Raw genomic sequence first — 230,542 nt, forward strand, 5'->3', positions numbered from 1 at the left:
TGTCTCTTGTTTGTCAGTGCCTCTCAGGGAGTCATTCTGACGCGACCCTTTTGTCTTCTGCATATTAGCACATTACATTTCTTTCTCAGGGGAGAGAGAGAATATGAGAAGCAAAGCGGGGCCACCTGATGCCTAGCAGGACTCTGCAGGAAAGCCCCCGAGCAATGCTGCCAGACCCCTCTGGACAAGAGACGGTCTGAGAGTCTCGGGGAGGTCGGGGTGCAGGGGCTATGAGCTGGGTGTGCCACAGCAGGAAGCAGCACTTATCCTGTGCCACCTCCTGGCCCTGACGCTGGCAGGAAATACCGCCGCAACTCAAGGCCCGATAAGACCGAGAAGATCTCTGGGCCATGGGAGGGCTGGGCTGCACGGTAAACAAGCATGGACAATGGGGGAAGCTGCAGGCTGCAATTAACCATTTCACTAAGGGGAGGGAGGGAAGCAACTACAAATTCATACTTCTGTGTTAATTTTTATAAGACACACACACACACACACACACACACACACACGCACACACACACATACACACATACACACAAAGTCATTCCTGTCATTCATAGGTTCTCATGGAGTCTGCAGTGAAGGAACTTTACTGTAGTCAGAAAGGCAAAACATTTTCACATGCTTAAAGATAGAAACATGTACAAAACAACTTTCAATGCTTGTGCCTTTAGATCTTTATACTGTTATATTCATATTTACACAGCTGGAGTTTTACTGGATGCTTCAGCTAAAGCTCCTTACATGAGGGTACAACAGCAGCATCCCACCTAGGGTTCAAATCTACAACTCCCTGGTCCAAAAAGCAACATCCCCGCCACCTCACAGTACAGCTGCATCCCAGCCACCCCACGCTACAGCTGAATGCTGTCTTTGTTTATTTCTTGAACTCTGCTGCTAGCTAAAAGAGGACAGCCCCAGTCCAGAGTCCTCCAATCTCTTGGTTTTCCTCTGATCACTAGGAGGTGGGGCCTTGGCTTGAACTGAACTCTGACAAACATGTAGAAACAAGCTGACATTTAACCTGTGACATCAGCAGTCAGTCACCGCAAGGGGCAACATGTTCTTTCACACACACCCAAAGACGGATGGGAACAGGCAGCGTTCGTTTGCCAGAAAATCAGGGTGGAGAGAAACAGAGCCTCGGCTATCTCAGGGGATCGTTTCATGAAAGCTGCGCTTTTGATTTTGAGAAAATGTTTGCAAAAAAATGAAAGAAAACATGATTCCAGGGAAACACAGTGGGAGCCTTAGTCCAGGGGAGGAGCGGCTCTCCACCCCTAGGGGCTTGACTAGCTGGCCAATTGCTTAATTCCTACAAGGAAATGTCCCGGTGAAGACCAAAAAGCAAGTGTCCATTCTGTTTGGCAAAAAACAGAGACATTGCACCATCATTGTTTGGAGTGATATTTTTCTCACGCTAACCAGCAAATTATTTTGCAAAGTGAAGAGAGCCAGTTTTCCACATTAGTCTAGGCTTGCCTTGTTCACGTTCCATTCCCTGAGCTAGTGTTGAGGTCATTGGGCCATACATCACTGCGCCATTCTTGAAAAACAGGAATGGCTGGAAGAAAATGGACTACAGGCAGGGCCAGGACTATGACTATGACCTCTCAGGGGTTCTCACGCTGAAAGCCTACGATGTCATTGAACATGGCTTTGACTCAACCTCTACCTTTTCACAGCTGAATTTATTGCAGAGTGAAAGAATCAAATTTACATCTACAGCAGTGTGTACCGTGAATACACAGGCCCAAGGATTGCAGAGAGAAAGCTCAGCACCTGCTTCTGAACAATGACTTTTCTAGCTAACTTTTTTGCTCTTGTGCTATGGAGCTGCTCTGGAGGATGGCCCAGCCAAACATTCTCATCAACCTAAGTCATTGCTCCCATGATCTGACCCACCTTGATTTAAACACAAGAGGCAAGGCACGCACACGCAGAATACAAGCTATTGTGCATAAATAATGTTAGGAAAAAAACCACAAGAGCAACCTTTAAAGAAAGTTTTGTTGGGAGCAACATGAAAGCTCTGCCTCTGATTTATAGATAGACTTTGATTTATAAATGTCTGAAGCTATAGTTAGCTGTGATGGTTCTCTTTGTGGAACAGAGGAAGGTCCTATAGCTTTCCTGTTGTAAAATGTACAGAAATATACCAGATGTCATGAAAAAACATTACAAGCTTATGTCTGGCAGAGCATGTGACATCCTGCCTTTTCTTTTCCTTTTTTTAGTCTGGGGACAGATTTTTAATGCCTCCTTAATTCTAATGAAAAAAAAAATCAATATACCTTTTGCGTCAGCGCTCTTTGGTGATTTCAACAAGTTTAAAAAAACAGAGCGTCTGCCAACACGAGCGCAGGGCGGTTTCCAGTTGCATTCCCAGTTCCCTCTTCAAATTGAAATAACTGTGAATTAATCATCAAGTTACAGCATGATACATGAAGCAGGGAGGAGGACAAAACCCCCAAAGTTACCTTGTCTACTTTAACTGAAGGAAAGAACTCCCACACGTTCTGTATCTCACACAGGGTCATATACTAATGTATTAGCACTGAATAAACAATGAAGAGCTTTGCAGGATACACTGTGTGTGTGTGAGCATAACCGTGTGTGATGGGGGTATACCTGCTCTGAGCTGCAGCAGCCAGACCCTACAGCTATAGCAACATTTCTAGTTCCAACCTACAGTCCATTGACTGTAAAACACTATGCACAAACCCCCTCTTTCACTGATGTTTTACACAGGTTAAGTTGGCATCCAGACAAGAAGAAACATGAAAGTTGCAGAGTAATAAGAAAGCAAGAACATAAAAAATAATGACTAGATCGAGCCAATCAGCCTGACTTGGCTTGTCATTATGCATATGCGAAAAATAATGATGATAAACCTTATTACTGCGGTTTCTCTCATGCATTAAAAACTACAAACTCTTAACAGCAGCTATACAACTGACTTGAAAAATGAAATTAGAGACAGTCATAAAAGCAAACAGCAGAAAGTAGACTCAAGATGAAAGAGCACATGTTGAGTGAGCTTATCACTGTGTCCATTTTGGTGTTGATCCAAGAGCCTCTGACTCCACTACAAAGCCTGGCACCAGACTGTAATTCTATATCTACAGTCAAGTCCACAGTGGAGCATGCTGGGCACGATTCCTTACAGATAAGCAGTATAGGAGGATAAGAAGAATAAGGTAATGTGTAAAGTTTTACAATTTTTGATTTGCGCTGCACTATTCCATTAACTTTTGAACTGTGCAGAATAAACAATACACAATAGAGCCAGGAACACCGTTGCTTTTTGGCAAAACAATATTTAATTGTGGGACAATTCAAGCAGACCTCCTTTGTCTGCATAATTCTCATCAGTTGATATGAACCAAAAAAGCAATCCCAAGAGGAAATCACACAGTTCTACAGGATATCCAAGCTCACGCAAAAAAAAAACAAAGATACATAAATAGTCCCAATAAGCAGGAAATGCCCAAATAAGGAGAGGAAGAGTTGAGGGATCCAGAATTTGCATATGTGTGACTGAGAGAAATATGAGAAATATGAAACCACAGACACTGTGGATGGTACACTGAAACAGGTGCGCATCTCCGTGTATGTGCTCTGGGAGGCCATAATCATGTTGTGACTCATTCATTGTCTTTTCACTGGATACAAACAGTGCTTTGCCTTGTGGCAAACTTCTCTAAACCTGTCTTCCCCCCAGCCTGAGAATATGCATACCTGACAGGCATAAAGGCATGCTCTTTACATGGTGTCACTGTATTTACCAAGTCTAACGGCTGTTTTGTGTCTTTTGTCATTTCCGTCTGACGTTGTGCTGCTGGGCACTGTGGGAAATGTCTGTGATGAGCTGTGCGTGGGTCCACTGGGTGCACAGTAGTCTTATGGATCGGGAAATGGGGAGAGAGGAGGGCTCTTATTGATGAGGGAGGACCAAATACATGTACTGAAAAAGAGAAAGAGCAAGAAAGAAGGTGAAAATACACACACACACAGACACACACACACACACACACACACACATACACACTCACCATAATGAGTGAGATTCCTGAGGTGTTTATATTGTCATGGAGGGTAGGATAGAAGCCAGGATCAGTGATATACAGCACAGAGAGGGAGAGGTACTGTGCATATGAAAGAGAAAGAGATAAAGGGAAGGAAGAAAGGAGAGAGAGAATGAGAGTGATAGACTGCATGTGTGTATGCATAAGAAACAGAGAATGGGAGCGAGTGAAGAGGGAGAGGGAGAAAGAAGGAGAGAAACAGAGACAGAGAGAGACGAGACACGTTAAGAGCAAGAGAGACAGAGAGAATCCCATTTGTGATGCAGGATATGATATGTGAAAAGATGGAAAGGGGGCCAGTGAGCCTTTAAAAATACCCTCTCGACTGATGCAGACATAGATACTGCCTGGAAATTCCCAAATCCCTCACCTCCTGTTCCCAGCCAGAATGCACTCTACAGAATGACAAAGTGCCTCCATTGGTAGATCAAATTCAGGTTATCAAGCACCTTTAGGATTTTATTTGGATTGATTTCAAGCAGTAAAGTATTATATAAAACATAGCATTCCCTCAGAGTTTTCAGCAGACTTGGAGACAATAATGGAAAATAAGGTCTGGTTGCCATATGCTGTATTCAGTTCAGACGTCTCACCGAAGATTAACAGGCACGACCTTTTGGACTTGCAGATTTTTGCATAAATAATTCGGTACGTTTTTTTGTAAATCCCAGTTCTAGGGTTAAATTATGAGTATGAACTGTGTGATTTAGTTTTTCTTCAGGGCAAAATCATAGCTTCCCCTTTATTGCTATTTCTGCTCGGCGTTTACAGTACAGAACTAGTGAAGCTGAATGGGGAATAAGCATTTTGCTTGCTCATTACTCAATGAGTGTAGCTTGTAGGGGGAAGTCACTGAAAAAAGAGGTGCCATCCACCCCCCCCCCCCCCCCCCCTTTGTACTGCTCAGGCCACAGCCTCATATCCCCTCATCTAAAAGCATTCTCAGATTCATTCTGCCATTGATAAAGCTCATTTATGACAGACTTGGAGCTTTTTCTGTTTAAAGATCTCCCAGGGACTGGCTTTTTTAATCTGTTAAATGCACCAGCAGTGAGTGTACCCTTCCTCCCCCACTGACAGGGAACTCATTTAGAAATACCACTGTCTGAATAGCGGCCTGGCTGCCAGCGAGAGACATGGGCACTGGTAATTGAAAGCTACCCTGTGGTGCATGTGGGCATTGGCAGAAACAGCAGACTTGCGCGTGTGTTCATGGGCAGTGTGAAGCTAATATTGGACCTCCTTCTAAAAGCTACAGAATCTTGTGGCACAATGCCACAATCCCAAGGAAATGAATGCTATTGTCCATAAAAATGTTTTTATAATACAAAAAAACACAAAAGTAAACAAAAAAAAACTACAAGAGTATTTTGAAAACCATTTTTAACAAAGACATCTGTATCTGATATGTAAACACGTCTCATTATAGACTCTCACTCTCATTATATAACAGGGATGACCACTGAGAAATTTGACTATATGAGACCTTAGTAAAGAGACACCACTCTTCTACTAGTGTGTCCTGAGAGACCAACCCAAGGTGAGTGGTAACCTGGAAAAGCTTTTCCTTGTAGCATTGTAGCATTCTGAGTGACCCCACCATGACTGGGATAAGTGATGATACAGAGGTAAACATTGGCAATTTTGTCCATTTTGACATTTCTGCTTCTGCACATCAATGAGGGGATCATAGAACAGCATGAGGGAGAAGGACAAAAAAGGTGTGAATTTAAAAAAAAACTGTAATGCTCATTTAAACACTGGTTTACACCTGAAGTTGAGCACAAAGCGCCATGCTTGTAAGGTTGGATATCTGCCCTCAGTGTCTGTTGAATCACACAGACTGAGGATTTCTAGTGGCCAGCTCAACCTGGAACAGAGGCCTGGCAGTGAACAAATGCGCACTTCCTGCTAATGAAGGGCCACTGAGCCGTGAATTCAGCTGTTAAAGGAATAAATCAAAGCCTTCTGAAAATTAAAAAGAAAGATGGAGAGAAAGAAAGAAAGATTAAAAAACTCTTGGGACTGAACAACAGCGGCGAGAAATCTTTTGATGGCGGGAGAGTCGGCGAAACTTGATCCACCGTTGTCCCACCTAAAGTTTCCGCGTTGCTAATTTGTTTCCTTTCTGCTGTAATCCACTCGGAGACAAACAGCGCCGACCGTGAGGGTGCGGGCCATTTCCCTGGACTCTGCGCTTGGAGGCTGGCATGACTTGAGGGCGACAAGGCTGACAGGAAAGGAATAATTTTCTTGTGTGCAGAGGCCTTAGTGCCAGAGAGATCTTTTTTTGCCATATTTACTTTGGGAGGCTCACGCTGTAAATTTATTCTGAGTGAAAAAACACTGAAATAAATTTAAGGCTGCACCGATCCACCACACATCCAGTGCGGAGACTACAAAGGAAACAGGCAGCACTGGGTCTATTTCCAGGCCAAGTGGTGTGGGTGGCGTTCCGTGCTTTCTCTGGTGCTTGGAGTGAGCTCTCGGCTGAAACAGCTGGCATCGCTGCTGGCCAGCTTTGACTGTTGAGGATGTCTTTAAACCCACTTTGCTTCCTCTTCCCCCTCAAGCCATTTCCAGAACACCGCATTACATTGATGCAACTGTATTTGACATGCATCAGAACATTATTAATTGTCACTCCGTGGTCCATCCTAATTTATTGTCTATATGAAGCAAAGTACAGGATGATATTTATCGAGGACTTGGAAGTGTAACTAGAAGATTGCAGGCTTAAGGGTGTGGCACTGCTGATGTAGCTATTAACATATTTAATTGACTTTACAAATTTAAGTGTTAATAAGTTAATTAGTGTATGTTATGTAAATTGCTATGGAAATAGCACCTCAGCTAAGCAAATAACAGTGTTAAAGCATTTCAATTCCACAAACCCAGACAGTAACATGTTTTGCAGCCCTTTCCTGTAAATTTTTAAAGGGACGTAATCACCCCCAAAGCACGACCGCATGAATTCCAGTATGGTTTCTTTTCGTTGCAAACAACGGCTCGTCTGCATGTCCTTGCCTGGAAATCAAATGGTAACAAGAAATGAATATGTCTCACATTTACAGTTGAGTCACTGGGCTTTGTTAGGAAAAACTCTTTACTAAAACTTCCTCTTCTCTTCATGCCAGAACGGTCTTGTGACTTAGGAGGGGTTCGGGCACAGAATCCATTCTTCCTTAGTGGCTGAGCATGCCAGCTGGCACGGAGTAGGTACAGTGGGGGTGTGTGGAGGGCGTGGGGATGTGGCATGCTCCATGCCCAGCCATCCATAACCAAGTGTTAAGTCAAATGTGGAAACGAAACAAACATCATGCAAACAAGACATACCCTCTAGGGAAAGTAGGTGGCATTATGTTGTGTGGTCAACTGAATAATGTTGAACTGAACCAAACTTTGTTTGTTCTGATGAGAAAATGTTGACAAAAAGCATGCTGGTAACAAAGAATCTCTCCCAGTCGTACACCTGTCTTTGGCATTGAGAAACATATACATAAAATACAGCCTGGCCTGGATTGTCCATCTGTATTTCATAAGACAACATTCGATTGTGATTCAGAGATAACATAAAAACAGAAGTACAGTATATGAAGTCGAGGCCATTCAAGCACTAACACATGCACACAGATACACGCACGCCTGCACGCACGCGCGCGCACACACACACACACACACAGGTACACATGCACACACATGAACATGTATGCACGCAAGCGTGCCCACACACTGAACGTGAATCCTGTTACGGTGATTAATCGGTGACTTTTATGAGGCGCTGCTGTGCAATGTAATGCATGCTGTCTGCAGAGCATGTTCCTGTCAGTGTTGTGTACAGTACAGTGGTATGCACGTCACAGCACCCCTGTCTGCAGCAGTATCTTTATCTCACTGCTGTGGTATGTGCGGGGACAGCGCCTGTCTGCCGTGCTTCATATTTTCACAGTTTGCACCAGATGGCCTGTCGCTTTTTTTCTTAACCAACCGTTTATTTTTCGCTTCTGCTGCGCAGAGAGCTGCTTGTTGCTTTCAGTGCAGACAAGGCTGTCGCTGGACGAGACGTGGAGGGTGAATTGTGGTTAGGCGCTTTAGGCTGTTAGTCATGCATGGGAAATCGTCTCCAGAACGTGTGGTTAGAACGGTGCGTTCGCCCGTCTCGCACCGTGTGACCAGGAGGCACAGTCGTGACTTAATGTGGGACACCCATGTCTGCTGTTGATCACAAAGCGTTTGCATGCTCAGTTTATTGGGCCCAGTTTTAGATCAAAGGCCTTATGAATAATAGCTCAGAAAGTGAAAATGTTGTCGTAATCATAATTCATCTACTGTGCCTCTGTTAGAACTACTAATGTTATTGAACCATCAGAGGTTTCTTTGGTCTGTACTCAAGGAATAAAGAAATTCTAATCCGTGCATAGAAAATAAAGCAAAAAACATGACATCAGAATTCAGGGAGGAACTACAATTCACATCATCAGAGGACACAGATCAAACTGCACTGATATTTTAGCATTCTTTTCCATAAACAACAGTACAATTTCTTGAGTTTCTTGACAGGTAAGAACAATGTGCAATCAGAGGTTGCAGACCTTCATCCGTTTGATGCTTCCAGGAGTAAAACGTTGTACCCATTCTATGTGGACAAGCAGACAGATAGAAGAACAGGCAGACAGACAGGTGACAGATCAAGGAGTAGACACACCCCTTGTGGTGATGTCAAGTATGGGCACACATTAACAAATACTGTTTAAGAACAAATATGGTAGTCATGGCCAATAACAAATTAATATTTTGGCAAGGGGCTGGGGAATTTTATTGCTGTCAGAAGAGTTTCTGTTGGCATATCCTTTTTGCTCTTGCTCTGGATTCCAGGTAACTGCAAACAGATATTTCCACCCAAACACACAGCTTCCCTTGAAACTCCTGTTTATTGGACTCTTGCCCAGCCACCTGTCACACACTCAGGTGAAAGTAAAATCCAGTCAGACAGACACAAGTTCATTAGACCTGTGGGGGAGTCTTGAATTAAACAAAGGTGCTGTTCCCGTAAACAGGATTTGGAAGGTGAAATCAGATCTCAAAACATGTCCTCCTTTTTTTCTGTCACCTGGAATTATCAGGTAACAATAAAAACATAAGCACATAAAATTGGAGTAGTTTAAATTTTTCAAACAGTGAGTACCGCAGAAAGCTGGTTTGAAAAAAAATTGCTCATTTGTTTCAGAGGAATTTCATCAAATACATGCCAATTGTTACAAGTCAGTTTCCTAGTAATATATTAGTAAATGTAAAAAGTGGTGCCGAGATAACCAAACACATAAACATTCCAAAAAGACGAGAAAGAATAGAAAATGCATTCTACAGTAAAAGCCCTATGGCCCAGGTTTTAAATTGGCTGTGTCCTTGGCCATCTGACCAGAAATCCACATTGGTGGAATATATTGTCTTTGTTTTGCCAGGAAAGGGGTTACTAGGTTTGCTGCGGACCCCTTCTTGCTCCATTCTTTACAGCATGGTTGCTTCCACCAAGCTCATGAGAGCTGTCTCTCTCTCTCTGTGATAGGTCCATGGCACAGCAGATGACCCGAAGCTACAGGTATTAGCAGACAGATACCCAGTCTTTTATGAAAAAAGAGAAAAATAAACTCTAATAGGGCTGTAATGTGGCTTTTCACTGTGGCACTTAGAATTAAACACAAACCATTTTTCTTCTTTTTTGTAAACCACTTTAAACATCAACGACAGAATGTTTGTGGTTCTTCACATAATAAATCATGCATGCTTCTGAAAGGCTGCACATGTTAATTGTCATTCCACAAGGAGTTTTTTTATATACTCTATTCTGTGCTACTATTCATTAGAATCAGTGTGTACGTGACAGTATTTCAAATACCTAGCATGTTCAGAATCCAGAGTCACCACAGCTGTAAGCTATGAACAAAGCTTTGCAATGACATAATATTCCTGGCCATCAGCTACTTCAGCAAGAAGCTGAGAATCTCTCACTGCTCTGTTAAAGTCCCCTCTCTTGAATCTTAGAAGCACTGATGTTCTGCATGGAAATACACACAGAATGTACTAGCCATCAGTCACTCAATAACAGAGAGGGTTGTGGGTTGTGGGTTGGCAAGAGCACAAACATGTGATTTCTTTACATTTCAAATTCAGCAGAACAATGCAGGATGTGCTGTAGCTTTGCTTGTCTGTATTTCCCGACACCAAAGACAGAGGAATGACTGCAAGAGATTCCGGGATGTTATCAGCTCGCTTGGAGTCAAAGTTCTTTGATTAAAACAAAAACAAAACAAAAAATTCATATATATCTGATTTCGGTTTCTTGGCATCTGTCTAAAATGACCGTATTTGTTCTCTAGAGGTGAAGAAAACAAAGCAGTCAGGAAGAGAGAGAAGATCCCTCCAGTCTTATCTGTGAGACTGCGTGATAAAGGCAGGCTGAGCTTGCTGGGTCTTGTGTACCACCCTTCGTCCCACCCTCGCAGCACCTCGACACCAGTTCACTGTACAGCTGAATCAGCTCCCTGGCCCACTTCAGGTTGCAGGTGAATTTCCATCTTCAATCATTTCCTGATGTTGATCTTTGACACCTCAGCCTGCTGAGGTCACTGGTTTTGGCCAAAATACAAGTCAGCTGTGGGCAGAGTTGACAAGCTACGCAACTACTTTTGCTTCTCTCTGGGCTACTGTTAAACACTGAGGAGTTAAATAAGAGGAGAATGAGTAAGTTGCCTTTGTTGTTCAAACAACCATTGCTAGCTGTGTGCCTAAGCTACATTGTCACCCCCTGCCAGTTGTAGACTATGTTTGACCACCAAGTTAAATATCAGAAGTGGCCTCTAACTTATTTCACAACTGACAGAATCTAGTTATTTGCTGCTAAGATCACACCAGACACACGATGTGAGATTTTCCTTGTGTATATGATATCATTCCATTACATTATTGGCATTTAGCAGACACATTTACCCAGAGTGATTTACATCAGTTAAAATGTTATCCATTCATACAGGTGGATATTTACTGAGGCAATTTGGGGTTAGGTACCTTGCCCAAGGGTACAGCAGTAGTACCCCAGCAGGGAATTGAGCCGACAACCTTTTGGTCATGAGTCCTGCTCTGAAACCATTATGCTACACTGCCACCCCATTATTTATTAATTTTATTGCTTGTTAAACAAAATAAGGGATCCATGTCAAATTGCCCAAAAAGGTAGCCGACACTATTGTTCACAAGCATGTCAGTTTGTTTTCATGTTCAGTGAAAGTGGGGTTATTCAAGATAGACTTGCACACATGATTTTTACTGCACCCTGTAGAGACATTCTTACAAAAGGGCTGAAAAGATAATAGCCACACACTGACCCAAAAGTGGCAAAATACTGCCATTCAAACGCCAGGAAACAGCTTCTCAAGAGAGGGTAGTAGCTGAATAACACTAGAAGTTTTTTCATTTGCTCTGAAACCAAAACGGCAGAAATGGTTAGTCTAAGATCAATATTTCATCACTATAAAAGGGGGATGATTGGATTGTCTGCTCAGTCCCACTGGGGGCGGGTGGGTTACAGTTTGTGGTGTGGTGTTCTGTAATCCCAGACCGTCTCCCTGGGCACTGTCTGCAGTAGTTGTGGGCTGAGGCAGAAGCCCTGATAAAGTCTGTGAAATTCATGATGAAACCCAGATGTATATCGTGGATGACTGAAAAACACAGACTTGGAAAAAAAAAATAGTTTGGTCTTCATTATTTCCAGGCATGTCATAGAATATTAAAATATCTGACTTTCCCGGCACACTGTGTACTGTGACGTAAACCTATGTACTGGAAGCCATCGCGACAGGACTTTATCTGGCCAACGCTCCTTCTTTTCCAGTCAGATTGGCACAGATTTGTGACTTTTTTGGCTCTTAATGTTGCCCCCCTCCCACCATCATTTGTGTGTTTGAGTCCTTTGTCTAAATCATCGACAACATCTTAATTCACATTACTGTAACTGTAATGTGTAAGTGGGACAGAAGTCAAATTCCTCACTGAGAACATTGAACATTAAGAACCTGTTTTTTCATTCATCGGTGACAGTTGCTATTACATAGCCCCACACTGAAACTGGTCCTGACCAGGGATATTCATCATACACTTTGCAGCTGTTTTTAAATAACTGTATCCAGTTACCTGTACTTCCATGACAAGGCATGAACCCATTATTGAAGCTCATGGGAACAACATGTATCATTATGAGTTGTTCTCAGTCCCATTGCTGGGACAACAAGGCATATCCCCTTATCTCCACACAGAATTGCTTACATGTAACTGCAAGGCAGTGTTGCCACAATGTCACCACACTGTTGTGGAAATCTTTGGTGGTGGCTGAGATGATCCTAGGGCAAAGATGAGATGCTATACATGCCACAGATATATTCACTGTGGATGTTAAGAGCTGTGACCCATCACCCCTTCATGGGTAATTAACACTAACTGGCTCCAGCATTCTGCAAGAAGCTGTCCCTTGGTGGGTAACTGACACTGACTCCAGAATTCTGCCAACAGCTGCTTGTGACATAATGCAGAACCAGCTGATTGACAGCTCTGTCCTTGGCAGCCATCCTAATGATGGACCTCACACTTTGGATAAGCATATACTGTAGAGGAGAGTTTCATTAAGTCCAGGGTATTGCCAATGTCCTGTTAGTGAGATGTCATGATGAGGGATCTATTTTATAATGTAAATACTTTCTCTTCTTTTCTTGAAAGAGATTTGAGAACAGCCGTGCCCAATTCTTACTAAGATAGGACATACAAAGACAAATACAGGGTAGGGAGAAGAAAGAAAAGAAAAAAGTACAGAGAAAAAAGGAATGGATTGTAGGTAAGGTCAAAAATGTACTGCTGGTACAGATTCTTTTTATTTTCAGACTGAGTCATCAGCTCCATAGACTGAATGATTAACCCTGAAAAGCACCACTGCCCTGTCCCACTCCTCATGGACACATGTGTCAACACTGTAGGTATGGATTTGCTTGTTAGGAAACTAAGGGTGTCACTGCAACTTCTACCCATCATTAATGGCGGGTATACACTGTGCGATTTTGGGCTGTCACAGACAAAAGATGACCAACGTGAAAGAAACGTGGTGATATCTTTGGTCATGGCTCCAAAACAGTGGTCTTACGTCATACTGTGAGAGAGGTTCAAAGATGGCCGTTGTCACAGTCTTGTGACCATAGATAACCTGCAACAAATTCTGGCAGTGTCAGAAATTTAGGATGACCATCTCACAATGTGACTGCTCTTACGACCCATGTCTACTAACCAACCAATAGGAATGCAGCATGAAATGCCGCACTGATCAACGTGACACTGGTGCCAAACCCAAATGTAATAGATGGAGGTAAAACGTGCAAAACAAAATGTTTGGGTTTCCAACAAAGAAGCAAATCTTGTTGAGTAGTGGCAGCAGAAGCCTTGTTTGTATGATGTGTTCTCCAGCTGTTATCATGACCGCGCCAAGAAGGACGTAGCATGGAACGACATAGCGGAGGAACTGCAGCTCCCGGGTGAGTAGCAAGCCAGCACTGTTCATTGTTTACCACTATAGCGGCGCAGATAGATGACACACGCTCATGACGTTTTACTCTTGTATATTGACTTGTGTTGTAGCCTACGATTCAGTAGGTGTTTTCATCGTACAGTCTACATACATCAAACTTGATGTCGTACCCAAGTTTATTAGATCCATGTCGCACAGTGTGGCTTGCAATAAACTTATAAGATTGTTGAAATCTCACAGCCTGTAGGTGCCATAACACAGCAACAATAAAAATCAACATCATGCTATGACTTTTTCTCCACACCGCCATTGTCTGGTAGCAATGAGGGAGGGTTGTTGCGCGTTGCTGGCTGGGTGTAAGCTCAGTGCAGAAAATAGGCCCGCTGCATTGCAGAGAGCTGACGCAGTCGGTGGTCAATTACACCGCTCGCTGCAGCTCATAACTAACATTGATTCAATTACTCCCTTCCCGTTTGCTTCCTAGTCATCATTCCACTCCATTAGAGACATAACGGCCTCTGTTACAGCTCCCCCCCACCCCCTCCATCCCATAATCCACAATAGAGCTCAGACTCCTGCAGCCCGGCCACACGCGATCTACAATCACTCCCCCACATCCAGCCCATTAACGGTGCTCATATCTGCTATAATTAAGGCAGGGCTACTCCATTCCTGGCCAGCAGGTTTGACATTTCTCATTAAACCACATATGCTCTCAGAATTGGGGAGGGGGGGAGAGAAACTGGTTTAATTAGGACAATGATTCATTGAATCAGGTGGTTAAGTGCTTGGCTGGGAAGAAACGCTGCAGACACTGTGGCCCTCCACCGCCAGGGCTGAATATCCCTGCAGACTCTGTGGCCCTCCACCACCAGGGCTGAATATCCCTGCAGACTCTGTGGCCCTCCACCACCAGGGCTGAATATCCCTGCAGACTCTGCGGCCCTCCACTGCCAGGGCTGAAAATCCCTGCAGACTCTGCGGTCCCACAGGACCAGGGTTTGATTGCTGCACAAACGCCGGGGCCCAGGGCTAAGTGAAAACAAACAAGCGATCTTTGCTGAGGATGGAAGAAGGCTGACACATTCTGAGAGTAAACAGCAGTGGAGGACCTGCTGCAGACACCTGGCACGGTTTGGGCTGGTGGCACTGCTCCATTTGGCCCGCCTCCCCCGGGCTCGGCTGCAGCTGCTCCGGTCCCGTCACTGGCACAGATTAAAAACATCCCACAATGAGGCAGCGGCAGAGGACGAGCCTGTCTTCCACTCTAGGCACCAAACAAGGAACACCGGAAGCTCCTCTGGTTCCCTCATCCATCTCCACATGTGTTTCACTCCCTGATGTTTCCAATGCAGAGAGAACACTGATGGCTGAGCATGTCAATTTCTCCTCCGACCCCTCCTGCCCCAGATGGTGACTGCAGCTGGTGATGCCTACGCTGTCCATCTCTGTACCGCCCATGTCTTTCCTGGCACAATCCATTCGCTGACCACCAACACGGCTTAGTCTTGTTGTTGGTCCGGGCGCTATGGCAACCGACCCAACATCTGAGGCTGAGTGTTGGCCTGTGATATGCGTGAAAATGTCAGAATGGAAAAAGGGCCCCAGAGCAGCTCAGGCAGCGAAGGCACTTGTTTTGAGAGCAAGCTGAGCCCTATGGCCTGGGTTTGGATCAAGCATTATCATCAGCTGACAGTTACAAAGAAGCCATGTTGGCAGAACAATGTGGCCCCGTTCTGCCTGAGATTGGGATATGTCGGCTAAAATCCCCTTGTCGTGCCACTCTTGGCGTCCTGTGGCTCATTTGTTTGCCTATACGTTGCTCAGATGATGTCCAGCAGATGTTTCTATTCTCTGTGCTGCATCTGCTGCTGTGAGAGCTGGCGTGAGCAGAGGCTGTCAAAATGACACAGGCCTCATGTATAATTAGTCATGACAAAAGTTGAAAAATGGGGAAAAACAAAAAACAATAAGAACTGTCCTTGTTGTAAGTAAAAAGAATCCCCACACCCAAGACAGAAAAATAAATAACAATAATAAGGAAAGATCAATTATTAGTTGTTTGTCTTGGACCATACAGCCGCCCCTATATGGATCCTGTAGTGTATCTCTCATATAGATCTACCTGTCATCAGATAATAGAGGGAAACCTCTCGCTGGGCTTATTTCAAGGGCGTTTTTAGGAAAAGCTGACAAATAGAGATCTAGCTGATGCTGCTCCACAGAGGGGCGGTGGAGGCTGGGGGAGCTTAACGGGGGAAATCCTAATCGCTGGCGAAGCCTGACTGAAGCCTTTCAAGGTGTCCAAACAGGACTGCTCTCTTAGAAAGAGCTGACTCTGGGCCTACACAGAGCTCATTGTTTGACCAGGCCCCGGGGCTGCTGGTGTGGGGCTTTGTGGGTCTGGGGGTTGGATTGTAGGGTGGATTGTCAGACTGTGGTAGGTCTAGGTCACTGCCTCCTCCTTGGATACATTTTCCTTCCAGCAGCTTGGGCCACAGATGTTTGAAGGGAAGTGTACGTTGCTGGAGATGGAGCTGACACAAGCTGTGTTAACAGTCTGCGCTCACCACAGCCTATGATGGAATCAATGAAGTTCAATGCACCATCACCCTACCAAGAACAAAGCAGATTTACACATTTATCAGCCCTAAAGTGTATCCACACACACACACACACACACACATGGCTTGGACACAGCATATCTATACACGTGAATGCACATTACACACAGATATACAAACACTGACATGGTAAATTGTCTGGTTTAGTTGCATTGACCAGACAGTGTATATTGTGCTGTGAGTTTCACAATAGATGGCCGTATACGCACTGAGGATTTTCTTGGACCAGATAACCAAATTCCATCTGTTGTTTCAGACACCCCAAATATGCATGGCAGACTTGGATCAGATCTAAGGAACTTACTGTAACAAAACGTCTGTTTCGTCACAGTTCTGAGAAATCTGACTGAATTGAGTCAATACAACCTTCCTGAAACACAGTACGAGCCGTGTGTGAGATTGACTGAATCCATGATCCTCAGCCCCATCCCCACCACAAAATAAAAATAAAACAAAACAAAAAAAAAAAACAACAACTGACATTGCACATTGCCCTTCCTGGAGCCTTTGTGACAAGTCACAGCTAGCAGGGCACAGAGGAGAGATGTACATCAGACCCCTGTAAAAGACAAGGGGTCTCTGACGAAAGTACCTCCAAATGGGCCAGTTCATTTTAAATGTACACATACCTGTCTGATCTTTGAGATTTAAAATGATCTTAATCATATTTTATGCTTTTAAGTATTTATCTTTTTTTAGATAATATTGCTATTAGACAGAGCATAACACAGAAAAGGAAGTTCAGATTAGACCAGCAATGTGATGTACAAACAATAAAATGTTAAATTGTTACAGGCATGTCTAATATTTAGGCTGTTGTATGACTTCAGTGGAAACAGGATGTCTTAACTGAGCAGACTCTGTCCATGGCCCAGAGCTATATCAATCTAACTTCAATTCACTTTGTTCTGGACATTCAAAAGTGAATTTAAGCATTTTAGTTTTTGATTATTCTGAAATTGGATATGAAAAAATGAATACTGAAATTCTTCACTCAAGAGCTAGGGACAAGGAACCAGGCAGTGAGATTGAATCTGGCCCTGAATCTTTTCAGAGGCATAGGGTCAATTTTCAAACACTGGACTTTTTTTTTCTCAAGAAATCTTACACGAATCACAAACTGGAATGAGATATACTTGTTAAATGATAAGTATGAAGTAACCTTTTGATCATGTTTCTGAGAGCAGGCCGCATTGCGCTTTGAATGCTGTGTCCTCTCCTCAGCCTGTCCTTATGGTATTCCCTCCCCCGCAGTCACTGACACGAGCTCGGACCCTGGCACTGTCCGTCCGCCATCTGGACATCCTTAATCATGCAGACCCCCGTGCACCCCAGGACCACTGTCATCTATTAGCAGATTCCACCGGAGTACAGCTGCGGTTTACACCAACACACAGCTTTTGCTGAGGAAAAAAGAAACAATAATGTAAGCTGTTAAATGAGGGGAGAGAAATGACATGTCGCAATGCATTACAGCTAGTCATTTTAGCTTAGGCTGTACTCTAATTATGCAAACATACTGCGCTTATCACGTGCATATTGGTGGGTTGTCATCATTCAACAACCCTTCCATTCAACCTTAATCTACATTATATTTGCAATAGACATTCATGTGTATTGCCTGTAAAAATGGAGAATGTTACTGTGCTGATATGTACTGATATGTTTTGCTGTGGTATTTTGTGTGTGTGCATTCGCTTGTGTCCTGTCAGGGGATATCTGAACGCTGTTTGTGACTTTGGAACTGTGGCCACTGCATTATGGGCACTTTGTTTTCGTTCTATTGGTTTTTTTCTATCCCTCTTTCCTTTTTTTCTCTCCCAAACTCCTTCCTGAGAAAATTTCCTGGCTCTGGAGGCTGCTCCGCTGGGATTTTTGTCGTGGTCCCGCTGGCGACGCGCCCCCGCTGCTTTTGTGAGATCCACAAACACGGGGAGCGGAGAAGGGGAGGGGCACCAGCCAAAAACAGGAAGGGAGACCATTTCATCATCTGGGGCTCTGAAATGTCATGGCGTGCCAGCCACGCATTCTCGCGCCGCGCTCGGCCGCAAGTGGACAAACAGCACAAATATCCTGCGCTCACCTCCAGGAAAAACAGGGAGGCCAGCTCCTCTCCGCTCCAGCTTTCACGCCGGCCTCCAAGCCCCACTGCAGACTTGGGAAATGGCATTCCGATAACTGCTGATTGTCCGAGACTTTGGCTTTGAGGTCATGAGACAGATAACAACGTACATACCTATGTACTATACTATATTATTGTACTATGTACTATACTGATATTATACTGTCTATGTACTATAACTATTCTGTTGTTCAAGGCAAAATATGCACGGCAAACCTTTCTTCTTATTGGATTTAATTTCCATGGTCTATTGGATAGGGGCTCAACAAGTCAATGGGACAACAGCCTGAACTTCAAAACTCACTTGAGCACATCCAAGAAAAGGTCAATCCCTCTTTATATGAAACAGTAACACTGAGTGTATAATTTCAAAAGTGCTTTGTATTAATGTTTAATTCTTTTAATGGCTGCCTACAGCGTAACACATTAAATGGGAATTATTACAGCTCATGCGATTATCCCTCTTATGAAGTTTTAATACAATTCTCTTCACTCTCAGTTCAGCCAAGAAATTAACTCTATCACATAGCACAGCATATGATGCAATAAGTGACTTATGACATCACCAAAAAAAAGAAAAACTACATCACAGGCTTCTTTGACCAACATTTCTCTGCCACATTTGATTTGCATGAGATGCAGAGGAATAATAATAGAACTTTGGTCTTTTGTTTAGCAAAAGTACAGTTGTTAAAAACTGCTGAAGTAATCTCTTCCTCTTGCCAGAGAAGAAATAAATAATCCTCGATGCTCTGATCCCAAAACAAATTGGGACATGACAGCAAGATGTCAAGTCCTTAGAAACAGACAGAGACATTTGAAAGCTGTTACATATCAGTCCCTTAAATGTAATCACACCTTTCTGAAGCAAACTGGAAGTTCCTGTGAGCTGTTTGTGATACAGCTGTACACTTGCACACCTGTGATCTTACACTAAACAAACACAAAGTTTAACACTAAATGAATAGAAAGGGGGAGGGTGTTGTAATGTTGGGTCCCAACCAAGAATTGTTGTAGTCATTACATTAGGGGGTCAGTGAGGTTTCTTAGGAATATATTATTTTCATTTCTGACTCCTTTCACAGCCATTCCCATAAAATCTCACAAGTGTCTCATAAGTGTTTTTCTTCTGTCATGTGAATTCTTAGGAAATGTTTTTTTTTTTTTTTTTTTACGTCATTAACTTTCTCTTAAACTGCTGGCTGCCACATTCCCAAGTTGTTAGTGCCTCTTCTTGGACGTTGTTGGCTTGTTTTCACCTTTGGGCTGTCAAACAATCAGGCCGTTAATTGTGTTGTGAGATGCGACAGGCCTCTGGCATTTCTCTTTGTTTCATTTCCTACACGCCTTTCCTCCTTTCCCGAAAGCAGTGCTTTCCCCGCTGACCCTTATAAAAACTCATACGCTGCAGTGATCAAAATCCACCACGCAAGAAATGCATTGCTTGCATATATATTTATATCAAATTTCACAACATTTTCTATAAAATTCATATGTTCATATGTTGAAAGTCAATTTTTATAGTAGAGCAAACTTTGACCCACTCATAAAATATGGTAATTTGCAATTTATTATTTTGATACACAATACACTAAGGAGGAGAACCAGTACTCAGAAGTCCAATGTAGTTTCCCTTAAGTAGTTTGGGCTATGTATGTATCCTGGCTATACACTTCTATGTAAGTGTGGGGCAGAGACAAGTGCCCTTATGGTCAGATCCCATGGGTGCTGCTGTTGTACCCTTTAGCAAGATACTTAATCTCAGTTGCTCTAGTTTTAAATCCAGTCGCAGAAATGGGTTACAGAATATGTATGAAAAATCAATATCCAATGCTGCTATACATTGTGCCGTGCTGTCTTCCATAATAGCAGTCACACCAAATGTGGGGGGCTTATAGGGACCGTGGTGACGCTTACATGTTTCCCACATGGCGATATTCAGAATTAGAAATCTGCTCAGAGATACAGAGAGTGGAATGTGTGTATAAACAGCTGCCATACACATACAGCTCTGGCCAACTGCACCAGTCACACCAACAAAACACAAACCTCTAACGGTGTGGAGCGTCAAGGAAATGTTCATCAGCTTGTTGAATTGCCATATTACCTCACTTAATTGATTAATTAGTAGGCATACAACTATTAAACACTTCCCTTGTTTATGTACACATTATATTTTGACAGCAAGGTTACTGCCTGCAGTTCTAAAGTCAGCTAACAAATGCTATTTTGTTTTAATCATGAGACTGGGCTGATTTTGTCTGAATGGCAACTGCAAGCCGTCTGCCAACGTCTTTTATCAAAGACAGCATATAAGCACTGCCATCAAGTGCTGCTGATCGCCAGCCTGCAATTAAACTCGCTTTAGTTAATTAGAAATTAATTCCATGCCTAATTGAAGTAAGAGGACTTTTTTTTTGAGTCGTCATAATTTTTGTGTTCGAAATAATGAAAGACCACATTCCGCTGCTCTCTGTTTAGAAATGTCCATCATCCTGCCTGTGTAAAATCTTCCCAGCGCAGTGAACTCATTAAACACATAAAATAAAGGCTCATATCACACCTGGACTGTAATTTATACTTCCGAATGTCGTTCAGTCACCCTTGGGGGCGGGAGGTGAACAGATCACAGGCGCGGCTGACCACACACATTTACTGCTTACATGCATGAGCACGGCACTCTGACAATCTGCAATAGCAACACTCTCACAAAAGCACCTGCAGAGAGGCCCATAAACTCTGTTTGTTCACCTGCAGGCTCTCCGCTTGGCAGACAATCTCAAATAAGCTCTGCTTGGACTTTGTCCCTCGTGGATCACGTCTTGTGCTTGCATTCCTGCATCTGTGCATGTGTGTGTGTGTGTGTGTGTGTGTGTGCGTGCGTGCGTGTGTGTGTGAGGAAATTAGTTACAGTGTCTACAGGACTGAGTGCTGTGATCTAACAGCTTTGTGGACAGTATGGATTGTGGCTGATATTAAAATTAAAAAAGGTCTTGGTATGGACAGAGTACACATCGACCCAAAGACTCCTCCTTCCATAACCAATATTCATTGTATTGTTTTATATATTCATAAATGGGTCTTTTTTAAGGTTTAAGCCCTTAAAAAGAAACAGTTTTGGAGGAGTCATTGTCAAAGATCATGTGAGGTAAAATGGCTTCACTGCTGACAATGACATCTTGTTGCATTTACAGTGGAACTGAGAGCTCTTCCATCATTTCCTCAGCCCTGTTTTTGTTGGACAGGGAAGTGGTCAAGGGGGCCACAGTAACACATTACTGAACCTTCCTGATTCCACTTCCCACAGCGACTCTAGGAAACCAACGTGCGAAGTGGACAAGTGGACTTAACCCCACTAACAAAACCCCATCTGACACTAGCAATTAAAGCATTCAAGCCATGACAACACTACAGCGTGCTCTGATTATATTTATATGATAAAGGGACCTGACACAATGGAGCTTCACCTGCCCGTACACAGAGAGCCAGATGACAATAACCTCAGATTAAACCAAAGAAGCACCTGCAAGAGATTAAGAAGATGATCACTGTCCAATAAGGCCTTCCATTTTGTGGACACTTCACCAGTTTTCAAAAGGATGTCTGAGGTAATAATTCTGTGTCCGTGGTGATGACAGCATTGCAGGAGACTGATGGGAACAGCAAATGGGACATTCTGACAGTGCCATGAAGACAAGGATTCTCTGTTTCATCTGACAACATGCACCTGTGAGAGACGCAGAGAGGACCGGCCTTCCCGTCACCCCCACCTTGACCAAAATCAGATCTTTCAGCACTTCTGCTGGCAAATGCCTTCCTGTGGAAAGAGTCCCCCCCCCCCCCCCCCCCCAACATCACTGGCCTCTCCGGTAAAGAAACAGGACGAGAGGGCTAGCAGGGACAACAAGCCTGTCTTTGTACGCAAAGCTCAATTCTGAGGCTGTCAGCTAGCTGCCCAGCCAGCCCGCCAGACAGCCAGCCAAACAGCCAGAACTACAGACGGAGCTCATCGGGTGTACAGGCAGCCCATCAGCAGAGCAGAAAAGTAGACCCTCTGCATCAGAAAGGCAAGATGCATCAACACCTGTCTCATGTGTGAGTGACGACCTTGCGCAGCTGCGGAGGCGGACGGTGGCGGTGCGGAGACCGCACAATCACATGATCACATAAAATGCTGCAAGCTCGCTAAAGTCCCAGCAGGTGTGTCCCGCTTGATGGCTTGTATCCCTAAGCAAGAGAGAAATCGGTCTGTGGTCTGTTCAGAAAAAAACCAGAAAGATCTCTATGACATTGATAACGAAACAACAACAGCAAATATAACTAGGCCTCGGTTCAAATTAATGTGCTTTGACTTTGAGTTTAACTTGACTAAGGAGTGAAAGGAGGGCTATGCTTATGTTATTGTACAGTAGGTTTTGTTTATTTCACTGACTGTCACACGTGTTAATGTAGCATGGCACATCGAAATGTAACTTGCTTAGTTGTGTTCATAAAGTGAAAAACGAAGTGCACTGCAACTGAGTTGCACACGCCGAGCACTGAATGAAATCTCAGATTTTACTTTCCGATTACAATGCCGTGCCCTTCCATCCTAAGATCACAGGAAGCCTTGAACAGAGATGCATCTGTTATCTTGTTCATGGTGAAGAGCTAGTATATCATCTCCATTGTTTGCGCACACACGCTGTTTGCAGACAAGATCCAGTGTGAAATGCAATCTGTTCATCTCTGGAATGAAAGCACAATGCATCTGATCTTCCTCAAAGTGCTGAGGCTCTTGGTGTAACCCGACTGAGGAGCAGCTAAAAGACTCTGTATCTCTAAGAGGGACCTTAAACAGAAGTTTGACCGACATTAGGAATTCAGAAAATACACAGTAAATTTTTTTTATGTTTGACAGTTGGAGTACTGGTACTTGTCTGTGCTGCTACAGCTGCTGCTACAACCACTCCTTGCATGACATGCAGCCACCACTTCTAATAGCAATGATAACGTTAACGCAAATTTTAAATTGCTGAGTGCTTTGGCTGAGAGGGGTGGGAGGAGACGTCCTGCGGGTCTGTCAGTGGATGAGAGGAGGCCGCTGAGGATGTGGGATAAGAATGTCATGCCTGCTGCTCAGGACAAAGGGACTTATGTTTGGAGGCTGGGGAGGAACTGAAAGAGCCCCCAGTCTGACAGACCCTGGCCGCTGGCGAGTCCTGGCTCTGCCGGCGAAATGTCAGCAGTGAAAGAGTGCATTGTGGGAGCTTGCGTGGAGAGGGGCCGCAGCACACGTCAGGGTGGTGCTGAAAGGTCGGAGGTCAGCACTGGTGCTGCACTGTCCACTTGTGTGGACGAACAATGCTTGGGTCAATTCCACCCTGCTGGCGTGGGTGGGGAGAGAGGGGAAAAACAGCTCCTCTGGACACATGAGAACTGAGCAGCGAAAGGTTAGAGTGCGCGGCTTCCTCATTCTTTCCATTGGTGATCTCTCTGTAAGGCCTATTCACTGATAAATATATCCTCCCTGCTCGGGCCTCAAGACTCAACCCATTTTTATCCCTTTTTCCCCTTTGTGTGAAAACCCAAGGCGTGAGCTGGGATTCCACATCAGATGGGCTGTTTTAACCCCTTAATCTCTGAAGCACACACACACACACACACACACACACACACACACACACACACACACACACGCACACACATACGTGCGTGCGCGCGCACACACACACATACACACCATTTATACATTTATACTGAAGGCTGTTCAGGTGGCTGCGTGCCTTCTGTCCCCACACATTGCTGTAAGTAGTCATGCACTAAAGACTCCTTTTAGTCCACTGTAGTTTATGGTTTTATTTTACTCAAATGAGATTGTTTTCCTCTTCCTTCCTCTTCCCTCCAGTTGGTTTTAAGAGGGGAAGCTGCTGTCATAGTGTTGTGACTCTGATTCCCTGAACCAGTTCAATGTTTTGCTCTAGAGCCAACGGAATGTGCCAGGATTTGGTCAGGGTTTCCATTGCTGCAGCCCAAGTTAAATTCAAAATGCAACTGTTGCATCGTAATACTTTCCTTGTTAATCTAGAATAGAAACACAGGATTATGAGGCTTTGAGGTGGTGTCACTCCTAATAGTGTAAACCCTGAGAAATGAAGACTCCACACAGGACAGTATCCCAACAGTGGTAAAGTAGACTGAGTTTGTGTAGTCATCATCACCAGCTGCTGTAACTCTCACCTGTCCAAAGGACGGGCAGTGAGATGTCCAAAAGTTATAAGGCACTTAAGGTTGCCCTCAAGGGAGTTAACACCATGGAGGTGATTATTAGCTAGTCAACAGAAGGAAGCAGGGGTGATGCCTGAGAGAAAAAACAACTTCACTAATTTGTAAAGTCTGTATTTTTGGCACGCTTAATCATAACTGCACAAGAGTAATCCCCAATGAAATGAAGCTTAGTTTTATGTTTAAAAACTGATTAAGGATCTATAATTTGACATTTACTGTATTTATTCACAATTAACTTGTTTCAAGACTCCTGGAGTTGTGCTTTTGTAATTTTGGTCACCATCATCCTGAAATGCTCTATGTTTGCTGAAAATGCCTCTAAATGAGGATTCAGCGTGGACGTGTCAAAAAGGGGGTTTACGGTTTTGTGGGGGTGTCAGTCACATGAAAGGACATGCACTGTGGAGCCTGGCTGAGAAAACGCCAAAAAAGCCTTTGTTTATGGGCTACTTCAAGTGGGTTGTATATGTGCATGTGTGTGTGTGTGTGTGTGTGTGTGTGTGTGTGTGTGTTTGGGGGGGGGGGGGGGCTGGGGGTGCTGTCACTGCAGGGGCCACAGGCCCCAGCGACTCCTCATAAACCTGCTGTCAAAGCAAGCATGGGAAAACACCACTTCCCTGAAACAAAAGGGAAAAGACCTCCGGAGGTTCTGGGAGAACACCACCTGGAAAAGGCCTTTGCGCTGGCCCTGTTCCACAAGGCGCTGATTGTTTCTACCCCGCCATTGTGCACTTCAATGGAGCTGGACCCGATCCGAATTCCTGCAATACAAACGGTGTAATTCATAATAGGAATATTGCCGCGGGGACTGCCTCTCGATTCTCAGAGAGGACTGTTTGTCACCGGCTATTGCTGCCAATGAGTTAATATCGCTATTGTTCCTTTGGGTGGCGAGAGGCTGTGATTTATAATTACCCTGGTCACCAATTAGTAACACAGATGGTATTTGTGAAATGTGAATGCTTGCCTTGTATTTATCATCGGAACAAAGAGCTGCAGACCTTTGACAAAGCTTGCCCTCACAGTGAACAATGGGTTCTCACATGCAGTGCTGGAATGTCCCTGTAAATCATTACTGCATTTCAGTCCAAAGCTGATTTAATATCTAACAGCGCTCTTTTCAAATGTAATCAATCTGCCTGTCAGAATACAGTATGCCAATGAAGTACATTACAGTAAAGTGCTGTCCATGATGGCCACACCTGATTCAAGTCTATCTCTCTAAACATGTGTAATACGTACAGTTATGCAGTTAATTCTAGTTTAATGATCTCTAGATGATTATCTAATTAACTAGTTATCATAATTTGTAAAATGAAATAATAAACTCACAAGTCCATGTTACCTAGACAACACAGTTTTCAGTTTTCATATAGATATGTATTCATTACCCTAAATAACCCCTGATGAACATAACAGGCACAGACATAATCCTTCTCTCTGGCTACATGTAGTCAATTTTTCCATTAACAGAGGAGCTGCAGTCTCATTCAAACGGCTGCCTGTAGAAATGTTAGCATTTTTGGTAGTATGCTGACCTCTAGTGGTTGAGATATATAACAACAAAATAAAAAGCACTGCCCTGTAGTCTGTTATTGGACTATTTATCCTCGTCACAAAAATGCATAGAAAAAGAATAAAGAATATACTGAATTTCTACTGACTGTGGCTAACCCCATTCAATATTTCAGAACACATCTGTCATTAGAATAAAATTATGTCCAACATACCATCTCTGAGATTATTTAGTTCATATTTTTGCACATAGGTCCTGATCAAATCCAATCACAGAACCCTGATTGTAAGTCAACAGATAAGCTCTAACTGTTGGAACAGTGTCGCTTGAGATCATAATATGGAATGAGTAAGAAAGAACAGACTATTTTCCCTAACGTCCAAAGCAATATCTGGACACCCTAATCGAATGCTGAGCGATCCTGTCTCTGGGCACTGACTTGCACCAATGGAACAGCATGTGGGGAAATGGCATTTCCTCTGAAACCGGTTTCCATGGTGCCATCACAAACAGCCTCCAGGTAAAGAAACTGCTCCCAAATAGCTTCATTCTTTGTAAAATACAGTCACCTTAAGTCTTGTGTCGGATGAAAGAGGCTTATTTGCCAATTGTATGCAGTCAGAAAGCCACGGTCAGAATTTCAATCCAGCAAAGTTCATTCCTGGATAGCCACAGGCGTATTACAGTTTGAATTCATTTCATTTTTGAGAACAGAACTTATTCACAGTCATTCATTATTGGCCGTCACACTCAATCAACAGATGATCGAAAGCCATCTCTACCAACCTGCAGGATAGGACTGCTGGCTTTGACTGAGTTTGAGAGAATGAAAGAAAAAAGAGAATGAGGGAGAGACAGAAGGAAAGAGGTAGGGGGGAGAGAGGGTGGGGGAAATGGGGGGGGGGGGGGTTACAGTATAGGGGATGGTGTAGATAGGGAAGAGAGGGGTTAGAGTGGAAGGTATGGGGGAAAGAGAAGGGAGAGTAGGAGGTAAGGTGGAGAGAGAAGGGAGAGTGGGAGGTAGGGGGAGAGAAGGGGGAATGGGAAGAAGGGGAGAAAGGGAGAGAGAAAAAGAGCAGAGGGTGGGAGAGCGAGGAAGAGGGGGAGGAAGGTGACAAAATCAGGGGTGGGGGGTTATGAGACAGACAGGGAAGAGAGAGGGTAAGAGATGAAGAAAGAAAGAGTGAGAGGCTCTGCAGACGTAAATCACCAGTTGAGGAGTTGGATAAAACTGCTTGGGGACTGAGAATATTCATTTCCCAATAAAACCGCAGCACTGCAGCTCGCCCTGCACACGGGGTCACACATCTGGAAGTGGGGGGAGCTGGCCATTTCCTGGAGCTTTCCTGCGGTCCGGGGTGGCTGCTCCCAGCGTTGTCAGGAGGAGAGCGATGCCGTACCTCCAGTCAGAGACACCCTCCATGAATCAATCCGCCCGGGGCCGCTTCTGCATGCAAAAATACCATCCCTCATTTTGCGTGCAAATGAAGCGTGGCGCGATTTGTTTCTCACGCCCTGCGTTTTGACGCGCCGCCTATTAACGGCTCGCTGTCACCCACCCACCGGCTGGCAGCTGCCTTCCTGTATCTCACACCCTATCGCTCCCTCAACCTGATCAACCCTCTCAAACAGACTGTGCTTTTACTGGGACTGTTCACCCTTACTTACTTACTTACTTAACCCTCTTACAAGATCACTTTCATTAGCAGGTTGCTACTGCCTGGAACAAACGATCACCTGCACTTAAAGCCATTAAGGCTAAGAAGGTTCCAGCTGTCAGAAGGTGGGTGGTGTCCAGTCTTATGTGATAAAGGTCATGACATAATCATTTACATGTTAGGATTATCATGCATGTATTATGACATACTTGTGCTGAAGGATACTACCTCTATTGTTTTTCCCCTGAGGACCACAGTGGAAATAATTATCCTACTTTACCGTGTTTTTATCTGTGACAAGTTATGATTCTTCCCAATTTTTCTAGCTCTATATGATTTTTTAAACATTCAAATAAGATACTACCACAACTACCACTACAAAATTTCATAAGCTGAGAAGTCACATGGCCAAATTATAATGATAATAAAAAAACAACAACAAAAACACTACTACTACTAATACTAATACTACTGATGATTCTGAGGTCTTCATTAGAATGCCAGTGGTTGATGTCTGTCAGTCAGAAATACCAGGGAGACATAGAGAAAAGGCATAAGAAGAGAATAAACCAAATAGCTGATTAATCCTACATCCTGATTCCATGATGTGTAGCCAAATGGCATTCATTTTGGTTAAGAGACATTCATTCTTGTTTCTTAATTCTGTGGCAATGCAAGGAGGTGTAAGTGGAAGGCTGTAGTAATAGTTGTAATGTGTCTCCGCACATGGGAGTCAGAAATAGAGAGAGACAGAGAGAGAAAGAGCAAAAGAGAGTGAGAGACAAAGAGACAGAGAGAGAGAGAGAGAGAGAGAGAAAGACAGATGTAGTGACAGTAGTAAGAAAAGTAGTTAAAGTGTCAAAGAGTATAAAAAGTGACAGCAGTATTGAATAAACACGGTTGTGTTTTTCCAACTTTTTTATTGAAAGCTTCATCAAAGAAAAAAAATAACAAAACAGAAGTTTAAACCTAACATCCACTGATCTTCAGAAATTCTCAGGATCACAATTCGAAGACATGGGAGACATGACCGCGCTGCAAATAAAAAAATAGCGTCGTTGAACCGTTCTGTTGCATCTTCTTTTTAAACACCTGTACAAAAAGGATTTCATAAATATTTTTTTTCCTCTCTTTAATAATTTAAAGTCTAATAGAGGTTTTGCTGTTATCAATAAATTTGGTAGAACATTGTTTTGATTATTTTCCTCTACGTTACTCCAATACCTTCCTTTCTCTGGAGCCAGATGGGGGTGGGGAAAAGTGCACACGCGCTCAACACTGAGGCCCACATCTTCTCAAATTGTCTGTGTCACGGGGAACCTCGGCTCATTGTGTCGCAGTTATCAAAATGCAAAAAAGTTCACCTCTGTCTGAAGCGCTTAACCGATCTCCTGCCCCGCACTCCATCCCCCAATTAGATGGAGGGACGGCTGAATTAATCACGCCGAAATTCATCAGGTCTCATTCTTGCATTTACTGGTGAGTCACGGACGACCACAGTGCTCGGTGGATGGGACTCGGACTGCTTTTGTGTCAAGAATGGTTTGGGTTTGAGTTCTCTCTCTTTGCTCTTTCCTGAAGCGGATGGAGTGATTCCATCTTTCAGAGAACTCACATTCAGCTGCCAGGACTGAGGGGAATATTGGAAGGTGCTTCCAAACGGTGCAAAGCACATAACTAAAAAGTTTCGGCAGGATCCAAGGTTGATATATTAGCGCCTTTAATAATGTCCGGGACGGAAAAGCAAAATTGCACCTAAGGGTCACGAACATAGGGAACATGGGGGTCAGCTATCAGGTGAGCTGATCAGCTGCATTGCGGTGTTGCAGCTCAAGGTGCTTCCCTATCTAATGTAATGTTCTGGCAGCGTTTCTATGATGTCACTGCAAGGTAAGGCAACTGGGTGAGTTAAATATTTTAACCTATGAGAATAAACTATAGCAGCTCTAGCTGAGCGTGCCAAGCATGGGGATTTGGTGATGATGTTTTTAAATGGGGACGAGAAACCCAGCTGTTAAACGGACCAAAAAACACCCAGACTGTGAAGGCTCTGAATGTAGGAGTGTGGCAGGGAAAGAGACAGCCTTTACGAGAGGCACGCTCAAGATTTGCATGCACATTTGTATTCTTGGCGGCTGAGGTCTCCCATTAATCAACGTCTTCTGGGACGGGGGCGCTCAAATGAGGTAAGAGGAAGGCCAGCTGCTACCAGGACGGGCTGCTGAGAGGGGAGACACGGCGAATGAGAATGCCTTGCCCATTTGCATTCTGGGTAACAGCATGTAGCTCCTCAAGGACCTGTTGCCAAATGACAGCGGTGAGAGGTGTTGCTACCTGCTCTGCAGCTGCTTCCTATTAGAATCACCTTTGTGTTCTTTAAACCTGAGGACGGACTACACCAGGATCTCCTTGAGTGAAACAGGCGCCCTTTCTCCAACTGCACTAACACAGCCTAAGGTGCAAAGGTGGTGTTACATCTACCCTCTGCTTCAGAAAATCTGAGAGGCCTACCATACATAAATACAGTGTGAGAACACTGATATCAGGCTGCATTTTATTTTTATTTTAAAGTGCAGGGAACTGACTGTGCTTGAAGAACAACATCTTCCAAGACCTCTGAGCAAATCCTATCGGGCGCAACCACAACATGACACGTGTGTATGTTATGGCCACCGTGGGCACCGTATGTGGTGCTATGAGGGAGTGGTTAGGATTCCTTTCCTAATTTGTGGACGGAGAAGGGAGTGGTCTGTGGCAGTGTTGGACCATCCCTGCACTGCAGCCGCAGTAGCCACACCAGCTAGGCACAGGACAGACTAGTGCAGAGGCTTAGGCAAAGGTAAGATCTACTGGACTTCTTTACCTCCACTGAAAACAACTGGCCATGCAGATTTTGTTAATTAATGGGAGGTAAGCACCAATGTGTAATGTCTTTGACAAAATTATTAAATTGTCATTAATGTGTTGATTACGGGACAGAAGCAGTGGTTTTGAATTTAATCTATAAAAGACAGCAGAATCTGAATGCAAAGAGTTTAACGTCAAGTTTGAATTTACACTCGACTGTGTTTGGCTGGTGGCATCTCTCCTCACCCCACAAAGTTCTGGCTCCTGAATACTGAATACTTTGTAGCAGCTAATACATTAGAGTTGTTTCTCAAAAAGGCAGGAGAAGACAGAAAAGTAACAAAAAACATTAACAACAAAGTTCTATGTTTTTTTTTTTTCTTTCTCAGACTAAAGAGGAGAAGCTTGCTTGTGTTTCTCGGCACACGCTTGTTTCAGAGACAGGATCTACAGCTGTGCTGCGCTGTGCCGCACTGCACTCGACTCTCCAACAGCGGCAGTAACCTTACTAATGTCCAAGAGACTACAACCACAACGCTTTCTAAAAAAAACAACGCCCTGTGGGCTGGCCAACGCACCAGCGACACTCCAATAGAGGCAGGAGAGCAGTTCATAATGGGGGGAGGGGTTTAAAATAGATGTGTGTGTTGGGGGGGGGGGGGGGGGGGGTGTTAAAATTTAGATTTTTTACAGTCAGTGCTGACAGTATACATATACGCCCTCTCTTCTGTTCTGCTTCCTGGCGTCTGCAGAGTGGTACCTGCACTTCCTGTATCGAGCCATTAACTGGGCAAATACAGCTCTTGCAGTTGTACTGAAATCACTATCAGGCCTATATGCTGTGCCTGGGTCTTATCTGTGATCTGACCTCAGTCAAAATCTTTGCAGGAAACCAAGTTATTTTATCTTCAGTTAAATGTTTTTCTGTGTCCAGGGTGGCAATGTGATTTCGAGTGAGGCTTTCCGTCAAGTAAGTGAAAACAAGACTGTAAGATGGGAAACCTGGTGTGTACCTACAGTGCTCTTCTTCACAGACTGACAGTGAACAGCAGGTTAACAAGAGAATGTCTACGCCTATGACATCACACAAAGCCCTGCTGCTATGCATTCAATGGAGTCTTCTGATTGGAGCTTGCCCTTTCATGCATGAGCTGCGTATTGCACTGCTAATCCTATGTCCTCAGAGAGACAAGTTTTCCTCAGAGGTAAAAAAATCACATGTTCTTCCTCATCAAATATTTTTAAATAATTTGCACTATTGTTTGGTTGAAACTGGTTTGAGTCCCCTGAAATCCATTGAAGCTCACAGCGTCTTGTGGACGTCAGTTCCAAATCCAATTTAATGAATTACTTTTTTCCCTTTTTTATGTTACATTTTTTGACAAGTAACACACACTGGGGTCAAAGTTTCTAGAAGACTCCATAAATTGTTTTTGTACATCTAGAAAGTGCCTGACTGCAACACGACACCACTGAAGAGCTACTTAATAAAACAGAAATGAAACATGGTAAAAAAGGGAAAACAGAAAAATAAAACAGACTAATAGCAGCCACAAACATAAAGCTCACCCTGTGTATTTAAACTGTCGACGATAAAAAGTTTGAATGGTGATCTGTATCCAATATCCAACAGACTGGACTTGACTAAAGAGCCCGGGTAGATTTTTGTGACAGGTGTAAGGTCTGTATGCATGGCAAATCAGGGCATACACTTCTGTCAACAGGTTGCAAACCATCCTTAAATGCATTTCAATGTGTTTGCTATTCAGAACTCCTGTATTTGACAGTGTTTGATTAACACTGGAGACAACTAAGTCCAAAGAATGTCACTTTTTAGTCAATGTTACATAGCAACATCCCAGATTATACATGCCAACATTGATTTATATAATATCATTTGGAAAATTCTTATTTTGTAATGTATTGTTAGTTATTCATCATTATTTATCCCCCTATCTTCAATTTCATATCATGCAATGAAGTTAAGAGGTGACTCAGATGATAAAAGACAACCAAGGACGACCCCCTACAAATTCTCTACCCAAGAAGGTCCACTTTCTTCTTAGCACCTTTTTAAAGATTATCTATCTGGAGCATTGAGGCAAACTTTTATTCTTGAAAAAATAAAAAAGTCTCAAAATGTGTAGATTGCTCTTTCATGTGCTTTTGCATCTAATAACTTCATAACAAGGCACTCAACATAATTTGATTGTTACGTACATTCCCACATATACTTATCACAGCTGGAAAGCTGGATTTGCTCATGTCGTGATTGTTACGATTCCCTAAGTGCCCCGCAAAAGCAGTTATCACAGCCTGCCCAATGCCCCTGGCAAGGACTGGTCAAACTCGACGTTAATCAAAAAGGCTCTTTCTTCTGGAAAAGAAATATTTCCTGGGGGACAGAACAAGAGAGAAGTTTACTGGACACCTCTTTCAGTAGCAGGGCCTTTGAGGTTTGACGAGAATCAGGGAGCCAGCCACACTGTTCCTGCTCTCCGGTCCTGAGAAAACCAGAGCTGTTTACCGTCCGCAAAGCCACGCGCTAGAGTGACAGACGGGCTGGCGGGCCAGAGAGTGGGCGGGCCGGAGGGCAGGAGGGGGGGATTCCAGACGCTCGGTTTGATGAACAGCATGTACCCGTCTCAGTACAGCCCTCTCATCCAGGGACGAGTTTCTCGCATGAAGTCATACAGAAATCTAAATAATAAAGAGAGGGGCACGGGGGTTTTGTAAGGGGGGGGGGGGTGTTTACACTGGACTAATCAGGGGCTGGAGAGAGAGATGGCGTGTGCTGAGCGGCGTTCGCCCTCACTCCGGAGGGAAGCTTGGCAGCAAGCAGCCCAGGGAGGCAGCGATGTGGCTCAAAGGCTGGTCTTGTTCTCCCATCCAGAGTTTTTAACAGGCTGGCAGGATTCCCTCAGGGCTAAAGGGCCTCTGCAGACTCTGGACTTCTCCTTCAGTTCTCCAGCAGCCTCTACCAAGCGGAGGTGGCGAATTATATAGGGAAACCCACAAAACTCCAACCGGGCCACATCTGTCTCATGTCTGAGATTATTTACATCCCTACTAGCTCTTCATATTTATTTATTTGTTTTTAAACTTGCACTGTAGTATTTCCTCATGAGATAATGGCGAAGAATGAGGTAGCTGGACATGCAGTTTAAATACACAGAGGAGCTAGTTGGACAGTTCCATAATTTTTTTTTTCAATACAGCTGGACTAGCTCGTCTTATTGATGGCTAAAGCAAAAAAAAAGGAAAAAAAGAGAAAAGATTCCCTACACAGCCTTGAGTTGTACACCATAGAAACAAGTCATTTTTCATTGTCATCTCTGAGAGATGTGCCATCAATAAAAATAATCAACCAACAAGGCCAAAATGAAGTACATCAAGGAGCTAAAGGGGATGAAGCAACATTTCTCCTTTCTATTTCCTAAGAGTAACCACTGGTTTCATGTTTCAGCTAGAGTTATGTCTCTTCCTCTCTCCCTCTCTCTGGTGATGCATGATGAATAGATGTATTCTAATGTGTCCAGTAGTGACAGTGCTTCATTACTTCACGGCTGAAGTACATGTTACAAATTGGTTTGTACTTGACCGTCTGTGTGATTGATCTAGTCTACACCACCAGTGGAAGGTAGTTTAAACCTAGAAAAGCAAAAGTACGAACTGGTCCGGCCATCTAGGTCAAATAAAGACTTAAAAAAACAACAACAACATTAAGAACAAGAACAACGATGACAACGAAATCAAACAGAAAAAAAAGAAAAAAAACCTCTATCTCCCCCACTGCTCCAGGGCGTTTCTTCATCTTTGGTATAAAATAGGCCATCCATAGGCTGCATTTGATCGACAACTAAGAAAGACTACAGAAATTGTCAACAATTTCTTCTATCTATTGCTTTTGCGCTAACTGGTTTTAACCGTAAGCTCCTATCTATGTAGTTTTGCACTGCTAATATTTTTTTTGTTTTCATTTTATTTATTTTGTTTTTATTTTTCATTTATTTTTTATTTTTTATATTTTTTTTTGCAGTGTGACAAGCAAAGCGGGCTAAAAACATCTGTAAAGCTCATAAAAAAGGTTGCAGATAAAAAGCACTAATGCCATCGATAGCAATTTCGCCATGTAAAATAAAAAAAGAAACAATTTCTGCATTTTGCAACAAACTGCATTTCCTACAATGCAGCAATTATGTGTTTTTTTCTCATTCTGAAAATCTGAAGGATTTTTTTTTCCCTGCTGCCTTCCACAATGGACGAATCGTCTCCTCTGTACTTAAAAACCTGCTCAGGTGCCACTGACTGAACATTAAAGTTTTCTTCTAACAAAGAAAAACTTTTATTAAATCTGTACAGCTTATTCTATAGATCTCCTCTCCTTATCTCAACTCTCTTTAATTCAATTGACCATTCAATTGGTCCAAGAGCCTGTATCATCCATTCATTTTTTTTTTTTTTGTTTAAACAAGACGCTTGACTGATCGCTTTAGGAAAAGTCTCTGACGTCCTTAAAATTAAGGCAATAAAGATTCAAGAAAAAACCTTGCTTAAGTTCTCTAGAAAACTAAAAATTTAACACAAGTAATAAAAAGAATGAAAGAAAGAGTAGCTTAATATCTGAGGAAGACGACTTTTGTATCTCTCCTCTCCTAATTAAAAAAAACAAAAAACAAAAAAAACTCACCATTGCTGAAACCTACCTGCACATTCAAATGTTTTTTTTTTGTTTTATGGTTTTTTTTTTTTAATTCAAGAAATTTCATGAAGAAAAATTCAAGCCTCTCATTGGCTGACAATAAACCCAAGTGTCAGGCTACCAGACTGACTCTCTCTGCACTGCTTAACAAACCCCCCCTTTCTTTTCGTGCCCAGGCCAGGTAGGAAATGAAGACGTATCTCTTGTGGTGCCTGTGCGGTCTGGAAGCTATCTCTCCCCTTGTGTGTTTCAGTGCAGTCCCCCGTCTCAAGGCATCGCTGTCACAGGAATATTCACTTTTCCCATCGTTATCTGAGAGAGTGCAGAGGACAAACAAGCAAAGACAAAAAAATACCATTAGCTGCTTGGTGCGGACAGCACCGTGGGACGAAGACACACGTCATGCCTCGTGTGGATTGGTCGTAAGAGATTCACTCTGCTGCAAGGTGCTCAGTATCAGCCAAAACAGCTGCAAATGATAATACATATATGCATTATACATATAAATATACTTGTAACACATCTCTTTTCTTCAAGTGATGTACTGGGTGGTATGTTTTCTTGGTGTAGCGCACATCCCACTTGCTTTGTATTCACCTTTCTGTGTGAAGCTTACTATGGGATGGGCTGTGTTAAAAATCTGTGGTCCTTCTCTGATTGAACGGGACAATCATCAGTGTGGACAGGAAGTACAACCTTTTGCACTCACTGACCCCTGGCTTCTGCCCTGTCTATTTGAAAATTAATATTTTTATGGCCATCTTTAACGCTGCACCAACTACACCAACTGTGACATTAACTTGTCCACATCCTTGTCAAACGTAATTAACAAAGGTGTCAATTATAATCAGGATAACTGCTTAGAAGAGCCAAGACATAAACAAACAAACAAACTACTCAGTGCAACACAAGCAAATTAAATCCTCGGGGTTGAGACGTGAATGTCAAACAGCAGCTCCTGTCTCTTTACATGTACATGGCTCTCACTCACGATGGATTTCTCCTTATTACTTCCCCGTACAGATTTGCTCATAGAAAAACAAAACCAAAAATCACATGATGCAATTACTTGCCATGAAGTGCAGAATACATGCATCTAGTGTTGCACATGTATATGTGCTGTACTGCGTATGATACAAAAATCGAAAAATGATATTTATATGAAAACCAATCAGCATTTTTTCAAAGCTGAAAGGAAGAATGCTACATTTTATGGTTTGCTTTTTGTTTTATATACTATACATATTACATATATCATACATTCATGCAACATGTTTCCATGGGTATTTTTTAATTTTTCATTTCTGATGGATGGCTTAAAAGAAATTAACAAGGTGGTACGGTATCATATTTGTTTGTCTGCTTGCCCTCAACAACATCATCATCTGATCAACTGATATCAGTCAAATTCTCATCAAATTTGTGAATGCCCTGTTCATTTGAGGCAATGCAAAAAGAATGACCGGCAATGTGCAGAAAGGGTTAAATATCTGGACATGTAATCAGTTGTTGCTGAACGTGAATTTTGAATTCCCAGCTGTGTAAATGGATAAACTGTAAAGTGAGAGTCCTGTTAAGCTGTCCTGGATAAGAGTGTCTGTTTGTAATGGAGTCTTCCACACTGCAATACCTGACCCTTATTCCTCACATTAACAGCAGGTGTGGTGTACAGCAGTTGCCTTAAAAGGCCTTAAGTTGTTCGATTTATAACAGGAAATTAAATCGCAGTGAAAGAGCATAAATCTGCCTTTTCAGGGCCACTGGCTTTACAGTATGTGAGCTTGGCACTATGCATCCAACTGGACACTGTCCCTGCGGAACATTTTCAAGCACTTGTTGGAGCACTTCCAGGCAATGTGAAGTTCGAAGGCGTGCGTAAGCCGGCACAGAGCAGCCCAACCTGAGCTTTAAGCCGAATCGGCCAGCGTGTGTCAGGCGACGGAGGGAAGGAGGAGGGACTCACTTCGACTGTTGGTACGAGTAGGCTGGCGCATGTTCGTTGGCATTCTCCACCTGCAAAGGTTGCTGCTGTCCGCTGGCGTCCTGTGACGAGGGAGCAACCGTCTGGGGGGCGGCATCAGTGACCACTCCCTGCCGGAGGAAGGGGACAGGGAAAAGGTGGAGGAAGCGGAACAGGAAATCAGTGTGGAAGTGGCAGAGGAGCAGGAAGTAAAACAAGGAAATGAATGTTAAAGTGGATGCAGACCGTGGGAGAGACAGAGGGAGATGGAGGGAGACTAGGAATGTTTTAAAACACAGTGATTTCAAACACAGGTCAGCCTTACAAAGGCTTAACTTCTTCCAAGGAACAATGTAAATGTTGATAGGTCAGAGGTCAGATCAGGACACACTTACTTCCACAGGGACAGCAGACGGAGGCACAGGAGTGTACTGGGGAATGTACGTCCCTTGCATAGGCGCAGCTGCGGCCGCAGCGGTCATGTACTGCAATACATATGGTGCCCACAGTCAGAGAGACATAAGCAGTGCGGTCACAGAGACTAATGCACTCAAATACAGGAGCCTGTGGTCAAAAAGACACATGTACTGTGGTCACAGATATTGAACCATTAAAACTAATGTAGGAGACCAGTGCGGACATAAAGACGAAAGCACCCACTCTAATACAGGAGACCATCATCAAAGAGACACGCATGACACTGCAAGAGAAAACTGGCCACTCACACTACCATAGTTTTCACTTTTTGTTGATTTTTGCAAATTACAAATTACATTGAGATACTACCACTCAGTGAATCTTATTACCTGCATAATGGTAATACAACTGCTGGTGATGAAAGCAAATAGTTCTGTAACATGTAGCTATGTAATGTTTATCAGGAAACTGCTCAATATTACGCAGCATGTCACTAACACAGACAAACACTTCAAGACGTGATGCGTTCTGTCATTGTACTCCTACGGCAAGAGACTGTGATAACTGACTGACACCATCAGAAGAGAGGAGCCTGGGGACCAACTACAGTCCAACTTCACACTAACAAAGAAAGGAGGGGGTGTGGAAATGGGAGATGGAGGGAGCAAGGGAAGAGAGAACAAAGGAGAGAGGGGACAGAGAGATAGAAGAGATAAAAGGATAGGGACAGAGGAGAGAAAGGGTACAGACAGACAAACAAGAGAGGAGAAAGAGAGAGAGAGAGAGAGAGAGAGAGAGCGTGAGAGCGCGGACAGGGAAAGCAGCTCTGAGAGGGAGTGAGGAGAGGGTTACTGAGAAGGGGGAGGGAGGGGGGCCGAGAGGGAGAGAATTGCTCTTTTACCTTGAAAGAACCAAACAGATGAAGAAAGAAATAAAAACAAACAGCGATCTGCAATCAAACAGCGTACCCCCGGTGGGTCAGCCGCTCGGTGACATTCACGGGGCCGTCGGGGGATTAGACGAGAGCATGGGAAGGGGGATGCGGAGGACTGCCAGGGCTCCAGACATGAAAAGGAGCGCGGCGGAAAGAAAATGCCAAATCGGGGATAACAAGTGAGGGAGCAAGAGGGACACGGTTACAGATGAATCTGCGGGTCCCGTCTGAGTTATCTCTCCCTCATCAGGAGCAGGGGTGGGAAAAATACAGGAACATCCTGTCCTTTTCAAGCAGGCACCCTGTAACGTATACCGTCTCAGCCCTCACTGGAGGGCTGCCCAGGTCCCATAGACTGTCACACACTGCGGTGACTCTACTGGGGGGTTCAGGCCACACACACGCTCATGCTCCCTCCGCTGCAGAGGATCATGGGGAGGGGCAATGCCACAGCTCACAGTCATCATCTGCTGCCACTTGAGGATGACCTGGCACATGAGGTGCGCGTTGAGGGGTGACACAGTAATGGGCAGCTCTATCTTTCGGCTCTCAGACTGGCATGGTGACGTGTCCAATGTCGACGTAGAACAGGCCACCTGCCTGCATGCAGATTCACTCAGCCTCCTATCTTAGCTCTTAAATTTTAGCACACACACATGTGCAACTGCACAGAAGGGCATACCCACACACACACACACACACACACACACACACACACACACACACACACACATACACATACACACCCATACACACACTCATATACCCCAATACACACACACACACACACACACACACACACCCATTCACTCACACACCCACAAACATACCTAATGTGCTCACCTACACATGTACATGACCACATGCAAACTGCTGCATGCACATGTGTACACTCATGTGCAGAGACTCTTTTGGGTACAACAGATGGTCTGCACTTTCCAAAGGACACAGTCTCAGCATAACCTCTCACTGAAGATCATGCTACACAAGTGCCCTTATCTGAGCTCCCAGAGTCCCCTCACTCATCTAAAACAACCTCCTGTGCCACAACTCAGAGGTGCACTCCATCCACTTGCTGACCTGTGGCAGGGGACCAAGGGCATGTGAGAGGGAGGTGTGTGTACATATGTGGGACCTGGGTTTGGATAACAGGTTTTGGGTGACGGGCTTAGGGTTCTGCCCCCCAGTGCTACAGGGGCAGTGGGTCAGGCCGGACACAGAACAGGATCAGACGGACACGTGCAGAGAGAATTGGGGGGGGGGGGGGCTGGAGCCTCCGCTCACTCTGCGGGCACTTGCGCTGTGGCCCGTATTTCACCCCTCCTCCTTCACACTGGCACCATGCTCCACTGTCACATGGCTACCACCGCCCTCTTCAGCAGCCGCACTGTCCTTCTGATTTAATGACAGTAAGCACTGCACTAAACACAACGGAACAACAACTTACTACTTTCAAGAATAAGCAATAATCAGAGATTAGTTAGGACACATCTGCTTAAATGCCCAGTGTAAATGACATGCTGTATCCTGTGCGTACTGCAATGCCGGCAACACCACCCAGCATGTACAGCTCTGGGAGCCCAGCAGAGCAGTGGTGAGCTTTGCGGTTGAGAGTAATGTACCAGACTGTAATATTGAGTCTGAGCAGTGAAGGTCCGTGGTGCTCCTTTGTGTTCACTGGATTGGATTAATGGAAGTCACCAGGAGAGCCTCAGGCTAAATTTATAAGGCGTCATGGTTAAGAAACAAAAAAAAAAAACAAAACGGCAAGGCTCATACTGAGAATGAAAGGAAAACTTCACCGAATATCTAACATTCGGTTCCTTACTTTTATGATAGTAAGCATCCATATTGAAAGCCATGTGTGTTTAATGTGTATACGTACCTACCACACCCTTCAAAGTAAGGAACAACTTGAATTTGAAATTTTTTCTGAAGGTACCCTTTAAGGGAGAATGGATGTATTTTAAGAGCTGTATTAAACAGGATTTCCACGGGAGGCAGCTGAGTAACATGCACAAGGCCCCGTTAAACAGGACCACAAGAGGGCAACTCTCTGATCAGGTATTAGTAACATTGACGCAACGCCTGAACAATTTTGAGGGAACGCTAAGGGTACGTCTGGATATGAGAAATGAAATGGGTATTAAAAATGAGCTCCAATTAAAAATAAACTCCAGCTGTAAACACAGCTGATCCATAGGCTAACTGCTAAACCCAGTTCATGTGGACCAGGAAGTGCGTAGCAGTACCATTAATGATGCAAACAGACTCCGAATCGTATCCTAAAAGCAAAGCAACAAATGTCAGGGTGTAGTTCATGCTGCTTTTATGAGCCTGCGAGACGCCTTTAATGAGTATGTCAGGAAACAGAGTGTTCTTCTGGGAATGCTATGGTCAGGACTGTTGGGCTGAGGAGGAACACTCAGTTCTTTTATTTTAAAAACACAGCCGCACCGTTAGGCAACAGACATGCACAAAAGAACGGCCAAATGTATTCTGGGGTGGTGGTTGAGAGATCTGGGCGTGTGCGGTGACGTCAGGGCCGCTGTGGCTCAACGGCGATGAGGTTGCACAAGTGCAACGAAAAGCACAAGTGCAAGCTGGACGTCGCCCTCGCGGTGCATTCCAAACGGAATGAGCACTTGCAGCTCGACATTAAAGGTCACGCTTCTGAGCATGTCCCCGCAACCAAGGGCAACAGTGAAACTGCTACACAGGCCGTCACTGTCACACGGTGCATTCCTACACTTTATTGCTACATCCGACCTAATTAGTAAGTACGATCCAGCATGTTGTTTCTGCAGCGGTGAAGGAGCAGTACTTCTCTTTCTCTCTATATGTCTCTGAAGGTACCATTCCCTGCTAGCTCATCTGACAGCCCACACTTAAAACCCATCTGATCACACTATACTATAGAGGTCTCCCGTTGTATCCCTTTAAACTTCACTCATATAAAAGGAGTGTTTAGAAGCCGTGACATGCGCTGCTCCCAGCTCCTGTTGTGTCCAGAGCCAGCGTGACACAGAGAAGTACAGCAGGATAATCACACCCCCTGTTGCGTCCAGAGACGGAGTAACACGGAGGAGCAGGCTACTTACAGTTCCTGTTGTACCCAGGGACATGTGGTTCATCTGCTGGGTGAGGGGCCCCATCATACTGGCTGGCTGCATGGACATGGTGTGGTCCATGGCTGGCGTGATCACAGCACCCTGTGGGACAGAAGCACAGTGCGTCTGAGAGCTGCGGCTACAGGCGCAGGCAGGTGTGGACGCGCTTCACGGCCCGGGCTCCCCGACTGCACTCAGAAACATGTGGCTGCACGGCGCGCAAACAGACAGGGGGCGATAAACCTGAGAAGTGCGTCTGCGAGTGAGGAATTCAGCATGTACGCATGTGAACCGAGGCCATTGCGGCCACCGGGATGCCAGAGCCTGCGATATCTCTTTGCTATATGCTTCCTATGAGCTTTATTTCACACATAAACACCACTGTAATAAATAGAAACCTCAATAAATCTCTTCAGAAGGTCAGTCTGGCCACGGACTGCGCATCGTAACGCCGTGTCAAGTGCACCGCTGTGATTGCGGTCAATCACATGTCGTTTTGTCGTAAAGCCCCCGTTAGACAGCGCTGAGGTTTTTCCTCTGCAGCCTGTGCCCCGCTCGTTCTGCTTTGATAAGCTCTTATCAGGGATGCGCATGCTTGGGCCGCAGCTGCGCAGAGCGCGCAGACAGCCCAGCTCCTGCAGACAGACAGCAGCTGCCTGACGCTCTGTCTCACTGCAGATGAATGGATGCTAATTGCATGAAATTGTCCTAATGGGGAGTATATGGAGGTTCAAGTGGTTTGCTGGCTTACATATGCCATAAAAAGATACTAAGTATGTACTTGTAGGAGAGAGGGAGAATGTTTGTGACTGTGCTTTTTAAAATCTATGTGTCTATAGTGGATGTATGTGTCTACGGAAGACGTGTGTGTGTGTGTGTGTGTACAATGAGTGTGTGTGTTTGCGTGTGTGTGCATATGTGTATTTGTATACGTGTGTGTGTAAAACGAGTAAATATATCAGTGTGTGTGTGTGCATATGTGTGCGTGTGTGTGTGTGTGTGTGTGTGTTTGTGCGTGTGTGTATGTGTTTGTGCGTGGTGTGGGGAGAGTGAAAGAGCAGACCTCTGGTGCTGGCGGGTGGAGAAGCAGCTGTCAGACCCCTTTCACATACGCATCAAAGGTGAAGAGCCAGCTGTTTGCAGGATGAAAGGCTGCAGTCGGACACAGCTCACTCTCCCTAATTAACCCTCCGCGCCTCTCAAACCTGGGACTGATTGCCGCTCCCACACTGACGGCTGCATCCATCAGCTGGCCTCCTATTATTACAACAAATGATTCCAGGAAATCCAAACACTAGTACTGCATATCCCTGAGGAAGTGATGCATAGCGCACTTAACTCTGAGCCTCACATGTGTCGGTGTGCGTGTTTATTTTAGAACACGCCGCTTTCGGTGCCTGAACACGTATGAGGAACACTGGGTGTTTTTTCCACAGAGGAGAGAGGGATTTGTTGGCTCCCAGATGCTGGGTGTAATTTGTTAAAAGTGACCTCAGACAGCATTGCGTGTGTGAACACTGAGAGGCCCGCAGAACTGGGTCAAAGTCTATAGAGGAACACAGAGAGCTGTGCTTTCCACACTAAGGACACAATAAAGACATAATGAGGCACACAGGCATGATAGCTGCTAGCCTGAGAGCTGTGTGTGTGTGTGTGTGTGTCTAATTGTGGAGCGTCTCTGAATGTGCGTGTGTGTGTATGTTGTGTGTTGTGTGTGTGTGTGTCTAATTGTGCAGCGTCTCTGAATGTGCATGTGTGTGTGTGTATGTGTGTGTGTGTGTGTGTGTGTGTGTGTGTGTTGTGTTGTGTGTGTGTGTGTGTCTAATTGTGGAGCGTCTCTGAATGTGTGTGTGTGTGTGTATGTGTGTGTGTGTGTGTGTGTGTGTGTGTGTGTGTGTGCGTGTGTGTGTGTGTGTGCACGCATGGGTGTGTGTGTGCATTTGAGGAGCCTCTCTGAGTGTGCGTGTGCATGTGTTCTCCTGCATTCTGGCCGCACGCTCACTTTCAGAGCCACCAGGCCCAGGACCATTGATTAATGTGGGAGGAACACAAGGACAGGAGGGGCTATCTGCTCTGCCTGAGATCCCTATCAGAGAAAGACTGATAGCTGGCGGAACAAACTAATGCTGACCATTTCAGCTCACATCCAGCAGAGGGCGATCAATCAGACAAGGTTACTCGTGTCCGACGTTTTACCTTCCTCCCGACTAAAGTCAATTAAGTACAGGCTGCTAAGCAAAAGGCAACCTCCAGGATGCGCCATTGTGTCAGAAATACAGTGGATGTATGCACAAAGCACTAAAAGAAGTAACGTGAAACCTGACGGGCCTGACAAACTGACATGTGCTTATTAGGGCAGGTCAGTGACAGCTGCTGCACCTCAGACGGCGGAGTTGCAGAGAATTTGCCTTCAAACCTATGCTGTTCCTTGAACTGGTTTTTCATGATCAACAAGCTTGCATGCTAGCTGTAGTGAGGATCATGCATCTGTAGCTGATTCCTTTTTTGCTGGGCTCTGCTGCGATGTTGTAGCAATGCCTTAGTGCCATATACAATAACTGAATGTAATTTTAACAAGGAGATTTCAACGTATAACCAGCGGTTTTTATAATAATTAAATGTTTTAATGTGAAGTGCACAAAGACTGAGCTGCAACCTTAAGTAAATGAATCACATTAAAAAGGAACCAGCTGCAACTAGTGAGCTTTATTTAAACTGGCCTGATTGTTAATAGTGTAAAACAACTGAAAACAACTTTAGGATATGAATCAAATATAAGTACTTTCTCTGCCTCCCTTACACTGTCTGCCTCTGCCAAAAGAAACCCCGTGTCATATAAACTTCTTAATTACATCTGACTGATATTTGAAAACCTCCACCTTGATTGAAGCAACAAAATTCATATATCAATTCTCTACCTTCTGACTTCCGCCAACTACACTGTTTAAAGCAAGCTGGAGGCACTGTTTGTGCAGAGATAGACAGCTTCAGAGGGAGAATTTTTGCAAAGGTTTGCTATGTCTTCATCAAAACTATTCTTATGCATTGCAGGATAGAGGCTACAAAACCAAGTCAAAAAGTGTTATGTTCAGGAGTTGTGGCTCATCTCTTTATTGCAGGATTCTTGAAACCATCAAAATATTATCAGAATATTATTTTTGAATTTGCTCAGTTAGGATTTTGTCAGGAAATGAAGAAGGAAAAAACTGGAATCACAAATAAAACAAAACTTTTTAATATTTCTATATCCCTTATTAACTGAAAAATTCTGCATTGTCAGTACACTTTTCACTATGTATGTTGTTTATATACATACATTCATTATGTCATCCTTTTCACTGCAAATCTCGACATATGCCAGTGGAGGAAATGTGATTCCTCCAAAAACGTCCATTGAGTGGAAAAACTGATTATGGATGGGGATGGAATACCTGCTCCTTTAATACAACCAAATATGTCAGCAATCCCCATCAGATGTAGCAAGGGGACGTTTGTATGTTAGCTCTGTATTCTTTATTTTAGCGTAAGCGTAAAAACCTTGCCTGCTGGTAATTCTGTAGGGGCTGTTTGAAGAGTAAACTGCACAGACATTTGCTGTCAGAAACATTCTGTCTCTCCTCCACACATCAGAACCGAGCTGAAACAGCATGGCATATCCCCCCCCGCGACACTCTCTCTCTTTCTCTCTCTCTCTCTCACACACACACACAGACAAAATGCTCCCATCCATTTCCTGATGTTGCTCTCACAGAATCTAGAGTTTCGTCTCTGAGATCTGAAGCCTGAAGCGAATAGTCAACTCTTGACAAAGCTTTCATGATTGAAAATGAGAAAGAATAGCCGAATAATTATCTTGTTTAATATGCGGGTATGTCGGGGAAGGCTACACAAATTCAGGATATGTCATATATTCAGTGGTGTGCGTGCATGTGTGTGCATTTTAAGTCTCACAGGAAAACATGTGCTTGTTGAGGTGGGACTTATTATAGATTGCCTCCATTCAAGGAAAGGGTAGGGGGACACTGATTCTTCATGGGGGGTGTTTGGGTTGAGACTGTGAGAAGCAGAGGTGGGGATGAGGGAGGGGGTTATGCAAGTGCTTATATAAACCGCATGCACAAACAGAAATGATTGAAAAACAATGAAATGGGAACAGACATTGGGGGCTGCTCTGTGTGTGTGTGTGTGTGTGTGTGAGAGAGAGAGAGAGAGAGAGAGAATGGGAGCTTGATGAAGGCGTGGCTGTGGCTTGCTGTGACTGGATACGGTGGCGCTGAGGGTAAATGGAACGAACTGGGACAAATCTCGCTCTCTACTGATGGGACTCAGGAAGCAGAGGCAGGGGATAGCGGTGGGGAGAACGCGACAACCTCACGAATGAAGTCCAGTGGTTTAGGATTGGGGCTGAGCAAAACCTCTGAGAGAACCTCCAAGGCATGCAAACAAGCAAACTCAGTGGTACATACTCAGCAGTGTGGAGAAGGGGTGAGGGATTTGGCCTTGCAAACAGAGGTGTGCAGGTTTGAATCCTAACTGGTTCTCTACTGTTGCATCCTTTGAAGGAATAAAGTTCAACTACCATAGTAAAAGCAGATGTTATCTGTGCCACTGGCCCCTGATAAGGATGTCTGCCGAGATAATAAATCATGTCATGAAATTTTATGTCATTTCGGACCTCAGGATCATGAGGGGGTAACATCCCAGAGTAGGATGCAACCAACATGTGAGGTCACAGTCCCCAAACTACTAAGGAAAGCAGCCAGCTGACACATGGATTAAAGACTGTGCTTGCTAAGCACTGTTACTGCACCCAGGGCACAAATGAATGTTGTAAATATTGTGATGCAATAAAGGAATGGGACTTTAATATACTCACAGGGCATACACTGATGACACGCTGGATGGACAATTTCTCAGAAGAATGTGCAGCTAAAAGTTCATTACATTTTCAGTGCAATATCAATTACTAAATGCTGGAAATGGGGTGAGCAGGATATTTAGTGGTTATAAAAAGATTGCATTTTGAGGCAGGAGGCACACCTCATTAGACATGTGTCCATTAAGTGAACTTATGTGAAGGGTTAAGTGATGTTTTATAAATACTGGGACAATTTCTTAGCCATGGGTTTGGCTTTTGGGTTAATGCCAAACTGTTATGCTGAGTATTCTTTAGGAGAAATGGAAAACAACCACTTCACATATTCACTTCGCACCATATTTCAGCCAGAAATAGCAGTGGGTGCACATCCACCACAGTCTGTGGGGCCACCGCATTCACAAGCTAGGTGTCTGATGTAACCGGCAGCTATACATATGCAGCGCTTGGAGCAAATTTTGAGAACACACAAAGAACAATGCAGTCTGGAGGAAAACATTCTGGCTGTTTGAAGCTCTCTGGGCTTGAACTTCAGGAGGCATGAAACAACAAAAAGCTTTTCACAAGGAGTTAAGGAAGGAATGTCTGAATTGTAGCTGCTGAAACTTGCGTCAAGGAGACAGGAAGTTGGCAGTCTTTCTTCCTGTCAGGTACTTGAGAAAGCAAAACACTCTTAAGGATATGAGTGGGCAGGATATTCGACGTTTGCCGTAGACTGTTTGTCGTACTTTACCTAAGAACATCAGCCCTGTGAACACACCCTTGTGATAACTTAAATTGATTTATTCGGTGAAGTAACAAAAGACAGTCATACCACAATACTTGATATACTTGCTTCCTTTCATTCAGACAGTTTCTTCTTTGTCTTCACAAATCCATTTTACTAAACTTGACACGAAATGTCTTCATTTTTCAATTTTTTCACACTGCCTGCCTCTAATGGACTTTTCTGGGGGATTGTTAATACATTGAGTTATTGTGAAGAGTATGCAGCGTTTTAGGCAAGCGAGGTTTCTCAAAAAGCTGTCAAAGAGGGTCACAAGGACCTTCTCTATCAGTTTACGGACAATACATGTTTATGACTCACAATATCCTTCCTCCCAGGCTTGAAGGAAAAAAAAATATCATTCTGTTGGCACTATTCTTCCATATGATTTTCATTCTATCCAGATGCATGCATTCATGCATCTTTAGGAACTGAGAACGCGCAGCAGTGTATAAATCAAAACTCACTCACCCACTACCAGACAACCCAAATTAGAGCAATTGATTTTCAAGAGACAACACGACAACGGGAGAAATTTGATCAATTTCAGGTGGTGGGAGGGTGGTGATATTGACATTTTCATTTATTTGCTGAGCTTGTGCTCTGATTAGAGATGCATTGGGAAAAAAAAAGCACTGGATGAAAAAAAGGCTTGAAATCAAGCAATAAAAATGCAGAGCGCAGTGGCGCTGAGATCCAGCAGACTGTCAGACTCAGTCTGCCTGTGCTCAGTTAGGGCTGGAACCAAAAACACTTTGTTGCCATTAAACCGGTAATCAGTAAATCTGGCCAATTGGAGGGAGCCGCAGAGCTACTGCGTTCTTCTAGTGCCTGAGTGCAGTCAGAGGGGGGGGAAGCCATGGCTGCGGCTCCACTGTTTGGGAGAGATGGGGTTTAAGCATTGCGCTGCGGGTCAGGTTCTCCGCATTTGCATCTCCCTCAAACACAGCCTCTGTGCAGCCATCCCCCGCACTGCCCAGGCGTTCTTACATTCAGCAAGCCTCTGCCAAAGGTGCAGCCGGGCACTTAGTGCCATTTTGGGATGGGCTGCTGCCAAGGCGACGCGCCACACTGCCCACTCTTTCAGGGTTGTTCCAGGACGCTCCCTCCACACGCCCACAGCTCTGTTTACTCACTCACCGGCGCTGTTACAGGCAGGATATTCGCCTGTGCAGGAGCTCCGGATGGGGCTTCTCCAGTGCTTTCCCCATCAGCGGAATTAACCACTGGCTGGGACAGTCACCGATGTGCTAATTGCCAACACAGACTGCTCTGAAGCACGTCTCTATGGATCGCTGCCTGTAACCTCCTGACTAGACAGATCCGCATCACAGACACAACTTAAGAGAAAACGTAGAAAATGTATGAGACATGACCAAGACAGGTGTGAGACAAGATATGATGTATGCCAGTCATGACTGAGGCACTTCTGAGACACAGATGAAACCAAACACATATGAGACATATTGGAAGCACACCGAAGACATGTCTGAGACACATTCGAGATGACAGTTTGAATGAACTCTGAGCCTCGAATGTGACAGGTTTAACATGTGACACACATATATCATGCGTTTTCCTTCTGAGGGTGAGTTGGAGCTTTGAGGGCATGAGATGGACACACCTGTGGAGGCAGGTAGGGCAGGATACCCTACCATACGCAGATCCTGCTGCCTCTGAGCCGGTGAGGGACCTGGTCTGGGAAGTCTGCCGGAGCTGTGCTGCAGACGATGATGGATGGGTTTGGAGCACAGAGGGTTTATTTTCTTTGCAGGTGGGCTGATCTGACGCACCAGATAATGGAGCAGACTTCTCTCGGTGCCTCTGAACCCCTGACAGCTGCGCCCATGTTACAGCAACCATCCACCACAATCCCAAGACCAGACTCTAAGGCCAAACCGAAAATATGCACGTTTACTAGCACCGTGTCACTATCCAATCAGGACACATTTTAAAATAATGTAAGGGTAGTCGTTGACTTTCTCCGCATCTTCATAATGCTTACATAGCATATTCATAACCACTTTAACAATGGCACAAGAGCCTTACTGAGTATTCTCCTAGTGTTACTGAATGCCTCACAGAGCATACTATGAAGATACTGTAAGTAAATAAAATGACGTTGAAAGTGTACACGTGCACACACAGACAGCCGTCCCCTCTGGCAGCATAGCCAGCGGCCCGGTGGCCCGCGCTGCTTCTCTCCGTCTCCGGTGTCACGCGAGCCCAGAACAGTCGCTGGCGTGAGCGCGCGACTGCGTCGCTGACAGAGGACAGCTCAAGGACGGCTGCCACATCTCTCTGCCCTGAGATCTGGCAGTAAATAAGATCCCTCGCGCAGCCTCTCCCAGCGATCCCGCCGACCACCGAACGCGGGGAGGAGGAAGGGAGGAAGGGAGGAAGAACCGAAAGAGCGGATCTGACGGTCCTCCAAGCGCCTGCATTGCGGCCAGTTTTGTAACAGTCTGGCAGATGGGGGAGAGCGCCTGTTCACCTTTCTCCTCTTATGGCTGAGGAAGATCTGTTTTTTCCCCCAGAAAGTCTGGAAGGTGTGGGCTGGGTACAGCTCTAAAAGAAACCGGGGGATGGGGGGAGCTCTGTATGTGCAGAATGTTTGGAATTTTAATATGAAAATGATGTATTTTTCAGATCTTCCTCCGGCTTAATATTTAAAATGAAACAGCCTGTAAAATCAACACTTGGAGCTTATTAGGGTTTCACAGTAAAGTGTATTTTTTCAGGAATGTCTTAGGTCTGGTTCTAGTCTGTGCTGGTCTTGTTGGTCTCCTGTTGTTGGTGACTGGAGATAATGCAACAGTGTGGTATGAGGCTACAGGGTGCTGAATGGCATCTGATCTGAACTGCCTCTGAATATCCAGCTGCTTAAACGTACAATGACCAAAAGTGTAGGCTTTGTAACTCAATACAGGTAAGGCCATCTGCCAAGCAAATGAATAGAAGTAACAGGGAGACAAACACTGATGATGACTGGCTAGTGAAGTGCATTCTTTCTCCTCTGTATATAGCACATCCACGCTAAGAAAGAGCATGCCGCTTTACCTTTTTACTATTATGAACTTTAAAACTAGCACAGAAAGCGGCATGGTAGCAGATCATTACTTCTCTCCTGTGGTTGTTTGACTGGGTATTGGAAGAGCTGAAATGCTCTGAAAACTGGCTAAGCTTTAGTTAAAAAGTTTTTGTTGTCTCGGCAGCACATTTCCCAATTGATCCGTGGTTGGCTATTACTGAGAGGCGTCTGGCCAGCGCCGGCCAAGACCGCCCTGGCAGGGAAAGCACAGCTTCAGAGCAGCACGATCGAAACCAAAGAGGCGAGATGCGGTCAGAGGGAGTCAAAGTTTTCAGATTCACCGTATCTGCACGGCCACGCCAGGACTACCCATTGTTTCATGATTTGCTAAGAAAACCTCCATTATGGGACTGAGTATGAAAATCCGACGGACAGTCACCAGTTGCCAAATGTAGAAAACAAAAACACACACACAAAAAAAACAGAACACAATTACGAAAATCACGTTAGCTTTTCCAAGCATTTAATTGCTTGACTTTTTTTTTCTCCTCCTAGGAATATGACAATTTTTCAAAATCCTGCTTATGGGGGTTTTATGGCACACCATAAAAGTATGTTCAAAGGAGATAGCGGGAAATCAGCGCCTCTTTCTCTGTGTGTTTTCGTCGAGTTACTGAAGCCTTATCTAGTGGGGCTCCAGGTAATCAGTGCAAAAAAAAAAACAAAGAGTTTAGTCAAATTCACCTGCGGAATATCATTATCCACTCAGACAAAGAAAGCAGCCATCTGCTTTCCTTCCCTCCTGTTTCTCTGCTTCGTCTAATTGCTTTTGTTGAAGCGCCCGGCGTTTCAGAAGAGCCAGCAGCGCGGCTTTAATGCCATTCTCTCTGCACCTTGAAGAGCAACCTGGCTGTCCGCACGAGCCGGGCCCGCATTTTAAAACCCGCCCTCTCCGCGAGGCAAAGGCTACGGAACGGATCCACATGGTTCCAAAAATGTTGGGAAAGGACAAGAATTTTTTTGAGCGATATTTCACCATAACAGCTCCTGAGAAAGACAAGGGAGCAGACGTTTCCAGGGCTCCGGGGTGCTCATCCTCCCTGCTGTCTCTGTCGGACCAAAGCCCTGGGAACCGCCTTTGAGACAGGGATTCCGTCAGCTAATCTCCCAGCTCAGACACTGCGCCTGGGTCCTCTAGGAGAGCTGGGAACTTTGGGACCTGAGGGGGGGTGACGTCTGGGATGGGGACGGGACAGGAACCTGGCAGCAGATAGCAGGCACTGTCTGCATCGTCAGGGAGGTCACCGTGCTGTCCCAGCTTCTGGTCTCTCTCTCTCTCTCTGTCCTTTTCTATTTCTGTCTCTCTCTCACTCCCTCTCGCTCTCAGTATGCGGTGCAGCTGCCTCCTTTCTGTGCCTCTCTCCCCGCATGCGGTGCAGTCTCCTCGCCCGCAGACCAGGCAGATTTGCGCAGTCATCGGCTCTGGCAGTTCTCTGCAGCAGGCATTTGTTGCTGCTTGCTGCTGTGGAACACTTGTCAAACGTATCACAGTCACTAGAGAGATTTATTGGTCTCTTCCTTTTATAAAAGTGCATAAATCTGAGTAGTACATCTAAACAACAACAAAAAGATCTACTGGTTTCTCTAATGACACCTGCAAACCCACCCCAGTGCATGGGCAATGGTTTTGGCTCTAACCAACACAGGGCAGAATTTCATCTTTGAGCCAAAGCACCGACACACCAGCGAACCTCCACATAAATCCACTGCAGACGTTACATGAACACCCAGAGCCCACTCTAACATGGTTCTGCTGAAGGTCCACAGATTTGGTATGCAAATTCAGCACACAGGGGGACTCTGTGTGCAAACATGTGTCTGCACCCGGCCTGGCACACAGCGCATGGCAGGCCTGCTTCCCTAATGACCTGCTCAGCACTATCACAGCATTCTGGCGCGGCAGCAAGGCCGATCTGGTGGACGGGTGATAAAAAAAAAAAATTCAAAAAAAGGGAAGAGCGGAGGCCGCTGGGAGCTGTTAGCCACATGGCAGCCCTTACAGGGAACAGACGGCCAGCTTGAACCGGGTCCAGCTTACACAACACAAAACAACGAAACACAAACACAACACAAAACAAAACACCACAATCAAGGCCATCCCTCTGGTGCTGCAGACCAGGCCCGTTACAGAATCGACTTTTTCAGTTGTTTGAAATATATATCTTGCAGTGACAATGGTGCAACAACACTGCGGGGTACAAAGACACACAGATGCACGCACGCACACGTGCATGCACACACACACGAATGGACACATATGACCACACAGGCACGCCTGCACACACACACACACACAAACAAACAAACACACACACACACACACACACACACACACACTCACACACACACAAACATGCCAGTCAGATCTGCCTATTTTGATGAACATCTGCAGCTCCGGGAGCTAACAGCATGAGGGCTGGTTCTGTGGAGATGGACTTCCTGCTGGGGGAGGGAGGGCTTAGCCTGTGCTGGAGCAACTGGCCTACGGGAGCAGGGTGGGAACTGACCAACCAGGGAGGTAATCGTTGTTAATTACATCAGGCATCCAGCTTCCTAGTCTATACAGGAATCTACGTTACATCAGGAGTGTCACACACCCTGCAATATAGGGTCTCTTCCTTGTAAGGAGCATTAACAGTAAAGGAGAATTTATGCTGATTCTCTCCTCTCTCTGCAGCATGTCCATGGCACATGAGGACACTCTGTGGTCCATGTACTTTTTTACTCTCCACAGTAGTATATTATGTGAGTTCTGTGACTTTGAATACCTCTTCTACTAGAGAAAAATCTTGCTAAACATGGGGAGACATGTGCCTTTGGCACAGCCCTGAAGCATTGTAAAAACCTGCGCTCTTAACTCTTGTGTGAAGACAATGCCATTCACCTCACGGGAAGTTCACCATGAGGAGAGATGCATCATTAAGAGAGATGTGTGCATGAGATCCCTGCACATGATGAGTAAAAGATCAGATCTTCCTCCTGTCTCTTCCACAATGAATGTGGGGAGGATTGAGCCAGGCAAACTGACAAGTTCATTTTAAGAGGCACGCTGGACGTCCAGGTGAGTCATGCACCTGCACACTGCGTAAGAGTGATGACTCATAGCCACACGTTGCCAAGGCAGCTTCACTCCAAGTGACAACAGGCTTCTGCTACCACGGAGCATCCGTCGTCCACTCTCTGGCTGCAAACCCTTCTCTCTAACAGACCCTCATACGTGCCCTATTCATTCCTCTAGTTAAGGGGCCATATAGTTCCTTTGTCCTGCCGAAAGTGGGAGGGGGGAGCATCCGACCTCAAACTGAATAGACTACGGGTGCTGGCAGGGGTGATAATGGCAGCAGACAGCTCTCTGATAGGTGGACCTGATGCAGAAAGGGTCGGGTGGGCCAGTGTAACCGTGCCTGTAGGTTTCCCAATCCTTCGGTACTCTCCTGACCTGCAGGCTAACTATAATATTCAACATTGTTTAGAGACATGCCTTCAGTCTTCCTGAAAACACAACTAAGCTGGATTCATTTCAGCATTTCCACATTAAATCACATTCAATGTTCACATTCAATGTTCACAGCTTCAACAGAAAAAAAAAAGTGAGCATCAATATACAAAGGCCGTAATACCTGTCATATCTGAAAAGGAGAAATATTTGAAGAGGTTCAACGAGCAGGCGTTCAGCAATCTGCAGTCTGTGTGCAGTGAGTGATATGCAATTAAGGCTTGGCTTCTCCAGCGTTTCATTGCCAAATAGTCACTGACCCATATATTTGGGACTCATTGAATTAAGTACTCGTTGGCTTGTCGATGGCCAGGCAAAGTGGTCAGAGCAGTTGTCATTACTGTAAAACAGGGATGTCTTTAAGACATCCTTTGCTAATGCCCCAGTCACACTCGCAAATTTACCATGGAACAGTGGAACCAAGGGACAGCGGATAGGCATTGGTGCTAAAGTAAGTGGCTCCTCTGTCTCCTGCTGTCCTCTGGAAAGGCATGGTGGGACCCAAATCAGTGCTTCCTTCACATAAACCCCTGATTGTGCTGTTCTGCAACAGGTTATACCTTTCACTATTAGTATTATTGACAAAAATCAGAGTTACTGTGGCAAGATAGGTGCCTAGCAACTTGAGGCCAAAAGAACAATGCAGAAATGAGAAAGCAAGGCAACCTTTATTAAGCTTGCAATATTTACTTTTTTATTTTTCTTGTTTGATTCAATTTTCAGGTGTCTCCCTTCACTCTGTTTTATCTAAGTACAGAGCGCAATGGAGACTGCTAGGCAGAACTTTGGCTAGAGCGCTGTGTATTTGCCCCTGTCATCTTGTAATGGATCAAGTGGGAAAGCCACTGAAGAACTGTACACCCCTTTTGGATAAAAGTGTTGAGTGAATTTATTGTTTATTATTAGTAATTATTTATTATTATTATTAAAGTTTAATTTCTGCAGGACATTTAGGGAATCTCTTCCTTTCCACTCTGGTATTTTACAGCTGTGCTCAAGTTGTGCTTCATGACTTTATATTTACTTTTAACAACATGCTGAGAATGCAGCAGGAAGGGCACAGATGACTCTTTTGCGTAAGCATTTTTTCCTCACGGCCCCATCCATCTTCACAGAATGCACGCTTAGGAGTCCTGCTGGAGGACAGAAGAGGTTCACACGAGGTCCTCTTTTTTCCTCTGCCCTGGCCCGCGTGTACAGATGGGAGGGGGGGCGGGGCCTGTGATGGATGCCTGCCGATTGGCCGTCGTCCTAGACGCAGCTCTCTTTGGGGCAGCCAATGTTTGGTTTGGATACCGCAACACTGTCCACCAAGCTGGGGATTCCAATGGCAGCCAGGACCCTTCTGGTCCAGAGAGAGGTATGAAAGGAGATGGATGCGAAGAGCTGCTCTCTGCACAGTTTTGGTACGTCTCTACACTTAATGAAAACGGTGTGAGGAACGCCGGTGCCAGACAGATCTGGGCATGCACTGGGTACAGAGTCTGGCAGGGGTTAGCCAAGGTTGGAATGTGCTCTGAGGAGCACAAATTATCTCTTCTCATAAATGACCCCTCCAGCCTTTCCTGTAACCCTCCAAGGCATCAACCTTTCATTTAACTCAATTTATTATTATTACAGAGTCAGCACCGAAAAGGCCACTCCCTGCCTCTGGACGTGGGAGTAAGGGGGCGCGGCACAAGGGCTCCCATAAAATACTGATGGGATATGTCATTTATTAATTACTGCACTGATCTTGAATTTCATATCTAATACTGCCATCCAGGGCTGGTATGCTGCAGGCTAGTGGACCTGCAATGCATGTTGAACTGCTCTTTGAAATGCTGAGTCACGCCATGGTTACCTCCAAACGTCATCAACTCCCAGTCTGTCCCATTGTAGAAAGTCTGCCCCATCAATCCCTCTAGTGCACGCACACATACATAAACACATGCACGCATGCCTCACAGATTAAAGTCAAAACTGTTCACCGCTTAATACTTGATACATCTGTTCTCGTGCATATCAGTATTTGTGGGTTTCCTGCATGTTCCAATACAGCAGACAGCACCTTGTGATTTATCTGCAGCAGATAAGCAGCACAGTGATGTCAAACACAGATCTGTATTCACTTAAAAGCTCAACTAATCCTGACTGGGCCTGGATGGAGCTGAAAGTGCACGCCACGGTCCCCACAAAGTGCAACTGAGACATCCTGCTTGCTCACATCAATTGAGTGTTTCAGCCTTGCCTCCTTTGCAGGTTGTAGGGGCACAGAAGCCCCACCCAGCATTGACATTATCATTTCTGTCCCTTAATTAAAACCAAATGTAAAGGCAAACATCTTTTAATTAAGCCAAATGTTGGGGGCAAACTGCGGTGACAGGCACAGAGGTGCAGAGAAGACAGTGCTCATCCTATGAAATGGGCTGTACTTACTGTTGGTTGCATAACATATTGTTGGTGAGGCATCCATGATGTACTCTGGACCTGCAGGTGAAAAATCTGTCATTAGTAAAATTGTGTTACAGTATTCCAGCCTCCTCAAACCCCCGACTTCATAATTCTATACTTCCCCCAATGCCACAAGCACAGAAGACAGAGTGCCTGAATGCAATATTTTCAAATAATTACAGCAGCACAGTGGCGGCTTCATCATCAAAGCTCATTTCGGCCCAAAATCACAGCTTTCATCTGCCCCCGTATTTAATAATCATCTCTTAATGCGAAGAGAATGATTTCCTAGAACAACACTTCTTCTATTAACTGGAAGCAGCCTACATATATTGATTTTTTTTTTTTTTTTACTTTGTCTGAGTGTGTGTGCGTCTGGGTGCATGTGTGTGTTACTGTATCTGTCTGTGTTACTGTGTGTGTCCATGTGTATGCTTTTCTGTGTTTCCATTGGTGTGCTTAGCTGCAGTGAGGGGGACGGTGTGCCCATGTGAATTGTTCTCTCTGCAGTGACCTCCACTTTGCCCTCACGCAACGAGTCAGATAAACGCTCTGTTTCTTGGGTTCATTGCTTCAAACTGATTTGAATCCAGTCGGTTGCATAAACACAAGTCTTGCCTTTCTGCTTTTAAAATATTCATTTTTTCCCTCCCACTATAGTACAAAAGAAAAAGAAAAACAAACATGCCTTTTATTCGGTTTTCTTCTCAGGCTTTGAAAGTTCTGAAGTGAAGGACCGTGGAATGTTTGCATTTTTTTTTCTGCTGAATTTTGGCACACTTCCTGTATATGTGCCTGCTGTTTGAGAAGCATTATACCTATAGTGCACACGTGTTTACTATTCAGCATCTCTACATTCCAGAACACTAAGAGCTTTTCTCTGGAAACAAATCTAAACCTGAGGAAAGTGCTTGATTTGACATACCAAGCATTTACCAATCAATCTTGTGATGGCTTTCTCCTTTGTAGGGACTGGAATCCAACCATCAAACACTTTTCAAGTGTTTGATTTTGAAAAACATGGAGACTTTTTGTGAGCACTTAAAGTTTCAGCTCCAAATCAGATATGTAAGTAAAAATGAAAACTGCTGTAAAAATGACTGCTGTTACTAATAATGTTCCACAGAATAGGTCCACAAACTCTTGAATTAAAGCAACACAGACTGGTTGAAGGTTTGAAGGTCAACAACAAACCCTCAACATCCCAAACATCTCTCTAAAGTGGGGGGACAGACATCGCTGTCACAATTTATGACAGAGAGACGGGCGCATTGATATTCCACAACGCTTCAGCACTGTTGTTTTTTTGTCCTCTCTTCTTCTGTTCCTAAATCAATTTAGGAAGCCTTTGGGAGTGGGGATTACTGTTTGCTTGCTATCTGACTAGAGTGCCGGCCTGGGTTTTAATCAGCACTTCTAAAAGGCAGGCAAACAGAGCTGTCAGTGGTCTGAGAGGCTGGAGGGATGTGGGTTTCCATCACAAGGTGGGGGATTGGGGAGGAGGTGTGATGCGAGAGTGGCATAAAACAGGCGGAAAACAAACGTCACATTCGCACAAAAATACACTCACCCTCTGAATAGGGGGTGTTCTTCAAAAGTCATCACAGGTTCTATGAGAAACCATTACCCAGAAAATGTGTTTGGTTTGGCTACATTTACAAGCCTTTGTAGCCAGCCTCATAAAAGACTGTTGACTGTTCTTTTTTTTTCCAAAGAACCAAACATTTATGTCATGCCCTCATTAGACGTGCATGTTATGTGATAATTGTAAGCTGCTGATAATTTCACATGGGGTTGCTCATAAAAAAAAAAAACAGATCAAATGCAGCTCTTCCCCTGATCTTTTAACACAGCTAACCTTCATGCCCACTTTAAAGTCTGCTGGAAAGAAAAGTCATTAAAGTACTCTGAATGGAAGATCATGGATTAATCTTGGCTTGGAGGTGTTACGCCTGCACTGAAGCAGTCTTGTACAGTGCTGCTGAGAAGGGCCCGTACATACAAAGACCCCCTGTGCTGAATCTTTCAATACTTATTGAGTGTTCACAAAGGCCTTTAAGTGAATTTCATGCTCCAGTTGACAGCGTATGTTCAAAGACTAGAATGATGTACCGTGCTGGTTTTATTGCTCAGAGGGCAGCCAACGCGTGCTTTTAAGTTTGCCGGGGGGGGGGGGGGGCAATCTTGTGAAATTTGAGAGGTGAGGGTAGACAGGATGGATGGAGGCCGTGTTGGCCAGGTCTGGCTGGTTCATTCAGTATTCTGATTCATTTCCCGCTCCACTCCGTCTTTCTTTCATCTCTTGAGATAACCGCCGCCCCCTCCCACAACACTCTACCATCCGCCCACTAGACAGATGCTACCTGTCTGTGTTGTTTTTTACAGTTTTAGAGAGACCCACTCCCCTTCTCCCTTACTCACCTGATACGTTGACACAGGAGAAGCAGCGATGAAGGGTGTGATGGATGTCTGTGCGATCATACGGTTTGTGGCGATGCTGTATGGTGAGGAGTAGAACCTGTGCAGAGAGACAACGGAGAGAGAGTGAGAGAGAGAGAGAGAGAGAGAGAGAGAGAGAGAGAGAAAACCAGTTGGAAAACCGCCGCCCCCACACTCCATTCCTCTCTCCCAGACTCAGGCGCCTCTCTGACAGACTGGGTCTCATTTTATTTGCGAGGAGCTGGAAAGCATCTCAATCTGGACCCGTCGGACTCAGGGTTAACTGGAGAGGAGGGAGCGGAACGCTGGAGAAAGAGAGGAGGGTTACAGTACCAGCTCTCATCTCCTACTGCCACAACACACATGGAAACACGCACACACACCAGACACACACAGCTGGAGTGCATACACACAGGTACGCACAGGTACGCACACACACACACACACACACACACACACACATACACGCACACGCACACACACGCATACACGCACACACACACTCGCATACGCGCACACACACACACGCATACACACACACACACGCGCATACACACACACACACACACACACACACATGTGCTGTGCATTCCCTGAGGGCTGTGTTGATATTGTTTTATCCCCTGCCTCACTTAAAGAAATTCACATTCACACATAAAAAGAATGTTTATGAAACACATATATTTTATTGAGTGTTTTATTTGTTTCTATGAAAACAGCTGCAATCAAATTGTGTTTTGTTGTTTCAAAAAACTGTTTGGAACAAAGTGTCAGGCTCTATAGGCGTGGATTGTGTGTTGAATTTTTTACAGTGACACCTGGAATAACCCCATTGCATATCATTTATATCCATGTATTGATTCCTTTTTATCAGCATCAGTCAGACAAATCCATCTGATACCTACTTGGTGTGTGGTCATTCCATGTATGGAAATATGTGTAAGATTTTGAACTTGTTATCAGAAGGGTATGGGTTATAATCACAGGAAGGGCACGGCTGTAGTGTAGTAAATAATTAATGATGCATAGCAATGTTACTAACTACTCTGAAAAGCTGGGAATTTCAAGGCTTTAGTGTCTTCAAGGCTAGTTAACGCTGATCTTGGATTGCTGCACTGTGTATAGGGCTACTATACCCTGGTTCTGGAGGGTCACAGTGTGTGTGTGTGGTGACTAAACTCTGGTCCTAGTTATCCCTCCATTCTGTCTTCTACATTAAGGCCTGTATCAGATCTGAGGAGAGACCACAGTGAGCCCATCCCAGGCAAAGTGTTCTTGCTCTATCAAACACATGTGCCTTTCCTTCACCTTAAACCAGGCTGCAGTCCCCCAGCCACAGCGCGAACGGCTGGCTCATACAAACTCTGTTATTCATGCTGATGTATTTGTATGGACAGCTCAATATGGGGGCTCTCCTGCTCTGCAAAATGGCCTCTCCGGTGCGCATGAAGCGCATGAATCATTTAATACAGGGTCGTCTTTATCTGTGTGTGTGTCACTGTGAGTGTGTGTGTGTGTGGGTATGTGAGAGTGTGTGTAGGTGTGAGTGTGTGCGCGTGTGTGTGTGTGTGTGTGTGAGAGAGCGTGTGGGTTTGCCTATAAGCTGCAGTAATATTTTCAGTCTCTGCTTTATTTGTCTTTGTGTACCTACGGCAGCCATGTTTCATCCATTACTCTTATTACTGTGCTGTATTGATTTTTGTGTCATCTGAGTGAATAATGCAGTGCAGAGGGTGAAGCGCCGAGCGCACCACGTTTCCATATGAGTAAATGCGCTCTCTTAGGGCGCAGCATAATGACATATGGAGGGCATGCGAATGCCACGTCTCGCATTTGTATAAAAATGGAAATGCAGCCAATTAAAACAATGGAACGCAGCTCGAAAGAGACACAGAGCTGAGGGCAATTTAATCTCCATCTTTATTTATGTGTCCCTTTCTCGGTGTTAATTGCGCTATTTAGCTACGCTCTGCACCAAGAACGCACGCTAGATACGACTCGGATGCTACTTTCTGGGGCTGTCGTCTAGCTCTTTCATTGTCATAGCTGCCAGTCAACACGAGTCCACTGTTAATTAAATGAAGTCGATTAAAAGTGCGCCGTATTTAAGTCCAGAAGCATTTTGGATCGTCTTGCAACTGTGCAGAAAAAAAATTTGGCTCCAACAGCCTTGCTATTAATGGCCTGCGCTGCCCACACCCTCCCCTCCATCGTTAAATCAATTCAGCTGTCACTTTGTCCCTTTAACTGTCCCTGTTATTGCCTTTACAGGCAGTAGCTGTCGATGGCTTGAATTTAATAAAACCACTTCTGTATTGGATTTGAATTTAACATTCACGAGGTAACCTGAAATGTGATCTGCACTCCCATATCAGCAGACCCTGACTAAGCTGCATGTTTAATCATATTTAGAGTGGAGGTATTATAAAATTATTTTAGAAAGATGACCATGGCTAGACTCTCACTTCAATCTTCTGCCTAATCCTTTTGATAACTTCACGCACTTAACAGACACACATATTCATGTGATATTTTCAATGTTTATTAATGTGACAACAAAAGGTTTAAAGCTATGTAACACTGAATACATTTCTTACTGTTAAAAAAAAAACATTTTATTGAGATGAGTCCTGCCAGACTGTTTAAGGGAACGGGAAACAGCTTTCCTAAGAGGGCTCAGAGAAACCCTGACTGAGAGAAAGGCATAAGGAGATGAGGAGGGTGAGAGAGAGAAATAAAGCCAGAGATAGTGAAAGAAATAAAGATATACATCATATATAGAGAGACAGAGGGGGAGAGAGAGAAAGAGAGAGAGAAAGAAAGGCAGGCTCTTGCATCCTTCCTGCTACCCCCTGTAGCCTCCTGACGATTTCCTCTCTCATGCATTTCCTCTAATTATCGCTATTAGCATTTTATACTAGTTACGGTCATGTGCCAACCTTCCTATTCTGTTATTATACCAGGAGTCCTGGCAGCTCACACACACACACACACACACACACACACGCAGGCCACACTGTGAACAATGCAAGCTATTTCAGGGACACAAAGGGACAGCAAACACCTGATAGCAAAGGACGCTGTGGCAGTCCCCACGCGGCCTGGATCACAGACAGCACTTTTGGCACTGGGAGAGAAAATCAGGACTCAGAATGGCTCCTGTTTCCCTCTGCCTGATTCCCAATTCCTTGCCTGTTACCTGAGGAGTAAATCTCCTGCTGCACTGATCTAGGTCTGGCAGAAGCACTGCGAATCCCAAGTGGGCAGAGGCCAAAGGTGTCCTAGTGCAGTGTCAAACCCTAGCGTGCTGGGAGGAAATGATCAGAAGATGGTCTTACCCGTTCTGCATAGCAGCAGGATCATACGTTAACGCCATGCTCGTCTGAAACACAAAAAAGAGAGAGGCCAAAATTACTTCAAATTAACAATCCTTCTGTTGATCACTAATCAGTAACCCAGTTGGAACAGCATCTTATTTTGTTAATGATTGGGGGATGACAACAATAACACAAAGCACACACCTTCAAACAGTTGCCACATTTGTGATAGGGTGGAGTTGATTGGCGGGTGGCTAATAGTTTTCAAAATACCTGGATCTCCACAAGAAAGCCGCACTAAAAGCAGTTCAACATCCTAAGCACCACTCCTTATAGCGATAGTACAAGAAATATTACAATGGGGCCATTTGTCGGGAGCAAAGGCATTAGTATGGTGGAACAGTTGTTGTCGATTTGATACAAGCGAAGTTATTTCGCATTACACGGTTGGGAGAGGTATTGTTCATGTTGACACTGCCGGGGTGGGTAAATAATTCCAGGAAATAAATGCCGCCGCTGCTCCTGTTGTTTGCTCTATATTGGATTTTAGTGGAAGGCGGGCTACAGTAAAAAAAGCCGGTCTCTCTCCCTCCGCCTCGCCTAACCCTGCAATTCGTCACGGCCGGGCCGATGGCCGCTCCCGGAGGAGGGATAACGGCGGTTTTACCCTTTCCGCCGGGCTGCTGACGAGGCCACATTCCGCCGGCGCCATTCCTCTTCATTTCTAGCGAGACCCGGCACGGCGCTGAGGCGTTTACGTCCCCCGGAATTTTCTTTTCTTTATTTTTTTTTTTTGCCTGAAAGGTGGATCATATATTTCACCCCAACCGTGCCTCTGTGTGAGTGAAAAAGGGAAACTGAAGCGACGGGGAGCGGATACTGTCCGTGGGGATAAACAGCGCTTGCAAAGCCCAGCCATCTGGCAGCCGCGACGGCTTTGCCCCGAAAGGACAGGGGTATGGCCGGCAGGTCCCAGTGCTGACGAGCGCTGCAGCCCCACCGCAGGCCCAGGGAAGGTGGGGGGGGGGGGCTTTGGGCCTGGCTGGGACTGGATGACTGATGGGGTACAGACGGGCCTGCCGAATGGGACGTCCCGCGAAAGGGTCGTTTCAGGACGGCAGCTGCACAGCTGCGGGGGACACCTGTGTTTCCACGGGAAACGGGAGTGGGTTGCGGGTCCAACTGTGGGGCCTTGTTCCTCGCACTAAATAGAATGGGAAGGCCCCCTCCCAACAATTCCTCCCTCACCCCAAGAGAGCTACACAGGAAGTGCGCATTCTCATTATGCTCCCTCTCTCTTTCTCTCTTTCCTTCTTCCTTTCTCTCTATCCCACTTCCTTTCCCTCTCTCTTCTTTCTAATGGATTCCCCAGTAGCTTTTCATACCCTCATTAACAATGGGTGCTTTATTGTAGCTTAACATGCTTTTGTTTTTGTGAATGAGTATTTCAGAAGTGAACTGATCTTTTCAGAGGTCAAACTGGTTGTGGCTACTGAAGCCCCACTCCCACTAAGGTGTACGGGTATCCACAGTGACATCCAGAACCTTCAGTAGACATTAAGCACTTTGTTGAGGCTGGTACACCACCTGACATCCCTGGGAATGCATTGTGAAAACACTGTGCTGAGCAAGAGAGGAAGCCGCTGGCCACTGACTCACACTTCTTAACAAACGTGGATGTGGGCTGCAAACTTCATACTGTCCCCTGCTGGTGAGTGGGGCCCTGAAGCAAACCCATCACTGGCCATTCGAAAGATCAAGCTGTCTGTGAGTGACAAACAAGGTCACCGTTCCCCACCGAGCCTCAGATCCACAGCCCTGTGGGATCACCCACGACAGACACAGCATTACACAAGCAGACATCCAGCTGAAAGCAACAGAGGAGTGTGTGGCGTACTTGTTTTGGAGTATGAGCTGGGCGGCTGTAACGTACAGTAATGGCCATCTAAATATGCCATATTGGTTTAATCAGATACCCTATCAGGCTGTTTCTCTGTGAGCACATTCATTATCCATTGCCTCCCACTATAGCACTATAGCACCCTGGCTGTACAGGGCACACGGTGATGTAAAGTAATAGCAACGGCAGCTCCAAAGGGGTTAAGAACACAATATCGTTTTCCTCCTCGCTTTGCCACATCTTGGACTCGCATGATGAATTAACCTGCTTTTAAGAGCGAGGCGTCAGATGCGCATCACCCGCTCTGCTTGCAGGTTCAACTCTGCGTGTTGTAATAGAGTCTGAGAGGGGGCGAGAAAGGGCTGACAGCAGCAGTTTGGTTCTCTTTTGGTTCGGCTGTACTGCAGTCTGATGACTTCTCCTTCCTCCGAACGCTCTCCACCGTCCTCCCCCCCCCCCCCCCCCGCCCTGCTGCTCTCCTGAACAGTGCTCTTTCGAAGACAAATTACAGGGGCTGGGACACAAACAGCCCCGCACAGCTCTGAGCATTAACTCTCCATCTAAAAATGGATGAGAGTGTCGCCTTACAAAAGGAACTCCATTATTAATTACCCGAGAGCTTACTGTATAGGCGTCCTTACAATGCACATTCACATCTGCTGTCGCCCGGCTTAGGTCTGTTTAATAGTCAGCTATTTGTATTGGTGCTACAGTAAAGTGGCATGTCAAGCCTTTTTTCCAGAGCAACACCAATGCCGTCTGAACATTCACGAATGCGAAAAAAAAGTATTATAGACGTTACAAAAACGTTGTGAGAACGTATCAGCAGGGAAGGCTCAGTCGTGCTTGTTTTTTGTCAGGGAACGCGTGATGATTTATTGTGTAGAATAGAACGATCTCACTCCGACACATATGGAACCATTTGAAAGCACATGACAAGGAAGATTAACTCTATTTTTCGGGGGGTGGGGGTGAGAGCTTGAGGGGCGTATGGGGTTTTCTTCCATCTGTGACTTCAAAACATATTAATCAGATTCCACAGATTGGCGAAGTACACTGACAGTGGGGGTTCAGATGTCTTGGTGCAGAGTGTTCGACCATGAGCGGGACCCCTTCCAGGGAACTTGTGTAACACCCCGGTTTCAAATGACTTTCCTCGAAATCATGATGTTTACCCAACTGATAAAAGCTCATGCTTTTCACATGTTGTAGTCATTAGGTTTTGCCCTCAGACTGAAACTGCAAACCATTTCACCATGTGCCCACGTTTACTCGTGACGGATTAAAAATAATGTTTATCTGGCGATCAATTTACAGACCGGTTTTCTAACTAAGGATCTGAAGGCAGGCTGTTCTGCTTTTCCATGTTACTTTTTCCAGTTGCTGTTCTTAACTGCCCCCCACCTAGGCTTACAAAAGCCTGAACACCTGGGTGGATGGCAGTTGGGTTAAATCTATACCCAGACTGTATTTTGCCCCTAAAGATAGCTACATCTCTGTCCTAATAGTCCTTTATTAAGGGCATTGCTGGCAGCAGGAGCCAGGGACAAATTCTTTGTGCATTACATACTGAGTGGGGCATGGTGGAGGGGGTGCGGGGGGTGCATTATTCATGGCTTGTTTTTGGGGAAACAAGTGAGGAGAGATTAAATGGCTGGTTGAGAGGCATGAACTGAGACGTGCCCAGATGTCAGCGCTTGCTAAAGGACGTGAACCACTCGTCCTCTGTTCCTCCTCTGGCTGCGGTGGCTTGTCTTTCCATCTCCCTGTTGCTGCCGCTGTTGTTTTGCCGTCGCCGGCGTCTTGTTCCTGTTTTTTTGGTTTTTGGACAGATGGGGCTGAGCGGGGGCGGTCACTTACCTCCCCTTCTCTGGGCCACGGCCGACCATTCTGGGGGTATTTGGTCTGGTTTTGCCTCTTCTTTTGACCTCCGTCAGCAAATTTGCACAGCAAAGGCTCGGATGGTGCTGCAGAGAGGGGACAGAGATATAACCGTTCTGACATAACCATACCGTAACCCCCAGCAAATGACGGGTCTGGAAAATGGGACCCCTTAAGGGGGGTTCTGGGGGGCACAGATAAACCTTTTTGTAAAACCCAATGTCCTTTTGAAGTCAGGGTACTTTTCCCTTTCCTTTTCTCTACATCCCCTTACCCCCCTGTCACTGATGAAACTCTCAGACAATCTGCTCAGCTCTTGGCAAGCACTTCCTCCTCACCCTAACATCAAAAAAGCCCAACTGGCAGGCCATGAAAGCGCATTGCTGGATATTGTTGAAATAATAATCGGTCTAATCGCAGTGGTAAATAACTTAAAGACGGTAACGAGCGCAGGCTCCGTCAGCCAAAGCTAATTTCTTTAAGCTTTACGCTCACTTTTTCTCCTCTCTCTGCACAAGTGGCTACTTTCTGAAACACAAGAAAGAGCAAGCTGTGGTCTAGAGTGGAGATTTCACCAGTGGAATTCAGGTTCTGTAAGCTTATTTTGCTCAACAGCAGTAAGAAAATAAGAATGGCGTATAGACTGCTCCACGGCTCCTTTCACAGGCCATGCTTTCTGAAAGTCACTCTCATTAATGGTGCTACATCTAAATGGGTGCCCTACAGGAAATATAACAAATCAAAACTTGAATAAAAAAAACAAAGTTGAAGGGGGAGAAAGAGATAATATTCCAGTCCTGGTGAGTGTATAACTAAGAATGAAAGTCTTGGGGACAGGTGCATGTGTGTGTGTGTGTGTGTGGGTGTGTGTGTGTGTTGGGGGGGGGGTGACTTGTGGAGGTCTTATTGTAGCTGCTTATTGTGTTCTGATGGTAGCAGCAGCCAGCAGCTGACAAGCCAGGATCAAACGCAGGCAGGAGACTACGTGCCTGTCAGCAAGTTTACATTAGCAGCGCCCGATGCAGACGGGCTGATAACGCCTATACAGGAGCCTTGTTCTGCAGGATGGATGATTTCTACCCCTTCACTGCTCCCCAAAATCTACAATGAATTTCAATCTGCTCTGACTTTCCTTTCATGTCTTTGCCCTCTTTTCAAGTCTGCACCTAAAACAATAATGTACTTTGGGTTACGCCAAAAACCATTAAATGAAAGATGGTAAAAAAAAAAAGAATACCGTGGGAAATGGCCAACTCTAAAATAATAAATGAAATAAAAAAAAAAACATCTCAGGAGTGCTGCATTTTATGATGCCTTACTATTTGGCACGGTACTCTTTATAGGAAATTTCTGTTGCTTTTCTTTTTTCACTGAGGCCTCCCCTCCAACCATAAATGCCATTCGTTCCACTGGTGTGCAAAAGAAAACCGTCAAACCTGTGTTAAAGTTTGTGCCTCCACTCATTTACGATCCGCCAAAAGACCCGAAACGTGACACATGATGTGGGAAAAGCTTCGCGTCCAAGTCAACAACGGTCGCTAACGAGACCCTCGGAGACCACTTAATCTCGCCGCCTTTGCTGGCGCTGCCATGGAAACGCGTAAACAAGCTTGCGATCCCAGCACGCTCCCTTTCCCTCCCGCTGTCTCTTGAACGCTGCCTTGCGTCAGTTGGCGGGAAGAGTCATGGTGAAGTTATTTCACCTGGAGCGGGCGGCCTCCGTCCTCCCCGGCCTGACCACCGTGCGCTTGGGCAGACCTGGGTGGGCCTCGGTCGGAATGACCCAGCTACAGCACACACACACAGCCCAAATTACGATGACAGGGTGGGTATTTATGTATTTTACGAGAATCGTTGCTAATGTTCTCATTTTCCACCCGTCCCTGCAGATCACACTTAATGAATCAAACCTCTATTGCAGCTCAGCGTGAGAAAAGGCTGTTCGCCGGCACACTACTCCACTACCGATCAGGCTCGCTGGACATACTATTTACTTAGATAAGTGTGGACACAGTGATTCCAGTGGGCTTAATGGTTATGAAATAAAAAGTCATTTATTCACACGTCTCAATTGAACAGGACAGTATGAGTTCCCCTCAGCGATCATTAACAAGCACTCACTCTGGACTGGGTATCTTTTGGCTCTTGCTTTGTCTCTAAGAGAAAGCATTTGTGTTTGCAGTGCAAAGGTTTTGTGCAATGAATTGTAAGACAGACAAGGGTATATCTGGATCAGGTCTGTACAGAGGAAGTTGTATTGTGTTATTATGTGCAGGACCACAAACAGAAAGCCAAGCAATATGTAAGGCACTGCCGTGAACCGTGAACTGATAACTGTCAACAAACAGCCTTCGAATAGCACAGTAATTACCGAGTCTTAATAACAACTGTCGCCGATCGCCACTCAAGTGCAACCCTTTTCCTTTATAGTTTATATTACATATCACATCCTTCATCCCAACACACTTGCCTGGAGCAGATCCAAACTTTGATCCGTAAAGAAATCATAAATCACGGCTCAGAACAAGATGTCTGCTGGTTTAATGAAAAATTCACAGACCAAAAAACAGCTTCTGACAAATATAAACTGCCACTGAAAATTACTTCTCAATTTGTGTTATTTCATCGGATCTAGACACCAATGCGACTAGCTGGTTTATTTCTGTTTGATTAACATCATTAATTCCAATTCACCGTCAGAGCAAGTATCCCACTTAACATGCATGAGAACACAGACCCCGGGGAAACTGTTGGGTTGTACATACCAGGCACTCATAAGTGATTAGTCTTGCAGGGAAACTGACTGGTGCGTGCCTTTCCCAGCATTTTATTTTCAAATACTGACTTTTCAAAAAAACTGAAAGGAATTCCAAGTTCCAGTTTAATCAAATGATGTATCTGCACGTTCTACAGAGTGTCTGCATTTCTGGGGTTGGGGGTGATGGGGGGGACGCTCTGTAGCCAATGATGCTGGAATGTATGTAGCTGGAACTCAAGTGTGGCCTAGGGCCTGGAGGAAATTGCAGGATTGGTGCCCCGCCATGACTCGTCATTTCTGTCTCTGAATTAGCTCGTCCATTTTGTGTTTATAGGTGGGTGGGGGTGCGCTGCAGGGGGTGGCACAGCTGCTTCCTGGACCGATGAGCCCACAGCAGTGGCTTCCACTCAGACACATATGGCAAACAACTAAGATTTTGGAAACTGAAAGACAGATTCCTCCACCAAGCTTTGGAGAGGCATATATACAGAATCATCTGGCAGCTGCTTCAAGCTCTGGGTGTAACTCTAAAGAATCTGAATATTTAAATATTCATTCATAAATCCAATAGCTGTAGGCAGGGTGGCTAACGGATGGCTTCTTTACATTCATACATTCAGGTTCACGTACTGCATATGACCTTCTTATCACCTTCTGAGCTTTACTGTTCATTTATTCAGTTTCAGTGTGATGCTCAGCTCTTTCAAAAAACAAAAAAAAAAACAGATGGGCACACACAGCATGAATGAATATGCAAATATACCGTATTCAATCATAATAACAGAGGTACAATAGTGTATACATGCTAAAGAAGATGCTTTCCTTAAACAGGCTAGGTTTTCCTTGAATCCACTCAGATTCTTTTTATTCTGTCCATGACGCTTTTCCCCTGCACAATTTGTACACCTAATGGAAATAAAGTTTCCTGCACCTCCCCATTGGCTGGAACAGTTGACTGACAAACTGAGATCTCACTCAAGAGAGAATTAGAAAGAAGTCTGCATGCTGTATGGCAGCATCCCTCTAACGTCTTCAGAAACAACAAAGGCATAGGCAAGGCATAGACCAGGCCCATATGTCACATAAGTGCTGAGGGCTTCCTGCCTCCCACCTGGCACACTGTGCCACAGGTGAATCCACTACCTCCATTAACTCCTGAAATAATACGCAGTTATGCTTTCCAGCTAATTAATTACCTTGATGCAGAAATACAGAGAAGAGATTTATTAGCCAAAACCCCTGTCTCTTCAGACTGTGCCTGTTTTGATCACACAGGCACGGGCTTCATGTTAAAACACACAATCAAAAACCAGAAAAAGGAATCTATAGGGGGCTTTGAGAAAATAACTTCAACCAGTTAGTCTTTGATCACAATTTGACCATTAAAAGAGGCTGGCACTAAAAGACCTGGCCTGCCAAAGAGAACAGACTGTGTATTCACTGTAACCTGAGACAGGCTGATATGGAGGAACATCTTCTCTCCTGCCCCAAATACCTCCCCATTAGAGACATCTTTTACCTCAACTCTCCAAACATATCCCCTGGTTTACATTTATGGAAAAACTCCTATGAGGGGAAGATGCTTTACTTGTCATGTAAATATAACACTTTCTGGATTCAAATTTGAAGAGAGATGGACAGCAGGATAAAAGGAAGGAAGGATGAAGGGGTGGTCATGGGCCTTGTGGAGGATCTCAGCTGAATGAAAAAGAGGTAACAAAAACTGCCCTAGAGCTGAGGGCAAGCCTTGGTTCCGAAGTAAACACAGATTTCACTCAACGCAGAAATACACTGATCCCTGACAAAACTCAATCACGCAAAATGGAGTCAATATGACTGGAAAGAGCCGGTATATCATTTTATCTCATAAAAGGCAAACGCTTTACTGCCCTTTCAGGCAGGTATCCGCCTCCTCCTCCTCTTTGTGGATGCAGTGAATAAAAGCGTTTAGTAAAATTGCACAGAACGTAGAGCAGGCAGAGAAAAAGCTCTCATTTCCCCCCTTCACAGCCAGTTTTCATACTTCCTTCTCATGTCTGCGGTATTTGTGGTCAAATACATGTTATTGAGCTGCTCCAACATGGGATCAGAACCATGAGGCCAACAGAAAGGCAGTGAATATACTGTACTTTGCAGCATGGATTACAGCAATGGGAGAGTCGACAATGTGTTTTCCCACTGCCACCCCAAAACTCCTCAGATCCACAGCCAGGGGAAAGACAATCGCTCAGACAACACGAAAGAAGGCTGCTTTCACCCTGACCATTACACAACAAGAAAGTGTAAGGAGCAGATGAAAAAAAGACAGGAGTGAGAGAGTGAGAAAATGAGATAAAGAGACAGAGAGTGAGAGAAAGAAATGTTCTGCTTCCATTACTTATTCACTAAGCAGACAGGAAAATCATTCTTAGTCATTTCACGCATCCACTTAATTACTCTGTCCACATATTGCTATCAGGTCGACAATTTAAAGTACCACTAGACTGCCAGAACTGCAACAAAAGATCCATCATTCCATCTGCAGAATCCATTTTTAACCAGCAAGGATATGGAAGGTGGCTGAGAAGCATCTGTGTCTACACGTGGGTGTGTGTACAGTTGTGTGCATGCATGTTTGTACACACAAATGTGCATGTGTGCAAACAGGGCATCCCACCAGTCAAATACTGTGTGAGCCAATATCGTATTTAGAAATTGTGCAATTAGTTGAAACTGCCATTTGTATAGCGCCATATACTTTTACAGTAAGCCACAATCCCAAACAGCAAAGACGTACATCCATTTTGTGCATATTTAATGGCCAATAAAGTTGTTTTGAATTTCATTTACAGGTCTACTTGTAAGGGTTATTCTTCCACACATTAATTGTTCTTACAACTGGATGTACAGTGGAGCAGGTTGGGTCAGAGAGCAAGCGAACTGTCATGAGAAGAGTGGCGGTGTCTCTGCACAGCGGGTACACGATGCATGAGGGCAAAGGCACAGGACGGGGAGCGATCTCACCAGCCTGCAACACACTCATAAACTGAGCACTTGTGAATGCACATGTTTCTGAGTGCACCATATAAGGCGAAGCTCTGCGCACGGACAGCACACTGCGGCCCTGCTCTGGCACAGAGACGCACGACGACTCGGCCGAGAGGCTCTTTTAGGCTGAAAAGTGCCCGATGAAGGAATGTACCGTTTAGTCTCGTCGGCGGGCATTTCCCCGTCCGCCAGGGCGTTAATGCCGTGAGAGTAAAATATGAGGGCAATGGTGCGAGAGGCAGGGAAGGAGAGGAGCCTGCCAGCCCTGATGGACGGGCCCGAATCCCACACTGTGTGTGTGTTTCAATAACATTTACACAAGCAGACAGCTCCTACCACATTCATTTCCAAGCTGTATATTAAATTTTGGGTCACAGCGAGGCAGAAATGCAAAGAGCAGGCGGGGTGAGACGGGGGTATGCGCGGGGGACATATGTTTCCAATAAAGACCTGGGCGTCGGCCCTTCCTGCGTTCTCTTTAGCTGCCCCCGTCTGCGGGCTGTAAACATTCCCTCTGCCACACCTATGAGCCCGTCTCTGCTCCCTGCTGAAACAATCTCCAGGATTTGACGCAGCCCCCTGCTCCAAGGCCAAGGCTGTTCCAAGGCCAATTAGCTGGGTCGCGGTCGGGGGTGAGTCTGGCTCGATCGAGCTTGTCAACAAAATGGCCCTCGATTGAGACCAAGTGGCTCCCTCTGGCTACGGTTTTATGGTGCGGTGCTGTAAAAGGCCGGTTGGGGAAGACTTATCTGGTCATTAACTCCTTCGACTCTGTCAGGAGCTGAGGTATGGGCGTGGGTTTTCCAAAACGCTCTCTGGCGCATCTCTGGTTTTCGGGTTCTGGAGATGCAGGAGCTCTCTTAATCCACACAACATAACCTTATGTAACCTAACATAACCAGGAGTGTGTGTTTTTTTCTCACGCACATACACACATGCACACAAGCACACGCAACCGTACACACATTCCAACAACAGTATAAAATTAAGAATGAAGGCGTCAAGCAGACAAAGAGACTGAGGGAGGCATAAAGAGAGAAACCCTCCAGTTCCCCACCAGCACACGGAGTACAGAGCAGGACAAAAGGCAGCAGGATCAAATTCATTATCAATAAAAAACGGAGCAGCTGATTCAGGAAAGCTGTAATTTACTGCAAGCAGGGCAGGGCACAGTTTGTAATTACAGCTCGGTTGCCATGTGCTATCCACTGGCTGGTGAAAGGGGCAGGTGTAAATGCTCCCACCCACACCCCCGCCCTTGCCCCCACTGCTACCCTGCCCAGCTGTTTCCGTCACCCCACAGTTCCACTCTCCTAAACACACAGACGGAAAACTACAGGGTGGATCAGGCAAACCGAACACACTGATACTGACTCAGTCCACACGCCAGCTCCTGCCATCACACATGAACATCAACACAGCGTACGCACTGGACACAGAAAGTAAGCGATTTTTTCAAAGATGGCGTCTGTGTTGTTTTTGATGGATTTTAGGCGGTTTGTTGCTTTAACTAACAAGGGAGCCCACAGCCGCCCCTAAAACCCCAAATGCAACTCAGTTGCTGGCCTCCTTCAGTGTTGATGGTGGCAGTGACGATGATGATGACAGCAGATTTTTACGGATCTTTTGTTTATCCAGGAAGGGATTTCCCTTTCAGTCTCTGACCGCATGGTGGTGGCAGCACTGGGGAGGGGGGAACGTGCTATCAGGGTGGAGGCTGGCTGACAGACCGAGGATAATGGTACTTTGCAATAATTTATTTCCTTGTTGGGGGAATCAGCTCCACTGTGATGGGCTGTAAAAGCCAGAGCAAAGGAGACGTCCCTCATAAAAGGTGCCATTGTGCTTTTTAACATGGCGCTGGGAACCACAGAGAGAGAGAGAGTGATCAACATACAAACACAGTCTTTGTGTAAGGACTATTGGAAAATAGGGCTCCACTGTGGAGTACCGGCACGGATAATCATAACCCCTGCCTTACTGAATTCCCTGCTTATTATTTTGATAATAAGGCAACCTTCTGAAAAATGTAAATACATTCCGAAGCCCCGGTTTGGGATGTGCACGAGTCGTGTAACTAGGGGGTGGTTTGTCCTAATCCTTTCTATTTATTATCAAGAGCTTTTTATCTACAGTGTTAGGGCTACACTGGAGAGTTAATGAATTGCTGATAGTTTCCCCTTTCATGGCAGTGATGCTGTGTGTGCTTATTAGTTGATTTCATTAACCAGACCCTTCATTGTTCTGTTTCTTTTGCAGTACACTCGCGTTGTGCAGGAAAATCAATGCTCCCGTTCCCAGATCTCAAAAGGCAAAGTCCTTTTCCACACATCTCATGAATTTTGCATGCGTGTGCGCGTGTCCTTGGGTTCGGTGGCCTTGTTTACACTATGTATAAAAAGGCTGGGAGCGGCAAGCAGGACCGCTCGCTGAACACAATGCCCTCAACCAAATCAGCAGGGGAAGCTGACGGGCATCACCGCTGCCCTTTAAAATGTGGAGGAAGCGAGGCCGAGTGAAATCCCTATTCCCATGCACTGTGCATCCTGAGGCACACAGGCACATGCTGGTTAACTCTGCTGAAGGCCTCTACGCTCACATTTCTGGATGTTTCATTATGAATTTCATACTGCATAAAAACAGGTAGAAAGCATAAAATGTATTTAATAGTAAATTCCATTCATACAGTAAGTGGCCAAGGGGGGCTCTGAGGGAATAGCACTGTGAAACGGAACAGGCCTTCAGTCGGGCGTGACATGTGCTGGGGGAGTCACGTTCATAAGGGACACTTGACTCAGTCACTTATCCTAATCCTGAGTGCTGATGACATTGCTGTTGTATCCATGGTAAGATATATCTTTTCCCCTTTCCATTTACATGGCTGGATAATATCATGAGCAATTCAGGTGTCTTTATCAAGTTCACAACAGTCTGAAGGACCAAGGACTGGTAAATTCAGCAGGTTGTGAATTAACCTCCTAATCAGTAAACTAGACTGACACCGTAGACCCTTCCAATGTACAGTTACAGTGGAGAACGGCGGTAAAAGCTCTTTGGTGTTGTCTTGGCAGTAATATGCAGAAGCGGACATGCTGCTTGTCGTCACTGATTCAGGACGAGCGCTTGGAAAAATCTGCCGTCTTTTAGGGAGCTGTTTCCGTGCCTCTGGCAGATCGGTGCCAAGACTGGAGTTTACAGGGCAGGCTCCTGCATTATGAAACAGAACCACACTTCCAGCTCTGAATTATAGATATCTTCATTTTGGCTCTCTGATACAGCGCTTCACTCTGCACAGATAACGTCCGCCACAGAGGGGTAAAATAACATTAAGCACTCCAGACGGGAAGGCTGAAAAACTCCATCTTGAGCTTTTTTGGATATTGAGAAAGGCACGCCCAGGCCGCTTTGCTGGAATGAGGAGATGTCTCTCTTGATACCGGCAAGCGTTACTTAAGGGGATCCCTAAGTCTGCCTGTGTTTGCTTTCCAGGGAGAGATTGGATGGGAAGCCAGAGTATCTCCTACAGCGAAATGAAGCCCTGTGATGGCGGCATCCAAGAAAATGGATCAAAAACCATTTTTAAAGCTTCACACATATAAGTTAAACCAGCCTGGTGATTTGATATACACTTAAAATAATAAATCCAGTTAAACTGGACACAATAGCTACAACAGTTATCACCATTTCCAATAATGGTAGCAATACAACTACAACAATTATCACCATTACTAGTAATGGTAGCAGCACTAATAGTATTATTACTACTCCTACCACCACTACTGTTACTATCTACAACTACCGCATTACTATTATAACTGGTAATAGCTTAGGTAAATATTGTTCCAAATCCTGCACTCCCAGAAGCAACAGTCGCCATTTTAATGCATCGTCACCAAGGAGATTTTTTAGGATGGAAAGCAAACAGTGAAGGGAGGAAATGTGAAACTCAGAGAATAAACACAGTGTTTAATCAGCTTATGTTCTCCCATTACCGCTGGCAATGCTTTTTTAATAGCTTCTTGGCCATTTGTTTTCTTTTTGTTGTGCTGTGCCCGGTGAGCGCTGCCTGGCGCTGGAGCTGACCGGGGCGGCGGTGCCCAGCGATCGCGCCGCCAGGGAGCAGCGGGGGAGGGCTCCCGCCAGCGCGCCTTCCACTCCTCCGCACGACAAGGCAAACTCAAAACAGGCCTGCCAATTATATTTACACATCTCCCTCCCTCCACCCACCACCCAGACACACACAGACACACACATACAAACTCCAACCTGCCCTTCTCTGGGAGATTATATCATATTCACAATTACCACTGGCGCCATGGAAACACCTCACAGAGGGGCAAGCGCCCGGATCAATCGATCACTCAAAATGTCTGTGTTTATGTGCAATGCATGTATGTGTGTCCTTATGGGTGCACGTGTATTTGGGTGTGCACGTGGGCAAGTACCGACATGTGTATGTGTGTGCTTGAGGGCCAATGTGTGCACTTAACATGCTGTGTGTATGTGTTTGTGTGTCGTAGGTCTACGACTGTGTGTGCGAGATTAAAGGAGAAAGCCAGACACACAGGCAAAGCGTGGTCCATGAGTGTACATGTATGTCTGTACATTGTCTGCCTGAAGCATGCAAGTGTATTTGTGAGTATGGCTGCCTAGGTCTTCCAAGGGGGGAGCTTCTATAGGCAGAAGACATGAACCACAGACACTTTTAGTTTGCCTCAGTGAGTTACGGCTCAGGGAACTATGTGATGTGAGACCATCAAAAGTCATTAATGTGAAACACACTGCAGGCCGAACACATAACACTTTCCAGTTAAATGTTTATGGTGCACTGAAGGATGGCTGAATCAAGATGGATTGCTTTTTAAAGAGTCGTAAAGAACACATATGAAGCTCATGCGTCGGCGAGACACATTCTGCTTGAAGTTATGTTCCTTCGAAGATCCCCTCTTGTCCATCATAAACATAAATCAAAGCACTGAAAATTTTCCCTTCATGGTGAATGGAGTTCCATTTTATCTGTCTGTTCTAAATACATCGCCACACAGGCAGAATCCCCTCATTGAAATGCATGGAACCACGGCCTTGAAATCCCCCTTTCTGAATGCACATCTCGCCGTGTTCCGGGCTGGGAATGACAATCTCATTGCCGTGGTTCTGTGATCCCAGGGATGTATCAGAAAACGCACACCTGGTGCCCTGTTGTGACAGGGAGCCGCAGTGTTTGCCTACACCCTGTCACGCTCACACCACACCACACCATCCCTCACCACGCCATGTCATGCTATGCCACACTAAGCCACCCCAGTGAGCTCTGAAGCCACCTCTAAAGATCCTGCTTCTAAAGAGTAGAAAATATCTGAAATATCTAAATATCTCCGATTCCTACTGCAAGGCTTGCCTTCTGCACCACATACCAGGACGTACAATACGACAACTCTCCGGTTGAGGGAAGCAATCCCGCTCCAGCTCTGGCTCTCTCTCGATGACGTCACTGTCTTTAGCAGATGCTCATGTGCTGACTCACACTTCTGGGCTCCATAACATGAACACATCCCTAATGGCTATGGTGCGACTGCCACGGAAAGGTCACTGACCGCACTTTCCTGAATAAACTCACGGGCCCATAAATAGCACTGAGCTGTTTTTCTCCCCACTAGTATGGGACGGATATTTAACACCTGCGAGAACAGTTTCTCCCCTGCTACGCTTTGGAGCCTTGGCATTAATGAGGTATAGTATAAGGCTGAATAATTTCAGCAAGACACGCAGCGGGTGAGTTTATGGATGGATGGGGTTTGAAAGCAGCCGAACTGCGGTCTGCAGGGTTTTCATCAGAGTGGCTTAGCTCTCACACCTGTCTGAAAGCCGCCTAACCCCCAAGCTTTATTATAGCAAGGTCTTTATGCAGAGGGGAAATCTAAAGAGACAATGCTAAAGCTTGCATCATTTTACTCCTTGTTTTTCCATAAAATGTCTTTCAGGAGGTCCGCAGCGGTCCACCCCTTCACCTCACAGCACCCCCACATCCCCACACCCACTCTCCCGAGTAAAATCACTCTGAGTGCCCACACCATGCCTTCTTTTCAAGAAACAAGGCGCTCCTCGGCTTGGATTATTCAAAAGCGTGACCTTTACGGCTGGCGTTTGAAAGTATGTAATCATTCAAATGAGCCTGAGCAGGGCCTCGCTTTCAGTGTCTGCTTCCCATCAGTGGCAAACAGGGCCACATGCGTTAGTATGCGCAACAGCAGTTATCTTAGCATGCTATAACACGGGCGCTGCCAAGCCCGCGCTAGGAAGGGTCTGGTTCAGTCTTAAAAAAACAGGCAGGAGAGTGGAAGGTTTGGAAGACGAACTGGAAAAGAAGGTTTGCCCAGTCTGGTGATGCCGTAGGCGACCAAAAGTAGGTGGTCTCTTTGAAATAAAGACAAAAAAGTCGTGATCACTCTATTAAACATTCTCAGGCGCAGCTGTCTTGCCTTTGACATATCCATCTCCTCTGATTTCGACTGTGTCAGCCACAAAAGCCTGCCATGCTTTAGCAATGACTCGGCCAACTGTCTAGCCAACATTAAATTGATTAAAGAGGAAAGCACACAGAGAAACAAAGAGTAAAAAAAAAAGATAACTCAAAGTTAGATCCTTGAAACAACTTTGAAGACAAGTGGTGCCGTAACACATTTATTTTAGGAATAAAATCTGTTGATATATTTCAGCTCCTGCAATAGGAACTGTTTTTTCCTTGATTCCCTTTTGGCTTCTGAGTGATTGATGTGGCTTGGTAGAGAAACAAACAAAGCGAAATAGAAATCCAAATTATTGTCTGTTGGCGAGATAAGATTATAATGAGAAAGCGCTCTGGGAAATTGATCCTTTACAGAAATCTATCTGATTAACCATGGCTTTAATAACCTTCCATGTCCCAGAATGAGAGAGAGAGAGAAAGAGGGAGGGAGTAACAAAGGGATTTAGCTTTTGAGAACACCCCATTAAGATGCCACATCTTAATATGGGTTTTCAAGGAGCACCCTAACATAATAAATGAATAATTCATGCATATTAAAAACTTCAGCATTAGATCACTGTGAGACAATCATCGCAGGATAAGTTTAATGTCTTGACAAATAAAAGAGGCAGTGATTTTAATGGTGTTTCTGTAGTAGTGGTATGAGGTGAAAGCCGAATTCATCTGATGTGGTGCTGCAAACATTTCTGTTAATACTTTAACTACATCGCTACGGCCATGTTTAAACACACAAGGAAAGGAGAGGAATGTGGAAACAATATATTCTTCATTGAAGGTTTGGCATGAACAATTCTTCACAACACACCAGGCACATGCATGCACGCGCACACACACACACACACACACACACACACACCTATCTAAAGCAGCACTCATTTGTCTTAGCTGTAGGTGGTATGTATTTAACAAGCTGAATTTTTATGTTCTGCATATTGTACCTCCTAACAAAGGCAACGGCACGCCAAGACCCATTACCATCCACTATAATGACAACGTAAATAAATAACTTCATTAACACGTTTTCTGCAGTGCACAATACACACATCATCGTGTGTTTCCAGTGCACCCATCTGTAGTCAGCAGTGAGTGGCTGAAATATCGTGCCAGTGTGACAGTGTTGTGTGTTTTAATTTCACATGATTTATTTGCACATATCACAGAGAGAGGGGAAGACAGAGTGAGAATGAAGCTGTAACAGAGAAAGAGACCAAAGGCATTAGAGAATGAGAAATAAGAGAGAGAGAGAATTCAAATAATAAGATTCAAAGTAAAAATAAACAGTATTGTCATGATTGTTACTAATATCACTGTTACACAACTGTAAATTCTTAAAAACCTTTCCTCAAATTATTGATAATGTAGTTTTCATTATGTGCTTTGCCAATGCATTTGTAATGGCAACAGAAATAATTTAATTTGAATTGATAATGGAATTGACAGAGAGGAAATGTTGGAAGTAAAACACATGTTGTCAGCCTCTAATTTTTCAGACAGAGATGATCTTTGGAAGGTTTTTCATGCATGTGCCCAAACTGGGGAAACTCAAAAGCTGCCACCCACGTTTTGCCAAAAGCATCTGCCAATTCTCAGACCATGAAACCGGCAACCTCAGCAAGACTGAGAGGTGACCGTGCTTCTGAACCCGGCCCAACGCAGGCTGGCCCCAGAACACTGGGCCGGGTTCAAATCCTGAACGGACTGCTGCTGAAACACGATGACCCAGTTCTGAACCATAAACCACAAGTCCCTGGTTTTGCTCAGTGGCAAGAGCCAGCTCCAGCAGTGCGGGGACTGGACTCCCGTCATACGAGTTATTAGCCATGAGAGAGAGAGAGAGAGAGAGAGAGAGAGAGAGGGAGGGAGAGACAGACAGAGAGCGAGGGACAGAAAAAAAGAGGAGAGAGGGTTAGAGAGATGTGGTGGAAAAGGAGAAATTAATCTGAAGTGCATAACTGACAGTTTCAGTAAAGCTTTTATGGCTCACTCACATATATTTCAATACCTGCTCTAATAGTGGCTTGGGATGCCTAAATTCTATAGGCTGTCTCACCTGCCTGGGCTCTGGTGTGTGCGTGTGAGTACGTGTGTGTGTGTGTGTGTCTGTGTGTGTGTGTGTGTGTGTGTGTGTGTGTGTGTGTGTGTGTGTGTGCGTGTGTGTGTGTGTGTGTGTGTGTGCGTGTGTGTGTTGGGTAGGAACAACTGACACACTGGCCTATTGTTTTGCTGAGAATGATGAGATTTGTAGTTCGGCCAACACTTAAATCATCAACACTGCGAATAACTCATGGAAATGCTGGCTGTACTACAGTCTCTCTGAAAGGAGAGGGTGGGGAGAGGGGGTGAAGGCTGCCAAGAGTGGCACAGTGAAGTCTCACTGGCACTCAGTGGGTGAGGCTGTCCCAGCTCCAGTCTGGACGCTGTCCGCATTATTGCCAGAGTGGGTGCAGAACTTGCAGACAGAGCAGGCGTTTCACTAATGTAATTGCATTCACATGTGTGGAGGCTCTCATGATAAAAGTGTTGCTGGAGTACATTGACACATCCAGAGAAAAATGTGTTATTTTGCTTTGGTTTGCGAATGGTAACAGTTATTGTGCTGAAACTGATCGTTCGGATGAGCATGCAATGACACTGTGCATAGAACTTACTCCTGTTTCGCGAGAAGGGCTTCTTACTCCACCAAAAGCCTGAAAACGCTCACCTTCAAGGAATTTGGTATAAGAACACTTGACAATTTGCTATCCTCGTGAAATTAACTATAAAAGTTAAATTCTCAGATAGCCGGCCCAACAAAATAATCAAGATGCAGCTGCTTCAATATCTAATTGCTCAACTCCAATATATTTCTCAATAAATAATAAAAAAGACAGAAAAAGAGATTAAGGGTTTGTGTTTCCCAACCTTAACTAGATAGGTACGTCTTATGACCTGCAAGCTTCCTGGATGACTGAACAAAGCTAGCAGGGGCAGGGAAAACTGGCCGCACAGACTGCCTGCCCTCCTGCTTACTTGGAGTACGGTCCTGCTTTCACACAGACACAGTCCATCAGGTTACATTACACTGCATTCTGCACTTGGCCCTGATCCAGGCCAACTTACAGCTTCACACCCTACACATCCTGTGTCCCGTTTCAACAGCTGGATTTCACCTCGTTCAAGGGCGCGATCAGACAGTCCCACCTCGCCGAGGGAACTCGTGTGACCTCATGGCCTTGCCAAGCGAGGCGCCACTCCAAACGCACACAGCTGACCTATGGCTTCCTCCGGATGTGCAATACGAGCCCATCCTGTATTTCCGTGGCTCCGAGTGCACGCATATCGGAACATTTTCTCCTGTCAGATTAGGGGCCAGGGTTGAGAGGATACAGACACGGTGTCCCTTATTTTGAATGGGTCCTATGAATATTATGGCTGTCAAGGCAGAGAGAGGGGAAATAAAAAAAAAAGCTGCAATCACTCAAAATTTGACTCGCTTCAATAGCAAGGCATTCTGAAAGCGTTTGGCTCCAATGGGACAAAATGACCCAGCATAAACAGACCACATATTTGAATGAATAAAATGAATAAATAAAAAGAAATATGCCCCTCCAGTCCCTCTCACTCTCTCTCTGAGTCTTTACTCTCCGAGTAAACGAATGCACAGGTCAACCATCTCCTGGCAATTCGATTTCCCAATTTCACAGGCATTAGGGCTCGGGGCGGAACGCAATTTGACGGGTCACCATCCCCCTCTTTCCGAACCCTTCCGCTCTGACTGAAGAGATTGTTCCCTCCTTTACAATTACCCGTCGAGCGCAATGATGGCGAGTTATGACGGGTGGTGACTTTATTTCCAGGGGCTTCCGGGGGGAGACATAATCCGGCCGGATGCGTTCTGGAGCGGGTAACGCAACAAGTCATTTGGAAAGCTGTGGTGGGCAAAATAACCAATTACTCTGAGCAGGAGGATTAGGGCTCTTGTGATGAGCTGTCGGCTGTGGTGGATGCCCTGTGGAGATGTACGCTGCATTATTGGGACGTCTGCATCCGGCTCTAATGCCCTTTGTTAAGTGATGGGGATACGCGCATGTGTGTGTGTGTGTGTGTGTGTGTGTGGGTAAGGAGGAGGCAGGGGGTTGATTATGTGTGTGATTTAACTGAGCTCAGGAGGTTGGAGGTGGGGGGTGTGGGTTGACAGGATGTCATGAATATGGAAGCACAACTGTGAACGAGTGTGGCTTTCTCTCCCCACTCGCTCCGCATGGCTTGGTCCACATGTGCACACAGGTGACATGCTTGACTGGTGATTTCACAGGTTCCAGTGGGGTAAATGGCCACAGGCCCATGGGTCTAAAGACAAAACGGATAGGGTAGGCTGGTTATCACTGTCATCACTTCTCCTGAGCTGTGACTGGTCAGGCTGCATATCCACGGGATGGCACTCAGGTGAAGCAGGTCTCCCTGTTCTGGAAGAACCAAATGCCGTTCCAGTGTTTGTTCCTGGATGCAGGTGGACCTCAGTCATCTCTGTCTTCCTGTCCTTTAGCCAAACAAAAAGGTCTCACCATTCCACTGAGAGCAATATATAATGGAACAAATGTCACAGTCGCAGGGACACGGTCGCACTCAGACAACAAGAAGTAGGCCTCTGCAGAGCTGTGTCACTTCACACCAGCACACGGGACTTTCAGAGTTATTTTAGCAAAAGCATGTTAATCACCCCAGCTCAGCCCTTCTTTCTCTAAACAGCGGAAAACAGTGAGCGCTGCTCAGCTCAAGAGGGGGTGAATAATAGTGTTTGCTGCGGGCTGGATTTCAGTTCCATTTACTGCTGATAGGAGCACTTTGAGGTGAACGTGTATATCTCCAAGTCCCCTTGGAAGAGCTCGGTGGAATCCCACCATGCAGACTGCCTGCACCAAGGCCTTGATAATTTACTGAGGCAATTCTGAGGTCACAGCTCCTTGACATTATGCTAATTGAAGTTATACCCGGGGAGAAAACATTCAGGGGGCACCTAGGCTACTTTATGTTTATATTCACAACAACACAGGGCACAAAAAGAAAACCCCTAAATATGACATTTATACTCATGTGTCTCAGCATCCAGTGACACAATAGACACTTGCAGTGCCATATGGTAGTTAGGGGACTGGACCTTGAAGTCGGCTCCATGTTTGATTTCCAGGACCCTGTAGTTGTACCCATGAGCCAGTGAATATTTATCCTGGAGTGCTCCAGTACATATCCATCTGTATAAATGAAAACTATGTATAATGTAAGCTGAAATCAAAGCTCTTATTTATCATAACTGAGTATCTTATTAGTTACCCACATCCCCCTTTTCCTAATAATCCTTAAATGTGGTCATACAGCTGTTTCTTGTTCCACATGGAGTAATTCTGGTAAGAATGTGGACAGAGTTTAAACGGAGAAGTGACTAGACTGTCACCAGATTGTCACCAGATATTACCAGGTAATATGACAGAAGTGCAACTAGAGTATGACCGGAGTGCCACTGAAGTTTATCTAAAGCACAATAGAAGTATATCTACAGTGTGACAAGTGCATGACTGAAGCTTGACCAGGGTGTGACCGAAGTGTGATCACAACGTGATTGGAGTGTGCCTGCACTGTTACAGACAGACAAAAGAGTCAGTTCTGGCTGTCCTTTAAGGCCCTTGTAAAAAGAACACAAAGATCACAGACCAGCAGCAGATCACAGACTAGTTTATGACACAAAACACACAATCATACAGCTCCGTGACAGCTGTCTCCTTCAGCAGCCCACACCAGCTGCAGCCACTAAAACATGTCTGCGTTCCAAATGGCTCCATGGCCCAAATGTCTTCTCTTTATGCTGTCCATACACATGTGCAGGAAAACTTACAGCTCCAGTATAGAAAGACCATTTTTCATGTTCTCTGTAAAAGTATTAATTTAAAATGTCAGTTTCTCAGTTTTGAAAAAAGGTAAGCATAAAAAATGTTGATGTGCACCAGGATATTATGTGATGACAATGTTTGTTTTAGAGTGTACTTGTGGCTTAATTTTGCAATCAGGAGAAACTCACACTAGTATCAAACTGAAAAAAATTAGCTAGAAACACTAGAGTAAAATGATTAACTCAAGATCTGTCTGAACAGCTAGATGTATACAATTTCCCTCTGAACAAAAGTTCCAAAAATTGTGAATCTGAACCCACAACCTTTTGGTTTCCTGACTTGCATATACTGACCCTTAGGTCACGGTTTCACACAGTTACACTTAAATGAGCTGTGAATAACAGAGGCAAGATGCAGAGTCTGAGGTTTCTCTGAGCTGAGTTTTCCTACAGGGGGCTGGCAAAACCCCAGTGTGCTCCTTGTTGCGGTGAGCACCACTGTCGCCTTGGCTTTATGGCTTGTGTTCTAGTAGTTGCCATTTATTTCTCTTCTGTATCCAGTTCTGCAGATCTTATAACCAGTGTTTTCAGAGTCACCATAACAGTAAACACACGGATGAGCATGTTTGCGCGCACACACACACACACACACACAAATGCACACATCAATATACACACATAAGTGCATAAGCATGCATCAGCACATACGAACACACACACCCACACACACACACACACACACACACACACACACACACAGTCTGGAGTCCAAGGCAGCTTGCTTCCTTCACCAGATTCCAGTCCTCGCATGAGAGCAGATTCCCAGAAACCAGACACGCCTGGGTTACTTTGTTACACAGCTGCCATCATTATATTGGACAGCATCAGCACCTTGGTTTACCGCGCCTGTGTAATTACCAGGGCCCGGGCCTATTCCAATGACTCCGCTGCGGCCACCAGCATCTGCACGTATTCCTGACGTCAGCTGGAAGGGCCCGCTCACAGGCTCGCTCACAGGCCCGGGGGGCACACCCCCGTGCTTGCTCTATCCTCCCAGCTGTTTTGCTTTGCACTCCCAGGAATACCCCGTGAAATTAAAAGCAAAAAAGAAAGAAAAAAAAACAATGAGAAGAGGAGGGGAGCATAATTAATATGATTTTTGGCACTTGAGCCTTGAATTGGGGGTGGGTGCTACATTTTAAACGGAGGCCTGAGCCTGTAGCTCGCTCGGCGGTGGGAGGCTGGGGGGCTCACGGCAGGCGCCCCATGTCAAGGCTAACTCATTCTGGCATTTATATATTTCTGTGAAATTAGAGCTTTCACCCCTGTATGAGACCAGGGCAATCAGGCAGGCTGCTTGTGTTGATGGAACAGAATTTGGTAAGGGGCTGATGACCTTTGCTGCTTCTTTGAAGTGTTACACACCACTCCCCTGTTAGTGCATAATCTTTTGCTAATATCTTTGCACCGCATTGTTGGGTACGTTCAAACCACGTGACCTTGTGTTGCCTGAAGGATATACAGCAACTATGACAGTCATGTGAAACGCTAAGGGCGAAGGCACCTGCCATGCAAATCAGATTAGTTAATGCAAATAAATAGCTACGATTCTCACTTTCAGCATTTCTCCACTTTAAATGGAAGCTTGAGAAAGTCCACATTATTGCCTGGTTTTTTACAGAGATAAGGAAAACAAACACATAAATACACACACTAACGTGCACAGCTGGTACATCCTGTGAGCATCCTAACAGGGCAGCCCAAATCCTTGGACGATCACACCCGCCAGCCAAAGCCGAGGTTGAGCGCATGCCCTACAGAGGGCAAAGCGTGGCCGCCTAGTGTCGACTGTGATTGTGGCGCCCGCGTAAGCGCGTGCGCGCACAGCGATTGATCCGTCCTCATTCCCCAGTCAAACGCGGACAGCAACACCGCTCTGCAGTCCGCTCAAGTCTCGCTGCAGCTGAGGAGCGAGGGAAAAAAAATCAATGCCAAGCTATTCCTGAGTTTAAAACTTTGATATCAATACTCCTTTTCTCAAGGTGTAATGCATTACTGTAGCAGAGGGCTCTGTATATTTATCCATCTTTAGACGTCTGGGGCTTTTCAATGAGTTATGTGTCAGGGTGCATCTCTATCTCATTTTGTTTGTCACAACGCTTTGCTGAAAAGAGAGGCTTTCGTGTATTTGTTTTCTATCCATGGCGGGTGGGCAGGACTCAAATGACAGCCTATCTCTTCAACAGCTGCAAAACTCGAATTGCCCCTGAAAATGACGCTTGGGCGAATAATGATTCCGAGCTCCAGACAGCATCTTTGGCAGACAGATCCTGAATACAGTACCCGAAGGCAGCACCACTGCAGCGAGGGGGCCATCCATCATGCACCTGTCTTCTCATCTCGACACCGAGCCGTGTGCCACACGTCACAAGCCATATCAGTGGGGCTCCCGTCAGGGGTCCGCTCACCCAGCCATCAGCGCAAGGAAGAGAAGGCGGGGCTTCGTTTCCATGGTGTGTGTACAAGGGGAAGCATGGTGACCCCTTTCTACTGATGCATCTCACAGGACTCTGAGGGCCTTGGCATCAAATAATTTACGGTGATGGAATGGAAACAGAACAGAACAGTACATCACATGACTCCCTTCCACACACACACACACACACACACACACACAAACATTCTGCCAAGACTCCCTAGAATGCCAGAGGGGCTAAATGCCCATCTGTTTTTTTTCTTGGAAAAAAAAGAGGGGGGCATTGACTGGGCACATGTGGAGACCCCAGGCAGCTGTGTAACAAAGTAACAGCAAACACCTGATAGCAAAGGACGCTGTGGCAGTCCCCATGCGCGACTCTCTCTCACATACAAAAACACTCTCACACACACTCAGAAAGACAGTCTCAGATGTGCTCTCTCAGACACACACACAAGCACACACAGCCGGGGACATGCAATAAATCTGAGGGACCCTGGAGCCGAGCCGCAGCGCAGCCGCTGAGAGACGTGAAAGCTGTCAGGGAGGGATTGATGAAGACGTGGCTTTGCATGGCAGAAGAAAGGACTCTGGCTGAGACTGAACATTAGGCTTTCACTTGCATTTCCAAATAACATGGCTTTTCTCAAAGAACTTAAATACACAAATGCCACTATATTGAAAGATCTTTGTTTGAAATTGGTGATCTCAACACAGCAGCAGCAGTAATTGAAATGAAACTGGACTGAAATCGTGAACTATAAAAAACAAAGAGTCAATTTAGCAGCACAGATCCTTGGAGCACTGCTTGTATCTCAAATGCCATTTACAAAAAGGCTTTGTCACTTTGTCACTGGGTTTAAGCAGATTACAGAACAAGCTGAGAAGGTAATGCCAAGGTAAATGACTGTTCGCCTAATAATAACCTTTTCAAATCATGTTCCTCTCAAATTCCTACACCTAAAGAGCATAAGACCCAAAACCAGCCTATGCTGCTGTTGTTTACATGTTTTCAGATGTTGCTTTATTCTCTTATTTATTCATTCATTTACATTTGCCATTTATAGTGACACCTTATTCAGCGCAGCGTATGTCTGCACTTCCCACCTTGACCAGGGGGTGGAGCTGTGCTCTGCTCTGAGCATGAGAAACAGAGGGTCTTTCCCACAGGGTACACAGGAAGACCTCTGGTACTCGCCCAGGTGCTTCCTGGCTCTCCCGCGGTGCTCCTCCCACTCTAAAAACGACATCCATCAAGCCCTAACAGGCTGCTGTCAGTCAGCTCCTCATTCACTCCCTTCCACTCTCCCAGCCCACGTCTGGGGAGCAGTGAACGTGTGTATAACAATTTATCACTGATGGGTTCAGTCAAACTGATGTATTGCATATATTAGCCACGTTGCTATGATACTTGCGTTGATAACAAGGTTAGTGAAATATTGGACATCCATTCCACTAACTGTGTAGCCTTGTGCACCATGACGACGGGGCCAAATGTTTGCCGGTTTTCCCACGGCTCCTAAAATAAGTCCAGACCCATCCAAGACCAACCTCTGTATTCTATGTGCACGTATGCATGCGTGCACACACACATGAAGGCATGTATGCACACACACAAACACTCAGGCATATTCACGCACACATGCATACCCTCCCTCACCCGCACACACACACACACACACGCGCAGGGGCAGAGTGGTGACTTTGACAAGGTTACGCAGCAGGATGTGTGAGGCTCATTCTGCGCCGGGCTGTGAGTGATGCGCTGGAGGAGGAGAGCAGCAGCGCCTCGCCCAAATAAATCACCCCGACGCACCGGGGAACAAGTCTGCATTTGTCATCATTCAGCGACCGGCTATATTTAGCAGGTAAACAACGTCAAGATTCCCACAGGCAACTGAAAAGAGACACAACGTCTCAGCGAGCCCTGCATTTACCACAGGGGAACAAGAGCTTATCAGGACTCACAGTTAAACACAAAGGAATTAATGACAGGACTTACACTACAGATATATTCCCACCCCCGCTGATTGATTAGGACTTTAAAAAGTATGCGAGCAATGCTTTAATATATGAAGTGGTCTAAGGAAGAGGATCCTACCTTATGAACATGCCAACAGGTCTACTGAAAAGCCTGTAGTTTCCTATATAGGTGGGAGTGAGGCTGCAAAAATCCCATGATGGGCGGGGCTATCATGAGCTGTCAATCAATAATGTGTCAGTCAAACCAGTCAAAGCTGGTTTGAATTGGAAAGTCATTGATAAAACATGATGGCTACATGAAGCCCCATTACATTTCCTGATCCTGATCCTAAGATAAGAATTGAACAGGCACTCTTCCATGGCTGTGACTTAACTGGCCTTTTCAAAATCTAGTGGCGAGACATTGTTACTGTTGTTCACTGCCGGGAGAGTTGCTCACGCAATTGATGAGTGTGTGAGAAGGACAACTGTTTGGAAGGCTCCTTCCTGCAGTCAAACTGGCCTTTCCTCATCTTTTTGAGGGAGACTTCTGCTCCTGAAAACCTGCAGAAGTCTACTGGTGTGCAAACGTGGAACTGAGCGTGACTGGCATAATCTTGGAGGCTTTGGCCTTGCCATCAGCCAGGGCAAGAGAGACAGAAAAATCATTCTTTGGCAATATCATCATAAATGAGTGAAAGATTGACTTTACTGTCAGGGGCCTGCTGTGAAACCTAGTGCTAAAAGGACACAGAAGTGGTTTTATATTACTGAGAAATGACATTTACAGGGCTCCCTCCACCCTTTAATTTACCAGATTCAGTCTCTGTAGACCCTGCAAGCTCCATGTCCCTGATTTACCCTTACAATTACACCCTACAGGTCCGGCCAACGTACTTCAATGCCGGCCAATGTACTTCAGTGTAGTATCCTTTTGCAAATAGGCCAAGTTCTACAGCAAATTGGATTGTCTCGTTAAGCATTTTTTAAAATTATCTTAACACTCCTATTCATTTCCATAGCTTATGAACTGGCTGTGACTGTGGCTGTGAGCCGTCCCTAACTCACCCCTCACTAAACAGCTTCACGTGGCCCTACTGTATTTCAGCACACCTGAGGTGAAGGCAATAAGCTGCCTTCTCTGTGTGCTGAAGCTCATGTCTGAACATTGCTACTTAACAGAGATGAAGTCCTCTGCCACTAAAGAAAATAACTCTTTCTATATTTAGCTGTACAGATTCTGCACTGACTTCTCATGGCCAATAACCTCTGGCTGAACATCTGCTTCCACTGCAGCTACTGATAGTCTCTTCGTAGGACAAAGGGAGCTGCAGACAGGCAGTGTGTGGTGTGGCCACAACATCAAGGTATTCGCACAGTAGTGAGCAAGTGCTGGATGATTACACTGGCCATGGCTGACACTAACCTGCCCTCCCCGAACACTTCCAGACCCTACCCCCCCCCCAAAGCAAAGAGGAAAATGTCACACTTACCAGGGACGCCTGGTGGAGTTTTCAGATACTTCCCATTAAAATGCTGAATCACAACTTCACATTTTTCAGTGGACTCCATTCTGAAGAGAAGAGAGCTCCTGTTAGAGTGTGGTCAGTCACAGTGCATGTCACTGAAAGTGTGTGTGTGAGAAAGTGATATTGTGTGTGAGAGTCTTTGTGTGTGTGTGTGTGTGTGTATGTGTGTGTGTGTTTGAGGAGAAAGTGAGGGAGACAGAAAGAGGGAATAGAGGGATGGGAGGGAGGTTGAGTTGACCTGATACCTTAATGCAGTAAATGCTTTGGCAACACTGGATAACTCCTAGCATACTAATTAAGGCAGTTTGAGTCCTCTGAACCCTTTGAGACAGAGGAAGACAGAAAGACAGAGAGAGAGGAATGGGGAAAGCAGGGAAGAGTGGGATAGGGGGAGAAGGAGAAGTTAAACAGTTAACGGGGATTGGAGTCAGGCTCTTTCCAGGTAAACACACTCACATACAGAGTATCGGGTCTCTCCCTTGGCCTCAGACTGCAGTGTATGCAGACAGGAGGGGGGTCCTGCTGGCAGAGGCCCTCATTGGGCAGGCTCTGAAAGGAGGGCCAGGCCCTCTCCATTGTGAGGCCTGATACAGGCTCATTCACCAGCCCGTCTGTCCTGGCCCGGGTTCAATGGCTCCCTCATGTCCGGAGAGAAAGGGGCCCTGATTATCTGTCTGTTGGGATTTCACAGCGTACGGCCTTGAAAGGCCGGGCACGCGTGTGCTGAAGAGACCTAATCTCCATCACGCGTCGCCTGTAAGCGAGACGCTCCCCTTTTCTTCTCCTCTTTTGCACTTGTCCAAAGAGAAGAGGCCCAGTGCAAGTCCACGAACTCCCACCTCCCTCTCCTCTTTCCCTCCAGTTCCCCAAGCCTCTTTTGCACTTTCTCTGTCTCCGTCTCTCTTTTTCCCTGCCTCTCCCTCTCCCCCTCTTTCTTTGTCTTTCACTTTCTCTCATCCTCAATTTGATTAAATTCCAATTCAAAGGCAATCAAAAGGCAGGCATTACCAGAGCACAAAATGAAAACAATCAATGATGGGGGTACGATGGTAACAGCGATAGCAATGGCAATGTTAATTACAGGAACACCAGTAATAACAGCAACTCTCTCTGTCTGTGTTCCTCTTACTGAATCTGTCTCTTTTTATCTTTCCCTCCTGACCAATCTCTTTCAAAGAGAGTACAAGCCCCCTCCCCTACCACGGCCAGCCGTCATGTAATAACTTAAGGCCAGAGGATGGAGAGGCAGGCCTGCTCCGAGGAATAATCCTTAATGACATTAGGCAGTCTTGTCCGAAATAATTAGCCGCCCGACGGCCGTAATGGAGCCTGATAACAATAATGGGGGGGTGCAGAAACACTTAGGGTAGTTTACCCTCTCTAACACCCCCTCTCTCCCTGAACATCTGTCAGCTCGCTGGCCCTGCTCCGCACTCAATTACCTCCTCTCCCCACTGGCCAGTTCTGAACAGGTGGCCGTGAGCCGCCAGCATCACCACTCCACCGTCCAGCGCTCCTGTGAGCGAGTGCTCCGTCCCTTCAATTCACCGCCTTAATTTTACCCACAAACCAACTGGGCTCTGGGATGGAGACTGCTTGCTGATAACACTGCTCTCTTTAGTCTGTGCGGTCCCAAAAACTTTAACATAGAACGCTCCATTTGTATATTACAAACTCATCCTCTCCATCTCAGTTGTCATGATGGATTTGCATTTGGCTCATAATTTTTCAATTTCTTCTATATACAATCACGTTCTATTCTCTGCACCCTACAGAGAGTGCGGCACTGCCACCCCGTGTGTACCCTACACACGCCGGTTTGATCCCCAGCTGGGACACTGGTACTTAACCCACAACTGCCTCAGTAAATATCCAGCTGCATAAATGGATAACATTGTAAAGAACTGTAACCTATGTAAGTTGCTCTAGGTAAGAGCATCTGCTAAATAATCTAATGTAATGTAATATAATGTAATGAAATGTACAGGATGGTGCTACAGAGAAGGTGCACTTCTTTGAAGGCTAAAAGAAAAAAATGCAGGATGCTGATACACTCTGAATGGTACCTGTATTCTCTGACAGTGTGCTATAATACTGGTGCATCCAATCAACACTTTGTATAATAGCTGTATTGGTTAAGCATTAAACATTATTAACATTTACTACGGATGGGAGCCCAAAGGTAGCTCCCACACAGCGGTAACGGATGAGTTTGGAGTGATGGCGTAAATGTTGTCACAGCGCTGCAGTAACGCTGCTGCGATGTTGTAGTGATCACACGTGTTGGTCACGCGTACCTGGCGAAGCCCACCCCCCGGCTGACGCCGTTGGCATCCCGCAGTATCCGCGTGGAGATGACGTGGCCGAACGGCTTCAGCATGTTCTCCAGCTCCTGCTCGTCCATGGACACCGGCAGGTTGGAGATGTACAGGTTTGTGGGGTCCTGCTCCTGTTGCTGTGTGGGAAGATGAGAGAGGCGAAACACAGGAGGGGCCGTTACTGAGTGTTCCTGTATCACCAGCAGTGTAATATACAGAGTAATAGTGTAATACAGGGTAATATACGTAATGAGCAGTGATATCAAGGCCTTAAGGGATTCAGCCCTTAAGCGATGGTGACATTGAGAGTGAGACTTGTTGACACCCTACACAGGCGGAGCCATAATGTTTTTTCACTGACCCACTGATTTTAACAAATAATAATATTCTGATATGGACAGCAAAGTCTGTGACTGATTCATGCGAGCCAGTGACCGATAGCACTTGATAGGTACAGTCATTATGGGACTCACCTACTACTGATACATTATCAGGGGCCTAAAGCTCCTGGTCCTGGAGGGCCATTCACACAAGCAATCCACCACTAATAGTGTAAAAATGATTTTTTTTACTGGTTACTGCCCTTGCTCCTAGGGTATTGCATTTTGCTTGGTGCTGCAAGCCAGACTGACTATCCACATCCAAAGAGTTCAGGCTGAGAACTGTATATATTGTTATATTAAGATACTTAATGAACATTTTCTATATTGTTCACTGTGAATATGATTATTGAACACTATATGTATGGTATATTGTATGGTACAGTATATTACTGTGTTTGTCTCCACAATCTTATATGCTAGCAAATGCCTAGCAAATACCATGATGAATTTCCCATTTGGGGGCAATGACAGTACTGCACAGGCACAAGCTTGTTTACTGCCCATGCAGAGGCCGAGGAAGAAAATGGCACACGAGGGAAGATAATGAGTGCTTTTACTCAGCAGTGGAAAAAAAAACACAGTGCATTGATAACATCGATGCACCCAGGAATAATTACCGACCAGGAGTGTACGCACTGTGGACTCTGCTCACAGAGAGCGCAATGCTAAATAATTACCAGAAAAAGTTTCAATGCCTCGTTTATCACTGTTATCACAGTGAGGGCGACTGGAGCGGAATAGCCGTGACATCTTGGGAATAATTGCGCCCGTATACAATCTCGGTAGGCCAAGCACTTTTTATTGTAACTGGAAGATCTTTAATAACAGTTTGGCTCCGTTAAGGCCTGCCGTAATCATTAGAATAAGTGAAGCAGGGCCATTACAGGGTCTGGCCAGTCAGGGTGTCTGTGTCGCGGCACAGCAAACGTCATTATCTGTGCGACGCCGCGTCTCTCTGTCGACTGGCCTCTGTGCTGCAGCCTGGTCTGTTTGTGCAGTGCGGGCCTTTGACAGAGATCTATATGGACTCATACAGGCCTGGCCCTGAAGCAGCTGGAGTGTATCGCAGGTCACCCTCCAAATGGAGGAGTTATGCCCCTGAGAAGGCCTCATACCCACAGATTTCTTAACATAACTTTTGCTGCCTGAGCAGCAGAGACAGAAGAGTGGAGTGTGCTGTAAATACTGGAGTGGCGTGAGAGAGCTGGGCTCCAATCCAGCTTCTGTCACTCTCTGCCAGACAGCCAGGGGAGAGCCCTGTGAGCGGAGCGCGGCCCGCCCCGGGGGGCGGAGAACGGGCGGAGGGGAGCTGGGGCGGTGGGTGGCGGTTGGCCAGGTGAGCAGATCGCCGGACCCGAAGCACGCGGGCGTGTCCCCCTTTCCAGGGTTGCCGGACAGCTGGGCGGTGTGCTCCGCCCGCGGGTCCTCGTCTGGCAGGGCTCCGCGTTCTGGGCGGGGAGCTGCGATGGGCTCCGCTGTAGCGTCTCTGAGGGATCAGTGGTTCCAAACACCAAGAAAGCGACCGCGGTGTGCCAACCCCCCCCGCCGCTCAAATTTTCCCTCCTGTATGTTCTCTGCTCTCAGCTGGGGACAGGCCACCAAGCCAAGGCAACAGAGGAAGTGGCTCACAGATGGCTCCCAAGCCACAGAAACAGATAGACACAGCGGCCATGGACGGAAAAGGATGAGATGGCTGTGACCACAGAATCATCACACAGCATCTATAGAGGGGATGCTGACCGCCATCCTGTCCGTCCCTTGCTCTCTCTCTCGGGTACACTCCCTGTACTGTACAACTGTGCCCTGGAACCAGACTGCCTCTCCCCTCTCGGAGGGAGAGGCACCAGCTCAGCACATTCCCTCTGCACACATCGCAGCTCGTCCGAGCTCAGAGAGGCCACAGAACAGTGGTCCTGAGGCGCAGTCATAACTGCGCCGACACACGCACAGGTCCACCGCAGGGACAGGAAGCAGCGCTGCCAGGGACAGCGTGCCAGGGCGTGTTCCCTTTCTCCTTGACGACCGACGCGATGAGAGACGGGTCCGAGATCAAAGCGGCACGGTCACGGCATTGCGTGAGGCGCGATCGTGTTCGGACGCCTCGCCTGTCTACTGCCCGCGGCCGCGGCAGCATTTGCCACGACCGCACAAAGGATTCCCCAAATCGGGCTCAGAGGCCAAAGCGGGAGATAGGAAACGAATGCAGACAGTAGACAGAGGGAGGCGGGGAGTGGGCTGCCATGGTTTCCATTACTCGGCAGCTGGATTCCATCCCTTCATAAACGCTCCCTCTCCCTCTCTCTCCCCGGCTTGTGCTTGGCAGAGTGGGGCGAGCGAACCCATAATTGAAATAAAAGAGAGCGGGAGACCCGTGCGCCCGCCCGCTCTCCGCAGAGCCGGAGAGGAAGGTTAATGGAAAGTCGGCTCTTAATGGCGGGAATTAGCGCGGCTCGCTGCGGGGAAGCGGGGAGCCTTCAGCCCTGTGTCTCCTCTTCCTCCTCCAGCTTCTGTCTAAGTGACGGATGGAGCTCATCGGAAAAGCCGAAGGGCTTTGCCGATTATTTAATATTTCAGCAGAGTTTTGGTTCTCTGCTGCTACGCCGTGTCAATAACTTTAACCAGAGAGAGTGGGAGAGAGTAATACGGAGTGATGGATGCCCACACTGTGGTTAATGAGCACGTTGACGCATTCTTTAAACGTCTCCAGCTTGTTAAAGGCTGGGGTGGTAAAAAGCTCACCCCCTCCACTGAGGGAGACAGCGCTCTGGATTGATATGATTAACAGAGAAACAGCAGCGCTTTTATGGTGTATGAAACGATACACTGTATTTAACAGCACAGATGCTCCTGACATTCTCTCTCTCCTCCCTCTCTTTCCCCCCTCTCTCTTTCTTCTTTTCGCCTGTGCTCTCTCCTTGCTCTCTGTCCTTCCTCTCCCCCTCTCTCTCCTCTCTCTCCCTCACTGTCTGCATCTCACCCCCACCCCCCCGTTTCCCTGTGAGAGTCGCTGCATGGGAACAGGATTACAGCCAGCTCTAAAAGGTGGATTTCACTGGCTATTAAAAATGACAGTGCTCCGCTCGAGTGGCTGTGTTTCAAAAGCGAACGACCGGGGTCATTCCCGGGGCCTGGCAACGAACAACTCCTTCAGCTCTCTGCCAACCCCTACCTCTCCCCCAATCTCTGTAAGACAGAGACCCTGCAGAACGCCACCTCCGCCCATCTCCAGCTCTTTCTGCACCGCTGTGTAGGCTTAACCTTTGGCCTCTGCGGGGACAAACACTTCAGCACACCTCTTACTGCCATGCACCGCAGAACGTAACCTGTCTACAGATGAGACAGGTTGAAATGATATGAAATGATAGTTGTACGAAAGAAAGTTCACTTAAGGTACTAATTTGCAGAGTACGTTAAGTTTTGTATTCACTGAAGGGCCTGCGTATACTGAAAGTATCGTAGGCACTGTAGGTACTTAATATCGTTGTACATGTTGAGACTGAGAGATTATGCAATTTGTGTCTGCCCAGCCGTAATTATGTGCTTTTGCCTGCATGTGTGTGTGTGTGTATTTTACACTGTGACTATGGACTAAGGCTCAGCTCCTAGGGTTTACATGTGACAAGTCAGACACAAAATGAGGCACTTTCAGCCAGCAGCATCTTTGATTTTCCTTCTGAGGCAGCTCTGGAGGCAGACGGATCAGGGGCCCTCTGAAGCTCCACTGACCCAAATGTACTGGACACCTTCCCTATACCTTGTGGCCAGCCCGCTGTGACATCACAGCAGTCCAGCTCAGAATGGGGATGCAGGGAATTACCAATGCGTTCAACAAGCTGTTTAATAACAATCCACAGCCACCCTGCTGCGACACACCACTGGCATGTTTCATTCTGGCACCCACCCTGCCCGACAATGCTGCGAGAACGAGGCTTCCCCAACGGCAAAAAAGGAGGTACAATCAATACTGACCCAATCTTCATTGGGAAGCTTTTTCCACTCACAGCAAACAGCACTCCACATACAGATATGGGATACACAGGATGATAACCCAAACAGGTGGCGCTAGGTGGAGACCTGCTATCAATGACCTTTTGAGTGGTTCATACAAAACAGCACACGACAGCTCTTCCCATTATGAGGTTCATTCACCATAACTGGATCCCATTGCTGCTGGGTCCATAGGGGATCATACATGTAGTCTCTTTTCAGTGGTCCTTGGGCTCCCTGTAGAGCTGTGATGTAAACAGTCAATGTAAACTCGTGTTTTCTATTAAGGGGACGATGGAATCGGGTGGACCCTGAGGATTTGAACAACACTGCAAAACAGGTACTTTACTGGAGCGATTGCAATCAAGGAAAACAAACAAGGGCTGAACAGCCCACAGGGGACAGCCAGCACAATGGCGGAACAATGCAAGAGACATGAAGCAGATCACCTGATCAAATAAAGAGCTGTCCTTTTAGTGTCCGCCATCAAAAAAAAAATCTCCCTCCATCCCATCAAAAAATAGCTTTGCCTTCATGGACCTTAAAACTAGGCTGGAGCTATTGCGTGTTATGAGTGACTCACTGATTTTGTCCAATAGTAATATTTTTAAGATGGAGAGCTGAGTCTTTTGATTGGCTCATCCCCTTAAAGCATTATGACTGGCTTTAAGGTTGGTGGGATGTGATTGTAGAAGTACATGATAGCTCCACTCATGAGATTCCCAAAGAGTTCCCATCAGTAACCAAAATGTGAGAGCATTTGTGTAGCTCTGCAGCAACCTCAGAAGTCATGTTAAGGGGCCTTTATGTGATAGGTTAAGAGCCTGATTACCCAAATACTCTGCACTCAGCCCCTCCTCTGCTCAGTTATGAGAGCAACTCTGTCACATTTGGCTGTGGGTCAACCAATCTATGGACTTTCCTGAGCCTGCTGGAGTGAGCAGCAGAAATGCCCATGAAATCTAATAGTGCATTTGGCCGCAGGGCATAGCTGTTCCCTGTTCTGCCACAAATACATCCTGCACATAAATCACAATGCAAGATCAAGAAACAGTATGGGGGGGTTTGGCAAGTGTCTTTACTGTGTGCAGGTGGTGAGAGGACTGCAGTGCTCACAGATCAGACGTTACACCTTAACACACTACATCCTGAGTCACTTCTTAAGATCACTGACCAGACATTATAACTTGACACACTATGTCCTAGGTAATTTCCTGAGCTCACAGATCAGACAATTACACCTTAACATGCCCGGTTCTTAATATACTCATTTCCCATGGAACCTGTTGCGGTAGATGAGTACTAGGTTTAGTACAGGTATGGCAAACATTTGTGAGCTGGTGCTAAAATTTTGCCTAACTGTACTTTCTTACATGAAATGTAGAAAATGAGGATGAGAGAAACTACCTGCACATAAACCTTAGAGTTGTAATTACAAGCTATTACAAATAATCAGCAAACATGTTTTGAAGCTAGTAAGAAATAGTGGTTTAACTTTAGTGACAGAGACAGAACACTCTCACTGATTAATAATCTCTGGATAGCAGAGGCATAAAAACACGTTTTAGTGTAGAGCGCAGAGCTGGGTTGTCTTTGTTTCCAGAGATGTATTCTCTGCACACGGCGCTGGGATGCAGGCCTCATTGGGCTGGCAGGGCTCCTGCATGGGGCCCTCAACAGGAGAGTGCTGGGAACAGCTTGTGAGATCACACTCTTCTCCTCACACACACGCACACAGACACAGACGTATGCTGAGTCATTCGCTCATTTACACACATACATATGCACAGCCACACACACACACACACACACACACAAACCCACACACACAGACAGCTGCCTGTTACGATGCTCAGTATTCGAAATAGAGGTGGAAATGCACATGAATGAGGTACGCCTGTGTTTTGTGTGAGGTCAATAGTTCAATTAAGTATCACATTCGATGGAAGTTTCCTGCTATAATCATTTCAGGATTAGCAATCAGCAACCAAGGACTTTTATCCTTGCAGTATTACAACTTACAAAACTGTCAAATAAAGTCGAGGCCTGAACATAGCACTGTTCATCACTGTTACAGCGCAGAGTATGAAATCTGATGCCGGGTAACCAAAGTGAAGCTCTGCCAAAGCTTCTCTCCTCTGTAGCTCAGTCCTGGCCCAAAGACATTAACACACAGAGAGGTGGCGAGGGACATATTTTATGACCTTCACCTACAATAACAGTGTTCATTTCCCAAAGCCCCTGACCTCTGAACTACAGCCTTATGGGAAAAGGCTTTTTTTCTGCTCTCTTTCCTTTGTGGAGGTTCCTCTGAGCTGTTGTATAATTTCCTTCTGGTCATCATTGGTTCTGTGGAGCTGAATGCTCCTCTCTTTCCCCAAAGCCGGAGGCCCCTGCCCCGAAAATATCCACACCAGACCAGACCATAAACTCCAGAAAATACCCACTCCTGACCAGAACATCAGCTCCAGGAAATATCCAGTCCAGATCAGAACATCGGCTCCAAGAAATACATACTCCAGACCAGAACATCAAGTCCAGAAAATATAGACAACAAGCAAGTGGAGAGTAAAATGTTGAGTGTAGTATACCTACCTCAAGAAAATGTATAAACCAGATGAGAAGAGGTGCAGTGTATCTGTTCTATATAACCTAATAGTGGGAATACACTGGATGCAGCTGAGCGATGATGTGTGAGTGACAAAATTGAACTGCACATGCTTTTCTAACATTTGTGTGTGTGTGCGTGTGCATGTGTGTGTACTTCTGCGGTGTAGGGTGAGGATAACTGTAGCATCTGTCCTCCCCTCTACAGGAGTGCTACACATTTCCCCATTACACACCATGGTGCCTGGTGTTGCGCCACCTGGACTCCCGAGCATGTGTGGGAGCTTAGGCCTCCTGCCAAGCACGCAAATCAGCTGCATGATGTCGCTATCAACCATGGTGGACTTTCACAAAGGGTTAATGCCAATTTAAACGGGTCAGCATGCATTTCACTTCAGAGCAACCCCTCATTCGATTTCATTTCTCCCTGAGTGAGATATTAAAAAGATTAAAAATTCATGCTGAACTCTATTATTAAAACAGCGAAACACATCCCCTCTATGGAGCCATCCCTATAAGCACAGAAATACAGAACAAAAATGATACTGTCAAGCTGCCTAACTGAAATGCTTACATTTATTAGGCCTACACTTAATGGTCACTTAATCTATAAGCAATGCAATATGAGGCACAAAGCTCAAAAGACTGCAGGGCTACCTGTTGTATTGGCAATAGAGGAAAGAAACCACACACCTGGCTGCTGGGATTTAGAGAAGCTACCACCTGGTGCTGGTCACACCTCCTTTTCACTTAAAATGCCAGCTGTGATGGAAAGATGCCCATCCAATGACATTTACTTTCCCAGGTGCAGTGAGAGTGTGGCAGTGTCGTCTGCAGCGGCCTGCAGGAAGTGGTCCGAGGGGACTTGACTAACGTTCAGGTGGTTGCAAGTACTCCAGGGCTAGTTGTTTAACCTGAACTATTTCAGTAGATATCCTGCTCCATAAATTGCTGATGTGTGAAACTTAATCTCAGTACAGTGGCTTCTGCAAAACAGATGAATAATGTAACGGAATAATGACCAACCCTTACATCATGCTTAATACATCATGCTGTTTAATGTGACAGTTGAAATCCATGGCGTGTGCCTTCTAAATAAAGTCCGCTGTCACAAAGGGCCCTGTCTACTGGAGTCACAGTACCAGGGTTTTAGTTCAGGTTGATGACAGAATGATTCTGGGAGCTTAGTCACATGGTACTTCATTACTTCATGGTTTCCATGGAACTTTAGCGGTTGTCATCAGATAGACTTTCTCTGGCTATTGTCCCTCAAACAGCCTGTGAGAGCAATGCCAACCAGCTTAAGCGCCACAAAGAAGGACAGGGAGACAAAATACAAGACCTCCTCTGGATTTTTTTGGGATGTTGTTGTGAATTGATTGAGATTCTAATATTGATAATTATAGGCTAAGTTGATTATTGGTATTACAGCATTATAACAACAACTAAACTACATATATACTGCCCACATACAATCTGTGTTTAAATGTCATGTCTGATAGACTGTATATACTATAAATGTTTATATGCTAAACTAAGTTAATACAAAGTATAAAATGTGATAATGTGATAATGTGTAATGACGACAGATTATTTTAGTTAGAACCTTTTAAACGCACATGCACACATGATAATTCCCAACATTCGGAGGGCTGGGGTATGCGCTCAGGCCATTAGGCAATCATCCTGCAGGAGACAGGCCTTTTTTAAGACAGGGTCTGGACACACTTGGAACCCACACATATAGCATACATGACCAACAAACAACCAGTCAATCATGATGCAGGAGGGTGTGGAGAACAGCCCATTGCGAGTTATTCTTCAGCTTCCCCTCTAGAGGGCATTGGCTTGTCTTGTGCTTCTCGCCAGTCGGAACACAAAGGCCCTCATTCAGACAGCTCTCCTGGAGCCAGGAGGCTTTCCTTATCTGATGACAGCCTGAAAATTGGGAATGTGGAATTTAGAAAGAAAAAAATGTTGAAAGGGAGAAGCATGAAGGCTAAGCTTTCTGATCAACATGTCAACTTTTTTATGTGTACATGTATTTTTAGCGACAGTATTCTTGACATTTGAAAATACACTGACACACACCCACACATGCACGCACACATACACAAGCACACGTACATATACACAAGCACAAGCACACACATACACACACACACACACACACAGACACACACAGAGAGCATTAACCCACATACCCCAACAAACCTTGTCATGCCAGGGAAACACCACACTTTTATCTTCCATAATCCTATCCTTTTTATAAAGCCAGTACGTGAGACTTTACTAAGCCCTCCTGTTCAGGGAAACTTGGCTTGATCTTGTACACTCATGAATCAATGTAACAGGCTCCATGTGATGTATGTTTGAATTTGCTGAATGTAGCAGGTTCCACCACAGCTGCAACAGGAAATCGTGGAAAGGGGGGTGAGCTTGCACCTGAAGCCTTAATTACTGCACTGTGATTGAATCAGAAGAGGGAAAATCTTCTGGCCTTTCTCTGTCTCTGAAGCATCTTGCAGTTGCTGTAAAGATCAGCAAACATGACTAATTCTCCCCCGAGCTCTCAGGCATGGTAGCTGATAAACACAGGACTTAATTTGACTACAGAGAGATAGAAACAAAAAGAACACACCTGTAATGTCAGAGCACGGCTTATCCCTTCCGCATGACTACTGTGTTTTAACACGGAACTGGCAACCAATGCACAAAGAGAGGGATGGGATGGGATGGTGTTCTGCCTTTTTATTTTTGCATGTATGTGTGTGTGTGTGTGTGAGTGTGTGTGGGCGTGTGTGTGTTGGAAAGGGGGTGTGTCTCTATTTAAAGCAGGAGTGACAATGCTCTGTCCTGCCATTGTTTACCCACCCCTGAGAATTAAGTCATTTTTCAGTTTTTCCCAACAATCATCTATCACTTCTCTGCCCATTCATTTTCCATAAGCGTCAACAGACAGCCAAATCAATTTATGATGCATGTGTCTGTGAAATGGACGCACAGCAAATGTTGTAAAAACAAAGCCGGGCTGGTGTCCTTCCTCTTTTTGCCCATACGAGTGCATGGATTTCTTTCATTCAAAGCACCGGTCTTTACAGTTTTGCAGACACAGAACACTTAAGCTAAAGTTGAGGCCTAAACTTTAACACAATCACAATATATCAACAGTGCAGAAGGGAAAGCATTTGTAGTCAAATACCTGACAGGACCAAACCAGTGAAGTATGGAACAACACTGACATTCAGCAAAATCTGTAGTGAAGGTTGCTTTGAGGGAGTAGTTGGAATCACTCACTGCATAAATACATATAAAAAAGAAAAAGCCTACAGTACCACTAATTAGGCTGAAACAGCAGGTAATAGACAAGAATTCCTTGCTATCTGCACAATGATTAAATCATCAGCGACTGTTTCATTTCATTGAAATTAAATGTCCATTTTAAGATGCGACTATTAAGTCTATGGCTGTGAGATAAGACTACGAATTATGTAAATATACTAACTGAGCTTTCCAATAATTACCGCTGAATCTCCTGCGAGTATCATGCAAAATTGTACAATTATTTTTCACTCATTTATTGTTTAAATAGGCATAATGATGCTGCAGAGTCTGTCTGTCTTGAGCTCTATCACCAGTGATGGGCTGAATGCCCACCTGCTACTTGTACATATGGGTTGCACGTGACGGAGCAGCCTCTGAGAGAAAGTGACATACCAAACGTCTAGACAGGGGTGTCATCGGTTCCCACTGAGACAAGTGTGTGGCCCTTTCAGCAATCTGCTCAACGTGTGATAGTGGCCTTTACTGCTGGAGGGAACGGGACGGGTGTGGACATCCCAGAGCGAGCTCATCCAAAACGAAATTTCATTCGGGTGACAGCGGGGATTTTAAGGAGGGGTTTTAGCTGAACTGAGAGAAAACTCAGGCAGATAAATAAACGTCTTCTGAACTGAAATCAACACACATAAAAGGACATTATGCAAACATTGGAGACAAACTATGTTTTACCATATGTTGATGCTGTGACAAGCGCAACGTGCGAAACCTCTATCAACTTGTTATGTCTATTGTGGCGCGCACGCCTACGGGCCTCGATATGGCGTCTAGACTTTGTGAAGGCGGGCGATGGGGCTTCGTCTCTGGCTGGCATGAGGTGAAAAAAAACATTCTGTTTGCAACTCTCATTGACTGCTCACTGCTTGGCAGGGCGCTTGTTAAAAATCTGACTCGTTAATTACTTACTTTTGGAAGTCAAACCACCAGCTCATGCAAGTGCGGTGATGTTACAGAGGTGTGAATCTTTCACAAAGCCGGGCAGTCTAAAGACCGAGAGCCGCTGGAAAAGGCCCGCCTTTCATTTCTACGTACGAAAAAGGCCTCAGAGGCTGCTGTGATGTTAGGCTGAGTGAAGAGGAGGCTGACTAAGAGACATTAAGAGTGTTGTCAGCTGTTACCACGGCTTAATTTAAGAGAGGGTAGACTGCGGGCCAAAGGTTGGGTGGATCAAGTAATTGTTTTAATTAAGCTGGGGCACGATCTACCCCTGCGCAGCGCCACACAGAGAACAGCGCTATCTCCGGGTCCAACCAAGACGGGAGACAAAACAAACTACATAATTAGCTGCCGTTTCAAGGGTGCGGGCTGCCTGCTTCCTGGCAGGTTGCGACTCCCACAGAATTAAAGGAAACACTGAGAGCAGCGCAGTGGCATTCGGCTCGTGCGCACTGCTTACTCAAGCATTCACTGCCATTTCACAAGTCATCTGTTTACTTAAACAAGCCTGGAGGTACAGGGAAAAAACACCTTTACCAAATAAATTTGACCAGTCGAAACCCACTCCTGGGATGTAACCGCTCTCTGACTCCAAGTGCGTGGATGCTGCCTTGATTGGTTGGTTTTCCCAGGGCAAACAGCTGACGTTTTCCCAGGCTGAGAGGAGAGCGAATTTAACAAAAGGGGGTTGGGTCACAAGGCAACATCGGATATCGCACATAATGAGCAGCCCCTCACTAGCACCCCGCTTATGACCTTTGAACGTTGTGTGTGTAGTGTAGTGTGCAACCACACACAATGTTCACAATGTAATGTGAACATTGTGTGTGAACAGCGTATGAGTGTGCGGTAGACACATGATTGTTCAACAAGACAACCAAACAAGCGTTGATGAGGAAGGGTTAAATGTTAAATGTATTTTTTGTAATATCACATATGACACACATAAAGTTAAAAAGTCTCATTCTGACATTTCACATGTTAGATACAGAGGCTTGGGCTATGAGCCCATGGTGATGTACGTGTGGGTGTGAGTGCGTGTGTGAGTATCTAGGGTTGTGGAGGACCCAGGGGAGAACTGAGGGGTTTCGCTCACAGCTTGCTTGCCCGCCGTCGGGCTGGAAAAGCGATGACGAGTGGTCTGGCAGTCGGCGGCCGGGTGGAACACTGCATGATTACATGACATCACCCCCAATCCCCCCACCCCCCCACCTTACAAACAAGGGCTCTGTATGCTGCCTCTACTTCACATGTTTACACACATCAGTGTGTGGTGGGGAAATTGGCGAGCTCAGATGTGACCAGTGGGAGGCGCCAACGAGGCAAAACCGCAGGCAAAGCTGCGCCCTGGCAACGTGATATGCCCTCTTGGGCCAGCCCCTGCCTAGATGTATCCCATGATGCTCTTGTTGTTGTTTCTCTTTGTGCAGCCAAGGCTGGCAGAGCAGCCGGCCCACATGTGACTGCGAGACAGCCCCCGCGCTCCCAGCTCCGCGAGCCGGCCGCGGTCCTGGGCACCCCCTCTCTGCTATAATTAGAGTAATTGGAGTCAGATGAGGCTGCTTTAATTGGAGAGGAATGCAGACGGGACAGTGGGGCTTTTCCGTATGGGATGCCGGCTGGGGGAGGAGGAGGAGGAGCGCACGGGCCGAAGGGGGGCAGAGAGCTTTCTCACGTGCCTCCCGCTGCACCTGCACGCGCTCCGACCTGCTGGAAACAAAAACAGCCGACCGCGCTCCAACACGGCGGTGGAGACACTCGCACGCACATGCGCCTCTGCCAGTACGGTGCAGCACTGTACAAACACGCAGCGCCAAGCAAACAGAGAGCGCAAACAGGCACAGGGCCGCGCCGACAGCACCGAACAGCAAACACACGGGAGAATGCAGGCTAGCTGCCTGGGAGCCCTGCCGAAGGCAGGCATGTGACGCGCATGTAATTTGGACGCGGCACTTTCGGGAAAGGGTGAAATGAAAGGAGAGCACAGCGTCGTCCGAGTGGAATTTATAATGTAATGCACAGCTCTATCTAGCCGGGGTTGGAGACAAAATAGCAGCTCTGGAAAAAGTCGGTAATGATTGAACCCAGCACACAGGAAGAACGTTTTAATGTACAGACTAGTTCCCAAAGTCCCAAGGAGAAAATAGCCCTTCAGTAGGCTACTGGTGAACAGTGAAGGTCATACTTTCACAGTGTTTTCCTGGCTCAGAAGGTGACCCTGGGTTGGTCTCTGTATACATCTGTACACAGACATGTTTGTAGAAGTAACAACAAATCAAAATTCAGCCTTCAGTGGCCAGCCTCTCACAGAACTGTACAAAATGTGTCCATGTGTTACATTCTGTGTGACCTGCACACACTTTATGTGTCTCTCACAGATGGAATGTGCTATTGAATTGGAGAAAACTTCCTGTTGCATGGACAGTGGAGGTTCTACTTTCCCATATATAGCTGGATCTGCAGCTTTCATGCTTTAAATAAATGAAGGTATGGGGTGAAAAACATGGGGATCCAGGTGGTAAAAATTAAGAATATGACTGTGACCAGGGCAGGGATTGGACAACGTGGGGAGGGGGCACGATAACTTTCTGCATGCTTCACTGATTGAAGGCCACAACTGTGAAAATTAGTGACTCCGTGAGTGTCAACAAATGAGGTGAATGTGGGATTGCAAGCATTGCTTTTGGAAGCCTTTGAAAGTCCCATTCCGAATGGAGGCCGCCCACGGTAACGTGACGGGGTGCATTTGAAAATGTTTGCCTTTTGTTTAACGGCTCCTGCGGGCGCCGTGCTGGTAATTAAAGAGAGATGCAGAGAGGCTCAAAGCAGCGGCAGAGGGGAAACAGTCACAATGATGGGCAGAAAAAGCCAAAACCCGCTCTCTTTTAAAGCTGACAAACCGGCACTCCTGTCTGCGGGGAGGCATGCCTCTCTCAATAAAGTTGCATTATTTGAATAATTCTACCTTCAACTTCGTCGTCTTCACCAGGACAAAGATCTACTGGGCATTCATAGCACCACAAACATGCTTTTCCCAGACCCAAACAGTGCTGCACATACAGCAACACTATTGCCAGCTGTAAAGCATCTTCCTAAAGATGGAGGAGTAAGGTTTCATGATACCCAGAAATGACAGTGACTGTGAGAGGTTTACATCATTGCTGTCAATGACGCATGGATGTAAACCAATCATAATGCTTTAAAAATGGCCTTTTGATGAGTTTAGCTGATCAGTAGCTCCACCAATTGTGGGGTGCATGAAGTCTCCTATGAGTACCTCTGAGTCCACACATTATCCATTATATTCTCACTGTCCCTGTAATTAAGCGTGACAAAAATATGGGAAACAAAAATTTCTTGAAAATAACCTGATTACTGAGGATAGATGGAAGTGGATGGATGTGCCCTCTCTTCGCTCTAGAATAATGTCAGGGTTACGGGGTTCATAGCTGACATAAATCCTATCTACAAGTAGTACATTTTACACATAATACGCCCAGGCATATACAGGCACCAGGCAGACAAAGGAAATCCATCAATCAGTGCAAACTATTACCTGTTTAATCATGTCCTTGGAATTTACATTTGCATTTTGTCACTCGGCAGGATCACTTATCCGGCGGGAATTACAGGATCATGTATTTGTGTATGTAATGCATTCCCCATGCCCAGTGTCCTGTTGTTCTCCCTACTCGAACATATCCTCTCTTTGTTAAAGAATGCAATTAGCACATCACAGGCATGATACCCGGCTGACACGGGCTAATTAAATTCCGCTGCCGTGCTTCACTCGCTTGTCAGTATTAAATCTTCCTCTCAAAACTTTCATTCTTTTGGGAAAATATTTATCGTGTTTTGCATTTTTAAGACAGTCTAATCACTGTGTAATGGCTTGAGCTTGCAAGAGTTTTCTGGATTGTGGCTGGAAGAAGCAGCCCTCAAAGTGGTAATGTCCCTCCCCCACATTCGCTGCCACAGTTACGTTTATGTTTAACCACTAGAGGCACAAGGGGGCTTTTCATCCAGCAGGGGAGTCACAGTCAGCATTAACAGGGTATTACTGGGTTTAGGTCCTTTTTATTTTTGCAAACTCAAGGTCACATCAGACAGGTGGAAGGCTGATGAGGATGTCAGAGACAGACAATCTTCCTCCACTTTAAGTAGATGAGCTATCAGCTCACCATAGAGCTGAATCAATGACATCATTATACTCCTCAGCCCTCATATGACCCTGCCTAACACAGCAGGCATGATGTCACATGGGATCTATCACCATGGAAGCTATGCCTGAGTCTGGATCGCTTACAGGGATATCGTATCATCCCACTTCTGGTAGCATGAAGCAGCCTGACGTATAGCCTGTGAACTGAACGGAATGCCACTCACAATCCACTTCTACACAACAACAACTGGTACCATTTTATTTCTCAACTCAAACCTCAAATATTGTTCAACTGGGGACAGAAAAAAAACAATGATGCCATGGCTGACAGTGTCATTACAAGGCCACTGAAGTGACAATGAGGAAATGTTACTTGTGCGTGTGGTAACGACACTGAGGTTCACTGTGCAAAGTATAGCCTTTCTCTATTCCCAAAATAAGACCTCTCTCACGAGATCAGATGAAAAGAACAGAGGGAACAGATGCTGCTCTACAAGTCAAGCCACAAAAATCTGTGCGCACACAGACCTCACAAATGTTCCTCAGCGCAGTATCCTTCTTAAATCCGTCTCTGAAGTTTGGATGGCTTGACCTCCGTCCGTCTGATGAAAACAGAGGGAGCAGGGCGAAAGCTGGAGGAAGTCTCGGTCCAGCAGGAGTCGTGGGGGGTGTCTGAAAACTTCAGACGGCAGACTGCGCCTTTCCTGTGTACTGATGAAAGGCCACTAAGTTGTTCTGCTGAGTACACAACTGTGCAGTCGCAGGTATAATCCTGTAGATCAGCAAGCTACTGTAGGAGCAGTTCAGGGAGCCATCCCTTCTTTATTTCCAACCTGTAGCTGCACTGAGTCAAAACCCTTGTCCCTCATCTCTGTTGTCTGGGTGGATACAATACTGGAGGATCGCAGTGCTGCACCTGTGAAAACTATTTTAAAAAATCATATGCTCCTTGTAATGACTCTCTTTCGTTGCGTGAAGATTTTTAGCTGGTCTTTAAAACTGACTGTTGAAGCTTGCCATTGACGACAGCTCTATGATGATACGGACTGTAAAATTTGCCATCACAATGCTAAATCACAAAAAGACCCGATTCCCGATCTGTGCGTTCAGAATATTCGTGCTACTAGCATTTAACAACTCGCATTTGACAAAAAGGTAACAATAGGATTTCCCTCACCCAAGGATGCCTACCATGCCGCAGCCAGAATGCAATTAGTCTTGGGCTCTTACAGGTGATAACAACAATAACATCAGACTTCATGGAGGGTGCGGTGAGGTATTTCCACAACGTACATCGATCTGAAAAACTCGCGGAAGAATGTCAGGGCTCTTTGTCAATATTTCATCAATAGTAGTAAAACAGGAAGGACCATTACTGCAGCCGAGCACAAAAACAACCTTTGGCTGTCTGCGCCACAGCATGACAGATGGGTGAGAATGTACGTAATACACGTGATGATGAGCGGCTGACTGAGGGATGGCCATGTAATGCTCAGCTCTAATGGGAGGTGATGATGGAAACATGCAGGCTCCAAAACATGCGCTACTCGCTGACAGCGCTGAAGCTTTGGAGTTAGTGGAGTGATTTCCTCATCCGAGAGGAATACAGTAACTAACTCCACAGCGCACATTGCAGATAGGTGTGGAGCTATTGCTTTAGTTTGATATTTTACACCATTATATTATTTTAAGCATTTATGCAAACCTACAGGGGACTGCAAGTTTGTTTTCTTGTTGAAAAAAAAAAAAAACTTTTTTCTTCACTGGCATATTTCCCCTTTAATTAAAGGAATCCCTAAGACTCATCATTAAAACACAAACAAAAGCCCCCGGCCCTCTCCTCCGTTTATGAAAGAGACACTGGTGTAAATGCAGCCCCCGGCTGCCTCTTCAGGGCTCTATCACTTCCCGTTAGACAGGAAGTCCTCTGACGACCCGAGGCAGGGAGTGCTGAGGGAAAAACACTGCCTCAGTCTCTGCTGCTCCTGCTGCTGTGGAGAGAGCCCAGCGGTGTTAAACTAACGTCTGTGAGGGCCATGTGTGTGCTGGTTTTTCAGCCACTGCTCTTCAACCTCTACTCATAATTACTGGATTAGCCTAATCATTAGCCCTATTTATTAAGAGTGTAAATATTCCATAAATAAATACTTCACGGCAACACAGTAAAATGTTGGGGTGCAAATGTATATGGCTAACTGGTTGCTTCAACAAACAGATAAGCAAATAGGTTGTAAAGCAAAAAGGCAAATTGATTGGAACAAAATGAAGCAAAGTTTGACACCCCAGAGACAGGTAGCCCTGTGTCATGTTACACAAAGTCACATGATGACAAGTGACAACCTGCAAGATGACAACTTGCAGCGTCTGGCAGTGACGTGCACCTTCGGGGGTGATACAGCATTGGGGACACTCTGTAATTCATGGCCACGAGTATTGCAAATGTTGGACCACTTTCCTGCTTCTTCCTGTAGGCGGCGTAGCTGTGGAAGACAAAGTGGTGATCTGAACATGAAAGGAATGATGGGAGAAGGGTCTATGCTATAGGGTGGTAGCCTTGCTCTTTCTTTTCAGAAGAATATCTTACTGGTGTCAGGGCTGGGTGCTTTTTCAAAGGCCAGAAAATGTGCAAGAGCAAGGACAAGGAAGCAGGCAGACTGCTTAGCAGAGTCTCCGTCGCACTCTGGGGTCTAGACTCTGGCCTGGCCCACTAAATGATTCATGGCGTCTGGATAATAAGTGTCGGGTAGCGACTGCAGGTAACGTTGTCATACTAATAGCCTGGGAAGCACTTTGAAGTCCTTTTCGGCGTAACGATGGTTGATAAGTTTTTTTTTCCCTTTTCCTTTTTTTGGGGTGGAACCCTGAGGGACTCATTAACGGAATGATCGCAGAGGAGAAAGAAGCACCCAGGAGCCAGGCACAAGAAGCATGACGACAGATTCAGATTGGCCAGCTACGGTTTGCTGCACGGAGGGGTGCTTTGACTTGACTCTAGCTGTTGGCTGGTTAGTTCTGAATTTGCTGAAGCAGTGTGGAGAAAGGTGGCATAGGCTCACTGCTCATGCAGCTTTTCAACAAGGTACCACCGGACCCCCACTCACTCGCTCAAAATCACCTATCGTGAATGGGGAAAATGAGCTACCTAAGTCAACACAAGGTTGGAAGATGAGCAAGTCAATGAAATACAATGAAAGCCAACAAAACCATTTGATATTAAGTGTAATATTACATCACCTCCTCTCAGTCACTCCTTCCTCCTCCTCTTCAACTTCACAGTAAACTGGCAGTTTGGTTGGGAAAAGCGAGGCCAAGGCCGATGCGGGGTAGGCCAGACTGGCTCTAGCTGCATAGCATGGTGCACACTATGGGGAGTGTTACCAACGCGACTGTGTCTCACGCCAGCCGCCAGTGACGAGGCCCACCAACAGAGCTCCTCTTGCCTCACCGGCAGCATGGAGCAGCAGCCCAGGTAAAAGCCACATGCCCCAAGGAGCAGGGCACACAGGCTGCTCTGGAGACATGTGGGGGCTGGACAGGTGTGCACATGCACCTCACTGCTGAAGGATCACTAGCACTGTGGGGAGCGTACGTGATCCCCCTGTGTGCACCCTAAGGGTAGGATTTGTTAAAACAGGGCAGGACGTGTGACTGAGGCATACATGTTCTCTGGCAACAAGTTGCCAAGGCATGAACAAACAGAAGAATCAGTAGGTGTTCACACTAATGGGACATTTCGTTGGCGTGAACAAAAAAAGGACAAAAACAACCCCCCCAATTCCTTTGACCTGCTTGGTTTTATCTCTCTCACATGGCTTGGCACATTCTACCATAATACTGCAGAATACAGAATAGAGAAACTGCTCACAGACCAACCCACGGACAGGCTCTGAGATTTGTTGCAATACATAATACTGATATGGCCACATAATGCAAAAACCGCTGCTGTCATAAACACTGTTGCAGGTTTGGAAGCTGTGTGAGGAAGCAGTGTGGAGCAGCAATTAGAGCACTAAACTCTGGGCCTCAAAGATCCAGTGTGGAAGTGGAACATTAATCAACAGACATAAATGGGTCACAGAATGCGTGACCCTGGATATGGCTTTACATGATAATGAATTCTAAAGTCAATGCTGTTATCTTAGAGTTAGGGAAAGGGGGTGAATTTTATGTTATTGGCAGAAATATGAGAAGTATTTGCTGCTCGGGGCGGTGGTGAGGTACTCAACTGTATCAACTGTATAGCCATTAGTTAATTAACATATCTCATTACTGATAAATGTAACAGGGCCAAATCATATAATTATCACGATCATATCTAAATAAACAGTCATTCAAATTGTGGTACAAATTACAATGCTAATTTTCCTGCAGTTTTGTTATGCTGTTGTATTGTGCTAGACTCAACGTGAAAAACAGAGAACACAGGAATACAAATAAAGACAGAAGAAATGTCTGTACTTTTGCCGTTCGTTAGCCGGAAGATTTTATCACTTAAAAGGCTGCTATTTACATTCGCATAACCACTCTAACTTTTATGCCGGAGCTGTTTTCAATATCAAAGCAATCAGTTCATTTGAGTGTCTCCTGTGGTATCATGAAAAAGAAATACGGGGTGGGCTTTTATGAACTGCAGATTACAAAAATAACACCACAGTGATTTTTAACAAACACCTTACGATTTGAAGAGTGATTTGAAAAGCTTTAATGTGACGTCTTCCTGCGAGTCGGACTGACTGCAGAGACGGAGAGGAGATCGCACGGTTTCGGAGCGAGAGGAGAATTGTACGCGCTGTGTGGCGCTAGGCTCGGGGGCCGATTAGAGGGTCCTTGTTGCGCTTGTTTACGGCTTCGCGTTCGCTCGCTACAGCGGCTAATGGAGAGAAGCCCCGTCTCTGTACCTGCGGGCTATTTGAGATAAAGACACGGTGGGCTACCGCTTTATGTGCCCTCGTTTTCTTCCAGAGGAAACTGATACTATCAGCCTGACTGTAAAGACACGGCGAGTGGGCGAAGGAAACATTCTCGCAAGAAAGTAATGTTTTTTTAGGACGCTACCGCCTGATGGCTGACTCCAGACACAGCGGTAAAACACAGCAAAACTTTCAGAACATCCATCGAACACATCCGCCAAAACTGGAACCGACTGCTTTAAACGGGGTGTTATATTTCTGAATAAACAAAGGTTTGTTATTGAAGGCAGTGAGTCGTACCGAGGAACTGGTCAGTGATGCAATATTTAAGAAGTGGTGAAGGACATTTCTGATGAGGCGAGTAATATCTGGAAAGCCTGCGTTTTTCCCTCAGAAGAAAAAAAGTTGTTCAAACACAATTCGCCTCAAGCTTTTCACATGCTGAGATATCACAGCCATTGCCTTCCTTTTCAGGCAGCTATATGCGAATTTGAAAGTATTACACTGTCTTCTTTTTAATAACTTCTGCAGTAAAACTTGCTTCAAATACCCTGGTTTATCTATAGAAAGTACTAGAAAAATATCTGAGGGTCAGAATATTCGCTCATAATTGGCAAGGAGTCAAATTCCCTTCCAGAAGCTTAGATCAAAATTTCACAGGCATTTTGCTATTTTACAATTACTAAGTTTGTTATGATAATCATTAGTTTTTGGGTGCCGATGGCATTTCCTCCTGTCCAGAGCGACTGCCATTCCACCTAGTCTCTGTCTGTATTGTACTCCAGGAGTGATGCACACATCAGCCACTGCTCTCAGTCCAGGAGTTCTGCATCTGCCACAATTGATGTGTATTCCCTCTCTCTCACACTCCTCTCATTCACATGCACACACACAAATCACAGCAAAAGACACCCTCAAGGTAGCCTTGGCAATGAGAGGAAAGGAGGAGGGAACCCCCCCTCCCCAACACACAGACACACACACACACACACACACACACACACACTGGGCCCCCAGGCACGCATCTCTATCAGCATCAGAGACCTCTAGTGCCTGCACTGCATCATCCCTATGCCGACTGACAGCGGAGAATGTTGGAGGAATCGAGGCAGCAGCACAATTTAGGCTGAGGGAAAAAAAAATTCCATCTGGTCCTGACTGGTCCTCTCTAGCAATCTTCTGCTGTTTCTGTCTCATGAGCCAACCACAGGACCATGCTGCTGCTGCAGAAACAGAACCACATCAGGCAAAAGCATGGAGTAGTAGAGTGCTCAGTACTGGCCAGGGGTAAAGCCCTATGTCAATGAGTGACAATAAAGGAAATGTACCTGATTCACCCTATGCTGACTGAATAAGCAAGAAACCGGGGTGGTAGAATGAAGGTTGCGGCTTTGTTTGCCCTCGGTATAAACTCTTGCAGTGTTACTGATGTTAACAACTGAGAATGGAACCACATGGTATAACCTGGGTTCTCCAGTGTTCACAGAGACTTATATGTAGTGAGAGAGAGAGTAGAGACACGGTGAAAGAGAGGAGAGAGAGAGAGAGAGTGAAGAGGGGGAGTTGGCAGAGAGACAGTGAGAGACAGGGCAGAGATAGCAAGAGACCCAGAGAGAGGGGGGAATATGCGCTCAGTTGCCCTCGGAAACCCTCGCCCGAGTGATTTTGTTTTTTCTTCCTGGCAGGAGTTATGGATTCAGCCCCCCCAGGCAGAGCTGCTGGAGTTTAAATTAACACGCGAGCTGTACAGCACCTGCCAGCGCGATTAACCAGGAAGTGAGTTCCGCCACTGGAGACCTTCAGAGCGTCCATGGGCTCTGCTCTTCTGGCAAAGGCCCGCAATTACATAACACGTGTTGGGCTGCATGCTGTTGGGCTTTTAAAGCACTGCTCTGTACGAAACATCATACTCCACCCCTTTCTGTACAAATTAAGATTTTGACTTTGGCTCTTGGCTGGATAGTACTCAGAGGGGGATGGGAGGCAGGGGTCCTGTACACTGGATGTTGGGGTGCATCTGTTACTCTCATTTGTTCATCAGATACCTGCAGCCAGGGAAATTATGCTTGATAAATCCATTAAAAACAAAGACACACATTTATACAGCTGGTGTTTCATAGAAGCAGTGCATTCAACCACTCTCAGCCAGGATTCAAAACCACACTGACGTCCATGAACAACCTTTCTTCCATCATGAGGCCTAGGACTAGCTACTACTATGATGTTTTGTGATGAACCTCACTCCCCTACCCACCCACACACACTCACACACATATGCCAGTTCTATAAGGAAGGTCAAAGTCAGCCTTTTGGCCCCCTAAGGACAGACTTGGCAGAGTTAATAACCGGGCTGCCACTTGGGGCATGTTCATAGAACTTTTTTGGGTGTCTGGATTTTTCATTAAAGAAATCCAATAAGCAAAGAGCCTCATGCATTACCACTGAACAAACAGTTTCAAAGCTATATAAGAATTAAATGAATTTTAAGTTTAGGCAAAGCATTTGCAGAGTTTTGCAGAGTGACATGCAGTGTTTCCTCCAGTCCTGAATGGCAGAAACTGTACCAGGAGCAAATGGGAAGCTCTGGATCATTGTCTTACAGATGTAGCTATAGTTTCGGTACTTAATTATGTGACAAAATTAAAAGACATGAGGTCAAAAATGTATTTTATGCACAAATCTACTACCTATTCCCATGAATGCAAGCCATGATGTATATGGGTTTGTTTTATTGTGTCTTACAAAAGGAAATCCCCTTCTGATTTGATTTTGTTTATGTGTAATAGTAAGAAGTGGAAGACCATCTTCCATTTAACCACTTAAACTTCTAAAAGATGGGCCTGAAAGCTACCTAAAAACCAGAGACATGCGACCTCTGGTTGAACTCAGTGTGATGCTGGTCTTTAAGCCCAAGTCTACCTCAGTTTACTCCTCACTACTGTAGCTCACAAATACAGTTCTTACAATCCTGTAACAACGTAGCGAGACATTTGAGTGCCATTATGTCTCAACAGTGTGGGCAAACACATTTAATTTACTCACGCTAGCTGCGAGCTGCAACCAGCAAGCAGAAAGAACTCCCAAGTGCCATAGAGCTCATCACTCTATTTATGGAGCAACAGTTAAAGCCACAGAGGGTCACGGGTATGAAACCTCGGACAGGCCAGCTGTTCAACGAAGCAAGGCACTGCACCTCAACTGCTTGCAAAAGCAGCTGGCTCGACAAACACGTTACGGATCATAACTATACTCGTCTATGGAGTCCAGTAAGCAGGTAAACACCATCACTGAGACCCCTGATTGCATGGCTCTGAGTGTCCTCATGCTACTAAACATGCCACTGGGGAGGACCTGCCAACGGCATGATGGGAAAACCAAGCGGCCCGCCTCGGCCGGAACACGGAGTGAAACCCAAAGCACACCGCGTTTCCTCAGACCAGAGGCTTTAAATAGGCTGCCATCGTAAAAAAAAAAAAAAAGAGGACCACTTCCTGCTGATGGTGGTAAACTGCAGTTTTAGAGCACATCTGCTTTCCTCTCCCTCTCTTGCTCAGACTCACTGTATTTTATATACTGCTTATGGGTCTTCATGGTGATTTTTCTTTTTAAATCCCCCCTCCAGTTTCCATCTTGTAGACTCATTTGTCATGCTGTGCCTTCTGAGTTACGTTCAGAAGGTTCTGCGGAGATGTAATTCAGATTATGAAAAATGTGCTGTGTCCGTGCGCATAAAAAAGTGCTACATCCTTGACTACGTGCGCTGCAATACCACACACCATCTGTTTGATAAGACTAATTCACCTCGTCGCATTGAGGGACACCACGCGGGCCAGCAGCGCCTGCCACGTTGCCGAAATACCGCTGCGGCAATCAAATACAGGGAGTGAATGCTGAATGCTACATGTATTCATTGGGGTGTCTGAGTTCTAAGCAGGGATTCTGACTGAGCCAGAATAGTGGGATGGCCTGTGATTTCTCCGCATGGCTCTGACCCCTCCCAACTTGGGTGGTGAGTTTACGAAGAGTGGGGCGAGATGATTGGGGTGAGCTGAGGGGTGGGGGTGGAGGGTTGAGAGACAGAGAGGAGACAGTAATTGGGTACAGCTAAGCCTAGCCAAGCCAGCCTGGGTCATTAGAACGAGCATGAGGCACCCGCTGGTCCCATCAATCAATCCATAAACAGGATTGAATCTCGCTGGCACATCGGCATCGTGACTGGGCCGAGCCAGGAAGAGGCACGCTATCTGCAGCCTTCGTCCTGGGCAGCCGGGGGGCCTCTTCTGGGACACTGCGCAGTCAACTCACAACATTCCCCAACAATTCTTTGACACTGCATTACTGCAATGCTTGCACAACTCTTGGAACCAAATGGGACTGACTTTGCATACATCTGCATCCACAGGTTACCACTTTGCTTCAGAAAGCTGCTTTCAGTCCCTTAGAACTTATCCAAGATCACCCTAACAAACACCCACTCTGATCTGAACTATTACATTAGAAATAAATGCAGGATTGGTGTTTGGCAGTAGACTTTATTAAACACCAAACACCCTTCAAAGCTTGTAGGTCATTATTTGATTCCATGCAGAAATTCAAATATGATGCTCTGTGCACTGCACATACAATGTATTTCTAGAAATCCGATTAATGAGTATTAGTACTGTTTGTTTGTGGCATTGCATTCCACTGCTGAGATAAATAAACTGAAATAAACTATTCTTTGTTATGGCAAAAGTGTCACACCTATGGCCGTGCGGAAATGAACATCCACTGTTATCTGCTGTAATCAAGTCAGCTTCTAAATGCAGCACCTTTTCCACATTTCGAGAATAGAAATCAACATTGCCTGCTACTGAGAGCAGCACAAAGACACGGGGGGTGAGGAGAGCACAGCGTTTCCACAGCTAATGCAACCTGATGTAAAGGTAATGAGAGCCCTGAAGGACACCTGGGCAATTTCATTTACTTTTATCATTTAACATATCTAATTGAACTGTGAAATTTTAATCAGATCCTCCCGGAGAAGGCAATGAGTGTTATAAAATTACACCCAGGTAAAATATTTGATTGGACACACCAAGCACACAGGAAGTACAATAAGATTGTTCTGACAAGTCTGACTGATGTACCTTTGCAAGTTTCCACTGAGTTTGGGCACAGAGCTAAACGTGATGGCTGCAAGTGCCTGTAAAAAGTGTGTGCGTTTGTGAGTGCCTGTGTGTGTGGTAAGGCGGTGGGGGCACTGATGGTAGTGTCTGTCACTGTTTCTTCACGATCAATGCCTTTGCCTGACAGACGTTGTTCACTGAAAGGGAGGCTGGTTGCCATAGTTATCTCTATGACAAACCAGACAGGCTGACCTCTGGTGGTGGAGAGGGTCTGACCCGTGGGAATCAGAGGGGGGCGACAGGAAACAGAAGTAAGTCAGGTGGCCTTTGTTCTGCGAGGAACGGTTGCTACACTCTTGTCTGAATGCAGGGAACTGCCAGGATTCCTTTGCACAGAGGACACCGGCTACCTGTACAGACCACAGCTACATGCTGGCCACATGAGCTTCACTAAAAAACTAATGAAAACCATGAAAAAGAGCAACTTTTAAACTCCATACATATCTTTTCCACGACACTTTAACTGTATTAGCAAAGCTGTCCATTCAATGTTGGTTATTTTCTCTCTGGCTATTTCTCACTCACTGTTCTGTATTCCCCACTCTCTGAAATGGTAACTTTTCTCTATTAATAGTTAGGACATGTGCATGTCTAAATTCCTAAGGGACTGCAGAAAAAACTATAAATATTATGTAATATTAAATAACTATACCATTTTCAAACAATCTTTTGGTGGTTCAATAAGGAGTCATCAGAAGTTAAACATTTCTCTCTCTCTCCCACCATGCCTCCAACTCCCTCCCTCTCTCTCTCTACAGATTCTCTCTCTCTCTCTCTCTCTCTCTCTCTCTCTCTCTCTACAGAGATTCCTTCCTGTCTTCCCCTCTCCTCTCTGACCATAGTCTCTGTTGGTCCCTCTTTCATGCCCACATGCCTCAGCTCCACCCTGCTCTGCGGATACCAGACTAATGTCTCCACTTTTCCAGAATGCACATGAAAGAATGGATTTCAGAAATAATAAACCGGTCAATACAGCCCCGTATGAACAATGTGGCTCGATATGGGGGTCCCGCTGGGTGTCATAAACATCATAGTTAAGAGAAATCAGCAGGGTGCTGGGCTTTAAGAGAGAAATGAAAGGGATGGGATTAGCCGCCCACTGACAGCTCCATTAGTTCTCATACTCATGTCCAAATCTGAGGGTGGCCTCAGCTATCCAAGGATTTATTTACAGCCCATTTATGACAGACTTGTCAGATTTTTATTAATTAATATGGGTAGGGAGGGAGGAGGGAGCCCTGCTATGGCAATACTGTACATTGCCGACAAAACACAATGATATCTTTGCTTTGGAGACTGTATAACTGTTATAAATACATGCCAATAAAGCACAAATTTAATCTTGATTCTTATGAGGGGGCTGAGGGAGAGAGGAGAGTGTGAGACAGAGAAATTGTGTTTAGAGTACAAACACTGTTTCTGGGGATTGAATAACATTGTGTAGATCATAAAACACCAACAGAATCAGAGGAAAATGAGCTGTGTGTGTGTGTGTGTGTGTGTGTGTGTGTGTGCCTGTGCATGTGTGCGCAAGTGCGTGCATGCGTGTGTGTATGTGTGTACGCATATGTCTTTAAGTTTCAGCAGCTGCATTTTCCCCATCCCAGCAGGTTTCAGAGTAAATCCCTTAACTAGTGCAGGGTATCACATTGGCAGCACAAGGTTATTTGGAAGTTTTTTGAAAAAGGAAACATGAGCGAGTCAGCGAAATCTCCTCGCGTGCCTGCTAAATGGGTCCACCTGGATCATCCCACAGGCTAATGAATTCCGGCCTAATTATCATCTCCCTCCCCCGTGCGCACGCTTCTACCCCAGACCAAGGACACATCACTCTCAGCCCCTGCGTGTCTGTTTTCTTTACAGTGTTTCTTTTCCTTCCTTCCATTTGGTTTCCAACAAAGGCTCCAGTCTTCCCTCTCTTTTTCTTCCACTGCTTTCTCTTCGGTGTCCTCTACCTTCATCTTGCCTTTAATGAGTGTTTTTCTGTCCTGATCTCACCAGCCATGCAGCATTTACTGTAGAGGAACAGGCACTGAATAAAGCATAGCTGGAAGGAATAAAGGCCTGCGTCTGTGGACTGTACAGCGGAGGGTGTAAGCTTTCATTTCAATCAGCAGCCTTCGACCGATGCTCTGTTCTGTGAGCTCTGCTCTAGAACTGACCTATCGATTGCTGCTCTGAACTAAACTGCACCCATTAGGACACAGTTATTCAAAGGAGTTACCAGGGAGCGGGTGCTGCTGCTGTTAGCCATCAGCTATGCTAACACTGACACTCGAAGCACGGAAACCCTACCGAATGATTCTCAGGGAGTGTAATCCATGGTCAAGACTGATCACACACCTGTCCCACACTAATTTTCTAGAGAATCATAAATGTCTGCGGATTTCTCTGCACTCTGCGATTTGCATTGATTTGCTTTAATGCAGCACAGCAAAAATGCGGTTACTTAGAGGGGGGGAGAGAAGCAGTGGAACGATGTAATAAGCGAGAAAGAGAGAAAGAAAGAAAGCATGTACATTTCTGAGAGAGACAGTCTGGGAAAAAATAAGAGAGGAATGAGAGTGTGTGTGTGTGTGTGTGTGTGTGTGTGTGTGTGTGTGTGACAGAAAGAGAGAGAGAGAGAAGTGCATGCTCATTGGATTTATGCGGGCGTGTCTTTTCGATATCCATTCGGGCCCAGAGGTCGCAGCGCTCGGCTTGCAGTGAGATATTCCCAGGGAGGGGAGGTGGAGCCCGGCCAGCTCCGGAGGCAGGGTGATGGATTGCTGCCGTGTCAGGTCTGTGCGTCTTGCACCCCCCGCGGCCCCCGATCAGGAAACAGGGGGCTTTCCTTGCTCTTATACAGCATTCCTGGGTGCTAGCTCCTGACACCAAGTGCAAAACAACCTTAAAACCATGCTCTCTGTTTGCCTGACAATTGCACTCTGCTCTGCCCTTAACACCTCCAGAGTACACAGAAATCCACTCTGCCGGTACAGCGCACAGAGCCGTCCCTCCTTGCGCGCGGGGAGGGTCCTTGTGGCGGCGACCTCAGGCGTTGAGACTGCAAGTCAATAGTGGCGTGTTAGCATCGTTATCATTAACTGTATCAAGTGTGTCAAGAGGCCCTCCTCACTGCTAACCTGGCACCCCTATAATCAATCCTGTTTGAGAGCTCAGAGCAGAGTCCTCACTGTCTGTGTGCATATGTGTACGCTGTGTGTGTGTGTGTGTGTGTGTTGTGCGTACTGTATGGCTCATAAGCTGTTGTGAGGGTAGGCGCTGGGTGTGTGTTAGCGGTAAACAGCTGCTGTATTTGTCAGTGCTAGAAGAGAAGTCCCCATTTTACCCCTCACATTACGGTGCTCTTAGATCTGGTGGACTGCAAGAAAGCAAGGGTGTTTCTCAAGTTGAGTGGGCTACTAATGCAACGCTGTGATGAGAGGATGTGCAGGTACAGTATCGGCACACCTGCGACCAGCAAGGCACATTTAGGTAGAAGCCACATCATAGACCACTTGCAAGTCTTGTGTTATGTGTCGCACGTTGAAGCGTTAAAAGTTAACAGTGTAGGTCATATTGCAACAGTACATGTTTTTCAGTCAACGTTTCCCAGAGTGACCTATTTACAAATTATCCTTTTATACAGCTGTATATTTACTTTGGCAATTGATTTTAAGTACATTGCTGCAGTGCACAAAAATAATGGCCTACCTCGACAGTGAAGCTGCGAGCTTTGCGTGGCAAGCCCAGTTCCTTATAAATATGCTCATGATGAGGGTAACGTGACCTCTCAAATCAATCCCATGAGCAAGTGACTGAAAAACTGGGGAAACATTTTTTTAAATCAGTCATTAAAGAGGTGACAGCAAAGAAGGGTTGGCATGGAAAGCTATTGGACATTTTAATGCACACCACTGTTTGAGAAATATGGCAAATATTACTTGAACGAGCCACAGAATCATGAAATTGTAATAGCAGGTTGTTGCAATGGATTGCAAAATTGATGTAATAAAGCTGTCACATGCACAGGGACTCCCCCCTGCCTCACACACACACCTAGAACTGAATTCCTGATGCTAAGCAGGGTGTCCACTGCCTGGCTGGCCAATGTCAGCCAATCTGGAAGCTATTACAGATCCACCTCTTCCTCACATGATCATGAAGACCCAATGATAGCACTGCGCTACAGGGCACAGTTACTACACCTTCCAACTGAATCATAATGCAAGGTCTTTATTTTATTTTATTTTGTTATGAAAACACAGAGAGGTTTTCTTTTTACTTCCGTGTAAAAATGTAAAATTGTGAAACACACTGCATCCCGATCCTCATACCTGTTAAGACACAGTGAAAAGCACACAAAGCAAGTGGTAGAGGTTCCAGAAGGTTTTAAATGGATCCCCAGACCTGGGCACTGGAGACAGGATGAACAGAACATGGAGGGCTCGCGAGGACCGGCGACATGGCTGCGCTAGTGATTATCCACCTTATGTAGAAAACACACCTTGGCAGATGTGGGGGAGAGGGGACTGTGATGAAGCTGCTGTAGCCAGTGGAGGAACTAACTCATCATCCTGCAGAGCTCGGGAGATGAGAGCTCTCTCACCGCCACCCGGAGCTAAAGGCTCAAACCCGCACCTCCACCTGTGCAACTGCAACCAGTGAAGGCATTCTGCACATTATCATGAGGTCAGGGAAACTACGACAGGAATAATTGCTACAGCACTTTCAACACCCTTTCTCTGTTTTATCGTATTTTCTGTGCTAAAGCGATGAAGCAAGCAGAGGTCTCTTTACTGCGTTGTTTATTTATGGGAATCTGTGTGCAAATACGGTGATTTCTCATTCAGCACCATCACAATCAATACACCTGTTTCTGCTGGGGCCCATTAAGGGCCAAAGTGAGGTGGGCAGTCTGTAGGAAGGGGAGTTGGGAGAGACTGCTCGAGCTCAGGTACAGTCAAATTTGGACTTCTGTAAAGGGCGGAATACTCATTCATTCTTCTCCTCCACTCTCTTTCTGAAACCTTTCACTCAATTTCTCTCTCTCCCTCACACTCCTTGTGTGTGTGTGTCTCTCTCAGCAGGAGCTTGACAGTGAAGTGCTTTAATATGTCTCAGCTATCTTGACCCTGATACAGTCATTTTCAGTACTGATACTCCAGCAGAATAACACTGTCGGCCTCCTACCCCCCACAGACCCCCCTCTATAGCTTCTCTATTATGACCCCTGATTTAAAGCCAGGAGGAAATGATAAAGGATATAAGGGAGACACAGAGGGAAATGGTGAGGGAGGTGGTGGTTATTGAAGTGCATCTGTCCAGGGGAAGTAACACAAATGCATCACTTTTCCAATTACCAGAGTGGCCGTTGCGCCTATGGCGAAGGCGATTTGAACAGCACAACTGCAGGCGCGTTAAAAACCAATTCTGGCAATCTGAGGTGGGCATCAGACAAACACACACACATACGCCTTGCATATGTTCTATTGGACTACTGACAAATCCTACTACAAACTGAACACTCCTTTCAATTGTAGGCTAAATAGCACAGATTGCATGCCAGCTTGCACGCCCATATGACCCAGGAAACAAAGCAATCCCAGAGTCTTCCAGCCCTCAGGTCAACAGACCAATGAAAGCCCCATTATCCAGGACTAACCACTGGTCCTCCTGACCGCAGAAATGTGAATGCCGCCCACTCTGAGACGGTGTGTCACTTGACCATGATGGGAACGCTGAGCTGCTCCACGCTGGAAAATGAGGCGGAAACTGTGAGGTCGTGAATTAAGGGCTCAGTGTAGGTGCCATGCCCTTGGGGCAGCCAGAGGTGTGTGGCCACTAACAGACACATGCCCAACAGAAGACGATGAGTCAGCCCTAATTGTTTGCCCTCTGGGAATGTCACAGACAGACCCTTCCTGCTTGATGCAGACCTCTTTGTTCAGGCTTACTTTGTATTTCCAACGGAAATGTTCTGCCCCCACCAGCTGATCCAGCATCAGCTAACTGCACCTATCCCAAACTCAAAACATTATGAGGAAAAATGTGAAACCAACCCAAGTATTTAGGGAAAGTATCTATCAACACTGCTGGAGAGTAACTTCCATTTAGAAGTCAAGAGTTAAATTCATGACATCACTTGTAGCTCTGCCAGGAGACATGCTATTCATGTGACACACTGCTCAATTATCCAGCTGGACTCACAGAGAGGCCAAGCGGGTCATGCACCTTATGCAAGGCTACAACAGCTGTGGAAACCTGCCCAGAAATCTACACGTGATCCTACGGCCCCTTTACTTGCTTTCGTCTACTGCCCGATCCTTTCTCTGAGCCGCCACCGCATCTCCGCAGTGAGGTCATAGGTACGTGACGGCTGGGAGGGGTCCAGCCACGCTCTGGCACGCACCCCCAGGGCGTCACCTCCACCTCCTCCCCACGTGTCATCCTCCTCAGACCGCACTGCTGACGGACGAAAATCACTCCGTTACGGGAGGAGTGAAAAATGGACGCATTAGCAAATTTCCCGTTCCGAACAGCGTGTGAGGCGACGGACATAAATCAGAAACTGGACTCCAAATGCAGCCCCCTGAAATCAGAGAGGCCGCGTCGCTCAATCACTTACAATAACAAAACAAAAGGGGGCGTCTCGGTTGGTGTCCAAAGTTACAAAGCCTCGCTTGTTTCGTGTGTTTTATATCAAACGTAGAAAAGTCTGAGCATAAATCATTCAGTGTTGGCTTTCTCCTTTGCTGACTCTGGAATCCTGAGGGAGCTGATTGAATAACATAACTGTTGATTTATTACTTTAAAAAAAAAAAAATCATTTTCTTTATTTTTTTTTTCTGCCGCTTTCTTCACTTGCGGGTCACACAGAGTGCGTGTTTAGCTTTGTTAGCTGTGTTTCCTGCGGGCATGTCTGGAAGTTCATTTGCAGAGAACATTGCGCAGAGCAAGCCCTCATTTGTTCTTCCTTTATTTTTGACTGGGTTCTGGGAGAAGATCAATACGCCTCCTGAAGATGGTGTAATTTGAATCATGTGCACCGGGAGTGTGGCGGTTGCTGCCACCTCTTTGTGCTTGTGAGTGATGAAGAGTTTGTTTCCCTGAGGATCGCAGAGGGACTTAGGAACTTCTGCCTTCACTTGGCCACAGCTCTGGCATGGCGTAATATTGTATCTGAAAGGAAAGGAGAGGGGACCCGTAGGGTGCCTCATCACACTGACATCACAGGGAAGTTTCCCCTAATGCCTCCGCCCCCTATTTTGGCCCCCCATGTTGTCATACCCCTTCACTCGTTCTTCTTTCTCTCTCTCATGCACACAGCTTGGGCGAGCAAACAGCCCTGATTGTATATGTCATTGTCATCACCCTGAGAGAAAACCCGAGGGAATACACTCTGCTGTCTGATACATTCTTTTCAAGACTTTCTGCTCTATTCTTACAGCTGCAAGCAAGATACAGGAATTCATGACACTGCTCACTTGTTACCGTATGCATCCAACTTAGCAGTTCATCTGTTTACCATACAGTATTCTTTTACACAAACATACTCTCCCTAGCTTGTGACGTTGGAAAAGCTGCTTGAGAACACAACCGGAAGGGTTACAGGTAAGAATTTGAATCCACGGCCCTACAAATATGACCAAACTCCAGAGAGTACAAACCCTATAAAATGACTCACGCACAGCCCGTATTTTAAAGTGCTGACAGAAAGTGCAATGTCCTGACTAATGCATTCTGTGCAATTGCCCAGGACTGGCTGCGCCTGCTTGTAGCCAGTTTGTGTTTGGGAGGAAGGAGTAAGAAGTCAAATATCACCACAGAAATGTGGCGAAACAAACTCCTGCGCGGTCGCGCCTGGAGATCGAAAACCCGAAAACCGAAGCGACGGCCGCGAGCAGCCTTGGCTTTCCGAGAATGTCAACATGCCCCTGGCAGGTTCCGGCCATCTGTCCCTTCTCCCGGTGAGACGCGGTCCGAGCCGCGTGAGTGCTGCATGTGCAGAATTGCACGGGCTCCTCATTAGAGCGCCGCGCGGGTCTCTGTCAGGAAAGCAGGATGGATGGACGACATTTATCTTCTCCGTCCAGGGCACGAGAACAGAGAGACAGCGACAGTGATATATGAAAACTGCAGAGGGGAAAAAAATAAAGTACTTCAGCCTCCTGCAAGAGCAGCTCTGTTGTTATGTGTTTCAGTATATCCAAAAGATCACCTATTCTTTTTTTTTTATATGCATGTATACGTAAAGACATTGTCGTCTCCAGCATCTCATTCTGCCTGGCTTCATAGCTGGAGACAGGCAGGCCTAATTGTTTTTACTTATTTATCCCCCTCATTGATTTTCACTCTTGTTGTGTGCTTGTTTATGTTCCTTCCTCAGATTTTTTGTTTAACGCTTAATCCGCATTTCTGCGCTGCCCAAAGACACAAGGACGAAACTGAATTCGAGAGCTAAACCTGGGAACGACGCTGGCACCCTTTGAAATAAAGCACAAAACAAAACCACAACACACACGGTGCCGACTCCTGGCAGCGCTGGGAAGCAGCAGGATTTTTCCAAAGAATTCTGTAACTACCTTCCTTTTTCATTTTTTTTTTTTTTGATTTAAGAACAACTTGTTCCTGCACGCGATGCAATCCCGTGTGGACGGGAAACGTCTGCATACGAAGTGGGCCGAAACGCTTTCTGCCCCCGTCACCGGGAGCCAGTTCCCGAGCGCTGGACGTGAAACGTGGCCTGATTTCCACTCATGGCTGAACTCGGATCTGGGAGACCAAGAACAGCTTTGGAAGTGCTGCTCTGTCGAACCGCTACAGCTTAATATTTCTGGACAGAGGCTGATGTGCGCTGATGCATGTAACACTACAACCAAAAAAGACAATCGCCGTTCTGAGTGAAGTAACGGCAATAATACAGCAATTATGAGCCAAACAGATCAGAGCTGGCTTTTTAATAATGTCTAAGCGTTACAATCTGATACATCATTATCAGTCTAGCAGCAATATCGTAAATGTTCTTTTTTAATTGTAGAGTTGTACAATTTTAGATTAATGAGGTGCACATGTAAAGACATGTATAACAACACACTTTGCCTCATTAATGGAGGATGTGGGCAGGGGCAAACAAGCCTGGGCAAAGCAGGAGGGCAGGGTATTTGGCTCAAGCTGCTCAGCGACTACAGACTGCTGAGGAAGCTGGCAGAAAGGACAGTCCAGCAGTATTTCCTCATGTTTTAGCCTTTAGGGCCGAGTGCTGATTGAGCCTGTGGGTCTCATACTGTATGTCGGTCCGCTGTCCTTGTCACACCCCCACGCTCTGCCTCACCCACCTGCCAAGGGCTCTGAGCTGATGCCAGCCCGGCACCCCCCCCCTGCCCCCCTGCCCCCCACCCCCCACCACCCACCCAAACCCCATGAGTTTCCCCCGCTGAGAGCGCCCACTAAAAGCCCTTCCTTCCCCGCACAGCTGCTAATGCACAGCAAATGAGATTAGCGGGAGCTGATGGAGGCCTTGAATTACTCACATTCTGACTGGATTACCCAATAATTCGATTGGAGGCACTCTCTCTCCTTCCTCTTGTTTTGGCCTGGAAGTAGCAATCCCTTTCTGTCTCTCCCAACTGGCCCCTGCAACAACCTGGCTGTGCCCATTACAGTCAAGAGGGACCTTTGTTGCCTTTGACTGCATGTCTTGTAACTTCTACAGGTCTACCAACAGATAAAAAGAGATATTGCCTGTTCCACACATCCAAAAAAAAAACACCTGAGGATCTCACAGCATGTGGTAGGCATTTCTGAGGAATTCAAGCTTTTTTACCTGACAGTTAACCTGAAAATATATCCTGAAACATTTCACCTGGTTTACTAGCCCATTTTATTTATCTACCAACAAGCAAGATGACAGCAAAACAGGAAGCCTGGAGGATTTGTTTGAGTCTTTTCTACCAGATGTACACATGTTCTCCACAAATGTATCTTGGTGAACTTGGTGAACTGGTAAGGTATGTACTTTACTGACTTACTAGTTTGCTAGTTACCAAAATGGTAATGAAATCATTCTGATACACTGCTGCATATGTAGTTAGCTAGCCAAGCAGCAAGCCAGTCTGGCTTTCCAGTCACACATTTGCATGACCCTTCAAATTGCAAAAAAAAAAGCTGACAACTGAGAAATCAGGACTTCTCCTCCAGCTATTTGGGGCTGTACCAGCTTATTATTTATGCGCTGTGCACGGACATCACTCACAACGTCCATGACTTTCACCTAGTGAATGAGGTTAGGAGGAGACAACTCTGAGAATTATGGTAGGCTGGACAAACCAGCTGCATGTTTCACTGCCTAAAATGCCTGAAATGACACACAAACGCAAACATAAACAAGAAATATTTATTACAGATAACAGAGCACTGTTTTCTGTTCATACTTTTAAAGGTTGCGCCATGCCATCTCGAATACAGTAAATTGTTTTTGTTAAATCTGTTGTTTTTGCACAAAGGAGTCTGCTCTTTCTTGTAGAATATATATTTATTATCAATAACGTGGTTTGGAAGAAGTGCTATTGTTACACACACTGGCTATATTGCCCCAATACCTCAGATTCAGAGTTTTGAATTCTAGACTTAGTTTATTAGTGCTGCCTGTCGCGTCTGAATAGATGCCTGCAGTGAATAGGGTTTCATTTCTGCCTCACTTAAGCTGACAGGTAGAACCGGATATCTAAAGGTCAGAGTACATTTCACATCCAGGTGGCTTTGTGACATTAGAGACAGCACTGAAACAACAAGCAGAAGTCTGGCATAACAACCTGCTGGCCTGTGGATACACCAATAGCAGAGAATGTTCTCATAACTCCCCCTTTCTATATGAGCTGGATTTTTTTCTAAAGTGTTAAATCTATTTTTATGCCTGGAAGCCACAAGGTTGCCAAGGTTATTGAATGTTAAAAGCTAAAATAAAAACTAAATAAAAATAAATGGGAAAGTGACATGAAATGAGACAGAAATAGAACAAACAGGCCTCGTCGTTTGCTTTCCAGAAATGATGACACCTGGTTCATTGTGATGATATTGTTACTGCTGTTCTTAATTCTGATCACATCAGAGCAATAACTGGCAAATGAGGCGCCAGCATTTAGTGTCACTATGAATAAAGAGTTTATGACTGAGTCCCAGAAGCAAATATTATCAGGTCTATTATTCAGCCTGCCATAAAAACAAAGATTCTCTTCAGCAATAAGACAGTAAACTCTACACACTTTGTGTATATTCTTTCGCTGGCACCGAGTGTTCCATCACAAGAAGTCCGTAACACAGGAACAATGTCAATAACAACTGGAACTCCTTAGCTGAAACAGGAAAGAATACAGCGAACTCATCCTGCCGAGTGATTAAAGATCTCCGGTAAAATCTTGAATGAAGTTTACCTCAGGGGGCTGCTGTGGTAAGTACAAAAGCACAGAGTCCAGGAACACACCAAGCCCCAAAGTGCAGTGTGTACTATTGTACAGCAAGGTCTCTCATGAAGTGCCTTTAATTTCTCCTTCAGTAGTGAGGGCCACACATATACAATACATAAAACCAACAGAAAACTGTCCTCTGTGAAAATAAATATACATATTAGCTTCCTCTAAACCCACAGTCTATGAAAGGTGCTCATCTGAAGCTTATATATAACAGAAAAAAGGCTACAGATGAGACTTACGCTGTATGTTATTGCTTCTTCCTGCAGACTGATCTAAGGGTGAAACCACAATAAGATATATGAACCATTTCCTGAGAGAGGGAGAAGTGGTTGCTTTATATGAGTGGAATGCTCGTGCTGCTCATTGCTTTCCAGATCTGCACTGTCATGTTGCAATACATCCCCCTTTATGTTTTCCTGGTCCTGTTTTCTGTTTTCTCCATTATCTCCACCCAAGTAATCAAACGACCACAGGCGGTGCATCTGTTTTACATCACAACACAGGCCAGAGAAGCCAGGATACGGGAAACGTACCGTTCATTTAGGAATTGTGTTTTTTTAAAAAAAAAAAAAAAACAGACCATTTCTAATAATGTATGTCTGAGCAAGAAAAATGCACCTTTGTGACCATTTTTGCACCACACTACACAATGTCTTTCTTTAGTAAGGATGGAGAAAGTTAGTCACACTCATCACATCACACTGTACATATATTATTTTTACTGCATTTCTACTGTGGCGTAGCTCAGTAATCATTGTTCTGTTTAACAGATAATATCAGGAATGAGGGACTCACAGTTCTACCAGCATATTCGCTGTGTCTTCTATTGCACAGAATTAGAACCACACAGAGTTCCGCACCAGCTCCTGCAGTTCATGCTGCCTAACTATGGAAAATAAACTGGAAACCACCACACCTTTATGCCCTCAGCCAGACACAGCCAATCAGGTGAAAGTGAGAGATATCAACTCCTCAGACAAGAGGTTACACAGCCTAAAGGTTTAAGTGAGAAGACAACGGTTGTTTTCTAATATGCACTCACGGGTTGATTACTAATGATTTTATCCTTGATATATGATCTAATTAGATTGTGATCACATGCTCATAGCTTTCACTTGAAAAAAAATACTGGCTATGGATGCCAGTCTTCAGTTTCACCATAGTAGCATATCACTTATCAGTCTTATGAGTCAAAGTCTGCAATAGGATGGAGCTTAAATTGTGGTGGTAGGAGCTTTAAAGTGAACAGCAGTTCTGTGATTCTGACTAGCTTCAATAATCATTTTAACATCAACATACACTGTCCACCATCCAGTTTTCTACATATGAATATTCCCTTGACTGGCACACTATTCACACACCCACACCCACATGCACACGCACGCGCACACACACACACACACACACACACACACACACACACACATACACAGCGGAGCTCAAAGTTTCCCTTCTTGCAGGTCGCTTGGTGGGGAGAAAGCACAGGGTCGTGTCACAGTTTTAAATAGCAATCTTCTCCCTACCCTTCTGAATCTTTCCTATTAGGCTGATTTAGTGATTGGTCATACGCGCTCATGTCTCGGGCATTTATCAGACAGGTGGACTTGGCTTGGCCCGCGAAATTACCACAACAGGGTATTTCAGCGGCCTACGACTTCAGCTAATATGATTGAGGTTGCCGGATATGGAAATTGTCAGCGTAATTTAAAATGGCCCTGGCTTGCAAAATTCATTAGATGCCCAGGTGGCGAAATGGCATTCAAAGAGAAGAGGGAGGGAGTGAGGGGGAGAGAAAGAGAAAAAGAGGGGCTATATTGAGAGAGAGGGAGAGAGAGAGTACGGCACATTGCAGGCTGCAGAAACATCGTCCAAGAACAAAGAATGCATGGGGTAAATTAGGTCAGCACCCATGACTAATCAACATCCTATTCCGGTACACTGACTTCTGAATGCACCTACAAACTCACTGCCCTGAGCCCCGTGACAACAAGCAGCCTCAGGGTGGTGTCACTTAGACCATCAGGAGTCAACCAAAGTTTAACACTTCACCCGTGCTCAGTCATAGCCAGCTCACAAAGAGATCCTGTGACAACAACATACTGTTTTAGTGACCTCAGCTGTGAGATTAACTGACAAAATATGTCTTTTTTAAAGTGTGAATATTTTAGGCTCTTATTTAATGGTTCACAATTTTGGACTACACTTTAAAAACAGTTTAGAGTTATTACCATATTTCCCCATTCCCCATAATTTTTTTCCTACCAAAATATACATTTGAAAAACACAACTCACCCTACACTCATGGGCAAGTTAGCATTGTTAATACTAATGTTCACTGCTGAAAGGGAGGTGCTGCTGGACAAAGTGAAGGCAGCAGTGTGTGTTTGGCACACATGACATTTGCTGAAGTGCTGAAGTGTGCACACCTCTCCAATACACCACTTACCTGCAGCCAGCAGCTATTTTACACACTACAAGTCCCACGGTGCACTACAGCACAGCACAACACCATTTGGAGGATATGGTGCATCCACTCACAACTATTTACCAACTTACAGGCGCCAGATGAAGGTGGCATACTCAGTTTCACACCTTGTTATTGTATTACCAACACAAGATCGCACCTTTTGCGATACAAAAATGTTTATTTTTTTCCACATCAATTGCTGGAGTCTGATGGGTTTTTTGACTTGGTAAAGTGCATTACTGTAACTTTTAACAATTCCACTTCTTGAGAGGTGCCTTATTACCATGACTGCCTCATATTTAGCCAATACAGTCCATCATTACTAATATTTTATATTGTCAGTCTTGTGAAGTACTAACTGTTATACATACAGCATACATATATTTAGGAGGTAGATGAAATAATGGAAAAACCAAATGAAAAAAGGACTCTTATTTTGAAGTAACTAATTAAATTAAATTAAATTAAAACAGAATCTATGCACTTCACATTATTGTCAGAACTAATTAAAATTATATTTCTGCTATAAAAGGTATTTTAAAGACGTTCACTTTTTATGTGTAGTTTCAAATGCAACAGGAGAGATACAACAAAAAGAGGTCAATTAGTTGGGTCCAGAACTGCAGGTACATCAGTCAAAGAAATGGTAAAATTATTTGATCCGTCAAGGACTATAGTACTGAAAAGCATGATGACATATGCCAAACAAGGAAAAAATGCATCAGTAATAAGGAACAGTGGTGATAATTATAGGGTCACCAACAATGATAGATACATACCAGGATAGTTGCTGAAAAGCACAACAGCTTCAAAAATTACAGAAGTACATCTACACCTCTGTGACCCAGTCTCAAAAAATGTACATTGTGAGCTTTAGAAAGCTGATGGTAAGACCATTCGTGAACCACTTCGAACCGAGGCCAATGCACAGCATCCCATAACCTGTAATAAGCACAAAACCTGGATTTCCGAGCAGTGGAAGGAAGTAACATGGTCTCTGACTCTTTTCCCTGGACGGGTTTAGAGAAAGCCAAAGGTAGCCTTCAACCCATGCTACCTGTTCCCACCTTTTAAACATGGTGGTGTATCTGTTCTGGTATGGGCAGCCACTTAATTGGGTCTGTCATGGAAGCCATATATGATTCTGTGTGGTAGAATTACATCTGAGGAACACTAAGCCATTAGGCGACCAGATACCCCTTATGGTGCAAACATTGTTTCCTCAAGATGTGTCTGTATTTCAAGACAATGACACCAAGAGAATGACTGCTAATTGGATTCAAGAGTGGTTTCATGAACACCAGAATGAAGTCTACCTGTACCCACACACACATCACACATTGCAAATATATGCATATTTATGCATATATGGATTTTTCACTGACAGAGAGAGAGAGAGAGAGAGAGAGGGAGAGGCACAGAATGTGCTTAGTGTGTTTTCTCATGCAAGGGGCTAGAATGGAGTAGCTCACCTTTCAGCAGTTTGGTCACGGCTTCTGTAATGTAACTCTCAATTTCCTTTTTCCTCCCCTCCTCCCATATTCAGCACACTGGATGGTGGGATCAATATTAATTAGGCCTAAGTGTCGAGGTAGAAGGAAAAAGTGAGAGGCCTGAAAGCCAGCGACTACAGTTAACACTAAATGCTAATTAGCTGCAATAGTGAGGGGTGAGAGGGTAGCCTCACATCCAAACACACCCTGCGCCCACGCACACATATTCAAATGTACTGATTTTAGATGTGTGTAGATCTAGAGGCTGACTGTGAGTGTGTACTTGTATGTGTGCGTGCGTGTGTGTGTGTGTGTGTGTGTGTGTGTGTGTGTGTGTGTGTGTGCATACATGCCCGTGTGTGTTCATGTAAATGGGGGCATGTTGTGAGACAGACCAAAGGTGTGAGGGCTGAAAATCCTGTTCCATTTTCCACTAATTGGCCTAACTCTTATTCATGTACTGTGCCACACACTGCAGCCATTCCCTGCCTACCACTGCTGCCCTGGGAGAGGTTATGCCACATGGGGGAGAGTAACTCCCTCACCTTGCTAAGACTGCTGTTGTTCCCCCTGATCTGGACTTTAATAATGTTGTGATTCTCCCTGAATTGCAAACATATTTTCCGCTAAGCCTTAATATACAAATGCCCAGGGCTGTTTTTATTTTTCTGCCCACTTAAACACTGCGTTTAATCTGATGTATGAGATATGCCTAGAGTGCACATTGTTGATCACATCTGAAGCGAAAAATTCTGCTTCATGCCTTTCCCCAAGCAATTCCGAGTACAGAAATAGGTCTTTAAACATGCATCAGTGTGTCGGATGTATCCTACAGACATGACAGTTTCCTGTTATCTGTGAGGGAAAAGGACTAATGGCATAGCATCACACAGGGATGATTCACCTTGCCCTGTGTACTCTTACCTTTTACTTCCAGAATGGCATTTTTTGTTCGATTCACCTTGTTCTACAGTCTGAGCCTTTTAGGTGCTGCACTGTAAGGGTATATTATTAATTTGCTTAGCATATACCCTTATACAAGCTGAAGCAAACAATTCCCATTTTTACACTTTATCCATTTTTAGAGCTAAGTATTTACCGAAGCAATTAAGGTTGCACACCTCAAAGCCCAAGATCTTTAACAGACAAGACGGCCGCCATGAGGAAGTACGCATTCTCCACTCAAAAATACATACAAAAAATGTTTTTTATGTAGTTTGTTTGCACTCACTGCCTTGCAATCAGAACACACACACATCCTCTGACTTATGGCACACGTGCATACACACACACACACACACACACACACAAAGTATACTGGGAGACAGACAGACAGTCTAGAAGAGTGCGGTGTGCAATAAAGCTGCACCTCTTGCTACTGTGATTGCAGCGAGGATGCTTCTGTCAGGAGCACACAAATCACAGAGGGATTTATTAAGCGCTCTGAACGTTTCGGTATCTGCGTCCCCCGCGTTCAGCACACCGCTGCTAGCCACCGAAGGCGCGTCGGCATCTCCGTAGATCTGCCTGCGTTCTGTCCTTTCCAAACAGCAGCGGGAGCTGAAACAGTCGCGGAGCGCAAAAGGAAAGACAGACACAAAAGAGACAGGGTTCCTGCGGCGTCTGAAGGGGGGATGCGAGACGGAGAGCGGGGAGCAGCAGCACCACCGCCCTGGTTCATCCGTAGCCCGGCTAAAATCGGGCACAAACAGGGGGACAGACAGAGAAGGATGAATGGCTGGCGCTGAGGAATCTAATCCTGAGTTAATTGGTATGACTGATGAAGACAAATTGAAATGGGACAGCTGAAATGGTGTCTCTCACTGGAGATGTGGAGGCGGCAGTTGGGGGAGGGAGGGAGGGGTCGCTTCCAGTCGGGCAGCAGCTGACAGCTCAGAAAATACTCCATCTCCCACACAGTTACCATAGTTATTAAAAAGTGTAACACTTTCCATGAAGATTCGAAAAAAAGACCTGCATAACACCTAACCAGAACATGAATAATCATTAATACCTATGCCAAACAAAATCATCTATAATAAGATGTGCTGTGTCAATACCAGCATAATTATATTAGCCATAAATTACATTACTATCAAATAACCAATCTGAACGCTATAGAAATGTCTCTTATGGACGGTTGTTGTTATAATACTGTTATAATGTTGTAATATTGTTGTAATAACTCTATGGGTGCATCCTAATCGCATGTTATTATTGTATATGTACTAGTATACACTACCTATGTAAACTGCTCTTGATGATGTGTCTGTAAAAGGAATAAATGTAAATGCAACGAATAAACGAATAGTGACATAACCTTATGACAGTCATATATTAGCTGCCATTATGTTTCATTTAATTTTTGCTTGGTGTTTAGGTCTCTGTGATACAAGTTTCTTCATAGAAGGTGTTGCCAAAATGAGCAATAGTCCAAATAATCCACTTGCTATGTGCTGCATGCATTTAAGGAATCAGAACCACTGAGTTCGTCCAACTGCTTTGGCCTTTTGGCCCTTTGGACCTTTCAGTGACTCCGTGAAAACAGACCAATAATGTCCAGTCATCAGAGGACAGTACACTTGGGTCTGACACTCAGACAACAGAGATTCACAAAGGTTAATATAACATTTAAGTAATACAGTAATGGCCATAATGATAAAAGCTCTCTCACTCCACATTATATTTGGTACCATGTCATTTCCAATGGGCAGTCAAGTGCCTGATTTGCAGGTGAGTGCTGTGGGGCTCTGGTCTCAGCTACGCTCACAGACTCATTAAAGCCCACAGAGCACTGGCAGTGGGGACTCTGCGGAGAGATTCCAGATGGACTTTGACGGGCACACGGGTTGGTCGGCAGATGTGGACTGCTATGTGCCGCTGCTTTAAATGCCAAACTGAACGAGGCCAGGCCTCTAATCGAGCGGGAACGCTTCGACGTGGCTGTTAACTTCAAATGCCTCCCTCCTCCGGGGAGGAGAGACTGCTCACAGTGAGGGAGACGTGCGCGCGGAGAGGCCGACTCTTTGCTGGCGGGTAGAGCTTTTCACGGTCAAAACAAAGCCCTGCATGACAACTCAACAACCGCAACCAAAGGAACAACTGTGACGGATTTCTGGGAATCAGGTGCTGTTGAGGGCAGAATTCAAAAACCCACTGGCTAATTAATGGATTTCGTGATTGTATTGAATTGACTGGCGGGTCAATGAACCAGATTAATTTTACAATGTTTAATTTTTACTAGCTACACAACCAAAACAATAAAATACAAAAATGCCAGAGAAATTGACTTTTTTTAGGGCAGAGACAGCTTAGAGCTCTAACATGGCTGCATTAACTAACTTTCCCAGACCAATAAGATACATCTTATTTTTTGGAAGCTTATCAATCCATTACTGGAATTAGAAATTGTAGCAATCTCTATACAGCCTGGTAATATCAACAGCCATCTCTGCTTCTTCTCAAAAAGAACACTGATGTTTACATGTTACACATTCAGCATCAAATTCCCTGCTTGCAGGATTTTAGCTGATAAATGTGCACCTCTCAGCATAGAAACATCTTTAGACTATCCAACAACTGTGTTTGGTGAATTGAGTTAAAGGCACATTTTAAAGCCAGTTACATACATACACAACTAACCAAAAATTCAGGAAAATAGAGCAGGGGACCAGTGCAGATTAAGAAGAATAAACAGGGCTCTTCCCCTGATACAGACATATAAAGGGCAGGTAAACCATTATGACAGCAGCGTGCCTGTGGGGTGGTGGGAGGTCAAAGCACACTGAATAATGCATTCCCTTATCCACCTTGTGCGGCTCCACTATACCACTGAGGAAAAACACATCATCATACGCCCACTGCCAGCACATCATTGTGAGAGAACTTTCAATGCCAAACATGCACCACACCATGATGAAAGATCCTAGCCTTCACATTCTGTGTGTCCACAGAAAACATGTTGCTGTAAAAGATCTCAGCCTTCACGTTTCATGCACCCGCCCACACAACATTACTGCGAGGGAGAACAACCTCCGTGTTCTTAGAGGACACATCTATGTGAGCCTTGCAGATTGGCCAGAAAGAGGCAGTGATGTTGATACAGAGCTTCCAGCAGCAGGCCCAGCAGTCAGCTTTTCAAATCTTTCATGTCTGTGTTCAGTAGCAGTTTGACAGCTCTATCGAGATGTCTTTTATTCTGGATCAGTTATAGGAAAAAAATACGAAAGAGTGAGAACGATTTCAGAGGAACACAATGACACGCATGGTCTGCTGCTTGTCAATCCTTCAGCAAAACCTGTAGCAGAATCCATCATTCAGGAGAAAATCACCCTGAGTTTACTCATACATGTGTGAACAGTGTACATGGTTTAGGAGATCTGTGACTTCAGAGAATCAGTGAACAGGTAACATATTCATCTTATTTCAGATACACATCATTAGGCGTTAGAAATCCTTTATTAATGCGTATTCTGCACAATGCAGTGAAATAACTTGCCATAAATAATTAAGAATTTTACAGAACCCTGAATCACATAGGCTTTAATACAATAATAATATAAAATGGTTGATATTCATTACTCTTTTATTAGTTACTTAGAAATCCTAAGGAAATTTGATCTCTCTCTGTAATTGCAGTCTAAACCACTACTCCTGGTGTCAGAAATTCCCATAATCCCCTAATTTCCATGAGGCCTACTTCGCCCTCGGTTCTCACTTAAGGAGCAGTGTTCATTATGAACGCCTCCTGGCTGTGACTTTTCAGCTAGCCCTCCGCTCCCTGTCACATTGCTCCGTGTTTCCTAGCAGAAAGCTTGTTCTGCCCAGTAATTTACCTGAAACCATCCCATGGTGGATGAATGAAGCTCAATTAGAGTATTAAGTCAGAGTCAGAAAGATCACCCCCCCCCCCTCCCCCCCCAACTCAAAAACACACAGATACAAACACACACTTTACCCTTCAAAACCACACTGCACCTTGCAAAGAGGAGCCGTGCTAAAATATACAGCTAGGGAGGAGAGGGCGGGCTCTCATATGCACAGAGATTGCATATGTGTGTGGATCTGCATGCATATATCTCATCAGGCGCTTAATGTGCTGTTAAAGCCAGCCGCCAGGAGAAGGCATTTTCCCATTTCGCTCTGCCTCTCGCTTGTCAGTCTCGCATCGCGCGTGTGTGGGCAGACTGGTAACATTCAGATTAATGTGACACTTCTCATTTCACTCTGACCAAGGCCATATGCTTTACTGAACAGCAGCTGAGACGGTTACTGGATTCGGTGATGACTATCACAGATGAAAGATACAATTTGCGGTGAAAAGGCCACATGCGGTGAGCAAAGGAGAAAATACATTTTAAAAAAATAGCCATTCGAAAAGAATGGCTGGTTATCCAGCAGGGGGTTACGCCAGGGCTGTGCAGCGCTGGGTCGAAGGGGCTCCAAGGCCTGCAGGGCTACTCAACCCAAGTCCTAGAAGGCCAGAGTACCTGTCAGCTTTTGACAGAGCCATACTATTAACAACTTCATTCAAAAAAAAAAAACATTCTCTTGATTGATCTGAATTGATGTAGCTTCAGACAGAGATTATGACAGTGATGCTTATTTTAGCCTCTCACATTTATATACTGATAATTTACTGTTTGCAAAATCTTGAAACCTTTTGATTTGTATTCTTTCTCCACCGTTACTTTATTTACATCCTTCCAAATGTATCTGAAGAGATGTTGTCCTCACTGAATTAGAACAGTAAGATGCTCTCTGTGCACTGCAAAAAAACTGAAGGCTCTGATGCCTACCGAAATATTTTACTTCATCAACTTACAGGTGATGAAAAGTTCCCAGTTGAAATACATGACAGCAAATGTTTAGGTAAGCCTTTTGTTCTATGTCAATGAGTTAAATAGCTTTCCTGACAGACTGAATGACTAACATAAGTATCAAAGAGACACATACAAAACCGTTCCGTAAACTTAATTTATTTACACTCAGACAGAAAGAAACAATATAAAAGTATAATCTCTCATGAAATCTCATCACAAAATGATTGATTTCTGCACGAGTAATTAATCACACAAGGTAAAAACAAAATAATTAGTTGATCATTTTGACCATTAATGAGGTTAACGTGAAGAGACGGAGAGATGGAATGTTCCAGTAATTTTGACTGCCTTTTCCTGGCGTTTGGGAACAATCTTTTCCTTCTCCCCCATTGGCTATGGGGTTTCCTGTTTTCTATTCCCTCATACAAAAATGCCAAGGGCTTTTGGACAAGTAACTGTAAAAATGAGCCATGACAAATACATTTTGCTTGATTGATTGGCTTCACAAAAGTGTGCAGGAGAGGGTTAAAGAGAGCTAGAAAACCGTCTGGACCACACCCCCTGAGGACTGAAGCGGAGAACATTTGGACTATGTCAAGCGTCCCTGAGCCATAGAAATCTGGTGCCTGTCCAACTCTATGAGCCAACACAGGCTCGGACAACACATCTACCCCCGCAAAAAAATCCACTTTGCTCCACTAAACGTGGCTGTTCTTCAGTCAGTCTTTTCCCAGCGAAATCAAATGTACTGAATTTCAGATGTAGAACTATTTCCTGGAGGAGGGTCCTAGGGAGTTTCAGAAGCATTTGTTGAGTTGTATTTAGAGAAAAGAGAAAGAAAAAAACATATTCCAACAATATAAAACCCAGAAGGGACAGATGGGAAACAGAACGTTCTTTGGACATTGTACAATCGTTACACGTCAGAGCTGTAATCTGGTTTCCAGCGTCTTCTTCCAGCGCTCTGATCAGGACTCAGAGACATAGAAGGCAGGCGGAGCCTCCACCCAGACCCTGCAGCAGAAATACCAGGCCGGTCTGGGCCCACAACCCTCCCCCTGACAACGGCCGTTGTATCTCACCAACACCCTCGGCACCCACCACACACTCCTCCTGTTCACTTCACATCTGCCTTTGAAAAATCCTACTGGTTTGGCTTCAAGCAATGTCATGCAGAGGACATATTACAAGTGAACGAATGTAACAACAGAGACACTGTATTTTCAAACAGGCATTTGGGAAAATAATGTGGCGTCAGTAATTTTAATATCCAGAATTCAGGGAGAAAAGGATTACTAGAAGCCAGGAGAACAAGGTTGCAAAGTACAGAGCACCAAACAGCACAGGTCATATCCATAATTCACTGCAGTAACTAGATGTCAGGTGTACATGGAATTCTGAAGCTTGTTTTTAGAAACAGACAAAGCTCAAGACACAAATACATACAAGACTCAAGATATAGATTCACATCTGAAAAGGAATTTAATTGCCTGAAGAGTCAAACATCAGACAGAATATATGCAGCATCTAGCATGATAGGACACCAATCTGCTGCCAGAAAGGCTGTCTTGACCTGGGCCTTTCCCCTCTGTAAACATCAAAGGAATAATGTGCTGTTGGAAAATTAACACACTAGAAATCACCCTTGTATTGTATTTGTCTTGGATGTGCATACAATTACTGCACATGTAACTTCTGTGCTGTGTAGTTGTTCCATTTCAGAGATATATTTTGCTCTATTGTACAGAACACAGTATCCCTATGTTCCTTTAATTCATGTCTGCTATGATTTCAACTGTTTACATGAGATACACACTGTGACAATTCAAAAAACGTCCAAACAAGCATTTTTCAAGTCTTTAATTTTAAAAGGTTAAAACTGAAACAACTCTCTATCTACATTAACAGATAAAGTACAGACTTTTCTTGTCATGGAACAACCTTGAATAGCCTTGGATTTATCTAATATGAACTCAGGGGTGGAAATTTTCAGCCTGTAGAAACAAACATGCCTTTATACTCTACACACCCACATATGTACATACACACAATATATAGGTTGAGTGGTTAGGCCACTGGTTTTGAAGACTGTGGGTTCCAATCCCTGGCAGAATATTTATGTTACGTCTTTGCAGAAATGCAAAAGGTACATTGAGTACATTGCTGTAGTAAATATCCTGCTGCATAAAGGAGTACCTAAATGTAAGAGGGGGTAAGCTGCAGGCACTGTGAGTTCCCCTGCATGAGGAATTCATTAATTAAATAATGAATTAATGAAATAATGTAACATCAAAAAAAGTGCTGAATGCATAGCGTGAGTTCCCCATCTATGATTCATTAATATGTAACATAGATTTTTTTTAAAAAAAATATTCCCTAGTGTGGGATATCTGGAACTCATCCAAAGTCACCCATTGTACAAAGGGAAGGTAATGCTCTCCAGGCAGCCAATCTGCAGATAATCAGAGTCCAGCTGGGTGGAGGAGGGACCAGCCTACAGCCAGCCGCAGGGCAGCAGTCTGTCCTGCCGTCTCTGCGCAGTGCCCAGATCAGATCGAGCGGAGCACCTTCACAGTGGAGCTCACGGAACGGTCAAGAAGACAGGGGCCGAGCTAAACACCTATTTCACCTCTGCTTATCTCTCTCCCTGCGTGACAGCATGCCTGCATACTGTATGTCTGTCAATGCATTCTTGCATATCTCTAACTCTGTGTCTTTGCACCTCTGCAAATATCTGTCTCTATGTCTCTGCGTATCTGCACCTTTGTAAATCTGTATGTTTTTTTCTGCATGTCTGCACATCTGTTTCTGTGCCTCAATCTGGCCCCAAAGATTCCTATTTATTATAAGAAATTACTCTGGTTCACGACGGGAAGATCACAGGCCTCAGGAAAACTAGATTAAGCTCTCTTAGGCTGTCAGATGCACCTTTCCAACAGCAAAGCACCTTTCTCAGAGAACCACCCAGAACTCTGAGCTTTAGAGAAAGATCTCCTGAAGTCCCGGTAAAGAGAAGCTCAGAGATACCTTGACTAGAAAAATCTTCTCTGCAGCTGCTGATATTAAAATAACCTTTTAAAATTACAATAACTCTTTGGTTTCCTGTTTTTGTAAACTGTACTGGTTACCTCAGAAAACAGACTACATGACACAAATGTACCTCCTCTGTTGATGCCAACAGTAAGAATGCCCTTTAACAAGATTGGTTTGTCCTAACAGTAACCAGAGGAATTGCTGACATTAGACAATAATGGTGCTGAAATGTTCCTTGGAGCAGGAACCCTGAGGGTTAATCTGTACTCTACTCCTGCTGGCCTCTAATATCCTAACAGCCTCTCACTGAGAGAGAGAGATAGAGAGAGAGAGAGAGAGAGAGCGACGCTTTATTTTCAGCCCTTTTCTCTACGGAAGGAAGAGACAGTGCAGGAGGAAGAAAGAGAGAGAGAAAACATATCATTTGCATAAAAGCTTTGAGTTGCCTTGAACCAACAAAGCATCAAGTTAAAGTCCCACTCGGAAACGGACACTACAATCAAGAGTTGGCACCTTGTAATTCACACTGATCTGCTGAAGGAGAAAATGGCAGCCCGAGGCTCGCTGCCGAGCGAGGAGCTTTTATCCATCCAATCAAGCCCCAGCCTCAGCACACCTCACACCCTCGACAGAAGAAGACACGTCCGTTACACTTCTCTGACACTCCACTTCACTTCTTTTAAGAAATATTTCCCTCTCTCTGTTCATCACCATGGCTGTTTGGTCTTTTGAGGGGTAAAGACAACGAGAGGGAGAGGGAAAATCAGAGAGGATTGAGGGAGACAGAGAAAAGGAGAAGCTGCTAGTCAGAGAAAAAGAGGGGTGGGAGAGAGAGAGAGAGAAAGACAGTAAGAGCAAGAAAGAAAGAACAGGGAGAGAGAACGAGAAAGGCGGGCAAAAGGCGCGATACACAAGCAATTACAGAGGAAAACTCCTGTCTTCTGGGGGAAATGACTGATGCTCCCTCCTCAAAAAGGGGCTCTCTCACAATGCCCTGCCCATGACACAGGCACGGCCAGGGAGGAGGAGGGCATTACAACAGGCTTGTACAGGCACGGTAATTACAGCAAAGCCGTCCGCCTAACTCCCTGAGGGAGGAAAACTGTACAAATTCACAATTGGAGGAGAACTGGACACAGGAGCAGGAAATAAAATACATTTTACCCCTTAGGGCTGTTTTGAAAATACACACAAGCGCGTGCAGACACACGCGCACACATACATCCACACCTACTTACATGTGAACGCGCACACACATGCCCTTAATAAAAAATGTTTAATGGCATTGCAGCATGAATAGGCGCGACTCGATTACTCTGACGTTTAATTTAATGAGACCGAAGCCTCCAGACTAACTTCTCTTAATTGCGCTTTCCTTTATAACTCAAGATATATGTGGCAATATAAATTGCTCTGAAAAAAAAAAGCCAGGCTCCTCGTCCTTACAACAGCATGCTGTGGGATTGCAAAAAGCCTTTCCTTCGACCCTCTGTTCATTTCTGACGCACTGTGTGACCGCCTGCACTGATGGACAATGATAAAACATGCTGATTTATGCTGAGAGCACAATCTTCAATGTGATTATGCGCAAAGATTGCATACAGGGGGTCCATGAAAAATCACCACCACTCTGTCTTTTTATGACATTACCACTGCTCTTCACCTTCTGTGTATGTATGATCGCACGCATGTATGCAGCATTATTCTGGCCTTGTGCTCAGTCATACAAGGCTGCTGCAGCCATTATCTGTCAGGTTATGATACATTACGCACACACGCTAAGCGCAGAAAGAGACACACTTAACACTTGCACTGTGTCTTTCCTGACAACACAATGCAGCTGATAGTCAAGCTTTAACAGGGCAGGAAACAAGCAGTGTTCTGTGGTGTCTTGTGAAACTCTGCATCAAACTAGTTTTGACATTGTGCCTTGATCGTAAGATGAGGCAGAGGCACTGTGGGAAAGTAATCGATGTGGGCGGCTGATTGAAACAAAACCTGTCACTGGTGTTAATGAGATTTACACACACACACACAGATGTACACACAAGCGTGCACATGCACATACACATGCCCACTCACACACACACACGCTCACTCACTCACAAAAGACACACTCTCATGCATGTACACATGCACTCATAAGCACAAAGTCATTCGCTCGCATGTACATGCACAAAACATAAACAGATGCACCCACACATGCACACACATACATCCTCTGAACACAAGCTAGCCCAGGTCCATCTGCCTAGGAGCAGAATGCTCAGCTGGAAGCCCTTGCCGGGGGTTTGGAGACTGCGTGACTCTGTGCCCCCCTTAATGTGCAAGGCAGAGAGAGCGTTAACAGTCCTACATCAAGTCAAAAGACGGACTGTGGGCCGTTGCCTTGCAGAAATAGAAAAAAAAGAGAGAGTGGAAAAGGCATGCATTTAAATGGGATTTAAGCCACGGCTCCCATTTGTATTCCGCTGGCACTCTGTCTTATGAATATTGGAGCAAGGACGCTTTACGGAAAGAGGAAATAGATAAATCGCTTGTTTTAAACGTGGCACACCTGAGCCACCTCCTTCAAAGCCACAGCTCTCAGTCACTTCCCATACTGTTTCACCTGATTTAATAAGAGCAGGCCAGTCTGTATTCCGCCTCTTCACTATCGCCACCATCATCTTCATCATAACTGCATTACCACTCGTCACCATCTACAATATTACTATCACCATCACCAATATGATCACCACCATCATCATCATTAACAGTATTACAGCATCATCAACAGCATTAAAGCATCACTGTCATTATCATGATCATCATTACCAGCATCATACACACCATTGTCATCTTCCTCATCATCATCCACTGTGCAAGCTATATTTTCATGCAAAATGGCTCCTCCCCTGACTGAGAGGACTTTATCAGCACACTGGGTCATCCAAAGCTCTGACAGTCTGCAGCTGTCTGTCAACAACAGACTTCACAACATAACTTCCTGTTATGATGTGACAAAACAGGAAGTCAGGTTGTCTCCGCTGTTTGCTTGCCAATGTGGCCTCTCACCTCTACGTCCTCCTCCTCATCATCATCATCATCATCATCTCAACCAGCTTGCTGTTGACACAGCGTGTACGATGTGCACAGGCAAGTTCATATCAGCACCAATGGTGAGCAAGTTTGGCTTTATTTTTAGAGCACAGGTAACGGTCAATAAGAAGACATTTAAATCTATATATCTTCAGCGCCTTTAAAATAAACAAAAACAGCACAAGAGAGAAAATTCAAAAACACTGACCCCACCTGCAGTTAAAAAATAATAAAGGAAAAAACTGCCCCCTGACCTTACTTTCCCAACTTCCTCCAGCACACCTGCCCTGTAGGAGGGGCCTCATCTCTGACAGCCTGCCGTGGGGATGGGGCAGCGTAACCGATAGGGAGAGTAACCAGTGAGGGCTTACCTTAGCCATCTGCGCCTGCACTCCATTGGCCTTGAGTGACGCCACAGCCTTCTGAGCTGCTGCGGGGCTGTCGAAATCAACAAAGCCATAACCTGCCCAGACAGACAGAGAGAAAGACAGAGAGACAGACAGGGAGGATAAACAGAAATGCACTTTAACATCAATCCGTGTCACAGCAATAGGGTGCATTATGTAGTTTTGTGACAATTTTAACAACAGTGTTGCTGGCTGATGCCTCCCCTGCTCAATAAGATCAGTGACTCAGATGGACAAGTGAGGTGACACTAGATGATGTGTTGCTATTCTGTCTCGGTGGCTCAATTACCTGCTTTCTGAAGTTGTCAGAAGCCACAGGGACTAGAATTCTTTTGCGTCACCAGCAAACCAGGAATGTCAAAGTCATTATTTGAACAGTGATGAAAATCACTTGAGATTTCAGGCACAAATCAGCTGCAAACCAAAGGGTACCAAGACTGTCAAGACTGTCTCAGTCACAGAGCCTATCTCACTGAAAGCCAACCCGCTGTAACTCGGTATTTACATATTTCTTCTTTTGGCTCCGCAACAATCACTTCCCGCAAACTAACGCAAAATGCTTTCTCACACTTCCTGGAGCACTGCAGTGATGTCTACCACAATGCCTCAGTGAGGTAATCGGAATGTCACGTCTAGGTTCACAACCTGACCCTGCCTGAGAAATAACACCGGTGCCACTCATCTTTGCTGTGGCAAAACACCCGTGCGGCAGGGAAGCGGGTAACTGACACAAAGCCATTCTGGTGGTTTGTTCTTCCCTCCGTGCAATGAGCCCTTCAAAGGTTAACAGCGTGTGAACATCTTTTCTTGTGGAAATCCATCACTGGTGAAAAGTTCAGCACTACGCCCTGCTGATTTACGGGTTATTGTCATCCTCTCCTTCCCCCAGAATACATCACTCCGAGGTCAGATTAGTGTTAATTAAAAAATTTGTGCTGGATTAAAAACAGTCAAACATGCCCGGGGATCCACTGATTCAGAAGTAATGTGTAATAAAAAGAGGATAATGCGCGAATGAGTGTTGTGGGTGAGATTCTGCCCGGAAATTAGCTTGGTTATATTCCATGAACGCGCAGTGCCCAAAGCACCCAATGTGGCCAGCCGCCACCTCTGAGACACTGGCAACAAAACGCGGACTACAATGGCTGAGCCAACAAGAGTTAGGATGGCAACTCTTTCCATCTTCCATTGGAAAACCAGAAACATTTACTTGTTCTAGAGAGTTCTAGAAGCTGAAATTACTTCAAGCTTCTGTTGCATATGGGATGGGTGTGCCAGACTCTACCTCTTCCCACATCCTCTGTGAATGTAACCCTGGTGTTGTAGTTTCCTCATCTTGCAATGCTTTGATCGCGCTGTCACTGGTTTATATTTTGTTTGTGTCATTCTGGTTATATTTTGTTGTCACCATTGGTATTACCAAGAATATCTTCAATAACATGCTGGAAGAAAAAAGACCTCAGAAACACTTCCAGTTGTTCAAGCAGTATCTACATTTTTAAACCATCTCAGAATGAATGTAACAAAAACCAGTTCCAAAAGAGCTCCACCCATATACATAATATCTGAGCATTTCCCAAAAGCCAGAGCACAACCCCAAAAATAACCAAGACATGTGGATGCCATTCACTTGCACTGACCAAGTGACAAAGGGACATGTTTTAGGGATTAATGATGACTAATGGTGCGCTTTCTAAAAGTGCATGTCCATATAAAGTGTCACTAAGACAGACACACACACGCACACACATACACACACACACACACACACACACACACACACACACACACAGCCACACTGCCTCAGTATGTCAGTTTTAATTATTTCCTTGTGAACAGGACAATGACATTTTGGAATTTCAACATGATTCATCTTTTTTTAAACTTAATATGCTTCCCTTTGCTCCCATCTCTCAGAGCTGTTTAATCTGACAGGGGCTATGGGGGACTGTGGGGGGCTGTGGGGAGCTGTTGGGGGGGGGGGGGGGGGCATGATGTCTGTCGAAACAGTGGATGTGCTGGAAGTCAAGGCCACAGTCTGCTCAAATTTCACTCCTTTCCAATTTCACACACAATAAGAGAGGGTCGGTGATAAATGTAATAAAAATGAACAGTTCCATTCATGGGAATTTATATTTCAAAACCTGCTATAAAAATTCACAAATTCAAGGACACCTTGATTGTTGCTTCACAACATACTATTGATTAGGCACAAATTAGATCCAATCTGATAATTGACTACCCTGTCCAACCAAACACTGTCCATGAGTCCACACCCCCTCCTAGCTACCTGTGACATATACAAATGATTAGACTGCAAGGGACCAGCTCCATTCCATACCTTAGCCCAATCACAGGGGGGTCTGGCCCTACAGGGGGGCCTGATTTGTGTGCCGTCAAAGCCCAAAGCTGAGAGAACTTAACTATCTCTAGCCCCAGAGGTCTCATTTTCACATACATATATGCCCACACACCCACACCCAACAACAAGAGTCAGTACGTGTGGTAGTGTGTGTGGAAGGAGCCAAAGTAAGAGAGAGCAAGGAGAGGGGGAGAGAGAGAGAGAGAAAGACGGAGAGAGAGTGACTTGCTGAAGGAGTGCCTGGGAGGCAGGGCATCTAACATTTCTGAGTACGAAGGATTTTAGAAACAGCAAGTAAATTTGCCATATCGTATATAAAGCTGACAGTTAGCCACCATGGAGAGACACATTTGATGGAATAAGTAATACCTGTTGTATCAATTAACAGTTACCACCACTGCCAAAAAACAACTATCAAGGAAAACGAAGTTAGGTCCAATATGGCACATTAGACTATAGAGTGAGCACAAAGTTTGTGATTATTCATGCTCCCACTTGATTTAGAACAGTGACCACACAGTTGAATGAGAACTGCCATGGTAACTGAACTGTGCTTATTGGATGGGTGGAATGGAAAAAAGTGACTGAGTACAGTAGGAAAATGAGAGAGAGGGAGAGTGAAATAGAGACAGGGGGAGAGACTCACCTAAATTAGGTCAGTTTTTGAGTAAGCACAGGTATGCCTTACCAACCGGAGACACAATGTAGGGTTTACAGTGTGGAGGTGAGGCCACAAAGCAACACTCAAAGCATTTACTAAGTGAGCCAGCAGTCAGCTACAGTTAGTACAGCCTGGCTGCCTGTGTGTGTGTGTGTGTGTGTGTGTGAGAGAGAGAAAGGGAGAAAGCGTGTGTGTGCACATTAGTCTTCACTCTCGGAGTGCAGTTAGCCTGGCCAGTGGCATGTGCACATTAGTCTTCATTCTTCAAGCACGGTTATCAGAGCGCACCAGAGCAGGGCCTCGTGAGGTATAAATGACCAAAGTCACACCAGGCCATCTGCTTACAAAGGGCCATAGCGTGCAATGTGACCAACCTGTCCCTGCTTAGGTTTATTCTACCAAAGGGCAGATCTACTCAACAGTTACGCAATCCAGCAGGCTTCCCATTCTCACAGAGCTACAGAACCAAGTGTATTTGTTCAATCAATACAATTATTTAAGTAAATAAAGTCATCTATGTGCCTGGCTGCAATGACAGCCTTAAAACACAGTGGACGTACAGGACAAGGTGTGCAGTATCCAATCAATATAAAATTATACCATTCCAGATTTACTAAAGATAGAAACACTAAGACAAGACACGTACTGTAGAGTTTTGGCCAGATATGCATGTTTATCATTACTGGGATGCTACAGGTAATTCCAGAGGAAATTCTGTTTTAGATGTATATGAATAGACATAAGAGACAAGGAGTAAACACATGGATTGTTCACTCCTTGATATTTACAAACGTTTCCGCAAAATTCTGGGGAAATTTACGCAAACTCATCCCGTGTGGGTTCAATAAAGTCAGACAAGAGAGCTTCGGGGAGGTCTGAGCTTCAGAAGACACGGTCTGAGTTTCCGAAGAAATCTCGAAAACGTTTTCATTTGAAGGGAGAGCTTCACAAGAAATCCCGAGAAGGTCTTAACATGACAACGGCGGGGATGGAAGGGAAGTGCCACGTCGGACTCTCCTGCGTTCAGGCACCGCCGCCTGAGGCAGGCCAGCCACACACACACGCGCGCTCACACGGACGCCTCCCGCTGCCACGGAGCACCGAGGTACGAGACGGAGATCCGCCGCGTGGCGGCTGAGATAAGGCCGGCGTTGGCAGCTGGGACGACGCCGCTATCAAAGCCCAGGTTAATTGAGTGCAGCTTTAATATCTAAATCCCACGCAACGTCCGGGGAGGATGCAGAGATCAGCCGATTACCCAGCTGTGCCCGGCGTGAGCGTCTTCATCACGGCCTCATCGCTTCTACATCTGCCCACAGGTTTAATCTCAAATTCTCCACGATGATCACCATGCGTGTTTAATTGGTGTGCTTTGTCTTCTGACCTGTATGTGTGTGTGCATACACACATATATACCTATATGCATAAGACATACAGTACATACATACAAACACACACAATAAATAGCACTATTCCAGATAGTGGAGTCTTTAGTGTTCTCCTTTTGTATTATGTACCATCAAACTTTTTACAGTTTTCACCACAGCAGTTTGAGGGTCTTTGACAGACAGGAGGCCCCGTCTCCTCCATTTTCAGTGCCTCTGCATTCCTGTGAAATTAATGGCACTCTGAGCCTTCCAAAAACTGCCCCGGTTTCAGAGAAACAACACAACTACTCTTTGTATTCCGGCCAACTTGTATGTTTTGCTCTGTGTTCGGGATTAACGGAACCCAGGCGCTCTCCTCTGGGAGGGGATTGGAGACCATTAAACAGGAGACTGTCAGCTCTGCATTCCTTCCGTCCTCCGTACTTCCTTGTCTTGGAAGTTCCGGTGAAATCCGGTTAATAATAGGAGGCGTGAGAGCGATGACTCTTCTGAGTTTGGCCACACCTCTTCATGAATATTCACAGGAATACAGCAAATGAGAATGCTTTTACAAATAGCAGAGACAGGATTTCTCATGTTAACCACAGAATCAGATCAGTACATGTAAAATCTATGGTAGAACAGAAGCAGATTGCGAGAAACTTAGCAAGTCGAGTGAAAAGTAAGTGGGAAAATATTTGGACACCCGTTCAGAGAATGTTGATTAAAAATGGAATGGATGAGTCCATATGATGTGAAGCTTGTAAAAGTGTTATATGAAGCACTGGCCAGAGACAGATGTAGACATGACTAACTGTGTGTATGTGTATGCAGTGGGTGGGAGGCATGTAAGGAAGTTCTAGCTGCACCAGGATTGAGAGCACCCCTACCGTCTCTGTTTATAGAGAGTTTTGATTGAATCATACATAATTCTCTCCATAAGGAGGTCTCATGTAAAAGGTTCATGGTTTGGAGAACTATAATATAATATAATAGTGCGTGTATAATTCATTTGCTCTAAGACCTTAATGTGGGTAAGCCTACATATCTTACTTTTTTACGTATTGTCTATTTATTAGGCTGGATGCTTACTGAAGCATTTCAGTTTATGTGCCCTGCTAAACCTGCAGTGTCCTGTCAGGGATTCAAACCTGCAACCTACTGGTTAGGACAGCAGATTCCTAACCACTACACACTGCACGGTCTGGTAACCTCAAATACAGTAAGTGGAGACGGATTAAACACAGCCAAGATCATCTTTTGTTTACGTATCAAGCAGGTTATCTGTCCAAAAGGAGGTCTGTGTACACACAGAAATGTCTGGAAAATGAGCACAAGACTGATATTCATCTTTAATTTGAAGAACGCACCTGTATTTGTCATCCACAGATAATTATTCACCCCTTTCCAATCCCTCCCTCTCTCCACTTGTACTCCTCTCATCCTCCCCTCTCTCTTCCCCTCTCCCTCACACTCTTCCATGGAGACTGAATAGACATTCATCAGACTCTGAATCTTATAGTGTCACTCCTGTTTTTTCTTGTCAATTGACTTTCCCTTTACAAATGTTAAAGAGTATATTAAAAGAGTTAGATACGGTAATTGAAGAGCATTAATTCATGTACTTATTTAACGGTACATAAAAAGTATGCTGCAATTCCCCAAACAGACTGAGAAGGATCAATCTTAATGCCTGAAGGAAAGACTGGGTGTTGCTTTGCTATACTAAAGGGAAACCACACTGTGAATTGATTGGCATTTCCCCTGCTTCCACATATACACAGCCTTTAGTTAAAAATCTCTTTCACAACAACTTTTCAAAAGGGCTTCAATTTTGGGATCTTTGGGTAATGTCGAGTCCCAGAAGACATGCTTTTTTAACACTGTTTTAGACAGACACAGAATGCTTCTCTCTCTCTCTCTCCCTCTCTCCCTCTCTCTCTCCCTCCCTCCCTCCCTCTCTCTCTCTCTCCCTCCCTCCCTCCCTCCCTCCCTCTCTCTCTCTCTCCCTCCCTCCCTCCCTCCCTCCCTCTCTCTCTCTCTCTCTCTCTCTCTCTCTCTCTCCCTCTCTCTCTCCCTCTCTCTCTCTCTCTCTCTCTCCCTCTCTCTCTCCCTCCCTCTCTCTCCCTCTTTCAAGGTTTCCTAGGATATTTTAACAGAATGCTGTCAATCTGATCATTGACATGTTCCAAGAATATTCAAAGATTCAAAAATTATGTGGCAGATTTCAAAATTCACACTAACAAAATGTAAGACTAAAAAAATGAAAAGCTAACAAAGGACTACTTGTTTTCTGGAGTGTGGAATTTTCTTAAAGTCTGTAGTTCTTCCAGAACTCCACCACATAAATGGTAGAATTATGTAAAGGGAACCAAAAAGCATTTAGGCCAAATGGCTGGTGATTTTGATCTATGATAAACAGTACATCTTGCGACAAGGTTTGAAAAATGGTGCAAACATTAGTTGGATGAGTGAACACACTGACACTAACATTCACACAAAAAATCAGAATCAGAAATCAGAAAATGAAACAGTGCAAGAGTAATGTTAACTTTATTGGGCAGGGATAGGTATGGCTAAGTCCTCAGAGTGATGTCAACTAGTGACAGTATACTGTAAATGGGACAGTATATTTACCAAACAGGGAGCAGCCTAGGCCATAGACCAATGACAATAGTTTTACACACATTTACAGACTATGAACAGCTAGTGTCTCAAATCTGCGTAAAATGCTGCTAAGAGTCATATGAGGAAGCACAAGAATAAAACAGAAGGATCAGAACAGTCACTGTGGCCTGTGAGCTAAATTACTGCTGACAACAAAAGTGGGAAACAACAACAAAAACAATAGCATTTGCAGAGCTTTACCTTCATTTGCAAATATGATGATGCTTGACCTCTAACCTTTTGCCAGACAGGGAGAGCCACTGGTCTCACAACCTTTTGGACAGGGGAAATTTTATCACAGCCCATCCCCACAAAAATATTAGCATATCTGCCACAGAATGCCACATGACATCCCACAGGCATGGTTAGGCGAGAGAGCACCATAGCAGTGTGTGTGTGTGTGTGTGTGTGTTTGGCATGGGGGGGGGGGGTGCGACGCTAAATCTGTACTGTGGCAATCTGGGAAGGATACCGATGGAACCCAGACTGGTTTGGATCTGAGCCCCAGGAGAGGATACTTCCTTACAGCTGCGGCAGCTGCCCTCCCACCCCGCTTCATGTTGAGCTGCGACTGGTGATAAATAAAACAAGGTTTTGGGATGTGTCCTTGTGGCCGGCGTCCACCAAACCAGCAGTCATCGTTTGTAAACTGAGGGGAATAAAAATATCTTGGGGCGAGGAACATCTGTGCAGCATATTTCTGACGTCATGCTGAAGGATGTTGTCCTGGGGGTGGGTGTGCTCGGACCACACCAGTCAAAGCTACGAATGCTGGACTGTGAAACACGCTCAGCAAGCTGGAGAAAGAGACTGGGCTTCTACTGTAGCACACATACAAATGTGCATACACAAACACACATGTTCACACACATATGCACGCTTATACCAGCACAAGCACAAACAAATGTGCACTGCGTGCACACACACATGCGCACACACAGGCGCACGAACACAAATGATGGCCAATTTTCAATCCATGCAGTGAATTCCAATTAATCTCCCGAGTTGACTAAATTGAAACGGAACTGACCCCCCCTCTGACAGACACACAAGTGCAGACATATATACACATCAAAACAGAAAAAACACACAAACATAATAATACACAACGAAAAAAGAGAAACAATTTCTACGTTTGTAATCTGCATGTTAATGGAGTCAATCTGATGTAATGGATTTGCTTATTTTTCCAATTTCCAATCCTCTTCAAGAAAACATTTCCCTTTCTTTTATTTGGCTTAACATTATTTCACAGAATGCAGGACAGCAGCAGACAAGGAGTTTAGTGAGCACAATCAGGATTTTCTGAAGTAGACCAATTCCTTTACAACTTAGAAGCTTAACTCACAAATCCCCTTTTTCCCAGGGCTGGTGGCACACTGTTTGAATGTGATGTTTGCATTGATAAAAGTGCCCTTTGTTTTGATCTTTGTAAGGGCACAATGCGGGACTGCTGGACTTTGGGGGGTATTATGGGGAGGGGGGGGGTTGTGAGACAAAGGAGGGCGAATGCCTGATGGGGCTGTGTTTGATCTTCAGATCGTGCTCTCCCTGCTCTCCCAAAAATCTATAACCTCTGTCCAGAAGTTGGTGAAACTGTCACAGCCCTGACCTAGAGGCCCTTCAACCAGGAGCTGTCAGAGTGACGAGTGCTATCTGCACTGACTGGGCAGCTTAAACAGAGGGAATCAAGTCTCTGCTCTGAGGCATGACTGCACTTGGTGCTCAATACGCAGCTGCTATTCGTGAGCTTTAATACACAACCTTGACGTGTCTGGGTGAATTGTTTAAAGTGCACTTGTGGGAGAGCTAAAGAGTGTTAAATACCAGTCCAGTGCTTTTCCGCTGCTTCCCTGAGAGCTACATTGGAGCCGCTAAGTTACTGCAGAGAGCCGTGTTGGTGGCAGGGACACAATGCAAGCTCTATCTTGGACATGGAATTGGAACTTTCATAAGTTTTCTGGCATGAAGCAGCTTGCTGTACTACTATTCCCCTTGGACAAGACACCAGCCTGTCACGTGACATATAATGTACCTCTGTGAAGGCTGAACGCCAATCATATAGGGGATGGGCAGTGTTTGTGGAGTGTCTGGCACGACTCAGCTGGACATGGAACCCACACCCTTCCGGCATTAAGGCGTAGACTATGACCACAACACACCACATGCAGAAACTCAACAGACCAAAACAAAATGAAACGTGATGTGTCCAGATTTCACCAAGCAGAATGCCAAAGAATGTACATCTCCAGCATTTTCCTTTGTGCAGTGAAGGCCAGAAAAAAAAAACACTAAATTCCAAACTTTGTGGCCAAAATAAGACGTCAATATAACAGCTTGTTCCAAACCAAATCTTACTGAGTTGTGAATAAGATGAATTAGGCTATATAATAGGAATAGTTTTCTATAGAAGCCCACACAGAGCTGTTTTACAAGAGCTTCTATTTATATTCTGTTTAAGTTTTTGACATATGCCTTATTTCATATTGTACTACAGAACCTTATAATATAGAATATGCCAGCTTGTCAGTAACACCGAAAGGATAAAACATCCTCCCTGCTCTAAAGTGGCCATTTCCACTGTTATGGTGGCTGGGGGACTGATACGTCTCCCTGTCGACTGATACCCCCAGACAATGAATCAGTGAAAGCCTATCCAGAATTGCGTGATGTTTTTCAATCTCCAAAAAAGAAAAAAAAAAATGAGAAGAACATAAAAAAAGCCTGCGGGCGGGGCTTCCTGGACACAGGCCCTGTTCTGTTCTTCAGGTCGTTGAACTTTCAAGTTGCTGTGTGGAACAACCACAGAGCCAGCAAGCTGGAAGCTGGGGGCTGTGCACCGGTCAACAGGAAGTGGACGGGGACAAAAGGTCTAAGTTTAGGAATGCACAGAGCGAGTGCTATTTATGATGCTCCGCCCAGTTAAACAGGATTTTGGGGAAGGGCCAGCTTGGAACTCTGGAGTGACTTGGCATGCTGGAGAAGGAGAAGGGGAAGGGGAACGGATGGGGAGTGGGGGCGGGTGACGGTGTTTAAAACTGTACGGCACAGAGTAAGCCGGAAATGCAATAAAATCTAAGAGGACAAAAAAAAAGAAAGGAAATAAAATAAAATAAAACTTCTGCATTAGTGCTGGAGTGCCAATTAATTTTTTGCTGGAGGTCGTCCAGTCAAAGTAATGATCACTTTCAAGGCTGGATAATTAAAATGGTAAACACTAACAAAAACTGACTCCGTTTGGGAACATGAGCCCTCTCCTGTGAAGAGGGCCCTCTCACTGGAACCCATTTTTGGGAAATGTGATTTGGACGCAGTTCGCCCGTTGGCTGTGCTTCACTTGTGAATCTCATCAACACACAATTCGTTCTTGAAAGGGCGCAGGGAGAGCTGGAGAGAGACTCTTAATTGCACCGGCGAGTTGTACGACACAGACAAATATTTTTATCTATCGCCTGTAATGAGAAACCGATAATTGAAAAACACAGCCATCTCTTTTTCTCTCTCCCCCTCTCACTCAAACACACAAGAAAGAAGTGCAGTGCAGTGTGGGATCATTAATCAGTGCTGTTTTATGTAATACTGTACATCTTTAAGGGGAGAAAAAAGTGTTAAACCTGCTACTTAATGAATGCACATCTTATCAAATTTGCATACACATATATGCTTCACTTACAGTAAGACAGCTGTGTGATCAATCATAGAAAATTCACTGAACCAATGCCTGACAACCATACTGTAATCCAAAATTCCAATTCATTTATTTGCAGACATATAAAAGAGATTGAACAGTATGATGTCACAGGAGATGCCAGGGGAGTTAGTGATGGCACTGCAACCAGACGCAACTTTTCATCTTTTGACTTCACATACAGGAGACCGACAGAGACAGGAAGGAGACAGGGAGAGATGGCCAGGAGATGCAGGAGGCATACTTAAAGACACGAGGGAGACAGCAAGGGTGAGAGACAAAGACGCAGAGACACAGAGATGGACAGAGAGAGGGGAGAAAAAGACAGAGAAAGACAGAAATGGAAAGACCGAAAGCAGACAGAAGGGGGGTACAGAGGGAGAGAGAGAGAGAGAGAGAGAGAGAGAGAGAGAGAGAGAGAGAGAGAGAGAAAGTGAGAAAAAGATGAAGACAGAGAAATGAAGAGAATGACATAAAGAGAAAGGTAGGCAAGAGTACCAGAATACTGTAAATCACAGTGGGGGAGCTGCAGTTGTACCCTTAAGCCACTTAACCTGAATGAATTCACTAAAGATGCAGAGCTGTGCCTGGCCAGCATATACGATTTAAGCTATGCAAGCTGTCCAGGATAAGGGCACCGCTAGGCTAATACAGGATGGAATGAACTGCAAAGACAGTTCATGAAGAAGATGCAGTCAGTGCCACAACCTCCAACGCAACTCCAACCAACCTTTTAAACAAACCAAGACTGAATCAAGACTGATCTTATCTGAAGGACGTGTCTTTACCAATGTCAACGACTTTCCATGTGTCTATACCCATGTCACCAACAGAATCAACCTGACATGAAGGTCACAGTCTCTATATGGCCCTCACTCACTCACAAGTCATCACACTGGAACTGTATATATGCAAGAAAACATGCCAGGCCTATCAAGCAGCTGGGCTACCTCCTTCTTGAAGGTCAGATTTGGTATAGCGAATAAGAAAAACAACAAAAGGACATCCTAAAATTTGCTCAAGTCAGCAAAATAAGGCAAAAAAGTGAGCTGTGTATGAAAAAGGCCTATCTTGTCAACTGGTCCATTTTTCCCCATCTAATCTCCACAGCTCCCACAATTCCTGGCAGCGAGCCGATCTTGGTGGTGAGCCTCCGCAGCGGAGTTATCTGGGAGCACAGGAAATGGAAGTCCTTTAAACACTAGAGCCATCTCCTCTGCCTCCCAGAGCCCCATTCAGGAAAAATGCCTCCTCACTAAGCTGTGCTTTACATCAGATTCCTGTGGCGCTGTTTTTAATAGTCATCATGAGCATTCGCCTGGAAATGAGCGGTTTGGTCTGCCCATCTACTTAAGTATAGGAAACCCATGTCTAGCTTGCTTGCCTCTCAAATGCACACGCTCATAAATACACGCAAAGACACACATATAAACTCACACATGCATGCACATATACAAACACACACATACACACACATTCACATAAAGACACACATGTCGGGGGACACATGCATACACAAACGTACACATAAACGCATACGTAAACATATACATACAAACACGCACATTTTCCTAGAGACACACATAAACACACATGCATGCGCACACACACACACAAGGAACAGTTCCTCCTCACTCACTCATTCACTCACTGACTCACTCACTTCCTCACTCACTCACACAAAACAGAGCTTTCTTTCTGTGCCTGCCTTGCTTGACAGCCTTTAAGCTTTACAGCTTCCTGTTCTCATTCTTCTCCCACAGATAGGCATTACTCATTGGCGTGATGGAAAGTCTCATTCGCCCTGGGCCTGATCCGGCTGAATCGCGATCGCTGCCGGAGGGCAGGCGCCCAGTGATGGCTGTGAATTGATGGGCCTGATGCTGGAGGCGGCTGCGGGACCTAAGTGTCTACAGGCGGGGAGGCAGACAGATGGACCGGCCCGCACACAGCCGCTGTTCTCTGTGTGTATCTGCGTGTGCTTATTTGTGAGTGTGGGCGCGTGTCTATTTACGTGTGCTTGTCTCTGAGTGTGTATGCTTTTGTGAGCTGATGTGTGGTGTCTGCATCTGTGCATATGAATGTGTGCACGTGTGTTTTGTGGGTGGCTCATCATGTTCTCTTTCAATAGTTTTATCACTCCTAGACAGATATTTTCTCTCTGGCTTTCCTGTTGGTAGGCCCTAAAGCATTCCTCTCTGAACCTCCTTTTGTAGATTATCATGCACTCCTTTCTGATTCTTCTATGGTTGGACCATCATACACATCTCTCTGATCTTCCAATGGGTAGACCATCATGCACCTCGCTTGATACTGGGCCACTCACTGACATGACCATGACTGAGCGGATTCGCTGCATTAACCAGAAAAAGTGAAGTGAGGGCCACCAGCGCTGCATTTGGACTGAAGCCAGACAGAGACACTGGCTGTCTAAATGATACCTAATGACTTAAAGATACACAGGCTTGTCATATTTGACCCCCTTCTTGCATGTGTTGTAGAGTCCCGCTTCAGTGTAAGAAAGAACGGCATGGCTTTCCACACAGCAGCAACAGAACTGGCCGTCACAGAAGCATTCACTCCCAATACTGTCCCATCTACGAGAAAGCTTCTTGCCCTTAAGCAGCTCGCGCTGGGTGTGGAGATGCACAGTAATTTACTCTGGGAGAAAATGGATGCAGGGATTCGTTTTACTTGCTTCTGGCACCTCTGCGCTGCTGCATTCCTGGTGAATGAGGTATGGCAGCGGGATGGGAGAGGAAAGTCCCAGCCTCCCTCTCTCTGTATCTCCCGCATTCACTCACAGCTCCCACACAGCAGCGCCACGCTCAGACCGGCTCTGCAGGCCTGTAGCCGTGTGTGTGGCAGCGTGCTTGTGTGCGTGTCTGTGCTTTTGTGTGTGTGTTTTTCTGCATGCATGTGTTTATATATTTATACGTCTAAGTGAGTGTGTATGTGAATGTGTGTTTGTTCCCACATATGTATATGCACGTATATGTGTGTATGTGTACATACATGTGTTTGCGCATGCATGTGTCTGTGTGTGTGTGTGACTCTGCAAAATAGAGCTACAGAGTGACTGAGTGTACGAGATAGAGAAAAAGACAATGAGAGAGAAAGTGAGGTAGAGGCAACTGAAACGGGAGGACGAAGGGAAGTGGCTCCTTAATACTCTCTGGGTATGGTGGGGCGGGGGGGTTCACAGCAACCAGAGTCCATGGATTTGGAATCTGAAAGTTTTTTTTCCTTTCTTTCTGTGATTGACCCAGTGGGCAACAAAGAGCTGGGAAATTGATTGGGGTAAAGATGGCTTTTTAAGACACTCTGGGAGAGGCTGCACCCCAGAGGAAGATTGGCTCTGAAAGCAATTAAAAGATATTGACAAACCTCTCAGAATGGCTGAGCAGTGAAGCAGACCAAGGCCATGAGCCTGTGTTTAGTTTGGACCTTAGTCACCTCATACCACTGCTTAACTCAACACTTCCTTTAGTATGTCCTGAAAGGTCCTTGAAGCTACATCCACTTCTAGCATTGGTGGCATTTGGGAGTCACAGAAAAGTGATGGTTTTAGTCTGCAGTGTTAAAGTACTGGACAGTATGCTTGCATGCATGTATGAGCCAAAAATCTGCAATCCAACCTGATGAACCACCCTGTTCTTATTGCCTGGAAGGTTCTTCTATTCACAGTGCTACTGACCTGGTATGGTTCAGTGCACAAGTCACTCAGTGCTTTCTGATACATACTATTTACATAGAACTGCCTTTTCCTTGAGGCTGTTCAGACACACATTTCTCACAAAACCAGAGACGTTCTTCCATTAACAGGCTTACTCAGAATGAATTGAAGAGATTAGGCTAGGTGGAATTTTCAGATGTGCACACACATACACAAATATGAACACCTATGCATACGCATACACATATGCATCTATGCATGCACATACACATAAACACACACACACACACACACACACACACACAGCTGACTGTGTCCAGAGCAGGCTTGTTTATTGCCTTGCTTCTCAAAGCGTTTCTTAGAAAGAGACCCGTCGGCTTGCTCATCGATTTGCAGCCCGCCCCGTCCTTCACCCCTGGTCTACTTGGAAATGCTCCTGCATGGCCTGGTCCCTCATGACAGTAGCAGGAGAAGCCAGGAGGCACCAGAGCACACCTCCAACTTGTACTGGGGGTGAGCACTCACGAGGAGACGTCCACAAACACTGAGCACTGACCTTTACACTGATTCGTGTTCTTGTCCAGGATGGCCTTCGTTGACACTATTTTCCCATATCTGCAAAAGAAACACACGCAATCATTTTATTAGCACTTTCCTGCTCTGTTAATGTAAAGGGTGTCTCACAGTAGGGCCCCCTTCAGTTTCATGTGTGTAACTCAGTTTGTGTGAAGTGTGTTTTGTTGGGGGTCACAGTGTGAAGTATGTGTGACACGCGTGTGCATCGTGGTGAAGCCTGTAAGACGCATAACTCGCCACTGTTGAGCGCATTGTGATTGTCCATTTGTCAGAGACGCAGAATCCCTCAGCCTCCAACCAGGCAAAGACGTGATGCTCTACATACACCATGTCATCACACTACAGGATTTCACTCTGTTCTCCCCAGCTGGTATAATACAGGAAAGGAGAGGAGATGAGAACTGAAGAGATTCGGATATTCGGATATCCATTATAAGTTGTTATACCAATCACCTATAAGCACTTAAATATTCTATAAATAGCTTGTGATTATAAATAATCTTGTAACTACTTAAACTCATACAGTACCAGTCAAAAGTTTGGTCACATTTTAGAATAATAGTAAAGACATCAAAACTATGAAACAAGATAAATGGAATTATGCAGTGACCAAAAAAGTGTTATAAACAAACCAAAAATATCTTATATTTTATATTCTTTGAAATAGCCAAAAATATTTTTTGAAAATTCATTTTCTTTGGAAAGAAATTCATAAATAGACATCAACTTCACTATTTATATTTGTCTAAGAAAAAAAAAATCAAGCATTTTAGCATAAGTCTTTAGATCAAAATGTTGTGCATGCCTTGCAATCCATGTTCCCCATTATCTTAATCAGGGGGGTCCAAACTTTTGACTGGTACTGTACATAATAAGATGAAATTAGTAGAGTGATAATTGTTGTTTGCAAGGAAACCACTGTCACATATCTTAGATCAAAACGAGTCTTGCACACTGCAATGGAAAATATTCCCTCTGTTCCTGGTCTCAAGGGACAGGCCCCGTTTCCCACCTCAGCGAGCAACGGGTCCTAAACTGTTCTCTGTCAAAAGTGAAAAGTGAAAAAATGTTGAAATCCCAGTTCTGTCAGATATTGTTTCTGAATGAGACACTGGGGGTGTTTTTTATGTGTGTGGGAACCGCTCTAGGACAAACTCTGAAATGTAATTTTGAAATCTTTTTACGCAATTGTTCGTTCTGCAGTTAAAGTATCCCCACTGCTGCCTAGAGTGCTCCACATGCAATCGACTCTCTTCCGTTCTACTTCACTTTGAAACAGAATCATCTACAAACTCTGTTACAATTAGTAACACATTTTGAGAAGTCAATCCACTGTATTAGTGGACTGCCTGTAGTATTTAGAGGTAAGATTGACTCTACACACAAACATGCAACTGGGAAGGAAGAGGACACTGAAACGTGAAATGGTGTAATTGCACCATTTCTCAGCTGACACTGAAAACCCTATCTGCAGTGGAATGGAGGGCTGTGTTGGGTGGGAGAGTTACTTCTATCACAGGCAGAGAGAAAAGAGTTAAATACAATATCAGGCGTCTGGATTCTGCCATCCTGACAGGAGCTCTGACTTAGCCACGCATGCTATCCTCGTCACAGGACTCCATTTAATTTGGGGTAGATAGATAGAGCTCAGAGATTTATGCAGCCATCACCTGCATATGACTAACCAAACAGCAGACATCTGACCACAAAGCATCACATTGTGTTAATGTAATTTGCAGAATAGGATGTCTGGATGTTCTGTTCTTTCGTGAGCTTCAAAAGTAGGAAGAATCCCGTGTGTGTGTGTGTGTGTGTATGTGTGTGTGCGTGTGCGTGCATCTGTGAGTATACATGCTCACTAAGGGAGGTAATTAAAAAGGACAACGCATTCATGTTTGCTGCGTAGAGCTCTCATTATAAGTTTGTACTCAGTTCTGCTGGGACTTGAAATTAGTTTTTAGGACACAAGCTCAAATCCCTTCTCCTCATTAGCTTTTTAAAGATGGTGCATCAATGCATTCTGTCTTACATCCAGAAACACACATAAAGACCAGGGAGGATACACAAACTTGAGCAGTGATGTAAATGAATTTGCTGTGGTTTTTAATACGACACAATGTGATGGTGACGCATTATATGGGAACATGGACATCTTTGGAATGGCAGAGAAAACCTCTCCAGAATTACCTATAATGCATCACCCGCTGGGCACACCATGTGTTCCAGTTTTTATTAACTACTCTTAAATAATGAAGTCTGATTAAGCTGTTAATTATATATCTGTATTTAACATCTCAACAGCAAACCTGCTATATGTCCCCTGTGAGAGAACTGTGCTGAGGAGGGTGCATTTGTGTTAAACAAAAGATAAAAGTAGCAACATAATTAATCATAATCAAGTAGGTTGGACACCATTTTCTAAGTTAATTAAGGGGCAGAAATGAACTGACATTATATGAATAAATATGTTTACATGTATCTTTTTCTTGGAAAAGTCAAGTTAAACAACATATCTTTCCACAAACCGTTAACAACAGACAACAGTTAAGTGCGGTTCAACCCAGAGGATGATTCAACTAACAGCCAAATGTAAACCAACGGATTAAGAGGTCAGCTGGGATCACAACGCAAATACAGACTGGGTTGAGAAACTACTCTGCAGCGTATTCCTCTCACTCTCTCTCTCTCTCTGTGGTAAAATGCCTTCTCTGCCAGACTTGTGAAATTGACCTTTGTTAACCCTGTGCTCCCCTCTTCCCTTTCTTTGTGTGTACAACAGAAGACTGGATACCATGCATTGTGCTACGAAGACTGGATACCATGCATTGTGCTACGAGCACATCACTGTCTCTGTCATGCCCAGAAAGACCCTCTCAGCTCCTGTCAAATTATGGGTGTTATGGTTGTTTTTTCCAGATCAAGAGGATGATTGCAGTTTTCATTACACGCCACCACAAGAACAGTTAAATGCCAAAAGTGAGCAGACATATATGTTCTGATTCAAATTCCTTTTCCAGCCAGTTTTTTGGGGGGTCAGTATAAAAAATGAGGAACCCCCCCCCTTTCCACCAAAGTGGTAATAAAGCTTCTTATCAATAAGAATCCCCCAGCAGGAGAGATGGCAGATATAGTGCTTCTGTTGGAGTCTGGAGCTGAAGGCTGACATGATTCTTAATTAATGTGTAATGCCAGAACTCCTCCAGGTAAGGGAAAGCATATTACTCTACTTTCACAGGGACAGAGGCGTTTAATAAAGGCAAGATCATTTCCCCTGTCAGGATAAGAAGCTCTTTTTCAGAATATTATACAGCATCAGTCTGTGACACAGGGGAATGAGCCTCCTTCCTAAAGGTTGCAGCCAAAATCTACCCACGGTGAGGAACACAGACCAAAGAAAGTACTCTTTTCATTTGTTTGCTTTTGTGATCTACAGTTCACCTTATTAAAATATGAAAATAAAGACATGAACTAAAAAAACGACAATTATGAGGTACAATGCCAACTGTATTACATGAGATACATACACGTTTAGCAAAAAACATCATGACGCACAAACTCTCGCTGTTGTTGCCAGTGGAAGGACCTGTAAAAGGCAGGCGTCCCCCAGCTGGCAAGCCCACGTCACTGCTGATGACCTTTACTGTGAGGGCAGCTCCATGAGCCGTGAGGCCACATTTATGGCAGAAGCCATTGAACTGAATCCTGATACAGGTTCTAATGGTGTGTGTGTGTGTGTGTGTGTGTGTGTGTGTGTGTGCGCGCGTAAGGAAGATACTCGGATTTATTTCTCCCAAGGGCGTAATGGCTGTACAGAGCTTTGACATTTTGCCCCAAAGTGACCTCCTCAGTCTCAAACACACAAAGCAATTTTTCCAGCCCACATATGCTGGCTTCAACACAGAGCAAGTGTCATATGGTATCTTATCTCCAAATAAGAGACACCTCTGACCACAAACTCTTCACGTGTGTGAGAGGGATTCATTTCACAAACCAACTGAGCATGTGTTACACAGAAGCATGGTTCTTACGCACATGCTTTGGACCTTAGATGTCACAATCATGAAAGGGTAAAATGTAATTAAAAGGGACCATTTTAATGCATTTCACAATCCAAGCAGGGTGGCTTGTTGTTTTTCATGGTCTGTAGAATCGCATGTCTGGACTTTGGTCTGACATTCTTAAAGCTATAAACCACAAGTTCTTTTGAATTGTGTTCTACAATTCAGTCTGCCTACTGAGTTACCAGTAAACAAAGCCAAGCCTGGGGGACACACTGTAGCCACATAAAAGAGACAGCTAAAATAAAACACAATCTCTCTGTCGAAAAGGAAAAAAAAACAGCATGTACAATATGTTTGTGATTGAGAAAACATATGGTAACATGTATAATGCAGAACATTATGTTATTTTCAATGAGGGCATCTGTAAAGTAAACAAAATATTTCAACTAATGACATGACGACTGATGGTATTCCTACTGGTCCACTACAAATATGCACTGGCTATACATACAGCAGGTACTGCTACCGCTACTGTCACCACTACCACTCGCACAACTGATATTTATACTAACACCACTACAAACTACAAATATTATGACAACTGCTTCTAATGTGTACCACTACCAATTCCAATGGTATTACTATGTAGTTGGCCTGTGTTCCGTCTGCACATTAATTTTACTGCTATTGTCCCTACTGTCACTGCTGTTGTCAACTAGTGACATATTAATGTACTGCAATACACTGTCACAGTACTACTACCATGCTGTACTACTAGTATTACTGCTAACTTTACTGTGGCTGGTATTGCTTCTGCTATGCACTGTGTGCTACCTCATAATGAGAGCAGAGCGGGTGCCTGTGCCAGTGTTCATGGAGCACAGGCCCAGACGGATGCATCTGGGGGTGCAGAGGGACACCAAAGCTGAGCGCAGAGACAGCATGCGGGGCTGTCCTGATTCAGCAGGGGTGCGGAGATCCAGCTAAAGAGAGAGCATGCAGGGGACCTGATCTGGCAGGGGTGAGGAGATTCCACAGAAGAGAAAGGAGGGGGGTGAATGGAGTCCCTGTTCACTGCTGGGTGATTGGACCCCTTCCAGCGCTGTTAGCAGCATGGAGCGGAGAGGATGCCAGATTGAGTCCTCCACCCCGTCGTCACGGTGATGGATACAAGTCAGCCGGCACTTCTGGTGTGTTCTAAAACGATGAGAGCTGTCCACTGATCCTCTGAAAAATTTGCTCCATTAAACAAGGAGACCAGGGGGTGGGTGGGTGGGGGCTGGGGAGGTGGGGAGGAGCAGGTGCAAGAGTCTCCCAGGGAATCTGGTAGAGCAATGCCTGTTCAGAGCTCCTCCTAGTTCCCTGGCTTCAGATGGAACCATATGACCCCCACTCACGGCTGAGGGAGGACATTACTGCTGACTCATGGCTGGCACAGTTCCCTGTCCACTATCCAGTCTGTCAGGGGGTAGGGGGATGCCCCATGTGATCAGACTTTAACAGATAAACAGAGGAATTAAATATTTTACATGGAGCTGGAGCAGCATGACATCCAAAAACGCTGCAAGGAGAAACACGGATGAATGATTCAGCAGAACCAGGCGGCACTTCACTGGCAAGTCTAATTTCTAGGCCACTAAAATGACACGAGTGGGATGCTGGAGTGTTGATCATTCTAAACAGACAACAGCCTAATGTGTGGTAGTGTGTAGGACTTGTAGATTTAAGGTGGCAACATCAGCAGGGAGATAAAAACTGAAGAAGCACCTCTATGCCAGCACTGGCAAGGTCAAATGAAGCCTTAGCACCTGTAGGTATACTCCATTACATGTGCTTGTGTGTGGTGCCTGTGCAAACCAGTGAAATCCAACCCAAAAGGAATCAACGTCTGAACCCGGCGGCCATTGTTTTCCCCATACATATCCATTTTCTTCTCAGACTGAGGTTTGGCAGCTGAACAGAGATTCATGGGGTTCCTCTGGGTCTTTGGGGCAGAGATTTATTTTATAATTCATTTTATAAATCTCAGCATGAGCTTTACGAGGCCGTCCAGCCCGTCTCCTTGAAAAGGGAGTTATATGGTGTTTGGTTTGTGCATTCTTCGTGGCTTAGGTGTAAAGCCACATTTTGTAACTCGGAGAAAGAGACAGCAATGCAGTTGTTTGTCTTGGCTCTGACCTACCACTGCACTAATATGTAATTTGGCAGGGAATTTGATGACTGACACAATTAGACTGGCAGGTAAAATTTGATGAGAAAAGTTGCAGAACCTGAAATCAGTAAACAACCTGTACAAGTAAAAAACATCCAGTGGCTTGTTAATACAAAAAAAAAAGCATTAAAATTATAGCAAAGCTTTTCCACAGTGTTTCAACCCACGCACAATTATTTGTTTAAAAAAAAAGAGAGCAATTATTATGTTTACGCATTTCCCTCTTAATTTCTGGAATTCACAGCTGATCTGGGACCAAATCGCGGCCCCGGACGTCGTCGGATCTTGTGTTCCAGCGCATAATGAGAGAGGTGCTTAATTGCAGATTTTCCGATATAAACCTCAAAGCTATCCTCCTTTCCAGGAACACCTGGGAGAGTGTTTATAGACGGCGAGCAGAAAAAACAAATAAAACTAAAAAGAGGGTGCAGGATGTTCTCTGCTCCCCTCCTCCCCCGGGAGTCTTCATGGCGTCGTTCCTCCGATTACTTCTGCAGTACTGAAAATGTGGGCCTCGCTTCATCGACCGCGGGCTCTTATTTCGAAAGGCAAGCCTTGTCCAAAATGAAGTCAGAACACACAGGTCTTCGAACATTCCAGCACAGGAGAACACTGGAACATTGGCTTCCTTCTTGCAAGCGTTAACATCTTTCATTTACGTACTGTGAATACATTCACAGACTGCTTGCCTGACAAAGATCTGAATGCATTAGGGTTCACTGTTACTAAGTGAAAACAAAAGCAGCACTGACACTGTTTAATTTTGCAGTTTGGCCCAGTGAAGAGGCAGGAGTGCCAGCCAGGGATTCTCAATACAATGAACACTGTAATAATGTGGCATCCATTTCTGTATTTCTTTGCGAGGTCCCCCTGAAAACCACATGCTGCGTCAAATCATTCAGCTCACAATCATTTGCTAACAAATGGCCTGAATGACTATCTGCTTTAGTTAATATACTTTGCCATTTCAAATCAACGGCACTGATTCCCAACAAACTCCAGCCAGTTTCAAATGGAATTTCATTGGTTTGGATTTCCATTAAGCAGTGTTCCTGATGCACCTCCTCAAAACTATTTTGTAGTTAGACTGCAGTTTTGCTGCCACAAGCCATCATTTAGTTAACAATCAAGGTAACAAGATGTTAGACACTGCGAAGGAAAAATACATTCCAATAAATGTGATAAGCCTTTGTTTTACGTATACAATGTAATTTAAGCCAGATGCCTTATTAAAGCTGTAATGCACAACTACAGAAACCTCAATACTTGAAGCCAGAGCTGCTTATTACTGCCTCGTATCCACTCTAACACAAGTTGTTGGAGGAGAGCTGAATGATACTGTTCCTGGCAATACACTGTCTCAATGGAACAAAGGCCAGCACAAACACAGATGAAGGCCTCCTAAAGAGGCCCATCCTCAAATGCCACAACTGAATCATCAGGTGTATACTTCCCCAACCAGTCCTAGGCTCACAAACAAGCAGCAGGAACACCAGAAGGTTGCATGATGAAATTCTGAATCCTGGGGTACACTGAGATTGTTCCCACAAGTAAAGACACTCTACTCCCACATGCAAAGATACCCTACTGCTCCATTTGCACAAGGACACATTTCTCACAGAAACAAAGACACTCTACTTCTACAAACAAGCACACTCAGCTCCCACGAACAAAGATATTCTACTCTCACAACCAAACTGCTGCATTTGACATACAGTATATCCCTGCATGAATGAACAAAGTGTAAAACATAAGCTGTGTAAATCTCCTTGGTTACAGGTGCCTTCACAGGACAAAGGTGATGCAAAATATAATAAAAGTATGTGCAAAAATACCAATTGCTGCTGATGGCCTGACTAGTGCCGTGAGTGGTCATATGTCACTGATCGGCTGTGGAATTCTGGGAGAGAAGCACTGTAGGTAGAGAGGTGATCTGGGCAGCAGTGGCAGGAAGTATCGAGTGCAGGGAGTGCAATGCTGAGATCAGCACAAACCAGCCAGTGGCCTAAAGCCAAGGACAGAGAAGCCAACCTTACCAAGACTACTGCTGATTGGAGGGCCTATATGAACCGTCATAGGATGGGTGGGCGACCGTGAACTATCATTCACTGACTTGTTGGAACCAGTAAAACACTCTTCTCTCCACAGTAAATCCCTATGATTGCTCCACAGGTGTTGAGGTTCATAAAGTCTCGTCCTCCCAACACTTGAGATTACTTTGTCACATAAATACAAATTAGTCTTGCTGATAAAGAAGTGCACCTAAGCTATTTTCTTGCCAAAGGTTTATCACTAATCATATTAAACATGTTATTCTGTGTTTTTCCTTTTTGTAGAAGCCTGAATTAACTTTGAAGTTTACTGGAACATCTCTACTCCAGTTCTTCTTTTCAAGCATTTCAACAGGCAATCCTGGGAGAGCATTTGGTTGAGTGTAGTAAGTACAGGCTCAGGAGGTTGGGTTTGTTTTTTGTATCAATGCTGTGCAAATGCTACACAGATTCATCGATCTTTAAAATATGAGGATTGGCTGACAAGAGTGTGCTTGGTGAGTCAGATGAACCACGCATGCGGATTACACGTCAATGAATCTGCACGGCATCTGAACAGAAACAGGTCCGCTGTCTTAACCAGGCCTATCTATACAGGCTTGGCAATGTTAGTTCACTTGACGACTTTGCTTAGATTTCATTTTTCTCAGGGACAAGCCACTTTTATGTACTATTTAAAAGTGCAGCACTGCAACCATATTAGGTTACTGTACAGCATTAGGTGTGCCTGTCACTTTTTTGAGTGCTAGAAAGCAGAGTGCAGAGACAGACCTAACGAAAAGGCTTCCCCGAAGGCAACAGGGCATTCAGTTCTATGCCTAAACTCTGGCTACTTTTACATCACGCTAAAGGCCTCTTCCTTCACTCCCAGATAGATATAGTGTCCGAGCACGCTAGAGGACACTGTGTTCCACTTCAGCTTCTCCTACCTCTCTCAGCAGAGCAGAGGACCATTAGCTCACTTACGTTATCTTCTCCCTCTCTCTCTCGTCTCCCTCTCCCTCTGTTTTTCTCTCCCTCTCCCTCACCATCCCTTGAGAGTCAGATATATGGATGCCTGCTGACGCTGACAGACAAGCCAAGATAAACACGGCCGCACTCCACAAACAAATCCTCACTCACGGCTTCTTTCATTGCCTGTCTTACTCATTCACGCTCACTCACTTACCTCCCTGCTCCTCCAATCACTCACACTCACTCAATCATTCGCCCATGCAGCTGCCCCTCCGCTCCTCTGACCCTCTCTCATTTTCTCACCCCTTCACCCGCCCGCCGCTGGGCTCGGCCCTCACGCGCCTGCACTGCCTTCATGTTCGCTCGATCACTGCCTCACTCTCTCTCTCTCTGCGGGCCCGTTAAACTGGGTGTGACCCTTAACTCCGTTCCCCTCTTCAGCCCTTGGGAGCCCAGCGCACTGCCAGTTTGTAAAGCTGTGAGTGGCGGGCTGTCTGTCTGTGTGACTCAGCCGCTCTGTGTGATACGCAGATGACAGCTTTCAGGGCCTTCGGATGCGTGCATCCTGCTTTCCCCCGCACTGTGAGCCCCGTAGTACCCGGGCTTTGATGCTGCACGCAGTGTGATGAGTGCCGACACTCTTTCAAGTTGCATTGCGTTGCCTGTGTGGTATTTCTTAATTGGCCACTGATACATCTGTCTTGCCTCCATATTTTTATCATTCACTTAGCAGACGCTGAGATACGACAGCCTGGGCTTGTGGTATTTATTTTTCATTGATTCCCTTTAGCCATGTTTAAAAGCTTCCCATTTCAAAGGACAGAGCACCCTGTGTTCCATAGTTACATATTCGCTTCACATTGTCCAATATGCTGTTTGATTTGTAATTTCTTTTTTTTTTGGCCATAGTGACTGTATTTGTATTCTTCACTCTCCAGTACTGATTATGTGCTCTATAAATTTTAATGACATGCTTTCAAGATTTTTCTGTTTCCTTAGCACTCCAATGTTGTGTCCTGGACATAACAGTCAAAACAGAGGAGGTAACAACCTCCATCTAGAGTAAAGGGCTACTCCTGTGATGGGACCAGTGAAGGCACTGTCTAAGTGCCTCCAAGAGTCTCCAAAATCTCCATCATAGAACCTACATCTCTACTTCTGTCAGTACCCAAAACTAAAATGGCAGTCATTTCGTGCTGCATGATCCCTCCTGTTAATTCTTAAGGGATCACGTTATTCAGGGGGGTCACGCATTGCAGAGGACAAGCTTCCAGAAAGTAGATGTTTTCTTTTTATGAGCCTTTCCTGTATTAATCCCCCAGGCCAACACTGCTGGTATCAATGCAATTCGGAGGGGAGGGGGAGCCAGCGTGGCTTGGGGTGCCGGGACACCATTCCACATGTGCGCCGGGACGGGGGAGAAACCTGAGAAGCGTGGCGTGTTCTCTCTGCCTGGTGAATGTTTGGCCAGCTGCAGGCTGAGCTGCCACATCCTCATCTTATAGGGCGCAGAATTCGGGGGGCTTAGATCACAGACCGCAGGCACTCCTCCAAAATCCAGCGCTTAACGCGGTGCATCCTGCCGCCGGGGGCCCCCGGCTCCTGGGAAAGTGAAACGGACAGCACCGCCACAAAGGGCTGCCACACCAACGGGACGTTTCAGAAAAATAAAGTCACATACCATTACAGTCAGTACGGCTTTCCACACTGTCCGTTTTTTGCCACGTGACTTTCTGCTTATAGCACAATTGCCCAGCTTGGTTTGATTTTGGTTGCGCTACTAGGGTACATATCTGTCAGGCTTGCAGACCAACTATGGCCCTCTCCTCCAAAGTCACATGCATCACGTGACCATGGTAACACAATGCAAAAAATACACAGCACTGGTGGAAAGCAGAAATAGTGTAATTCTGCATTCTGTACTCTGTGTGTGTGTGTGTCAATGCATCCATATTGACTGTATTATTATGTATTATGTATTATTATATCATGCAAACTGTAGAACAGAAGTGCCACCCTCAAAGTGATAAAGATATTTGAGAATAGCCCATAGTAAAGCAGTTGTTTAAACTACTCCCAAAATCCATGGGCATTAAAATATGCATTAGTTAAATGAATTACATCAGGCGGCTGGAGAGATAAAATGAAAAATACAACAAAGGCATAGTTTGCCATTTTAAACCCTCTACTCTCTATTTACAGAAGAGTCCATCCACCAAAAAAGCAATCGTGTTTCTGAATACCCAGCGTGTTATTTCCATGAAGTTTTAAAGGCATTCTCACTCTCATGCGTGAAAATGGGTGTTACCAGTGTGCTCTGAGGCGCAAATCCAGTGAGTGAGGAAAGAAGTTTTTTGCCTCTTCTGTCAATCAGTCTTTTAAGCGCTTACTGGCACAGCAGCCATTTGATGGACAGATAAACCTTCACCAACAGTGAGGGTGGATCTGTAAGAAGAAAAACAACCACTACTGCTTCCAAAATTAATCGGTAATAGGAATAATTTAAAAAAACACAGAAGAGGACTCACTGGCCTTTCTGCCTTCCTGTTACTGTTAAAAATACTGTTCTAGGCCTGGCACAGGGCTGCGGATTAATATCATGGCAAGGCTATGGGGATGGAGCTGGGGGGAGGGCACTGTTACCCTCTCCTGAGATCCATGCAGCTGAATTGATGGTGCGGATTTGTGAGTAAGTCACCCTCACACACACACACACGCGCACACACACACACGCACATGCACATACAGACACACAATCGCACGCACACACACACACAAAGACACACACACATACGTACATACATACGTGTGTATGACATACATACAGGCACACAAGCACACACACATACGTATGTACAGACACATAAGCACACACACATACACACATACAGACACGTGCACGCACACACACACACACATACACACACACACACACACACTCAGGAGGTCAGACCCCCCCCGTCCTGGAAGCAGAGGAATATTCATGAGTGTTCCCGTTGGTGTGGGTGAAGTGCTGAGTCAGGCTCCATCCTGGTGAAGTCCCTGCTGAAGGATGTCTGGCAGCACGAGCGTGGGAGAGTGGCTGCGCTGCAGTGTGCTGTGCTGTGGGGAACGGCTAACCTCTACACTCGTTTTTTTAAACCTTTCTTCAAAATTTCATTTCGCAACAGCCACTCGCTTCTGATTGCTCCCGCAGACAGGGCGATCCATTCAGGGTACTTCCAGTCTTTCCTCTACACCAACCCCCCCCCCCCCCCCCCACCACCACCACCACCCACCCGCTCTGCCACTGTGAATCCCGCTTGCTCACAGCAGGAGGCTCTCCTCCGCTGTTCCCTGAGGGCGATGCGCTCCGTGGCGCTGGCACTCGGAGAGCCCCGCGCCCCAGTGGACCGGCGTGGGGAAAGGTCAGCGCTAACGGCGCCTTGCGGGACCCAGCTGGAGGCCATGTGTAGGACGGCACTCTGTGTACGCTCGGAAAAGACGGGGGGCCCCCCTCTGCCAACACCTCCCCGCGCCTAAAAAGTATTCGCTTGTTTTTGACAAACGGCTGGGATACAGGAACAGGCATGCTGGTTTATTTGAAACGCTCCTCTCAGATCTTGCTTTACCTTTTGTGTATGTGACTGAGCTTCATTTTCTGTTTAGGCTCTCCGCTTTGAACATAATCCTGTACACATTGTTTGGCCACCACCTGGAACTGGTTCTTTTGAAACATGAGGCTGACTGGATGTTTCTTTGCCATTCTGCACGGCATAGGGCTGGGATGCTGGTTCAGCCATCACAACGTAATCTTTTCTACATAAAAGTTTTCTCATTTAAAGAAAAAAAAATCATCAAAACAGGAACAACCCAAGTTTCACTCTATACACTGTTCTGTGCTTGTAAGCACCACCAATGAGAACCAAGAAATCAATAATGATAACAACAAAACTCTCTGATTTATGTTTTATTTATAGTAATTTTTATTTGCTTAGCAGGTGGTCATATTCAGCTTCCATGTTACGCAGGACCTATATGTACAGCTAGACATTTACCGAAACAACTCAGATTATGAACTTTATTTACAGGCACAACTCAAAGACACAAACACACAACCCTCTAGTTAGAAACGCAGCTCCATAACCAGCACGTCACTCTGTTACCCTGTTTATAAATCCAGCTATCCGTGACTGGATCCAATGTTTGAACTCATATGTCCTGACGACTAATTACTGGTGCACCTTGTCCCTCCATCAGCCATCACACCCCCATTACCCGCTGCCCCAAGGTCAGCTTCTTGACTTCTTCAAATGAGCTCGCCGCTAATTAATGAGCGCATTAAACACCGATGCCGACTCTGCCAAACATGCCGGTCGAGGAGTGCCACGTTCTCTGCAACCTTGAAACAACGCTGCGGAAACGTTTCGCATTACAGTAGCTGGAAGGCGCCCAGCGCAGCCTGTGTCCTCGTCGCTGCCGACGCGCTCCAAGCCAAGGAGCCATCACGGCAATACATCACGCCGACGCCGCTGAAAAACGTAAACTCCAGGTGCTGGCATTAAAGAGTGATTAACAGCCCGGGCCTGATCCAACTTCTTCCTCCACCAACTGTTCCACCTTCACCAGTAATTAGCAAGATTATTATTATTGTTACTGTTGTTTACCTCATTACGGTTATTCACTGGCATGTCAGTGTTCCCCTATGAAGCATGGAGCTTAAGTGGGGAGCACTGGTATTGGAGCTGGACACTGGGTCTGGGCTTGAATCCGCTTGAGAAAGGTACTCCGTTACAGTTGCTTCAGGGTACATTCAGCCATTAGAAATTGGTTAGCGAATGTATCAAATGTAAAAGCAGGCATTCTAAGCTGCTCTTGATAAGGCCATCTGGTCGGCATATGCATAATGTAAGACTGTAAGGCTGTTGTGGAGTTTCAGGAAGAGCTGTGCCTTTTTCCTGAGCATCTCTGAGAAATATGTCATACAGGATGTTTGATATGAGTCCCGCTATAGGAACACATCCTTCAGCCCTGCAAGGAATGAGCTGCATGATGCTAAGTGCATGTTTCTGCAACATTTTTTTTCCAGGCCTGTATTAATAATTCATCACAGACAGCTATGATCCCGACGTGGCACATTCACAAAAATGCAGCAGACATCAGAGCATTATCTGATTCCTGTGTGTGGAAGTCTTCTGTGAAAACGTTGTTTGGAATGCACACCGTGCTCGACAGTGACCTCAGACCCCGAGCCGCTACATAAAAACAGGATGTTCTCGCAACGTTACCACAGTGTTGCTACAGCGCCGCGGCATTCGCTAGAATGTTCTGTGACAGCCGGACATTCACAGCGTGTACGTATGACCCTGTCCTACTGCACAGCTCTGCGATGCACCCCAGTTAAAGTAGCATTCAGTGTAGGTAACTGCTGCTGTGGATTTACAGGTGAAGAGCTGTAACAGAGCTCGTAATCAAAGCTCTGGCTGACAGCCGCACTGCTTCTTCTGCCATCGTTTCTTACTCCTCGTCCGCCTGCTGTTTGTGAGGAGCCTGCTGAAAGACAGCAGCTCCCACGTTCAGGACCTGTGAAGGGGCGTACCGCTGCCTCCGCCCCGGTGTCAAACGGAGAGCGGGAGAGGTGCGAGAGCACGACCGAGGCCGCTCTGCGGCACGCTGGGCGGCGGGGGGCTGGCGAGCGGCGCTGCCATTTGCTGACCCTTCCGCGGCCAAGCGCCGCACGGAGAGTGGCTGCGAGGCAGCCCGGCACCACCGGCGGGCAACGCCAGCTGACCTTTCCGAAAATGCTAACGCCCGTCCTGAGCCCCGCGCCCCGGGCAAATTAAACTTTTATCGGCATGCATTTTTCATCCCCTCCTCCAGGAAGCTAGAGGCTAACTTGGACCACACAAGCTCTGGGGTCTGAAAAGAAGGGAGTGGGGGGGGGTGGGGGTGGGTTGGGGGATACACAGCAGAGAAAATGCCAGCCAGAGCAAAGCCCAGGATGAATAGGAGGATGACGAGTGGGAGAGTGTCAAACTGCTGCGCTCACTACCCACAGCATCGTTCAAATTCATCTTTCTCTCTGCATCTGCCAAAAATGAGCCTTCATCACTATAAATGATTATTCAGTGTCATATCAGTTATGCGTACCTATTTTATTTTTGACTATATGCGGCTATTTTATTCACAATTAACCATCACTTCAGCTTGATATTTACTAAAAGTGACTCTGCATATGCATGGTACTTTTCTCAAGTGTACAACGGTTTATCACTGTCTTATCTAGGACTCAAACCTGCATCCATGTGGTCATAGTTTGGTCCAGTCACTGGTGCTCTTAATAATTAACAGGATAGAAAATGTGAGTCCCAAGTGCTGGCCAGATCCATACAGCATATCACTGGAGTGCTGTGTGGTTACACAGTTGATGCATGTAGCATTGTAGCTGTGCAAGGAAAAGCTGTCTTCACACAGGAATCTGATACCTTGTGACTGCAGAGGACACATGAAGGTGTGTGTGCTTGAGGGCTACTGAGAAGAAGGGGTAACTTTAGATTTCAGAATGCAGAACGGTTGGGCAGACAGGCCCTCGTGGGTACAAAATCTAAATGCCCGAGGAATGCTCTTCTTCTGACTAATATGAGCACCAGCTCTGGTGTAAGTGAGCCAATGTGGTCGGGTGTCTGAAACCCCTCCCCCATCCCTTCCATCTCCACAATACCCAATGACTTCTTTACAGCACTCACTGCACCCCAAGGCCTGCTTAAAGCCCACCTCCTCCCCCCATTATTTCCCTGAAGCAAGGCTTTTAAAATCCGCTAATCGGGAAACAGGGATATGAGCAGGGAGCGGCAAAAAGAGCAGAGATAGCATGTTCCAGCGGAATGATATTGAAAGAACGTTAACAACATATTAGAGGACAAAATGTACTGCTCTGTGAACAGTGAGTGTTTGACACAGATACGTCTTGAAAAATCGCTTTGGAGATGTTATGCAACGCGCTACTGGGCTTTTAGGATGGGTTTCATAACTGCCGGACTTTCCCCAATCAGGACGTTGACCTGTCTCCAGCTGGACGGCTCTGGGGTTCCCGTAAATGTGCTTATCTCTGGGAATCACCCAGTGCAAGCTGGGCCTTTCTGGCAGTATTGCATGAGGGAGGGAGAGGGCGTGTGAAATTTTAATGATTTAGAGTGTATTTACATGTGTGTGTGTGTTTGTGTGTGTACATATGTGCCTACATGTATATTGTATATGCGTGTGTGCATGTACTGTATGTGTGCGTCTGTGTATGGGTGTATGCATGCATGTGTTTGTGAGTATGTGCATGTGTGTAGGTGTGTGCCTGCATGATTGTGTGTGTGTGTGTGTAGGTGTGTGCCTGCATGCTTGTGTGTGTGTATGCGTGCATGTGTGTGTACTGGGGACTCACGGTTGGCAGAGCTTGATGAGGTCCTGGTCGGTGGTTCCGGGAGGAAGGCCGCGGATGTACAGGTTGGTTTTACTGAGCTGCTCGGCTCCACTGTGGCCGCTGCTGTTTGTGCTGGGGCTGGGCGGAGCCATAGGGTGAGGGGGTGGGGCATAGGACTGCTGCAAAAGAGGAAGTGAGCATGTCAGTCAGACATCAGACCAAGCGGACACAACAACCTCATACCAACGTCAACTCTCAATGCCACTAAAACCACCCCACACACTGAACTATCCTTTGTACAAACTCTCACAAAAACCCAACATCACAGAAATGTATGCATTTACTTGCAAGAGTAGAAACATGCAGTGCACAACAAACATACCCAGAACAATATAATACGAGTTCCCCCAGTCTCCCATACTGAACACAAGATGCATCCTTTCCAACCACAGCTCATTCTCTCGCTCAGACCTGACATTCTCACACATTTGAAGGTGCAGTTTTGTATCTGATTTATGTTTATCTCCATAGGAAAGTATTACTTATGTGACACGTAGCTAGTTTTGGCTGTAATGATATCCATGCAATGTAAACCCTAATTAGAAGAGACTAAAGCTGAATATGGAAGCTGTGCGACTCTCACCCTTGGTGCTGAATCACCACATAAGCCCTCACCACCCACCCCCCGACTGATGCTGAGTCTTAAGCACTTTGAGACTGGACATTGAGATCTCTGCGAATGTACACACATGCAATGAGAAGAGCATCGTCAACCGCTAACATAAACGCATAACTCCTGAAACATATACAGACGACTCTAATATATACAATTATCAGATGTTAAACTTTCAAAATCATTTCCCGCATTTAATTCCATGGGAAGAAGTGGGCTGACATTACTGCGTAAAAGATACATCCTGTCTTAAGACCTCTTTGGTACAACACACAGCGACCAAATGAAGGCACCACTCAAAAGAACTGGGGCACATATATGTTTTTTTTTTTGCTCCAGTTCCTTCTAAAGTACATGTCATTTTTCACTTTTTCGCTGTAAGCGCTATAAAAAACTAAGGAGGAAACTTTGTCGGCATAAAGACGCTGTGCACACTGCCCTAACCAAATGTTTACGATGTGATCTATTTACACAAGTAAGCTATACTCTGTATATCTGTGCTGCATTTCAGGCATACAGCATGATAAAGTAACTGTCTGTTATGTGATGCAGCTGGTAAAGCTGCCGTTTGCTCTGGCTTTCCTCAGCAGAAAGGATGGGGCAGATCCAAACAGGCAGACAGAAGAGAGTGCTGCTGCTCCCTGCTCAGGCCTGGAGCTTAGGGTCTCTTGTACACTTTGCCAAAGTGGATTACCTCAGAGTGGAAATAAACACACGGATGATTAGATAGCAAATACAGAGGCAAAGAAAGGCATTCCCTAACTACACATAAGCAAGCACGCACACGCACACACACACACACACACACACACACACACACAGACAAATATGCACACACAAATACACACTCATGCATGAGTGTATGTGCATATATGCACACACAGAAACCTCCACATGCAAACACGCATGTGCACACACATACACATACATACAGAGCAGGGGCTTGATGATGTGTATCCCACTACACATACAGCTGAACTTTAAACCATCATTACATTCTGAATGAGGCGCTTCTAGCATATTCTAATCACCCCGACCCCCCCCCCCCCCCCCACAACTACCTCTGCACCAATTACACCTGAGTATGGGGTTCAAATCCAATCAAATGACCAGTCAGAGGTCATCTGTAACAGACGTGTGTGGAGCATGGAGTGACAAACCTAGGGGTTGCCTACTCTAAGCAATCAGGCCTGTTCTCATGCCCACTCTAACAGGCCCTCTACATCCCCCTGCTTCACTCCCTTCCTTTCTGTTCAATAAATGCTTCATTCTGCAATGTTTCTGCAATAATACTGCTTTCTAAAAAGGCATGGGAATAACAATGAATAAATAAAACAAAAACACACTCTGCCTTTTAGGCCATTGTACTGTTATGAGGTGTCTGCTGGTCTTTAACCGACAGAAAAGTAATTCAGGAGAGCCTGGATCTAGGGTAATGGGCTGGAGATCTGGCAGAGCATCTGTACAACTGACTGCAGCAAGGTATGAGGTCCACAGTGAGGATCAAAAGAGAGGCCAGTACTCTGACCGTCAAATACCGGGGAGTGAGAAGGAGAGCCAGATAGAGAGAAAGAGGAAGACAGAGAGGGTGTGAGAGAATAGAAACAGAGGGAGAGATTAGTCAGAGTTTACTCCTATAATTAGCTGATTGTTGTTGTTTTCTGTCACCTTCGACAATGCTGTACTATGGCATGCCAATAAAACACCTTAAAATTGAAACTGAAAAATGGAGAGCAAGCGAGAGGGAGAGAGAAGGATGGATGGCACCTGTCAGGCCCTGGTGTCTCCTGGGTAGTGGGCTCTCTCGTGACGGCTCATTTGACAGCTAGCTGTTCCTCCCTCTTCATTCCTGCGCTATCGGCTGTGATAGCACCAGAGGGCTATCTGCTACTGAGGGCCCGCCCGGGCCCAGCTGTACCGGCCCTCTCTTCCCCTCCTCACTCCCGCTCCGCCAAACCTCGTTCTGACCCACACCCTCCCGCCAGGCTCTCTACTGCCACCTCACGCCACAATGTCACCTTGTGTCTACACCCAACGTGTGTGGCAGAGGCAGTCTGAGTGGCGTACCTGTTGTCAGTCAGGAGAGATCTGTGGCTTGCAGTGTGGGCTGTGTGTGACTGCGCAATGAGTGACTGCCTGTGGCATGCTGCATTCTGCTTTCATACAACATCTCAGCGGTCCAAAATTTCACTCACAAGCACAGAACGATTTAAGGTCTCTGTGTTTATCTGTACCTGCTGAAGATAATAATGAGCTCAACTATCAGGATAAAAGAGGTATAAATACTCCTTCAAAAAAAGACATTATTATTCCATTTCCTGAGGAAAAGCTCATGATTGCACTGTTATTTAGGCAGTACTTGATACCGCACTGGACAAAAAGACCTAAATATACTGCATCCATTTGGGGGATTTATTGGATGTAATGTACGACAATAAATGGTAACACAATGCAAATATTTGCATGGCTCCCGACCCCCTGCCCCTCCAGCCATCCAACCACCTTGCCAAAACTAGAAAAATTAATTAGTGATTTAGCAGGGTGTCTTTTCACTCCACAATCCCACAGTGAACAGTGAGTCACCCTAATTAAAGCGATACGGCTGCTTTATAAATAGAAAACAACAGAGGCAGCCGATTGGTAGCGCAAACTGTCACAAACAACCGTGTGTGTGTGTGTGTGTGTGTCTTTGACTGTATGTTTTATGAGACCTCTTTACATGTATACGTATGAGCATGCGTATTTGTGTGGGTGTGTGAAGAGTGAGCTTTTATCCTCTCACATTAATGGACTCCACCACCACTCTGACACACTAACCCAGTGCCTCCACTCACCACTCATCACCACAGCAAACAGAATGGTGTTTTACTTCAGAAACACTTATTAAAATAGAGAAAGAACTAGATGCATTCATTCCGGGGGGCTGTTTAATCTGTCAGGACACCAAGACTCTGAACCAGAGGATTGTAAGTTTAAATCCAAAGTAAATTGGTGAAATTATGTTCTCACACAGACTCTTGCTATAGGACTGCTGGTTACAAAATATTTCAGGTGCACAAAAAGCAACATTACCTGTGGCTGCCTGTACAACACTGAGTTGTTATATCAATTTGCATATCATGTAAAACAAAGTCCCAGGGATTTTAGCTCTGCCAATCTGACGTAAAGTCCACACCCCTCTGACCTGGAAAGGCGCAGCGCCCCCTAGCCACAGTAGAGGTTATGCACTAATGGAGTATTTGTATTATTGAGGAAGTCAGGACCAGACTGTTCACTCGCACATGTTTTATTCACGCTACGCTAGGCCTGTTCCTCCTCAAACTTTAAAGTGGGTTTTTGTGAAGGAAATGCACTGCACGGACTCTGGAAAGTCATGTTTTCCCTGTTCTGTGCATCTGGGTGTGCCTGCATGCGTGCGTGCATCTGCGCTTTCTCAAGGAACATTAAACATAATCTAGGCACATTAAAAATGGAAAGTCTCTCTCTCTCTCACACACACACACACACACACACACACACGTTCTGAGCGGCCTCTTGTCATGAGTATCAAAGGAAGACAGATACCTTTTCATCTCAGGTTGCTGTAGTTTGCCTCCATCACAGACAGAGCACAGCAGGCCGGGCTGCTGGCCCTGGTGAAGCTACCCACATGACCATCCAATCAGACTGCTGGACTGCAGCTCTGCAGCCTCAGTGATAAGGCATGTTCAAAGTTCTGAGAGAAGAGGCCACACAATCACACACTCCTCCTCTTTCTCTCTGACACTCTCTCTCTCACACACACACACACACACACACACTCACACTTACTTGTGGGCTTTAAGGCAGTGATATTCAACAACATGAGGGCTGGCTCTAATAGGAAATCTAATAGAGTTGTGCTAGGCAGCTCTGTGGGCAGCCTGTTTCATTCACGGTCTCAGTGACACTAACATGGCTAACAGGGAGCTCACAGATTCTTCAAGGATATATAGGATATAGGACACAACACAGTTCTCACAGACAAACAAGAGGTATCTCACAGGTATCCAGAAACAAGGCTTCCTGCAGAGATTCCCATCCTGGGGTAATGCGAATGGAAATTACTTCAGCACTCCTTATAAACAGGGCTCTTGCACTGTCCCTGGGCAGCATGGAAATGACATCCTCAAGGATACATGCAGGCTGAAAAAGCTGACATTTTAGTCAGATATTCTGTTAACACATTCTAAAAACATATCATGGAGAAGTATTCCCGCATACCTTAAATAAACAGCATGCAATTTTGGCGGCCCTATATGAACCCACGCCCTGTGGTACTTCAAACAGAGATCATGGAGTATTTTGTCAGGTGTGACTCATGCTGAGGGCCCCACAGCGAGTCCTGATCCTCTCAGGTCGAGACTCCCCGCTGACTCGCGCCTGCCCCTGAAGCACATCTCACTCTGTGTGTTTCTGATAATTACAGCCTGCTAGTGTTCCACACAGTGGAGACAACGCACGTGCTATTTATCCATTACCTGCGCACCACAGAGCCTGCAATTACCTCGTCTGCAGGCCGGCTCCCGGTCCAGGGAAGAAAGCTTTATGATGGGCCGACAGCTGACACATCGGAGAGGAACGGAAGGGTAAAACAAGTATAATTTCATGGGGCACGTTAGCCCCGGGGAATGATGGGATGGAACAGTGGGGACATGCTTGGAAACAAGAATGAATCACTTCTCCAACGATTCATACAAACTTAAAATAAGAGCACAAAATCATAAATGCCACACTGTGTCCCTGTGAATTTCCTACCATCTTAAGCATCACAAGCTGCGGGAAGAACATCCTCATTAGACGGAAAACTGACAATAACTGACTGAAACGGGCCTCTGACAATAGTTGGACTTCACTTTGCCCCTGTTTTTACCCACTACATTAAGCTTCACTTCACTCAAGCCATCCAGCAAACCAATGAAGGAAAGCATATACAAACTGAATCATGTAACTTCCCCCTACAAAAAAACCCCTGCAGAAACACACACAAGTAGTTAACACTGAGTTCTAGGCCTGTCTCTCTGATTAAGATTTCCCAAATCCGTAACAGCAGTACTTAAAGTGAAGTGCTATAGAACATCTGAACACACTCTGATGAGGCAGACTTCAAACGAAGCATCTGACATCAACTTCACTGAACTGTGAAAACCGACAAGCACGCACTGAGTTGGACGCTATAATTACGAGTTCAAAGTGCAGAACATACCACCTTTTTTCCGTCAGTTTCCAAAGACTGATATATTAATGTGCTGCAATACACACCCAAGATTTCTTTACTGCTTACTAAAATATTCAAGCTTGTATTCCACATGGAGTAATAACATAAGCAAAAAAATCCCAGTTTTGTGTCTGTCTTAGGCAATATCTTACACCAAAATGTTACAACTGTTTAATTATTTTTATATTTTTAAAAGATAATATTAGAAAAAAATAATATTAGAAGCTGACATAACTGGACAGATTTCCACATTCCCACACCCTGTTTGAAAGCCATGAGGCTGCCCCACACCACAGGAGGAATTCTACAGTGCTGTGGTGCTGTCTTATTCCTGCTCTTTCTTGGAAGACCAGGAGACAACCCCCTAAACAAGGTTTTATGAGAGAATGCCCAGGAGCATCTGATCAAAGCGACCCCCCACAGACTGCTCTTTTCAGTCCATCAGGGCGTCTGTCAGCAGGGGCCACAACAGTTCAACAATATGTCATGTGTCAGAGATGCTGTGCAGTCTATCCTAAACTAACTGTCATCTGCATACTGTACATAATAAACTGTGAGGGAGAGTCTGGCTAAGATCCGGCCGACCGCTAGCCTTGTCCAGCGGAACATGAAAAAAAAGCCCCAAAACGTGCAGAGCACAATTCCAGATGAGCAATTATGATGATTCCACTTGACTCCTGACATCCATGTGTAATATTCACACAGCAGGGTGAGACAGGTGCAGGTTCAGCACACAGTCAAGCAGTGCTCAATCTGCACGGAGGACAAGAGGATATGAAAAGTTCTCCTTTTTTAATTCTGAGTGTTTCGGGGTGATAAGAGCGGCCTGCTGTCCATCAGGCTGCAGTGTCATGCTGCAGAAAGAGCCCTGTGTTATTTCACTGGCCAGGATATGTGTGCACAGACGGACGTGCATGTGGTCTTGATGATACAGCAAGGGCAAGGGTTTCACCCTGTATGGACTGACCAATGCCGACAAATAATACTTTCTTCATAAGCTTATATGATCTACGTAAGGAACTCAAACGAACTTGTACAGGTGGGATATCGGGATATCTGATCAGTTGGGTGAATAAAGATATTTAACATTTGCAGGTGGCTACGTTTTCAGTTCCTCTATTATTTCACATATCTGTTTCCGCTTCTCTGTGCCTTTACATTTTCAGTTTCAATGTACCTATTTCACTGCAGCTTTACTGTTTCAATTTCTCTTGGTGTTTCACTAAAATACTGGAAGTTTGTTTTCTTCTGTCTTGCATTCTCACCAGTGTGGTGCTGAAGACCGCCTTCACAGTGAAACAGTGATATAGATTACGACACAGACTAACACAGCAAAGTTACAGTTTCTGTAGTTACAGTTACTGTACTGTTTTGCCTGCTCCTGAAGCCAATCAAATTACCTGTTCACACAAAGACCATAAAAAAAAAACATACTGACCCACACTCCCACCCCCTGTCTCTCACATAATGAACATGTTATTGTTTTGCTGTGTCTCTAGATGAGTGTGTGTGTGAGGGGGGAACTCCCATGTAAAGCCTTTTAGCCTGCCTTTATCAGACCCTGACTAATGTGAACACATACAATACCTTCCCTCTGCACACACTGTGATAGCCCCATCTCCCTAAAGACTGCTGTGAGCAAACAATTAGAATGCACTTCAAAATGGGCTTCTTGTAACCCCGCCCTATCTCTCTCTCTCTCACCATCTCTATCTGTTTTTACCAAACTCTAACCTTTCCCTCTCTATGCTTCTCGCTCCCTCTGCATCTCTCGCTCCATCTCCGCATGTTTCTCTCTCTCTATCTCTCTCTCTCTCAGTATACCTGTTAGGTGAGATTTATCACCAGGAAGTTAGGGCTTCCCACCTACAGTCCATGTGTATCTTTATTACAGAAACTACGCTTTGTGACAGGGGGAGAATTACAGCCCCTGGGCATGGCAGCCCGAGCAGACGTCCTGGAATGAATTCCTCCGCGCGACACTCCGCTCGCTGGCAGAATTAACCCCTGCCTCTCTGAACGGAGTGTTTCTGCGGCAAGCGAGGCCAGCTCTTCTCCCTCTTCTCTTTCCATACCTCCCTCCCCTCCCTGTTATCTTTGCGGGAACTGGTGAACCTGTGTAGCGTGACCGATTTGTTCTGCTCCTTGGAGCGCGGACGGGCAGCGTGTCAGCGTATATGACAATGGAGCCCCGGCTCCCGGAGCGTGACGGCGGCTGGATCTATCAATAGGTGGCCAATTATCACGGCGAGATAACTGGATTTGACTGCTACCACTTAGGAGTAAATTAACAAAGATGTGTTTTATAACCGTAAAGTAACGGCAGATATGTTTTCAAGAACTGATGTTACAGTTGGAACAGCTACCGCTGCCGTAAAACTGCTACTACAATCGGCAGTTGTCAACAACAGCACTAGCTTAACTCATCTACAGTATTGGAGTACTGTAAAAATAAGTGAAATAAGGTTATGGTGGAGACTGGTCCACTGTGAGGAGCTGATGGATACTGAGAACCAGACACCTCCTTATACTCCACAAGATTTGGGCTCAAGCTGGGAGTCACCCCTCTGCAAAACCGAGGGGCGCTTAATTGTAGATCACAGTGGTCACAGCACCAGTGGGGACCCCCGTAGATTGAACAGGCTCCAATCCAATCACTGATAGACCCTAGAGTGCTGGACTGTATCCATCTGCCAGCAGGACTGAACCGGTATCAAGGATGAATGATGCTCACTGTGATATCACAGGGCAAGCAGAAGACAGAAGCATCATTGCAATAATGCCAACACTCTCCAGGAACGTTTTTCTGATCAAAAATCATAACCTAGCCATTACACTGGTCAAGTGCCTGACAATGTCCAGGGGAAACCAACATGAATGAACTCAGAGGGAAACACTTGTGGTGCACCAGGACAGGCCGAGAACCCTTGTCTGACCTGTGTATGTAAAGTCCTTACAGGGTGCTCTATGATTCAAAACAAAAAGTCTTGCAATGTTTTTCCTACACAAGGGATTACAACCTCTTCCAAGTATCAAACCGAATGCCTGATGTAAAGCACATCCTCCTCAAAATAACCAAAACAAATACAAACCAGGGAAGATTCTGACTGCACTCTGTAATTCTTTCAGATGTCCGAAACAGAACAGGAGACTTGGAAGAGGGACAGCGAGACCCTCTCCTTCCCCCATTCCTCCACACAAAAAGGTTATTTTCCCTGGAAAGTCTTTCTTCAGGCACTGTAAGTAATGTGCATTGTTTGACCCTCTGAGCCTCATTGTGCAAGATTTTGACTTTTGACCTTAAAAATAAAAGCAAAATCGATGGCAGGCCATGTGACTCTCTGAACGGAGGACAGCAGCCAACTCCAGAGCTTCTTGCAGCAAAGGATAGAATGTAGCCTATTATTAGAGAGACTCAGAAAGAGAGAGAGAGAGAGAGAGTCTTTCTATGTGGCACTAAGAAAATACTACTAGACCATACCCTTTAGAAAAAGTGAAATATGTTAAAAATGTTCATCACCATAATAAAGCTACATATGTTAGAAAACATTCTGTTATTATATCATAGTTTCATTCACGGACATAACTGCAAATATTATGCACTGTATATACTGCAAAATATATTGTGAAATACCACAGTTATTAGTACTCTATAATGTGTGTTAAAATTTGCATCAATTGATGTTTTTCTGTGACACATGCATCACATATCAAAATATACTGTATATACTTTGGATTTTATCTTTTCCAGATATTGACACATGTGATTTGACCTTTTTGTACAGGTGGAAAAAGGTTTGACACAGGTGAGACCTCAGCTCTGATAACACGCTGGTATTAGCTGGTCATAGAGCCTCTTCACAGCACCCACATATTGGATGGTCCTGTCCGGCTCTAAGAGAAGAGACAGGGTGACTTAAGAACTGGGCCTTGGTTTCAGCTTCTGGTTCCAACAGCATGAAATGGAAGTCTGAAGCAGGAAGTGAAGACACATCCGCAGAGCCCCCAGAGAGACGTGAGGATTGCCTGATCTGGCCCCCGCACCACCATACGTATTCCTGACCGATTAGTCAGGTCTGCCAAAAAATCTCATAGATCTTTACCCATATTTCTCCAGAACCGCAGAGACATTAGCCGGTTCTGATCTCTATCTGTGAGCTCCCCCCAAAATTGCCCTCTAAAAGCCTGTATCGATTAAGCAGGTCTGACAGCAGACCGTTAAGATGTGAATCCACATCTCTCTGGTTTTAGGTGATGAGGAATCAGGTGTAAATGGAATCTGAGCAACGCAGGAAACTGGCTGACCCTGTCTGACCGATGGACGTGTCGTGTTTAAGCAACTGCTTCTCATGATAATCACTGCAGATCTAATTTCCTCAACGTGCCCTCCTGGTGACCCCCAGAAAGGGGGGTGTTGGGGGGGGGGGGGTCACGAGTGCATGCACCAACCCCCCCTCTCCCCACCCCCCAGACCTCAATGCCTTAAATGCAGGAGGCCAGACTTGCTCACATTGAAGCACTGGGAGACAGCAGACGAGACACGTATAAAGAGAAGCATGATGCTCAGTTCAGAAAACATGTGTTCGTCCATTCCTGGAGCAATGTGAACAACAGCATACTGAGGACGGGCCTGGCAGTGCAGCGGAACACAGCACTGATCTGAACAAACCTCACTGCACCTCTCCAGATAAAAAAAGGGGTTTAACCTTGGATCTAGACACAGACACTTTTCTAGGGAGTCCTGTGGAGCCATGAAGCCCATTTTAATGGGAAGAGATAACAACGTCAACAGGAAGGAGAAGTCAGCATGATTTCCTCTGTCTCTGTGCAGAGCTCCTTGGCAGCTGATCCGTCGATGTGAATAAGCCCACGGTGCTTTCATCAGAGAGCGCAGCGGTGTGGCCCTGCCTGAACCCCGAGCCGCACGCCCACACCTGCAGGACCCGCACGGCGCCGGCGGCCGATAGCTACCCACAATGCCTGGCACAAGCACACACAGACGCGAGGGGTCTTTATCAGCCTCAGGCTCAAAGGGCATTGGTGTAGACATAGAGAGAATGAAGACAGAGAGAGAGAGAGAGGAAGAGGATGAGGAGTGACCAGAGAGGTGCAGGTGAGTGGATGAAAGGGACGATCAGGTGGCCCCTGGCGGGCCCCCACCACCAGCCAGTCAGCCACTCACTCTTAAGCTCTGGCAGTTAACAGTGACAGTGGCTGTAAGTGACATTCACCAGCATGGAGTCAAATGAAAGTTTGTTTAATTCGTTCTCGCCCCGGGCGCCATGCGTTCCAGTTGACTCTGAAGTTCGACAATTCTGATCTCACAACATCACGCTAACAGACAGACACTTCTTTCTTGTGACAGGAAAATTCACAAAGACGCACGCACGCACACACAAATGCGCACACACAGAGTGATGGAGCTGATGGAATAGGGCCTGGAAAAAACTATAAAGCTTCCCCTACTTCCACTAATCTTTAAAACACATTAATTTAACAAATCTAACAGCACATTGTTACAGCATTACTCTCCTACATAGCCCTGTGCCACAGCAACAGAAGAGGGGCTAGACATTATGCACTATATTATGCACAATACCAGCGCATGTATCTACTTATATAAGACCTGTACCACCCTCTCCTGAAATATTACACAATTACACTACAATACAACATTCAATGGAAATAAACAGCAACCCTCTGAATTTAGACTAGTGCATTTGCTGATTATGCCACAACAGAGTATAATCTGTCTGATTAATCATTAATTGATTGTGATCAGGATGCATTATCCTGAATCTGTCTGCATAAAGGTATGAAGCAAACAGAACGTGACTTGGATGCTAATTTATCAGAGGCTGGTAATGGGTGTGTGTGGGGGGGTGTTGTCTCAATAAACGTATCTGAATGCACTGCTGCTAAGTATGGAGATTGGCTTTCAGGCTTGCATAATGAGGTGACTGCAGAATGGGTGTAGTAGATGATATTGCGTGTCTGCGCTTTCTGTATATGTTTGTGTGTGTGCATGTCCATATCTTATGTGCATGTCCACTTGAATGTGTATACACAATGCAGACAAACAAATGATGTACATGTACACACATGCACACAAAAACGGGGTAGAAACCATCAGACAGACACAAATGGCACACATACTTATCCAGGTACACGGACTCAAGCACAAGCAAACATAACGTTTGGAACAACATGCACAAAAATGCTTGAAATTCAAACAAAACGACACACAGACACAGACACAGACAGACAGACAGACAGACACACACACACACACACACACACACACTTACTATCATGACTTAGTGGAAAAGTTTTGAGAAACAGCCTGTTTCTAATTAAAAGAGAAACATCTTGGCCTGGCTGCCTTACTGCAGATGAGGCTGTTAACATCGTGATATAAACACAACACTCTTTGAGCGTCATAAACACGTCATGCGAATCCTGACCAGGTGGGCTATGCAGAGTGCTCATGGAACATCTCAGCGTGCGTGAGTGTTCTTCTGTATGCGTACACGCGTGTGTGCATGTGCGTAGTTGTGATGCACAATTTCATAATATGTGATGCACAATTTGATAATATGACCTTCTCTGTGCTTCTTACTCTCTTTCACTTAGATTGAGAGAGACAGAGAGAGTGGGAGGGAGAGGGGCAGAGAGAAAGGGAAGAAGACAGAGAACTGAGTATTAGACCATGGAACCTTTCTGGATGAGAAGGGTTTCAGACATAGGATCAAAACCGGCATTTGTTTTCTGGTCCCTTTTCACACATACATATAACATGTTACATGTCATAACACATGTTACTTCATCATACACAAGCGAAAAATGTAGCAGAGAACTCCTGAAACATGAGAAAAATGGATACATATTTCAACTGATTCCATGACAGCGTTCTGATCTATTTAAGGCTTGGAACAGTTCAAATCAACAAAAATTACAGTCAAAACAAAATTGTTAAATACAATTTTGGTTCTTGTTCATTTTGTGTGGTGTCAGGACATGAAGCACAGTTCTAAATATAATTTCATTATCACTAATCAAAAAGAATAAGCACTGACATTTGCTTCAAGAATTAACAATAATTAGTGTATAGCAACATAGTATACAACTCATTCTGTTTACAACAGTTTGACAAACAGTCAATTCTATATTGAAGGCTGAGAAACTCATCAAAAATCAAGTATTTACAGGTTGATCAGGCCACAGTGTAATGCTATAAAATGTTGCTATAAAAGGAGTTTCAACATCAACACTTAAATATGTCATTTTCTAAAGCAACATGAAATCTAACAGATTTTGAAAGAGGTCAAATAGTTGGTAAGTAAGTACATCAGTCATAGAAAGTGCAAACTTATGTAATGTGTCAAAGGGAACTGTGTTGAAAATCATGATGGCATAGATCAAATAAGGAAAAATTGTATCAGGAAAGAGGACCAGCTCAATGTCAAAGCTCAATGTTAAGGATAAATGGACACTTCACAGGACGCCTCAAATATTACCCCTGAACTACATTTACACCTACGTGACCCAGTCTCATCAATTACTGTACATTGTTTGCCTCAGAAGGCTGATATTTAGAGTACGGCTGCCATTCAAAACCTCTTGTAACCAAGGCCAATGCGCAACAACACATAACATGGTGTAATCTGCACAAAACCTGGACTTTAAGCAGTGGAAGAAAATACTATAGTCTGATGAGTCATCTTTTACTCTTTTTCCTACATCTGGATGGGTTTATGTTTGGAGAAAGCCAAAGGAAGCCTTCAATCCACATTGCCATTGTTACGCCGGTGATCGGGGCACAAGCGCGGACCACAGGATGTTCCGGTTCCAGGCGATTATTAGAAAGGGACAGGCAGTTCGTGAATCCAGGGACAGGCAGGGTTCAAAACACAGGGAGGCAATCCGGGGGCAAATCCAAAGACGGGAGTCAGGGAGAACAGGGTCCGGAATCAGGCAGGTGGGTGGCAGCGATCAGATCAAAACGGCAGGCAGGAATCGTGGTCAGGAAACAGGCAGGATCGGCAATGAAGAAGTAAATCACAAAAACAAGCGCGGGGACGAGACAGGTGAAACACACTGCAACGAACTAGCAACGAGACAGAGAAACGAGGGGAAGATATAGGGCTGGGGTAACGAGGAGATGGGAAGCAGGTGAGCAGGCAGGCAGGTGCAGGCAATGAGGGAATAAGGTGGGCGGGGACCCGGCGGGGAGCCGGGCGGGGCAGGAACACAAGGGAAACAAAAGCACACGGACAGGGAAAACAAAAACACCGCGGCTTAAGGGGGCGGAGCCCTGACAGTACCCCCCCCCCTACGGACGCCACCGGGCGTCACGGCGGGTTCGCCAGGGTGTCGGCGGTGGAAGTCCCGGATCAGGGACGGGTCCAGGATGTCCCTAGCAGGAACCCAGCTCCTCTCCTCGGGGCCGTAACCCTCCCAGTCCACCAGATATTGCCGACCGCGCCCCCGACGCCGAACCTTAAGCAGGCGGCGCACGGTGTGAGCCATCGCTCCGTCGATCAGGCGGGGCGGCGGAGGAGCCCGGGGAGCAGGGCAGAGAGGGCTGCGGACGACGGGCTTAACCTTGGAGACGTGGAAGGTGGGGTGGACACGGCGAAGAGAGAGCGGGAGCTTAAGCCGGACCGCCGTGGGGCTGATCACCTTGGCGATGGGAAAAGGACCGATGAAGCGGGAAGCCAGCTTGCGGGAGTCCACCTTGAGGGGAAGGTCCCGAGTGGAGAGCCACACCCGCTGACCCTGGCGATAGCGGGGTGCCTTGGATCGGTGGCGGTCAGCAAACCGCTTAGCCCGAGCCGAGGAGCGGAGCAGTGTGGTGCGCGCGCGTCTCCAGGTGCGGCGGCAGCGCTGCACAAACGCCGTTGCCGAGGGGACCCCCACCTCCTCCTCCTGGGCCGGGAATAGGGGAGGTTGATAGCCCACACAGCACTGGAAGGGCGACAGCCCCGTGGAAGCAGAGGGAAGGGAGTTGACGGCGTATTCAACCCAGGGGAGGTGCTGGCTCCACGCCGACGGCTCCCGAGACGTCAGACACCGTAGTACCGTCTCCAGCTGCTGGTTAGCCCGCTCGGTCTGGCCGTTGGACTGAGGGTGAAAACCAGAAGACAGACTGACGGTGGCCCCCAGTAACCTGCAGAACGCCCTCCAAAAGTTGGATGTAAACTGGGGTCCCCGGTCGGACACCACGTCGGAGGGTAGACCGTGCAGCCGGAATACCTGGTTGATGAGTAGCTGAGCGGTCTCCCTGGCGGAGGGCAGTTTGGGTAGGGGGACAAAATGCACGGCTTTAGAAAACCGGTCTACGATGGTGAGGATGGCGGTGTTACCGTCAGATGGTGGCAGGCCGGTAACGAAGTCCAGGGCGATGTGGGACCAGGGCCGTCTGGGAACAGGCAAGGGTTGCAGCAGACCGGCGGGGGGTCGGGTGGAGGTCTTGCTCTGGGCGCAGACCGAGCAGGCGGCGGTGAACTTCCGGATGTCCTCCGTCATTGTGGGCCACCAAAACCGCTGGCCGATGAACGCCGCTGTGCGTCGGGCTCCGGGGTGGCCCGCGAGCCTCGATGAATGCCCCCACTGCAGAACCTGCGAACGGACAGACTGGGGAACAAACAGGCGGTTAGGGGGACAGGAGCTGGGGCCCGGTTCGTTCTGGAGGGCGGTGCGGACGGCGGTCTCGACGTCCCACAGCGCCGCTGCGACAACGCATCGGGCAGGCAGGACTGTGCTGGGTTCCTGGGAGTCCTCGGCAGGGGCGTGCTGGCGCGAGAGGGCGTCAGGTTTACCGTTCTTAGAGCCTGGTCGATATGACAGTGTGAAATTAAAACGGGAGAAGAAGAGAGACCAGCGGGCTTGTCGGGGATTGAGGCGTTTGGCTGATCGGACGTACTCGAGGTTCTTGTGATCAGTCCACACCAAGAATGGAACACTCGCCCCCTCCAGCCAGTGCCTCCACTCCTCGAGCGCCAGCTTGATGGCTAGCAGCTCCCGGTCGCCGATGTCGTAGTTACGCTCGGTGGGCGTAAGGCGGTGAGAAAAGTAGGCGCAGGGGTGGAGCTTGTTGTCGGCGGCCGATCGCTGAGACAGGATCGCCCCCACTCCCACGTCCGAAGCATCCACCTCCACCACGTACTGACGAGCGGGATCGGGCTGGGTGAGGACAGGCGCCGAGGTAAAACGAGCCTTCAAGTTGCAGAATGCCTCCTCGGCAGCCGGAGCCCAGGTGAACGCTCTGCTGACAGATGTCAGGGCGGTGAGGGGAGCCGCTACCGTGCCGTAGCTGCGAATGAAGCGACGGTAGAAGTTCGCGAAACCCAGGAATCGCTGCAGCTCCCTGCGGGAGGTGGGGCGAGGCCACTCCTCGACGGCGCGGACCTTCTGCCGGTCCATGCGGATACTTCCAGCCGTGATCACGAAACCCAGGAAGGAAGTGGTGTGCTGATGGAAGGCGCACTTCTCCGCTTTCACGTACAGGTGATTTTCGAGCAGGCGCTGCAGAACGCGGCGGACGTGCTGTACATGCTCAGGCAGGGAGCGAGAGAAGATCAGGATATCGTCGAGGTACACGAACACAAACTGGTTGAGCATATCTCGGAGGACGTCGTTCACCAAGGACTGGAACACGGCTGGGGAATTCGTCAGACCGAACGGCATGACCAGATATTCATAGTGCCCCGAGGGGGTGTTGAACGCCGTCTTCCACTCGTCCCCCTCGCGGATCCTGACCAGGTGGTAGGCATTACGGAGGTCGAGTCTCGTGAAGACGGTAGCGCCCTGTAGCGACTCGAAGGCGGACGACAGAAGAGGCAGGGGGTAGCGGTTCTTGATGGTGATGGCGTTGAGGCCCCGGTAATCGATGCAGGGACGGAGGGAGCCGTCCTTCTTCCCTACGAAGAAGAATCCGGCCCCCGCAGGAGAGGAGGAGGGGCGAATGAGACCGGCCGCGAGAGACTCCCGGATGTATTTATTCATGGCCTCGGTCTCTGGTGGCGATAAAGAAAACAGTCGCCCCCGAGGGGGGGACGAGCCGGGCAGCAGGTCGATGGCGCAATCATACGGGCGATGAGGGGGCAACGAGGTGGCGCGGGACTTGCTGAAGACAAGTTTCAGGTCCATGTATTCGGGCGGCAGCGCCGACAGGTCCGGGAAGTCCTCGGGAGCGGAAGCGATCGACGACACCGGGGTAACGGCATCCCGAAGGCAGTGGGAGTGGCAAAAGGGGCTCCAGCCCAGGATTCGGTTGCCCTCCCAGTCGATGTGGGGGTTGTGTCGCGCCAACCAGGGGCGACCCAGGACCACGGCGGCTTGCGGGGAGCGGATGACGTTGAGAACAATCTCCTCGCGGTGGTTGCCCGAGACGAGGAAGTCGACCGGGGGAGTGGCGTGGGTCACGCGAACCAGGGGAGCCCCGGTGATCGCGTGGGCTTCCAACGGCGAGTGCAGGGGAACGCGGGGCAGGCGCAGCTGGGTTGCCAGGTTGGCGTCGATAAAACTGCCATCCGCCCCGGAGTCAATCAGGACGGAGACAGCGTGGCTCTGACCTCCGACGAGCAGGGTGGCTGAAAATAGAGGAAGGGTCTGGGGGGAGTGACGCAGGGGGGTTACACTCACCTGCAATCCCCCCGCTGCGGGTGACCGCTGGCCCTTGGCCGGGCAGTTCGCCACAAAATGGCCAGGCTGCCCGCAGTATAGGCAGGACTGGGTGCTGATTCGCCGTTGTCGCTCCGCGGGAGACAGGCGGGTGCGGTCGACCTGCATCGGTTCGGAGGTTCCCGGGGATGGTGGTGCAGGGCTTCTGGCCGGCATCGGGAGGGGTTGTTCACGGACGGAACCGGGCAGGCTGCTGGACGCTCTCTCCCTGCGTCTCTGCGAAAGGCGCTGGTCTACGCGGATGGCCAGGTCCACCAAGGCCTCGAAGCTGGCCGGCAGCTCCCGAGTAGCCAGCTCGTCCTTGATGGACTCCGCTAGACCGTGAAGGAAGGCGTCCAACTGGGCCTCCGCGTTCCACCCGCTGGTGGCAGCCAGGGTGCGGAAGTCAATTGCGTAGTCCGACACCGAGCGACGTCCCTGGCGAATCTGCAGCATTTCTCTAGCTGCCTCGCGGCCCTGCCTGGAACGGTCAAACACCCTTCTCATCTCATCGGCGAATCCGGCATATGAGTTGCAGAAGGGAGCGTCGGCGTCCCAGACAGCAGTACCCCACTCCCTCGCTCGTCCGGTCAGCAAGGTAATGACGTAGGCGATCCTCGCCCGGTCTGTGGGGAACGTGGAGGGTTGCAGCTCGAATATCAGGGAACACTGCGAGAGAAACGAGCGGCAGGTTCCCGGGTCCCCCGCGTACGACTCGGGGGGTGGCAGCCGAGGCTCCCGGCCGGGAGGCGTTGGCGGAGCCGGTGGGTAGACAGCCGCTGGCGGAAAAGGTCGGCTCTCCTGGCCGAGCTGCAATTGGTGCAGCCGCGCAGAGACCTCAGCGAGGCTGGTGGCGAAACCCTCCAGGGACCGGCCGATGGAATCCAGCTGGTTCTGGTGTCCGCCCAATAGAGCACCCTGGAGCTCTAGGGCCGTCCTCAGCTGAGGTAGGTCCGCTGTGTCCATGATGGCTAGTTCGTTCTGTTACGCCGGTGATCGGGGCACAAGCGCGGACCACAGGATGTTCCGGTTCCAGGCGATTATTAGAAAGGGACAGGCAGTTCGTGAATCCAGGGACAGGCAGGGTTCAAAACACAGGGAGGCAATCCGGGGGCAAATCCAAAGACGGGAGTCAGGGAGAACAGGGTCCGGAATCAGGCAGGTGGGTGGCAGCGATCAGATCAAAACGGCAGGCAGGAATCGTGGTCAGGAAACAGGCAGGATCGGCAATGAAGAAGTAAATCACAAAAACAAGCGCGGGGACGAGACAGGTGAAACACACTGCAACGAACTAGCAACGAGACAGAGAAACGAGGGGAAGATATAGGGCTGGGGTAACGAGGAGATGGGAAGCAGGTGAGCAGGCAGGCAGGTGCAGGCAATGAGGGAATAAGGTGGGCGGGGACCCGGCGGGGAGCCGGGCGGGGCAGGAACACAAGGGAAACAAAAGCACACGGACAGGGAAAACAAAAACACCGCGGCTTAAGGGGGCGGAGCCCTGACAGCCATTTCCCAGCTGTTCTTAACTGTGATGGTGGATCTGTTATGGTATGGGCAACTATTTCCTGGGAGTTTATAGTAAGATTATTGCTTTACATGGCAGAATTAGAGCCAAGGAATATGCTAATTTAGGTGACTAGCTGCACCCTATGGTTCCTCAAGATGCTCCCACATTGCAAGACAATAATGTGATAAATCGATTCACGAGTAGATTAACAAGCACCAGGATGAATTCAAACATGTTCCATGGCTTCCCCATTCACCAGACGTTCTGTAATGTAGAGTGCAGCACAGATTTCCATTCCCTTCATCTCTCAAAGGCTTTCCTTCCTGATGAATGGTGAAATATCCCCCTAGAAACAATTCAGAACTTGTGTAATAGTATTCCAAGAAAGACCTTAGCTGTCCTGAAAGCATAGGGCCCCCTATTCCTTAGTTAATAAATATTAATTTATTGTCATTCTGGTAACAAATGAATGCATACGTGTTTCACTGAATATCACTCATACTCTGCCTGTCTCAAACACCCTTTGTGACAGACACAGAAGGAGAGAGTGTGAGGACAGCAGATTAAGTAATGTTGAGTACTAGACTAATCAGGTGTCTAAGACATTCGCAGTGCATTGTGACTGTCAGGTTTTCCCTCCCAACTTGTAAGGGTGATGAATGTGGGAATGTAAATATTTGGGCTGATTGGTCACCATTAGGGCGAGAGGATGGGTGGTTCTCTCCTCGGCTGCAGGGGCTGCCACTCCCAGCTCCTCAGCGTATGCAGTGAGCAGAGTGCCTTGGACAAAGTTTAACCCTGTATGTGCCGTGTTTCAAATGGTGTGAGCATGCAGGTATTTTTTCCTTATTTGGGAGGAGAAGAAATCCATTATGTGAAGTTTAGAAGAGATGAATGCTCTAGTATTTGTGTAAAAGTGACACCCTATATTTCACTTATATATCAATCTCAGGTTCAAAGACACCTTGCAGAGTCCAGTATGTTCAGATAACAGAGGGTATTGGCCTGTTTCTCTCCCAGGGGGTGCTTTTCACTGTCCAATCTCGGTTTGTTGTTTTATTTTTATTCTCCCCCAGCAGGAAACACAAACGCATCCCGAACCCGGGAGGGAGGAGAGACAGCTCTAACAGAGAGGAGGCACACTTTGCTGTGACCTCATTCGTACATTTCACTGCAAGCCCAGTCACGTACATCCTCTGCCCCGTGGTCAACGTGTTCCGCCCAATCAGACAGAGGGGCTATTTACAGCTCCTCCATTGGCTGAGCAGCGACAGGCTGTTCACTAAAGTTATAGCTGACGTTCTTGTTAAGTCTTGGTAATGTACTGTACAGGAACTAGGGTGGGAGGTGTAGAGGTGGGGCTGGTGTTCTGCCTGACAGATTATTTGTTCCTCTGTTAATCAGGAGGTCAGTTTGTCCTAATTCTTCATAACTAAGGCTGTAATGGGTGCAACAAAGACAGTGGAGCATACACACACCCCCCAGGGGACCACCAGTTTAGGGATTCACTTCCCTTTGAAAATGTATGAAGCACCCACCCACCCACACACACACACACACACACACACACACACACATATACTCACTTGCATCCTACTTCAGCTGTATGTGAAATGACTCTTTGAAATGATCCTGGTCACAACTGACCCTGGCTGGCAGTACGTTCTTCCTCAGTCATGAGGAACCCATACAAATTTGGCAAGCTATCCTTCATATGTATTTACAAACAAGAATAAGGAGATGTAGACGACACAAGAAGGGTGAAGCTTTAAGGGCAGCTCAGAAAGTGAGCAGCCAGAAGACACAAAATTAAGAAACCAGGCCCTGTCCAAATAAGCACAAAGTAGTTGTCAGATGTTTTAACCAGTCTAGAAAAGATGTATTTCTCAAAGCAGGACCGTTCATACAGTACTGATTTCCTTAAACATCCCACTTCCGTTGTGTCCCCCTCTGTATTTGCTGAGGGAGAACTGCTATGCTTCTAATGTGTAGCAGAGCAAATGCTTAGTATGCCTTACAGAGCAAACGCTTCTAATATGTAACAGAGAAAATGTTTCTAATGTTTAACGGAGCAAACTCTTCAATTGCGCAACACAGGAAAAGCTTCTAATGCATTACCGAGCAAACGCTAGTATTACATACCACAGCAAACGCTTCTTATGTGCAATCGAGCAAATGCTTCCAATATGTAATGGCCCTAACGCTTATTATACATAACGTAGCAAAAGCTTCTAATGCCTTACAGAGTAAACTCTTCTCATGCATAATGGAGCAAAAGCTTCTAATACGTAATGTGGCAAACCCTTCTAATATGTAACAGAGAAAATTCTTCTGACATGTAATGAAGCAAACTCTTCTAATATGTAACGGGGCAGACTCAACAAGCAACAGAGCAAACTCTTCTAATATGTCATGGGGCAGACCCTTTTAACACGTAACACAGCAAACTCTTCTCATGCAGAAGCAAGCAAACGCTTCTAATGTTTTTTATGAGGATCTCTCCAATTCTATTTCCTTTTCACACTGGCAAATGTAACGGTAAAAGGTATAAGCCTGTAGAGGGTAACTCTCTCTCAATGGATTTATCACTTTTGGATTTCATGACACGTTGAAAATATCTCCATATTTGTGTCAGAATGAAAAAGAATTATACGGCGGGGAACGTGATAAAGCGCAGAGTGAAAAAGCGAGAAAGCCATTGTGCGCCTGCAGAATGAACATTCAGCATAGTTATTTGACAGTAAGTTGATGTATCGCTGAAATTGAAAATCTAGACCTGAGTATAACTGTCTACAGCAGAGTCACTGCATCTTTCTTTTTTTTAAAGATTCTTAAAGGAGACACTTTAACTGCAAGAACAGATTCTCATCTGTGTGGTGTGTTTGAAAATGTTTTCCTCTTGAAATGGTGTAAACCACTCCCACTGCGGATCTACCATTTCTGACCAAAGCCATCTTTAAGATATATTCAAATCTAACAGCATGCTCTCATATCTCTTTGGCTGTCATTTGATAGTGTAGTGCAAGACAGAAAGGAAAAATGTATGCCCAATCTTATGCATGCTAAGAACAAGGACAGCAATTACACTAATAACCTCACTCACTGAGAATCTGGTATATTCCACGCCCAAAGTGCACTCTGACTCTGTACCTGCACATACCTGAAATGGTGCATGTGCTCTATTTGCATTCCACAATCTGTGTGTGTGTGTGTTTGCCGAGTTCAACCTGCTTAGCCTGGAGCTGATAGGTGTTTCCTCTCCAGCTCCAGTCTCTCTCTGATTATGAAGAGAATGTGCTTCAAATCATAAACCACACACACACACACAATCAATAACTCACTCTCTCTCACTCAAACACAGAGAGTGTGCCAATCCAGGTCTCTCAGAGAGTCTGAGTTTTCAACGAACTGAACCTCCGCACTGGAAACAAAGTAAATGTTTTTGGAATCTTCTGTAATGATTCTGTTTTTTTAACCCACTCTACGAGGCTTGTGTGGTGAGAGTGCACCCAACACAGGGGCTCCTATGAGGAAAGCGATGTTGTCCAGCATCAGATGTTGTCATGTAACAAACACAACAGGTTATGCTTCTTCAGTAATTGAAGAAAGGCAAAAAATACATCCATCTTTATTTAATGCCTCTCATGGTGGTGAATACATGTGTGTTTCCACCCAGTAATGAGACTGAAGCTAAGCGCTGGGCTTCACGCTTGTTGTCATTAGGACACAGAGGGAGAGCTCATTAAGTCTATGGAGTCATGCATGGCAGCAAGCTCATCCAGCACAAAAGGGCGGCTGTTGAAGACAGTGTCAAATCAGCCTGTGAGAGCTGTTAGCAGCTCTGACCGGTATGCGATAGGTCACTGAGGGCCAATTAGTACAGGAGAAAGACAGGAAGAGGAAGTGATGACATGAGTGCACTGGAACGAGCACAGTGTCAGCATAATGTTATATCACAGCTGTCCTCCTGAACAGACGCTCCCCATTAAACAACAAAGTTTAATTAAAAGAACAGTATGTACATTTTCATACAGACGTTATTCAAGGTGACGTGCAAAGCCTCCACATCGCACATCTCATTTACTAACCTGGATATTTATGGAAGTGACTGGGCAGTATGGCTGACAGCATGTGGTGGCAGCATTCTACAAGGGACTGGAAGCTGCAGCCTTCTGGACACAAGTCTAGTTCCTTCACAACAACTCCAGTGACAAGTCTGAGAACAGACCCTGTTTATGATTTGAAAATTAGCCTGCAATTACTTGCCACCACAAATGCTCCACACAGATATGATAGCGATGTCACCAGTGAGAACGAGGACACCTCATACACCCTCACCATGACACAGCGACATAAACATCAACACCACTTCTCTTTCCTCAGGGATCGTTCTCATACTGTAGATCACTACATGAGGGTTACACCTGCTTTCTTTGCTAACCAAGATGGCATGATGCACAGCAACACGTTATCGGCAGCAGCACTTTCCTCCTCTCAACTTTATCACATTTCCAAAATCGTATACCTCAAATAAACCGTGACAATGTTTTGATACCCTGAGAGGAATGCTGTGAGGACATTGTGTATTACCTGGCATGGAGTGAAGTGGCATTTAAGTCTCACTGTTCACAGCCGCAGCAGAGGTCAAAATTACCATGACCTTTATATAGGGCACAGCACGGAGACAGCCGCACCAGGAACAATGCCCTTGACGTGCACCATCACCATTTGGGTGGGTTCTGCTCAGCGAGCACTTGAACCGGAATAGTGACAAATTTTGTTTATCTTGCTAGTACATTTTGTCCCAGCTTTCTGAAAGCAAACTTAATCAGGGCTGGGTTCTGCTTGATTTTTCTGAACTAAATCTGCCCCCAAAAAAACAACTTCTGAGCCTTTAACGACTTGCTAATTAGCTAGAAAATAAACAGAGTAAATGCAGGAACACAGAAGCTGGAAGGAGAGAGGGAGGGAGAGGTAGAGAAATGGCGGTGAATCATGGCGTATGATACAGAGATGCAAAGCTGCCAAAGCACATCCCGGTAACACATGTAGACAGAGAGAGAGACAGAGATGTGAGTGTGATGGAAAGAATGGAAAGAATGGAACATGCTGCAACTCATCAGGGAGAGACATGCTACTCGAATGTGACGCCAGTGACTGGCTTGTAAAAATGTGACTATGCAGTGTGATGTGGGGGCGTATCGCTGTCCTGGGTCCCAAAAATGGGCTTTACACCATGGCCTCTATGCAACCCAAGACGTCCTTTTAGAGGATGGATGTTCTAGCATTTTCCACGACACCAACTCCAGAGTCAACCAATCTACCTGTTTTAAGTTCTACCTCCCGCCCAAATGATTTCTCACCCGCTCTGAGAAAATGGCTCCTCAATACAGTGCTGAGAGCCCCCCAGGCCAAGTCTCTAAATGAGTCTGCAGTCCTCTCCTCCTGCCATCCTCCTTTTACAGTGTGTCAGCCTTTGGGCCATTACACCGGATGAGCTGCATTGGAAACACGAGACCCAAGTCCACAGACAAAACCCCTAGCTTTGCAACCACACAAAAAATGCACCACTGCCTATACAAAGACACACTGAGCTGACCCTCTGATCATGTAAGATATACTGTATTCTGAGCCACAACATTCTGTGTCTGCCTATTTACACAGTTAGAAAACAACTGATAACCCACTGTGACAGATTAATTAAGTATGAGTTCTCTTACTAGTAGTTAGCAAGAAGTTAGACATTGAGTAGGCAAGGAAACTTTCAGAGTTAAATAATTTAGCAAGGACAAGCAAAATCTTGCATGTTCAGACTTTGTCTTCAATAAATGTCAAGGTCTATCATTGATATTTTCAGTAAATTACAATTTAGTCACTGCCTGAGAAAAATGATATACCCACCACCAAACTTACAAGCTACAAACTTACCAGCTGTTTATTAACTGCTTAAAAATACAAGTCATGCTTTATTAATAAGTAGTAACAAATGTATTAAATATTAAATCAGGTTTGACTATTATTTAAATCAGATTTTAATGAAAGAAAGAAATCAGAGATTCAGTGAAAAAAGAAAAAGTTCATTATTACAATTGATTCTCTTCACTTTTTCAAGCACAATTCATCATTATATGTATTCATGCTGAAACATTGGTAAAATCAACCAGGGCAATTTCATTTTTTGTTTTCATTATTATTTTTGTTGTTGTTGTTATAACTTAACTTCTTACCATTATTTGGTAAGAAGGTAAGTTACCTTTAACTTACCATTTATTGATTCTGATTGTTTGGGGATCTGATTGTTTGGGGATCAAATGTGAATCTGCTGGAACGCACGTGACTGACAGCCAAAGCTAGTGCTCAGCACAGATTTACCATTACAGCATGGGAGACAATGAGGCTTCAGGACTACGCACTGCATGCATTCTTCCACTGCAGACCTCTGCAGGCTTTCAGAGCGTCTCTCTGTATGAAGATATCGGCCCGTTATTCAAGCACAGTGCGTGTGGCCCTCTACGATGCTGGCTCTCCCCCCTCACCAAAGTCTGGCAGATTAAAATATGGGAAAACAATGGCCATCTCCCCTGCTCCGAGGCCCTCCGGATTACCATATGAACGGGGGAGCCGGGCCGCGCAGATCTCGGCTGCGCCGCGGCGCTCCCACTGAATCCCGGAATGACTTCTCCACCATTGTTCTGCTGAGCGGTTGGATCGCCGCTACGCCGCCCGCTCGCAGCCCCCGGAATTAGCATGAGAATGGGCCGCCCGCGGACATCTCTTATTCCCCCTTTCGTTTCTGAGCGGAGAGCTCGGGAGAGCAAAGAGCTCCCAGAGAAAAGAACAGCAAGACGTCTATAGCTCGACAACAATGGGGGCATGGAGAGGCCTTATTAATCAATTAAACCTGGCTTCACGCTCAGTGGGATAACCTGCTATTTGCTGGTGACTTCTATCTGACTTAAGCTTTGCTTTTCATCATTCTGCGCCTTGGTACGGGGGAAACTGATGTAGTACAGACATCCGTCTTTGGCACAGCCTATCGGACCATATATGAGATTAGCAGATGTACCATAATATTTGTGTTTCGTCTTCAGGATATTTGACAAAATGGATAATCAAAAAAGAATGTGTAACAAGACTGGACCAATTTATTTTATGCCATTGGAACAACATGTTGCTTTTCTTTGATGAGCAAGAGCCAAGCATATGGACAATGTAACGATGCAAGTATAAGCAATGCAATAAACATACAGCTGAGACTTACAGTAGAGTCCAGCACTAGTGAAGAGTAAAAATCCACAGGCCTCCTAGACAACTGCACAGCAAGTTTAACAATGTATGGCCCTCACAAGCACAGTCAGCCATGTTTGAATGGGAACCACTTTATGTAAAACCAAAAATGTGTCATTTTGTTCTAGAGTCCTCTGAGTAACATTCCCTGAGATGAACTCACTTAAATTTTTTGAGAGGCCTGGTATTCTCCCTGACTGGCATTATAGACAGGGAACGCTCTATCACTAGCACGGTTTAGAGTCTCGTATCACCGAAGGAAGTCTGTCCAGTTTTCAGAGGGTCATTGGTAATCCATTATGTTTCTAGAATTTCTGACCATTCAGTGTTCTCACTTTAATTAAATTCCTTCAACATGTTTCGCAAATTGGACCTCCGGAACACCACAGACCTTCCGTGGAATGTTTTGTGTCGGCTGTAAATTGTCCACTGGCTAGCTGGCTGGTTAGGATCACATGACAACCTAAATGAGCCAGGCTTCTTCTATAAATCCAAAAGAATTTCTGATTCACCAAATCAGTCAGCAGAAAAAAAAAACAATATTACTGTCCTTAAATCCAGACCAAAAGAACTAGAATGTTCCAGCGCATGTGGTTGCTAAACACTAGAAACAAAGTCTGAAAGACTCAAAGATGAAAACAAGTCAGTTTTTATTATTATCTTAACAGTGTGTATGTTAACAGTTTTGATGAGTAAAATTAGTATTATAACAATAGCTCAAATACTGTAACATCATCCGGTTATGGCGGGTTTGTTCAAAACCAAGCTGGCATATGTAAAAATATTCTTAAGCACATATACTCTGGTTTACTAAACAGTATAACAGCAGTGAAAGTACACATATGTCTGCCATATTTGCATCAGCACATGACCATGTCTTGTTGCTTTATGACATTTATTAATGTAATTCTGAAAAACAGACACAACACACTGCCAGTGTGAAAGGTGGCAATAGGCTGGTGGAGCTTCAAACTGCTCTCTCGCTCTCTCTCTTTGGGCTGGCTGCATCATTAAATACAGACCTTCCATTTCAACCAATCAGAGTACTTTGTTGTGGAAACACTGTTACTTGGCTGGGTTGAAACAATCAGTCATTAATAAGACAATGGCAAACGTAGGTGTTATCATTTTGTAAGGCTCTACTGCTTATTGCTGGTGCTGGTCCTCAGAATATTGTACTGAAACACTGGAAAATCATATCTCGGAAAAAAAAACAGAACAACTACATTTTAATATTCTCTACCTGAAATATTGACTCACTTATCGACGAGAAGAGGTCTCTTTCCAAACACCTTTCATTGACTTAATAATTACTTATTATTAATCAGCAAAACCAGTGTATAATGAATTCTCAAATCAGATTTATAGCATATCTTGATTTAATAGCCATAATGCATTCCTCTGTGAGGTTTAAATGATTAATTTTACCTTCATTTTTACCAGATGAAAAAAACAAACAGTGGCGTCAACACTCCAACCATTCCAAAACCAAGTGGGAAACATTTCAGAAATGTAATGCACACATCATCGCCTTAAGTGTTGCTTTTCCACCCCAAAGTCTTCACTGGAAGGAGTAAAAGGACTTTGGGGGAAAAATAATCTTTGGCTTTTGCAGTAGTTTGGATTTTCAGTGTGTTGTAACCTAAGCCAGATTCTTCACTCATCTCTGTGAAAATGTCCATTTTCTGTGAGCCCCTGTAATAGCAGATGAAAGGCCTGATGTTTCACTACCACAGGAGGTGAAGCACTGATAGCAAGGCAAGGCCTCTTGACGCCCTGTAATGTCAATCACTGACGCTTATGAACCTAAACCTAAAACAATCTATAGTTTTCGAGTTAGCCACAAAATTGGTGAGTTCAGTGAGTCATTCATAGCATGTGATGGCTACACACCCAACTTTGGATTCATGAAGCCTCTCTCTCCCACAATAAAATACACCAATGATCTGCCAAGGAGTTCCTTCTGTTCTGTGTTTTGAGTCTTTCAAGCCCTTTAATCGTCTGACACAGGTTTGAACAAGAGTGAAAAGGTTATAACAATGTCAGATGTGTTTGTGTGGTCTGAATGGTTTCTGCTGTAACTGCCATTTCTGTATGGGGACATGGGGAAGTCATTGGTCATTGGTGGAGACATGGAAGTATACGTGTGTGTGTGTGTGTGTGTTTAGCACTGTATATTTTCAGACCCATGTTCAAGGACTTTCTCCCATCTTTCTCTCTTTCTTTTTTCTTGCCCCACATTCAAGCCTCCAAGCTGAGCACATTTCCCCTGGTCAGCATCTTTTAGCCTACTGAAGGTACAGTAGCTGACAGGGAGTGTGTCCATATGTGTGTGTGTGTGTGTGTGTGTTGGGGAGGGCTGGGAGGTGACAACATGTCTGTGTGAACACACAAACGCACAAATATAAAGACAGTAGATTAACTGAACAACAAGGGATAAACTAGTACATCCCAGCAGAACAGCATAGTTATGTTTATAAAGTAAGAACTCACAAGGCTGCACATTATGACAGGCAACTGTTCCACTGCAAGTACTGACTGCAATATGTATTCACCAGTCAAGAAGACTGTAGAACACAGAGTCAAACACTCCAGAAATCACAGGCAGAACTGGAAATCTGGGGTGAAGGTTCTGCATGTTACCTCCTCTCACTGTGCCACACTGTTGCCATCAGCAACACCTTCACACAGGAGGGCAGTGGAAGCAGGAGCCAAAAAGCCAAAACAGATGGCAAATTCAAATTCAAGCCTCTTACAGCTCTTTATTGCATTCCCATTGTAGAGACAGCACATTGCCAGATGTGTTTACCAGAGGGTTTTTTTTTTTCCCACAGGGAGATCATATTTATTAAATAACAATTCTGCAACCAATTAATATCTGCATGAAGAGACTAAATGTATAGTACACAATATTTTATACATATCACCCATCACTTGTTAGTATTCTTAACACAATGGGTGGAATATATAGCTTTCAGTGTTTTAGCAGAAGAGACAGAATAAAAAATATCAGCAAGGATCTGTTTTCTCCAGTAATTAATTATGTAAGGAATAAACCACAAAGAGCTGTGCTGAAGCATAAAGAACAAGATTGGGTGGCTGAATCTCTGATATAGAGACACATGGTATAGAGACTTACTGACACGATCCTTGTTTGGTTAATGCACTTTTGATGACTTCCAATATTTCTAAGCCAAGGGACTCAGTCAATGCCAAGTTTTTAAGATATACTTGCTATAGAGAGCTAGGTTAGACTGAATCAGAATTAAAGAAAGGTTTTTGTGCCCAACACAATGAATACTTTTTGAGGGTTTTCTATATTTTACAAACCTGCAAACACATTTTATTGAAATTCACCAGACAAATGCTCTCTCTGGATATGAAATTTCATCTGAGTGGGCGTTGAAACAGTGGAGAAGTGATACCCCTGAAAATTGAGTTGAACACTGACGTTGCATCTCTCTTCACAACCACCCACCAAATAATTCAAAGTCACCAGAAAGCCTCGTCGACTGACTCTTGACAACCAGACCCAAAAAACCTCAAGACGTAACAGCCCACTAGCTCAACAACGCTATCAACCACTCTATTAGCGGCACCAAATTATTTCGAGTCTGAGAGAAAATATGATAATTCACATAAATAATGACTTCTGATTCTTGCTGAAAGTCTTGTCTCCTTTTCCGCATGAGATAACCAGTGGGAGAGGGGGAAAAAAATCCAATTATTTTAGCATAATAACAGCGATGTCATACACAGAGGCAATTCCCCCACACAAAACAATCCTCTGCTGGTCTCCCTGCACTCTGAGTGCCAACTACGGACAGAGATTACATTTGATTGGGGATTTTTTTTTTATCTTTTATTGCCAAACCTGGATGAATTATGCAATCAGTTGCACTGACAGCTATGTTTTGTGAAGATGCTTTAGAGCACACATGTACATGGAGCTTATTAAGTCATCGTCGTTATGAAAACAGAATGGTGTTCCTCTCCTACACAATGCCAGCGCTTTGTCCCGCTGCATCAATTTTCAAGCTGTCATCACAATCAGCACACTTCCTGCTGTCATATTTTACCATTTTTACTGTCCTGTAATTACTTAAATCAGTGTTTCCCAACACTTCACTCCAAACTGTTTTGCACATAAATATGTTCATACACACTGATTATTGTTTGTGAGTTCTACAGATGCAATAAAATATTCAACACCATTTTATCATGATGTGCACATTCAGAAATGTAAAAAAAAAAATTCCATCACATTAACACGGCTGCAGTACTGTAATCATCCTAAGGCTTAATCACCACTAATCCCTCACTGTTAATTAACACAGAGCCGTCTGCCCCGGACTGGACTGTCCTTGCGTCCACCTCACCCATTGTCCCCTGGTCTGTCGCACCCTGGGCAGCTCCTTCACAGCAACACAGTCTGAACGCTTGACAGGTCTGGCTGGGAGCCACTGTCACTGCCCAGGATCACACCGTGGGCACCACTCTGGCACACGCATCACAAATCGCTTTCAGTAAAATGAATCAGAAATTACAAGGACAAAAAAAAAATCCCACTTTTTCACACATCCAGACAAACTCCTTCATGTAACCATGCATAAACACACTGTATAAGTGACAGTTGGGTAGGGGATGGCAGTCAGATAGCAGTGTTAAGGACCATGGGTGTTGGGCCTGAGTGAATATCCAGCTGTATTAATTGCTTATATTTAAGATGTGAGCTATGCCAGCGGCCCTGGATAAAGGCATCTGCCAAGCAGATCAGTTCTTTAATGTAACATAAGTGGCACCCGAGTCCCCCTTTTTCTGAGAGAGCAAACGTAACACAATACCACAGATAAATCCGACTGTATCTCCCTGCCTTTTCTATAGCGGCCTTTGGGGCAGCCCTGAAAATGTACAGAATATCGATAGTGCTTGGTCCCTGAGGGGAAAGATGGGAGGAGATAGAAGGAGACAGAGAGGGCAAGAGAGAGAGATAGCATGAGAGAGAAACAGGGAAAGACAGACACTACTGACCTACCAGCCAAATGACCAACCAAACAACCGACCACTGCTCTTAATAATTCATACCGCTGGAAGGAAGAAGAAGGGGCTGCCTATAATTGGAGGTATGGGTTAATCTCGGCCCACTCCTCAGGGACAATCTCAGCTTCTGTTTTCCGGGAAAATTGGCTCAGCGTGTTCCAAGGGCTCCCGGCACGCTTCGAGGGAGGGGTGCAGGCGCTTGAAATCCAAACTGCTGCACACCTGGAGTGGCAGGAGCTGAGACTGCATTCTGCGGGGAATTCATTCAGCTGCCCACACTCCCCTAACTAACCCAGCTTAAACCTGCGAAACAATGCCATGGAGACAAGGGGCATGGGACCAGCGTGCAGATAGCCAAGATCATACAGTATATGTTGTATAAATAACTTTCTTCAAACTGTAAAAGTGAACTGGTACTGTTCAATGGCGGGGACTGTTTTGCTGGCTTTTGCACCTTTCTACTTGTATAATATTGCTACTGGAAAAGCCATTCGCTCATTGAGTGAGTGATTCAGTCAGTCAGAGAATGATGAAATCAGTCAGTGAGTCAGTGAGTGATTCAGTCAGCCAGTAGGTGAGGGGTGTTACCATTTCTTGGACTGCGCCCCCCAAACACAGCCAAACAAGTACCAGGTTACCAGTACCAGGTTACTGATTGCCATTCCTGATTCACAACAAATGGATCAGTGTTGAATCTCAATGGGTTAAATCCAGCAAGAGGTCCATCAGTGTGTTTGATTACATTGTGAAAATAAAGGAGAGCCGTAAAATGCAGGGGTTTGAAGCTTTACAGTCCTGCACAATGTTTTGATGGTGAAACTGAAGACGTCAGGCATCACGGGCCGCTTGGAGTGGCAGAGCTCCAGTTTGTTGGAACGCTCAATATTTGGTCCAATGATCTTCATTCAAACCAGGTGGGTTTGTGCTCTGCCAGCCGAGGGAGTTACTGGGGCTTGTGCCTCACATTCAATCAAAATCACAATGGCTCCCTTTCATTGATGCCAACACAGGAAATGCCTTCATTACAAAGAAGCAGAAGGTCACTGATATTCAGGCATTCATTGTATTGCTCAGTTTTCCCAACAGCGGCCTTGTCAGGTAACTGTTTTTTTTTTTTAATTTCCATTCATGATTTCAAAGACATAATCGGATCAATTATTACGCCAAGTTAATGCAGATGACCACGCACTTGAGGTACTCTGACTTGATAGAGGAATTATATGGGGTCAACACACAAACAAATCATACTAAAGACTTCAATAACTGCACCCTATGCTGGCCTGCTTGGCACCCAGAGCTGCAGTATTGATGTGCTGTCCGGGGAGGGCACACACTTGCACATTCCTGTCCATCATGCGACAGAAAGCCTGGGGTAAGAGCTGACGCTATGAACCATGGCGGCTCAGGCACGGCGTGTTAAGAGGGGGGATCCCCCTTCTCTTTCATACGCACTACAACCTCAAATGGAAAACAAATTTCTCAGCAATAATGAATTCAGCTGGTGTTCTTGCCCTGCTTTTCATCTCATGCTCCTCTTTTTTTGAGGAAAAAAAAAATAGCCTCACGCACGCTATAAATCATCTTAGAGAAAAAGAGAGAGAGAAAGAGAGAGAGAGAGGGATGGTACAGAGAGGGAGGCAGAGTAGGAGACCACTTACAGGATCAGAGAGATGGCCAGAGAGAAAAAGAGGAAGGAAGGAAGGAAGGAAGAAAAAAAGAGGTCGCAGAGATATTTCGGAGAGAACGGTGCAGTATGATACCCCTTTGTTGGCAGTGCCCGGGGGGCATTAGATGCAGGGCTGGTTCAGACAAGGGAATGCAATTAAGCGCATGCCAAATAGGACAACAGCGCCAGTGTCGTGAGCACAGAGAACGGTCTCTGTGTGGAGTTAGCAGAGCTCGTCCCGGATACAAGATCATCTCAGAACGCAACCCCCCAGGAAAAAGCACACAGGAAACAAATAAGAGCGCAGCATTATTATCTATTGATTCGCTTCTGCGTATGCTCAGCACATGGCTCTTCAGATCGTGCCAACTCTGTTAACTATTTGTAAAGCTGGAGTTTTCCGGGAGCAATTTAAAGTGACATGCTCTGGGGCACCCATGACCCTGAATGTCAGGTTGGTGACTATTACCTCTGGATTCAACAATAGGGGGGGAGTTATAAAAGTTAAGAAGGTACAATCTGGCAACTCAGCCAATGCAAACTGCATGAGTCATTCTAAAACCTTTTCTTAAAAGACTGAGGTCACTGGCCTTTGGAAAGCCCACGGCCTCACTGCTAGCGCTGATTCGTTTTTATACATAACACCATTTTCACTCTCTCTGTTCCACTGTGAGCTGTAATAATCTGGAAATCTTGATTTGCTCACCCTGATAAATTATGCACTCTCTCACTGGTATCCGAAAAAATGAGGCAAAGAAGCAGGCAAGAGGCAGCTTGTGGCCATGCGTTCCTCCATATCTCACAATTCCATCTTCTCTCATTCTTGTCATCACTCTTTCTAGCCCCTTATGCCTCCCTTTCTTTCTCTCCCTCTCTCTCCCATAAATGGGCAGATCTTGCCTTGGAATCAGGGCGTCAGTAATATGAGGTAGTATGTTGGTGTACTGTAGTGCATAAGCAACTTCACATAGACTGTACATATTTTGTGACTAGATGTTATTCTTTGTTTTGTGCAGCTTGCTTTCTGCACTCATCCTTTTTTGCTCTTCTGGAAAATCCCTGGGATGCATTCTCCTGCAACAAAACCTCTTGATGCAAAGCTATAAAATTAATATTATTAACTTTACATTAATTATATAAAAATGTATTGACAGCAAGAGTTTATTTTTTGACCACGGGAAGCTACATGATACAAAATACTTTGATATTTGAGTCCCCTCTCCCTACTGAAAGGCCAGTGATCTGTGAGGAGAGTAACTGAGAAGCTGCAAGCTGGGGTCCCTTTCCATGGTGACAGTCAAAGGAGATGAAGATTTGTTGGAGGGGTGCTGGTGACAAAGAGGGACTCATTAGCCAGGATCTTGATAGACACCAGGCTTCATTACAGCCAGTGTTCCTCCGTGACCCTATGACCTGCTGGTGTACGGCCCCGGCACCAGCCAGGTCTCAACACTGCCTGCTCTCCTTGTGCCCTGAGCCAACCCCATGCTCAGCCCCTAATTACAGCACACACACACACACACACACACACACACTCACCCACACGTGCTCCAGATACAGGGAAGAGTTCGTCCTCAGAATTTTAATAGGCTGTCTAATTGACTCATTTAGACCGCCCTGCGAGAGTTTTAAACAAATGAATGCCATTAAACGACGAATGGGTCATTAAAGTCAACCCCCATGCGCGGCAAAATCAGATGCACTTAAACAGATCCTGCTTGGGCTGCAGCAATACACTGCCTCTGATATGTTCTTTGTCTTTGTGCCATTGATTTTCTTTTATCCCTCATTTATGAACAGGAAGACACTACTGCGGAGATAATGCTGGGTTTCATAATGACAGCGTCACCCTCAAATTACAGGGCTAATAATAATAATAGTAATAAAAATAATAATCATAATTATAATGAGACAGCCAGTTTCCCTAGGCATAGCAGACAGTGGAAGCGCTCTTCCTTTAACTGAACCTCTCTGCAGGATTCAGGGACGTCTGTGGAAGATACTCATTAAATTAAATTTAAAAATACACAGCCATTTAGAAAACCTGTGAGGAACCATCCTCGATAATTACGATCTTCTCTTTTTCTTTGTCTTCACAGAAAAAATAACTTGCTTCATATTCAGATTTCTTACATATCAGCTTAAAATGTGATTGGAAGGCCTGTTCATCTTTGTATTAGCTGCACAGTATGGCTAACGAAGCATGCTCTGCCACGTCAGTGCTTCTGAATCAAACTCAGTGGGTTCAGGACATTTCACTTTAATACTATTCAAATATATTCTCACACTTCCAGTTCCTGTTTTCCTCAGTAATTATCAAGCTCAGCAAACATCTCTGAGAGAACTGCAAACTGAAAGAGTGTGATTCTCCCTGAACTAAAACTACCCATCATGCCGCTCTGTTTAAAGTACAAACTCCTGATAGAAGGATTGCCTTTGGCCTCCAGCGCACGGACAAACCACACGGGTCGGTCTTCAGTCATTGGGGATCATGTGTAAATCGACACTACAGCTGAGCTTTGACTCTGCATTACTCCCACCCCAAGCTCTGAGGAGCAAAACTCAGCTGACACAAAACGAATGAAAAATGAAGAGGCCATAAAAGTTCATGGGTTGTCCTTGGAAAACAGAACATCTCTCCCCACGAAAAAAAAAAAAAAATCCACTTCACAACAGTGCACCAGAAACCAGATTGAAAACTGTTTAATCGTTACACTGCTGAATATATATTCCAAAAACCCAATAACAGAGTTGCACTAGCTGAAGGGGGTTGCCTTCAGTTGGTATGATGATTCAGGTGATTGATGTCTTTGTGAATTGCTACAAAGATGCCCCATGAAGTCCCATTAGACCACCATTGCCTTCAGTTTTATTTTTCCAGTTTTATTAAAGGGGCTGAAAGCAGGGCTTTCTCTGGGGGTGTAACCACCCTGAGTCTAGGAATTACTGATGTAATGGTGGGCACTCTAACAATGGAAATTCCACAAAGCCTCAGACAGTGGGTGCAATGCCCAGAGCTCTAACAGGGGGGTCCAAAAGTTTGGCTATGAAAAGTCATCCACAGAAGCCATGCCTGCAACACGGTGTGTCTGTAACCCGAACTGCCTAGTCCACGTGATCTCAGAGGCAAGGCTATGGGTTGTTCCATCAGTCACCTAATGGACCCCTATCTGGGTGGGGTAGGCATTTCCAAGCTGCGTGAAGTGAAGCCAAGCCAATCTGAGCAACTGCACAGCAGAGAGAGCCGGCAGCAGGGTCAGTGTGGAAGGCACCACTGACTTTAACACTACTATATGTGAATTTATTTATTCAACACAAAATGGAAAACACCTGCTGGTGTCGTGGACACGCAGTCGTATCGTATGAGGATCATAGCAGCACAGACTTTCCTGGTCTTTAAAATCTAAGACTCTGCAGATGTGATTTCCTCACTGCGTTACGCGCTGCTAAAGCTTGCTAATCGTGGTTTGCAACAAATCTATTTGTATTTGAAAATGTAACTATTCAAAAATAAAGAACCAAGAGATGCAAATCCCATTGTTCTGGATGATGTACCGACTGCTTGGGCATGTAATGTCCATTGTAACCATAATTTACAATCTGTAAGCATGGCCTGCTGATGATTGCAACAGGAACCGCTACAGATACAAGGAAGACAGACACTGTATCTGCAAGTGAGAGCTGGCTGTGGTATACTTACTGAAGCTGAAAGTGAGGGTTGATTGTGGTGAAGATACTGAGGCTGAAAGTAAGGGTTGATCATCATACTTCAAGTCAAAATTGGTTGTGGTTTACATACTGAACCTGAAAGTGAAGGTTGGTTGGGGTATAGACTCTGAAGCTGAAAGTGAGAGGTGGTTGTGGTATAAACTCTGAAGCTGAAAGTGAAGGTTGGTTGGGGTATAGACTCTGAAGCTGAAAGTGAGAGGTGGTTGTGGTATAAACTCTGAAGCTGAACGTGAGAGGTGGTTGTGGTATAAACTCTGAAGCTGAAAGTGAGAGGTGGTTGTGGTATAAACTCTGAACCTGAAAGTGAAGGTTGGTTGGGGTATAGACTCTGAAGCTGTAAGTGAGAGGTGGTTGTGGTATAAACTCTGAAGCTGAAAGTGAGAGGTGGTTGTGGTTTAGACACTGAAACTGCAGGCCAGGGTTGGCTGTGAAACAGATGCTGAAGGTGGAATGCAAAGCAGTTGTGGTACAGATATTATGAACATGAAGGTTAATGCTATGGGATAAAATGGGGGAAAAAAAATAAATCAACCTTCCACATGTCTCCCTGCCACCCAGCTATTATTGCCCCCGGACGGCATCTTAGGAGTACCTTCCCATCTCTATCAGACCACCATCAAAGCAAGGCATGTGAGCAAAACAGTGAGCGAGAGATGGAGGAGGGAGAGGGGGGTAGAGACTGTGTGCGTGCTTGTGTGCATTTCCCTCAAAAGAATGCCATGTTAGTGTGAGAGTCACAGTAAATCAGATTAAGATGCTGCTGCAGGAGGGCAGTGAAAAAAAGCACATTCAGCAGCATGATACGAGACGGCTGCGCGCGGGCAACTTCACCTCCATCTTGGAGACATTATGCAGCACTCAGTATTTGCTTAGCCGACATTCTCAGCATGGGGTGACTTCCAAAGCTTAGAATCGAGTTTAGGACTTCTTCCTAACCCATTCATAAAGATCTGCACTGGAGCAAGTGGGGTAAAGTAAAAATAACCCAGCGCAAGGGTACAAAAGCAGCGTCATCCCTGGGATTCACCGCTACTACCCACAGGTGTAGAGTACAGAGCCTTTAATGACTATGCTGCATGCCGTTCTTATGAATGGCACTAGTGGACTGTGAGCCATGCTTCTTTTGACAGGAACGAGAGGCCTGCTTTACCAGACAAGGTCATTCCACTCTGCAGGGACCTTGGATAACCTGCGCTGCAAACGAGTGCATCGGCGTGGCACAGTAACCGACCCTGTACACAGTGGCAACAACCTGATAAATCAGCTCTGGATAGCACTCTCTCCTAAAATAGTACCATAGTAATTACCGCCCAATTGTTATACTGAGAGTGGGCGATATAAATGGGGTTCGTGACTCCTGAGCATGCTGATTGGCTGAGTAGACGCGTGCATTAATGATGCAGGAGCTAGCATCCCACATGAACAGTGCCTCTGAAAGAGGACTCAACCTGCTCCGTCACTGTCTGTTCCCCACGCCCATCAATGACTGTAAAATTTCCCAGTGTTTTATTCAGTCAATGACATGCTTTTTACCAAAAAGGACTGACAGTGAAAGCCTTCAGGGCCATACTCTTGCTGTTTAACAACAATATGGCCCACGAAAAGAGACACATAGCTGTTTGTCGCCTTATTGGTGGACCGAATTCCTCACAATGCCTTCGACTTCTGTCAAAAAGAGATTTTTTTTAGTGAAAAGAAACTGCTGAGAGCGCAACTTCTATTTTAATCTGCGGAGAGTGCTGCATTCTGCCTCTGTAGCGGGGATTTACTGTATTTCCTGCATTTGCAGCTACGCTGGCAAGGATAACATTGTGGTTGTTCATTATTATTACTTTTCTGTTTTGTTTTAATCATTCTTGCATTCTATACGATGCATGTTGTCTTGAGATCTTGAGAAATGATAGTTTCATCAAACATACTCTCAATGAATAAAATTAAAACAAATGCAAACAAGATGGCCTCATAAAAAAAAAAGAAAAAAAAAACAAACATTTCAAACAAACTCATAAAAACATTTTTCTCGGGTGTTTGCTTGGAAACGCAGAACATAAGGCAATTACGATTCGTGAACAGCTGCTATTCTGGGGCAGCGAGAGAGGCTGAGAGAGAGCCATGAATAATGAATGTCTAACAGGACGTCAACTAATTCATCTCAAGAAGTTACAAACACCAAGTATTATTAATAAACTTGATATGATAATGCATGTTGTATGTTATGATAAAACTAAATGTCATTGCAATGGTGTAGAATCGTTTACCCTTGGTTTATAAATCAGAGCAGACTGACGTTTAAGATAAAATGTGGAATGAAATATAGTAAGTAAAAAAAACAAAAAATGAGTCAGATGATGTAGTCCCTACCAGACTTATCCAGGGGAGATGCGTGGGTTAAAATATTGTGGGTGAAAAAAAGAAAAAAAATCACAGCATCATGTCTCTTGTATTATTAGCGACATGGTATTTTGCAGTATCATTATACTTCATGTTTGGAGTTGGTGCATATTCAAAAAATGTGGCTGAAAACGAAATGGTGTCTTGCTGGCTGTGTGTAAAATGATAGGGGTGGGGAGGAAAAAGGAAGGGCCAATTCATTTCAGCGAGGACAGAAGAGGATGGAGGCGGGGAGGTTGCAGGAACAGCATGCACAGCTTGTTTCAGGAGAAGCCACTGAAGGAGCCATGCTGGAAAGCTTTTTTGTTTTGTTATAAAGCATTTCTGCCTTTCGATATACTGTAAGCTAAAGCACCAGGAAATGAATGAGGCTTAAAAAAGGCACAGACGCACACAGCAGGGGGAAAGACTTCACTGAACTATCTTTCTACAGCCACTTTTAGCAGCTGAATGTGTTTAATTTAAGACATTGTAAAGGAAAAGTAATCTGGGTTTAGAGTCGAGAATTGCTCCAGCTTTGCAACAAAGAGAGCTGCCTCAGGACAGGGAGGCAGGATTTACAGAGGGTCCAGCAGTGTTGTGTCCCAGGCCGGAAACGGAGACCATCGCCGCACATGGTTCCCCTCATGGTCTCCAGTGAAGCGTGGAAGCGTGGATTTCAAATTCTATCCTTCAGAATGCACCAATGATCTTAATCATTCATGCACAGAGTGAAGACAATTAAATATGCAAGGTCAGGAAATCGTGGCACGTCTCTGAAACCAACTGCTGCCAAGCATTAAAACTCAATGTGAGTGGCTGAAGTCCAGCACTACACCCTGTAAACAGAATCAAACATCAGTAAAAGACGTACTCAAAAACATGCTGACATGGTCGCATTCACACAAGTGTACGCAAGCACAAACACACAAATACACACGGGCACACACTCAATGTAGAATCACTGAAGTCACTCCACATTTAAATACTGCGTCCACGACCTGGAGGAAGGGGGGAACCAAAACAGGAATTGCCACACCCCGTCTTCTCTAGATAGCACAACCGTGCAGCTCAGCACAAAATGTTTACACCACATCCATTCACAGCAAGACCTCTAACTGTGCAGCGTTTATATTCTAACGTTTCCTGCCATCGGGGACATCACAAAGGGCGGAGTAAACGAGAATTTCTATTGTTCATTTGCTCAGTACACACCTTCATACAGGGCAATGTGCACAACTCGCCATTTGTGTGACATATATATGCAGCGGGTATTTCATAGAAGCAACTGAGATAAGCTCTTGGAATTCAAACCCATGATCATTATGGCCAGAGCGAAGAGTCTCAAATACTGCTTAACATTGCTATGTGTTAACCTTGAAAGAAACATTACGTTTTTACATAACGTAATTGTGTCAAAACATGCTGTACGTGTACATGCGCACACGTGTGCATGTTGTGTGAGCGTGTGTGTGCATGTTCTGCGCGCGTGCCTGCGTGTGTGCATGTGTGTGTATGACTGGTTGACAGAAGTAACATGATGCTCCTGCTCCAGCACCGAAGGACAGCAGCTCTCCGCCGAACCCGTGCTTGTCCTTCACAGAAAGACAGCGGCTTGCTGCCAGGTCAATGGCAGGCTAATCCTGTCAGGGTATTTAGCCGTGCTTTTTCTATTTATTTCTTAAATCAATATGTTCCTACAGCAAAAGCGATTGGAAAAACACCCCCCCCACACACACTCCAACAAAGCCCTGTGTAAATTGCACATGTCAGAAGACGTGGGGAAATGTGCAAAACGGGGGTAACCAAATTGCTCTCCCTTTCTCTTCTCCACACCCCCGTGATTTCCATCAAAATGGACACACTTTTCTCCCACACCCTGAAAAGCCCAAATCCAGGAAGAGACCCAAAGACTTTCACCAACTGAATAACTGTGTCAGGACATAAGTGACAAAAGCACTTAAAAAGTGTTGACCCTTAGCGCTACTCTATGCACAGAGCAAACCTCAAATGTGTAATGAGTCCATCTCTGGAATTTTACCAAGTGCCCTCATCACGTGGTCATTTATGCACTGGGTCAAACGTAGTGGGGCCTCAACTGTTCCAAAAGCTCCAAAGCTCCAAAGTTCCAAAAGGGTCTGGCGTCTGGGGAGCCTACCCGCACAGTTCTGTCACGTGACTGGAGTCAGGAAAGAGCGTGTTTTTCTAGCATAGGCAATTAGGACAGGTAATACGACTCAGCTGTCCATATGTTGGCATTCCCTACAGACGAGCCCTATGACCTGGGAACAGCCAAAATCACGTCACCACCGCTTCCGCAAGGATAAACAGTAACAAGATCCATTTTTTAAAAAGAACGCGTCTGATACAGGAGGCACAGCTTTCTCAAGACATTTCAAAGAGAAAAAAAAACTAGTTTAAGTGTTAGTAGCTGCCATTACGGTTAGGCCTGGGCCCGGGGAATGTTTGGAGCAGTCTCCGAGTTGGCTGCCAGGCCAATTACTCTGATAAAATCGCGCGGCCAGAGCTAATTAATACTACGGGAACCCAACAATGTAGCATTTACTTACTATGATTCTAGCTAGAGCAGATTCTGGGGAGCTGTAACCAGCTGTTTAAGTTGTTTTAAGTGTTTCATTATGGTTTGGTTTGCAGGATCCTCCTCTGACAGGTACGTAATGCCTGCTTATTCTACTTCCCTCACAAAATGAGCTAATACATTAAGAGCCGTTTTTTGGTGGCCATTGTCAAACCTGCAGCTTGTCTCAGATGAGTGATTGCCAGTAAAGTTGTTTTCCCCTTTACTAAAGCAACGCTGTACTGTTCTTTGGAGAGCTGAAGGACATTTGTGGATGTTTACAAGGCAGCGCTGAATCATATTAGCAATGCTGTGCCATGGTTTTACATGGCTTTTTCATTTTTTTTTTTTGGTAGTGGGGGTTGGGCGGAGGGGCAGAAAATGCGAGTCTCAAAACTCGTGTTATGAGATTTACGATCATTTAGACTGCCAGCACTGTCCTCAATCTAATTACAGCCTTTCTGGGGAAATGTTTGGTGTGTTTCATGTTTGGAGCGGAGAGGAGGAGGAGGAGAGGGGCTGGATGCGAGGAAAATACACTGCAGAGCAACCCCGGGCCCGTCGCCGTCTTTCTGACGGAGAGATGAAACGGTTCGGGGAAGAGCGTGTGACGGTCGTGGCAAAACCCTCCGAGTCGATTTGTGCAGCTTCCTGTTTATTTTTTCATGAACAGAAAGCTCCTGCCTGTCTCCGAGTTCTGTTATCTCAGATGCAGTACAACACTTTCTGAACCATGTAGACAGCACAGCATCAGGCAAAATATTTGTCTTGGGCCATGGCCTTTTACTCTCTGTACAATTCTGACTGTTTTTGTAACTGTAAACGGTGCTGCTGTTATGACAACATAAACTCATATTCAGATTTGCTGTAATGGATCTTTACTGACTCTTGCCACACCTAGGCAGCAGAGAATGCCTGCATCTCTGACTGACTGAATGATTGACAAGGCGGGTGCCACAAAGTACTTTGTTCAAACTGCCACATATGGTACATACCCAGGGCCACACCAGGTCTAGGAGAGGGGCCCTGTCACCCAAAGATTCCAAATTACTGTGCTTCCAGCCTTTAAACAACACTATTTATCACCCTGACTATGTCCCCTTACTGATAAACCCAGAGTCTGTACTGAGAATTTTTCATCAATACTCTAAAAGCAAGTGAGGAAAGGGGGGGGGGGGGGGGGTTTCAGGGCTAAGGGTGCTTTCCCAGCCTTAAAAGCAGAGAATCCATCACTCAGTATTTGAAAAGCGGCCGTTCATTAAAAATGCAGGAGCCATAACTCAGGCCCAGATCTCTAAGTAGTCTTTTGTACAAGGAACCGGAGCACTTCTCCCCCTCCCCCACGTACGACTCGGCCTGGCTATGGCTACAGAGAGGCCACACCCATTGGCAGGCACACCTGTCAGTCATCCTGTCTCAATGCCCCCCTCTTCTGATGTGAATAAGAGACATGAGAAGAGCGTTATTATGTATGCATTATTAGTAGTATTAGTAGTAGTACTGCTGTTACTATACACATTCACACACTCACACTAATTGCAACACAAGAACTGGAAGGAACATGCTGAAAATGAAATAGAAAGCTTTTTCCACTTTTTAAAAATAAAGCTGATTTACTCAGTTTTATTCAGATCTCTTCTGTGAAACCCCGTAGTGACTAAAAACCCACAGGAAAAATATAGAAACATGTGTTGCAGGCACGCGCGCACGCACGGTCGCACGCACGCCCGCAACACAAGGTCAGAAAAACACACCCAAACAAAAAAACTGAAAAACACAAACATGCACACACCACCCACAAGCACACGTATGTACACTGGGTAGCTATGTGAGGAAGGGCTCTTGCTTGCTGCACAGATGGCTGGCAACATTGCCAAGGACACAGTGGGAGCTTCACCTGACCCAACTGCATCATCAAACCAAACAGAGGGAAAGAGAGCAGGGAGAGATGGAGGGAGAGACAGAGACAACAAAAGAGAGACCGAAGAGGGAGAGAGAAGCCAGAAAGAGAGGGATAGAGAAAGAAGGAGGGCAAGAACTAAGAGAGGGGGAGTGAAAGAAAGAAAAGGAAAGTGGGTAGGAAAGAGAAAAAGAAAGAGAGAGAGAGAGCAAGAGGGAGGGAGAGGGAGGGAGAGAGAAGGAGATAAAGAGCATAACTAGAAAACAACCTGGCTCGATCCTGCCTCAGCCCAGCATCAATCCTACTCCAAACTGCATGTACTGTGTGTATCAGATGGGAGGGGCGAAGACACAGGGGTCAAAGTAGAGCCAAGACGTCCAAGTGAAGTGGAAGTGAATGAGTCCATACACTTCGCACGGCATCACAGTGCATGCTTGGGTATGGAAGTGAAGGGTGTTATTTGGGAGAGAATTTGGGACACGCGCCACTGTCATCACTTCAGTACTTTGGCTCATGACAGCCTCTGAAAATCACGTCCTGTCATAATGTTCACATTATGCTGAAGCGGTTTAACACAAACCTGAATAAGTGACGTTTAACACAATATTTTTTAAAATACAAAATCATTCCCTTTTTAGCACTGATCTTTCCTTTTGTTGACAATTACCGCTTGGTAACTGAGCTACAGCAGAGTTAATGCTAATCAGCCTGCAGGAAGCAATGTAAGATGTGAAAAACAGTAGGAAGACATATATGGATATTTTAAGCGAACATGCATGTACACTCAAGAGAAAGTGATTACCTACATTGGCACACAATCAAACATGTGACTTGGTTTCATTTTGAAGGGGATGTACTTCGGTCAACGCTGTTTGGGGCTCACTTTCAAGGACAGCACAGACAGACTCAAAGCAATGAAAGGATAGAGACAGCTGGACTGGATGAATCCCGGAGCTAAACGTCCCCGAGACCAGGGAGGGGGGTGATATTTGGTGACATTCAGCACCACCCAAAAGACAGTTTGTACGCTTGCAATCTACAGAGGAGGAAGGTGATGTGTAAGGTGGAGTAAGAGGCAGGAAACTGACTGAGAGCCAGGAAACGGGCACACGCCCACAAGGTCAATCGAACCGCATCACAGGTCGAGGGTCACCCGTAGGGCGTGACAGAACGCCCGGCAGGGTGTGGAATGGTGCTGTCACGCTGAATCCCAGCAGGGGCCTTCCTGCATCTGAGTCTGTCGTCTCACACACGCGCAGCCATATGCATGATTTACGATTAATCTATTACAGCAGGACTTGTTTTTGTGTAGAAATGGCAATAAACACAAGAGATGACAGGCTTCAAAGAAAAAATCCCTCCCCCCTCCTTCCTCTGACACACAAGGGATTATTAGAGTCTTTGGCAGTGACATATCTCTCTACCAAAAAAAAAAACACACACACGCACACATATGAAACAAACTGGAAAATAATGAATACATTCTGATCAAGCCTTTTAGGAACATATAAAGAATCTTGTGACACTCCCCAAGATGCCTCACAGAGTGTGCCACAAACAGGAAATTGATATATTTTACAGCGTTAGACATGGAACGGCATTTATTGCATATTTACTGATGATATGTTAAAATCCTACCCCGAGGCTCGAGGTGGCCTTGCCAGGTCATATCGACCTGCTGTATCCCTTCACTGTCAAGGGGATGGCAGTTGTTTGAAGGAAACTATAAATTATTCGGCGTGAATGTGCTGAAAGGACAGGACCGAGTCCAGTGACAGCTGTGAGTGTGGCCAATCGCCAACAGCGTCCACCTTCGCCACACATCGCACATTCTCATGCAAACCCCGGGGCCAGTTCAATGTAAGCCCACAGCAGAGGAGTCCATAAAAAACTCCACTTTCCTCATGAGGCTACGGTCATTTTTTTTTTTTGTCCCCAGCATTACCTTCCATTTTGAATAAATTAGCTAGCGTATTGTAAGGACATTCTACTTTAACCTGAGGATGGATTGATCGGTCAATACCTGAAACCTTCTTTTCCCAGGTCATCGATTTCCCTGCAATGGCCACAGTGGCTGCAGGCAGGGTGTACCGCAACGCAGCTGAGTAGGGCTGAGCATCGAGGGCTGTTTCTGCGCAGGGCTGCCACAGTTAACTCCTCCTATGCTGTGAATGCCTTTTTATACCGGCTGTGGGTTTTGTTCACATACAAGGCGAGGACACATTGTACAGCTACTTCAAATGTACATTTCACTACACATTGCGTGGGAATGTACACAATAGGATGAATGCAATGTCAAGCACACACACATACCACACACACACGCACGCACATGCACACACACACGCATACACACATGCACACATGCACACACAGATCCATACGCATTCAAACATGACAGAAACTCAGTCTGAATGGTTTTTATTTTTATACATTTTTGTTATGTTATCCAAATTCTACTGTAAGCCATCAATGATGTAGATGTGGGGACCACATTCATTAACTTCTTAAATATTTACTAAATGCATCACCCACAGGCTATATTACATACAGTTAAGGTTGCCAAATTGGTTTGTTGCAAGTATGCAACACACAGACCCAATTCTTTTAAATTTTTGACAACGTTTCGATAGAAGTATTCTGTGTGCACTTCTACAGTGACGTGTCTCCACGTGTCTCAGTGACCATGGCATTTTGGCCTCCCAAATGTTCCACAAGATATTTGCTGAATGTGCTTTCTTTCTAACAGTACCATTTACAGGACTGAAATTTAAATAGTGCTGAGCCACTGTATTTCTTTAATGTTTTAGAAACATAAGGGGGACTAGCCGAAGAAACTGCTCGTCAAGGTTAATGCTTCACTTTCTGTCAAACAAAGCACATTTGCCTGGAAAAGAGTATTTTAAAACCGGGGAATTTTCGAGCCACGGTTGGAATCAGTAGGGGGTTAGGATTCTTTTCACCGAGAATTATGCTCTCATTCAATGTGCACAGTTCTTAAATGTAAACAAATTAAGAAACTGTTGCCTTTTTAGGTATTCCATAACTTTATATGAGTTTGGCAGTCACAGCGATTAACACAGAAGCACTTAAACGGCCATCTCAAAGCACCAGGTTAGATTGAATCTGCTTATTTGCTCCTTAATGAACAGTACAAAAACAATCTGAGTAGTGTTGCACAGGACCATAATTTTTCAAAGGTTGAGAGGGCTAGTTTGAAAATAACGATACAGACTGCCAATACGGATTACTGGGATCTCTGCGTAATCAATAATGTATTACATAATTCGAAATTTGATTTATCCGGATTTTATCCTTCATTTTGACTTTTTGCGGTTAAGGAAAGTGTTTGTTTGCTTCATGATCATTTGGTGAGTTTAGTGATCACCTGAATGAAGGAAGATGATCATGTTTAGCATTAGTAAATCATATCTGATGATAAACCTGCATTCTAGGGATTAATGCCATTACTAGTACAAGAACACTTTTGCCGAATCTGACAAGGTTCAGCTCATGTCTAGTTGCATAATATGCAAAATGTAAGCTAATTTAAGACATTACATTGTGTTTTGAGTCTGTGCAGACCTGTTAAATCTCAAGCTTTTGTCATGGCACAAATAATTACAAGCTTACTCGGTCTCACATATATAGCCTTTTACTGAAGGTGTTTCAGTGAGCAGCCTAGAACAGACCTTCTATGTTGAAACAAAGACACATGCAGTAAAAATTTCAGTTATATAGTTACATATAATTATACATTTTTTTATAATTGTATTTTGTATTGTACAATTTACAATTCAGTTCTTTTTACAATTAAATTTACAATTCCACCAGGAAAGAAAGGCAATAATAAAGACAAATCTTCATTACATTACAGTTTTTAGAACATGTAACCCAAGGGAAAATAAATGTTACTGATAAAAGAAGAACATAAAAGGGTTTTTTTTATTTTTATTTTTCAGTGCAAAATACAACATAACTTATTTGTACTTGTTCACTGTTTTTCAGTGAACCTTCACTTTTCAATATAACAATACTAATATCAAAAATGGTTTAAAGTTCTTCTGGTCATCAAGCCCCTTCATTTTTAGAGCATCTAAAGTGTGGATCCAAGAGGATTTTCTGTTCAAGAACTTCAATGCCATTGAAGTTACTGAAAAAGTTACTGAAAAAAATGTTTCAGTTGTGTCAATTCTTCTTTTTGTCAGATTTATTGTTTCAATCCCGCAGAGACAGAAGTTTTGAGAACTTAGAAATGTACACTAGGGCAGTGTAGGTTATTTCTTTCCTTCTTATTGGGCTTTTATGTACTGTTGTGCTACCAATGTATGTGTAGACTAGGCTAGACAGAACAGCCTAATCTTGGTAGGCAGCTCTTTTTATCTGTGGGTTTACCTACATTACCTACAGGAGACCACATTACAGCAGGCAAAAAACAGACACAGCTACAATTAATGGAAAAATGTAGCTGATGTTTCCCCTCAAAATGAACAGTGTAGCTATTGTTCTGTGTGTTACCGCAATGTGTAACACTGTTCCAGCTTTTGTAAAATGCATTTCTCTTACAAGGAGAGATATTGATGTGTTTTTAAATACACCGCAGAAGAAAATACAGTCTGAACAACAGAATGTAGCACTGCTGAATCAACTCCACAATGGAGAGAGCGAACCAACAAAAATCAACTTCAACTCTACTGATCCGCACTGCAGCGTGGACCAAAAATGCCATGCGACATACGCGCTAGGCTGACCATCCATTACTCCATACATGTGTCACCAAGGCCCTCCTGCGGCTGCCAAGCAGGCTGGCTATCTCCACATGCTTTGGAAAGTGCCAGTCAGCTCTGGGAAATGGCAAATGCCCTGGATTCCTTTCACACACACACACACACACACACACACACACACACACACTGACCCCCTGGCAGGTAAATTACACCGCAAAGCCAATATGGTGAGATAAGCTGTAAAATTTTACAGCCAAAATCAGTAACTCCTGGTTCTATTGATTCTTTGAGACTGTGGTGGGCACAGGGAGAGAGGGTAGTGTGGAATATGTTTTTCATAGCTTCTACTTAAAATTTACGACTGTTTTCCACACCCAATATGACAGCACAACAATTACATGATATTGTTATATTACATTATTGTCATTTATCCTTACATCATGACATTTCTTTACTTGCCAGCTATGGATATGAATTTGTTTTCTTTTGATATTTCTTAGTATGTGTATTTTTAAGGAGCCTGAATATCTGATTCACAAATTGCATTGATTTTGCTAAATATCTTGCCCACAAGTAATGAATGATGATAAATGTTTTTTTACTCATATTCTTCTACAGGTTTGGAAAACATTTTTCATTGCTGACTAATTATTCAATACTATAACACAGTGCATTAAGACCAGAATACACATTTATGTGTTTTATTTTTCAACATCCGGTCACTTTTTCCTCTGGTTCAGACAGTAAATGATTTTGTGTACAGTGGTATCAAATGTCAGCTTTAGACGTTTTCTCTATTTTTTGGTAAAGTGGCTGTTTAACTGCAATTCATTCAGAGGAGCAAACAAGAAAGGAAACGCCCCTAACTAATGAAATTAACAGGATTTAGTGAGGGACTCTTCAGTGATCCCGCTGCGTGGTGACGTCCGGTTATCACTTCAACATTCACCACTGAGTGCGTTCAGATCACCTTACAATGACTAATTAAATCTGGAAAGCTCACTGAGTGAAATGGAAAACCTACTTCTAAGGCCTGATGTGTATAAAGCAGGCTGCTGCTCTGATTTAAGCATAATGATATTATTGATTATACTAATTATAAAAGATACCCTTAGAACTGATTAGCTAATTAAGAAGCTGTTTGCCATGAGTGTGAGGGGAGTTTCTCAGTAGCTAGGGTTGAAATTGTGATAACTGGTCACTGTTCTTATCAATTATCAATTATGTGCTATAATTATATTATTGTATTACTATTATAATTATCATTTATCACACTCTGCATTTTAATAGATGTGTCAAGCTCCTTCAAAGCTATAAATGTGTACAGCACACATCACTTCATCCCCTTAAATTGTTTTGAGGAAGGAGAGATAGTTAATGCAGTAATATTTGTCAAAAAAAAAAATTTGTCTGCAGGCTGTATGTTAGCAGACCACTGATAAGTATGCATGCAAAAAATGTTTGTATTTAAACAGGGGACAAGATGTTATTTCTGCCACACAAAAGCTGACCCCTTGTAGAGTAACCAGACCTCTCCCTCGCTTTCAAACACCCTCTCCCCAACACCCCCCCCCCCCTCCTTTCTGGGAAACTCTATTGTGCTGAATTAATAGTGCGCCGTTGGCTTTGGGCAGACACAACCCAAAGCACTGAATGGGGGCTATGGGGCCCCTTCTGACTTCTGTCAACATAACACTGTGGGGATGGTGGTGGGGAGGGGCTTCACCTGGCTTCAAATCAATTTAATAACCTCTGGGTGTCAATGTGCAGCCGTGCCTACTCCCCCCAGGCACAAAATCACAGTACATGTTCAGCCCCCTCCCTTCAAGCCTTCCTCTCTGATATTATCAGGGTGGTCGGCGGAGGGGGGAGGAAGGAGGGACACTTGAATCAGTCGAGCTGCATCGGAACGACAAAAGATTGATATCAGACCACACAGAGGGCAAATACTCTCACGGAAATCTCGAGGCAAGGCTGCAGCTTTTAGCGAAAAACGCTAAAAGCCCTGGGAAGAAACCAATTAAAGGTTACCCCCGCTTTTCCTTTTTTTTTCGCATGAGTCATCTGAGGTCGGGCTCAGCAACAAAATGATCGATGCGCAGGCTACGTAATGCACGGCTTCTTCACTTTACAGACATGGCCGGAGCGTCTCGGGCTTCCGCCGGTCACAGGGCTTCTTCTCCCCTGCTGGGATTTGATCACGGCAGAAATCAAAGCAGGAGTACTTCCCTGGCCCAGGCTGGCTTTGAGTTTACAGCAGCATGACCTCACAAGTTACAAAACATGATGCAAACGAACAAAACGGTGCTAAATGAATAGAATGCCTACCAGCTGTGTAATAATGCAACACTCGAAAGACCTCTCTCCAGCATGGTAAGGGTTCCTTCCAATGCATGAACACCCATCAAAGCTCTGTTTCCATCTCTCTTTATGAACAGCTCTCATAAAACAATTCACAATAAAAAGCAATCCTACACATCGATACTGCTCCCCTGAAAACAAGCAAAGGCTCACACTGCAGCACGTTAATCAATAAAAGAACAAATATTGCTTCATCTTATTTTGACTCCAATTTATCAGCTGTCAGGAATGCTCAGTGTCAAAGTTGTAGCATGGTCAAAAATATACAAGGATTGTGCTGTGGCCTCACTTACACACACAAGAGCATGCATGTGCGCGCACGCACGCACACACACACACACACATGCACACACAAACACACACACACACACACACACACGCAAACACACACACACACACACACACACACACACACAGAGTACTTTTTTTTTAATTCTCTCAAATGCCAGTCATCAGAAAGCCAGAACAATACCCCATCCCCAGACCCAAAATAAAACCATTTATTATAATATAATCCAGATGTTCATTTTTTTGTTCTGCATATAACAGAAAGAAAAAAGGTTCAAAGGTTCAACAAAATGGAAAAAATGCAATAATCTCTCACTTCCTGGGTGGCATGTTACCCCCAAATGGCTGATGTTCCCTGGAGAAATGAACTCACCCTCTCAGGGTGCAGAGACTAGGATCAATAAGCAGACATCTACATTTCCTGGCTCAGTCTTCAACTAAACCCGTGCTTTCCAAATATACCAAATATACATGCTTAGCGGTGCTAGTGCTGCGGAGATCTGTAAGGCTGTAATATGATACGCACCCACAACCCCACACAAAAGACCCTTCTCTCCTTCCTTATAATCTCTCAGTCAATAATTGTCAGCAGCCCCTGCCAACGTCCTGCCTGAGCTCACGCAGGTCTGTCAAAGGACGCGCCTGTCCACTGTCCCCGGCCCTTCAGAGAGGTGTAGTTTTCATCTCAAAGTGAATGCATGTGACACACAACGAGCGCACTTCGCAGCATCTGCGGAGGAGAACGCACGCTCTCCAGGAGGAGGAGACAGTGTGGGGTTTAACGGCACGTGACTGCCCTCTCTCATCGGCGTTTTACTCTCGTCCTGAGGGTAAAAGACACAGCTGACATCAGGGGCCATGGGTGTGCAAACTGCCAGTCGGGCATACATTAAACACAGGCGGATGCAATTTGAATCGACCTTGAGAAAAGAAAAGAGGCAGGTGAGCGGAGGAGTAGGAAGGCTACAGAAGGAACCATTGGGGTGGTGTGGGGGGGGGGGTGATGGGGACTGTGCTTAGGTTGAGGGTCCTTAACTATGTATGAGTGCATGTGTGTGCATGCATGTATGCGTACATTTACACGTGCACATGACAACGACAGATGGAAGGAAAAAGAGACGGAAGAACGGAGGAAGAGAGGCAGAAGAATAGAAAGTGAAAAAGACGGAAAGATGGCAAAAGATGAAGAGGCAGAGAGACAGAAGGAGGACAGAAGTGAGAGATGGAGAGAGAGGGTGTAGAGAAAAAAATGGAGAGGGAGAGACGGGGAAAGAAAGAGATGTTGAGAGCGGGAGGGGGAGAAAAAAGAGAGGGAGAGACAGGGAGAATGGAGCTGGGTGACAGCAGAGTAAATGGATTAGGCTATAAATCAGCGGAGAGGAGAGGCAGCCTCACCATGGAAAGACGGACCCAGGCACTGCCTGTCCCAGGGAAACACTCAACATGGGGGATCGGGAAGCTGGCGGCACTGTTTAAGGGGGTAGGTGCCTCTGCCCCTGCTCCTCACATGAGCCCAAACCCAGCGTCCTCACTACCGCACTCTGCAACGCTGAGCAACGCACACACCGCTGCTGAAGTCAATGCACCGTCAGCAGTCAGCTCTCTCAGCATGCTGGGGATATTTCACCAGCGGTGTGCACGCACCTACTCACTCATTCACACTCACTCACTCAGACTTACACTGTCCATCCCACGGACTCTCGCGCTCACTCATTCACAAGCTCACTCACACACTAACGTGTGCTCTCACTTACTCGCTCGTTCACAGACATCACTAAAGGCACTTTCTGCTTCACCCATCACGTGAAAACCTTTGTGCATCCACCACCATGACCTCGTTCATCAGACCTCCTGACAGGAACTGGGACACATTAAAATCAATTGTATTAGGTAATCAACTCCCAAACTGCCCCGCGATGGCTGGGCATTCTATATGAGATATGCGCACTGGAAGGAACTCGAGGGTTCCTGAGACCCCAGCTGACGGAAGAGAATGGAGGGAGCCTGGCGCTCATCGTGCGAAAACCTGCAGCCCGAAAACCCGACTCATTCCCGCATCCGGAACTCCGAGTCACATGTCTGTTAGCTACCGAGCCAGTGACCCGACACAGGGTGGGTGGCAGTGAGAGAGAGAGAGCAGCATAGAGCCGTACCTTGGTCTGGAGATAGTGAGGGTAGTAGTAGGTGTACTGGGG

The 230,542-nt window shown here is 45.4% G+C and overlaps 1 protein-coding gene across 2 annotated transcripts; it reads right to left on the reverse strand.

Moving 5' to 3' along the window:
* Window positions 1-35,400: 35,400 nt before the first annotated feature.
* Window positions 35,401-177,496, reverse strand: rbms3 (RNA binding motif, single stranded interacting protein). 2 transcript variants are annotated; one of them, XM_036538651.1, is made up of 13 exons: window positions 177,343-177,496; window positions 160,694-160,752; window positions 145,681-145,772; window positions 92,448-92,605; window positions 90,115-90,194; window positions 65,989-66,095; window positions 62,250-62,293; window positions 58,894-58,990; window positions 56,458-56,508; window positions 41,802-41,912; window positions 37,745-37,834; window positions 37,353-37,480; window positions 35,401-35,701 (listed from the first exon to the last, which is right to left on the reverse strand). In XM_036538651.1, the coding sequence occupies exons 1-13, from the start codon at window positions 177,471-177,473 to the stop codon at window positions 35,698-35,700; spliced, it is 1,152 nt and encodes a 383-aa protein (XP_036394544.1). In that variant the 5' UTR covers window positions 177,474-177,496; the 3' UTR covers window positions 35,401-35,697. The 2 variants fall into 2 exon arrangements, with proteins under 2 accessions (XP_036394544.1, XP_036394545.1); XM_036538652.1 differs by lacking the exon at window positions 35,401-35,701 and having other exon boundaries at window positions 37,349-37,480.
* Between the last annotated feature and the right edge of the window lie 53,046 nt (window positions 177,497-230,542).

Source organism: Megalops cyprinoides, chromosome 10 (genome assembly GCF_013368585.1).
Source record: "Megalops cyprinoides isolate fMegCyp1 chromosome 10, fMegCyp1.pri, whole genome shotgun sequence".
NCBI classification, from domain to species: Eukaryota; Metazoa; Chordata; class Actinopteri; order Elopiformes; family Megalopidae; genus Megalops; species Megalops cyprinoides.

What these genes read in the sequence shown, in the direction of transcription:
- rbms3 (XM_036538651.1), bottom strand. Translation starts at nt 177,473, where the DNA reads ATGGCTCCGCCCAGCCCCAGCACAAACAGCAGCGGCCACAGTGGAGCC. An exon ending in TGCAGGCGCAGATGGCTAAG is followed by an intron (nt 92,606 to 145,680) that starts GTAAGCCCTCAC and finishes CTTCCCACACAG; the next exon opens with CAACAGGAGCAGGACCCCAC. An exon ending in CGGGGGGTGGGCTTCGCCAG is followed by an intron (nt 90,195 to 92,447) that starts GTACGCGTGACC and finishes TCTTCTCTTCAG; the next exon opens with AATGGAGTCCACTGAAAAAT.